Source organism: Aquarana catesbeiana, linkage group LG05 (genome assembly GCF_042186555.1).
Source record: "Aquarana catesbeiana isolate 2022-GZ linkage group LG05, ASM4218655v1, whole genome shotgun sequence".
Lineage (NCBI taxonomy): Eukaryota > Metazoa > Chordata > Amphibia > Anura > Ranidae > Aquarana > Aquarana catesbeiana.
The window spans coordinates 514,118,926-514,401,955 of record NC_133328.1 but is presented as its reverse complement, the minus strand read 5'-3'; the positions used below and the strand labels follow the sequence as shown (position 1 = coordinate 514,401,955).

General features: G+C 43.9%; 1 protein-coding gene and 1 long non-coding RNA gene across 2 annotated transcripts; both read left to right on the top strand.

The window, feature by feature from the left end:
- The first annotated feature begins 99,309 nt into the window (after positions 1 to 99,309).
- Positions 99,310 to 163,387, top strand: LOC141145191 (uncharacterized). Its single transcript, XR_012244524.1, has 3 exons — positions 99,310 to 99,525; positions 130,567 to 130,632; positions 162,491 to 163,387. It is a non-coding gene; the product is annotated as an uncharacterized lncRNA (long non-coding RNA).
- Positions 163,388 to 173,478: 10,091 nt separating this feature from the next.
- On the top strand, positions 173,479 to 207,170 carry BPNT2 (3'(2'), 5'-bisphosphate nucleotidase 2). The gene is made up of 5 exons (XM_073631658.1): positions 173,479 to 173,988; positions 190,325 to 190,481; positions 197,918 to 198,013; positions 199,289 to 199,450; positions 206,530 to 207,170. The coding sequence occupies exons 1-5, from the start codon at positions 173,611 to 173,613 to the stop codon at positions 206,808 to 206,810; spliced, it is 1,074 nt and encodes a 357-aa protein (XP_073487759.1). The 5' UTR covers positions 173,479 to 173,610; the 3' UTR covers positions 206,811 to 207,170.
- The last annotated feature ends 75,860 nt before the right edge of the window (positions 207,171 to 283,030 follow it).

Genomic DNA, 283,030 nt, shown 5'->3' with positions numbered 1-283,030 from the left:
ACACTAGTCCTCCTGGCTAATCTTCCACAGTCCTCCCAGACTGACTCTACAACCATCTCAAACTGCCGCTCCTCAGTCCTCTCTGGCTGTCTCTTAGTCCTCCCAGGCTGTTGAGCTGACTTCTGCTGTCTGTTGTCCTTCTGCTGTCCTTACACCTTTTCCTGTGCCTCTGGACAGGACTCCTCCTTGTGTTTTTAGGGGATCCCTCCAGCACCCAAGCCCCAGACCCAAGGTCACCCCCCACCCCCCAAGAGTGGAGGGCTACCCTTATAGGCCTCCGAAGGCCTCTCCAGCTTCTGCCCGAACTCACACTGCCCCTGTTGGGTTGACCCAGAGTATTTAAGAAGTGCCCTCCCCCTCCCTCCCATTCTTCTGCAAGTTTCTCCAAAGTTCCAGTAAGTAGGAGGAGGTAACAGAGGTGCTGCCTGATGAGTCATCCAGCCTCCCTGAGTCACCCACCCTGACCCAGATTCAAAACACAGGCTTGTACCTACGTACACTAACTAACACTCTACACTAGAGGGTGCCAAAAAAGCAATCCAGTAATGTCCTGGCAACCACAGCCAAATTTTTTAATTGCTGCACATTTCCAGTAGGTACTTACAGTAGCTATACTCTTTATACATTGTTTGCATACATGTTTTAATTATTCGAGACATGGATTCCATTTTGTCTTATGTATGGCCTGGAGTTTGGCTTTAACCTAACAAATAAATATCCCACTCTGATGAAGGATGTGTAATCAAGGTAAACAGGAAGTCATCTAGTACTCTAACCACAAGAAATAAAAGGGTTGCATGTGGCCTACAGATATTATGGATATCCAGTGAAGAAATGACTTCCTTGTGCAACCTGGGATCAATCTCCTGCCCACTACTTCTCATAACAAACATCCTCCTTTACTGAATTAGTGCAATGACCATAATATAAACACACACTATTAACATTATGTATGCCGGATCATTACACAATACAGCTTTGGGAGGCTAACTGACTTTACACATAGTCTCTCCGATGATGGATTCTGGGTAAACATGAGAGATAAACAAACATGCTTTTCCAGTACAAGGGGAAAAGATTTAATACAATTAGACTGTTATTATAGTTCTCATAAATTGTGCATTGACCTTTTTACCATTGTAGTCTTCACTTTACTACAGGGGACAGATGCTTTCCTTATTTTCATGGGACTTGGACACCCCAAATGCATATGCGGGCTTTGCAAGCTTTTCCAGTTATAAGGTTGAAAAACTTGAAGTGGATGTAAACAAGAAATCAGTTTTTCATTTTGGCATCATATCTGTATTTAACACTTTACGTATTTGCCCTGGTGCAAGCATGCAGCTAGTGATGTCAGCACTCCTGATCTGCTTTCTTGGGTCAGTGGCTCAGGATATATTTAAAACATTGGATCAGCATAGCAGCCAGGCAACTAGCATTTTCAGAAGGAGAAGTCAGTAATGTTAGCTCCTGTGTTTACTTTAAGCAAAATCTGTACATGCTTGTTGGATAAAATAACAATATAACCCTTTCCATAGCATTTGCTGCAACAAACATACTAGAATACAATACCTGTAAAAATGACCATATCACTATTTAGCCTCCATGATGCAGTGGCGTCACTAGGGTTGGTGTCACCTGGAGCGGTAAAGCATGGTGTCATGGTTTCACTCCCCCCCACCGGCTAGTAAAACATGATATCACCATATCCACCTTCCCCCCAACACACTGATACTTCTACTACCCCTATGCCTACTTCTCCTCTCCCCATACCCATTATACCATCCTAATTACCCACCCCTTCCTCTTCACATACCCCTGCTACTGCTCCTATACCCGCCCCCTCCTCTCCACATACCCCTTCTACTGCCCCTATACCCACCTCCTTCCCTCCACATTCCACTTCTACTACCCCTATATCCACCTCTCCTCTCCACATACTCCTTTTACTGCCCCTATACCCACCTCTCCACATAACCCTTCTACTGCCCTTATACCCACCTCTCCACATACCCCTTCTACTAGCCCTATACCCACCTCTCCTCTTACCCCTTCTACTGCCCTTTCCAGATAGCAAGGATAACTTGCCACATATTTGTGGCAGTATAGAATTGTAAGTCTTGTGAACTTGCTGCACATCTTCCCTGGCAACCTGTAGACTTTCAGAGCACTTGAAGCACTAGTTCTAGTTGACACTTTTCCAATTTGTAGCGAATTTACATGGCAAGTCTCTAGCAAGAGCAAAGTTGCAGTGGTAAGTCTACAGCAAGAGCCCTGCAAGTCTACAGCAAGAGTTAATCAAGTCTCCATTTTTGGCAAGAAAAAAGAAGCAAGCAAATCTATAATCCCACAATCTGGTGATAGTGAACCCACTGCTATTAACCTAATCCTTCAAGCCTCGGAAATACACGATCAGACTTTACGACAACAAAATCGTGGAATTTTGTCTGAAGGGCATTGTCTCAAACTTGTCTTGCATACACAGGGTTACACAAATGTTGGCCAACAATTACGAATGTAGTAATGTACTAGATGTACTACAAGCAGATAAAAGGAAGTTCACTAGTCATGCGCCACCCTTTGGGCTCGTTCTGCTAATCTTGTGTTAGTAGAAGCTTGGTGAGTGTCGATTCGCTCTTTTCAGCCTCGTGCTTGTTAGTTATGGGGCGTACACACGGTCGGACTTTTCGGCTACAATAGTCCGACGGACCAAATCCGGCAGACAATCCGATCGTGTGTGGGCTTCCCCGGACTTTCAGCGGACTTTTCCAGTCGCAAATCTGACAGACTTTAGATTTGGAACTTGTTTCAAATCTTTACGTCGTAACTCCGCCGGACCCAGAAATCCGCTCGTCTGTATGCTAGTCCGATGGACAAAAACCAACGCTAGGGCAGCTATTGGCTTACTGGCTATCAACTTCCTTATTTTAGTCCGGTGTACGTCATCACATCCGAATCCGTCAGACTTTGGTGTGATCGTGTGTAGGCAAGTCCGGTTGTTAGAAAGTCCGCCAAAAGTCCGCCAAAAGTCGGACTTTTGTAGCTGTGTACACCCCATTAGTTTCTGTTTTTCAGGTTGTGCTTGTCGGTTCGTTTCTGTTTTTCAGTGCGTTCTTTTTGGTTAAAACGAAAAAACTGCGCTAAATGAGATCAAAGCAAAATGAATATCCACTAGATAAAAACATAATGTTAAGAGTCCATATGAGTGAAGAGTAATAAACCGATGTTGTTATTCTTCAGAGGAAGATCACAATATGAAATGCATCTTCATCCCAAGCCAAGGTGACATCACACATGAAATGCACCACAGAAGATAATGATATGGATAGGACAGTCCTTCACCTAGAAAACCACAGCCTCTTACCAGCTATTTTGATCTCTGGTCAGGAGCTCATATATGCCTTTTAGCTTATAACCCAGCCACAGTCTCAGGATGCAGCGATATGACAACAGCTCTCTTCCTCTCCAAACATGTCTTTTAGCCCACAGACAGCATCTCAAATGACCGTCACCAGACACATAGAAGAAAAGAGGGCTCCCATAGTGTAAAAACGTATATAACTTTAATGGTTAAAAAGAAATGCACTTACTCACATCCAGATCTATATGGCATCTCGTACTGTTCGAGCCGGCCGGCTCTCTCAAAACGAACGCTCGTTGCTTCCGGGACTGCGCGTTGTGTTCAGGTGGCGTCAGCACGCCGCTCTCCCTACGCCATTTCGTCAAACCTGACATCGTCCAGGTTAAACATCTTGTCTAGTGTGGGTATCTCACATTTCTAACTGCTGCTTGATTTTTGTATTTACATCCAATTTAATAGACTGGTGAATATTTTCACCTGTCTTACTAACCTTTCTGACAGCGCTGTATTTTTACATTTATTGCATATCGGTTCTTTTTGGTTAGCTTCTGATTTTCAGTGCATGCTTGTCAGGTCCTTTCTGATTTTCAGTGCATTCTGTCAGTTCGTTCTGAACGGCCGTTCATATACTAGCCATGTGGCGTTCTCATCAGAGAGCTTGTGCTACTATTGTTGGGCTTGGAGTTATTGCTTTGACCCAAGTCCGGTCCAGGAACAGGGGGAGGAGGAGTTCTTGGACCAAGAATTGGTTGCTTAATCGTGACCAATTCCCTCATATGCCTTTGCTGCGGGAGCTCCAGGAGAATAATCCTGATGATTTCAGAAATGATCTCCAGATGATGGACCCCTGCTTTCACCGTCTATTGGCTTTTCCCTCATATGCCTTTGCTGAGGGAGCTCCAGGAGAATAATCCTGATGATTTCAGAAATGATCTCCAGATGATAGACCCCTGCTTTCACCTTCTATTGGCTTTGCTGTCCCCCTATATTACTAAGCAGGACACATGCATGCGGCAAGCCATCACTCCCAAGCAAAGGCTCGTTGACACCTTGCGGTACTTGGCAATGGTGAGAAGTCTCCAGGACCTCAAGTTCTCGACTGGGATCTCCCCCCCGGCTCTGGGAATCATTATTCCAGAGACCCGTTCTGCCATCATTCAAGTCCTGCAGAAGGACTATATTCGGGTAAGTTTTATCCGTTAACATCACATTCTACGTATTTAATGTTTGCTAATGTATTGTATTAATTTCTTCATTCCATAATTACCATTATTGTAATATGCTGTGAATGTCCTCTTTGTCCTCATGCATGCAGTAAGCTTATAATGCTCCTTTTTTGTCCTTCATGCATATTTGCCTTCAATAACCTCCCCAGCATGCTATTCTGGGGCCATACACACCTAGCCTAGTAACTTAACAATGTATTTAATCAGCTCCATTTTACCCTAAACACCCCCTAAAATGTGTACAAATGATATTGTTGTCCTTAAATTCATGCAGAGTGCAAGAGGCTATTTTTTGGGGGCCCAAACTCATTTGGAACCCTCCCTCCCCCCTAACCGCTAAGTCAACCCATACTCTATCTGCTGACTTTGCCAAACCCATACACACTATGCCTCATTTGTGGTCATATTTATGGATGAATTCACCAAAGCATGAAGTGCAAGGACCTGCCTGAATACTTTCAAATGGTACTGTTGAAAGTTTTGGTCTCCTATTATCTTGATAGGTAATAAAAGAATGTAAAAATGTGCTTCAATTTGGACAGTGTGTATCTATATTTTTGTATTATGACACTTCTTACCTTTCCAGTGGGTTGCCAATAGTGTAAATAAGGAGGGGCTGGCCAAAATAACACACATTATTTATGCATTCAACTCTCATGGAAGTGGAGAGGGTTACCTGTCCAAAACATCTACCCACCCCCCCATCCTAAAATTTTTACAATGGGCCACCAGAGGGGGTGAGGAATCTAATAGGTTGACTTTATACTTTTGTCTTTAAATACTCATTTCAAGAAATGGTATACTTATGTTGGCCAAGAATGTTTGTGTCAAATCTGCTTTCAATGTTATGTGCAAAAGTAGTAATTTTTTTTTTCTTGTTTGACTCCACAGTTTCCTTCCAACTCGCAGGAATGGCAGGCTGTTGCAGCCCAATTCCACTATCCGTGGGATTTTCCAAACTGTGGTGGGGCGATTGATGGGAAGCTTGTCCACATTGTCCCACCACCCAACTCGGGTTCTTACTATTATAATTATAAGGGCTTTAGCAGCATAGTGATGCTAGCGGTAGTGTCTGCAAATTACGAGTTCCTGTACTTGGACGTTGGGAAGAATGGCTGCAACTCAGACGGAGGAGTAATTGCACAGAATGGCACCTTACCTTTGTCACCTCCTGAGGAGAATGTCAAAGGCCTCAATTTTGTATTCACTGCAGAGGATATACTAACACTAGGTTGTCTCGTGTCCGAAGGGTTGTAGAGAATGCATTTGGAATACTGTCGGTTCAGGCTTTTTCGAACAGCAATTAACCTGGCCGAATACAAACTAAACCATGTAGTACTAAGCTGCTGCATCCTGCACAATTACTTGTGTAGGAATGCAAACAGCTACCTTGCCTCACTTCCAAGTGAGGTTGACTTTTCTATGTCAGGCCCAGCTGATCCTGCTGTGATGACGGCTCTGGAAAGTGGCAGTGCTGTGTTGCCCTCCCAAACTGCCCGAGATGTCCGGCAACAGTATATGGACTATTTTGTGGGTAGAGGGGCAGTGGCTTTGCAGCAAGATGTTGCTGATCCAGAATAACATTTTGATTTGATACAAAACTCCTATTTCATTTGAATTACTGTTTGTGTTTCTTATCTGTCTCCTAGGTTCTCAAATGGCCTTAATTTTACAAGTTTACAGTTTCTACAATAGTGCAAATGTAACTTATTTGCTCCATGAGGTGACAATCTCTTCTTCAGCTATCTATTATGTTGTGCGGGTCTGCTACACACACACACAATGTTATTGTTGTTAATGTATGTAATGCATTAATGTTAAAAATATTCAGCCTTTTCAACTCTTTGAATTAATTGCTTGGAGTCCCTAAAATTGCCTGAGTTTGGCACATTTCACAGCACATTGTCACTGTAACTACACCAACTTAACAAATACACTGGTATTAAGCATTGAAATAAGAAGCCACACATTGTTGAGTATAAAACATTTTACTCCAAGCATATTCACATATGCGTTAGAAAAGGGTTTTTTAACAAACCAGCATCTTGGTGTATAACATGTATGTTTGACAGTATATAGCCTTTTTTGTGGCTAAACAGGCATGTTTAACCACTTCGCGCCCGCGCTCTAGCCGAAAGACGGCTGCAGCGCGGACGCTATCTGCTGGGTGGACGTCCCTGGACGTCCAGCTGTTTACTTCCGCAATGCACGCTCCCGCGGGCGCGCATCGCGGAAGTTCTGTGCTGGCCGTGTCCCTCGGACACAGCCAGTCACAGATCGCCGTAAACGGCCAATGACAGCGGCCGTTTACAGTGCGATCGGCGGTGCCAATGAGAGAGGATCTCATATGTAAACATATGAGATCCTCTCTCATCGCCGGCTCTCCCTCCTCACACAGAGACAGCGTGTGAGGAGGGAGAGCGAACCGCTGCAGCGGTGAGTGGGGAAAAAAAAAAAAAAAACTAAAAAAAAGTCGTCAGTGTCTCCTGTCATCCCTCCCCACTGTCTGTCGCCAGTGCCATCCGTCCCCACAGCCATCCCTCCCCAGTGCCATCGGTCCCAACTGCCATCCCTCCCCAGTGCCACCCGTCCCTCCTGTCATCCCTCCCCAGTGCCATCTGTCCACAGTGCCATCCCTCCCCACTGTCATCCCTCCCCAGTGCCATCTGTCCACAGTGCTATCCCTCCCCACTGTCATCCCTCCCCAGTGCCATCTGTCCACAGTGCCATCCCTCCCCACTGTCATCCCTCCCCAGTGCCATCTGTCCACAGTGTCATCCCTCCCCAGTGCCATCTGTCCACAGTGCCATCCCTCCCCACTGTCATCCATCCCCAGTGCCATCTGTCCACAGTGCCATCCCTCCCCAGTGCCATCCCTCCCCAGTGCCATCTGTCCACAGTGCCATCCCTCCCCAGTGCCATCCCTCCCCAGTGCCACGTATCAGTGTCACGTGTCATCAGTGTCACGTGTCATCAGTGCCACGTATTAGTGCCATCTGTCGTGAGTGCCATCTGTCATCAGTGCCACGTATTAGTGCCATCTGTCATCAGTGTCACGTGTCATCAGTGCCACGTATTAGTGCCATCTGTCATGAGTGCCATCTGTCATCAGTGCCACGTATTAGTGCCATCTGTCATCAGTGCCACGTATTAGTGCCATCTTTCATCACTGCCACGTGTCATTAGTGCCACATATTAGTGCCATCTGTCATCAGTGTCAAGTGTCATTAGTGCCACATATTAGTGTCATCAGTGTCACGTGTCATCAGTGCCACGTATTAGTGCCAAATGTCATCAGTGCCACGTATTAGTGCCATCTGTCATCAGTGTCATCAGTGCCACATATTAGTGCCATCTGTCATCAATGCCACGTCAGTGTCATCAGTGCCACGTATCAGTGCCATCTGTCATCAGTGCCACGTCAGTGTCATCAGTGCCACGTATCAGTGCCATCTGTCATCAGTGTCACATGCCATTGTCCTGGTGCTCCAGGGCCTTCAAAAGTGTAATACGTAGTCAACAAGTTAGTGTGCATGTGTAATTTATGCTCCTAGAACACCTGATGGCGCTCCCTGCATGTTGGGCCTCTGTATGTGGCCAGGCTGTGAAAAAGTCCCACACATGTGGTATCGTAATACTCAGGAGGAGTAGCAGAATGTATTTTGGGGTGTTATTTGTGGTATATACATGTCATGTGAGAGAAATAACCTATTACAATGACAATTTTGTGGGGAAAAAAAAAAATCTTCATTTTGCAAAGAATTGTGGGAAAAAATGACAACATCAAAAAGCTCACCATGCATCTTACTAAATACCTTGGATTGTCTACTTTCAAAAAAGGGGTCATTTGGGGGGTATTTGTACTTTCCTGACTTGTTCGGATTGCAAGAAATGAGATCAGTCCACCAGTACATCAGGTGTGATCAATTTCTTATGATTTGCACCATAACCTGTAGACTCTCTAACTTTCACAAAGACCAAATAATATCCACTAATTTGGGTTATTTTTACCAAAGATATGTAGCAGTATAAATTGTGGCCAAAATTTATAAAGAAAAATTAATAATTTGCAAAATTTTATCACAGAAACTAAGAAAAATGCTTTTTTTTTCAAAATTTTCGGTCTTTTTTTATTTATAGCGCAAAAAATAAAAAACCCAGAGATGATCAAATACCACCAAAAGAAAGCTCTATTTGTAAGAAAAAAAGGCCAAAAAATCATTTGGGTACCGTATTTCATGACTGAGTAATTGTCATTCAAAGTGTGAGAGCACTGAAAGCTGAAAATTGGTCTGGGCAGGAGGGGGGTTTAAGTGCCCAGTAAGCAAGTGGTTAAAACCATAACATACACATCCCCAACTCAGGAACTTAAAAAGTTCAACTTTGCTAAAGTGAAGGCCATATGAGACATTAGTGTCTCAAAACTGTATTGATCTTGCCTTCATCAGATGGGGTGATCTCACCCCTCTTAAAGCCAAATTTTGAAGATGCACACAAATTGGGACTCCAAATTTGGATTTCCCTCATGATCCCATGCCTAAAATATGTGTCTTTTCCCTATATCTATTTTGCTAAAGTCCCAAAACACACAGTGTGTCAACATGTGCTATCTCCCATCATGGGATATCAATGTATATCAATCATAATCACACACATAGGTTGGACTTGATGGACTTGTGTCTTTTTTCAACCTCACCTACTATGTAACTATATAATGTACGCGTTTTGTGGGTGCAACTCCTTCCTCCAAACTAAAGTAGGTGAGAGGAAGGGGTTGCACCCTGAAACACATCCATTGATCCCCCATGATGGGAGCTAGCACATGTTGACACACTGGGGCTTATTTCAGAAAGGCCAATCCACTTTCCCTACAAGTGTACTTTCAAGTGCACTTGCATTGCAAGTAGTGCAAAGTGGTTTTGCCTTTTTGAAATAAGCCCCAGTGTGTCAACATGTGCTAGCTCCCACCATGGGGGGTGCAACCCCCTTCTCTCACCTACTTTAGTTTGGAGGAAGGAGTTGCCCCCACAAAATGCGCACATTGATATCCCATGATGGGAGATAGTACATGTTGACACACTGTGTGCATTTTCAAAATTTGGCTTTGCAATTCATTTAAAACTGTAAAAACACGTACAACATAACAACTATAAAATGTTATTTTTGTTTAGATTTTCCCTAAAATATCGATGATGTTGCTCAGTCTTTTTTGAACATCATGGATGTTTTGTTTCATTTGTTCCAAATCACGATTACAAACCATGATCTCCCTGATCAGGATTTGTGCACTTGCACTGCTGAAGTGAGTTTCTTCTTCCACAACATCCACATCACCTAAAAATAAAAAAACACACCATGTATCAAAAATATGCAGGCATCCATCTATTACCTGAAGCTGTGGTCTCAGACACTGACCCGTGGTCAACACCATTTCTACCACTTCACCCAGCACTTCCTGAACATCTGCATCCACATCTTTAGGGTGTGTGGTGAGTTGCCTTTCTTCATTAGGTGTGGGGTTACTGGTGTCCTCAGATGTCCCTCTTCTTTTCTCCCCTATGTGAATACAAAAAAGGTATACTTAGCAGACAGATATGTTAGGCTAGAAATAGTAATATGAAACATTACTTGGAAGTGTCTTCCAATTGTCTGTTTTGGCAGAGTTCCAAGCTGAATACATGATTTTTTCACTTTCAAAAGCTACTTACCTGAGACCCCTAGTATCCACTGGAGCACCTGCGTGGGACACCATAACAAGGGTGTTATGGTGTCCCACACTAGTGCTCCTGCATCCAGATGCGTAAACAGCTGCTAAGTGTCCTCTCCTGACACTGAATAAAGTTGTCATTTCATTATAGTTTCAAACACATCTAGACAACAATGTAATAAACTTATTTTAATCAAAATAGGCCTGAACAAATGTAGTTAACCTGCATCTGCCAAAAATGACTTCACAACAGTAAAGAAAAGCACATGAACCAGCACAAAAGTAATAATAATAGTAATAGGAACACACAACAAATACAAAATTTTTTTGCAGCACTTTCCTGATCTTTCTATACTGATCTTGCTCCCTCAATTTCAGGTCTTTCTGACATTTGGGTTTCTGTACGGCCCATGATTCCCATCATAGTCTGTCCTCTTTAAGATGTCCACCATCTCCACCATCTCTTCAAAGGACATATTTGAGGCCTTATATCTCCTCCTGGATCGGGAACTGCCTTGCTCCGGGCTTTCCTTGTTGCTGCTATCAGCAAGCACCTGCTGTCTCTCCGCCATTTGCTCTCCCACTGCCCCGAAAGAGAAGAGGCAGGGAATACACTAGAAAGAAGGACGCTGTAACGGACGTAGGTACGATCTGTGAGTGGAGGACTGAAGATTGTTTTCATGCAAAGGAACGTTGAAACAAAGGTACAATTTTAAATTGGGGCATCAGTGGTTAGTGGCCTATACTGCTTATTGATTGAGGCCTATATTGCAACAAGATTATGAGAGTTTAGCCTGACATTAGGGTTTGTGTTGTGTTGTGTCTTACAGGAAAAATGGTGGATAAATTTACTGCTCCTGACTTCATCCAGCAATACTGGGAGCTGCCATGTATATGGCAAGTTAAATGCAAGGATTACTCCAATAAAATCAAGAAGAAGGCAGCGATGGAGAAACTGTTGGAACTGGTGAAGCCTGTGTATCCCACGGCAGACATCAATTATTTGAAGGCCAAAATTGGTAGCCTGCGGAGCACATATAATAGGGAGCGTAAGAAGGTCCAGGATTCCCAGAGATCCGGAGCATCAGCAGATATCAGACCAGACCGAACACAGGCCATCACTCTCAACACTTCCTTCCACATCAGCTGAGGCTCCTGAGGTCCACCCTGGGCCTTCAACACAGGAAGAAGATGTGGAGGAGCCCAGCTTGACCCAGGTATAGCATTGTTGAACATATTTGTGGGCAAAAATTGAATATGGTTAACTAGATGTTATTGATCACAAATTTCTGCTTTAACAAACTGGTTTACATATCAATAGACAGTAGTGGCCAAAAATGATTGGGACAAGAATGAAAAATGCTGAGTTCAGAATGATAGTCTTTTCTATTTGTTAACACTCAATTTTCAACAGTCATGAGCTCAAAATTGTGTGTGATTGATGAACAAAAACCTAAAACTATGTACCATTTTCATACACAGGAAGGTCTCAGCCTTAGTCAAGGCCAAGAGGAGGCCATGCCAAACAGCCTGACTGAATGCCAGGCTCCTCCCCTCAGCCCGGCTGCATTTCTCCGCCATGCAACAACTGCCTGTCAGGGATGGGCTCAGCCCTTCCTTCTCTGAGCTGGCCGCTCAGCTGTCAGCTAATTGCCTGCTTCCATCTCTCTCCAGTTACTCAGCTACTCAGCTGTTGTTGATATCCTGCTCGTCAGTCCTGCCTACTTAAGCCATCCAGTCCAGAGGAGCTCTGCCTTCGCCTTGCTCAACAACACAAGAAACATATCCTGCGTTCCTGTTTAAAGACTGGCTTTGCTGACATCCCTTCTGGCTCTGGATCCTGTTCCACTACATTGATCCCTGACTTCTGGCTTGGCTGATTATCCGTTCCGGTTATTGAAGTTTAGCTATGTTTTGACTAAGTTTGTTCTTTTTACTTTTATTATTAAACAAGTGTGATTTAACTGTACTTCTGACTCGGTCTGATTTCATGGTTTCTGACAGTGCTTCCTGATTGTCCCCGTTTATGTAAAATTATGGTTTCCAAACTTCCATGTTGCCTGACTCGTTTGTTCCGCAGAATATTCCTGCGTTAGAGGAGCATCTCCGTGGTCTTCGTTCCACTTGGGCACAAGTCCAGGAGGCTTTGCATCATGCTAATGAGAGGTACAGACTCCATGCTGACCGCAGACGCCTGCCTGCGCCTTCCTACCAGGTTGGGTTCAGGGTCTGGCTGTCATCTCGCAATCTCTGACTTTGTGTTCCCTCACTGAAGTTCGCACCTCGGTTTATTGGGCCTTTCTTTTCATGTCTCCCTATTAAAACCTTTGGTCTGCAACCACTTTACCACCTCCGTGCCACATCCTCACCCTGTACAGTTTGAGAACCATGAGGAGTATGAAGTACAGTCCATTGTTGACTCCCGTAGGTTCCGTGGGCACATACACTACCTGGTGCATTGGAAAGGGTAGGGTTAGGAGGAACGCTCTTGGGTCTCATCCTCGGACGTACATGCCCCTGTCCTTCTCTGTGATTTCCATAGACATTTTCTCCTCAAGCCTGGTGGTCCTCTGAGGGGGAGGGGTCATTGAGGAGGGGGTACTGTCAGGGCTGGGCTCAGCCCTTCCTTCTCTGAGCTGGCCCGCTCAGCTGTCGGCTAATTGCCAGCTCCCATCTCTCTCCAGAGTTACTCCGCTGTTGTTGATATCCTGCTCGTCTGTCCTGCCTACTTAAGCCATCCAGTCCAGAGGAGCTCTGCCTTTGCCTTGGTCAACATCACAAGAAACATCTCCTGCGTTCCTGTTTCCTGATTCCCAGGAGGCTTTTGGCTGCATAACAGCAAATAAATTAAAAGACATGGAGGAGAACCAGCGCATTATGTCAGAGGAAATCATCTTTAAGGCCCTGAACAAGGGGAAGAAGGGCCTAATCACCCCTAAAATGCACCTCTGCGAATTTGATCATCCTCCTCCACCAACAACACAGCCACCCCACCCACCACAGCAGCATAGCGGACTGTGGCCAAGGCAACATCAACACCCCAAACAAGGCCACTTGGCTGGGGATTATCCCCAATATCATTTATAATTTTAATTTTATTTTTGTTTAATTTGAGTTTATCTTTTTTTTTTTTGGGTGCAGAGAATGCATTTTTGATTTATTTTCTTTCATTTGTGTGGAAGGAAGTGTTGAGAGTGATGGCCTGGGTTCAGTGTGGTCTGGCAAAAAACGCAGACTGTTGGAAGACCACAGCCTCGGGACATATATGTCATCTGCTGCTGCTCCAGATCTCTCGGGAGTCCAGGACCGTATTGTGCTCTCTAATAAATGGACTCCTCAGGTTACCAATTTTGTCGGTCAAATAATTGATGTCTGCCCTGGGGTACAAACGCTTTACCAGTTTCTGTTTCTCCATCGTTGCCTTCCTCTTGATTTTGATATGACCTTGTGCTCCCTATTGAATTAAAGTTTTTGAAAAATACTTGGCTATGTGTTTTACTTAAAAAAAGGACAGTTTGTTTGTGAGTAGGCAGGTACATTTCAAAAATACAATGTCAAATTAACAAGGGACACCAACATAGTTGTATCTTTGAGGTTAAAAAATACAAGATAATAATGCTGTTGTGGTAACTTGACACAAAAAAAATAAATAAAAAAAAAATAAAAAATTCTGGAGGTCACTAGAAAAAAATTATTCTAGATATCACTAGAAAAAAAAATATTCTAGAGATCACTAGAAAAAAAATCTAATAATAAATACGTTTGTCAGAACTCTGTGAATATCACCAGCAAAGCAGCTTTATTATTATACCATTATAAAGTAGAAGAGAATGTGCTACATTGAGAGATTTCATAATTTGCTGCGTCACGAATGTGATATCTTCATTACGAATGCTAGTTTCACAAGACAGAGTGCCTCCAAGATTGTGTGTTTGTACTTTGCACTTTTGTCCGACGGACTTGTGTACACACGATCAGAAAATCCGACAACACACATTTGTTGGCGGAAAATTTGAAGACATGCTAGCCAACATTTGTTGGCGGAAAGTCCGACAACAATTGTCCGATGGAGTATACACACGGTCGTAGTTACTGGCAACAGCATGACATTCAATATTTCTCTTTGGAAAATCTGATTGTGTGTACGGGGCTTCACTGTAAACGTGTGAAATACATTCAAACAATCATATAATGATAAACCCTGTGTCATTGCATAAAATAATGAATCTATCATACAAAAATGATTTGTTTCTATGAAACAAACAATTAAAGTGCAGATGCTGTTAAAAAAGTGCAAAAGAATAAATTGTGTGCTGACACAGTGAACAAAAAGTGCTTAGTGCAAGAAAATATTATTCATTAGTAAAGTGGATGCATCAAAAATTCATATGTGTTCAAAAGATTTGTAGTCCATTTTGCAATCGAAGGAAAAATCCAAGAAAGTGTTAATAATAATCTTGGATTTTTCCTGGGATTGCAAAATGAACTGCAAATATTTTGAACACATATGAATTTTTGATGCATGCACTTTACTAATGAATAATATTTTCTTGCACATTTTGTTCACTGTGTCAGCACAGATTTTTCTTTTGCACTTTTTTTTAACAGCATTTGCACTTTAATTGTTTGTTTCATAGAAACAAATAATTTTTGTATGATAGATGAATTATTTTATGTAATGTCAGAGTTTATCATTATATATGATTGTTGGATTGAAGGTATTTAACACGTGTACAGCAAGGGATTAGTTTAATAGCAGTGGGTTCACTATCAGTAGATTGTGGGGTTATAGATTTGCGCTGCTTGCTTCTTTTTTCTTGCCAATTAACTGGTGATCATAGGCATGCGCCTGGGCACAACTTAAGCGCATTATCACTCTGTGTGCAGGCAGGGAGATGGGAAATATCTCCCTCTGACCAGTTCTGCCATTCATGAAGTGCTACCGTACTTCTATTTCACTGTACTGGCTCTACCATAGGAGTGTGTGTGTACCTGTATGTGTATGCAGGGCTTTTTTCAGGGGGAACTTGGTGGCACTCAGTTCCACTACCTCTGGCTCAGACCCTTTGGTGCCTGCTCACCACAATCACTTGTAAACATAGAAGTCTGGTTTCTGTGTTTACAAGTGACAGCTCTGCACTCTGTATGTAATGCAATCCTGGTATTTAATGCCCCTTTAAGACCCTCCTACTGTTTTCGTGAAATTTGACTGAACACACCCACTATTGGATGGGATTTGAAGGGTGTGTGTAGGGGGAGGGGTTTTGTGGGGCCGTGGTTAAGTTCCAGCACCTATTGTTTGAGAAAAAAAGCCCTGTGTGTATGTATATGTAATATATATCACACACATGTGCATTTGATCTTTGGGGTGTGCACACTAATGCAATAGGCTACACACACATATGCTGGTGATTCACCGGTACTTAGGTGGCAGCAATCTTATTTAATCCCTCAATCTTCCATTAATATCTTTGGCACTAGTTTTTCTTGTTGTTTGTCTAAGTGTCCGTTTTTATCGGGTCTATTTACTAATAAGTGAAGAGAGGTGAATTGTCAGAAAAAATGGAAAATAAATATTTTTATTTGGCCAATAGTTTACCATTTCTCTAAAAAAAATAAAAAAAAAATTACCTCAGTTCACTGAATAGTGCATTAAGACAAAATTGATTAAAATATTTCAATAAAATCAATACATAGCGCTGGATTACATCTTAGTTATTATTTTTTTAATTTATCATTAGGGTGAACATTTAACAAAACATAAAAAAAGAACATTTATAATATGAAAAACAGTCTCAAAAACAATAAAAATGATACAAAAAAATAAAAACCACAAAACACAACACACAAAACAAAAATTGCAGTAATATGCAATAATATGTGATACTATGGGTGTTATTTACTAAAACTGGAGAGTGCAAAATCTGGTGCATCTCTGCATAGAAACCAATCAGCTTCCAGGTTTTATTACCAAAGCTTAAAAGGATAAGGTGAAGTTAAAAGCTGATTGGCTACCATGCACAGCTGCACCAGATTCTGAGTGCTTCAGTTCAGTAAATCTCCCCCTATGTGAAACAGTGATAAAGTGCACTAATGCAAGAAGCTAAACAGCAAAAAGACAAATATGCATAAATGACTATCCCTAATTTAGCAAAAAAAAAAAAAAAACAGTAATATGCAATAATATTCAAAACAATGATAAAAGTGCTCAAATCAAAAGCAGGTATTCATCTGATTTTATATAAAAAACAATAAAATAAGTCCCAAATAATAAAGTGCATGTGTATCAAAACGTCATGAGATGTGAAGATCACGTGCTCAAAAAACAATTCTTGAAAGTTGTGGACACAATTGTTCCCACCATCCAGGCATCCACAAGGAGTGTGCCATAGCAGCTCACCTTAACCACTAGCTGCCCGGCCACTGTCATATGACGGCGGGACGAGACAGCTGTTGTTCTGGGCGGACGTCATATGACGTGATCGCCCTTCCGAACCACTAGGGGGCGCACACGCATGCCCGCCGTGTCGCTCGGGACCCAATGCGCGTGCCCTACGGCCACGATGTCCGCCAGGGCATTGCCGGGTAACAGAGCAGGACCATGGATCTGTGTATGTAAACACACAGATCCACGTCCTGTCAGAGGAGAGGAGACCGATGGTGTGTCCCTTGTACATAGGGACACCGATCGGTCACCTCCCCCAGTCAGTCCCCTCCCCCCACCGTTAGAATCACCTACCTAGGACACACATTAACCCCTCGATCACCCCCTAGTGTTAACCCCTTCCCTGCCAGTCACATTTACACAGTAATCAATGCATTTTTATAGCACGGATCGCTGTATAAATGTGAATGGTCCCAAAAATGTGTCAAAAGTGTCCGATATGTCCGCCGCAATATCGCAGTCACAATAAAAATCGCAGATCGCTGCCTTTACTAGTAAAAAAAAAAAATTGCTATAAATCTATCCCCTATTTTGTAGATGCTATAACTTTTGCGCAAACCAATCAATATACGCTTATTGTGATTTTTCAGCCACAGTGGCACTTTTACCCCCCGGCTAGCACCCGAGAAAGGGTTAAAACCAGCCGAGAAAGGGTTAAAACCACTTGCAAAGCGCTGCTGCAGCAGCGCTTTGCCAGCGGTATAGCAGTATATTGATTTCAATGGGCAGGAGCGGTGGAGGAGCTTTATACACACCGCTCCTTCACCGATCCAAAGATGCTGCTAGCAGGACTTTTTTTAGCGTCCTGCCAGCGCACCGCTCCAGTGTGAAAGCCCTCGGGCTTTCACATTGGAGAGACAGGAGCGGATCTTTCAGGGCGCTTTGCAGGCACTATTTTGAGCTCTGTAGCGCCTGCAAAGTGCCCCAGTGTGAAAGGGGTCTTACTGAACCAAAACTTGCAGCAGACTTGCAGAATGTTTGCAAAGAAAGTTGATCTGGACTCATGCAATGTAGATTTGCTGCAATTGTGCAACAAACTTGTGAAGCCTGGCAAGTCTAGCAATAGCTTAGCAAGTATCTTATCTGGGCTATACCCCTTCTACTGCCCCTATACCCAGCTCTTCTCATAGCCCTTCTACTGCCCCTATACCCACCTCTTCTAATAGGCCTTCTACTACCCCTATACCTACCTCTCCACATACCTCTTATACTGCCCCTATACCCACCCCCCTCATACCCCTTCTACTGCCCCTATACCCACCTCTCTACTTACCACTTCTACTGCCCCTATACTCACCTCTCCACATACCCCTTCTACTGCCCCTATACCCACCTCTCCTCATACCCCTTTTACTACCCATTTCTCCTCTCCACATACCCCTGCCCCTATACCCACCCCCTCCTCTCCACATACCCCATCTACTACCTCTATACCCACCTTTGCTATCCACATACCCCTTCTACTACCCCTATACCCACCCCCTCCTCTCCACATACTCTTTATACTGTCTCTATACCCACCTCTCTTCGTACCCCTTTTACTACCTACCTCTCCTCTCCACATACTCTTTATACTGCCTCTATACCCACCTCTCCTCATACCCCTTCTACTGCCCCTATACCCACCTCTCCTCATACCCTCTTCTACTGCCCCTATACCTACCTTTCCACATATCTCTTCAACTGCCCCTATATCCACCTCTCCTCTCACAAGCACCCTCAGTAATCTCCCACTGCACAGACAGGCTCCACTTATTTATCCATTACTCTCTTCTTCTCTCCATATTTCTCCACTTTTAGTCCTCACACTCTATTTCCTCCTTCTCATTCATTGCTGGCAGCCCTATTCTTGCCCCCCTCACAGGACCCAGTCACCTGTCGTCTCATAACACAGCTGCCATTATAGTATCTGCTCAGCTTCTCCATTCACGTACAGTGTCCTGGGACTCTTCGCTCTTACACAGCCCTCGGGTCTCCCTGACCCTCCTCCCCAGACTTTCTCTCACTCTCTTTCCTGCTGCCTCCATTGCTGCACAGTGCACAACACTTTGATCTGGCTGCTGTCCTCACTTCTGGCCCCTTCCCACCAGATTGGACTGGGAGCCTTTCAGCGGGTGGGTTGGCTACAACAATGCTCCCCGCATCCCTATTGGCTCTAGGGTTGCCGTGGAGATTTCATGCCGCCCTTTTTGTAAGCATTTGCGTTTTAAGAATCATGTTGTTCGGTAAATGATGTGGTTGGGCCGATGGGATGGCATCAGAGGGGTGACACCATCGTGGTCGGGTTTCACTTCCTACTTGATGGTGTCACTCCACTGGTGACACCGCATCCCCATAGTGACACCACTGCCATGATGGTCACTTAGCTCCACAGCTTGTAGCACCTTTTGAAACCAGGCACGCATATCCAGCAGAATGTGGGATCCATCCAAAACCATTGGTCATGATCATCACTAGAACCCAAAATGTCTCTCAACTCAACACCAAACAATCAATCTTCTTTTGTGTGTACCAGGTCTAGAATATGACCTCCTCCTGATAGGCTTTCTACTAACTATGTTAGAATAACCTTTTCAATGCCTATCTCATTGCATACCTCTGCTCCTTCTTGTAAGCACAGTTTGAAAACTCCAGCTAATGTCCAGAGTTATCTCGCTTGACTGTTGGCATTTCCAACGCTGGGTAAACATGGTTAGTTTTTCTCCTTTAGCTGGTGGGCTGAACAAAAAAATTAATTGATTCCCCCATCCAAACAGGTGCGGTGGATGGAGGAATCCTAGCCATTGGGACATTGGATTTTGACAGCAGTGACTCTCCATTGTCAGAATATACTGATCAGTGACTGCAGCTTAATGGCTGCAGTCGCTTATCGATGAAAGTATTCCAGCTTGGCCATTCTAACGATCAACTTCTGTCAAATAGGCAGGGACACACACACAACAAAATTTGGCTGGTCCCTGCTGAGCCAGCCAAATTTTGATTCATCTGTACCCACCTTAAGCCATAAACAGATGAATCCCTGCTCTTCTACAGAGGTGAATCCCCAATTCATACACTGGATGCTGCTGACCATATAGCATATATGTATGATCTACAGTCTTTCTCAACCCTTTTAATGATAAGGAGCCCTTAAAGGAGTTGTAAAGGCAGAAGGTTTCTTTTATCTTAATGCATTCTATGCATTAGGATAAAAACCTTTTGTGTGTAGCAGCCAACCCAGCACCCCCTAATTACTTATCTGAGCCCCATCTCTCTCCAGCGATGTCCAGGAATGTCTAAGCCATCCGGGACACTCCTTCTGACTGGCTGAGACACCGCAGCTGTGCCATTGGCTTCCACGGCTGTCGATCAAAGTCAGTCAGCCAATCAGGGGAGAGAAGGGGCGGAGCCAGGGTGGGCTCCGTGTCTAAATGGAGTGCCCCCATAGAAAGCTGCTGACTGTGGGGGCACTCGATAGGAGGGAGGGGCCAGGAGCAGCGAAGAGGGACCCAAGAAGAGGAGGATCCGGGCTGCTCTGTGCAAAACCGACTGCACAGAGGAGTAAGTATAACATGTTTGTTAATTAAAAAATTTGACTTTACAATCACTTTAAAATAACTTTCCAGTCTCACAGAACCCTTGCTAATAATTACTATATCTAAAGCTCATGGTACATGGTGTGATGGTCACTGAGAAGATGGCATATAGCTAAAAAGATAATGTATGTAAGTGGTTACTTATCTGAAAGACAGAAATTGCTCATTGCTCAGGAAACTCCCAGTTCCACAGAACTGATCTACAGCATCACCAGAAAAAATATGTCCTAGAGATACAAGAATGTTGACATTAATGTAACTCCCTTACTTCATATCCTGGGTGAAAAGTCATTACTGACACACCAACAACAAGTTATTCCGATTGTAAGTTTTCTGAGGAAGCTGTTATGCATTTTGAGCAGATCTTATCAGGTACTAAATATTTTCATAACATTATATTTGCACATGTAGCACTGGTAGATTTCTGATCTACCAACTGATAGATAAATTTAGTAAGTTGCTCGTTAAGGGAGTTAGATTTGCCTCTGTTCCAGCTTGGCTGACGTTGTGTGTGGTTCCAGACTGAGCCGATGGGTGTCACTGTTACCATTGGCTAGTGTTGGAAAGGCAACGTGTCGAAGTGTATGGGTGCTCCTCTGTCCCGGGGACAACTCCAAGGTGGTCCTCCAAGTTGCATTCTGGGAGAGGGTATTTATGGGACAGACGCCATGTTTTGGGGTTCGTTTTTCAGCCACCTGCTGGCCCTCCTGGTCGACAGTTATGCGTTAGAGTGCTACCTCCCACAAGGGGATTGAATCCGATTACAATATTCAACTTTAAAGGACGTTCTCAAGGATCCTAAAGAAAGGTATTTGAGCTTCCCTGTAGCTTCCCTCCTACCTCTTTCCTGCTACTTCCTTCGTTACTTAGTTCAATAAAGCATTGAAAATGTATTCAAGTGCTTTTATCGTCCAGAGGTAAACTCAACGGAACCCTAGACCCGGTGCCGGTGAAGCAGGGGTGTCGAGAGTGAAGGTAACAAGCCCGCTTAAACCAGCAGCTCCACCGAGAGTTATTGCTACACACATATTTATAGTATGGTCATGCACACTGAGCCCAGGTTCACACTACTGCGATCACAGACAACGCATGTAATTCACACCCGCACCTGTGGTGCCGATCACATGCGATGTCTGTGAGATACAAGTTTAGCCATACAGTCGTATGGCTGAACTCGCATTAGATTCGCACAGAAAAAAAGTGCAGGGACTTGTTTTTCCCCGCACTAGAATCGGATCGCATGGATGTTCTCACCTATGCGATCCGATTCTGTGCGAGTTTACAGTTCGCACTGCGATCTGTGAACCAATCTGGGGGTGTCATTAACAATATAATGATGACCGCAGTGGTTCGCAGAAGGCAGTTTGAACTGCCTGAGGGAGTGATGCGATGCGGGAACCAGCGCTGTAGTCTCTCTGGTTCCAGCATCCCATCAATGTGAACCTAGGCTTAAACTGCTTTTTTGGTTAAACCTTGTGTTCTTCTTTAAATATGACCACTTAGCATTTTATAGCGTGCAGACCGGATTGGTATGGCGATTTGGTCCCAGATTCCATTCCCTTTTTTGTCACACAACATTTTCACATTCTGAGACAGTAAACCGGCCGTGCATTTTTTAAAAATATATTTCAGAGGTAGAACTTGAATAGGGTAGGGGTGAGCTTAGGGATACTCCAGGAACTATATTACAAGAAATCAGGACTTTAATCTAAACCAGAACTTCAGGGTGAAGTTGTAGTACTGAGCAACACACACACAGGATTCTCAGTAGAGATACAGTTCTGAATGCAGAAGTTAGCAACAAAGATTTCCCAGAGGAGTTGAGGAAAGTCTCTAGATCCAAAGAGGCTGGTACGCACTGTTGATTTCCAGACAGCTTGTATCCTAGGTCTGTAGTGGACTCTCAAAGGATACTCCAGGAAGGATAGGGCTGAGGTCCCCCAGTCAAACCATGGCTGGGACCCCACAACAAAAGTGCTACAGTCCAAGGTGATACTCCTGGGGATGCCACAACCCTCAAGCGTGGTCTTACTCCCCCAGGAACAAGAGAGCTCTGCTCCAGGCCCAAGCCCTTTTATACCTCCCTCAGCCCCCTGCTGGTCAACTGCATATTGACCAGGGATTGGCTGAAAGAATATTAATAGGCAGGATAGAATCCCCTAGAATACAGGGTGACGCTCTTCAGCCCAAGCCAATAACACCCAAAGCAGACCAGTTAATCAATAGGTGCTCTCCCTGGTTACAGGGAAGCCAAAAACTAAATTTAGCACAAACAATGAACACAGTAACACTGAGGGAGCTACAATTTTTACCAATTTTCTAGCTAAGGAACAGCTGCTGATTTGCAGCACAATTTTATATCCTTACTGTGATCACTACCATACCTCCCAACTTTTTGAGATGGGAAGGAGGGACACTTATTAGCAAAAGTATGTAGGCATAGGACACACACCTTGCCACCCTTCCTTAAAGGAGAATTAACCATTCCCATCCCGCGTATAGTAATATGACGGCCGCAAGTTGGCTCTCATCCTGGGCGGCCGTCATATGACGTCCTCGGGTTCCCGGCCATCTAGGAGGCACGCGCACCCGCTGCGCCACTTGGGAGCCGATGCGCGTGCCCGGAGGCCACAATGTTCGCCGGGCACCCGCGATTTCTTGTCACAGAGCAGGGACATGGACCTGTGTGTATAAACACCCATGTCCTGTCAGGGGAGAGGAGACTGATCGTGTGTTCCTTGTATATAGGAACACCGACCGGTCACCTCCCCCAGTCAGTCCCCTCCCCCCCCCACAGTTAGAATCACTCCCTAGGTAACACATTTGACCCCTTGAGCGCCCCCTAGTGTTAACCACTTCCCTGCCAGTGACATTTATATACAGTAATCAGTGCATATTTATAGCACTGATCGCTGGATAATTGTCAATGGTCCCAAAAAAGTGTCAAAAGTGTCCAATTTGTCTGCTACAATATCACAGTCCTGACAAAAATTGCAGATCGCCGCCATATTGTGTTTTTTCAAAATTGTCGCTCTTTTTTTGTTTATAGTGTAAAAAATAAAGACCACAGAGGTGATCAAATACCACCAAAAGAAAGCTCTATTTGTGGGGAAAAAAATGATCAAAATTTCATATGGATACAGTGTTGCATGACCGCACAATCGTCATTCAAAATGTTACAGCGCTGAAAGCTGAAAATTGGTCTGGGCAGGAAGGGGGTGAAAATGCCCTGTATTGAAGTGGTTAAACAAAGAAAAAAAATGGCTTTTGAAATTTACAAATGCAGCAATTTAGAAACTGGATGAAATGTTTTGCACTAGGAAATACTTTTTGAAAGATAAAAAGTGTGTTTTATATACTACTAAAAAGATCAGACCAAAATGAGGAACAAATGAGGAGGAATGAGGGACAGAGGGACTTTGTTCCAAATCAGGGACAGTTGGGAGCTATGTACGACTACACCATCATGACTGTTGGCAAATCCATGCAGGATTAGAGCAAGGACACCTCCCAATACTTAAAGCAGAGTTCCACCCAAAAATGGAACTTCCGCTTTAAGGGAAGATGACCCCCTGACATGCCACATTTGGCATGTCATTTTTTTTTGGGGGGGAGCGGAAACCTTCTTTTTAGAGGGTTCCAGCTCCCACTTCCTCCTGGCGCACCTGTGGCGCTGGAAGGGAGCTCACCTCTCCCCTCTCCCTCTCGGCAAACATCTGGGACATGTCACAGGTCCCAGATGATTGCCCGGCCAGTCACAGCACGCAGCGTGGCTCGCGCATGCGCAGTGCATGCCTGGCTGTGAAGCCACAGCTGGACACCCACAGGGACAATGCCGACACCGCAGAGAGGAGGGGGAGACGAGCGGGGCTTCTCCCGCATTGCTGGACAGGTAAGTGTCCGATTATTAAAAGTCAGCAGCTGTAGTATTTTTTTTTTTAATTGGAACTTCACTTTAATTGAAGCTGTTTTTTCTGCTTCAGAACTACTCAGATTTGACAAGTTAAGGATGAGGAATGACTACACTTTAATTGATAGTTATTTATATACTCTACATGTGTCTGGCAATTAGATGCACCATAAATGCTATTTTCTCAAATTTAAAGTAGAAGTATAGCCAAAACCTTTTTTTGGCCCTACTTCTTCTATGGATCACTGAAGTGCAGTTTGTTCTGCACCCACTAAAGCCCGATGTCAGCTGATGTCACTCAGCCAGTCAAGGCTGGGGAAAGATCCCGACTTTACAGTCGGGATCCACACAGATGCCTGGACCGACAGCTGGCTCAGCCTCTCCTCTGAAGCCAGCTCCCTCCCCCACCCCAGCCCACCACTCCAGTGAGTGCGGGAGGGGCAGAGCAGAGAGCTGGTGACTGACAATCACAGTTCTCTGCTCAGAGTGGAGGGGAGAACTCAGTGATCAGTGGTGTTTGATCGCTCAGTTCTTAGTGTAGAGGTGGTGTGGAAGAGATGGGGCATTGGATCTATGCTGTATCCACCTCGGTGGGTATAAGGTTTTTTTTTTAATACCTAATACTACTCTTTCAAATGGCCATTTTAGATAATAACAGTTTCTGGTGTTTTGCAAAAGGGCCTATTCAACGTCTATGTGTCTGTTTTTTTTCATGCAGAGAAATGCATGTCAATTAGAAATCACATTCTGTCCTATGTGCTGCAGTACATGTGTGTTATCATGCACACTGTACGCACACAGAACCAGGGCTTTTTTTCAGCGGGAACACAGTTCTGGCTTCTCCAGCACCGAATGCATGTAATGGCAATGGATGCTGGCTTTCTGCTGATGCTTGCTGCTGGGGGGGCTATTGTCCTTGGGGAGGGGGGGGGGGGGTTGTTGCAAGAGGTTTATTGTTGCATCTGTCATCTATTGTAGCTGGTGGGAGAATTTATTGTTGCTTGTGGGGGGGGTCAGTTGCTGCTGGAAGGGGTCTATTATTGCTCACTGCTGCTTTTACTGCTTTTCTTGTTATCATAAACAAATTCCATACAAATGTAGCGGTACCCCCATGGGGGCTGCTGGTTTTTACTATTTTCCACTGGCTTTCCCGACTACTCAGGGCTACCCTTACCTCTGACACCTCGGGTTCCATGCTATCAGTAAAGGGGCACACACAGATGGTGATTGAATAACTTAAGTAGTTTACTAAGAAGAGATTGGATTAACTTTGGAGAGAACAGCTCTCAAGTTCTTTTATTCAAACAAACAGTTGCAATGAAGGTATACAAAAATGCTCACCCTAACACACACAATTAATAAATAGTACGTGCAGGCGTGTCTCCAAGTGGGACTGAGGCTCAGAGTGGTAAGACCTTTTACTCTGGGCACCTTCCCAATCCAGTACGGCCATGCAAGCACACCAAACCCTCAGCACACTATGTAGTGCTAGTTAACAACACAATACAATATAATTGCTCATGAGCTTCCCCTTGCGGTGTAATGCAGTTCTTTGAATATGTAAATGAACACAAAGCCTTACAATGAATGGTATAGTCTCTTGTCTTCTTTCTTCAGAGAGCCATATTATACTGCAGTAATTGTATTCCAGGGAATGAACAGATGACAAAATAATATAAGTAGTTGATAATAGTGTGCTTAATTATGCAACACTCTTGTAACTTTCCTCTGATGACAATAGAGTTGAACCGTCAATCAGTGACTAGTGAAGTGCAGGGTTTGAGGCCTAACCAAACACAGTCTACTAGATGAAGCCATTCCGTGGAACTGCAGGTCTCAGCACAATCTGAAGCACTCTACACCGTGTAGTCAAGTGTTATATAAATCTTGGGCAAACAGCCCTCTCACCACACCAGACCTGGACAGTCGGGATGCTCCGCTCCCATGATCTCCGCCCCGCCTCCAGCCAGCACCGTCTCCGCTAGATGACCGGGAACCCTCAGTTGGCTCCATCAGGTGTTCTGATTCCTCCGATCCGATCACGCTGCTGATCCAGCACACAGTGGTCAGAGTCTCTCCGGTGGCTTCAGCTCCGTTCCGCGCCAAGCAGGCCGTGGCTCTTCCGAACACACCCCACACCAGTCCCTGTAGGCAGGTCTCACGTCCCGGGAAGAAGAGACCCCAACATAGCTGCGCTGGGCCTTTTATTTCCCTCCCCAGCATGCAGTTCTTTCACTTGTCCTCATGGGTAGGTAAGTGAGGCACTGTGGGTTAGTGAGTCTTTCCCATATATTTCATATAACTTGTGAAACTTCCTGCATTGCATGCTAAATTCAACTAAGCATGGCTACACAAACTACTTAGCACCACAAAATGATACTTTGTTCTATATCCTCTAAAAGGGGCAGTACTGGGAGGTGGGAACCAAGGGATATTGCTCGAAGGTGGGTAGGGGGTGGATACAAGGGGTGACTCAGAAGGGGGGTACCTACACTCATTCCTTGAGGAAAAAAAGCCAAACATGGAACAGTATAAATCCAAATGTCACAGCTTGCCATTTCTTCTTCAGTTTATATATTAAGAAACAATATCCCCGTTTGCCAGCCTGGAAAGAAATCTATAAAATAATTGTTAATTGCTTTCTTGGAAAAACTAAACTCCAACTTCTTCAAATATCAACTGTCTTGTGAAATATTAAATGAGAGGTTCATTGGATTTGTTTCTGCAGAAAAAAACACACTGTGCTGAACATTTGCTTTAATTTCTTCTCATTTTTTTGGCCCCAGAGTGTTTATTGCAAACAGGCGGTAGGCAGCCGCAGAATAAGGAATTGTTCTGTTATTCTTCACAGTTGACTGCTAAGCATCTGTATCAAAGTAAGACCAGCTGCACACTTTGTAGCTGCATGTAATAGGCTGAGAGTGTTGTGTCAGTAAGCACATTCTATTATAATACTCATAATTCTGGCTTACATTTGTTATTTCAACACAGTGAAATTATTTGAAAAGGCAATGCATTCATCTCGTTTTGGGTTTATCTTCAGGTCCATACAACCCAACAGTCCCAAATCAAATTTCATAGAATTATCTTGATTTATCGTGTCTTTCAAGAGGCATGTTGTAAAAAATTGCACAAAGGTATGGTTTAATTGAGGATGGAGTGTGGGCATATTGCAAGAGTGGAAGCCCTGCTTATTTGTCGGTCGCCTTTCGGGAGGGAGCGGGTATCTATTTTTGACATGTACCTGACCCCACTTCCGTCGGACCTCGCCGTGGCGAGGTACGTTAGAAGTTCGGCCCCCCTCCTCCTTTCCCGCCGCTGAGCCATTCAGATAGCACAGCGCGCGTCACGCATGCATAGTAGGCAATTGGCTGTAAAGCCGTATGGCTTCACTGACTGTTTTCCTTACAGGCTATGGCGGTGGCAGCACCCGAGAGCTGATGGAAACATCGGCCGGGGTGCCGACATCGCTGGATTGCAGGACAGGTAAGTGTCCTAATAATAAAAGTCAGCAGCTACAGTATGTGTAGCTGCTGACTTTTAATTTTTCAGTGGGGAACTGAAGCACCGCTTTAAGCCTTGAGAAGAAGAAAATGGACATCAAACAATGGTTAAAAATGTAAGCTCAATGTGTAAAGGGGTGCAGGTCTTACCTGATTGGAGATTGAAGTTCAAATGGGAAGGGCGTAACCGCAAAGGTTGTTCAAGTGAACGATGCTGAGTATTCATTCTGGAAAGTTCAGACAAAGAGGAAGTTTCCCACTCATCTGCCTTAGGCTTCATATACACATAGCCTATTTTGATCACCAGCCGCGGGAAAACGCAAAACCCGGCAAAAACATGCGGTCAAAGCGTTCCTATCCTGAACGCGATTCTTCCACGTTCAGGAGGGGGAGGTTGAAGCTCCCCTAACCACAGCAGCTCCTAAACAATGCTAAAAGCCTATGTTTATATGAACATATAGGTTATTATGGAGTTGAGTTTAGGAGCTTTGGCAAAAAAATGCTGTAGTGTACATGAATCCTTATGCCGCGTACACACGAGCGGACTTTTCGACCGGACTGGTCCGACGGACCGAGTCCGGTGGACAATTTGACCATGTTTGGGCTTCATCGGACCTGCAGCGGACTTTTTCGTTCGAAAATCTGACGGACTTTAGATTTGGAACAGGTTTCAAATCTTTAAGTCGGAACTCCGCCAGACCTAGTTCCTATCGAAAAGTCTGCTCATCTGTATGCTAGTCTGACGGATGAAAACCAACGCTAGGGCAGCTATTGGCTACTGGCTATCAACTTCCTTATTTTAGTCATCACGTACGAATCCGTCGGACTTTGGTGTGATCGTGTGTAGGCAAGTCCGTTTGTTCTGAAAGTCCGTCGGAAGTCCGCCGAAAGTCCATGGGATAGACCGTTAGACCAGTCCGGTCGAAAAGTCCGCATTAGACTTGTGGTTCATGCGGTAAGTCAAGAGCTGTGGGGAGGTATTAAAGTGGTTGTAAACCCTTACAGACCACTTTGACCTACAGGTAAGCCTAGATTAAGGCTTACCTGTAGGTCCAAGAAATATCTCCTAAACCTACACGGTTTAGGAGATATTTGCAAAAAGACAGGCACCGCTGTCTACGGCGCATGCGCCGTAAACAGCGGCGCGCAGGCGCCCTGAGCATTCTGCTGCTAACAGCGATATGCCGTTAGTCGCGGCTCCCGTGCGCATGCGCGGGAGTGACATCATCACGGCTCCGGCCAATCACAGCGCCGGAGCCACGATACCCGGAAAGAAGATGGACGCTCCGTAGCAGAGGGGACAGCGGTGACATCGCAGGCTCATGTGTCAGGTAAGTGACACATAATGGGCTACTATGTGAGGGTTTACCTCCTCTTTAATGAAAAAAAAGTGTGTGAGTCGATAACATCTTCAAGCTGGTTGGGACATGAGTGATTCTAGTTATAAATTGTGCCTTTAAAGTATACTGTATGTTACCCCAAAATTTCATATTTCTGATATGTGTCCGTGGTACCATGTACTTGTCAGTGGTGTACTTTGGTTTTGTGCTGCTCTAGGCAAGACTAAAAATGGGTGCCCCCCCCCCCATCTAATTGTGTCCTTCCCCAGCCTCTTTAAAATTGTGTACGCCCGTGCAGCGGCGACAAATGGCGTAAATCTTACTATACATAGGCGATGCTTTAAAAGCCTTTACAGGTTACCACTTTAGATTTACAGAGGAGGACTGATGCTAGAATTACTGCCCATGATCTGATGTTCATGGTGATACCTCACATGAGTGGGACTATCGCTGTTTGCATGCTGCAGGACCGACACGTGCGTTCACCTTTGTGTGCGAGCATGGGAGGATTCGGGCACTTTACTTTTTTTTTTTTTTCAGTTTTTAAATTATTATTTTTACACTGTTGCTTTCATTTTTTTTTATCACTTTTATTGCTGTCACAAGAATGTTTACCATAGGCAGTGACGGGTACTCTTTATGGAGAGATCTGGGGTCTATAAGACCCCAAATCCCACCTCTGCACTTAAAAGCATTCAAAACACCAAGATCTGTGTTTTTAAATGCTTTAGATTTTTCAAAACTGGCCTCAATGGTTCCGCAGTAAACCGGAAGTGATGTCATGTCTTCGCTTCCAGTTTACTGTTACAAACAGCCGAGTAAAGCTGATCTCGGCTTTGCTTGGCTGTTCGGCCAGCCGGTGGATGCCCCAGCTGGTAGCTCAGGTCTCCCGGCTCGACGGGAGAACCCGGGAGAGCCATGGAAGGTGGCGGGAGGGGGGGTGTTTGGGGGGGGGGTTCCCTCCTGCTGCTTGTAATAGTAATTGAGAAGCTAGTAGCTAGTAGTAGTAGGCCAGTGGTTATACCGGGCTGATGCCTGCACCTACAGGCATCAACCCGGTATTGTTCTCTTCAGCCGGCGATTCCCTGCACCGTAAGAACAATCATAGCGGCTGTTCAGCCGCTTCATTGTTCTTACAGGCGGTGGGAGGGAACATCCCCCCTCCCCCGCCCTCTGGTGCTTCTACCGGCTCGCTCGTGTGATCTGCGAGCCGGAGAAGGAATCCACCAGCACCGGAAGTTGACCATAGAGATTTCCGGAGAACAGATGGTCCCCGGTCATCTCTATGACGTCACGCTCCGGCCTGGCAGTTGTAAATACGGCCATATACTCGGCTGGAAAGCTGAGATCATCCTGTTTTTTTAATATCAGGCTTTCCAGCTTGGGGGAGAGATGTGGGGTCTTATTGACCCCACATCTCTCCATAAAGAGGACCTGTCATGCCCTATTCCTATTACAAGGAATGTTTACATTCTTTGTAATAGGAATAAGAGTGATCAAAAAATTATTTTTTAAAGGGAAAGTGTAAAAATCAAAAAATTAAAATAAAATAAACAATAAAAAAATTTAAATCGCCCCCTGTCTCCGCGAGCTCGCACGCAGAAGTGAACGCATACGTACGTTGCGCCCACATATGTAAACAGCATTCAAACCACACATGTGAAGTATCACCACGAACGTTAGAGCAAGAGCAATAATTCTATAATTCACCCGGTGGGCAGACCTCGGTGTAGGAAGGACAGGAAACTAAGCAACACGCACAGAGCATACAGCCGAGGCCAGTAGAAGGAGCTTTATGCTCCAAGCGCGTAGCCTAGTTTCCTGTCCTTCCTATACCAAGGTCCGTCCATCGGGTGACGTCATTTCCCTCCATGCGGTCCATGCCAGGCAGCCAGGAACCCCTGCACTTCTTGCTTTGGAATAAGCATCCTGTACAGGCATAAACAAAGCCGAACGCTGGGAAACCGGATTGCTGGCACCCCTCGAGGAGGACCACCTATATGAAAGATATGCCTTTGATGTCTTCTTTTGTGTAAGTGCATTACTTTTGCGCTATTAAATGACTTTGCAATGCTACACTTAGGTGCGCCTCCCTCCTTTCTCTTTTGAAAACCTTTTCTGAATGCTGGAAACTTGACAGGTGGAAACCGATGGTGAAAAACATCCGCTTTTACATACTGCTTTTACATACTTTTATGCGAGTTTAGCAACGGTTATGAGCTCTTGAGGTTAGAAGCGTTTTTTAAAAATAAAAGGATGGTCTGTGCACTGACAGGCTGACCCCCCCACCCCTTCAACCTCTGCAGCAATGCTGGCAGCACTCATACGTCTATTTCCCAAAGACAACCTCTGGATATGATGCTGAGCACGTGCACTCCGCTTCTTTGGTCGACCATGGCGAGGCCTGTTCTGAGTGGAACCTGTCCTGTTAAACCACTGTATGGTCTTGGCCACCGTGCTGCAGCTCAGTTTCAGGGTCTTGGCAATCTTCTTATAGCCTAGGCCATCTTTATGTAGAGCAACAATTCTTTTTTTCAGATCCTCAGAGAATTCTTTGCCATAAGGTGTCATGTTGAACTTCCAGTGACCAGTATGATAGAGTGAGAGCGATAACACCAAATTTAACACACCTGCTCCCCATTCACACCTGAGACCTTGTAACACTAACGAGTCACATGACACTGGGGAGGGAAAATGGCTAATTGGGCCCAATTTGGACATTTTCACTTAGGGGTGTACTCACTATTGTTGCTAGTGGTTTAGACATTAATGGCTGTGTGTTGAGTTATTTTGAGGGGACAGCAAATTTACACTGTTATACAAGCTGTGCACTCATTACTTTACATTGTAGCAAAGTGTCATTTCTTCAGTGTTGTCACATGAAAAGATATAATAAAATATTTAGGCTACTTTCACACTGAGGCGTTGGGGGAGTCGTTTTTGCAGCCCTTTTTGAGCGCTAGCTGGGACGCTTTTAGCACTCGGACTTTCACACTGGAGTAAGAGGAGAGGCTCTTTACAGGCACTATTTTTAGTGCTATAGCACCTGTAAAGCGCTTCAGTGTGAATGTAGCCTTACAAGTATGTGAGGGGTGCATTCCCTTTTGTGAGATACTGTATATATTGTTGCAGATCGAGCCCATACCACTGTTTAAAATGGCAGTCTGGGACAAATTTTGCAGGAAACAGGCACACAATAATTGCAGGTGTGTGCTGGGTTTATGTTTGAGACAGAGTTAGAGGTCAGTGGCCCCACCCTCCCTAAGGGGTTAGTGTGTAAAGGGAGCTGGGAGGTGTGCATCGAATACTACCACATTATGTGAAGCTTACCTTAAAACAAAGCCCTCCAGCGGCATGCTGTCACCACTGACAGGGCTTCCATCTTCACCTGGTCTTCCTTACAGGTTTGCGGACTGAGGTCCTTTGAATGGAGAAGCCACGATTAAGTCACTCCCACGTATGCGCGCGGCAGTCACTGTTATCGGCACAGGAATCTGAAGGAACAGCACGGGTATGCCGTTCCTTCAGAGCGCATCACCGGCAGCTTCACAAGTAAATATCTCCTAAACGGTGCACATTTAAAGTGGAGTTCCACCCACTTTTACAACTCTTCAGCATCCCTCACTAAACTGTGCACTGTAAACGAATTGGATATTTAAAAATTTTTTTTCTCAGCACCTACTGTATACCTGCTGTATTCATTTTTCACTTCCTCCTCCCTGGCCGTGGCCCATCGCATCATTTCCTGTTTACAATGCCTTCTGGGAAGGGGCGGCAACTTCCTCTGACGCTGCCGTTGCTATGGAAACCTGACCTGAAACCTATTACACGGCTTGTGCTGCACTAAGCATGTGCGAGATCTGCAAGGATGAGATCCAGGAAGAAATACAGTCTGGCTTCAGATGCCCACACTTAAGATGGCCACGGCCTGCTGTAAGTTTATAAAATAACAAAGTACTGCTATAAACTAACAAAACAGACCTTAGTTTACAGACTAACTTTACTAGAATACATTAAGCTTGTGTATTATATGGGTATTTTTATTTAAAAAGTATAATTAAACACCACTTTAACCACTTACCAATCGGCCCATAGCCGAATGACGGCTGCAGGGCGGTTGGATAAATCTGGGAGGACGTACTATGACGTCCTCCCAGAATTCCCCTCTCGCGTCCCCCTGGGGCGCGCACCTGAACACATCTGTGACCGCTGGGTCCAGAGGACCCGGCGCATCACGGATCCCGGTAAATGGCCGCTGATTGCGGCCGTTTACCATGTGATCGCGCCGTCAAATGACGGCGCGATCACATGTAAACAGACCGGCGTCATCTGATGACGCCGGTTCCTCTCCTCCCCTCCTGTGTACCGATCGGTACAGTGTGAGCGGAGAGGGGGATGGATGGCTGCAGCGCTGTGGGCTGGATGTGTAGTGCCCACAGCGCTGCACAGAGACATCCAGCCATCCATCCATCCATGCTCAGCCATCCCCACTACTCTGCAAAGCCCCACATTACTCTGCAAAGCCCCACGTTACTCTGCAAAGCCCCCACATTACTCTGCAAAGCCCCCACATTACTCTGCAAAGCCCCCACGTTACTCTGCAAAGCCCCACGTTACTCTGCAAAGCCCCCACATTACTCTGCAAAGCCCCACATTACTCTGCAAAGCCCTGACATAGCCCGCCATACCCCGCCATACCCCGCCATACTCCGCCATACCCCGCCATACCCCGCCATACTCCGCCATACCCTGCCATACTCCGCCATACTCCGCTATACCCCGCCATACCCCGCCATACTCCGCCATACCCTGCCATACCCCGCCATACTCCGCAATACCCCGCCATACCCAGCCATACCCTGCCATGCTGAGCCATGCTCGGCTGTACTCGGCCTCTGTATGTGGCCAGGCTGTGGAAGTCTCACACATGTGGTATCGCCGTACTCAGGAGGAGCAGGAGAATCTATTTTGGGGTGTCATTTTTGGAATGTACATGTTATGTGGTAGAAATATTGTATAAATGGACAACTTTGTGTTAAAAAAAAATGCGTTTTAACCACTTCCCGCCCGCTGGCCGTCATACAACGTCCTTGACTTTGTGCGGGGATATCTGAATGATGCCTGCAGCTACAGGCATCATTCAGATATCAGCTTTTTCAGCCGGCGATTCCCTACACCATAAGAATGATCATAGTGGCTGTTCCACTGCTTGATCGTTCTTACGGGAGGCAAGAGGGGATGTCCCCCCCTCCCGCACTTCTACCGACTCACCGCTACAATCGAAGCCAGGATCGTTTTTTTTTTTTTTTTTATTTCAGGCTTCCCAGCCTAGAGGTGAGATGTGGGGTTTTATTGACCCCATATCTCACTGTAAAGAGGACCTGTCATGCCATATTCCTATTACAAGGGATGTTTACATTCCTTGTAATAGGAATAAAAGTGGTCAAAAATTTTTTTTTTGGAAAAAAGTATCAAACTAAAATAAATAAAGTTAAAGCGCCCCTGTCCCTGTGTGCTCGCATGCAGAAGCGAACGCATACGTAAGTCCCGCCCACATATGAAAACAGTGTTCAAACCACACATGTGAGGTATCGCTGCAATCGGTAGAGCGAGAGCAATAATTTTGGCCCTAGACCTCCTCTGTAACTCAAAACATGTAACCAGTAAAAAATTTTAAAGTGTCGCCTATGGGGATTTTTGAGTAGCAAAGTTTGGCGCCATTCCACAAGCGCGTGCAATTTTGAAAGGTGACATGTTGGGTATCTGTTTACTCGGCGTAACTTCATCTTTCACATTATGCAAAAACATTGGGCTAACTTTACTGTTTTCGTTTTTGTAAAGCACAAAACAGTTTTTTTTCCAAAAAAAACGCGTTAAAAAAATTGCTGCGCAAATACCGTGCAAGATAAAAAGTTGCAACGACCGCCATTGTATTCTCTAGGGTCTTTGCTAAAAAAACATATATAATGTTTTGGGGTTCTATGTAATTTTCCAGCTAATAAATGATGGTTTTTACATGTAGGAGAGAAATGTCAGAATTGGCCTGGGTGCTCCTAGAATGCCTGATGGTGCTCCCCTGCATGTTGGGCCTCTGTATGTGGCCACGCTGTGTAAAAGTCTCACACATGTGGTATCGCCGTACTCGGGAGTAATATCAGAATGTGTTTTGGGGTGTAATTTGTGGTATGCATATGCGGTGTGAGAAATAAACTGCTAATATGACAATTTTGTGGAAAAAAAAAAAAGTAAAAAAAAAACCTTGATTTTGCAAAGAATTGTGGGAAAAAATGACAACTTCAAAAAACTCACCATGCATCTTTCTAAATACCTTGGAATGTCTTCTTTCCAAAAAGGGGTCATTTGGGGGGTATTTGTACTTTTCTGGCATGTTAGGGTCTCAAGAAATTAGATAGGCCGTCAGTACTTCAGGTGTGATCAATTTTCAGATATTCGCACCATAGCTTTTGGACTCTATAACTTTCAAAAAGACCAAATAATATCCACCAATTTGGGTTATTTTTACCAAAGATATGTAGCGGTATAAATTTTGGCCAAAATATATGAAGAAAAATTTGCAAAATATTATAACAGAAATGAGGAAAAATTTATTTTTTTACAGATTTTTCGGTCTTTTTTCTTTTACGGCGCAAAAAATAAAAAACCCAGCGGTGATTAAATACCACCAAAAGAAAGCTCCATTTGTGTGAAAAAAAGGACAAAAATTTCATATAGATACAGTGTTGCATGACTGAGTAATTGTCATTCAAAATGTGAGAGCACCAAAAGCTGAAAATTGGTCTGGTTAGGAAGGGGGTTTAAGTGCCCAGTTGTCAAGTGGTTAAGAGATATTTGCTGTACCTATAGGTAAGCCTTATTATATACTTACCTATAGATAAAAATCCACTAAGGGTATTTACTCCCACTTTAAGTTCTTTAAGAACTCTCAAGTGTAAGCCTTGTCCTAGTGATTAATTCACATTAAGGTTTCCTAGTTGGTACATTAAATGCACTATTATTAACATTACTGTCTTGTTTATTACACCCCTCCTTTTCCTTTGTATAAACCAAGGGGGAGAATGTATTTACTACAATGTCCTTCTACCTGTCACTTGTGTCCAGGTTCCCTGATCATCTTTTATGTGACCAATATGTTCTGACCTAGCCTTTTTACTATTAATATATTTGAAAAAATTTGGGGGATTTGTTTTACTCTCCTCAGCAATGTGTCTTTTGTAATCTATTTTAGCTGCCCCAATCTCACTCACATATTTGGTATGTCTATGATGACCCTTCAGCCTTATATTTTTTGAAGAACTGTTTTTCTCATTAATATGCCTTTTTTAAATTAGTGTTTAGCCACCCAGATTTAACTTTATTTCTTGTTTATTTGTTGCCCATTGGAATGCACTGACGAATGTTGTAGTTTAATATGTCCTTAAAGCACTCTAACATCTCTTCAGTGTTCTTTATTGCAAGAATTTGATCCCAATTAGTGTAATTTAATATGGAGCACAGCTCCTTTAAAACGTTCTGTTCTTGCCATGTCCTTGTGTGTCCTTTTCCTATAATATATGGCAAATATAATTATTCTGTGATTAGTGTTACCTAAATCATCCCTTACATTCATATCTGCAATCAGCTCTGTGTTATATTAGTTAGTTGGGGATTCCACCATTTGACTCAAGAAATTGTCTTTCAGCAGTGAAATGTGCAGTTCCATTTGCCCAATCAATATCAGGATAGTTGAAGTCCCCCATGAGTATAACATTGCCCGGCTTTCCTGCTATCTCTAATGCCCCGTACACACGGTCGGATTTTCCGACGGAAAATGTGTGATAGGACCTTGTTGTCGGAAATTCCGACCGTGTGTAGGCTCCATCACACATTTTCCATGGGATTTTCCGACACACAAAGTTTGAGAGCAGGATATAAAATTTTCCGACAACAAAATCCGCTGTCGGAAATTCCGATCGTGTGTACACAAATCCGACGGACAAAGTGCCACGCATGCTCAGAATAAATAAAGAGATTAAAGCTATTGGCCACTGCCCCGTTTATAGTCCCGACGTACGTGTTTTACGTCACCGCCTTCAGAACGATCGGATTTTCCGACAACTTTGTGTGACCGTGTGTATGCAAGACAAGTTTGAGCCAACATCCGTCGGAAAAAATCCTAGGATTTTGTTGTCAGAATGTCCGAACAAAGTCCGACCGTGTGTACGGGGCAAAACTGTGAAAGTTTGATGGGTCTCCTCCGCCCTCCTAATCTCAGGGGGGCTATAACATACACCCATAATTATTATTCCTGTTTGTTTTGCCCCTTTGAAGCCCCAGCCACAAAGACTCTACCTCCTCACCAGTCCCATTAGCAATGTCATTCTTCATATTCACTATCAAATCGTTCTTCACATACAGTGTCTTGAAAAGGTTTTCATACCCCTTGAAATTTTCCACATTTTGTTATGTTACAACCAAAAATGTAAATGTATTTTATTGGGATTTTATGTGATAGACCAACACAAAGTGCACATAATTGTGAAGTGGAAGGAAGATGATAAATGGTTTTCAAATTTTTTTACAAATAAATATCTGCAAAGTGTGTCGTGCATTTGTATTCAGCCCCCCTGAGTCAATACTTTGTAGAACCACATTTCGCTGCAATTACAGGTTCAAGTCTTTTTGGGGATATCTCTACTAGCTTTGTACATCTAGAGTGACATTTTTGCCCATTCTTCTTTGCAAAATAGCTCAAGCTCTGTCAGAATGGATGGAAAGCATCTGTGAACAGCAATTTTCAAGTCTTGCTACAGATTCTTAATTGGATTTAGGTCTGGACTTTGACTGGGCCATTCTAACACATGAATATGCTTTGATCCAAACCATTCTATTGTAGCTCTGGCTGTATGTTTAGGGTTGTTGTCCTGCTAGAAGACGAACCTCCGCCCCAGTCTCAAGTCTTTTGCAGACTCTAACAGGTTTTCATCTAAGATTGCCCTGTATTTGGCTCCATCCATCTTCCCATCAACTCTGACCAGCTTCCCTATCTCTGCTGAAGAAAAGCATCCTCACAACATGATGCTGCCACCACCATGTTACACGATGGGGATGGTGTGTTTAGGGTGATGTGCGGTGTTAGTTTTCTGCCACACATAGCTTTTGCTTTTAGGCCAAAAAGTTCAATTTTGGTCTCATCTGACCAGAGCACCTTCTTCCACATGTTTGCTGTGTCTCCCACATGGCTTCTCCCAAACTGCAAACTGGACTTTCTATGACTTTCTTTAAACAATGGCTTTCTTCTTGCCACTCTTCCATAAAGGCCAGATTTGTGGAGTGTACGAATAATAGTTGTCGTGTGGACAGATTCTCTGATCTGAGTTGTGGATCTCTGCAGCTCCTCCAGAGTTACCATGGGCCTCTTGGCTGCTTCTCTGATTAATTCTGCCTTGCCTGGCCTATCAGTTTAGGTGGACGACCATGTCTTGGTAGGTTTGCACTGGTGCCATACTCTTTAACATTTTCAGATGATAGATTGAACAGTGCTCTGTGAGATTTTCAAAGCTTGGGGCATTTTTTTATAACCTAACCCTGCTTTAAACTTCTCCACAACTTTTTTTCCTGACTGGTCTGGTGGGTTCCTTAGCCTTCACCATGCTGTTTGCTCACTAAGGTTCTCTGACAAAACTCTGAAGGTTTCACAGAACAGCTGTATTTATACTGAGATTAAATTACACACAGGTGGACTTTATTTACTAATAGGTGACTTCTGAAGACAATTGGTTCCAATTAGATTTTAGTTAGAGGTATCAGAGTAAAGGGGGCTGGATACAAATGCACTTCACACTTTTCACACATTTATTTGTAAAAAAATTTGAAAAACATTTATCCTTTTCCTTCCACTTCACAATTATGTGCAAATGCACACCCCCTCCCCCTCTTTTACCCACCCTGTTCCTCCAATACAGGGAGTACCCCTGGGCAGTCAAAAGCTAGTCATGTGAGCTGTCAAACCTTCTGATATTCCCACAAAGTCAAAATCCTTCCTATGAGGAAAAACTTATGTATAAGACAGCGCTGAACCTATATGGAGTCTGGTGTCCCTGGAGGTGATCCGTGATATGGTGCTCTTCAAACGGATCCTGTGGGTAGATGAAGGTGAAGGGAAAGGTAGTCCTGATGGGGACTCGACTGCTGCCTCACTGGTAACAGAGTGAAATTGCTTGGTAGGATAAGTGTAAATGAGATATGGGGCACGCTCGATACGCAGGGACATCACACTTCAGGCTTTTATACAATGTATTTATTGAAGTTTGCAGTTCACAGGGTACATAGAAAGTATAGTTTAGGGAGAACCCATCTTCTCTGAACTCCATTCTCATGCATGGTATAGCTTCTTATCATCCACAGCCTCACAAGAGCTCTGGCAACAACTCATCTACAGTTCTAGGCCAGTTGTCAATTCATCCACCACCTCAGGTTAGTCACATTCTCCGCTCAGTTTCTCTCCTCATCTCCACAATATAAACATACCCTCTGCAAAGCTCTCAAATGAGTCTATGCCATATGTTCAAAATCTCCATGCCCGCTATATATAGGGGGAGGCACATTAGCCACACCAACTCTAAAATCATACATCACTACATGAACCATCTCCATATCATATGTAGTGGTCTCCCTGACTTCCAAGGGCCTGATGGTGACCCCCAGAGCCAGGGAGAACTGACATTCCTCCTCATGGTGCAGGTTACTAGGCATAGTGGGTGTGGTGCAAGTATTTCTCTTAACAGGAACGTTGGGGAGAGAGTGTTCAGGGCGCAGAACACCCTTAGGCAAATGCAATAGCAATTAAGGCAAACTCCACAGACAAAAATAGAACTAGGCAGAGAGCAATAGAGAATGAGGGCCTTTAAGCTGAATGCAGCAATCTGTATCTTGTATCCTACTGTAGATCTTCCAGTTTAACTCACAGTATCCCACTGTAGATCTTTAAGCTTGGCTCACCATCTCTCTCACTAGACTTCTTGGACTCTCAGCCACCCGCTGGATCCCCCAAGCTTCTAATTTTGCACATGTACACATTTAACCTTACACACCTTTTTGATTCCTTTTTAGGTTCTGCATGGCTGTTAGCCATGGAAACTTTAGTGTTTCTATCATCTGGTTTGAGGCCCCCGACTTTGACACCATCTGTACTCTCTGACCCTTGGTCACTGCACTGTATACCTTTAGTTGATTCCTTAATTGTAGTTGTCCCTGGATCTCCACATGGTACTCTGCCTTGCCTGAACAAATCAGCATAATCTACTCCCCTTCCATGGCTTGCAGCGTACTAGCCTCTGTTTGCTTTCAGCTGTATTGCTGAATAAGGTATTCTCAGCTGCCACCTGAGAGGGCTACTGGGGACAATAGAGGGGCTTGAGACCCAAAGTGTAGTGCTCAGATGTTGTTGTGGGCCCCCTGGACTGTTGGGTCCCCTGGACTCCTGGAACCTTGAGGCAGTTGCCCCTTTTGCCTTTATTAATGCAGTCCTGGTGTACACCCACCATATGATTACTACTAAAAACACTATAACCAATGAAATGTAAACGGATATAGTTCAGTTTGTGCAAACTGCAAAATACAAGCAATATGCCTGAAAAAATAAACTAATATATACCAGTGCATTCTACATGTCATAGATCCCCATGGCTCTGGATTACAAATTCTTACTGCTAGCTCCCAATAGGTGCAAAGTCTTTATTGTAAAGTGCAAAACACAAGAAAATTGTAGAAAGCAATCGCTAATTTTATAACATGATGTATAATATGGTAGTGTTATATGCTGTAAAGCACAATATATTTGGCATTCCATATAAAACACATCACACTGCACTCTAATGCCCCGTACACACGGTCGGACTTTGTTCGGACATTCCGACAACAAAATCCTAGGATTTTTTCCGACGGATGTTGGCTCAAACTTGTTTTGCCTACACACGGTCGCACAAAGTTGTCGGAATTTCCGATCGCCAACAACGCGGTGACGTACACCACGTACGATGAGACTAGAAAAGGCCGGTTCAGAACCAAGCGCGGCACCCTTTGGGCTCCTTTTGCTAATCTCGTGTTAGTAAAAGTTTGGTGAGAGACGATTCGCGCTTTTTCAGACTCGTGGCTTTCAGATCGTTTTCTGCCGTTCAGTTTGTGCTTGTGGGTTTGTATCTGCTCTTCAGTGCGTGCAAGCAAGTTCCGCGTGACTTTCAGTAGTCATTGTATTCTTGTTCGTTCGTTACTGGTTTTCAGGTCGCTCTTCACAGGCCTTGCTGTTCTTCAGTGCTTTCTGTTACTTTGTTCTGAGCAGCCGACTGTTTTCCAGCCATGTTTCGTATGCGTACTCCTCGTAGAGTTCGTGCTGTGCGGGGGCTTGGTGTTGGGGTCCTGACCTTGACACAAGTCCAGTCCATGAACAGGGTGGGGAGGAGTTCATGGACCAAGAATTGGTTGCTTCAGCGTGACCAGTTCTATCATATGCCTTTGCTCCGTGAGATCCGTGAGAATAATCCTGATGATTTCAGGAACTTTCTCAGGATGACGGACCCCGTGTTTCACCGTCTGTTGGCTTCGCTGACCCCCTATATCAGCAGGCAGGATACCTGCATGAGGCAAGCCATCACTCCGGAACAGAGGTTGGTCGCTACCTTGCGGTATTTGGCCACAGGGAGAAGCCTGCAGGACTTAAAGTTCTCAACAGGCATCTCCCCCCAGGCTCTGGGGATCATCATCCCAGAGACCTGTTCTGCCATCATCCAGGTCCTGCAGAAGGAGTATATGAAGGTAAGATTTTTATCCTTTTATATCATATTTATTGTCTTTAATGTTTGATAATATATTGTATTTCTTCCCTCATTCCCTAATTACCATGATTGTAATATGCTGTGAATGTCCCCTTTGTCCTCATGCATGCTGGATTGTTATGTAATTATTATGTTAGGTCCTTCATACATATTTGCCCTTCAATAACCTCTCCAGCATGGTGTCTCCTGCCCTATATTCACCTCATGTAGTCACTTAACAATGTATTTTATCAGCTCTATAGTAGTGCTTTACCCCAAACACCCCCTAAAATGTTTGGAAATGTGATTTTTTATTTAAATTCAGGCAGAGTGCCAGAGGCTTTTTTTTTGTGGTGTCCCCCAATTTTTTTTAACCCTCCCTCCCCCAACTGCTAAGTCAGCTGATCCCAATTCTCTATCCTCAATCATCTATCTGCTGACTTTGCCAAACCCATACACACTATACCCATCTCTTTACTGGTCAGATGTATGGATGAATTCCCCAAAGCATGTAGTGCAAGGGCCTGCCTGTATACTTTCCAATGGTACTGTTTAAAGTTTTGTTATTCTATTATTATCTTGATAGGTAATAGCAGAATGTCCAAATGTCCTCAAATGTGTACAGTGTGTATTTATATCTTTGTATTCTGACACTTCTTACCTGTCCAGTGGGCTGCCAATAATGTAACTAAGGAGGGTCTGTTACAAGTAATACCCTGTATTTAGGCATTCATCTCTCAATGAAGTGAAGAGGGTTACCTGTCCAAGAGTTCCCCCCCCCCTATAATGTTAGAAAAGGCCCATGAGAGGGGGGGAGGGGGAATATGATAGGTGTATGCTTATCATGCTTATACATTGGCCTTGTTAAATTCCCCTTAGTAAATGCTATCTGGAGGTTGCCCCATAATGTTTGTGTCTAATCTGCTTGCCATGTATCTTTGAAAAAATAGTAATGTTTATTGTTTTTTCCTCAACAGTTTCCTTCAACGCCACAGGAATGGCAGACTGTGGCCTCCCACTTTGCCCAGCGGTGGGACTTTCCTAACTGCGGAGGGGCAATTGATGGGAAACACGTCCACATCGTCCCATCACCCAACTCGGGGTCGTACTATTATAATTACAAAGGGTTTAATAGTATAGTGATGTTGGCGGTGGTGTCGGCTAATTACGAGTTCTTGTATGTGGACGTGGGGAAGAATGGCCGGATGGTGGAGTGATCGCCCAGAAGGAGTTCTACAGGCGTCTCCAGAATGGCAGCTTGGACTTGCCACCTCCAGAGGACAATGTTGAAGGTCTCCCATTTGTGTTCGTTGCTGATGAAGCATTTGCGCTGGGGGACCACCTGATGCGTCCATTCCCGATGAGGACCCTCACCCCGGAACAGAGGGTTTTTAATTACGGCTGGTCAGAGCCTAAAGAGTGGTGGAGAACACATTTGGAATCCTGGCCAGCCGGTTCCGATTATTTCTGACACCCATCCATATGACGGAGTATAAACTGAACCATATAATACTTGCCTGCTGTGTTCTCCATAATTTTTTAAGAAAACATTCAGCCAACTATGCTGGCTCAGTTGGGCCTGAGGCCGGAATCCCTAATCCATCAACACTGACGGCGCTTGAAAGTGGCTGTCCTGGCTTGCCCTCCCTGAATGCCCGTGATGTCCGGTTACGCTACCTGGAGTTCTTTGCGGGTAGGGGGGCTATCAATATGCCAGACAATCTGTGACACCTTTTTCAAATAAAAAACAACCAAAAGAAATTCTTTGTGGACATTTACTGCTTGTGTTTGTTTTAGCTGACCCTGACAGAAATGTGTTGAGTGCAGAAAATGTCGTGATTGGGTAACCTTATAAAAAAACAGTGTTGGCTGGTACTTCCTAAATGCCAAAACACATTTCACTACAAGTGCACTTGCAACTGCACTGAACCTGCACTTGTAGTGCAAAGTGTATTTGCCCTTAGGAAATAACCCCCATTTTTGCATAAAACAGCAATTACATCACCCCAAAAGTGTTGTAGTGTTGAGACAATAATCCACACATTCTTGAGTAAGGCACTTTTTTATACCAGCACAATCACATGTGCATTTCCCAAAGGTTTTTAAAACAAACCAACATGTTTGTTGTATAACAATGTTTGCAGTAGCATTCTCAAAAATCGAAATATCCATTTCAGATAAAACAGGCCTGTGTAAAACCAACAAGAAAGCCAAAAAACTTGAACTTACAAAGTTCACATATGGTAAAACCTGAAGGCTATATCAGACATGAGTATTTAGGAACTGTGTTTGATATAGCGTTCAGATGTGGGGAAATCACCCCTGGAAAAGCCAAATTTGGAAGATGCACACCAATTTACGAATGTCAACATGTGCTATCTGCCATCAGGGGGGATCAAGGGACGCGTTTTGGGAAGCAAGCCCTTCCTCAATTCGACTTTATAATTGAGGAAGGGGTTGCACCCCCAAAACGCGTCCATTGATCTTCCGTGATGGCAGATAGCACATGTTGGCACACTGTGTGCATCCTCCAAATTTGGCTTTTCTAAACATTGTAAAAATTTTCGTAAGATAAAACAGGTGATTTTGTGGGGTTTAAATTCGCCCCAAAACATCAATGATGTTATTATTTTTTTTAATAACATCAGTGATTTGTTGCTGGATGTTTTGCAATTGGAGATTACACCCCATGATCTCCCCGATGAGTATCTGGGCACTTTCAGATGTAAAGCGTTCTGGATCACGATCACCTAAAAAGAGATAAAGAACAAAAAAAAAGGTCTCAAAAATCTGCCACCATCCATCTCTTTTACCTGAGCCTGTGGTCGCAGACACTCACCTGTTGTGGTGCCAATCTCCACCACGTCTTCTTCTTCCTCTCTGCTCTTCTTCTTGGGTTGGTATTTCCCCTTCTTCCAGAGGGGGGGGCTCTGGTCTCCTCGGATGAGGGGTGTCCGAGTCTTTTCTCCCCTATGTAAAACAAAAATGGTATAATTAGCACACAGATATTTGATGGCAGAACTAGAAATAGGAAACATTGCTTGGAAGTGGGGTACAATTGTCTATTTTAGCCGAGTTCCAAGATGTATCTTTTTTAGTGTCCTTTGTCAAGCTGCAATACTTTACCTGTTTGGTACAAGCTTCACAGATGGAGACCCCCCTATAGTATACACTGGAGCAACTGTGTGCTCCCCCCTAATAAAAAGGGTGTTCTTGTGTCCCACACTAGTGCTCCAGTGTCCAGATGTGAAAACAGCTGCTCAGTGTCCTCTCCTTACACACAATCTAGTTTGCATTTCATTCTAGTAACAAATCCATCTACACAAACAAATATTTGGCATCCAAGTAGGCCCAAAAAAATGTGTGAAAATGCATATGGCCTAAACAATGGTGTTCTAGAGGCCGAAGGAAAAATGTTTGATACGAACGAATAATGGGCCCATGAACATTAAAGTTGACCTTTTTAAACGTTACAATTAATAAAAGCATATGGAGCAGAACGAACGGAATAAAGACAGAAAGAATAGGAACACAGCACAACTACTTACTTTTTTGCAGCACTCTCCGGATCTTTCGGTACTGCTCTGGCTCTCTCAACTTCAGGTCCGACCACCGCTTCCTGAGCTGATCTTTTGATCTTCGTACCCCGAAATTCCGCTCAAGACTCCTGACCACTTTCGCCATGATCTTGGCCTTTCGGATGTTCAGGTTGGGGTAAGGCCCATATTTTCCGTCATAGTCGGACTTCTTCATGATGTCGACCATCTCCAACATCTCCCCAAACGACATATTTGTGGCCTTAAAATGTCTCCTTCTGGATCGGGACGTGCCTGGATCCGGGCTTTCCTCCTCCTCGTTGCTAGAATTAGCACGCACCTGCTGTAACTCCGCCATGTGCTCTTCACCCACTGCGCCAAACGAAAAGGGGCGGGGAATACACTAGAAAGAACGTCAGGGGCGGGCGGAGTTACACACATGCGCAGTGTGTATAAAGCGTAACACGCGTGCGTATTACGTACGATCTGTGAGCGGAGGAAGGAGCATTGGACGCGCCGATCATAAGAACGAAGGTAAGAGACAAACTTGTGCCTATACTGCTTCTAGATTGAGGCCTATATTGTAACAAGATTAGGAGAGTTTTGTCTGACATTAGGCTTTGTCTTGTGTTGTGTCTTGCAGTGAACATGGATATCTTAATGAAAGATAATGACTTCATGTCAGTATTCATAGATATGCTAAGTGAGCTGCCCTGTCTGTGGGAGATTACCCACCCCCATTTCAAGAACCAAGCAAAGAGGAAGGCAGCACTGGAGCAATTGTGTGAAATTGTGAAGCAGGTGATCCCCACGGCAGACATCACTTATTTAAAGATATTAATTGGTGGCCTGAAGAGTACATATCTGAGGGAGCGCAAGAAAGTCCTGGATTCACAGAGATCCGGAGCAGCAGATGACATCTATGTCCCCAGGATGTTGTACTACGACAGGCTGCACTTTCTGGCAGGCCAGACTGAACCCAGGCCATCACTCTCCAGTCTTCCTTCCCCCCCGGCTGAGGCTTCTGACGCCCCAACCTGGGCCTTCCAGGCAACATGTGGAGGAACCCAGATTGAGCCAGGTATAGCATTCCTCTAAATATTTCTGCTTGTCCAATCAATGATGTTAACTAGATGTTAGTTGGGAGTACTAATTTAGGATTGTGATTGATGATGCAAAAACTAAAACTATGTCCCTTTTTCATACACAGGGAAGTCTCAGCCAGGAGGTGGCCGGGCCGAGCCGGCTGGCTGATATCAAGGTCCCTCCACCCCCCCTGAAAAGAGAAAGTGGCAGTAGGACGAGTACCCTAGAGGAGGCGGCTATAGCATTCTTTTGGAGGGCTACAGAGGTCCTGGGAGCACCACACACCATGCAGGAGAACATTGCTGCCTTCATAGCATATAAAATGCAGAGGATGGAGGAGGGCCAAAAAGTCTTGTGTGAGGCCCTCATATCGGAGGCTCTGGAGAAAGGTATGAGGGGCCAAATTACACCTCACACACATCTTTGGGATGGTCCTCCTCCTCCTCCTGCAGGTCCTCCTCCTCCTTCTCCTCCAGGTCCTCCCAGTCCTCCTCCAGGTCCTCCCAGTCCTCCTCCTCCTGCAGGTCCTCCTCCTCCTCCTCCTCCAGGTCCTACTCCTCCTCCTGCCACATCTCCAACTGCACAGCCACAGCCCGGAAGGAAGCGTGGAAGGAAGACCAGACAGTGATTGCCCTGGGTTCAGTCTGGTCGGCCAAAAGATGCAGCCTCTTGTGGTACCACAGCCTGGGGACACAGATGTCATCTGCTGCTTTCCAGATCTCTGCGAATTCTGGACCAGACTGCCCTCCCTTACATATGGACTCCTCAGGCCACCAATTTTGATGTTGAAGAATTGATGTCTGCCGTAGGGGTCCCAGGCTTCGCTAATTTCTCATGTTGATCCAGTGTTGCCTTCCTCTTTGTTTGGTTCTGATCCCTTAATAAAGGATTTTTGTTTTGAATTATACACTCCTATGTGTTTTACTTCAAAAATGACAGTTGGTTTGTGAGGATTCTGGTACATTTCAAATATAGAATGTGAAATGAACAAGGGACCCCAACACCAAACAATCTCTTGGAGATTAAATAATAAAAGATATCAATGGTGTTGGGGTAACTTGACACACAAAACACACACAAAAATATTCGGGAGTAGAAATAAAAATAACATTGAACAAAGATCAGCCTTGGAAAAAATCCAAACATTAAAGAAAAAAAAAGGCTTAAAATCCAAAATAAAAAAAAAATTAAAAAATATAAAACTGTCAGATGTGACAACTAATAACAATATATTCAGGGAATCCCACTAAAAAAACACAAATAAAAGTTTGTGAGAAGTGTGTGTGAATATGAGCAGCAAAACGACTTAATTCTTGTCACATTATAAAGAAGAAGAGAGTGCGCTGTATTAAACCATTTTTAACATTGCAGCGTGACGAAAATGCTGTATCCATTGCGAACGCTAAGTTTACCAGAACGAGCTGTCCCGTGTCGGAATTTCTTCTGAGCATGCGTGGCACTTTGTGTGTCGGAACAGGCCACACACGGTCGGAATTGACGCGATCGGATTTTGTTGTCGGAAAATTTTATCTCCTGCTCTCCAACTGGAAAATGTCCGATGGAGCCCACACACGGTCGGAATTTCCGACAACACGCTCCGATCGGACAATGTCCATCGGAAAATCCGACCGTGTGTACGGGGCATAAGGAGTATAATTTGCCATTTACAATCAACAGTAACCATATAGAGCATTTTTAGCTTTTTACATAGATTAATATGAAATATAGTAACGTTGCTATTGCTTTATGCAGAAACAAACATAAAACACCAAGAGAGAAGCTCATCTACACTAGCATTGCTGGTACATGTCTTTTGGTACAGCTGTTCACAAACATCTGTTTTTGTATTTAACTAATAAAGCTATTCAGAAACCAGGTATCGGATTTAGCACATGATTATCAAGCAATAATCTGATGCCCCATAAACTATCATTATATAATTTTCAAATTAAGTTATTTCAACGTCCACCCCAGGAAGCTCTTCAGGCAGATGCAATAATCTAACAAAAATTTGGTTAAATTGATATGCATAGTATAGTTCACTCAGTCGATTATATACCAAATTAAAAACTCTAATGCAAGACAGTATTTTCATCACAAACCATGACCTGGACAATCTTGTACAGAAAATCTTCATTCTTAAAGCTGCTTCTGAGTCCCTGTTAGGCCCCTTGCACTCAGGACTGTCTAGGAGCTGTCCATCCCACCCAGCATTTTAGTGCACCTGGGGGGGGACAGGTGCAGTGCAAGCCCCACTGCAAGCGACTAGTAAAAGTCTATGGCAGGCTGTGGCTGGATGGGGCTGAATGCTGTACCAAGTGGTACAGGGACAAATGTCCGGAATACAGAAGACCTTTGTCCTAGAATGCACAGGTCTCTATACACCAGTACTACTGGGTACAGCATTCAGCCCCTTCCAGCTGTATGCAGGCAGGTGCATTCTACTTTCTCCACTGTAGGTGGCGCTTAATGGCTTAGCGGCATTGCAGGGGAGAGGAAGTAAAAAAAAAACATGGTTCCTCTATGGTTTCCTGGGTCACAGGAAGCTATCTAATTGGATGCTGGCGCCCAACATGACTGCAGCAGCCATCTAGGGTTACTCAGAGCCTATTTAAGGCCCGCTGTCCTCGTTTTGCTGCGATTCGTGAATCGCGGGCAAAATCGCGGTGATTCCGCATGTGATTCAAATTGCCTAGGTGTGAATGGATCCTAACAAATCTTTAATTCCTGCATGTCATCCTATGTGGTTCCCTTTCATTCTCACTTGAATTTTGACAAATTTAGAGTCCATGATTAGGTGTAAGTTTACATGGCTTAACATAAAGAGAAGTAGGGCCAAAGCATGAGGGTGAAGATAGGATTTCAAGGGGGACGTATCTATTAAGGGCTTCTGCTGGCATCCATCCAAATGAGTTGGCAGTTTGGGGCGTACTTACACTGTTAAAACAAAAAGCTAATTATTCTTGGTTCTATTCACAGAATGCAATGCCATCTGGCTGAAAACACTTCCAGCTTCTTTGTGTGTTTGAACAGAATCCATTATGTTTTTAGAGCCTTTTGTAGATATATAGGTGAGCGCGACCTGATAAATATATCTAATCTAAAGAAAATATGTGATTGTTTTGCTGTTTGTTGTATTTGTAATTATATATGCATGCTACTGGTGTGTAGTGATTATATTGCTTATCCTATCTCAGTGCAGGTTTGTGGCCCGATCTTTGTTAACTTAATTTCATGCAAAGCTCTAAAAGGCTTTTCTTTTAGTTTATCACAAATTGATGCTCTCTTAAGCTGGATACACACTATACAACTATTGCCATTTGATTTCCTTTAGATTTACCAAAACTTTGTAGTGTAAGGGCTTGCCTGACTGCATACAAACTGAAACTGTTAAGGTTTGACCAAACCTTTGGTTTTAGCAAAACCATACTATATGGTTTTGGTAAATCTAAAGGACTGTAGGACATCTGTCAAATGGAGATGAATTGAAGGAAGATCTCCTTCATGGGGACAAAAACCTGACAGGGGTTCTAATCTTTTCTCAAATTACTAAGCAGTTAATTTTTATCGCTGCTGTGTTCTTGTTGGGCATTCACCACACACATAAACTTATTGTTCAGTCTGAAATAAACAAGAAATCAGGAAGGAAAATTCACAATAGAAGACACAAACAGCGATAAAAAGTTGTCAAGTGTTCAAAATTTTCCATACCCTATCCAAAAGAAGAAAAAAAAAAAGAAGATGTTGGCTGAAGTCTGGCGCCTTAAGGGCAGAATTACATCTATGAGTTGAAGCACACTATGTCGTAGTTGCCAACATTCTTCAAAAAATTTTAGGAAAACTTTTTTCATCTGTAGGCGGGGTATGATTTTAATTCATTTGTATGTAGCAGGAGCTGAAAATGTGGCGTGTGTAGCCAAAAAAAGGGCGTGGTTTAATGTATGCTAAATATTGGGCATGGCTTAAAGGGGTGTGGTGAGGGACGAAGGGAGAGAGAAAGGAAAGAAAGAAGGAAAGAAGGAAAGAAGGAAAGAAGGAAAGAAGGAAAGAAGGAAAGAAAGAAAGAAAGAAAGAAAGAAAGAGGGATGGAGGGAGAGAGAAAGAAACAAAAGAGAGAAAGAGGGTGGAGAGAAAGAGAGAAAGAAAGAAAGAAAGAGAGAAAGAGAGAAAGAGAGAAAGAGAGAAAGAGAGAAAGAGAGAAAAAAAAGAGAGGAAAAAAAGAGAAAGAGAGAAAGAAACAAAAAGAGAGAAAGAGGGATGGAGGGAGAGAAAAAAAAAGAAAAAGAGAAAGAGGGAGGGAAGGAGAGAGAAGGAAGGAAAGAAAAAGGAAAGAAAGAGGGATGGAGGGGCAGAAGGCCCAGATCCTACACCACAATAGCAATGTGTGTATTCCAAAAAGTTTAATAATCAGCAGATAAAGATACTTCAAACACCCCACCCCCCCAGGCAGATCCCATCAGATACAAGAGATGGTCAGAGTCAGACTGTGCTGACATGATACAGGAGATGGTCAGAGACTGCGGACATGATACAAGTGATGGTCTGGGACTGGGGACATGATACAAGATATGGTCAGAGACTGTGCAGACATGATACAGGAGATGGTCAGAGACTGTGGACATGATACAGGAGATGGTCAGAGACTGCAGACATGATACAAGAGATAGTCAGAGACTGGGGACAGGATGCAAGAGATGGTCAAAGACTGTGCAGACATGATACAGGAGATGGTCAGAGACTCTGGACATGATACAAGAGATAGTCAGAGACTGTGCAGACAAAACTGCAGCTTACAACAGTACTACAGATAAACAATGCACAGATGTACCACTATATGGAAGCTGGGGAACATGGCCTGTCATTATCACAGCTATGCCACTACTTGAAATTAGAAGAACATGGCTTGTTCCTTATTATCACATTTGTGCCGCTACATGGAAACTGAAGAACGTTACCCAGCATTATCACAGCTTTGGCGCTATCTGGAAATCAGGAGACCATGGCCTGCCACTAATTATCACAGCTGTGTTGCTACCTGGAAGTCTGTACAATATGACCTGTTAGCAGTCTCTGAGCACCATAGTGGAATAACACAAAGCTAACAAGATCAGCTCTGTATTATCGAAATGCGGGGTGTGCCTGTGCTACTCATACCAAGAAATCAGATACAAGTAGTCTCTATATCACTATGTGGACCAGCAGACACACTCACCGGATTTATATAAAAAAAAGAAGGGAGTTTGTCCCTACCAAGACAGTGGGGAACCAGAGGACCAAATGAGCGACACAGCATGCAGTGTAGGGATAATAGAAAAAATATTACATTTATTAATAGGTAAAATTCAATAAACTCCTCAATGGGAGGTGATATTTAAAGCACATGAACGTGACATGTATCCCATGGCCACTGCTCCAAATAGCCAAAGGATATGGCAACACACAGCACAAGATAAAGAACAAAAAACAACAATTAAAACATGTAAATAATCGTCCGGATGCCAGATATCTATGCACCACTGTTCATGCCACGACTAATACGTAATTTGCAGTTGTGTATTATAAAAAGTGTGAACATATAGCATGAACATACGTGGTCCCTGGGGGGCTCGAGCCTACTGAATGCAGATGAAAAAGCGAGGGGGAGGGCTAGTAAAGGGCATAATGCAATTGCTAGCTGTAGATGGAAGAAATGTCCACAAAATGATGATGTGGACACATATTAGGAGAATAATATTCATCAATGGATAATAATTACTTCCACAGAGGAGTTACTAATATGCTGGTGGTATAGACATGAAGTTCTAAGCCAAGCCTTGTGGGGGGCTGTGCAGTGTCCCACACATGTACAATTAAGACTGAAACGCTGGGGCAACTTGAGGAACCAAACCGAGAAGACCGCACGTCACACCGCAATGGGATTCCTAAAACAGTCTAGATTAGTACTGCATATCCGTTCATCCGTTTGAATGGCAAAAACTGACTTGCAATTCTTATGCAATATAAAGTATCGAATGATCTGGGTGTTTAGCCCTTTTGATTCACCATACCTAGCATAACATGACAAGCAGTGTTAAGCATAGGAGCCAGCTATATGATACCCTCCTGAAACAATACCCTCCACGGTATGACGGTTTCAGATAGTGACCTCATGCTCCGTATCTACTGATCCTCCAGCTTTCCCTCGGTATATGCGCTAAACAGCGCGTGTATCTCCTCCAGACCTCAATCACATAGTGCTCTACATGCTGTACAGCAACTGTCCAGCCTCCCTGGCTCACCGTGGGCTTTTTTTTATATATATGCAGTTTTTTGACTAGAGTGACGCTACCCATACTAGGTAAACAGTGTTTGGGGGTATTACCGTGTGTTATCACACATAATTCTGTGCCCTTTATGTTTCTTTTTTGGTTTGTATACTCACCGGATTACCTATGAGATAAACGCGAGTGTCTGTAGCATTAACGTTCGAGAAGCAGAGTAGTTACAGAGACAGAATATTATCAAATAAATGAGGTCTCTCCTGCCCGCCATACAGAGAAGTGACAGCCCCTAAGCCTCTCCACGTGCACCAACGACTTATTGTTTCTGGCCGGTCTGGTGTGGTAACTCTCAGATAGCCATGCCCCACTTCTGCTATTGACAAATCATGGAAGGCAGCTGGAGTCTGTGACTTCACTGCCCAATGGAAGCCAAGGAGGAGGTAGCTTTACCCCGGCTTGGCGGCGCCCTGTATTTAGGCTACTTTCACATTGAGGCGCTTTACAGGCGCTATAGCACTAAAAATAGCACCTGCTATTGACAGTGACTCCTGTCACTCCAGTGTGAAAGCCTGAGGGCTTTTGGCCGCTAGTGGTGGTTAAAAGCGTCCGAAAAGGGCCTCTAAAATGATGGTAAAGCTCTGCTAAAACTAGCAGCGCTTTACCGCTGACGAAAGTGCCCTAACGCTATCATTGCCAAAAGTCCCGATGCCCAGGACACAGGCGGAATTTCTCGATTTTGGGACTGGGACATATGTCTGATTTCTAGGATTGTTTGGGCAAATCTGGACTTTTGGTAACTATGCTATATATGTGCAATGTGCATTGCCATTTAATTTGAATAGCACATAAACGCATCATGCTTTGTTGTGTGTTGCATGGTGTGTAATTTCATGTGTCAGGGTTAATTCACACTGGCCCTCAGCCAAATCGCAGAGCAGCTGGAGCGATTCAGTACTCCAGCCGCACTGCGTCGCCGGCTGGCTAGGGGGCAGTGTAGTGCACGATTCAGTGCACTGCGCTGCCCCTCCCTTTTTTTTTGGATTTGTACAATCCTCATTTGAAGTGTACAAAACCTACACTTCATTCACTGCAATATCGGGCGGCGCAAAGCGATGTGCTGTGCTGCCTGAGAATGCAGTGCAATTCAGGCCGATGCACTGTGATAAAATGCAACATGTCTGCATTCTATTTCAGCATGCTGCAGTGCAGCAGTGTGAATGACACACATAGGAAACAACTGTTTCCTGTGTGTCCCTGCAATGACAGACATTTTACCATGTTATAAAATGTCTGTCGCCACATATAATGTGAATTGAAGTTCTGTTCAAAGTGGATGGGCTGCCTTAACGCAAAGCTTGTTAACACACAAAAACAAATGTGTAATGCATAAGCGGCCCCTTATGAAAGTGGTCTGGTTCCTGGGGGACGGTATATATTTGCTGCACCACCATCTTCACTTATTAATGGTGTATTTATGGTATGCATTTATTTGTGGTGGTAAAGCATACATACCCCTTTAGAAAAAAAGGCATGGGCAAAAAAATTTAGTAAATCTGAAGCTTCTCTGTTATACACATCTGTAGTGTGCTAATCTGATGCATGAAATGAGTTTATCCTTTTGTGTTTTAAACACATCATTACTGCACTAGTATTGACATAAACTTTGCTACTAAAGACATATTTGTCTAATATCCGATACTCATTATTGGGCCCTGGCCTGCTGCAGCCTCATGACATGAAGTGTTAGGTACAGTATATGGCCGGCTTATTTTGCCAAGTGTCAGAAAGAAGGCCAATAATAAGACTTGAACTAATCTGCATGCTTAACACCACATTCGGAAAGAGGATCTGAGAGCCTTTCTCACAGGCATAAACACAGACATTGTGCCCCTGCCAGAAGCAGGACCAGCTACTACGTGCAGACTGAAAATTTTACTTTGTTCTTTCAGACGTCTCTTCAATAGTAGGTACATATTAGCTAGTTAGCAAACATAAATCAGAATGTATGTTATGTGTAAAAATGTTAAACCTGTATTTTGGGTAAGAAGCTAAATGTGCATTTTAATTTCAAGTATGCTAAAAAATATTTGTCGTTCTTTTCTTGTGATCCACACATTTCCTTCAGGTTAAGGTAGAATTTTGGGCTTTTAGGCTACCTTCGCACTGAGGTGCTTTACAGGCGTTATAGTGCTAAAAATAGTGCCTGCAAAGCGCCTCTCCTGCTACTCCAGTGTGAAAGCCCGAGTGCTTTCACACTGGAGCGGTGCGCTGGCAGGATGCTAAAAAAGTCCTGCAAGCCGCATCTTTGAGGGGCTTTAGGAGTGGAAATGCCCATTGAAATCAATGGGCAGCACCGCCGAAACGGCACTTTGCGGTTGCTTTTAACGCTTTTTCGGCCGTTAGCGGGGGTTAAAAGTACCCCGCTAGCAGCCGAAAAGCACCGCAAAAACTACGGTAAAGCACCACTAAAAATAGCGGCGCTTTACCGCCGACACCCGCCCACCCCAGTGTGAAAGTGCCCTTACTAAATATGCTTACAAAAAGTTCCCTTCCCCCTTCTAACACCTATACTAACTAACCTGTGTAAAAATCAAATGTATATACTTACCTATTCTCAGGCTGCGCTGGTCCGGTCACGTGATGTCCCCTGTGTTGGCCAGTGCCGGTTACAGGGGAGAGGAGCAAGAGCTTGACAATAGCTGGTAATGCCTGAGTGGTGATGTTACCCATAGACTTACTATGGCCCATTTCTTGTCTGCAGTACCTCCTCTCCCCTGCAGTGGCCACTGCCTGAAACAGGGGAGAAAATCATGTGACCAGCCTGAAAATAGGTAAGAATACACCTGTTTTCCACAAAGTAGTTAGCCAAGGTGTTAGGAGGGGGGAAGGAGCATTTTTAAGTGGAGTTCCACCCAAAAAGGGGAACTTCTGCTTTAAGCACTCCTCGCCCCCTTACATGCCACATTTGGTATGTCATTTTTTTGGGTGGGAGTGGGTACCTAGTTTTGACAGGTACTTCCTGTGCCACTTCCTCCTTACGCCACCTCGCCACCTAGGCGACTCCTCGTTTTCCCCTAGGCGGCCTCACCCTCTCTGCAATCTTCTGGGACCCATCACAGGTCCCAGAAGATTGCCTGGCCACTAAGAGAGCGCAGCACAACTCACTCATGCACAGTGCGCAACCGGCTGTGAAAAGCCGCAAGCTGTCACAGCTGGGTGCCCACACTTACAATGACGGCGCCGTGGAGTGGAGGAGAGGGGGAGAGGAGCGAGGCTTCAGGCGGCCGCATCGCTGCACAGTGGGATAGGTGAGTGTCTGTTTATTAAAAGTCAGCAGCTACACTTTTTGTAGCTGCTGACTTTTAATAAACTTACAAACGAGTGGAACTCCGCTTTAAGCATAGTTAGTATTATCCCAGAATTATACTTAAAATGTTACTAAATCCAGGACCTTGCATTCACTATATCTGGTCTCCCACAGTACACAGAACATGGAAATGTAATCATTTTAGTAAATAAAAAACGCTAAATATCTTTTCTCATCAGCAGTATATAGCAGTGACTTCTATCAGTGTCTGGTTTAAAGCTTGTAGGAGGAGTTTTCATTCTGCTCTGACTGTCATATAAGGCTGCAAGACCCCTGACCCTCTGTCTGGACAGTGCTGATTGGCCCTGTGCTGATCACATGCACCGTCCCAAGAAAAAAAGAAAAAAAAACTATATAGCAATACACACCAAACTGAGCATGTGCAGCTAGCCTAGCCGATCTGTTCTATCAGGAGAGGTTTGGGACAGTGGAAAAAGGGGAGGAACAAAGTAGACAGGATCAAACAGCCTTTTTACACAATGCAGAGGATTAACCCCTTAGGTTCTACAGTGAGTATAACAATCATGCTTTACTGCATATACAGACTGATTTTACTGTTGTGGGTTTAGTAACAGTAAAGCGGAGCTCCAGCCCCCCCCCCCCCCCCCCCAGGAAAAAAATTTAAAGTCAGCAGCTAAAATTACTGTAGCTGCTGACTTTTAATATTAGGACACTTACCTGTCCAGGGATCCTGCGATGTCGGTACCTCAGCTGATTTTTCAATTGGTTCTTGGGTGCTACCACTGTCATTCCTTGTAAGGGAAACCGACAGTGAAGCCTTTCGGCTTCACAGCCGGTTCCCTACTGTCCATTCGCGAAGCATGCTGCGCTTTCTAAATAGCCCAGTGGTGGTGGAAGGGGGCCGAACTGCCAGTGGGGATCTTGCCGCAACAAGGTTTCCAGGAAGTGGGGATGGGTACCTGTCAAAAACACGTACCCGCCCCCCCCCCCCCCCCCCAAAAGGTGCCAAATGTAGCAGCAGAGGGGGGGGAGCAAACAAGTGGAGCCCTGAGGTGGAGCTCTGCTTTAAGCTTGGTCTATATCACACCTCAACCCGGCTGACTTTACAGTAAAGCACCAGCACACTGATGAGTCCTAATTGTGTTCTTTCCTCCTGTAAGCATGTTCACATTATTACACTGATAGCACTAGGCATGTAGCACAGCCTGGATCCTACCTCTGCCTTTCCCTCCTGATCTGCAGGAAATACCAAAATATAACAAAAAATTGAACAAAAGATAATGTATTAACTTGTACTTGTTGCAATTAATGACATTTAATTAACTTATAACTGCATTTATAGGCGTTTTAATATCAATCCTTGTTTCAAATTTTGGTATTAAAATGATAATTTGATAATACAAATATACATTGGTCCTTTTGGATGGCACAGGGGCAGGAAAGAGCACAGGGGAGTTGGAGAGCACACGGGAGCAGCAGAAAGGAGTTGGGTAGGAGAAGCGGCAAGGGCGGCTGCATTTAGAGGAACCGATCTCTCAATTTTCCTCCTGCAGCAGCTGAATGCCCACTTTTCCTCTGCCTCCCGCATACATTCAGCAGCTTCAAAAGGAAAATGAAGAGATTGGTTCCTCTATGTGCAGCCGCCCGCCACTCCTCCTATCCAGGTGTACAGGGGGGCGCATGGGCCTCCGGCAACATCGCAATTGTGACCCCTGTTAGGTACGCCCCTGCTCCCTGTTATCATTTTGGACTCTACCTCTTCACCTGTTATGGATGCTCCCACCTCATATGTGAATTCAAACACCTCCTTTGGTCTCTATAATGTAAAACTAAAAGTCTGTACCTGCCTTTGTCACCTTTTCCTCCTTCCATCTTAGAAGAACTGTACAAAGTTAATGCATAATTCATCTTATTAGCATCTACTGATGCTTTAATTTCTTGAAAAGGACCAATGTAACACATTAAAAGGGATCAATTACTGTGCTAAATCTGTTTTTACAAATCACATATAGTTTAAGCACACACAATCATTTCTCTATGAATGCACAAACCAAAAGTATACTGGAAGTATTCAGCTCAGTACAGCTTTTCTAGACACAGGTTATTGGACTGAATACTCCCTCAGTCTGTTCAGGATTTTGCTAAACCACATTAGGCAATACTGAACCTCCCTGGGAAGTGCATTGCTGCCACCCAGTGGCTCAAATTGTGAAGCATTTAAATGCCTTGAAAATTGAATAAGGAATGTCTGAGAAACAATGGAAGCCAATGCATATTAAGGTTTAAGGGTAGAGCTATACAAGAGCCACTGACTGTTCTGCGTATTATTAGCTGTTTATTTACCACCAAGGCACGCTCTGATATTTCACTGTAGTTATAAAGAGAGAGTTCATTGACTAGATTGCCTTGCACATTCACTGGATCAAGCCATATTTGGTCCCATTTACTGCACATTTAGATTATTCAGTTTTTCAATGTGTAACATTCTAGTATATTTTCTAACTGATAACCGTTGTAGTCATTTCCTCTCTCTAAATTTACAGAATGAATGCCAACAAATGTAGGTAAAGAAAATTCACCTAATCGAATATGTCCCTTTCACTTTTTATTTTGGAACACTTGTAGCGCTCAATTGCTTACCAGATATTTTGATACAAAATGCAATATTTGTCTGTAGAGTTCATAAGGGTAGGGTGCACGTCTTGTGAAGGACAGGTGACTTCTCCTCCATGTGTTCCCCATTTGACTCGTTAGGCGCCAAGTGTATGGGTCATACAGAAGGCCTACCCCAGAGTGGGCTCTTCTGGGCTATGCCAGGTGGGTCATGTGTTGTTACATTGTGTATACACCTTGCTTGAGGGTGTACTCATCATTGCCGGGTCTCAACAAGGGCTGCTGTCATGTGAAGAAGCAAACATTAAGGCAGTCCTCAAAGATGAGCCAGATGCGTGCAGTGTCATATGAATTCCCTTCTGAGGACATGGTCCCATATACTACACACTTGTACAGGTGTATGTGGTGCATTAGGAGGGACATGCATAGTCTATGCCCACTCCACCAGTCAGCATACTCTGCAACCAGTGGCGGCTGGTGAAGTTTTAGGATAGGGGGGCACCAGACCCCGCCCTTCCTTTTTGACCCCTCCCACTTTGTGAAAATGGGCGTGGTTTCAGCGAAATAGTGGGCATGGCTCTAAGGTGGTGTGGTTAGTGTCTGAGATGAACGAGGGATGGAGGGAGAGGGAGGAATGGAGGGACAGTAGGCCCAGATCCTACACAACAATAGAAATATGTGTATTCTAGAAAGTTTAACAATCAGCAGATAAAGATACTCCAAACACCTGGTGTTAACACTTCAATCATCCCGGCACCATGGTTGTTATGGTGTCAGGATGATTGAAGCACATTATTTCTATTATTACATTGTAGTATAAAATGAAATCATTCAACTCCCCATAATGCAGAATCAGTGAGAGCCGTGAGCGTGTCACTTGCCACTTCGCCTGCCACCAGATGCCATGAGGTGTCCCCAGTGGAGCCCGTTCTTACATCAGGTTCCCCAGCGGAGTCCCTCCTTACATCAGGTGCCCCCAGCAGAGTCCCTCCTTACAACAGGTGCCCCCAGTGGAGCCCCTCCTTACATCTGTGTCCCCAGCAGAGCCCCTCCTTACATCTGTGTCCCCATCGGTGGAGCCCCTCCATGCATCTGTGTCCCCAGCGGAGCCCCTTCTTACATCTGTGTCCCCAGCGGGGCCCCTCCTTACATCTGTGTCCCCAACGGAGCCCCTCCATACATCTGTGTCCCCAGCAGAGCCCCTCCATACATCTGTGTCCCCAGCCCCTCCTTACATCTGTGTCCCCATCTGCGGAGCCTCTCCTTACATCTGTGTCCCCAGCGGAGCCCCTCCTTACATCTGTGTCCCCAGCGGAGCCCATCCTTAGATCTGTGTCCCTAGTGGAGCCCCTCCTTACATCTGTATTCCCAGCGGAGCCCCTCCTTTAATCTGTGTTCCCAGCGGAGCCCCTCCATACATCTGTGTCCCCAGCGGAGCCCCTCCATACATCTGTGTCCCCAGCGGAGCCCCTCCTTACATCTGTGTCCCCATCAGCGGAGCCCCTCTTTACATCTGTGTCCCCAGCGGAGCCCCTTTCTACATCTGTGTCCCCAGCGGAGCCCTTCCTTACATCTGTGTCCTCAGCAGAGCCCCTCCTTAGATCTGTGTCCCTAGTGGAGCCCCTCCTTACATCTGTATTCCCAGCGGAGCCCCTCCTTTAATCTGTGTTCCCAGCGGAGCCCCTCCATACATCTGTGTCCCCAGCGGAGCCCCTCCATACATCTGTGTCCCCAGCGGAGCCCCTCCTTACATCTGTGTCCCCATCAGCGGAGCCCCTCTTTACATCTGTGTCCCCAGCGGAGCCCCTTTCTACATCTGTGTCCCCAGCGGAGCCCTTCCTTACATCTGTGTCCTCAGCAGAGCCACTCCTTACATCTGTGTCCCCGGCAGCACAGCACTCCCTCAAGCCGCATCTGTAGCTAGTTCCTGGCTTTCTCCATGTGTTCAGAGGGGCCGGGATGGGATTGGGTGGATGGAGCTGGGATGGGATCGGAGGGGATGGATGGAGCCGGAATGGGACCAGGGGGTGGATAGATGGAGCCCAGATGGGACCAGGGGGTAGATGGATGGAGCCAAGATGGGACCGGGGGGGGATGGATGGAGCCGGGATGGGACCGGGGTGGATGGATGGAGCTGGGATGGGACCGGGGGGGGAATGGATGGAGCCGGGATGGGACCGGGGTGGATGGATGGAGCTGGGATGGGACTGGGGGGTGGATGGATAAAGCCAGGATGGGACCGGGGGGGTGGATGGAGCCGGGATGGGATCGGAGGGGTTGGATGGAGCCAGAATAGGACCGGTGGATGGATGGAGCTGGGATGGGACCGGGGGATGGATGGAGCCGGGATGGGACCGGGGGTGGATGGTTGGAGCTGGAATGGGACTGGGGGTGGATGGATGAAGCTGGGATGGGACTGGGGGGTGGATGGATGGAGCCGGGATGGGACCAGGGGGTGGATGGTGGATGGATGGAGCTGGGATGGGACCGGGGGGGTGGATGGATGGAGCCAGGATGGGACCGGGGGGTGAATGATGGATGGATGGAGCCAGGATGGGACAGGGGGGTGGATGGATGGAGCTGGGATGGGAACAGGGGGTGGATGGATGGAGCCGGGATGGGACCGGGGGGTGGATAGATGGAGCTGAAATGGGATCTTTGATTGGGGGCCCTCCCCTCTCCACTGAACACAAGGGGATTAGTCCTCACGGTGGCCATCTTTTTGTAGCCCACTGGAAGTGACTTTGTTCAAACACTAAGAACAAAGCACCCGGCTGGGCGCCGGGTGGGTGCTGCTTGGCGCAATGGATTGCGCCACAAAGCAGCTCCAAACCCCGCCAATGAAGCGCCGCCTCTACAATCTCGTAATTGCATTGACGTGGCGCTTCCCATAGTGCACTTTGTCCGGCGCCCGAACACAGTGCACTTAGTTAAAGGACATTTTTTTCAAATGTTTTTTTTCTTAAAGAGGCCGATGCCACTGTCCACGACCTCACTCCCCATAGTGTAACTCCTCTGTTACGCTAGACTGCTCCCAGGGACCGATGAAGACAGACAGCTAGAGAGGGAGCTATGACACTGGACCCCCTCGCTACTGGAGAACCTGTTACCCTTCCAGGGACGATGCCAACGACTGGTTTCAGTTAGCTTTTTTTGCTAAAATGTCACTAGAACCTCTCGTGTGATGTCACAAGCTGTTGCAGACTCAAACCCTTGTGTGTGCCAGAACTCCATGTGCACCCCTTGAGTAACTTCAAACCAGGCATGTTGCAGTTAATAAGCCCTCCTAACCCTCTTGTATTGAATTGTATTGTTGCTGTATTGTCTCTCTTTATATTGTAAAGAGCTGCGCAAACTGTTGGTGCTATAAATTCTGTATAATAATAATAACTTTTACAAAAAGTATGGCATGACAAACATAACAAGGCAGAACGTCATTTCCCTATCTAATGCTGATAGTGGTTGCTGCAGAGTACATGTGAAGGTAAAGTCCTTGTGGGTGAAGTCCATAGCTGGCATGTCTCGATGGGAGAAGTTCAGGCTTAAACGAATTCCGAAAACTGATCAGCCTTCAGCCTGGGTTCGCACATGTGCGGTTCGAATTGAAGCTCAGGTTTCACTGGGAAGATAAAAATTAGTTGTTCAGAGATTCCTCTGCGTTTTAGCTGCGGATCAGTGAGCGGGGGGGGGGGGGGGGAGGAGGAGGTGTAGTGAGGAGAAGGAGAAAATCCATGTTCAGAACGCAATGCATCTGCGAATCAGATGCGTTCCCATAGAAGATAATGGGCTTGTAATTCGCACTGCAATGCCCAGAAAACGCACACGTTTTTTGTGCAGTGCGCAGTGCGAATGCCACGCACATATGTGAACCAGATGCATTCATATGAATGTATTTTAAAATGTCCTGCGAATTGGATGCGGTGTAAGCCGCATCTAATTCGCGTAGGTGTGAACGAGGGCTCATAGAAGAACTGCAAGTCTCAACACAGTCCCGAGCTCTAGTCGCTGATCCAAAGCGATCCGACATGACCAGCCCTTGAGATCTGAACCTCTGCCATTTATATATCACAGGACAGGAGTCTGGACCCCAAAAGCATGCAAAATGTTAGCAGCAGAACACAACAGAGTTAACCCTTCCCCTCTCCAACCTGAGCAGCCACGCAAATCTAACTAGCATTGACAAACACTGCAAGCAACCTGCCTACAAGTTTAAAAAGATGTAAACCCTTATTCTTACAGTTCAGTTCTTAATTCTATTGGATGTGAGTTTCTTGAATACACAGTGTGGACTGCATAGTATGGCTGAGCCAAAATGCCCTGGGTTCAGTTTGAGCGTTGTTTGTCCAATGTCATAAAAGGTTTGGGTGGTGACTCTATTAAAATCACCGAAAGTCAAATCTAAGTTAAAAAAGTGTTTAAAATTGCATTCAAATGAGATTTCATTGCCAGCTGATTTGTATAAATAAAAAAAGCACACAGATCCCTCCAATTGTCTGCTATGTATTTTGGGGGACCCTTGGAGGTGCCTCTGTGCTGTTTTAGCAATAAATATGTAATTTTCTGGCAAATCAAACCAAATATTTCTTTGTACATGCACATTTTGCTGTAGCTGATGTAGCACCCTGGTGTTTAGACAGGGTTGCTAGTAAATTTAGTTTGCAGGCGATAGTTGCCTTCGTTAATTGTTAGTAGATCCACTGATTCCTCTCTAGTTCTGCACTTGCTGCACCTTCTCTCTTCTGTTGCTAGGTGGCGTTGTGCTGGTGAGATTAGATGGCAGGTTATGAATGGATGGGGTGTCTCAACTTATTGGCGGGGGTTTCTTTAGTCCCTTGGCTTGCTGGGAGAGCCTATTTATTTAGGTGGAGTCAGGTGATCGGGGTTCTGTGCCACCTGGACAGCTGTCTGGGTGGACGTGTGTTATGCTGCCCTGGGCTGCTAGGCCAGAAGCCTGAAGCCTATCCCGGGGACATCTGGCTGCTAGGCTGTCTGAGGGCCTATAAAGAAGCAGGAGAAGCAGCGCAGGGTTGGGACTGCAGGATTGGAGTCCAACTGAGAGCCAGATGGGGAACCAGTTGTTGGGGGTAGAGGGGAAGCTGTCGCCACTTAGGGACCATCCACCTTGTTACCAGAGACCACTGTGAGTAAGCTTAAACCAGTACCACAGCAGTCTTCTCACTAGCCGGGGATGGTCAAGAAGTGGGAAAACTTCAGCTAATGCCAAATCAGGGACTCAGCGGGACAGCAGAGGTGACGCTTGAGGAGCATCAGTGAGTGAGTGCCAAGCCAGGGACCTAGCGGTCAGCAGGGGTGATGCTTAAGGAGTATCTGTGAGTGCCAAGCCAGGGACTCAGCAGGTGACGCTTGAGGAAGATACTGGGTTATGGAAGTGGAAGAGCTCAGTAGATACAGTGAAAATTGGGTCTGCGAGTCTAGTGAGAGACTGGGAGCTCAGTGAATGAAGACCTACAGTGAGAGACTGTAGAGTGTGAGGAGAACTATTTGTGTTACCAATAGTTAAATACAACTACCGTTAGTGACTGTTACAAGATTTGTTGCCATAGGAGACAGCTGTCCTACCTATACAAAATTGGCATCCGGCTGGAGGCCTTCCACTGTATAGCTGTCTACCTATAGAAGTCTCAGAGTCTGCCAGTTGTCATTGCATCCACTTAAGGGTGTCCTGGCCCTAACCCTCTCTCCCACAGTTCTTGTTCAAGAGAGAATAAATCTCTTTGCATTCAAAATGTCGCCCATCACTCCATCTTGTATTACACCCACCATGCCTTGTAACCCACTCTACAGTGAAGGATGTCAGCTCTCCCTGACTCTGGAGGTCACCATTAGGTCTCTAGTGGTCGGTGCCCTTGCTACACACATTTTACAGAATTATAAAAAAAATTGTGTATAGTTCCCTCCAAAGTATATGCATTAGACCCTTTTGCCCTGTACATATGATCAGACTTTCCGACAACAAAACCGTGGATTTTTGTTCGAAGGATGTTGGCTCCAACTTTATACTAGTTATATATACTAGTTATATCTCCGGCTCGTACTTGATTCCGAGCATGCGTGGATTTTTGTCTGACAGACTTCTGTACACATGATCGGAAAGTCCGACAACAAACATTTGTTGGCGGAAAATTTGAGAACCTGCTAGCCAACATTTGTTGGCGGAAAGTCCGCCAACAAGTGTGCGATGGAGCATACACACGGTTGGACTTTCCGCCAACAAGCTCACATCCAACATTTGTTGTCAGAAAATCCGATCGTGTGTACGGGGCATTCGAGTTTGTTATGTGTTTTAAGGGGGTATCTCACACATACACACACAAAAAAATGCGTGAGGTCCCCTAGGAAATCTATACCAGACAACATGCCCTCAACATGGGGGGTACCTTTTTAGGGGGTACCTCCTGGCAAACCACCTTGCCCCCATGTTGATTACCAATACCGTCTGGTGGCTGTGGGGGTTTTCCTGGGGGGGGGGGGTTATCGGAATCTTAACATTTGACAAGTCCCTTAGTAAAAAAAATTGAAAACCATTTAAAAAATCAAATCATCAATTACGATGCCCGCTGCCTGCTGAAAAAAAAATGTGACAACTTGGCGTACCTGACTGATTTAGACCGTACCATCAGCCAAATGACAGTTTCAAGACCTGTCATCAGCTATATCAGCAAAGGGATGGGGATAGTGGTGACATCATTTGACATATTAGGGCAGTGAAATCATTGCACTCCCTTTTGTTTATGTAGCAGGGTAAGCCTGGTCATATAAGGCAATGTACTGTGGCGTCAGCAGTTCTTTGGGATGTGGCGGATGCAAGCATCCACTGTTTCCTTAGAAACCAGTGGCAGCGCGAAGTTGTCATATATAGCAGTGTCAGAAATGCCAGATGGACAAAAGTTTGGATTGTTTTAACAAAAATGCTGATTGTTACATGTATGTGAGAAAGCTCCTGGAGGTTTAAGGAAAATCTCTACCAATAGGTATGCAGGTGTTTTATGTTCTTAAAACAAAACAAAAAAAGAGAGAAAAAGAGGAGATGGGGAGATGGGTCGAGTGAGAGTCCTCTGGTTCCCTTTCCTAATTAAAAAAAAAAAAAAATGTATGTATTTTTACTTTTAGGGAGGGGCCTATTCTTCTCTTTAAAACTTTCCTTCTATATTCTGTTTCCTTAGCTACTTCTTCTACTAGCCTCTCAATATGTGCAGTGCACCATCCAAAGAAGACCCTAAATTACACTTAAGGTAAGGACCTTCGTCCAGGTAAGTTCTAAAAAAAAAAAGAGTGCACTTATGCTGGTACATTTTATGTATTTCAGCCCTGTAAAAAACAGTCTTCACATCACATTCCCTACACTCCAGATCTGCAAAATGTCAGGCCTGTGGTGCCACCTCATTGCCGGACAAACTAGTTTGCAAAAGTTGCTTCAGAGAGTATGCAGCTGACAGAGAGTCAGAAGGTCAGCAAGTAACAGACCTACTTAAAAAGGTGGTGAAAGATTCTCTTGCAGAATTAGTGGCCACAAGTCCTTTGCAGCAGATACTGTTGCCACCTCGGGTAGATAATGAAATTGTTTCTCTATCTGGTCCAGCTGCTGGCGGCTCCTTGCATGCTAGGACATAGGGTTGCCACCTTTTCTTCGAGCCACACCCGAACACTTCAGCAGGGCTTGGCATTTTTTTGTAGCATACATTATGAGTTTGTAAAATACCCAGGACACCTCTGTGTGCCCTAGGGGGGTAGTAATGCGGCACGCGCAGCAGTGAACAGTGGGTGTAGACAATTGCATATAGTGCAGGCGTGCGTAATGTACAATATAATGTATATGTAGTGTGTAATGTTTGGTGGGAAGCCTCCCAGTGTAATATTGGGGGGTGGTCTCCTGGTGTGTGTGTGTGTATGATAGATAGATAGATAGATAGATAGATAGATAGATAGATAGATAGATAGATAGATAGATAGATAGATAGATAGATAGATAGATAGATATGGTGGGGAGGGGGAGTGGTAAGGACTGTATGTATGGGGGAACTCTGATGTAAGGGGGGGCTCTGGTGACGAGATCACCTTATATCAGAGTTCCTGTTTATGTAATTGTCCACAGAGTTCCAACTTGCATTTAAAATGAAACTCTAATGTGGGGGGGGGGGGGGACTCTGGTCACCATAGAGCACCTTCCACAGAGTGAATGCACTAAGGTAAGGTGGGGGGGTTACTGATATAAGGGGTAACCTTTATATCAGTGCCCCTTTACCTTACTGCATTCACTGCCCCCTACATTAGTGATCCCCCCTCAGACTGGCCTTGCTACGCTGTCACTGACCACCACTCAGGTGCACTGTGCAGGGCTCAGTCAGATGGTCCTCTCTGGGCTCCAGCTTGGTGGCTCTCGTTTCAGCCTATATTACACTACGAGACTGTGCGGCCATAATACAAGAGATGATTAGAGGCTACAGACATGATACAAAGGATGGTCAGAGACTGCAAACATACTACAGGAGATGGTCAGAGACTGCAGACAAAGTACAGGAGATGTTAAGAAACTGCATACATGATACAGGAGATGGTCAGAGAGTGTGCGGACATCGTACAAAAGATGGCCAGAGACTGCAGATATAGTACAGGAGATGGTCAGAGACTGCAGACATAGTACAGGAGATAATCAGAGACTGCAGACATAGTACAGGAGATGGTCAGAGAGTGTGTGGACATGGTACAGTAGATAGTCAGAGACTGCAGACATGATACAGGAGATGGTCAGAAACTGCATACATGATACAGGAGATGATCAGAGACTGCAGACATAGTACAGGAGATGGTCAGAGACTGCAGACATGGTACAGGAGATGGTCAGAAACTGCGTAGGTGATACAGGACATGGTCAGAGACTGCAGACATAGTACAGGAGATGGTCAGAGACTGCAGACATAGAACAGGAGATGGTCAGAGACTGCAGACATAGTACAGGAGATGGTCAGAGACTGCAGACATAGTACAGGAGATGGTCAGAGACTGCAGACATAGTACAGGAGATGGTCAGAGACTGCACTGCAGATATAGTACAGGAGATGGTCGGAGACTGCAGACATAGTACAGGAGATGGTCAGAGACTGCAGACATAGTACAGGAGATGGTCAGAGACTGCAGACATAGTACAGGAGATGGTCAGAGACTGCAGACATAGTACAGGAGATGGTCAGAGACTGCAGACATAGTACAGGAGATGGTCAGAGACTGCAGACATAGTACAGGAGATGGTCAGAGATGGCAGACAAAGTACAGGAGATGGTCAGAGACTGAAGACATGATACATGAGATGGTCAGAGACTGCAGACATAGTACAGGAGATGGTCAGAGACTGCACACATAGTACAGGAGATGGTCAGAGACTGCAGACATAGTACAGGAGACGGTCAGAGACTGCACACATAGTACAGGAGATGGTCAGAGACTGCAGACATAGTACAGGAGACGATCAGAGACTGCAGACATAGTACAGGAGACGGTCAGAGACTGCAGACATAGTACAGGAGATGGTCAGAGACTGCAGACATAGTACAGGAGATGGTCAGAGACTGCAGACATGGTACAGGAGATGGTCAGAGATGGCAGACAAAGTACAGGAGATGGTCAGAGACTGAAGACATGATACATGAGATGGTCATAGAGTGTGCGGACCTAGTACAGGAGATGGTCAGAGACTGCAGACATGATACAGGAGATGGTCAGAGACTGCAGACATAGTACAGGAGATGGTCAGAGACTGCACACATAGTACAGGAGACGGTCAGAGACTGCAGACATAGTACAGGAGACAGTCAGAGACTGCACACATAGTACAGGAGAAGGTCAGAGACTGCAGACATAGTACAGGAGACAGTCAGAGACTGCACACATAGTACAGGAGAAGGTCAGAGACTGCACACATAGTACAGGAGACGGTCAGAGACTGCAGACATAGTACAGGAGATGGTCAGAGACTGCAGACATAGTACAGGAGATGGTCAGAGATGGCAGACAAAGTACAGGAGATGGTCAGAGACTGCAGACATAGTACAGGAGATGGTCAGAGATGGCAGACAAAGTACAGGAGATGGTCAGAGACTGAAGACATGATACATGAGATGGTCATAGAGTGTGCGGACATAGTACAGGAGATGGTCAGAGACTGCAGACATAGTACAGGAGATGGTCAGAGACTGCAGACATGGTACAGGAGATGGTCAGAGATGGCAGACAAAGTACAGGAGATGGTCAGAGACTGAAGACATGATACATGAGATGGTCATAGAGTGTGCGGACATAGTACAGGAGATGATCAGAGACTGCAGACATAATACAGGAGACGATCAGAGACTGCAGACATAGTACAGGAGATGGTCAGAGACTGCAGACATAGTACAGGAGATGGTCAGAGACTGCAGACATGGTACAGGAGATGGTCAGAGATGGCAGACATAGTACAGGAGATGGTCAGAGACTGCAGACATAGTACAGGAGATGGTCAGAGATGGCAGACATAGTACAGGAGATGGTCAGAGATGGCAGACAAAGTACAGGAGATGGTCAGAGACTGAAGACATGATACATGAGATGGTCATAGAGTGTGCGGACATAGTACAGGAGATGGTCAGAGACTGCAGACATGATACAGGAGATGGTCAGAGACTGCAGACATAGTACAGGAGATGGTCAGAGACTGCACACATAGTACAGGAGATGGTCAGAGACTGCAGACATGGTACAGGAGATGGTCAGAGACTGCAGACATAGTACAGGAGATGGTCAGAGATGGCAGACATAGTACAGGAGATGGTCAGAGATGGCAGACAAAGTACAGGAGATGGTCAGAGACTGAAGACATGATACATGAGATGGTCATAGAGTGTGCGGACATAGTACAGGAGATGGTCAGAGACTGCAGACATGATACAGGAGATGGTCAGAGACTGCAGACATAGTACAGGAGATGGTCAGAGACTGCAGACATAGTACAGGAGATGGTCAGAGAATGCAGACATAATTGGCTGAAATTGCACCCAGGTCACATATGAATCGCACAGAATGCACAGCGCGTTCCTGTGTTTTCATAGTGTGAACCTGCCCTGTGACCTGGAACCCACATTTTGCTCCACTAACTTGCTTGGGTGGGGGGCTCTAGTATGGGCACCTGGAGCAATTTTCCACATCTCTTGTGGGGTGCCAAGGGCCACCACCTCTGTGGCAGACATCATCTCTTTAATATTGGGGGAGAGGATATGTGCTAAGGGGCCTGGATTTCATATCCAAGCCCCCTTGTAGCACAGGTACTAAAGTGCCCCCTAGAAGATAAACCCCCCCCCCCCAAATTACTCATAGTGAACTGTAGGCTAGTTCCCCCCTCACCCTCTTGTTCATGCCCCCCATCCTCTGGAAGACTCACTGTGGATTAGTTGATAGATGATCTCTGTCCAGCAGCGTTGTCGGCAGCATGGAGAGCTTTCCCCTCCCCTCCTCCTCCTCTGTGTACACAGGAAAACAACACAGCAGGAGGAGGAGGGGCGGGTTCACTCCACAGCACTCTCTCTGCACTGTGTATGTGTCCTGCAGCTGGGGACAGCGGGGAGAGATGTCGGGTCTGAGCTGTCATAAAAAGTGGAGCTCACGGGCGGTGTGCCATGCTGGAACAAAGATACCCCGCACAAGCTGCGGGAATTCCATTACTATGATTCGCCGAGGAAGTTAATTAGAGGGCCGCCTGTGTAGGCAAGGTACGCCGCACAGGGAGCCACAGACGGGTCTGAATAATGTGCCCGGGTCCCAGTCGGCCAGAGACCCAGACACATGTTTCAAAACCCGTACTGTCCGGGTGAATCCCGGACGGGTGGCAACCCTACTAGGACAGTTATCTCTGCTAGACATGTGGAAGAAAATAACTTGTCAGAAGATTTCTCAGACGACCCAGAGACCTCAGGGTTCAGTTTTTCCCTAGTGCAGCCTTTTGTTCAGGCAGTAAAGCTGGCTATTGGCTGGGAGGAAGCTGACACCTCATCTAAGAAATCAAAAAGCTATTTCCCCCTTTTAAAAAAGCAGGTTTCCTTCTTCCCTTTGATGGATGGGATCAAAGAGGAAGAGGAACAAAACCGAAAAGAGATTCCCGCCTAATTCCTGCTTAATCGTTTGACAAAACTGTATCCGCTTGTGGAATCAGACTCTACTCTATTAGATGGCCCTCCAGTGGTGGACACAGTAGTGGTACGTCTGGCGAAGAACATCACGCTACCTATGGATGACTCAGCCTCGTTTAAAGATCCTTTACATAGGAGAATAGATCTAAATCTAAAGAAAGCCTATCAGGTGGCAGAAAACGCATGTAAGCCAGCAATAGCTCTAACATTAGTGTCCAATGCTGTTCGTGTTTGGACAGATAACATTGAAACAGCAATTCATCAAGATGTACCTAAGGAGGACATAATAAAGGCTCTGGACGAGTTGAAGCTCTCAGCAGACTTTACTGGGGAGGCATCGATCGATTCCATCAGGTGCTCTGCAAAGTCGATGCTGCACAGTGTAAAGTATAGCCCGGAACTAGGTGAAACTAAGTGCAGGGATAGCATGACTGGGGTTGGGCAGTGAGGCAGAGGTAAGGGTTAAACAGTTTGCCAGTGGGGGGTGTAACGATATCACGTATGGGACATGAAAAGCTGTAGCTAGCTGCCATCTTGTGTGGAAGTAGCCATGACAGTTTTGAGAACCATGTAACCTCACAGAGAACTCTGAACTCCGTCTTCCCCACCTTAGGAATTCAAAGCTTTTTAAGTTCAACAGAAAAGGTTATCTCAACAGAGAAAACAGTTCAGGCCTGTCGTAAAACTGTCACCCTCCCCATTCAGAGACCAAACAGGCCTAGGTCGTAAAGTCTTCTGAATACACCTCATAAGAATAAGTATGAAATTTCAGCATGTTTCATAACTTCTGACTTAGTAATAGCACAGACATAATCTGGACATATTTAGCTTCCTCAGATAATAGGGAACGTTTCAAGTCCAGACACCCCTATGTCAGGTCATATGGGAAACCCCTGGGACCACTTATTCCTCCAAAGCAGGCTATACGTTATAGATATGGCATGTTTAGACTTGTTTTGAAGGAAATCTCAAGTTGAATAATAATATGGATATTTGGAGTCTGTAAACCCTACAGATGCAGATATATGAACATGTATTACAAAATGTACCTGGGACGTGGTCATGAGTGTAGACACCTCCCAGCAACCAACCCCTACACCAGCTGACCAGATGATTGGTTACTGGTCGCTGTCAACACCCCTTTTGATTTGACAGAAAAGAGGAGATGCCAAGACAATGGTCAGTTCTCCTTTTACCATCCAAGAAGTAACATCTGCCAAGTCGAGAACCGATTACCTAGCTCATCGATCGAACTCTGATCAACCCTCGGACATTAATTGCAAGTATTCTCTCTTCCCAATTCTACCTTATTGCTTTGTGGCTGTATATTGTCTTTATATTTTGAAACATCTTTCTTCTGTAAATATTTTATTTGCATCAACCTTGACCTTTTCATAATAAACCCTTATGTTGAAAAGTGTTAACCTTGTCTCTAAAGCTCTTAATGCAAGCTATAAACGAACCTGCCTCTTGAAGGGCGCTACTGTTGTAGAGTAAGACTCTGAGCAGATCTGTCTGTAGTGGCAGTGTGTGTGTCAGACGCTTATTCTAAAATTATAATTGGTATTGCAAAATTACGAGTCTCCCCCGGCTCGGTCTTTTAAACGGGGGTGGTGGCAGTTAAAGGGTTAATTGTGTAATTAGCCCAGTGACAATCACTCTCAGGCTGCTCGCACCTAGATTGTGGTCCCGCAAGCTGGAAAATCTTTGTGCTGGGCGCAGCTGAGAGTGGCATTGTTACGTAAGTGACAGCGTGGTGTGAGGTTGGCTGGTCCTTTGTCGCGAGTTAGCGAGGAGGGCAGGGATCTGACACCCGCGTTCGTCACATATTGGTTGGCAGCGGTGGGATAGTTTCGCATTAAGAGCATTCAGTGCATTGTTAGGAATTAGCTCTGCACTGAAGGATTGTAACCTTTGTGGAAACAGTCCTTAGAGACAAGCTGGTGCATATTTTTTATTTCGATTTTTTCAAGAGAGACATACAGCAACAGCTCCTTCCTACACCTTCTTCCTATCTCTTCTTTCTGTTCTATCTCTTCTGCTTGCAAAATGTCTGGGTTATCAGCATATAAAAAGATGAGCAAGAATGAACTGACTGTTGAGTGCGCAGAAAGAGGAATTGATGTCGGTGGCAAAAATCGTGAAGGCTTGATACATGCCTTACAGGAGTTTGATATCCGTGCACACCAGAACCTGGGGGAAACTGGACCAGAAAGGGTTTCCGCTACTCCAGAGCCCAGTGGTTCAGAGGCGGCCTCACCAGATGGGCAAGCAGAGACTGACACTGGAATACCACGGATTGTTACCTCCAAGCCACCACAAGAGCAGGCTAGCATCAGATTGCCTGAAAACATCATAGACTCTCTTCAAATGCAAGAAACTCTACAAAACCTCAGGGAGACGGATCCTGTGGTGTACCTGCAGTTTCTGGAACGCCAGGCTGAGCGAGAAGAGCGCAGGGCTGAGCGAGAGGCGGCAGAACGGCAGGCTGAGAGGGAGGCTGATCGTCGGCACGAATTGGAGATGGCTAGGCTCCAGCAGCAGCGACAGGCTCAGAACCTCGGATCCCTAGAGCACAGGGATGCCTCTCTGCCAGTGATCCCAGCAGCCAAATTTCCAGTTATGGAAAAGGACAGTGACATTGACGTGTATCTACTGTCGTTTGAAAAAACTTGCCGTCAGTACCATCTGCCCCCAGCACAATGGGCCCGGTACCTGACACCAGGGCTACGAGGCAAGGCCCTGGATGCTTATGTCGAACTGTCAGAAGAACAGTGCGACGATTATGCGGCCCTAAAAGCTGCAATCATCCAAAAGTTTCAGCTAACCCCGGAAGTGTACCGGAAGCGTTTTAGGTCCTTGCAAAAGGGGCCTGGGGACTCATACATGGATGTGGTAGGTCGCTTACGTACCACATTCCGGCAGTGGACTAAAGGCTTGGAAGCCGATTCTTTTGAATCCCTGGAAGATCTTATGATTGCAGATCAACTTTTGCACATCTGTCCTACAGACGTCAGACAGTTTGTGCTGGAGCGAAAGCCAGCCTCTGCCAAAGCAGCAGCAGAACTGGCAGATACCTATATCCACTCTCGGGTATCTGACCATCGCAAGGCTCCTCTGAATGGCTGGAAAGGAGGGAAATCGCACACGGAAACCCCTCCTTTGCTTACCAAACAAGTTCCTCAGCAGCCGGAACCTGCAACTCCTGGAGCCAAGGCCTTCCTAACTGACAAACGCAAATGCTACAACTGTGGGGGAGCCGGACATCTCAGGGCGCAGTGCCCTGAGCAGAAGAAGACGACATCACCTGGCCATCCGGCTAGCAACCCTTCCGCTGTGCTGCTCGTCAGTGGGAAACCTCCCGGAACCAATGCCAACTTGCAGCCAGTCATCGTAGGGCACCGGACGGTAACAGGCTTTCGTGACACCGGAGCCGAAGTCACATTGGTCAGACCAGAGGTTATAGAAGAAACAGACATCATCCCAGAGAAGTTCCTTACCCTCACCGGAGTTGGGGGGACCCGTTCCTGTGTACCCCGTGCCTATGTTTTTATTGATTGGGGTGCCGGAAGTGGGATGAGAGAGGTGGGTGTCTCGGAGGAGATCCCCACTGCAGTGTTGTTGGGTTCTGATTTAGGTACCCTGGTTTCATACTATGCCCCTGCTAAAAGCACCCCAGATGCTCCCACAGATCTCTCTGGACCTCCCAAGGTACTGTTTACCGATGTTGGGGTAATATCTGGGCAACCTGTAGATGGACAGCGGGAGGGGGAGGGTGGAGTGGAAGTGCAAGGTCCTCCTTCTTCAGAGACAGGAGAGGAGGCCCCCTTGCCAGTGAAGGTAACTGATGTATGTTCCAATGATGCTGAACTGATAAAGGTTAAATGTGATGATAATGATGATGATGATAATGATGATGATAATGCATTGCCAGTACTGGTGGTCACTCGCAGTGCTGCAAAGGCAGCCGAGGTGCAGGCCCTGGTCGCAGAACAGCAGGAGGAGGTCTCTGGGCCCTCTCCCTGTTCTGACCCAGTGGACTCCACCTCTGTTGAGCCTCAGCAGCTGTCCATGTTTGCCACAGGACTGCTGGCTGGGACCTGTTGTTCCGCCTTTGAAACAGCACTGCAGACAGACCAAACACTAGCACAGCTCAGGAGTCTAGCTGATCGCCCCCCTGCAGAGAATGACAAACAAAAGGTCTATTGGGACAAAGGTAAACTGTACAGAGAAAATATGCCTGCAGAGGGGAATGAGGCTGACCTAGGTAGCAGGCAGCTGGTTGTACCCAGTCAATTTAGGGGACAGCTGCTAAAAGTGGCTCATGAGATTCCCCTCGCAGGGCACTTGGGGATCACTAAGACCCGAGGGCGGTTGATACATAACTTTTATTGGCCTACAATGCTCGCTGACATAGCTGACTACTGTCGGTCCTGTGTTACCTGCCAGCGAGTTGGCAAGGCAGGGGATGTACACAGGGCTCCGCTAAAACCTTTGCCTGTGATTGACGAACCTTTTAAGAGGGTGGCAGTGGATATCATTGGGCCTTTGGCCATCCCTAGCAGTTCAGGCAAACGTTTTATCCTTACAGTTGTCGACTATGCCACGCGTTATCCGGAGGCGGTGGCTCTCTCCTGCGTCCGGGCAGACAAGGTCGCTGATGCTCTGCTGGGAATCTTCACAAGAGTGGGATTCCCGGCTGAGCTCATTAGCGATCAAGGCCCTCAGTTTGTGTCCGACTTGATGCAAGCTCTCTGTCGGAAAATACAGATGACGCATATCATGGCCAGTCCTTATCACCCACAAACGAACGGTTTGTGCGAGCGTTTCAATGGAACTTTGAAACAAATGTTGTGCACCTTTGTGCACTCCCAGGGTAAGGACTGGGAACGGTATCTGCCTCATCTGCTGTTTGCTTACAGAGAGGTGCCTCAGGAGTCCACAGGCTTTTCGCCATTTGAACTTTTGTACGGACGGAGGGTAAGAGGACCGCTGGACCTAATCCGTGAGAACTGGGAGGGCAAGATTGCCGACTCAAAGGTCTCGGTTGTGGATTATGTCCTAAAATTCAGAGATAAAATGGAGACGCTGGTGGAAATGGTACGGGAGAACATGACCCAGGCCCAGACTAGGCAGAAAGAGTGGTATGACCGTAACGCTAGGGAGCGGACCTATGACATTGGTCAGAAGGTGTATGTTCTGCTTCCCCTGCGGCAGAACAAGCTCCAAGCCGCATGGGAAGGCCCGTACACCATCACCCAGCGTCTGAATGATGTCACCTACTTGGTCAGGTTGGGAGAAGGGCGTAGACGGCAGAAGGCCATTCATGTTAACATGATCAAAGCCCATCATGAGCGCACGGCCTATGTCATGCCGGTCTGCAGCAGGCCAGAGCCCGAGGAGGCTGATCCACTTCTGGACCTGCTAGCAGACACCAGGGAGGTAGACTCAGAACTCCTGATAAACTCCAATCTTACCCCCACCCAGGTACCTGGACTGAAGCGAGTGCTGGCAGTACATGGTAGCAGGTTTACGGGAAAACCTGGAAGGACACACCTCGCTGTCCACCAGGTGGACACCGGGGCACATCCCCCCATTAAACAGTCGGCCTATCGCGTCTCCCTGGAGGTGCTGGCCGACATGAAAAGGGAGGTGGAGGAAATGCTGCAGCTGGGGGTGATTCAGAAGTCCCACAGTGCCTGGGCGTCCCCAGTAGTCTTGGTTCCCAAAAAGGACCAGACGACCAGGTTCTGTGTGGACTACCGGAAGCTGAATGCCATCACTACTGCAGATGCCTACCCTATGCCCCGGATTGATGAGTTGTTAGATAGGCTGGCGGCCGCCCGTTATATAACAATCATGGATCTGAGCAGGGGGTACTGGCAAATTCCTCTGGCCCCTGAGGCTCGGGAAAAGTCGGCCTTCATCACCCCATTCGGATTGTTCGAGTTTACCGTCATGCCGTTTGGGATGAAGAATGCCCCAGCTACCTTCCAGAGAGTCATGAATGACTTACTGGAGGGGCTGGAAACCTTTGCCGTAGCCTACTTGGATGACATCGCCGTGTTCAGCCCTACCTGGGAAGAACACCTGGTGCACCTGTCACAGGTCCTAGACCACCTGACAGCCGCCAATCTGACTGTCAAACCCAGTAAGTGTCAGATTGGCATGACTGATGTGCAGTACTTGGGACACCAGGTAGGAGGAGGTACCCTGAAACCCGAGACAGGGAAGGTTGAGGCCATCCTGGCCTGGCCTACCCCTCAAACCAAAAAGCAGGTTATGTCTTTCTTGGGGACCGCTGGCTACTATAGGAAATTTGTATGTAACTATAGTAGCCTGGCCAAACCTCTGACTGACCTAACCAAAAAGAAACTGCCCAAGGTGGTGTCTTGGACACCAGAATGTGAGCAGGCATTTCAGGCCTTGAAGGGGGCGCTGGCCAGCGCACCTGTGCTGCAGGCTCCAGACTTCACCCGCCGTTTCCTTGTGCAGACGGATGCCTCTGCCTTTGGATTGGGTGCAGTCCTGAGCCAGGTGGACGAGGCCGGAGAGGAGCATCCCATCCTCTACCTGAGCAGGAAGCTGCTTCCCAGGGAAGTAGCATATGCCACGATCGAAAAGGAGTGTCTTGCGATCGTGTGGGCTCTCCAGAAGTTACAAACGTACCTTTATGGACGGCACTTCACTGTGATCACAGATCACAATCCCTTGAGCTGGCTAAATCGTGTTGCTGGGGAGAATGGCAAACTACTTCGGTGGAGCCTAATTCTTCAGCAATACGATTTCACCATCCAGCATAAGAAAGGCAGCGCCCATGGCAATGCTGATGGGCTGTCACGACAAGCCGAGCCCGCAGGAGTCGGTTGCGTCAGGAGGGAAATTGTAGTTCCCTCCCATGCAACCACCTAAGGGGGGAGGTGTAACGATATCACGTATGGGACATGAAAAGCTGTAGCTAGCTGCCATCTTGTGTGGAAGTAGCCATGACAGTTTTGAGAACCATGTAACCTCACAGAGAACTCTGAACTCCGTCTTCCCCACCTTAGGAATTCAAAGCTTTTTAAGTTCAACAGAAAAGGTTATCTCAACAGAGAAAACAGTTCAGGCCTGTCGTAAAACTGTCACCCTCCCCATTCAGAGACCAAACAGGCCTAGGTCGTAAAGTCTTCTGAATACACCTCATAAGAATAAGTATGAAATTTCAGCATGTTTCATAACTTCTGACTTAGTAATAGCACAGACATAATCTGGACATATTTAGCTTCCTCAGATAATAGGGAACGTTTCAAGTCCAGACACCCCTATGTCAGGTCATATGGGAAACCCCTGGGACCACTTATTCCTCCAAAGCAGGCTATACGTTATAGATATGGCATGTTTAGACTTGTTTTGAAGGAAATCTCAAGTTGAATAATAATATGGATATTTGGAGTCTGTAAACCCTACAGATGCAGATATATGAACATGTATTACAAAATGTACCTGGGACGTGGTCATGAGTGTAGACACCTCCCAGCAACCAACCCCTACACCAGCTGACCAGATGATTGGTTACTGGTCGCTGTCAACACCCCTTTTGATTTGACAGAAAAGAGGAGATGCCAAGACAATGGTCAGTTCTCCTTTTACCATCCAAGAAGTAACATCTGCCAAGTCGAGAACCGATTACCTAGCTCATCGATCGAACTCTGATCAACCCTCGGACATTAATTGCAAGTATTCTCTCTTCCCAATTCTACCTTATTGCTTTGTGGCTGTATATTGTCTTTATATTTTGAAACATCTTTCTTCTGTAAATATTTTATTTGCATCAACCTTGACCTTTTCATAATAAACCCTTATGTTGAAAAGTGTTAACCTTGTCTCTAAAGCTCTTAATGCAAGCTATAAACGAACCTGCCTCTTGAAGGGCGCTACTGTTGTAGAGTAAGACTCTGAGCAGATCTGTCTGTAGTGGCAGTGTGTGTGTCAGACGCTTATTCTAAAATTATAATTGGTATTGCAAAATTACGAGTCTCCCCCGGCTCGGTCTTTTAAACGGGGGTGGTGGCAGTTAAAGGGTTAATTGTGTAATTAGCCCAGTGACAATCACTCTCAGGCTGCTCGCACCTAGATTGTGGTCCCGCAAGCTGGAAAATCTTTGTGCTGGGCGCAGCTGAGAGTGGCATTGTTACGTAAGTGACAGCGTGGTGTGAGGTTGGCTGGTCCTTTGTCGCGAGTTAGCGAGGAGGGCAGGGATCTGACACCCGCGTTCGTCACAGGGGGAGTTTAAGATATTTTTGGGGGGTGGAGCTTAGGAGCAGTGGTCAGTGGGGAAGAAGAAATCGATTAGGAAGGTGATTTTTTTTGCGGTGGTTCGTTGTTGGAAGTTAGGGGTCATGGGGGACGTTGAGCGCTTGTTAGAGCAGCTGCGGGAGGAGACAGCGGCGAGGGGGACTGAATGGCTGCAGGCAACTATAGCTAACCTGCTTCAGGGTCCCAGCCAGGCACCTGTTAGTGCGCCCGCTAGCCCCCCTCCCTCGGAACGGCCACGTGCTAGGAGGCCTCCTGAGCGTTTTAGTCCAACGGCCGATGGAGTCAGGGAGCGGACTGGGGGTCCCGCACAAGATTCGGCGCCGCCTGCTAAAAGGAAGCCTGTGGTGAGTCCCCGGTCACGGCGGTCATGGGGGGGAGTTCATCGGCGGGCCCTGCTCCCGCCCCCCCGGCGGTGGATGATAGGAACATGGCGGCTGCCTCGGCGGGCTCTCCGACTGGCCGGAGGGCAGCTCGGCGGGGGAGAGAGGCCGCGGCGGGTGACGGCTTGGTACTGACGGCGGCTGGGGCCTGTAATCCGGAGGGGAGAGGACGAAGGAGGATAGCTGACGGAGCAGGAGTTCATCGGGGGGACCATGTCGCTGCGTGGTCCAGATCCATGGCCAGGCGGGCTTCCCCAGCCCGGCCAGTGGCTCAGCAGGACAGACATAGACCTCGTGAGGTGCGGCAGCGAACGGCGCACAGTGATGACGTCACTCCTGGGCGCTGAGAGGCGATGAGGAATCCAGCCCAGCGGCCTGCTGACGGTGTTCAAGAGATGGCCAGGAGTTCCCAGGACAGCTTGTCTGAGGGTGAAGTGGAGGAGAGGGAAGCAGACTTGATCCAGGAGACGGCACGCAGAGTGGGAAGTACGGCTGGATGTCCGGTGCGGCGGCTGCAGCCAGGTGAGAACATTGCTATACCTGTTTCTTTTTCTGTTGGGAATGCTAGGCTTTCGGGGAGTGGGTTGGTGGGTACAGGGGTACCATTGGGGCTGAGGGGCAGTTCAGTCGGGGGGGTCCCACTGCTGGTTCTCAGTCACTAGGAACACCAGGGGGCAAGATGAGGGGATGGTGCAGACGTTATTGGCAGGTCTCTGGGAGGTGCTAGCACGCTGTGAGGCTGGTACACGGCCTGTAGGGGGCACCTCTCCTGTGGCTGCGTGGGCAGTGCCCAACGCCTCTACGGGTCAGGGAGCTGCGCTGGCAGCGTCGGGCCCGGTAGTGGCAGCGGGGGGTACGGGGTTAGTTGGGGGCCCGAGTATTGGGGGGACAGGGGTGGCCAATACGGGTCCTCCGCCGGCATCGCTGGTGGTGGTGGCGGGTTCAACTGCGGTGGCCGGTGATGTGGCGTCGGTTGGAAAAGGGACAGTTGGTGTGGATGGGGTGCGTTTTGCGGATGCTGCCAAATGCAAAGTGTACGTTTGTTTCGAGGGACCTTTGGGTGCTCATTTGAAGGCGGAGATAAAGGAGCGCATTTGGAAAGGTGAGTATGTGGAAATTTTCTCTTTGTTGCCCTTGGAGAAGTTTAACTTGGACAAAGTTAAACCCGATGAGAGCAAGAAAGAAGAAGAGGAAAAGAGGCGCTATCGTTTGATTCCGTGCACGTTTGCAAATTGGTTGCAGGCATTCTCGATTCTGGCAAGCGTGATTGGGGAAAAGGCGCACGAAAATTGCTCACCGCTCTTCTGTTACCTTGATTCTATTGGGGAAGCACAAAGAGTGTACGGTGGGACTGCTTGACTGCGGTATGATGAGCAGTTCCGGCAGAGGAAGGCGGTTCGCCCTTCCTTAAGGTGGGACCATAAAGACATTAGTCTTTGGATGAAGCTGATGTCTTCTCCGAGAGGTTTGTTACCTCCCTTTCAGGGAGGGGCCGGGGGTTCGGGTTTGGCCGGACAACCGGCCGGCGGTCTCATGGGTTTCTGCTGGCAATTTAACGCAGGGACTTGTAAATTCAGAGCCAAGTGTCGCTTCAGACATGAGTGCTCCACATGTTGGGGTTCGCATTCGCAGTCCCGGTGCTTTAAACAAGGACGGGGAAAAGGTGGGGAGGTTGGAAAAAGGGAGGACGCCAGTGATGGTAAAAAAGATGGTTCCCTTTCTAAGGCGGTATCCTGATCAGAATGCGGCCCAGCTTTTGGAATTGGGGTTCACGGGGGGGTTTCAATTGAATAGTCAACTCCGGGTAGTTCCGCCTGCAGCGGATAATTTAAAGCGGGCAAAAGAGCACGCCGACGTGGTTACGGAAAAAATTGTTAAAAGAAGTGGCGTTGGGTCATATGGCTGGCCCGTTCGATGCACCGCCGTTACCTGACTTGGTAATATCCCCGTTGGGTGTGGTTCCTAAGAAGGAGCCGAATAAGCTTCGGCTCATCCACCATTTGTCCCACCCACGGGGGGGTCGGTTAATGATTCCATTGACCTGGATCTCTGCACGGTGTTGTATACGTCCTTCGATGTGGCGGTCGCATGGGTGCAGCGGTTGGGGCAGGGGGCATTGTTGGCTAAGACGGTTATAGAGGCTGCTTTTCGCTTCTTGCCGGTTCACCCTACGTGTTGCCGCTTATTGGGTTGTCGGTAGCGGGGAGAATATTTTGTAGATAGATGTTTACCCATGGGGTGTGCGATTTCATGTTCCTTGTTTGAACAGTTTAGTTCGTTTTTAGAATGGGCAGTGCGGGACGTGTCGGGCCTGTCATCTGTCATCCATTATTTGGATGATTTTTTGTGTATGGGGCCAGCAGGGAGCAAAGTTTGTGCATCTTTGTTGGCTACGATTCAGCATGTGTTTGCTAATTTTGGGGTGCCATTAGCTGCGGATAAGACGGAAGGTCAGGCCACTGAGTTGTGTTTTTTGGGGATTGTTATTGATACAGTGGCTATGGAGTGCCGTTTGCCCTTGGACAAATTGGATGGGTTAAGGCAGGAGGTGGCTGAGGCCATCAGGGGGAAGAAGATTCAGCTTCGCGCGTTGCAATCGCTACTGGGGAAGCTTAATTTTGCCTTCCGCATCATGCCTATGGGGTGGGTGTTTTGCAGGCGTTTGACGGCTGCCACGGCCGGTGTCCGGGCTCCGCACAACTTCATCAGATCGGGGTTGGAGCTCAAGGAGGATTTGAAGGTGTGGGATTCGTTCTTGGCAACCTATAATGGCCGATCGCTGTGGTTGCAAAGGGTCATTTCCAACTATGATATGGAGTTGTTTACGGATGCGGCTGGTTCCTGTGGTTTTGGGGCCTTTTTTCAAGGTAGGTGGAGTGCCGGGGAGTGGCCGGAATATTGGAAGGAGGAGGGCTTGGTGCGCAATTTAGCGGCTTTGGAGCTATTCCCCATAGTGCTAGCGATGAAGCTCTGGGGGGAAGATTTTCGGAATCGCCGGGTGCGGTTCCATTGCGATAACATGGGGGTGGTCCAGGCCATTAATAGCAATACTGCGTCATCGCCACCGGTTGTGCGTTTACTGCGACATTTGGTTTTGCTTTGTTTAAGTAAGAACTGTTTTGTGACTGCTGTTCATGTTCCGGGGATTGAAAATACTGTGGCTGATGCATTGTCTCGTTTCCAGTGGGACAGATTTCGTCAATTGGTGCCGGACGCGGACATGCATGGGAGTCCTTGCCCAGAGATGTTGTGGAGCATCGTGTCGCCACGGCAAAAATGTTGATACGTAGATCGGTTTCTGCAGCTACTTGGCAAGCATACAGTAAGGTTTGGCTGGAATGGGATGTTTTAGTGCAGAAGTAGGTGACGCTGTTTGCGATGCAAGCAGGGTTCATTTGCTTCTTTACTTTATAGGGCGGAATTTTGAACAGGGAGTATTGGCTTCCTATATGGCACGCAAGTTGGCTGGTTTGTCTTTTATGTTCCAGTTGGCGGGCCAGCGGGACGCTACTAAGTCTTTTATGGTGCGGCGTGCTATGCGTGGTTACCGCGCTGGTCGATTAGCTGCCGACACGAGACTCCCAGTTTCCTTTGCAGTTTTGGGGGAAGTGGTTGACCAGTTAGAAAATGTTTGTGTGTCCAGGTTTGAGTGGGTGTTGTTTCGGGCTGTATTTGTATTGGCTTTTTTCAGGGCTTTTAGGGTTGGCGAGATGGTCAGTAGGAATAAAAGAGGGGAAGGTGGTTTGGATGTTCGAGATGTTTGGGTGCAGGGGGACACTATGGGGGTGTTCCTCAGGAAGTCGAAGATGGATCAATTGGGAAAGGGGGCATGGGTGGCGTTACGGTCGGTCCCCGGTTCCCCTGTGTGTCCGGTGGCGGCTGTGAGGGAATTTTGTAGAGTCAGGCCTGCCGGGGAGGGGGTTTTCTTTCATCATGCAGACGGTACAGCTGTGTCCCGTTTTCAATTCCAAGCCGTGTTTAGAAAATGCTTGAGGGCGGCGGGTCGGAAGGCAGAAGATTATTCTTCTCATTCGTTCCGCATCGGGGCGGCTACCGAAGCAGTTCGGTGGGGTTTAGACGAAAAGGTGGTACAGCATATTGGTCGTTGGGAATCGGCACTGTTTAAACTATATGTTCGCCCTAATTTGTTGTAAGCCTACGGACATGGGGGATTATGAGGTAATTTTATCCATTCATATTTACAGGAGTTTTGTAGTAGGGGTTACTGGGGTTGAGTTGTTATGCACTGGGGGTGATATACTTGATTCGCTCTATTATTTTTTTTTTTATGTTTCTTTTCTTTCAGAATCAACAACCTGCCTGGTGTGGATATTTGGACACTCATATGTGTATTGGGGTGCCAGAAGGGCAGATGTCAGAAAGGATGGCAGGTTGTTGGGTTTGTCAGGGGAGGAAGGGACGGTGCGCTGGATTGGATTCCCGGGGATGCTGTGGTCTAAGGTTGTTCCGGAAATGCAAAGGTTCGCTAGTCTTGACCGCCCCCCGGACGTGGTTTTATTACATGCAGGGGGCAATGATCTGGGCTTGAGGTGCGCTCGGGAGTTGATTAGAGACATTAAATTTGATTTGCTGCGGCTGCAATCATTTTTTCCTGACGCTATTTTTATATGGTCGGATATTGTGGCCAGAACAGCTTGGCGTTTGGCGCGCTCTGTGGCAGGTTTGAACAGAGCCTGGATAAAAGTCAACAAAGCGGTGGCCAAGTTTTTTGTACGGAATGGGGGTTTGGTGTTTTTTTGCGCTCTGATGGGGTGCATTTGAATGCTATTGGAATTGATTTGTGGCAGCTGGGTTTACAAGATGGTGTTCAGTGTGCATTTAGAGTTTTGGAGGGCGACACACACGTAAGGTTATCACGTGTGTGTCCTGTGGCAGTAGGTATTGGGGGTCTTTGAAGGCGGTGCTGAGAATAATGGAGGTTTAAAAGGGGGTTGGGCTCATACGGAGGTATGGGCGACCTTTCCCTCAAAATGGTAACATTGGTTTAATAAGGTTGTATCTGGAAGGAAATAATTGGTTGTCCCTGAGCTCGCGTAATGCACAGCGTGGGGCCTTACATGGGTGTACCGATACAACTAGTTGGTAAAATTTATAGTTGGCCTTCAAAGACCTCTAGATTAAAGAAGTTTAATATAGCTGTCTATTTGGGTTAATGTTATTAAAATGTATTTATATGCATTAAGTTATACGTTTAAAGAATGTTGATAATTGGTTATTTTTGTTATAATAAAAAGGCTGCTATGGCCATTCGACTCCAAAAAGGTGCTGTGTCATCTGGTCATTTGGTAAAATAAAGGTAGTAAGTGAAGTTGTGTTATTTAAGGGAGCCTCACTATATGGCACATCCCGTAGTCATGGCCAAGCGTGCGTTATGGTTGAAGCTGTGGGCAGTGGACATTGCGTCCAAACAGAACTGATGTAAAATATCATTCGACAGAAAGGCCTTGTTTGGAGAAAAATTATATAAGGCCATCTCCAGTGTCACAGGAGGAAAATCAGGCCTACTTTCACAGGTTAACGATCCAGATGCACTAAAGGTTTCACGTCTAGATTTCAACATTTTTAGAATAGAGACTTCAGACAGTCTAGACAAGGAAGGGGGACAAGACAAAATTGGAAAAGCATACAGTCCACTTTCCTGAAGTCACGCAGAGTTCTACTTACCCCACAGGACTCCACAAAGTCATTTTGACGGCAGACCAACCCAGGTGATCCCAGTGGGGGCCAGACTCAAGCACCTTTCCAAGGTTTGGTTCAAAAGATGTCAGGATCCCTGGGTGGTCTTAACCACCCAGTTCGGTCATTTCTGGACATTTTCAAGCCAGCCGCCAAGAGATTTCTTCACCCCTTTAAGAATACCAAAGTCTCCACAAAGAGCAAATGCTCTTTGTCAGTTCCTTTACTCCCTACAGGAACAGCAAGCAACTGTGCCAGTTCCTCTGTCCCAGAGATTTTCAGGTTTCTACTCCACCCTTTTCCTAGTACCCAAAAAGAGTGGAGGCTGGAGACCCGTAATAGATTTCAATAGATTAAATCAACACATACTTCAGGAGAGGTTCAAGATGGAATCTTTGCAGACCATAATCCGTGCAATCCTTGCAGGAGACTGGATGATTTCAGTAGACCTACAGGACGCATACCTGCACATTCCCATACTACTATCATTCCAGAATTATCTCAGGTTTGCAGTAGGCAGTACTCACCTTCAGTTCCAGAGCCTCCCCTTCGGTCTCTGTACTTCACCCAGAGTTTTTACGAAGGTCCTGATTGCTGTCTTGGCCCCTCTTCGAGAAGTAGGCCTCAGAGTGTACCACTACCTGGATGACATTCTCCTTTTAGCAAGAGACCCAGTAAAATTGATGGAACACAACAGGATTCTGCTGTCAACTCTGGTAGACTTTGGTTGGGTGATAAATCAAGCGAAAAGTCACCTAAGTCCTACTCAGAAGATGGTCTATCTAGGTGCTCGCTTCAATACAGCCACAGGGATGTGTCTTTACCACCTCAGAAGGTGACAGCCATCACTTGGAAGATGAAAAAAGTGAGTTGCAGCCTTATCTGACAGCCTTGAATTGCCTGAGCCTACTAGGGACAATGTCTTCCTGCATCCTGATGGTTCCTTGGGCCCATTGGCATCTAAGGCATTTTCAGTTGAGATTCCTTAGACAATGGAACAAGATCTATCTGTCCCAACTTATATACCTGACAAGCCTAATGCACAGGGGTCTGCATTGGTGGACAAAGAGAGAGATGCTGGTAAAGTCACGCCCTTTAGGCCATATCTCCTTGACCACACTTACCACAGACGCCAGTGCGGTGGGCTGGGGAGCTCACTGCAACCAGGTTGCGGTCCAGGGGAGATGGGTCTTCAACGCAGCAGGAGTAGTTTTTCAATATACTAGAGATTCGAGCAGCATACCTTGCTTTGATAGCTCTGGCACAGCAGAGCAGAGGGAAGGCAATATTGAGTTGGATGGACAACAAAGCTGCAGTATCGTACATACATTGCCAAGGGGGAACTCATAGCAGCTCCCTCCTGAGGTAGGTAGAAGCCAGCATTCTGTGGGCAGAGAAGAATTTAAGGGACCTGAAAGCAATTTACCTCCCAGGCCACCCAAATTTGGATCATCTGTCACGGAAATTTTTAGATCCCAACAAATGGTCAATGCATCCAAAGATATTCAATTGGATTATAGATCATTGGGGCCTTCCAGAGTTGTATCTCTTTGCTGCAGCGGACAACATGAAATTACCGAGATTTCCACACCCTCAGGTGGAAATGACGGAAGTATGCAAACTAGCCTATGCGCTATCCCCCCGGGCCGCTACTTATCTCAAAGTTTCTGGCAAGGCTTATGAAAGAGGACACAGTAGTAATAGCAGTCTTTCCATATTGGCCAAGACGCCCTTGGTTTCCAACTGCGACATCTCTAAGTCTTCAACCTCTGGTCAAGATCCCAGTCCTACCTCTCCTTCAGTCTCAGGGTCCTCACATCCACCCAAACCCGCTCAGACTAAACCTTCACATCTGGCTGTTGAGAGGCAGAGGTTCCAGTCATTAGGTATCTCTTCTAAGGTCATCTCAACCTTATTTAAGGCTCATAAACCATCAAAAAATAGTATGTACAACAGGTTTGGAATAAATTTAAAGCCTTCTCGGTTGGAAGAAATTTTGATCTAAACTTGCTTTCTTCCTCCCAGCTACTCAATCTCCTACAAACAGGCCTAGACTTAGGCCTGGGGTTGAGCACACTCAAAGTGCAGGTGGTAGCAATCTTGGCGGCCACCAACAAGAGATGGGCTGAAGATTTTCAGATAGTCCAATTTTTCAAGGCCATAAAGAAAATTCGTCCACCCATAAGACAAAATTTTCCTACATGGGACCTGTCTATTGTTTTGGAGTCCTTAACCAACCAGCTGTTCGTCCCTAATAAATCAGCATCATTGTGGTATCTAACCCTAAAGCTATACTTTCTGATTGCTGTAGCATCGGGTAGAAGAGTGTCAGAACAACAGGCCCTGGGTGCAGACCATAATTATATTAGAGTAGAGCTTAGAACAGTACGTGGATTCGTCTCTAAGACCGCCTCTACCTCCAGTATCTCAGAACCATGGGTTCTACCAACATTCTCAGATCCAAGATACAGTTCTGTACATGATTTTGATATTGCATCCATATTAAAATATTAACTACAGGTCACGGCATCCTTCATCCTTCAGGAATTCTCCCAGACTGTTCATCATACCCTGGGGCAAGGAAGCAACTTCCAGGACAATAGCCTCCTGGATAGTAAAACTAATACAAAAGCTGTACAGGGCAAGGGGCCTTGAACCCCCTTCGTCAGTCAGGGCTCATTCCACCAGATCTGTCTCTGCTTCCCAGGCGGCAAGAGCAAATGTCGAGACTATCTGCAGGGCAGCAACCTAGTCATCCCAACATACATTTTTTAAAGATTACAGAGTAGACCCGGGGGCTTTCTCATCGGTAGAATTTGGCAGACAGACCATCAAGTCTGAATTTACATACTCAAGAGAGCAATCTTTGTGTCAAAATAAAATTCCTTTCTAAAGCATCAACCCATCCGTTCTCAGCTAGTTATTTGTCATAGGTATGCTGCCATGGAGGCACCAGGAAAACAGAAAGTTGTGCCATATTTACTGTAATTTTCTTTTCCTGGTGCCCATCCATGGCAGTATACAATCCCACCCTTGGTATTTTATGTTACAGAGAATGCTGGGGGGCTCTAACCCTATTATTTTATAATATTTACTGGTCCTGAGGGAGGAGCCAAGGCAGAGCTTGTCATAGGTATTGTCAGGGCTGGGCTCAGCCCTTCCTTCTCTGAGCTGCCGCTCAGCTGTCAGCTAATTGCCAGCTCCTATCTCTCCACAGGTACTCAGCTGTTGATGATATCCTGCTCGTCAGTCCTGCCTATTTAAGCCGTTCAGCCCAGAGGATCTCTGCCTTCGCCTTGGTCAACATCACAGAGACGCTCTCCTGCATTCCTGTTTAAAAGACTTGCTTGGCTGACATCCCTTCTGGCTCCAGATCCTGCTTGCTGTTTTACTACGCTCATGTCCGGCTCCCTGACATTTGGCTTGTCAGACTATCCGTTGCGGTTCTTGAACTCTGGCTATGCTTTGTTTTGACTACGTTTGTTCTATTTACTTTTATTATTAAACAAGTGTGATTTAACTGTACTTCTGTCTCGGTCTGATTTCATGGTTTCTGACAGTAGGTGAAGGCCATGAATTCAGAAGATGCAGTCAATCCACTTGTTGGTAATATTTTTTCCAGATTGGATGAGCAAGATCACCGCATGGATCAGTTTGCCATGTCATTACAAATGCTCCTGAGTCGCACGGCTCACCTGGAATCTCCCACTGTGGCTGACCTGGTACAACCTGAGTTGCAGACCATCCCTGCTGCTGCACCAGTCTCTGTGCAGGCACGCGCCTCGAGTATATCCTCTATAAGAGGTATGTCTGGTTCCGCTCCTCTTCCCCAGAGATTTGGGGGCGATCCAGTTCAATGCATAGGGTTTCTCAACCAGGTTGAGATATACTTTGAGATACTGCCCCAGGCGTTTCCCAAGGACAGATGCAAAGTAGGTCTCGTGATATCTTTGCTTTCTGAGAGAGCCTTGGCCTGGGCAAACCCTCTATGGGAGACGCAAAAACCTGTTGTCTTGAGTTACCCTAAAAGAGTTATGCCTAAAAGGGCATTTGATGTTCCCGCATGCTCCGCTTCTGCTGCCAAGTGCCTCATGTCCATCAAACAGAGTACGAGAACTGTTGCCGACTACGCCATTGAATTCCATACTCTGGCAGCAGAGGTTGCTTGGAACAATGAGGCTCTCGTGGCTGCTTTTTCTCATGGTCTCTCGGATTCCATCAAGGATGAGAAAGCACCCACTGAGCTAGAGAAGTTGATCATGTTTGCCATCCTCATCGACTCCATACTCAGAGAAAGACTCTTTTAAGGAGCACTTGCGGAAGCCTCCTGTAAGTTTTCTTCCGAGCTTTGCAGTCCCACACGTGCCTCCCTCACCTCCCATGCCTCCTGGTACTGAGTCGGTCAGTGAAGATGAACCCATGCACTTGGGTTTCACGCGTCTCTCAGCAGATGAGAGAACCTTTAGGAGTAGGGAGAGATTGTGCATTTATTTTGGCCAGGCAGGTCACTTTTTGAAGTCTTGTCCTACCCGTCCAGGGTACGCCTGAACCTTGAGGTCCTGTCACGGACAGACCTTAGGTGGCGTTGTTTCGTCCCCAGTTATCCAGAAGGATAAGCCCCTGGTTTCGATCACCCTTTCTTGGGCTGAGTCGTCCGTCGAGATACAGTCTCTAATCGACTCTGGGGCTGCAGGCCTGTTCATTGATGCTGCCTTTGTATCGAAGCACTCGATTCCGCTGCAGCTGCGTGACTCTCCACTTGCCATTGAGGATCTTGACGGGAGACCCCTACAGCTTGCCCATGTGACTCATGAGATGGTTTCATTGCCCATGGCCGTAAGCACCAATTCCAAGTTATTTCCTCGCGTTTCCATTGGTTTTTGGTTATCCTTGGTTACAGAGGCACAACCCCTCCTTTGATTGGCTCCGTGCTGAGGTTCTCTCCTGGTTGCCACAATGCAGTAAGACATGCTTCCAGAAGGTAGCCAAGGTCCTGTGCACCTCTTCACTCTCCTCCCTGCCGGAGGAGTACCGCAATTTTTTTTTTTTTAACAGAAAAGTTTTTATTAATCTCCATCGGGAGATGATTTTCAGTACATTATACAATTAATAAACATAAAAAAAGGAAAATAAAATCAAACAGATGACAAATCGACAGATATTACAACAAAGTGTAAGACATAGTAGCCAGCATGTTATTTACATGTGTTTCTTAGTGCATAGCATCAGTATTGTGTTCTCGTGCAAAAGGGAGTAGGGCTGTCTTTAATTCAAGGGATAAGATGTCATAGGTATGAATAGTCCTATCCTGTACCAACCATATTTAGCAATAATGGAATTTTAAGGGGTTCCCTAGGGGTGAGAGGAGTGGGGGGAGACACCGAGGGTCCCGAGCAGTACAGACTGGAACAGAGTGGGGTCCTCTCTCATTATAAACAGGATTTTAGTTGTCAGCCCAGTCACCCCAGATCTTCTCAAACTTTTTTGGGCATTTACGACTCATTTATGTAAGCTTATAAAGTGGAAACCGTCGGGGGCTCCAGTTGCTCCAGTTGCTTCCATTTAGTTAGGATGGCCTTTCTGGCATAGAATGAGGCATAGAAAATCAGTAACCTTTTGTGAGTATTTTGTGAGTATTTGTGGTAATATTGTCACAGACACCGAGTAAGAGGACACGGGGGTCAAGTCCCACGGCCAAATTCCTAATCGAGTTGATACATTGCACCACTTCCCTCCAGAATTGCTGGATAAGAGGACAAGACCACACCACATGGAAGAATGTTCCCACTTCAGTATTGCATTTTGGACAATTGTCAGATTGGGTGTGGTATATCCTAGCAAGCCCCTGTGGGGTATAATATGCCCTGTGGAGGAATTTTAGCTGAATGTACATATCCCTGATATCATTAAAGGTATATACTGTTGGATACCTTCTTCCCAATCGTCATCCATCAGGGAGGGCACATCCACCTTCCATTTATTAAAGAGCCCAGTCCCTCGGTCATCAGTCCCATAGGATACCCGAAGGTACAGGGCGGAGAGGATACGGTCCACATTGGCTGAAATAAGAAAGCGCTCCACCATATGTGACTCCAAGTGAATGTCAGTGGGAAATTGGGCTTGTATGGCATGACGCAATTGTAGATAGCGAAAAAACATCTTCGCTGGAAGTTGGAAGGTGTGTTTTAGTTCATCATATGAAAGGAGTTTACCTACTGGCATGATATGCTGTAAAATTTTTATATCATATCTAGCCCAGATATCTGGGTCTGGGATAGACAATAGATGTGGTAGCCTAGGATTGCCCCACAGTGACGTGTAGGGGGAGAGTGTGTTAGGTGGGTTGAGTTTAGTAGTCAGCTGTTCCCAAACCCTAGTCGTTGTGCGCATGGACACGGTCATTGCAGCCTGTACCCTCGGGCCCCTGAACACTAGGTTATTCAGTGGCGAGTATGACCCCAGGATGGCTGCCTCTAGGTTAACTGACGGGTTATTTTGTGACTGGGTGAACCACCAATGTACTGTTACCAGCACCGCTGCACAGTAATACTGTTTAAAGCACGGCAGTGCCAATCCGCCTGCGGAGAGGGGAAGTTGTAAAACAGTTTTAGCCACCCTAGGGGTCAGCCCGGCCCAAATGAAGGAATTGATCACCTGGTCTAGTTTTTGGAAAAAGGAGTTGGGGATGGAAACTGGGGTATTTCTAAAGACAGAGAAGGTTAATCCTCCCTACCGGTGTTAATGGGAGGGACTTCCAGGTCAGGCATCTGCGGGTGAGTTTGTGTAGAATAGGGTAAACATTATTCGCTAGGTAACAGGAAGGCTCTTTCTGTATTTCAGTGCCCAAATATCTGAATTTAGAGACCGGCCGTAGTGGTATATGGGGAGGAGGGAGGAGGGGCGGCCGGGACAGTGGGAAAAGTATGGATTTGGTCCAATTAATACGTATCCCGGAGAAGGATCCAAACAGGTCAACAACCCGCAGGGCCTCCTCCAGGGAATTCAAAGCATCAGGGAGATAGAGGAGGGCATCATCTGCATAGAGGGAGATCTGTTCCCTCAGTGGGCCCACCTCTATCCCCCTTGTGGCCGCAGATGACCTAATAAGGATGGCCAGAGGTTCGACAGCCAGGGCAAACAATCCCAGAGACAGTGGACAACCCTGTCTGGTTCCCCTGTGTAGACTAAAGGGGGGCGAGAGTGTGCCATTGGTTCTGACTCTCGCAGTGGGATTGGCATACATTAGCTTTATCCATGAGATAAATTTGGGCCCGATATTAAACTTCTCCAATACTCGCCAGAGGAACTCCCATTCGACCGAGTCGAAAGCCTTCTCGGCATCTAGGGAGGCCACCACCCCAGGGGAGTCCGTGGCCACTGCGTGTGATATGTTCATATACAACCGACGTAGGTTTATGTCAGTGCCTTTCCCTGGCATGAAGCCCGTTTAGTCTCCATGAACCAGGGAAAGAATGACCGAATTAAGACGGTTCGCCAATATTTTAGTAACTATCTTAGCATCAACATTAAGGAGTGAGATAGGTCGGTATGACTCACAGAGCTCAGGGTCTTTACGTGGCTTAGGGATCACCACGATCACAGCCTCCGACATAGATGGGGGAAGACATTGATCCTCTAGCATGGGTAGTAAAAACTCATGGAACTGTGGGGCAAGGGCTTCACTATTAGTCTTATAAAATTCGTCCGGTAGACCATCTGGGCTGGGGTTTTGGCAGGCTGGAGCGATGAAATTGCCAGTTGCACTTCCTTAAGAGTGATTGGTGCATCTAGTTTAGCATTGTTAGCCTCTGATAAGGTAGGGAATTCTATCTGAGCTAAGAAGTCTTGTAACGAATCTGGTGTGTAGTCTACCCTGGATGTATATAAACATTCATAGTAATGTGCAAATCTAGCATTTATCTGGACAGGGTCTGTCTGTAATTGTCCCTGGTTATCTTTGATATTCGCAATGTGTGCCACAGTGGATCGCTCTCTGGACAGCCATGCCAGCAGCCTGCCCGATCTCTCTCCCTGTTCGAATATCCTCTGCGACTGCTATAGCAGAAGTTTCCGAGTCGCAGTGACTCTCATCACCGAAATTTCACGGTGGAGTGTTTGGAGTGCAGCGTATGTCCCCGCATCTCTGGTAACCACATAGCTGGACTCCAAATTCTGGGATCAGCCCTCTGCCTCCTCCAGGGCAAGCCTGTTGCTTTTCCTGACCTTTCTATTTATTGTAGAGTATTGTCCCCGTGTATATCCCAAAGCATTGGAGGAGGGGCCATTCCCTTATTCTGTATCCAGTAAGTCTCCATCTCTCCCGCAACCTCAGGGGCTACACGCTCATCAGTTATCCAGAAACCCGAGAGTCGCCAGAGGCTAGTGCCTACCTAAGTTGTAGGAAAAGGGAAGCGTGATCAGAGATACCACGTGGAAGGATTTTAACCTCCTGGGTGCGTGAGAGTAAGGAGCCGCTAACATAGAACAGGTCTATTCTAGAGAAAGAGGCGTAGGTAGCCGAGTGACAAGTGTATTGTCTTTCTTTGGGATATCGCCACCTCCACACGTCACTAAGGCCATTATCATCCGCCCATCTTAACAGTGGGGAATCAGGGGTGACATCAGTGCCAATTTTATCCATACTGGGATTGGGGGGCATATTGAAATCACCAGCTAATAACACAGTCGCAGTAGGATACTGAGCCAGTATAGGGGTCAATTTATGGAGGACAGCCAGGGAGGCCAGAGGTGGGTTATACAGTCCAACTATGACTAGTTCCATCCTGTCACACATAGCATGTATAGCAACATACTTCCCCTCTGTTGAGAGCATGCGGCCTAGTATGGTTCAGGAGGGGGGGTGCTCGCTTGTCCCCACCCCCTTTCCTGACCGGTCGGGGTCTGGTATGGATTTTAGGGGGGACCCCACGCCGTTTTTTCGGCATAGGGGCTTCCCTTTATAATCCATACCAGACCTAAGGGCCTGGTATGACCCGCGACGGGGCTCGCAAGGTGTCAATCTCGCCGATAAAAGCGGCAAGATTGACTTCCTTTTCTAGTCCCATTGTACCTGAGTCATGTTCAAAATGAACGGACTTGTCCGTGTGTGGGCAAGTCCGTTCATTCTGAAAGTCCGCCGTAACTCTGACAAAAGTCCGTCGGAAAGACGGGCGGACCTAGCCCGCTGGAAAGTCCGGTTGTGTGTGGGCAAGTCCGTCCGTTTTTAAGTCCGGAGCACCTGGCGGACAAAGTCCGTCGGAAAGTCTGCCGGACCAAGTAGGCCAGAAAGTCCGATCGTGTGTACGCGGCATTAGAAATGCTGCTGTACTGTGCAAACTTTATACAACTTTAAGGCTGTTCCAATCCTGTCAGATATTCCCCATGATGCCCAAATGACCCCACTTAAAGTCTTGTCCTGGAATGGGCGAGGCCTCAATTCCAAAATATAACGTTCCTTGGTATTCAGTTACATTAAAAAGTACAACCCCCCTACTCGGATTGGGGTCTGGTATGGATTTTAGGGGGGACCCCACGCCGTTTTTTTGGCGTAGGGGCTTCCCTTTATAATCCATACCAGACCTAAGGGCCTGGTATGCCCCGCGCTCGCCGCAATAGGAAGATTTGTTTTTCCTATTGCAGCGAGCACGAAATGCAGTACCCTGCCCTTACGGTCATATCTGGTCCGTTGGACCAGCATACAGACGAGCGGGCTTTCCGTCGGACCAGCATACAGACAAGTGGACTTTCCGTCAGAAACTGAGTCCAACAGAAAGATTTAAAACATGTTTCAAATCTAGGTTCGGCGGACTTTTGGGAAAAAGTCCGCCGGAAAAGTCCGCCGGAGCCCACACACGGTCGGATTGAGTCCGCCGGACCAAGTATGCCGGAAAGTCCGCTTGTGTGTACGTGGCATCATAGGGGATGTAACCATCCATGCACCTTTTGTTGGATATACTTCTCCCTCTAGTGGCAAGAAAGCAACATTACATGTCTTACATTTAGCTAGCAAATCATCATAAAGATCCAAAAAAAACCCAACAGAAATAGAACTTGGAGTAGAACCAATCACTCCGAAACCTCCCCCCCCTCCCCCCACCCCTCACCACCGCCCAAACTATGGGGTGTTTGATCCCCATAACCAATCGTGGCAACTGCCCATGAGGCACGTGAACAGTGGAGCACCAGAGCGACAGTCTGTGCTCAGAGAGTCTAGTCAGTGAGACAAGAATCAGGATAAACGATCCCTGCAGATCAATGGGTCTCCCAGAGTAACCTGTGGGTAGCACTCTTAAACTGGAACACGTTACAAACCTGAAACTTCAAGCACCTCTGTTAGAAGTATTGACAGGATTAGAGGGCTCACTCCATCACAGTTAGTGTATAATCCCTGAGCACTCACAGTACACACTCACTGCACAAATTCTTGTGAAGAAGCAGAGGTAAGTCAGTCTCAGGTAGATGGATGATAAAGATGCAAAAATACTCTTGCGCGCAGGTGTATTAGCTAAAAGATCCCAAGGGTTCAGGAAGGACTGTGGATTTCGGCCTTGCTGCTCTTAAGGATGGGATTGTCCTAATATTAAATGAAAAGAAAGAAAAAAAGAGCGCACCAGCCTAGTGCATTATCCTTGACAGATTTATTGATTAAAAACAAGATAAAATCTACTCACAAAGGTTGAAGAAAAAATTGCATTGTATATGGCACAGAGGCGATTAGTCCAATGGTAGCAGTTTTCCACGTCCCAGGAAGGAGGCGTACAGACTACTGCTGGCTAACGCGTTTCGAAGGTTACCCTTCTTCATCAGAGCCTTAGTAGTGTTAGTCTCCTGCTGGTTTTTATACATGTGTCCATCCAAACAAGACTGGTCAAGTTGGTTCTAAGGCTCCTCCCTTAATTGGTGGGCGGTCCTCTGAGAAGGATGGGTCTTGGCTTGGTTATTATTATAATAAGACCATAGTGTATTTATTTTTAATATACTTTTTAAAAACTTTTTACGTTTAATAAGATTTTAGTCTAATTTATAGTTTTAGTCTTAATTGTAGTTTCTAGTTACTAGTTCTAGCTCTGGTATTTTAATTTTGATTTTTAATTTTTAATTTTTTAAATTTTTAATTTTTAATTTTTAATTTATAATTCATATTTAGATCAGTGGCCATGCATATATTCAGGAGTGCAAACATCCAACAACAAATAAACTGAAATAGTCCTGCCAATACTACAATGTAAGTGAGCCAAGGCACATCAGATGTTCCTTGGAGCTCCTCTCCCCTCTCATCAATGGATTACAAACATCAGAAGACACTGATCAGAGGTCTAGAATCTAAGATCAGAGATAGAGTAGCGTACCTTATGATGTACATGTCTGATGGCAGCTCTTTTGCTCGGGCAAAGTTTCTCTGTGGGGACTGTGGCTGCACCGGCTTCCATTGCTGACAGATCCTGGCCGGTGACACGTTCCTGTGTTCTGTAGAGCCTGGTGGAACGCACGCCGCTCGTTCGCTTCCGGGTTGCGGTCCACAGGGCGGAAGTGCGGTCGTGACGTCATTTCCTGTGCGCCCATTGGCGCACGAGATTGACATACTATGACAATAGCTTCCATTTTGCCGTAGGCCAAAGCCAGACAGAAACGTCTGAACTGTGGATTAGAGGGGGATAATAGATTGCAGTGGAGCTTCTGAAAAAAAAAAATATATATATATATATGTGTGATAGTATAAATCTGATAGTGCCACTAGAAGGGAGGGGGGAGCTTACTCTGTTCGGATTAAGATTATCTAGAACAGAGTAAGCTCCTTATGCAGAAGTTTAAAGAAAAAGGTTACGAAGCCAACCATATAGAATCAGCCTTCTCTAAGTATTTGGCTCTTTATGATGATACACCTGGTGGTGATTCAAACGACAAAAAATCACGATACCAGACCACTTCTGATATCCAACAGGCCTGTTTCTCTACCCAATACACGAATAAGGCGTTCGAAATTCAGAATGTTATTAAAAAGAATTGGAATATTCTGAAGCACGACCCTGTTTTGGGTAAGAAACTCCCTGATCACCCTAATATTGTTTTCCGGAAACCCCGAGACCTTAGGAGCCTGATAGCCCCAAGTAGGGTAAAAACATTTACCAACAAACCAACTAATAGTTGGACAACAATATTTGACCAAAAAGGATGCTACAGGTGCGGCATTAAGAACTGTGGCACATGTATGTACATGTGGCATAGGAAAAAAACTGTAGCAGGGAGAGATGGGAGATTTCATCAAATTAAACAATTCATAAACTGTGGAACAGAGTATGTGATCTACGGTATCGTTTGTCCATGTGGGCGTCTATACGTTGGCCGTACACAACGTGCAATGCGAGTTAGAATTGGAGAACATAAATGTGGCATCATAAATCTAAGAGACAACTATCCAGTCCCTCGACACTTTGTAGAGGCCCACCAAGGGGACCCCGCAGGCATGAAAGTATTCGGTATTGAGTCTATTGGAGGCGAGCTGGATACAGGAAGAAGACACCAGAGGCTATGCAAGAGAGAAGCCTTCTGGATCTTCACCCTCGGCAGTCTCGCCCCCGGAGGCCTAAATGAAGACCCAGAAATACACAAAATAGTATAACGCTAGCGCTAAGCCATTGTGGAGGGCTAATTTTAAATCCATTCAATTTATCAAATCTTTTACTGCTGTGACATTCATCTATCACTAGGCCCCATATATCACTCTATGTATAGAGTTTTTAAGGTACTATCATTTCATTTTTATTAGGTCATATCCTATTAGATCTTGGACTAATTGTTGTATTTTAGTTCATAGATTACATCAATGCAATACCCTTCTCACAGGATATGTCCAATATGCATTTACCATAAGACTAGACCACAGCATATATGAGTCTTTTACGTGTTTGTGTGTATATGTGTGCTTATGTATGTGTGTATACACGTGTAATTATATGTGTATATATATATATATATATATATATATATATATATATATATATATATATATATATCTGTAGGCAGTGGTTCTATCTAATATTCTATTTAAATAATATATTATATCCATATTCATTCGAATTTATTTCATCCAATTTAATTAACTAATTTTTTGTAATCTCATCTAATCTAATGTAATCTAATCTATATCGTTATCGAATATTATATTCAATACATCTTAATGTTTTTTATAAACCCCTTTTTATTTTAATTATTATTTTTATTTTATTTTTTTAAATATACTAGAATTGGTGTTCAGATTAAAACCTAAACGATTATCATCATCATCATTATCACCATTGTCTTACAAATCAATTTGACATAATGATTCTGTTATCCCTTTCGTTGGTGTCTACTAAATAACCCCTGGGTATACCCGAAATAATGTACAAAACCATTATATGTATTATTTATATTTGGTTATAACAAACCCTTTTTTATTACATTGGCAAAGTACACATACTTTTGTGTACTTCTATACAGATTTATTTTTAATATTGCCTTCTAATATTGAATTTGATTTTTAATCACCTAATTACACGTATGCGCATATATGTCTATGTAGATGTATGTGTATTTATATATTTTATACATTATATATTTTATATTACTACTTTTTATTATTAATTTTAGTGCATCTCTTGCTGGTTTTCTAATACATGTGTTCAGGATACTGTCACCTTCTGGTTACAGCTTTGGAACCATTCCTCTAATAGCCCCTGTTTCTCCATTTAGTTTATACTTAGTTAACTATTATGTCTAGCATCCGATAATTGAGTATATCCCCCCCTTCCCTGGTTCTCCCCCCCCCCCCTCCCCCCTCCCTTCTAGTGGCACTATCGGATTTATTCTATCACATATATATATATATATATATATATATATATATATATATATATATATATTTTTTTTTTTTTTTTTTTTTTTTTTTTCAGAAGCTCCACTGCAATCTATTATCCCCCTCTAATCCACAGTTCAGACGTTTCTGTCTGGCTTTGGCCTCTATCTTTGCCTACGGCAAAATGGAGGCTATTGTTTATCATAGTATGTCAATCTCGTGCGCCAATGGGCGCATGGGAAAGGACGTCACGACCGCACTTCCGCCCTGTGGACCGCAACCCGGAAGCGAACGAGCGGCGTGCGTTCCACCAGGCTCTACAGAACACAGGAACGTGTCACCGGCCAGGATCTGTCAGCAATGGAAGCCGGTACAGCCACAGTCCCCACAGAGACACTTTGCCCGAGCAAAAGAGCTGCCATCAGACATGTACATCATAAGGTACGCTACTCTATCTCTGATCTTAGATTCTAGACCTCTGATCAGTGTCTTCTGATGTTTGTAATCCATTGATGAGAGGGGAGAGGAGCTCCAAGGAACATCTGATGTGCCTTGGCTCACTTACATAGTAGTATTGGCAGGACTATTTCAGTTTATTTGTTGTTGGATGTTTGCACTCCTGAATATATGCATGGCCGCTGATCTAAATATGAATTATAAATTAAAAATTAAAAATTAAAAATTTTAAAAATTAAAAATTAAAAATCAAAATTAAAATACCAGAGCTAGAACTAGTGACTAGAAACTACAATTAAGACTAAAACTATAAATTAGACTAAAATCTTATTAAACGTAAAAAGTTTTTAAAAAGTATATTAAAAATAAATACACTACGGTCTTATTATAATAATAACCAAGCCAAGACCCATCCTTCTCAGAGGACCGCCCACCAATTAAGGGAGGAGCCTCAGAACCAACTTGACCAGTCTTGTTTGGATGGACACATGTATAAAAACCAGCAGGAGACTAACACTACTAAGGCTCTGATGAAGAAGGGTAACCTTCGAAACGCGTTAGCCAGCAGTAGTCCATATGCCTCCTTCCTGGGACCTGGAAAACTGCTACCACTGGACTAATCGCCTCTGTGCCATATACAATGCGATTTTTTCTTCAACCTTTGTGAGTAGATTTTATCTTGTTTTTAATCAATAAATCTGTCAAGGATAATGCACTAGGCTGGTGCGCTCTTTTTTTCTTTCTTTGCATGTAGATGGATGAGCTGATGAAAAACAAGAAAACTCAGAAAAGTTATATAAGCCAGAAGGTCAGCAGTAGAGAGAGGCCTATGCTGAGCATAAGATCCTGGTGACTTGAAAGGGGGAATCACAGTATCAGCAGGTTGATCCTCTTGGTAGTGTTTCCAGCCATCTGAACGCCTCTTCAGAAGTAAAAAACTGCACCGATTCCCCATCTTGGACTCTCAGTCGGGCGGGGAACAGCATGCTGTATTTAATCTTGCGATTACGTAGGTCCAACTTAATTTGATCAAAGGATCTTCGCATCTTTTGTGTATCGACTGAATAGTCAGGGAATATGATAATCTTCGCTCCCTCATGGTGGAGTACCTCAATCTGTCTCACTTCCCGCAGGACCAGATCACGATCTCTGAAATTCAGGAGTTTTAGGATAAAAGTACATGGAGGAGCTCCCGGGGGCCCCCGGGTAGCAGGCATTCTGTGTGCCCTCTCCACTACAAAGAAATCTGAAAACCGGGCATTAGGAAGGAAGGCCCGCAGCAGTTGTTCAGTAAATGTTGTGGGGTTTTTACCTTCTATTCCCTCAGGTAGTCCCACTATCCGGAGGTTATTCCTTCAATGCCTGTTTTCGGCATCTTGTGCACGTGTGTCCAGGGTCTTCATTTTGGTCTGCAGCGTGCGGAGTGAGACTCCATGTGCTTGCAGCGTGTCCCCCACCTCCCCCACTCTCCTCTCAGCTTCAGTCAGTCTGGAGCGAAAACCGTCAATATCCCTGCGGATCAGGCTAATATCAAGCTGTATGGTATCAATTTTCCCTGTCAGGGTAGTTTGGCAGGTGGTAATAGCCTGCATGAGGGCCTCAAAGTTGGTCTGCTCCCTGAGGCCTGGATCAGTGTCCTTTGTCTGAGATGCCATGCTGACTGCTGTGGCGGGAGACGGCCGTGCAGTGGAGGATGCGGTTTTAGAGGTATTGCGGGGCTTACGAGACAGCGGAGTGTATTTCCCTCTGGGCATGCCGTTCCAGAGAGGGTCCTGCACCATTTGGGTCTGGTTCCGGGTTTTCTGCAGGAAGAACGGATAATAATCCAGCCAGGTCTCAGAGCTCTCCTAAGGCACATCTGCTCTGGTGGACACACCCCGGAGTACTGCGATTTTAGCGATGTCTTTGACAAAGGACAAGCCGGTAGTTTGCCTCCACACCGGCCGAATGATTGCGCAATTGACCTTCAACCTGGTGCCATACCCCCTTGTGGCCGGGTTTACCCTTTGTCGGTCTTGGAGGATAAGGCCATGGAGGAGTATGTTGCAGACACAAATCTCTCGAGGTTTTATCCGCATATCCTCGTCCCCTGCTGGTGCTGGTTTCTTCTTCGTGAAGAAGAAGAGTGGTGAACTGAGACCTTGTATTTATTATAGGGGTCTCAACCATTTTCCGATCAAGAATGCCTATCCGATTCCGTTGATTACGGATTTATTTGACTGCCTCAAGGGAGCAACGGTTTTCATGAAGCTTGATTTGAGAGGGACATACAATCTTGTGAGGATTAAGGAGGGCGACAAGTGGAAAACTGCATTTTATACCAGAATAGGCCATTATGAGTACCTCGTAATGCCTTTTGGCCTTTGTAACACCCCGGCAGTTTTCCAGGAATTCATTAACTGTGTCCCTGAGATTTGTTGCAGTTTTGTGTGGTGGTTTATCTCGATGATATCCTCATATTTTCCAAGTCCCTGGAGAGCCACCACACAGATACAGTATCTGTTGTGTGCTTCAGAAACTAAGAGAGAACAATCTCTATTGTAAATTGGAGAAGTGCGAGTTCCATCGTGAACAGGTTAAATTCCTGGGTTATGTCATTTCCACTGCTGGTTTTTCGATGGACCCAGAAAAACTTTCTGCAGTCCTACAGTGGCCCCGACCCATAGGTTCACATCCTCTGCAACATTTCCTGGGCTTTGCCAACTATTATCGGAAGTTTATTCGTAACTTTTCATCTCTGGTCAAGCCCCTAACTGATATGACCAGAAAGGACGGTAACCCACAGAGTTGGTCTCCGGAGTCCGTTAAGGCCTTTGAGAGTCTCAAGGCTGCCTTTGTTTCTGCTCCTGTATTGACACATCCTGATCCTAAGTTACCTTTTATCCTTGAGGTTGATGCTTCTGAGACTGGAGTTGGTGCCCTTCTGTCTCAACATCCTACCTCCTGAGAGTGCTTTGCATCCTTGTGGCTACTTTTCCAAGAAATTGTCACCTGCGGAATGCAATTACGAGATTGGTGACAGAGAGCTGTTGGCGATCATTTTAGCCCTAAAAGAATGGAGACATCTCCTCAAAGGTACCACTGTGACAGTTCTCATTCTTACTGACCATAAGAATCTCACATTCTTGTCTGAGGCTAAATGCCTCTCTCTCAGAAGGGCTCAGTGGGCTCTTTTCTTGTCAAGTTTCAATTACATTGTCTCATTCTTACCCGGTACTAAGAATGTAAGGGCTGACACCTTGTCACTACAATTTTTCTCCACTTCCAAGTTGGAATCGGTTCTGGTTCCTGTGATTCCTCCTGATCGTATTCTGGCTACGGTTCGCACCAGTCTTACTTCTCCTTTGGGTGACAAAATTGTTGCTGCTTAGGTCCATGCTCCACCTGAGAAACCTTGTGACTGCTGCTTTGTCCCAGAGAGTCTCCATACTGCCGTGCTCCAGACTTACCATTCTCCCAAGGCTGCTGGCCACCCTGGGAAGAATCAACTCTTTTGGGCTATTTCCCAACAATTCTAGTGGCCTAGTCTACGTGCTGATGTAACTGCCTTTGTAGCTGCCTGTTCCGTGTGTGCTCAGAGTAAGACTCCACAACATCTTCCAGTGGGCCTCCTACAACCCATACCCAATGGAGAGAGGCCCTGGACCCACCTGTCTATGGATTTCATTGTGAAGTTGCCCAACTCCCAAGGCAACACAGTTATCCTTATGGTGGTTGACCAGTTCTCAAAGATGTGTCATTGTATTCCACTTAAGAAGTAGCCCACTTCTAAGGAACTGGCTTACATTTTTGCTCGGGAGATCTTTCGGGGTAGACAGTTTGTGTCCCGGTTTTGGCGAGCCTTTTGTGCACAGCTGAGAATTCAGCTTGCTTTCTCCTCTTCGTATCACCCGCAGTCTAATGGGGCCGCAGAACGAGCCAATCAGTCCTTGGAGCAATTGCTACATTGCTATATTTCTGACCATCACAATAACTGGTCAGACCTATTACCATGGGCAGAGTTTGCTTGCAACAGTGCCTTGAATTCTGCTTCCCGATTGTCTCCGTTTATGGCGATTTATCGTTTCCAACCTTCCATGTTGCCTGACTCGTTTGTTCCGCAGAGTATTCCTGTGCTAGAGGAGCATCTCTGTGGTCTTAATTACACTTGGGCACAAGTCCAGAGGCTTTGCGTCATGCTAATGACAGGTACAGACTCCATGCTGCACCTTCCTACCAGGTTGGGGACAGGGTCTAGCTGTCATCTCGCAACCTCCGACTACGTGTTACCTCACTGAAGTTCGCACCTCGGTTTATTGGGCTTTTCCGTATCCTTCCCAGGATTAACCCAGTGGCTTAAGCGTTGGACCTTCCTTCTAGTATGCGCATCTCAAATGTGTTTCATGTCTCCTTATTGAAACCGTTGGTCTGCAACCGCTTTAACACCTCAGTGCCATGTCCTCACCCTAGTGCATGTAGGTCTGCGAGTGCACGTAGGTCTGCGAGTGCACATAGGTCTGCGAGTGGCCTGCGAGTGCATGTAGATCTGCGAGTGCACGTAGGTCTGCGAGTGCACGTATGTCTGTGAGTGGCCTGCGAGTGCACGTAGGCCTGCGAGTGCACGTAGGTCTGCGAGTGGCCTGTGAGTGCACGTAGGTCTGTGAGTGTACGTAGGTCTGCGAGTGGCCTGTGAGTGCACGTAGGTCTGCGAGTGCACGTAGGTCTGGAAATTAGAGAGAGGGGAGAAGCACTCAGGTTGCCACATCCGTAAATACGAGAGAAAAAAGGGGATACTAAATAGTAACCAAAAAGACCTACGTGCACTCGCAAAGCACGCGCAGAACTACGTGCACTCGCAGGCCACTCGCAGACCTACGTGCACTCGCAGACCTACGTGGATACTAAATAGTAACCAAAAAATCGGACTTTGTAGGCATGAAAACAATGGGGAAAGTAACACAACTAATATTGAGTCAAAATATTTATTTGAAAAAAGTACATCAATTCATAGATAATGTTCAAAAAGAAAAAAGATAAAAACATGAATCAAATGATACAATTTGTACATTGAGCCCTTATACGTTATGCGTCTACGTGTTTCGCCGTGGGGCTTCTTCAGGACACACACGAGGTTCAAAATTGTAACAGAGAAAGAACAAAAACGAATATCACCATCTGCAATTGGAATATATCCCATTTGCAGATGGTGAGAATCGTTTTTGTTCTTTCTCTGTTACAATTTTGAACCTCGTGTGTGTCCTGAAGAAGCCTCACGGCGAAACGTGTAGACGCATAACGTATAAGGTCTCAATGTACAAATTGTATCATTTGATTCATGTTTTTATCTTTTTTCTTTTTGAACATTATCTATGAATTGATGTACTTTTTTCAAATAAATATTTTGACTCAATATTAGTTGTGTTACTTTCCCCATTGTTTTCATGCCTACAAAGTCCGATTTTTTGGTTACTATTTAGTATCCACGTAGGTCTGCGAGTGCACGTAGGTCTGCGAGTGGCCTGCGAGTGCACGTAGTTCTGCGCGTGCTTTGCGAGTGCACGTAGGTCTTCGATTACCTGTGTATTGTCTTGTTGAGTACCTGTGTATTGTCTTGAGTATTAGTGTCAGGAAGCTAGTTGTTGTTGGACAGGGTATAATCCCCAATCCTCATTAAATTTAATAGGTACAATACCCGGCGGGTGTGGAGAGGCGACTCTTTGTACATCTTGCTGCATGTATGCGTTCCTTGATCATCCGATCGAGGGCGAATACTGCTGTGCAAAATGTAAGCACATTGTTTTCCTGGAACAGAACAATAATCACTTATAGGGAGAGTAAATCCTCTAGTGGGACTTTAAATTGGGTTGCTAACTAATTGGTATAAGTATAGGAGTAGAACAAATTATTAAAATATATGATATTTATTTATAACAAGTATAAAAAAAAAACAGAAACAGGGGATCACTGTATGACAGATATAGATATAATAAAATGGATGCACATTGGTAAATATTGGATAAGAACATAGGACAATAACCAATTCGTTTCGAGGTATTTTAAGGGTGAACCTCTTCTTCAGGGGTAGCAGGTTTGGTCACGGTGAATTTCAAAGCAGAATAGAAAAAAATAGAAAAAAATAAACAAAAAGAAATCACTTACGGGCATCTGCAATACAGTAAGAAAGTTTTTTTTAAGAAAAACTTCTGCAAGCATGGCCTAATTGATTGTAAAAATATATGAGAATACATTTGTTCCAATAATATGTATATGCAGGTACAAACCACATCTGTTCTCAGTGGACTATCCAGGACAAAATCAGCATCCAGGGGGGAGAGAAAAAAATCGATCAACCACAGCTCCACAGAAGCCAAGGAGACAGAGAGAGATGAAACCCGGAGGAAAAGGAACCAGGGGGAAGGCGAAACCCCAGAGATGGTTGCTTAGTCCCCAAAGTGGACAGTAGATCCTGGTAGACACACTAGTTCCACAAAGGGCACCCCAACGAAGCACATCCTCTCTCCACAGGGAGGATAAACCAAAGTCAGTTCCGAAGAGCTGGCTGGTCACCTCTCCCGACCACTGAAAAAATAAAATAAATCATGATAGGACACTTGCCATGTTGTGAAGAAAGCCTGTATTAGTTAACAGCGATTGTAGTTACAGAGGTATGTGCAGAAAACTGCACAGATCCTCAGAACCACAATAAAACATAGGATTAAAAGGAACATACCCCATTTCCTGACTTGCGGTATATAAAACCACAGACTCAAGGACCAATAGGTTGAAGGAGAAGGAGCAAGCCAGTGAGGTCAATATCAAAATATGTAGAGGGTAGTGGTATGACCTCCCTCTAATACGTCAAATTTCAGTAATCTGCATAGCGGGAAAACATAAGGTTGACAGAGGGAATTTGTTAATTTCCTAATCTGATGTTGGGCCCAACTACATAGGGGCAATCAAAGCCATAATATCAGCAAGGAAGGGAGAGGCTTACCAAACTTGCTCTCGATTCTCCGGATGGTCTGTGGTATGCTGCAGGTAGGTATGAGTAGCGGGGGTGCTGATATTTGAAACTGGTGTCCATTATTGAAGCGGACCCATGATTGGTCCGCTAGTCCAGGTGGGAGGTGCAGAGAGGAACACGCCGAAATTGGATGGATGCCCCCCGAGTGCAGCGGCGTGCGGCGTCATCCCCCGCACGCGCCGCTCAGCTGTGAATGGGAGGCAACATCCAACGGAGAGGTCGCTGGGCGTGTTCGCATCATGAAGCTCCATGACATGTGGAGCTGTCAAGACGTAGGTGATCCCGTCCCGCGTCAAAGTCTCGCGGCGCAGACCTGGCGTGTCCATGGGCATAGCAATTATGCAAACAGACTGCCAGAGAAGAGGAGGGCTGAATGCGTCCATAGGACATAACCCCCCCCCCCCCTGTGTGCGCCGAGTGGAAACTAGTGTGGCACCAGGGAAGAGGAAGAAAAAAGGGGGAGCAAAAAAAGGGGGAATAAAACAGAGGAGCCCACCCACCTATAGGAAGAGTCTCTTGGTCCATTAGCAGCTGGGAGAGATCGACTCCCCCATGGTCTCGGTGGTCACTGGAAAAGATTTAATTACATACAGATCATTGATAATAATACAGTATGTCATACAATCAGAAATTACATGTAAAGAAGAATAAAATTAATAATACTGAATATCCGCATTATGTTCCAAAGATTAGAATATTGAAAGATAGACTCAGAGAAATTACTAGGTCTATGGAAACCTACCAATCTAAGAAAATTGGTGTATATTACAGAGAATCCTGATTTGAACAATCTGATATAAATAATAAAAGAAAAACTAAAAACGTACGTTCAACAACACATTAGATGAATGGACCAGGAGGAGAAGTTCCTAAATAGACATGACTAATCCAGGAATTGCTCTGCCTGCATGAGTAACTTATTTGTATGCCCACCTCGTATTCCAGCGTGTATCCTATCCAATATAAGGAAGGATATTTTGGGGGTGACTCCATCGTGTAAGTCCCTAACGTGACTTCCCAATGGGAGGCTGGGATTGCTGGTCTGCATTGACACAATGTGTCGGTAGGCCCGTCGCCAAAAAGGCTGCATGGTCTTGCCTACATAAGAGCAGAAACAGTCCCAGAGAAGGAGATATAACATCAACATCTGTTGTCTGGCAGTTGGCATAATGTTTAGGGCAGGAGTCTCAAACTGGCGGCCCTCCAGCTGTTGCGAAACTACAAGTCCCATAAGGCATTGCAAGGCTGACAGTTACAAGCATGACTCCCTCAGGCAGAGGCATTATGGGATTTGTAGTTCCGTAACAGCTGGAGGGCCCCCAGTTTGAGACCCCTGGTTTAGGGCAATACCGTTCTCCATTGGGGAGTATCACATTTCGTGCAGCATTTATATAGCGGCAATAGTTGCAGCCACAACAGGTAAAAGTACCTGGGTATTTGCAGGGAAATGTCAGTCTGTTTGCATAGTTGCTATGCTGACAGACACGCCAGGTCTTGCGCCGCGAGACTTTGATGCGGGACGGATCACCTACGTCTTGACAGCTCCGCTTGTCATGGAGTGTCATGACGCCAACACGCCCAGCGACCTCTCTGTTGGATGTTGCCTCCCATTCACAGCTGAGCGGCGTGTGCGGGGGATGACGCCGCGCACCGCTGCACTCGGGGGGCATCCATCCAATTTCGGCGTGTTCCTCTCTGCACCTCCCACCTGGACTAGCGGACCAATTATGGGTCCGCTTCAATAATGGACACCAGTATTCAAATATCGGCACCCCCGCTACTCATACCTACCTGCAGCATACCACAGACCATCTGGAGAATCGAGAGCAAGTTTGGTAAGCCTCTCCCTTCCTTGCTGACATTATGGCTTTGATTGCCCCTATGTAGTTGGGCCCAACATCAGATTAGAAAATTAACAAATTCCCTCTGTCTACCTTATGTTTTCCCGCTATGCAGATTACTGAAATTTGACGTATTAGAGGGAGGTCATACCACTACCTACACATTTTGATATTGACCTCACTGGCTTGCTCCTTCTCCTTCAACCTATTGGTCCTTGAGTCTGTGGTTTTATATACCGCAAGTCAGGAATTGGGGTATGTTCCTTTTAATCCTATGTTTTATTGTGGTTCTGGGGATCTGTGCAGTTTTCTGCACATGCCTCTGTAACTACAATTGCTGTTAACTAATACAGGCTTTCTTCACAACATGGCAAGTGTCCTAACATGATTTATTTTATTTTTTCAGTGGTCGGGAGAGGTGACCAGCCAGCTCTTCAGAACTGACTTTGGTTTATCCTCCCTGTGGAGAGAGGACGTGCTTCGTTGGGGGTGCCCTTTGTGGAACTAGTGTGTCTACCAGGATCTACTGTCCACTTTGGGGACTAAGCAACCATCCCTGGGGTTTCGCCTTCCCCCTGGTTCCTTTTCCTCCAGGTTTCATCTCTCTCTGTCTCCTTGGCCTCTGTGGAGCTGTGGTTGATCGATTTTTTCTCTCCCCCCTGGATGCTGATTTTGTCCTGGATAGTCCACTGAGAACAGATGTGGTTAGTAACTGCATATACATTTTATTGGAACAAATGTATTCTCATATATTTTTACAATCAATTAGGCCATGCTTGCAGAAGTTTTTCTTAAAAAAAACTTTCTTACTGTATTGCAGATGCCCGTAAGTGATTTCTTTTTGTTTATTTTTTCTATTTTTTTCTATTCTGCTTTGAAATTTCTAGATGTAAATTCATCGTGACCAAACCTTCTACCCCTGAAGAAGAGGTTCACCCTTAAAATACCTCAAAACATTGGGTCATTTCTATTGCTACAATTTTTTACAATAGAATTGGTTATTGTACTATGTTCAAATCCAATTTTTACCAATGTGCATCCAGATTATTATATGTATATCTGTCATACAGTGATCCCCTGTTTCTGTTTTTTTTTATACTTGTTCTAAATAAATATCATATATTTTAATAATTTGTTCTACTCCTATACTCATACCAATTAATTAGTAACCCAATTTAAAGTCCCACTAGATGATTCACACTCCCTGTGAGTGATTCTTGTTCTGTACTATATCAGGGATGTGGGTTTATCTAACTGTTTAAATTCATACTGGGGTGACGCCATCCACCTATTGTTTCCCTGGAAGCCCAGGTTCTGAATCTGGGGAAGCAACTGTCAGCACTGAGAAGTCCCTCCATACTAAAGGAGAGCCAGGAACGTACACGGCAGGTGCCGGCAGGGGCCAGCACAGAGGTGGGTGGAGACAAAGAGGTGCAGGCACTAGCAAACAGTAGATCGGTGACAGTCAGAGGTAGAGGGGGAAGTGCCAGGGAGGCCGATCAAGGACTGGAGCATCCCAATAAGTACGCTCCATTGAGTGACATGGGTGAAACCAGTCAAGGACCAGCACTGCTAGCTGCCGGGGGAAGAACTCCTTCAGTGAGAGTGGGGGGCAGCGAAGGGAAAGGAAAGACAGATTCTGGTGGTAGGGGAGGTAGGGGACTCAATTGTTAGAAGGACAGAGAGGGCAATCTGTAACAAAGACCTGAAGCGCCGAACATTATGTTGTCTACTGGGTGCTCGCGTTCGGCACATCACGGATCTGGTGGACAGATTACTGGGAGGGGCTGGGGAAGACCCAGCTGTCATGGTGCACGTTGGCACCAATGACAAAGTCAGAGGCAGATGGAGTGTCCTAAAGAACGATTTTAGGGACTTAGGAGCTAAATTGAGGAAAAGGACCTCCAAGGTAGTATTCTCAGGAATACTACCGGTACATCGAGCCACACCAGAAAGGCAGAGGGAGATTAAGGAAGTAAACAAGTGGCTGAAGAGCTGATGTAGTAAGGAGGGGTTTAGGTTCCTGAAGGACTGGGCCGACTTCTCAGTCGATAACCGGTACTATAGAAGGGACGGGCTGCACCTAAATGAGGAGGGTGCAGATCTGCTGAAAATGAAGATGGCCAAAAAGTTAGAGGGGTTTTTAAACTAGGTAATGGGGGGGAGGGTCCAGAGGTAGAGATAGTCAGTGCGGAACATATTTCAGAGGGTAGTATTGGGGGCATTAGTGGTAGGTTGACCAAAGCACAAAAACCCAAGGTAAGTATAGTAGCAAGTCCTAGTTGCAATCTCGGAACACCAAATACGAGGACAATATGCGACGTGTCTAAACTATTTGGCATGTTCACCAATGCCAGGAGCATGGCGGACAAGATGGGTGAACTAGAGATAATGTTGTACGAGGAGGATTTGGATTTTGTGGGAATTTCAGAGACCTGGTTCAACAGCTCTCGTGATTGGCTGGCAAACATTCAAGGGTATACCCTTTACCGCAAGGATAGAGAGGGTAAAAAAGGGGGAGGGGTATGCCTATATATCAAGAATAATGTACAAGTGAATGTGAGAGATGACATCACTGAGGGAGCTAGGGAGGAGGTGGAATCCTTATGGGTAGAGCTCCAAAGGGATGAAGCTAAGGGGAAAATAACACTGAGAGTATGCTATAGGCCCCCTAACCTGACGGAGGAAGTGGAGACAGATCTCCTATCACAATTTGGATTAGCAGCAAGGATGGGACGTGTTATCATAATGGGGGATTTTAATTATCCAGACATAGACTGGGCGGAGGGAACCGCGCATTCATTTAAGGCTTGCCAATTCCTTAATGTCTTGAAGGACAATTTCATGGGTCAGATGGTAGACTAGAAATAAAGCATTACTGGATCTACTGATTACCAACAATACAGACCTGATCACAGATGTGGAAATATGGGGCAATTTAGGTAACAGCGATCACAGGTCAATTAGTTTCAGTATAAATCACACAAATAGGAAACATAAAGGGAATACAAAGACACTGAATTTCAATAGAGCCAACTTCCCTAAACTACAAACCTTGCTAAAAGGCATAAATTGGGATAAAATATTAGGAACAAAGAACACGGAGGAGGGATGGGTTTGCTTTAAGAGCATATTAAATAAGGGCATTAGCCAATGCATCCCATTGGGGCTCCTAGTAGATGATAGGCTCAGCAATGGCATGCAATGCCAAACTGCTGCTAACAAAGCTAACAGAATATTGGCATGCATTAAAAAGGGGATCAACTCCAGAGATAAAACGATAATTCTCCCACTCTACTAGACTCTGGTCCGGCTGCACCTAGAGTATGCTATCCAGTTCTGGGCACCAGTCCTCAGGAAGGATGTACTGGAAATGGAGCGAGTACAAAGAAAGGCAAAAAAGCTAATAAAGGGTCTGGAGGATCTTAGATATGAGGAAAGGTTGCGAGCACTGAACTTATTCTCTCTGGAGAAGAGACGCTTGAGAGGGGATATGATTTCAATATACAAATACCGTACTGGTGACCCCATAATAGAAATAAAACTTTTTCGTAGAAGAGAGTTTAACAAGACTCGTGGCCACTCATTAAAATTAGAAGAAAAGAGGTTTACCTTAAACTACGTAGAGGGTTCGTCCCCACGTCCACATACAGGAACTCATAAGTAACCGACACCACCGCCAAAATCACAATACTATTGAACCCCTTATAATTATAATAGTACGACCCCGAGTTGGGTGGTGGGATGATGTGGACGTGTTTCCCATCACTTGCCCCTCCGCAGTTAGGAAAGTCCCACCGCTGGGCAAAGTGGGAGGCCACAGTCTGCCATTCCTGTGGCGTGAAAGGGAACTGTGGAGGAAAACAAAAAAAAAATTAGTCTTTTTGCACATAAACATGGAAAGCAGATTAGACACAAACATTCTTGGCCAACATCAAGATAACATTGATTAATGGGAATTTTTAAAGACCAAAGTATAAGGTACACCTATCATATTCCCCCCCCCCCTCTCCTGGGCCATTACGAACATTATAGGGGGGGGGGGCTCTTGGACAGGTAACCCTCTCCACTTCATTGAGAGATGAATGCCTAAATAATGGGTATTACTTTGAACAGCCCCTCCTTAGTTACACTATTGACAGCCCACTGGACAGGTAAGAAGTGTCATAATACAAAGATATAAATACACATTGTACACATTTGAGCACATTTGGACATTCTGCTATTACCTATCAAGATAATAATAGGATAAAAAAACTTTAAACAGTACCATTTTAAAGTATACAGGCAGGCCCTTGCACTACATGCTTTGGGGAATTCATCCATAAATCTGGCCACAAAAGAGGTGGGTATAGTGTGTATGGGTTTGGCAAAGTCAGCAGATAGATGATTGAGGATAGATAGAGAATTGGTATCAACTGACTTAGCAGTTGGGGGGAGGGAGGGTTCAAAATGATTTGGGGACCCCTAAAAAAAAACCTCTGGAACTCTGCCTGAATTTAAAGCACAAATCACATTTAAAAACATTTTAGGGGGTTTTTGGGGTAAAGCACTACTATGGAGCTGATAAAATACATTGTTAAGTGACTACATGAGGTGAATATAGGACCAGGAGAGCATGCTGGGGAGGTAAGTGAAGGCAAATATGTATGAAGGACAAAAAAATAATTACATAAAAATCCAGCATGCATGAGGACAAAGGGGACATTCACAGCATATTACAATCATGGTAATTAGGGAACGAGGAAAGAAATACAATACATTATCAAACATTAAATACAATAAAATGTTAGGTTAAAGGATAAAATTATTACCTTAATATACTCCTTCTGTAGGACCTGGATGATGGCAGAACAGGTCTCTGGAATAATGATCCCCAGAGCCTGGGGGGAGATGCCTGTCGAGAACTTGAGGTCCTGCAGGCTTCTCCCCGTTGCCAAGTACCGCAGGGTGGCGACGAGCCTCTGCTCCGGAGTGATGGCTCGCCTCATGCAGGTATCCTGCCTGCTAATATAGGGGGTCAGCAAAGCCAACAAACGGTGAAATATGGGGTCCGTCATCCGGAGAAAGTTCCTGAAATCATCAGGATTATTCTCACGGATCTCACGGAGCAAAGGCATATGACAGAACTGGTCACGCTGAAGCAACCAATTCTTGGTCCATGAACTCCTCCCCACCCTGTTCATGGACTGGACTTGTGTCAAGGTTAGGACCCCAACACCAAGCCCCCGCACAGCACGAACTCTACAAGGAGTAGAAACATGGCTAGAAAACGGTCGGCTGCTCAGAACGAAGTAACAGAACGCACTGAAGAACAGCAAAGCCTGTGAAGAGTGACCTGAAAAACAGTAACGAACGAACAAGAACACACTGACAAGTCAATGGTACTCGCTGCACGCACTGAAGAGCAGATACAAACCCACAAGCACAAACTGAACAGCAGAAAACGATCTGAAAACCACGAGTCTGAAAAAGCGCAAATTGTCTCTCACCAAACTTTTACTAACACGAGATTAGCAAAAGGAGCCCAAAGGATGCCGCGCTTGGTTCTGAACTGGCCTTTTCTAGTCTCGTTGTACGTGGTTTACGTCACCCCGTTCTTGGCGATCGGAAATTCCGACAACTTTGTGCGACCGTGTGTACGCAGAACCAGTTTGAGCCAACATCCAAAAATCCTAGGATTTTGTTGTTGGAATGTCCGATCAATGTCTAATACGGGGCATTAGACTGCTTAGACCACTGGCTATAAGGAAGAAATATGCAATCACAGTCACTTGTTGGGAATTCTGCATAAACAGCTCAAATCTTTGGTGCATTTTGGTTTTAATTTTCTAGTTATAAACATGTAACATGGTTGGTGAGAAAAGTAATGGATACAAGGGGAGTATTTGGTGCAATGGGAAGGAGATGGGTATCAAAGTCCACTGCTGAACAAACTCCTGGGAGGTAGTCCTAAAACAGGGCAATGTGTGAAAAGTCCATGCTGACAGACCCAGTCAGTGAGGGATGCCCACTCAACGGCTGTTGTGTTCGAAGAGCAAGAAGCAACTCAAAAAGAAGAAACAAAAGGGGAGCAAATGCCACCTAAGTGTAGCAAGTTAAAAGCAGTTTTATTGGACTAAAAAGATTGCACTCACAGCAAGACCACAGCCTCATCCATTTGGTGGACCAGGACTTACAGAAGCAGACTTTCTCATTGTATGCACGCCTTTTCTCATACTTCACCATGTGAGTGCAATCTTTTTAGACCAATAAAACTGCTTTTTACTTGCTACACTTAGGTGACGCTTGTCCCTTTCCCCTTTTGAGAACCGTGATGGAGCCTGTAAAAAGAATACAATAAATGGACCAGAACAAATCTTGTTTGTTGCAAATGCAAAGGGTGAAAAACTTTACCTCTTGTTAACATAAACATAACTTTTTAATTTCATGGGATTATGGATTTTACAAATAAACCTTCAGATTCTGAAAGAACAGAAAATCATTCACATTTGCTTAGAGCAACTAAATATTAATTTGTTTATGTTAAATAAGGACCTGCTATTACACAATAGAAAGAATGCCATGAAAATCCATCAATTTACAAATTGTGTTAGTACAGCCTGTTACGCTCCCTTTTTTCTTTAATCCTCTGGTCCCCTACATGAAAGTACAAAATATCCTCTGACTATTCTGCTAGAAGTATAGGTGTAGGTGAAAAATAATGGTGATCTCCAGGCACATATAATGAGCACCATTTCTCCACTCAAACATTTCTTGATAATCATTAGTGAAATTAAGGATGAATGATCTTTGTTGTACCATACTTGCCTTTCACATTTATGATCCATGATAGCAGGTTTTTATTACCTGATTTGCGTATCTGCATGTGTTAGTTGGATTATTTAGGTGATTCTTACCATAAATGACAGGTGGCAATACAGGCAGTTAGTTATCTTTTGTTGCAAAAGTAAATAACAAAATGGGAACACCCTTAAAAGACCAGCTGCCACTCTTCCAAAACACAAAGAATTTGAATACCTTGATAAAAGTTTTTGAATGTGCAAAATAGGGCTGAATCTAGGTAAGTGCCTCTCCCCTCCCCTCCCCAGATTTCATTTGTGCCCCCCCCAGGACCAGTGATGTTGATATCAGGAAGTGGAGGAGCTAGGGGCAAGGTGCAGCCTTGGCAAGGCACCACATCATTAATTTCCATGGTGCAGGAAGGCAGACCTGGATGCATGGAGTCATTTGTTGCTGCGGGCAGTGGTTGATCCAGGAAGGGTATTCACGGAGGATGGAAATTCTTTTTCAATTCAGACCTGCTTTAAAGTCACTTGGGTGACTTTATCTTTATCTCCAACATAGATATAGTTACATAGTATTTGTACAATAGTACATAAAAAACAAGTGATTTTACATAATGAGCTATATAGTATTTAGGCTTAAAGGTACTTACATATAGGGTTCATTGAAAAGACATGGAGAGATGGTAAAAACAATTGCGAGGAATCCACGTTGGTTGAAAGAGCCCGCATGGACACAAAGATGGACAAGCATGCAACCCAGAGCCAGCCACTGATTCACATCCACAAGAGGCGCTCCGATGTTAAACCAGCAAAAGAGTATTGCTGTCTGAAAGGCCATAAATAAACAAAGGCAATTCAATCAATGTTTTTAGAATGAGTATACCACTAGGGTGCTGTAACAACGGGACAAGGGCATGTGTTACCCAGAATTGCCTATATAAATTAGTATGTTACTTTTCAATGTGCTGATAGAGGTGCAGACATCAGAGTGGCAGTCCTCAGACTGAGACATGCCAGCTGTGTCTGATAACTCTAAATAGTGAGTCAGCTGATGAGAGAGCCAATACTCACAGGTTGTTTGGGTAATGCTGGTTATTCTGCCTCATTAGCTGTATGAAAAACAGCTGAGGCCAGAATTCAGAGCGTCTCTCTGACACGGAGGTGCGTGGCACAGCCCTGCCCCTCGGGGCGTGATGACATCACACACCGGCACATCACCGGCGAAAGGAAAGTTCCCACCTGTGTTTGAGAAACAGTGGGGACAGGTAGGAGCTAGCTCCTCCATGCACATATGGCCCGCATGGAGACAAGAAGAACCCCGTCATCTTTTTAGCCATGCACGGGTGGAGCCTACCCGCCGGGTGTTTGTGAAGAAATAGCGCAGCCCGGGGAGCACACCATACGCCACTCAGTGGACAAAGAGGACAATAACAGCCAACATGTGTACAATGAAAAATACATGAAAATAACCAAAAAACAAACAATAAAAATGGAGAGGAAAAGGAAAGAGAGAAACGTGGCTATTAAATATCGAATTGACATGGCTAACAATGAAGTGAATCATCCACATTGCATGCATGCAATTGTGGAAATGATGATATAGTCACAGAACTGTACTATGAGCAATAAATCGCAGTATAGAGGTGCTGAAGTGTCACTAATTGTAATGTCCCCATACTGTCAAGAAAATTAGCATCAGTTTTTTCTAACATGAGTCAAACTCTGGAGAAAAAATCTTTACTATACTGGCATATCAAATCCTTTGAGGACTATATTACTGAGAACCCGAACCCATTTGGGCTCAGGGTTCAAATCTTTCCTTCTTTTGACAATATTGATACTGCTTTTACAACTGCTTGGGGGGATAACTTGAAATTGTGTTCCAAAACAATGATGCCATTATTAATTGATGAGTATCGTAAACGTGTGACTGATTTAGATATTAAGTTGGAGAAAAAAAAACCCAAATGATATCCTTACAGACACACATGCTCTTTATAGAGTTTGAAGAAAAACTAAAAGGTAATTAGGAACAATTTAACAGAAATATTTTGATCAAAAAGGACAAAAAGCTTCAAAGTGACAGAAGGACCTTTGAAGATGGCAAAGCCTATAAATGGCAATCGAATAAAACCTATGATTTTCCCAAAGTACTGAATAAAAATAGAACAAATACTTCTGAATTACTTGTACATTCACCTACTTTTTCTTCCTTTCAGTCTTCCATTCAGCACAAAAGTCGAAGACGACAAAAACGTTGTTGTCATGGGGATGACTCACATGACGATTTCTTCCATATGGAGGGTTCTCCCTCACGGTCAAGTAACAGTCATGGTAGCCATTCTCATCACAATATAAACAGTGACACATCAGACACATACATACTCCGGCTAGTCATTCTGGATCTTCTCTGAATATATCATCTACTACACCTTCCACTTCACGTTCACATCAACCACCATTAGGCACTTTTTTAGACCAAATGAGGGGCCGAATACAGACCCATCAAAAAAGTCTCAAGTACACCCGCCCAAAATACACAAATCCAACACGCACAAATCACCTTGAATGTTGTGAATTTATCCTCACAATCTTTGGATCAGAACGAGATGGCTGTTCTGGCACGTGGCCTCACTTTTTTGTCCAGACTCCGGTCTTGACAAATTTGGGGCCATCAAGGACATTCATCTTTTCACACGCAACATCCTATTAAAAATTTTATATACTAAGAAACAAGTTTTAGAACCTGGGCAAACCAATCAAGACACACAGGCTTTGGATAACTTGATATCATTATTGGAAGAAAACGAGTCAGAAAACCTAATTGATTCGATTGACATAGAGGCCCTTCTTGCAGCTGTGGATAATACGCCCACGGGAAAACATACATGCTATTGATCCTTCACTAAAAAAGACATCTATCTATGTATCCTTCACCCAGTTCTAGCCATAATGCAGCAGTTTTTCTCAAATTGGTATCTGCTGATATCCGGAGAATGAAAAATTTCTCTGGGTCTCATGCTAATCTCAATTATAATGAGAAGAGGGCGCTAGACCTGCTGGCTCGTAACCACGACATTGTCATTAAACCCTCTGATAAGGGTGGCAGTGTCATGGTTATGAACAGCGTTCACTACATTGAAATGTGTATGAAGTAACTCTGAATGGTACTGACCATTCAGAGTTACTTCATACACATTTCAATGTAGTGAACGCTGTTCATAACCACGACACTGCCACCCTTATCAGAGAGTTTAATGACAATGTCGTGGTTACGAGCCAGCAGGTCTAGCGCCCTCTTCTCATTATAATTGAGATTAGCATGAGACCCAGAGAAATTTTTCATTCTCCGGATATCAGCAGATACCAATTTGAGAAAAACTGCTGCATTATGGCTAGAACTGGGTGAAGGATACATAGATAGATGTCTTTTTTAGTGAAGGATCAATAGCATGTATGTTTTCCCGTGGGCGTAATTTACTCAAGATTTTTATTTGATGGTGTATATCCAAACAAATATGGAAGTTTATAAGAGTGGGCTTCCCTAGCGAAGCTACCTTTTATGCTCTGCCCAAGCTGCATAAGCATTCCACGAATCCCCTAGGCATATCTGGCTGTGGAAATTTACCTGAAAATCTCAGTCGTGTAGTTGACAGTCATCTTAAACCTTTCGTAACATGTATGTCATCTTATGTACGTGACACCATCCACTTTTTGCAAATTATTTAAGATATGCACATTGAGGATGTATGGTACTCGATTGGTTGCTATAGATGTTGAGTCCCTGTATTGTACCATTCCTCATGAGAAGGCCCTTGCAGTGATAAGTCATGTGCTGTCACAATTTAGCGAATGTGAACCTAGCTATACTGATTTCATTTTAACATCTCTTGAATTTATACTTCATCACAATGCATTTTGCTTTGATGGTTCCCACTACCTCCAGGTGCAGGGGGTGGCAATAGGGACATGTTGTGCCCCATCATACGCCAACCTGTACCTGGGGGAGTGGGAACATTCACTGCCGACTAATGACTCGCTATCTGTGTATATGGGCCATGTACTTGCATGGCACCGTTACATAGATGACGTGTTCCTCATCTGGGATGGACCAGATGATCTTTTACATAAGTTTATGACCTGCATTAACATCAATGGATTTAATTTAAGTTTTACCATGTCACATAGTACAACTGAAATCACCTTCTTGGATGTACTTATTAAAAAACAGACAGATGGGGTCTCTCTAGTGAACTATACCTTAAACCTACAGCAGGGAACTCGTTATTACACGCATCACGTTTCCATCCCAAACCTCTACTTCCATCAACCCCTTTATCCAGTAATTGAGGGCTCTTTGAAACTGCTCAGATGATGCTAGCTTCAAAAATATGGCTGACACCCTGAGAAACAGACTTCTACAAAGGGGATACCACTTGTCTTAAGAAAGCTTATAGAAAGACAATTAATTTATCTCGTCGAGATTTATTGAATATACATAAACAACCTTCAAATGATAATACAACCAGAATTATCACCACTTACACAGCACAAACAAGTTAGGGGTATCCTGAATAAGTACTGGCACCTATTAGCGATGGATTTATTGCTTGCTCCATATGTCTCTGATGTACCAGCTGTCGCCTACAGGATGGCTCCCTCTGTGGTCGACAAACTGGTAGCAAGCGAATACAAACCTTATAAAGGTGATATATATGCAAAACTTTAGGAACCTTTGTGTATGGTGGACATGCCTATTGCCAATATATGGATAGGCGTAGACACATCGATTTACCCAATGGACGCAATTTTCGTCCTAAACATTATGTAAACTGTAGGACTCCCGGCATAGTGTACCTACTCACGTGTGAATGTGGGTGCTACTATGTAAACTATAAATTAATTTTGGAAATGAATATACCAACACTTATCCACCATACGCAAACAAGACCCCGATGTGCCTATTGGTCGTCATATGGCATTAGTTCACCCAGAATCTATCCCCAAGGTATAATTTCTGGCACTTGATCGTATCCATTTCAACTCCTCTTTATGAGTTGAGATGGATATTTAATTTACAGGTCACCTCACCACCTGGCCTAAATGAAGCTTTCAACTTTAAATCTTTTCTTCCAGGCTTTGTTTCAGGGGGCTGTGAAATGAAATTTATAGCTTCTTTTTTTCAAGTTATATGGCATTTCTATGCTACATCCCTCACACCAATTCTTTACAAATTTATTAGCTATGAAGGCACCCCTTTTGACAGTATGGGGACATTACAATTAGTGACACTTTAGCACCTCTTTACTGAGATTTATCTCTCACAGTACAGTTCTGTGACTATATCATCATTTCTATAATTGCATGTGTGCAATGTGGATGATTCACTTCATTGTTAACCATGTCCATTTGATATTTAATTGCCATGTTTCTTTCTTTCCTTTTCTGCTGCATTTTTATTATTTGTTTTTTGGTTATTTTTGTGTATTTTTCATTGTACACATTGACTGTTATTGTCCTCTTTGTCCACTTGGTGGCGTATGGTGTGCTCCCTGGGCTGCGCTGTTTCTTCACAAACACCCGGTGGGTAGGCTCCACCCGTGCATGGGTAAATGGATGACGGTGTTCTCCTTGTCTCCATGCGGGTCATATGTGCGGAGAGGAGCTAGCTCCTACCTGTCTCCACTGTGTTTCTCAAACACAGGTGGGTACTTTCCTTTCACCGGTGACGCACCGGCACGTGACGTCATCACGCCCCAAGGGGCGGGGCTACGCCGTGCGCCTCCGCATCAGAGAGACGCTCTGAATTCTGGCCTCAGCTGTTTTTCATACAGCTAATAGGGCAGAATAACCAGCATTACCCAAACAACCTGTGAGGATTGGCTCTTTCATCAGCTGACTCACTATTTAGAGTGCTCAGACACAGCTGGCATGTCTCAGTCTGAGGACTGCCGCTCTGATGTCTGCACCTCTATCAGCACAGTGAAAGGTAACATATTAGTTTATATAGGCAATTCTGGGTAACACATGCCCTTGTCCTGTTGTTACAGCACACTTGTTGTGCTTGTATACTTATTCTAAAAACATTGATTGAATTGTCTTTGTTTTTTTATGCAAGATATAACAAATAATTCTGCGCTGCTCAAAGAGAATAAGCAGCTGACACGGCCAATAGGATATATGCATAAATCAGAGGATGAAAATAAGTGTAGCACTGATATGACAAATAAAATGACCATAGAAGAACGTTACATCCTCAAATAGACAAACCCAAGGAAAAGGGGACAAAAAATTACACCCAAAAAGGTGTAAAATAATAAAACAGCGCTGTATGGATAAAATGGCGGTAGTGGGGTCCTACCCGACGGGTTTCGTCTCCTTGGACATCGTCCCCAGACGATGTCCAAGGAGACGAAACGCATCGGATAGGACCCCACTGCTGCCATCTTATCCATACAGCTCTGTTTTTATTCATCTTCGTGTGAGTGTATTTTCTCTTTTAATAAATTGGTATACATTTATACGGAGTTACACTATGTGGCCTTTTTTGTTTTTCCTTATTTGATTTAACCACCTTCCATTGTGGGCATCACGCCCCAGGGGACATATCAGTCTACAGATCATCTTACGAACTTTCCACACTCGCTACGGAATCCCATCAACCGTTTATCCTTCAAGCTTGTTTGACCCAATTGAACGTATGTTTCCTTGGGTTCAAGCGCTCCGGTAAGCCTCCTTATTGTCGGTGGTGGTGTTCCTTCTACTCAAGATGTCACGTGCACACGGATCTATTTATGAAGTCTTATTTATATTAAGGACTGTCAGTACCTTATAAGAGTCACCAAGAGTTACCTTATAAGAGTCACCAATTCACTAAAGACTTTACCTTTTTGGGTATAATTTTTTGTCCCCTTTTCTTTGGGTTTGTCTATTTGAGGATGTAACGGTCTTCTATGGTCATTTTAATTGTCATATCAGCGCTACACTTATTTTCATCCTTTGTTTTTTTATGGCCTTTCAGACAGCAATACTCCTTTGCTGGTTTAACATCAGGGCGCCTCTTGTGAATGTGAATTAGTGGCCGGCCCTGGGTTGCATGCTTGTCCATCTTTGTTTTCAATGCTGACTCTTTCAGCCAACGTGTATTCCCTGCAATTGTTTTTACCATTCCCCCATGTCTTTTCAATGAACCCTATATGTAAGTACCTTTTAGCCACTTCCGTCGTTATACAGTACGTCAGCTGTTTGAAGAGGAGTATTGTTGTTATGGCAGCAGCTAAATACTGTGTACTTAATAAAAGTGGCACATGGTTGCCTTTTATTTAGACATGTGCAGGATGAAAAAATGTGTTTAGTTTTGTTTCGTTTCGATTCATTATTTAACTAAATTCGTTTAGTTAAATTTGTTGCATTCATTACATTCGTTTTCGGGATTCATTTAGTTTCGTATTCAAATTAGAAAAATTCTCCTGTATTTGAAAAAATTCGACTGCATTCGAAAAAAACTATCAGATTCGAAAAAATTCTACCGCATTCGAAAAAAAAACTATCAAATTCGAAAAAATTCTACCGCATTTGAAAAAGAACTATCAAATTTGAAAAAATTCTACCGCCTTCGAAAAAATTTGACCGAATTTGAAAAAGTAAACTATATATAACCATTTTGCGAAATTCGAAATTCGTATAGAATGAAAGTGAATTTGAATAGCATAGAAAAAAATAGAAAAGAATAGCATAGAAAAACAATAGAACAGAATAGAAAAAAATTATAATATATTCTATTCTAATCTTTTCTATTCGAATTAATTCTGTGTCAAATTCCAATTTTGGAAGATGGTTTTATATATATATATATATATATATATATATATATTTATATAATATTTTTTTCTATTCTGTTCTATTGTTTTTTCTATTCTAGTCTTTTCTATTAGAATTTGATTTGATTCTATTTCTATATAACCATTTTCCGAAATTCGAATTTCGTATTGAATGAATTCACATTCAACAAGAAAAGATTAGAATAAAATAGAAAAAAAATGGAAAAGAATAGCATAGAAAAACAATAGACCAGCATAGAAAAAATATTATATATACATCTTCCAAAATTCGAATTTCGTATAGTATGAATTTGAATTCAAATAGAAAAGATTAGCATAGAAAATAATAGAAAAACAATGGAACAGAATAGAAAATATATATATATATATATATATATATATATATATATATATATATATATATATATATATATATAAAACATCTTCCGAAATTCGAATTTCATGTAGACTGAAATCAAATTTGAATAGAAAATATTAGAATAGAATAGAAAATAATAGAACAGAATAGCATAGAAAAACAAATATATATATATATATGTGTGTATATATATATATATATATATATATATATATATATATACTATATTTTATTCTATTCTGTTCTATTGTTTTTCTAGTCTATTCTTTTCTATTATTTTCTATTCTAATCTTTTCTATTCAAATTCAAATTAATTTTATACGAAGTTCGAATTTCGTAATATAGTTATATATGTAATAGAATGAAACAGAACTCTAATAGAAAAGACTAAAAAAAAAAAATTGAACAGAAAAGATTAGAATAGAATTAATTATATTTTTTTCTATTTTGTTCTATTGTTATTCTATGCTATTCTTATCTATTATTTTCTATTCTATTCTAATCTTTTCTATTCGAAGTCAAATTCGTTCTGTACCAAATTTCAATTTCGGAAGATGGTTATATTATATATATATATATATATATATATATATATATATATATATATATATATATATATATATATATATATATATCTATATCTATATCTATATATATAGATATAGATATATATATATATCTATATCTATATATATAGATATAGATATCTGTATCTATATTATATATATATATATATATATATATCTATATCTATATCTATATCTATATCTATATCTATATCTATATATATAGATATATATATTTCTATGCTGTTCTATTGTTTTTTCTATTCTAGTCTTTTCTATTAGAATTCATTTTCATTCTATTTGTATATAACCATTTTCTAAAATTCGAATTTCGTACAGAATGAATTCACATTCAAATAGAAAAGATTAGAATAAAATAGAAAATAATAGAAAATAATAGCATAGAAAAACAATAGACCAGCATAGAAAAATTTTGTATAGAATGAATTTGAATTCAAATAGAAAAGATTAGAATAGGATAGAAAAACAATAGAACAATAGAACAGAAAAAAATTATTATAAATATATATATATATATATATATATATATATATATATATATATATATATATATATATATATATATATAACCATCTTCTGAAACTCAAATTTCGTATAGAATGAATTCAAATTCGAATAGAAAAGTTTAGAATAGAATAGAAAAGAATAGCATAGAAAAACAATGGAACAGAATAGAAAAAAAATATAATATATATATAAAACCATCTTCCGAAATTGGAATTTGGTACAGAATGAATTCAAATTTGAATAGAAAAGATTAGAATAAAATATATTATATTTTTTTTCTATTCTGTTCTATTGTTTTTCTATGCCATTCTTGTCTATTATTTTCTATTCTATTCTAATCTTTTCTATTCAAATTCAAATTCATTCTGTACTAAATTTCAATTTCGGAAGATGGTTTTATATATATATATTCCAATATATACATTATATTTTTTCTGTTCTATTGTTTTTTCTATTCTAATTTCATTCTATTTCTATATAACCATTCTCCGAAATTCGAATTTCGTATATAGAATGAATTTGCATTCAAATAGAAAAGATTAAAATAAAATAGAAAATAATAGGAACTTTGAAACAAAATAAAGGTCAGTGCCCATCTGCAGCCTCACCATTGCCATCAATGCAGCCTGATCAATGCCCATCTGCAGCCTCACAAGTGCCATCAATGCAGCCTCATCAGTCCACATCAGTGCAGCCTCACCGTTGCCATCAATGCAGCAGCCTCACTATTGCTTTCAATGCAGCAGCCTCACCATTGCCTTCAATGCAGCAGCCTCGCCATTGCTTTCAATGCAGCAGCCTCACCATTGCCTTCAATGCAGCAGCCTCACCATTGCCATCAGTGCAGCCTGATCGATGCCCATCTGCAGTCTAGAGGGGACAGGGAGGGGGGTGGGACGAGCGCCGAAAGATTACATACAGTGTAACAGTGTTACAGAGGCCGCCAAGTAAACAGGAGATTCTCACTGTATGTAAACTGACGGCGCTCGTCCCGCCCTCCTCCCTGTCCTTTTCTATTATTTTCTATTCTAATCTTTTCTATTCAAATTCAAATTCATTCTATACGAAATTTGAACTTCAGAAGCCATGTTCCGAATTTCGAATTTCGTATAGAATGAATTCAAATTTGAATAGAAAAGACTTATAGAATAGAAAATAATAGAAAAGATATATATAAATATATACATATATATACACATATATACATATATATATATATATATATATATATATATATATATATATATATATACGGTATATATATATATATATATATATATATTCTATTGCTTTTTTATTTTATATTCTACTTTATTGTATTTTTTAGAAAATCGTTTTCTATTTTTTTTTAATTCAATTCGAATTTTGTTTTCGTAATTCGATCGTTTTTTTTTTCAAATTTGTTTAAATTCGTTACTTTTGTAATTTGGAAATTCGGATGCGTACAAATTTCTGAATAATGAAAAATTCGTCTGAATTTCGATTCGGAACGAAATGCACGTCTACTATGTATACTCTGATTATACTATATTTCTGTACCGCCCCCCCACAAAGTATTTGTTCATATCTTTATTAGTCTACTTACACCAACAATTAATGTTAATTCTACTTTTTGAAAAAAATATTCAACACACCCACACAGATGAAAAAAATGTGCATCTATTTATTTTTGCATTTGAGCCTGGAAAGCATTACAACCACGATCAGGGGGCGTGGCTTTGCGCGCGGCTTTGATGGCTGCACATTAGAGGAGCTCCGTCAGACACACAGCCTTACAGCCTGACACCCTTTCCGAGAACTTTCAATGCCGGGCAGAAAGCTTCACAGCACCCCACAAACTTGTTCCCGCAGAGGACTGATGCCATCCGCCGCCAGGAATATAGTGGATTTGCTCAGACAAAAGCCAGCGGCAGAGAGCAGCAAGGCCGAACTCAAGATGGTGCCGACGTCACAGGCAGAGCTCCACGAGGAGGACCTCAGTGTAAACAGGTAGGGGGAAATCCAGACTAAATAAGCCCCTGACATATGCTGATATGTCCAGTTTCACAGCAGACATCAAATCTGCATTCTCAGCTGCAATTACCGATCTGAAAACGAACCTGGTGGTTCCCACTGAGAAATTGGCAGCAACGGAGCATGCAGGGAGACAGAGGGATAAAGCTCTTAACAGGCTGGACAAAATCACAGTTTCTCACGCACAGCACTTCATAGACATAAATAGACACCTGGAGGACCTCGACAACAGGGGCAGGAGGAATAATATCAGGGTGCGAGGGATCCCTGAAACTGTGCAGGCAGACCAAATAGCCTCAGCACTCCAGAGAGTTTTCAACAGCCTTTTGGACAGGCAAGAAGAGACCGAAATTTAATTCATTAGAGCTCACAGGGAACTGAGGCCTAGAGGTCCTGACACTGCACCACCGCGTGACATAATCTGTTGCCTCCAGAGCTTCCGATTGAAAGAGGACATAATGTGGAGAGCAAGAAGAAATGAAAGGATCATCTTTAATGGGGAAACTATAGTGTTGTTTCAAGATTTGTCCCAGATCACTCTTAAAAACCGCAGAGCTTTGCGCCCCTTATTGGAAAAGCTCAGAGATAAAGAGCTCAGGTACACTTGGCGCTTCCCCTTTGCACTTATCGTATCGGCAAATGGACATCAACATGTACTGCGCACCCCACTGGACCTTCCGGATTTTTGTGCAGGACTTGGTATGGACTTAGTGGACCTTCCTGAGTGGTACGCGGACTTTACACTACCACCACATGACAGGAGCCCAATCCGATCGCCATTCTCCACACCAGAAAAAAGACTGCCTAAGAAGATGAGGCATAGCAAAACAGGAGGGTCCAAATCAGGCACTCCGAATCCAAGACCCATGTGGGACCAAGAGCATGCAAAGGACTGAGGATCGGCTGAACATTCTAAACTCACCCACTGTGGCCGGGTTACAAGTAATTGCCTATGGACGGTGCCGTTCTTGCCTTTTTCATAAACCCTTTTTTTTCTCTTATTATTATTTTTCTTACCCGTTTGATTCATGCTATGTGCATAGGATATACGCATAGTATCCGATCGATGCTAATACCATTCGGCATTTAGTTTTGAGACCTAATAATAATAATAGCGGTGCCTTATGGGAAGAGGGAATTCAAGTGGTCATGACACTTTAGAGGTGGTGACCATGTGGAGTGACTAATTTCACTGGGATAATGGCGGTCAGGGATTCTTGGCTCTTTAGTTAGAGAGTTGGGAAGATCCCCTGACCGACAGGGTGGATTAATCATATTTTAGATATACAACCACGATCAGTGGATGGCGGGTGCAATGCTCAGGCTCCTGCAGACTATTCTTCCAGCTGCAGAACTATACAGAGGTACGGACATTCAGTTACAGGGCAGGAGGATGTGATCAATAGACTACGGGTGAGGTGATGTCCCACACTTGTGTTCCATTCAGTGCAGGCTCAAGGATGGGGGGTGCTATACCACCTTCAAAATTCCTTTAAGCACCCCCATCCATTGGGCATCTGCCTGGGTTTCCAAACAGCAGAGGAGGTGCTACTGCAGCTGCTCCGCCTACTTCGTCAGCCAATATCATGCTGTGAGTCGCCCTGGAAACGCTCCCTCTTCCTGAACTGTCACATTGGATAACAAGTTAGCCTAGGAGAAAAGCCAGGGGATCCAGTTGTCTGCCACATCTCCATATCCATATCATGGAGGAGGCGAGCCTGACACCAGCAAAGGAATGCGTCTATGACTAGTGCACAGGGATTTTGTCTTTGACCAGTTGGATGACCAGTTGGCCTCACCCCAGAAGTCATGGCATTACAGGTTATGTGTGGGCTCAACTTTCCATTCCTTCCCCAGTCATAGTTTGTCTTCCTCTCCCATCCCCCCAATCTCTTCAGTTCTCTCCCCTCTCTGTTTATCACTTTCCACTCTTGTCCCCCCTCTGCTCTCTCTCTCCAATGATGGGACTTGTTTTATTCCTAGTGACACAACAATGGGACTTATCCCACTGACACCAAAGATGGGACTCATTTTATTTCAACTGACCCTAATGGTGGGATTTATTATTCTGCAATGATGGAATGCACTTTATCCCACTGACATCAATTATTGAATATATTTTAATATCACTGACACCAATGGCACCTATTTTATTCTCATTGACACCAATGATGGAATGTATTTTATTCTCATTGACACCAATGATAGGACTTCTTTTCTTCTACTGACACCAGTGATATGACTTCTTTTCTTCTACTGACACCAATGATAGGATTTCTTTTCTTCTACTGACACCAGTGATAGGACTTCTTTTCTTCTACTGACACCAGTGATAGGACTTCTTTTCTTTTACTGACACCAATGATAGGACTTCCTTTCTTCTACTGACAGCAGTGATAGGACTTATTTTATCCCACTGACACAAATGATGAGATTTATTTTATTCTCACTGGCACCAATGATGTACCCCCATGCCCTCTTGGCAACACGCTTCGTACACCTCATTTTTCTTCTCAAACTCTTTGAGGTGTCCCTCTTAATTATTTTCAATTGTTTGAAACTGTACTAAAGAATATATCTTTAATGAGAGCCTCACATTAAATCTGAATAAAATGGCATTGCTCCTAGTAAACAATGTGGCCAATATAAATAAAGATCACCTTCTCCCCTCTTCTGCCACAAGCTTGATCCATCATTTTCCAGAATTTTTCCAAAATCTGCACAACAGAATGTGCAGTGCACATTCTGACTTTGCGTTGTGACTTTGCGTTGTGGTGCGATGTGTTGGGGGAAAATAATCTATAGATCAATGCTCTGCACATTGCTATACACCCTTTCCATTTCAAACAAACTTTGCATAAAAAGAGGGATTTTTGGTTCACATATATCGCAATACATGTTTAAGCTGGCCAACTGCATCAAAGTAATCCCTCTCTGGCCAGTTTTTTTTTTTTTCTTATACATACAGAGCAAAGCTTAGTGGTTCCTGTATAAAAACACTAAACTTATAGGGAAGAAATTCTTGATGATGTCATCTTGTTTTTTGACACAGGGGACAAAGCTTGACGATTTTTATCAAAAGGGAGACGCTGTAGGTGCAGGACACAAGTTCTTGGAGGTTTCTTCTGTATGTATAGGAATTGAAGATGGCATGTTTTGCAGGTGAATTCCATAACTCCCAGTTGATCGGATTATTCTGTGGATCAACCATCTGTGGTGAGCTGTCAGTGGGCACATGGCATATGTAGTAGCTTTGAAATCCTCACCCTTCTACTATCTACGGCACTTGCAGGATAGATCAATTGCATTCTGACTGGTCATCGCCAGCACAGAACATCGAGTGCTGCAGATAGAAGACGGAGAAGAGCAAGGATTTCAAATCCCCGGACCACTACACAGGCTCCGTGGGCACTAACAGTTCATCACCCTGGGAGGTAAGTACAGCTGATTGTACAGTATGGAACTCACCTGTTGATCCAGAGGAAGGCGAAAAACCCTTATGAAGCATGGTATAATTTGCTCCAACAGGGAAAAAAATTCCTTCCTGACCCCCGAAGGTGATCAGATTACTCCCTGGATCAACCATCTGTGGTGAGCTGTCAGTGGGCACATGGCCTGTGTAGTAGCTTTGAAATCCCCACTCTTCTACTCTCTACAGCACTTACAGGATAGATCAGTGACATTCTGACTGGTCATTGCCAGCACAGAACATCGAGTGCTGCAGATAGAAGACAGAGAAGAGCAAGGATTTCAAATCCCCGGACCACTAAACAGGCTCCGTGGGCACTAACAGTTCATCAACCTGGGAGGTAAGTACAGCTGAAGAAGTAAAATGATAGCTCATTTTATTCTCTATACAGCTGATTGTGCAGTATGGAACTCACCTGTTGATCCAGAGGAAGGCGAAAAACCCTTATGAAGCATGGTATAATTTGCTCAAACAGGGAAAAAATTCCTTCCTGACCCCCAAAGGCTATCAGATTATTCCCTGGATCAACCATCTGTGGTGTAAACAATGGTGGTAAAAATTCTGTGATGTTAAGAAATTGTCAAAAATGCGTAGAATTATTTTTTCTGAATCTTCGCAGGATGATGTCATTGGCTAATGCAGATTTACATGAATGCCCACATGCTGTTGATGTATGTGAACTTGGGTAAGTATATCTCTTCTCCTGGATTCTTTGATAGTTTTGGTATTATAGCCGATGGAGAAAGTCGGTCGTCCGTTTCCATGTCCATGTCCATGGGCTGTAAAAAGAAACACAATGTGTCATATTCAATATTTATAGATTTCTGGACTTATTGTTTAATAATGACCAGCCCTCCAAATACAAACTAGAGCCAATCTCTTCTTCCTCATTTCCATATAATGGGAGAACAGATAGGACATAAATTTAGAAGCATAATTTGTGTCTATGGCTATCACTTCATCCACATGGTGATGGATGACGTCACATATCATAGACCTCATAGAGATTGTATCATGTACCATTGTACCATCTCACTTCGCTCACTCCCAACTGTGCACCATTGTGTCTGGTGCCTAGAAAGTTACAACAATTGACTGGTTAGTCTGTAAGGTTTTCCTGCAGGCTGGATTACGTTTCTGTTCCCTACATTATCTGTAAGGACACAGCATTGCTCCAATCTGTCAGATATATAGTAATATCATCCCATTAGGATTTGGGTACTTACCATGTCCACTTGGAAAGGGGGCGATGCTTTCCCTTCCTCTAGTTCTTCCCAGTCAATGGATTCCATGAAGATGTGGGATCGGATGTCTTCACTGATCCCCAGTCTCTCCTCCGGATATATGCAAAGCAGCTATAAAATAATGAACAGTTATCAATGAGGACTTGTATACATGAGTAATAAACGTTACATCACTTGGCTCTGTATGGATTAGGAAAGAACTCGGACTACTGTGCGTCTCCTCCTGGGTGGTTATTTTCAACCCAATAGAGCATCTTAGCATGTGAAGATACACATATAGACTAGTATAGGTGCTAGATGCAAAAATAAAGTTTGAGTTGTGTTTTGATAGAATTATGAAATGTGCATATCAGTGATTTACCCCATGTGGCATCTTCTGCCCCCTCAGTCCCATGATAAAGTATTACCATGGTTGTGTAACTGAACTTTTACCAGGGACAAAGAAGCCAAACAACCCAACAGTCAAGCCAATGACCAGACTTGTCAGCAAACCTACATTATACCCCTAGAGCAGCAGCAGCAGTAGGCCCAGAAGCCTTTCCTGTTGCTATTTAAAGTCAAAAAAGGTCTTCTACTTACTCCTTTTATGAAATCCGCCAGGTCCGGGTCCATGTCAGGGGGGTAATTGGGATGGCTGAAGTTCACCTCTCTCCTGTATTCATCAAAGGTCATGCTCCTAAATGGCATATGCTTTGTGGCCAAGATGTAGTTAATGACGCCTAGTGAAAACCAGTCAGGTTCAAACTGGTAAAATTCATTGTTGACAACCTGCCAATCCAAAGAAAGAACATCAATAAGTACATTGGCCAGTACAGAAAACCAGAATACATCAAAGAAGCCCAAAAAGCTGAGTTAATTTTTAAAGGGGCCGCATAGGCTGACCCCATTATCGCATAGGAAGCACAAGCCCCCCAACTTAGTTTTTTATATATAATCCCTTTTATAATGTATATTCATCAAACACATATTCTAAGGCACCCCTCAAAAATTGCACTCGCCTGCTCGCATTTTGCAAGTGCATTTTGAGGGCCTGCCTGGAGCTGGGGGGGGGGGGGGAGCACTGCCGGCAGCCTGGGTGGAATGGGAGTCCTTCTCCCAGCGATCACGGATGGGAGAGAGAGAGAGCGGCCTGGATGTTCAGAGCGCAGCGTGGGGAACACAGCGATATTAACTTTCATTTCACATTACCGTGTTCCCCGCCGCTCACTGTCAGATACAGCCCCGCCCCCTGGACCCGGGATTTTGATAGACAGATCACAAGTCCAATCCTGGGCCGGGTGATCTGTCAATCAAAGTTCCCCGGCCAGGGGGCAGGACTGTATCTGACGTTGAGCGGCGGGAAAACAGCAATTGAAATGAAAGCTAATATCGCTGTGTACCCTGGCTGTGCTCTGAACATCCGGGCCGCTCTCCTGTTCCTCTCCTCCCCTGCACAGGTAGGCACAGGCTGCATGGTGGGCACAGGTAGGATGGTGGACACAGGCTGCATGGTGGATGGTGGGCACAGGCTAGATGGTGGGCACAGGCTGCATGGTGGACAAAGGCTGCATGCTGGATGGTGGACACAGGCTGCATGGTGGGCACAGGCTGTATGGTGGGCGCAGGCTGCATGGTGGATGGTGGGCGCAGGCTGCATGGTGGGCACAGGCTGTATGGTGGACGGTGGACACAGGCTGCATGGTGCATGGTGGGCACAGGCTGCATGGTGGGCACAGGCTGCATGGTGCATGGTGGACACAGGCTGCATTGGTGGGCACAGGCTGCATTGGTGGGCACAGGCAGGCTGCATTGGTGGGCACAGGCAGCTTACATTGGTGGGCACAGGCAGCTTGCATTGGTGGGCACAGGCATGCTGCATTGGTGGGCACAGGCAGTTTGCATTGGTGGGCATGGATAAAGTTGTTGTTGTTGTTGTTTTGTGCCATTAAATGAGATAATTTATGAGGGCGTGTTTAGGGGTGGGGCTTGTTTAGGGGCGAGGTTGGAAGGGGCAACTGGTGGCGAGTAACCCTTGAGGCCTGGCTAGTAGCTCAGGACTTGAAATTTTGAGCCCTGTTCTAAGGAACGTATTTATAAAGCTGTGGTGTGTTCTTTAAATGGCCATACTGCTGCTTTACAAACATAAATCTTTATAAAGCAGAGTGGAGTGTGTTACAAAGGTATATGGCACTCCGCTGGCTTCTCAGGACTTCGAACATTAATAAAAGGAATGGGTGTAAAGAAAAATCAGAGTGGTATTTGATGAATTATGATATACTGAATAGATAAGTTATGAGTATGGAGAAATATACAAACCTCTGGAGCCATGAATCCTCCGGTTCCAGCCACACCGGTGGTCCTGTTATCGTCCCATAGACCACCCACTGCCAGTCCGTAATCAGCAATGCGGACATGTCCTTCTTCCTCCATTAGAATGTTATCAGGCTTGAGATCCCTGCAAAGAGAAAGACTGTAAGTGTAATTTTTTGGCACGGGTCATCTAAAACAGATTTGGAGGATCACTTTACCGCCAACTGATATTTCAATTATAGGTGGCTGCTAGTGACAGAAGTTTTCCATTAGTTTCTTATATCAGTTGGTTGGAAAAGTGGGAAGACATTAGGTATCCATGTATATATGTGCCTCTCCTTAATCTCACCTCTGCACACATTTTACATAGGTATATGGTATACAATTGAATAGAATAGAATAGAATTAGTTACCTATGGAGGATGCCATTACTGTGAAGGAACTCCAGTCCACAAGCTATTTCTGCCACAATGAATCTGTAAAAGAGAAAAAAAAAGTTAGATTGAAACAAAATGACATTTAAAAGAAATTAAATTCAGATAGAAGCAGAACCCATGGGCAGAGGGAGGCAGGGGCAGGAAGGGGCTGGTCCAGTGTGATTAACAGTGCCACCTGAGACAGGTGCAATTCCTGGTGCAGTTTTTACCAAGATCCCCAAAAAGTCCACGGGGCGATCCCACCAGTGTTAATTTAGTTGACTAAAACGACAGTCTACTACAATTACTAAAATATTTTAGTCGACTAAATAAATACTATTTTAGTCGACTAAAATATGACTAAAACTAAAACAATTGAGATGACTAAAATACGACTAAAACTAAAAGCCATTTTAATCAAAAGACTAAAATGAGACTAAAACTAAAATGCCATTTTAGTCAAAAGACTAAAATGAGACTAAAACTAAAATGCCATTTTAGTCAAAAGACTATGACTAAAACTAATTTGCAATTACTGAAATGTACTGGAGATTTAGTCGACTAAATACGACTAAAACTAAAACAATTGCAGAAGACTAAAATGGGACTAAAACTAAAATGCCATTTTAGTCCTAAGACTAAAATTAACACTGGATCCCACCTATCGGATCCAATCTGCCCCATTTTAAAGAATAGGCACCTCCAACACTGCCCCTATGCTTGTGTCAGTTCAATCGGTTCTACTTAATGGGCTTGTCACTTAATTTGTGTTAATGACACAATTTTTAGTTGCCCATAGCAACCGCTAAGCCTCCGGCTGTCTATTTTACAGCCAGGATTGAAACGACATAAGGAAGCTGATTGGTTTCCAACCAAACTCGGCTGTTGTATCATTATCAGACATTTCATATTATTAGACCCTATGTTCCCTTCCAAGTGTAAAGGACAAGTGGACAAACATGTCGCCAATAGCAACCAATCAGAGGGTCATTTTACTAAAATACAAAGTGAAAAAAATTGCGATGTTCAGAGAGCTTTGAATTATTCGACTTTATAGGCTTGTTACATAAAGCGTGTTATTGGTAAAAAGAAAAAGATTGGTAAAATTTGCCTGTTGCCCATAGTGACCATAGCCCTATATATGAGATATCTGCTAAAAAGGTAAACATCCTTGTTGCCATAGTAACCATTTTGTTTACTTGTTTACAATCCTGAGCTGTAATATAGACAGCGGGGGGCTCTTTTTTTTACAGCTCAGGTTTGTAAACAAGTAAATAAAATGGTTGCTATGGCAACAAGGTTGTTTACCTTTTTAGCTAACATCTCATGTATAGGCCCTATGTTCTCTAGAATAAGTATACATACATGTTGCCAATAGCAACCAATCAGAGGTTCAGTTTTTTTTTTCATGTGGAGTGTGAAAAAAAGACAGTGTTTGCTATGAGGGTAGTGGGGGCATCTTGTAACGTCCCTGGATTGTTTATTATGGGAAACCTGTACTGGGAGAATACAGAGACTGTGACTGCTGATGTCTCATTCTGAATATACTAGTTGCCTGTCCGTTATCCTGATCCATTGGTTTCTGTTCATTCTCCATCACTGATTGGGATCAAGTAAGAACAGAAGTTCTGAATAAACATACAGTGATGAAGAAAGCATGGAAGCCAGAGCCAGCCAGGAGTCTAGCATTTTCAGAGGAAGGCCAGCAATGGACACCTTCATATTTCACCAGCATTCAGGGGATGATGGAAGTCTCCCTGATGGGGGAACTTCTGATGTAATGGGGAACTTCTGATTGATGGGATGGGGACCTCTGATTGATGGGATGGAGGAACCTCTGATGTGAATGAGAGCTTCTAATGTGATTGATGAACCTCTGATGTCATTGGAGGACTCATGTTTAGCCATGCATAAGGTTGACTGTGATGTTATGGGTGAACCTTCAAATTGATGGTGAGAGCTCTGTAGTGATGGGGGGACCTCTGATGTGGTGGGAAGACCTCTGGTGTGGTGGGAGGACCTCTAATGTGAAATGGAGCTTCTGATGTAATGGGAGGACTGCTGATGTGGCGGGGGAACCTGTCGTATGATGGGGAACCTCTGATGTAATAAGGAAACCTCTGATGTGATTGGTTAACCTCTGATGTAAAGGGAGGACCACTGATTATAAAGGGAGGACCTCTGATTGTGAAGGGAGGGACCTCTGATGTGAAGGGGGGGGCCTCTGATAGGGATGGTGGGACCTCTGATAGGGATGGTGGGACCTCTGATGTGAAGGGAGGGACCTCGGATTGTGAAGGGGGTACCTCTGGTGTGAAGGGAGAGACCTCTGATGTGAAGGGAGGGACCTATGATGTGAAGGGAGGGACCTCTGATGTGAAGGGGGGACCTCTGATGTGAAGGGAGGGACCTCTGATTGTGAAGGGGGACCTCTGATGTGAAGGGAGGACCTCTGATGTGAGGAGGGGGGACCTCTGATTGTGAAGGGGGGGCCTCTGGTGTGAAGAGAGGGACCTCTGATGTGAAAGGAGGGACCTCTGATGTGAAGGGAGGGACCTCTGTAGTGAGGGGAGGGACCTCTGATGTGAAGGGAGGACCTCTGATTGTGAAAGGAGGGACCTCTGATTGTGAAGGGAGGGACCTGTGATTGTGAAGGGAGGGTCCTCTGATGTGAAGAGGGAGAACTCTGATGGGGATGGGGGACCTCTGATGGGATGGGGAACCTCTAATGTGAAGTTAATTTCACAAAGGAGGTTGTGTACATCATCCCAGGCTCAGGTTTCCCATAGATAAGTAACATTTACGTATTTTACATTTCAGACTGGGGTGCCTCAAGGTTTTGCAAACTTTTAAAGGGCCCTATGACTGAAAAAGGTTGAAAAATACTGCCCTGGGTAAATCTTTTTTTTTATAGAGGGAGGGGTTTGATTCTCAGTTTTTTTGTTGCCTATGTTCTGATTAGGGAGATTTTCCCAACCTTTGTTCCGGGGGCCACAAAGGTGATATACAATTCCAAACTGTATGGTTGTCTATGGCACAGATGTAGAGGAGGTATCTTCTGACCAGGAAACCTGTTACAGTGACAAGTGCCAAAGGTGGAATTTCTCTTCAACTTTGGGGAAATTTATACTCACCTCTGGGACATTGAGTGAAGGGAAATCTCCCTTAAGGGGACACAGGCAGCTGTAAAAACTTGACAGCGATTCTAATCGTTCTGCACTTTATACAAACTTAAACCATTATGGTTTTGCCTTGTTGTGTTTTGTTCCACCTTATGTGAACATGCCATGGGCTCATTTGGCCCAAGCCCGGTGGGAGACTCCCCAGATAGCAAGCAATTTGTTGCACAATTGCAGCAAGTCTGCCAGGGGCGTTGTTAGGTGGCAAAAAAAACAGGGGGGGTAGTACCTACTTGACACTGACATACACTGACCTACCTGACACACACTGAGCTACACTGACCTACCTGACACACACTGACCTACCTGATGTACACTGACCTACCTGACACACACTGACCTACCTGACATACACCTACCTACCTGACACACACTGACCTACACTGACCTACCTGACACACACTGACCTACCTGATGTACACTGACCTACCTGACACACACTGACCTACCTGACCTACACTGACCTACCTGACACACACTGATCTACACTGACCTACCTGACACACGCTGACCTACACTGACCTACCTGACACACACTGACCTACCTGACCTACACTGACCTACACGACATACACTGACCTACCTGACCAGACTTCAGATGTCCTCCTGCAGCTCAGCGGCACGCCCATCACACAGTAGACTCCAGGCAGCCAGAGCCATGATGAGGTGAGGTGAGCCACCCGCCTGTGCGCCGAGTGGGGTCGGGATCTTCTGACAGTGGCGCGGCGGCCGCATTGTAATTCCCGCCTTCTGGGGCCTGCAGCGCCTATGATGGACATCACACGTCTCGCAGCCCCGGCATTGGACAAGTGGGACGTCCATCAGAGCTGCAGGCTCCAGGAGGCGGGACCTGCTCTTACACTCGGCCGCACTTGGCTGTGCTTGGGTTTAGATTGGTCCCCACTCGGCGGCGGCGCTCGGGGCTAATAGAACCGTGCCCACCCGAGACCCGGGGCTTTTTGGGAACCCACTCGAGGCTTCAGCCACTGTCAGCCCCCCCCCCCCCTGCCGACACCACTGAAGTGTGCATTGCTTGACTACAGATCAGCTTTCTTTGCAACCATTCTACAAGTCTGCTGCAAGTTCTGGTGCAGTTATGTTATACAATAGTCATCCCACCAGAGGGGTCACTGTGACTTGCAGAGCTCTAGCTGTAGTCTCACCACTGCAAATTTGCTCTTGCTACAGACTAAGAATGAGCTCATGCGTGTTCGCAAACAGCACGTGCAGAGCCCGCCAGGAAGTCGGCACTGCGGAGCGCTAATCACAAGCAGTGAGACGTTGTCCCCATGCACTGCTGAAGAGATCGGGAAATGTCTCACTGCCTCTGATTAGCGCTCCACAGTGCCGACTTCCTGGTGGGCTCTGCATGTACTGTTTGCGAACACGCTTGAGCTCATTCTTACTACAGATTTGCCACGCAAATTTGCTACAAATTGGAAAAGTGGCAACTAGAACTTGTGCTTCAATTGCTCTGCAAGTTTAAAACTTGCCAATGAAAATGTGCAGCAAGTTAACAAGACTTACAATTCAACACTGACACAAATTTGTGGCAAGTTATCCTTGCTAGCTGGGTCATAGGGTATGTTAGCACAGCTACCTATTTTTCCATATTTCATCACTCACCACCACATGCTGTCCTGTTTTGCGATCCTGGTTTCATGCCAGATTGCACATGTGACTTTGAAGAAGATTATCTACTGTAAAAGAAGTAGCTAGGAAAAGCACCGCCTCTTGTATTGGGGAAGATTTCAGGTATGTTAATGCAAAGCAGTAAACCTGATTTTTTTTGCCCCTCCTTTTCAAAATACTAATGCGTTTTTTGAATCAAACCTGTCTGTTTTAAGAACATCCCTTATTTCAGACCAAGTGATATAATCACTGGGTTTCTGTGCGTCTCTATTGAATGCAGACAGATGATGACTGGTGGGAGGGGCCAGCTGGGTACTATACATAGCTTCCTGAAGACATCACAGCACCCTGCCTCAGTACTCCTCTCAGGAGCCCTCAGACCTGATACAAGCAGTGGGCTGGCTTTTGGGATGAGTTATGCAAATATTGAAATGCCACATGGGCGAGTGTCAGTCTGGAGGGTGGGATTACCTAGGGAGCCTGCATTTGCATGCAGACCACCATAGGTAACACCCACATATGACGCTGAGCCTCCGTGATTGGAAGAACTAAAATCCAATGAGTGAAAAGGGTGGACTGGGGAGGAAAGTGCTAAATGATGATGGACATTCTCCAGCCAGGAAATGAGGTGCGCTCTGTCTGACAGGTTGCAGCTGATCCCCTTGAGAACGCCTCCTATGATGAAACATGTCAGGGCGGGGCTAGTGCTGACTTAATCACACCGTCGGACCCCCTGGTGCTCCGTTTGTATACTGCTCTGTATTACTTTGCATAATGGGAGTACCTTTTCTCTATAATAAATAAATGGTATATGCGGCTTTATGCTATGGAGTTTCTCTGATTTCTATCTTTTGCCGGTATTGTGATACATCCCTGCTGGAGAGGTCTGTGGGGAATAGGACAAATGGAAATCATTTGGTCCATACATGACAGTGCATTTGGCTGATCTCCAACACCACACAGACCTCCTATAATTCGGGGTCTTATGTTCCGGTAAGAGGCCAGTGTTTTCTATGTGGTGCTGGAATTCACAAGAGGTCACAGATAGATTTATGAATTATCAGTGGTGGACATTTATGTATTTCTTTATGACTTATGTGCACGATTTTCACATTTTGAATGGACTTACATGGTATATTGTGATTTAAAAGGCACAGCGCAATTTTTTTTGGAATTATGCAGTTTCTAATGCACACTGTGATAAGATCTCAGTGTGCTTCTCATAGTATGCAGTACAATCAGAGTAAAGAATTTCAGTACAGGAGAGGAGCCTGTACAACTGTGCAAGACTGAAGGGAAGGCTTTTTTACCAGAGGCAAGAAGTGATAGAAAATGTCCCCACTGGGGACACAGTCATAGAACAAAAACATATTTTTAGTAGAGTGGGAATAGGGTAGAACTTGTGGGGCGGCACAGTGGTGTACTGGGTAGCACTTTCACCTAGCAGTAAAAGGGGTCACTGGTTCGAATCCCAACCTTGACACTACTGCCTGGAGTTTGCATGTTCTCCCTGTGCCTGCGTGGGTTTCCTCTGGGTACTCTGGTTTCCTCCCACACTCCAAAGACATGCTGGTAGGTTAGTTGGATTCTGTCTAAATTGTCCCTAGTATGTGTATGTATGAATGTGAGTTAGGGACCTAAGAATGTAAGCTCCTTGAGGGCAGGGACTGATGTAAATGTACAACATATATGTAAAGCACTTCGGAAATTGACAGCGCTATACAAGTACCTGAAATAAATAAATAAACTTCTGAAATGTGTTCATTGCTACCTAGCCTTCATCCACCTACTGCATTCCTTATGCATGGGTGTCATAGGGGGAGAAAGGAAGATAAAAGTTCCCCAATAGGGTCACACACAGTGGTGGCTGCTCCATAAGGGTCACACGGGCGTCACCCCCCCATCCATACGTCCGTCCGCCCACCCTGATCTACATGCAGGGACGCTGTACTTTGGATTCCAATGGTGGGGGAGTGTTTTTTTAAGCACATGATTAGAGCCTGAGGCTCTAATAGGCTTCAAAACAAAGCACTGTTGACCCAGTTGTGAGACACTAGCGAATGAATATTCGCCATTCTGCCACATTCTCCTCCTGGCCAATCAGGAAGCCCCTATTGGCCAGGGAGTCTTATGACTCCCTGGCCAATTGTGTCTCAGGACACACTTCTGGGATCCAATCGGCCGGAAGGAGAATGTCTGGGTTCTCGCTGGAGCGGCCCGACTCTTCCTTCTCCCTGCCTCTGTGTCTCCTCCATGCCTCCACTAGGTAAGGTGATCTTTGCTGCCTGTGTCTCCCGCGGGGTGGTTGTTGGTGCTGCGGGGTGATCGCCGCTGCCAGTGCTTCCCGCGGGGGGGGGGGTGTAGTGTTGGTTGTACTCCCAAAAATAGTAAGCACCAGCCGCCACTGCAAGGGACCATTTTCACATTTCACAGAGTTGGCCTTTAAAGGAGGCGTGTTCTGACAAAAACACAGGACTGCCATTGCTAACCTCCTCCTCCTGAAAATTCCAGGTGCTTGTCTGTCACTGGCTTCATTGATTTCTCAGTCACTGACCTGGAACAAGCATGTAGCTAGTGAAGTCAGAGAAAAGTCAGATCTCTGAATGCTCACACTTGTTCCGGGTCAGTAACTCAGAAAGTTATGTAAGCTTTGGGTCATCATGATAGCCAGGACACTAGTATTTCCAGAAGGAGATCCCAGCAATGGCAGCCTCCATATTTCCCTCTGCACAGTCTTCACTTATTACTGAATATGGATGTCACAGAATCTGTACAAATGGCGGTAGTAGATGTGTATGGGGAAGATCATGATAACACAATGAATATTATGATTACCTACAATACATTGTTATCAGCTGTGCCATTGTAGTGGTGACAGGGTCACTTTAAGAGAATATATGTTATTTACTTCATTACCTTTATTTCTGCCTTACAAGTCCAAGGGGGCGGCTCCTGCTTCACTTGTTGCATGCTGCTTTTTTCTCAGTGTGTACAGTGTCTACTACACTTCTGGTGGTATACACATTATAAAATACAGTGCAGCTATAGTACAGTTGCTAATACAGTGCACGTGGTGTACACAGTATCTAATACAGTGTGTATAGTTTCTACTAAACTTCTGGTGGTGTACACAGTATAAAATACAGTGCAGCCGTAGTACAGTTGCTAATACAGTGCAGGCAGTGTACACAGTATCTAATGCAGTGTGTAGAGTTTATACTACACTACTGGTGGTGTACACAGTATCTAATACAGTTTAGTGTGGTGTTACACCACACTAAATACAGTTTAGTGTGGTGTTACAGATGCTCACAGGCCACTAAAAGAAGGCAAGCAGCCTCTGTGTCTACAGTCAACAGTGCTGGTCATAGACATGGTGCATGCTCCGCAGGTGGCCGTGGGGCACGCTGGTCCTTTTTCTCTGCTGCTGGACGTGTAATAGAGCCAGAACATGCAGAAGAGTTGGTGGAGTGGATAACAAAGCCATCCGCATCCTCCTCATCCTCTGTCATCCCCAGGCTCAGAGTAGTTTGCCTTCCAATGCAGCTGCCACCGGCTCCTTGTCCACAGTCACTCCTTCCGTAGCCCCACCATCATGCACGGAGAAGTCCCCAAAACTATTTGACCACAGTGTCAGGTACATGCTGCTGGAGGATGCGCAGCTATTTGAAGCCTCCGATGTTGGTTCCCAGATTGAGGAAGGGAGTAACGTGAGCCTAGAGAGAGGGGGTGCCCAAGAAGGACAAGAAACTGGCAGTCATGTTTCCCCAGCTGCAGCATACTGCCAAGTTTGCTCCTGTGATGAGGAGGGAGGGGATGCTGAGGTCACTGACTCTACTTGGGTGCCTGCGAGAAGAGAGGAGGAGGAGGAGGCACAACTCCAACAAGGCAGGATGTCCTCTAGGGGGTAGCTTAAGGGCAGCCACACTATTGCATCACACTGCAGAGCTCTGCAGGTGCAGGACGCTGCTGTCTCCCCACTCACTTTTAAAAATTCCTTGGTGTGGACCTTTTTCGACACGTGTGCAACAGATCGCACTGTTGCTGTTTGCAACCTATGTCTGAAGCGGATCAAGCGTGGCCAGAACAGCAGCCGCTTGGACACCACATGCTTGACCAGACATATGACGACCTGCCATGCAGTCCGTTGGCAACAGCACTTGAAAGACCCACATGAAAGAAAAAGGCGGACTTCTCCTTGCTTTGCATCTGGGATCTCCAACCCTACTATACCTCCAGTCCTCTCAAAAACCGGCACTGTATAGCAATAGGTGTCCCAAGTACTTGCAGCCAATCTGCTAGCAGTAAACCACCATCTGATTTTAGCAGGCAAATTTCCCTACCCCAGTTGCTGAACCATAAAAAGAAATTTGGTCCTAGCTATCCACATGCTCAGCCTTTGAATGCTAGCTTGGCCAAATTGCTAGCACTGCAACTGCTGCCTTTTCAGCTGGTAGACTCAGCCTCCTTTCATGAACGTGTGGAATGTGCTGTACCTCAGTGGCAGGTTCCAAAATGTCATTTCTTTTCACAGAAGGCCATTCCGGCTCTCTACTGGCATGTGGAAGGCAATGTTTTGGCCTCGTTGGACAGGGCGGTCACCAGTAGGGTGCATATTACCGCTGACTCATGGTCCAGCAGGCATGGGCAGGGACGTTGCCTTTCCTTCATGGCACACTGGGTAATTCTGCTGGCAGCTGGGAAGGATGCAGGACATGGTTCAGTATTGTTGGAGCTTGTTCCGCCACCACGCCTCCAAAATGCTAGTGGTGATTCTGGCACAGCTCTCTCCTCCACCCCCTCCTCTTCTTCCTCTATGGCCTCCTCTGCAGATTTGTCCTCTGAACTAGAGGTGCTCCGTAAGTGCTCAAGGGGCTACGCAAGCAGTCAGGCAAAAAGATGCCATGTGGTGCTTGAGTTGGTCTGCTTAGGGGACAGGAGCCATAATAGGGCAGAGATTCTGTGAGCTTTGCAGGGGCAGGCTCAGAGGTGGTTAATGCCACGCAGCTTCAGCCAGGGATGGTTGTATGCGACAATAGCACCAACCTTCTCTCCGCCCTCCGACAGGGACACTTGACCCATGTTTAATGTTTGGCACACATCTTGAATTTGGTGGTGCAGCGGTTCTTGAGTAGGCTTACAGGATCTACTGAGGCAGGCCAGAAAAGTCTGTGGTAATTTCCGCTGATCATACAATGCCAGTGCTCGGCTGGCTGACATTCAAAGGGATTGGAACCTGCCCATCCATCTCATTTGTGACATGCCCACCAGGTGGAAGTCAACATTGGCAATGCTGCAGCAGCTGCACACGCAGCAGAGGGCCACCAATGAGTACCTGTGCGAGTATGGCACCAGGACAGGGTCAGGGGGGCTTTGCTTCTTTTCGACTGTCATGCCCTGTCCTGTCACCATTTGAATAGGCCACAAGTATGGTGAGCAGTGACAATGCATGAATCAGTGACACTCTCCCTTTAGTCTTCCTGTTGGAGCACATGCTTCATGGAATAATGAACAGGGCACTTGAGGCAGAACAGCGGGAGGAAGAGGAGGACTTCCTTACCACTCAAGGCCCCTTTTATCCAGATAGCATTCCTGCAGGCCCGCCAAACACACGAGAAGAAGAGGAGGATTGTGTGAGCATGGATGTGGAGGATAACACTCAGCAGCAGTCTTCAAGGGATGTTTTTCAGTCCCCAGAAACCCAAGGAGTTGTACGTGGCTGGGAGGAAGTTGTTACGGATCATGTGATCCTTAGCGACCCGAAGCACTCTGAATCGAATGCTTCTGCAAACTTACGCTGCATGGCCTCCCTGATTCTGCAAAGCCTGCAAAAGGACTCTAGGATTCGTGGTATCAAGGAGAGGGATCATTACTGGCTGGCAACCCTTCTTGATCCACGTTACAAGGGTAAGGTTGCAGAACTCATCCTACCTTCTCAGAGGGAGCAGAGGATGAAACATCTTCAGGAGGCCTTGAAGAAAGGTTTGTGCAATGCATTTCCAGACCCTGGGAGGTTACAATTTCCTGGTGCTGTACAATGTGTTGTTGAGGCTTCGTTCAGTCAGAGGAAGAGCGGTGGCTTTAAACAATTTTTCAGTCCTCAGCGCCAAGGTCTGATCGGTTCAAGCAACCATTGCCAGCGTCTGCATTACCTGGTGCTGGAATATCTAGGGGAAAGAGCAGACTTGGAGACCTTTCCAACAGAGCATCCACTGGGTTACTGGGTCTTGAGGATGGACCACTGGCCAGAACTTGCTCAATATGCAATTGAGCTACTGGCCTCTCCTGCATCCAGCGTTCTTTCTGAACGCACATTCAGTGCTGCTGGAGGGTTTGTAACAGATCATACAGTAGAGTGCGCCTATCCACAGACTCTGTTGATAGGCTCACATTCATAAAAATGAATCGGTCTTGAATCAGCATCTATCAAACAGCTGATGCTGATGTAACTTATGGAATTTTCTATGAATGTGGGATCCCTTGAAGACTGCCTATGCTGACTATTTTATTCCTCCTCAATCTTAATGATGCTAGCTTCCAACAATATTTTTGGTTTAGGGCACCACCACCACCATCCAAGGCCCTATTTTTCTGCCCCTCTTGCGCCCAACAAGAGTATCTGTGAGGGGTTACAATGTTGTGGCACCACCACCACCCAAGGCCCAATTTTTCTGCCCCTGTTTACCAGGGCCATGTAATTACAATTTTTGATATAATATTTCAATGCAGGGCTCATTCCTGCGCCCAACAAGAGTATCTGTGAGAGGTTACAGTGTTGTGGCACCACCACCCAAGGCCCAATTTTTCTGCCCGTTTAACAGGGGCATGTAATTATAATTCTTGATATAATATTTCAACGCAGGGACCATTTCTGTGCCCAACAAGAGTATCTGTGAGGGGTTACAGTGTTTTGTCACCACCACCACCCAAGGCCCAATTTTTCTGCCCCTGTTCAACAGGGGCATATAATTACAATTATTGATATAATATTTCATAGCAGTACCTGTTCCTGCACCCAAGAAGCGTAACTGTGAGGGCTTACAGTGTTGTGGCACTACCACCACCACCACCAAAGGCCCAATTTTTCTGCCCCTGTTTAACAAGGCATGTCATTCCAAATCTTGATATAATATTTCACAGCAGGACCCGTTCCTGCACCCAACAAGATTAATTGTGAACCAAATGGGGGAGGGGAATTGGGACTTTAAATGAAATGGTGCCGGGTAAGGTCGCACGTTTCCATCCCTATGTCTACGATGCATGAAACCCACAGGCTACAGCGAGCGAGTGAGGAAAAAGGGGAGGTTTGGGACTTTGAATGAAGCCAATGGTTTGCAAAATAACCAACCGTTATGTGTCGGTTTGCAAACCATTGGCTTCATTCAAAGTCCCAAACCCCCCCTTTTTCCAACATTAATTGTGAGGACTTACAGTGTTCTGGTACCACCACCACCATCACCAAAGGCCCAATTTTTCTGCCCCTGTTTAACAGGGGCATGTAATTCCAAATCGAAATCTTGATATAATATTTCACAGCAGGGCCCGTTCCTGCGCCTAACAAGATTAACTGTGAGGACTTACAGTGTTCTGGCACCACCAACACCTAAGGCCCAACTTTCTGCAGAGTATATAGGGCAGGCCATATAGGATATATACTGCTATTCATAGTATATAGGGCCTGGGGGACCCCCACGCCATTTTTTTTTTATAAATTTGGGTGCGGGGTTCCCCTTAACCACCCTTAAGCAGCCCCGGAGGATTTGGCTGCTCAATGACCAGAGCACTTTTTGCGACTTGGCACTGCGTCATTTTAACTGACAATTGCGCGGTTGTGCGACATTGTACCCAAACAAAATTGACGTCCTTTTTTTCCCACAAATAGAGCTTTTTTTTTATGGTATTTGATCGCCTCTGCGGCTTTTATTTTTTGCGCTGTAAACATATAAATGCGACAATTTTGAATAAAAAGCAATATTTTTTACATTTTGCTATAATAAATATCCACCAAAAATATATAAAAAAACATTTTTTTTCCTCAGGCCGATATGTATTCTTTTATATATTTTTGGTTAAAAAAAATTAGCAATAAGCGCTTATTGATTGGTTTGCGCAAAATTTATAGCGTCTACAAAATAGGGAATAGTTTTATGGCATTTTTATTAATAATTTTTTTTATTAGTAATGCTGGCGATGTGCGATTTTTATCGGGACTGCGACATTATGGCGGACACATCAGACATTTTTTACACTATTTTGGGACCATTGTCATTTATACAGCAATCAGTGCTATAAAAATGCATTGATTACTGTATAAATGACACTGGCAGTTGAAGACTATTAGAGCCTCTGGCACTAATCCTGTGCTTTAACCCCCCCCCCATTGAAATCCATGCATTCATCGCCCTGTGGGCCGGACACATCGGTGGGGGGGGGGAGGGGGGAGGGCGGCGCCTATGCACCCTTAATGGATGGGCCGCCCCTGCCACTGACAGGATCAGGTAAGTAAAACTTTTTTTTTCGGCCCTGTAAACCTAAATGAGCATTTACCCCTTGCAGCATAGGGACAGCTCCACAGCAAATGGGCATTATTTGCTTTCCCCGGAGATGGGCTTTAAACAAGCCTGTAATTTGCTAGTGCAAGGTAAATCAACAGGTTAGTTTTAAAGCGTATCTAAATCCACAACCAAAAATATAATATATTGCAGCTTAAAAGCCCTTGGACATGGTAGCTGCATTAAGTTTGTTTATCCAAGCTTTTATTCTCTTTATATTTTTATCCTGCACACTTCCTGTTTTAGGATGACAGCCCTGGCTTGCTCTATTACATCAGAACAAGAACAGTGTAACTGATAGGAATGCAGCACACACACAGAGCAAACAAAGTATCGGCAAGAGCCAGAGCTGTTGCTTGCAGCCAATAGTTATTTTTGCACTTATCAAACAGATATAACAAAACACTTCCAGTTTACCAGTATACTTAAAGCGGAGTTCCATTCAAGAGTGGAACTTCCGCTTATCCGTCTCCTGTTTTTGACAGGTACCGTTCCCCACTTCCGGGCGACTGGAAGAGGAGGTTCACTCTGGAAAAAAAAAATGTAACGTCAGCAGCTGAAAATCCTGTAGCTGCTCACTTTTAATAAAAGGATACCTACCTGTCCAGGGATCCAGTGCTCTCTTCTCTCAGGCTTCACTAGCCTTTGGGTTCCCAGCGCCGGCATCATAATTGTGGGCAGCTGACTGTACTCTTTGCGGCCTCGCAGCTGGCTGCCCACTGCGCATGCTTGAGCCATGGCTCTCTTTTTGAATGGCCCCTTTAGTCTTCCGGGACCTGTGACATGTCCCTAAGGCTGGGTTCACACTGCTGCAGTGCGAATTTACCGCGATTTTACCGCGAATTTACCGCGATTTTACCGCGAATTTACTGCGATTTTACCGCGAATTTCAGGAGTTGGATATAGCTGCGATTGATAGTCTAGCCAATGGAATCATAATGTAAAAAAAAAAAGGGTCTTAACTTCCTGTGTACTTCCTGGTTTTTGTGGAGAGTAGTGTGGTGGAATTCGCACATATGTGAACCAATCAATGCGATTCAAGAACGATTTACATTGATGTCTATGGAGACTAAATTCGCAACGCAACGCAGTAAACTCGCACAGGACCTTTTTTTCACGCAGGTTATATTCGCAACGCGTCGATGTGAACGGCACTAATGTTAATCTATGTAATTTAAATGACTTGCGAATTTGAGCGATCGCAACGGCTCAAATTCGCAATAGAATTCGCAGCAGTGTGAACCTAGCCTAAAGACTGCAGGGAGGGAGGGGGAGAGGAGAACTTCTGCTTGGATCGCCTAGGCTTGCCACCCCACCCCCCCCTCCTCCCTTTTGGGTGGAGTTCCGCTTAAACAGGCTAAAAAGGACTAAATGAGAAAAATGGTCACTTTTTCTGCTGCCTTAGGCTCCGTTCACACCTGAGCGTTCTGGAATTCCAGAATCGCAGCAAAACGAGACATGTGTCTGCGATGCCATTTTTTCCTAATGACACTTAAAACGTGGAGTGATTTTGCAGTGATTGTCGTGTGACAAAATGCATGAAAATCACAGCAAAAAAACACAACGCCAAACGCACTTGGCACTGTGCCAAAACTTTGTACATGAGCTTCTATGATGCGTTTTTGGAGCAGAGGTAAGCCCTCTCAAATGAATGGTGCCGTTCCAAAAATGCACCATAAAAACAGAAAAAAGCTAAAAAAAAAATCTGTGGTGCAGCAGGTGTCACTGCAGGATGCTTAGGTGTGAACGGAGCCTAACTGTAATGCCGCGTACACACGATCGGACATTCCGACAACAAAATCCTGGATTTATTTCCAACAAATGTTGGCTCAAACTTGTCTTGTATACACAACGGTCGCACAAATGTTGGTGGAAGTTCCGAACGTCAAGAACGCGGTGACGTATACGTACAACAAGCCGAGAAAAATGAAGTTTAATAGCCAGTGCGGCTCTTCTGCTTGATTCCGAGCATGTGTGGAATTTTGTGCGTTGGAATTGTGTACACACATGATCGAAATTTCCAACAACGAATTTTGTTTTCGGAAAATTTGAGAACCAGCTCTCAAATTTTTGTTGTCAACAATTCCGACAACAAATGTCCGATGGAGCATACACACGGTCTGAATTTGAATTTTTGAAAACAAGCTCACGTCTAACATTTGTTGTCGGAAATTCCGACTGTGTGTACGCGACATAAGTCTATAGCAGCACCGGCATATAAACAGACTCCCAACCACTATAGCAGCCACCAGAAGTGATTTAGGTGGCTGATCACGTCTACCTTCTACCTGTACTGTAAGGTGCCCTCTCCATATGATAGTAATGGCGTCAGCTTAAAAACAAAACAATAAATGTTTTTAAATAATTAAAGTTTAATCAAAGAAATGCTCAGCGCTCAAAAATGTTAGACCCCTGTCCCCACATGGACACACAAATGCAAATGTGTGTGTGTGTTGGGTGAGTGTGCATATGAACGTAACCATTGTGCCACACATATTGGGTATTGCCACATATGCTGGAGTAAGAGTACTAATTCTAGGACGTTACCTCTAAACTGATAAGCTACAAAAACTAGGGCTGCTCCGATACTGTTGTAGCACCCTGATGTTTAGGCAGGGCTGCTATTAAATTTAGTTGTCAGGCGATAGTTGCCTTGGCCAATTGTTAGAAAATCAATTAATTTTCCCCTAATTCTGGAATTGCTGCACTTCTCTTCTGTCATTAGATGGCCGGGTAGCTGGTGAGATTGGATAAGACAAGGGCATAGCTAGGAAAGTGAATGGGGTATCTCAGCCAATGGGCAGGGATTTTCTTGAGTCCCTTGGCTGGCTGGAAGAGCCTATTTATTTGGGTGGAGTCAGGTAATCAGGGTCATCTGGACGGCTGTCTGGATGGACGTGTGTCGTTTTGCCCCGGGCTGCTAGGCCCGAAACCTCAGGCCTATCCCGGGGATATCTGGCTGCTAGGCTGTGTGAGGGCCTATCCAGAAGCAGGAAAAGCAGCGTAGGGTTGGGACTGCAGGCTTGTAGTCCAACCAGAAGTAACGGTTCCACCGGGAACCCGCTGTGGTCAGAGGTAGAGAGGAAGCTGTTGCCACTAAGGGACCATCCACCTTGTTACCGGAGACTACTGTGAGTAGGCTGAGGCCAGTAGCAGAGCAGACTTCTCGCCAGCCGGGGACGGTGAAGAAGTGGGAAAACTTCAGCAAGTGCAAAGTCAGGGACCCAGTAGGACAGCAGAGGTGACACTTGTGGAGCATCAGCGAGTGCCAAGCCAGGGACCTAGTGTGTCCGCAGGGGTGAAGCTTGAAGAGTATCTGTTAGTGTTAAGCCAGGGACCCAGCAGGGAAGTGGGGATGACACTTGAGGAAGATACTGAGTGCTACCAGTGGAAGAGCTCAGGGGATCCAGTGGCTAGTGGATCTGAAGTCTAGTGAGAGAGACTGGAAGCTCGTTAAGTGAAGACCCAAAATGGGTGATGGTGGGGTAAACTAAGAACTGTTCATGTTGCAAATAGTTGACTTTAATTACAGTTAGTAACTACTACAAACTTGTTGCCATAGGGGACATCGGTCCAACATATACAGAAGTGGTGTCCGGCTGCAGGCCTTCACCTGTATGTCTGTCTGCCTATAGAAGTTTCGGAGTCTGCCAATTACCATTGCATCTACTTAAGGGTATCCTGGCCCTCTTTTTGCATTCTAAAAGTGTCTGGCGTCCACCCTTTCATCTTACATTACACCCACCATGCCTTGCAACCCACTCTACACGGAAGAATGACAGCTGTCCCTAACTCTGGAGGTCCCCATTAGGCCTCAAGGGGCCTGGGACTTTGCTGCACTGGTATCAGTAACAGTGCCGATACTGAGAATTTGCCGTACCCGTGCAAATGATCCGTTATCTGAAACAGATACCTTTGCAGTGCCATTTGAGCCCATACAAAATGAATGGGCTCAAATCACACTGCAAATAATCGCTTGCGATTTGAACAGGAAAGTGGTGTGATTTATGTCCAAAATGCATACGGTTTCCCCCATTGCTCCTGTGTGAACCTAGGCTTTTAATAGTGACTTCAGCCTGGGTTCACACAGAAGCCGTGCGGTAAAGCACATGCGATTCGGACAGGAATCACACTGCATTCTTGTTCAAATCGTTTGTGATTCTTTGTAGTGCGATTTGAGCCCATTTCATTTTGGGCTGAAATCGCACTGCAAAGGAATCAGTACTCGGTATTGGAGAGTGCTTGACCAAAAGTATCACTACTTTTACTCGTCAGTAAGAAAAACAGTATCGGTGCAACCCTGATAAAAACTTTTATCTGCTTCCCGCCCGCCATATAGTGAAATGACAGATGGGCAGGAGCACTTGCATTCTGGGAGGACGTCATATGAGGTCCTCCCATTCTTGCCGTGCTTGCGTGCCCGGGGGCCTCTCTTGGACACAGTGCATCGCCGATCACTGTAAATAGCCTATGATGTAGGCTCTTTACCATGTGATCAGCTGTGTCCAAACACAGCAGATCGCAGACTAAACAGGAAATGACGGTTATTGGCATTTCTCTCTTCCCACTGAGGAGAGGAGAGCCGCTAAGCAGCATTCAGTGGGGACATCTGCACTGACAATCAGGGCACCGATCATCAGTGCCCTGATTGTCAGTGCTGCCCTTCAGTGCCCATCAGTGACGCCTGTCAGTGCCTATCAGTGCCTTCTCATCAGTGCCGCCTATCAGTGCCCATCAGTGACGCCTATCCATGCTGCCTATCAGTGCCCATAAGTGCTGCCTATCAGTGCAGCCTATCAGTGCCGGTCAGTGCAGCCTCATCAGCGCATATCAGTGAAAGAGAACAATGACTTATTTACTAAATTTTATGGCAGAAACTAAGAAAAACTTTCTTCTCAAAATTGTCATTCTTTTTTCGTTTGTTTAGCAAAAAATTCAAAACCCAGTGGTGATTAAATACCACCAAAAAAAACAAAGATCTATTTGTGTGAAAAAAAAAATGATAAAAATTTTGTTTGGGTACAGTGTTGCATGACGGCGCAATTGTCATTCAAAATGCGACAGCGCCGAAAGCTGAAAATTGACCTGGGCAGGAAGAGGGTAAAAGTGGCCAGTAGGCAAGTGCTTAAAATGTCACCTATAGACAATTTTGGGTACTATAGTTTTTTGCTGTTTCAAGAGTTTGCGCAATTTTGAGGCTTGACGTATCTGGTATCAAACAAAAAATGTGAACAATGCAGCACTCCTAGCTCACTACAAGCTTAAACTATTCAAATCTCCACATCAATAAACATAAAATCTAACAACACGCAAAACTGCGAAGACCGTCAGTTAAAAACATATGCATTCAAAACACACAGTGCATGAACTGTGTCCACCGCTGTATCAATCATTGATCTTCACACATGAAAAGAGAAATGTAACTAAATCAGTCACTTGACATTTCAAATTGTATCCACCGGGGATGTGCGGTGAGGTCAGTGGCTGGTGTGGTACTGGCTAGTATCAGAGCCAGATACACACAGGTTACATACGCCACGATCGTTATGCCCCGTACACACGGTCGGACTTTGTTCGGACATTCCGACAACAAAATCCTAGGATTTTTTCCGACGGATGTTGGCTCAAACTTGTTTTGCCTACACACGGTCGCACAAAGTTGTCGGAATTTCCGATCGACAACCACGCGGTCACGTACACCACGTACGACGAGACTAGAAAAGGCCGGTTCAGAACCAAGCGCGGCACCCTTTGGGCTCCTTTTGCTAATCTCGTGTTAGTAAAAGTTTGGTGAGAGACGATTCGCGCTTTTTCAGACTCGTGGCTTTCAGATCGTTTTCTGCCGTTCAGTTTGTGCTTGTGGGTTTGTATTTGCTCTTCAGTGCGTGCAGTCAATTCGTATCGGAGTTTTCTGTGCGATCTTGTCCGCTCGTTGCTGTTTTTCAGGTCGCTCTTCACAGGCCTTGCTGTTCTTCAGTGCGTTCTGTTACTTCGTTCTGAGCAGCCGACCGTTTTCTAGCCATGTTTCGTATGCGTACTCCTCGTACAGTTCGTGCTGTGCGGGGGCTTGGTGTTGGGGTCCTGACCTTGACACAAGTCCAGTCCATGAACAGGGCGAGGAGGAGTTCATGGACCAAGAATTGGTTGCTTCAGCGTGACCAGTTCTGTCATATGCCTTTGCTCCGTGAGATCCGTGAGAATAATCCTGATGATTTCAGGAATTTTCTCAGGATGACTGACCCCGTATTTCACCGTTTGCTGGCTTCGCTGACCCCCTATATCAGCAGGCAGGATACCTGCATGAGGCAAGCCATCACTCCGGAGCAGAGGTTGGTCGCTACCTTGCGGTATTTGGCCACAGGGAGAAGCCTGCAGGACCTCAAGTTCTCGACAGGCATCTCCCCCCAGGCTCTTCTTTGTGGACATTTACTGCTTGTGTTTGTTTGAGCTGACCCTGACAGAAATGTGTGGAGTCCAGAAAATGTCGTGATTGTGTAACCTTATACAAAGCACTGTTGGCTGTTATTTACTAAATGCAAAGACACTTTTCACTACAAGTGCACTTGCAACTGCACTGAAACAGCACTTGTAGTGCAAAGTGGATTTGCCCTTAGGAAATTACCCCCATTTTCTCATCAAACAACAATTACATCACCCCAAAAGTGTTGTAGCGTTGAGACAATAATCCACACATTCTTGATGAGCAATCTTTTTAATACCTGCACAATCACATGTGCATTTACCAAAGGTTTTTCTGACAAACCGACATGTTTGTTGTATAACAATTTTTGTGGTGTCATTATCCAAAATCAAAATGTGCATTTTATAGAAAACAGGCCTGTGTAAAACCCACAAGAAAGACACAAATCTTGATCTTACAAAGTTCACATTTGGTAGAACTGGAAGGCAATATCAGACATGAGTATTTAGTAACTGTGTTTGATATTGCGTTCAGATGGGGGGAAATCACCCCTGGAAAAGCCAAATTTGGAAGATGCACACAAATTTCCCAATGTCAACATGTGCGACCTGCCATCAGGGGGGATCAAGGGACGTGTTTTGGGGGAGAAAGCCCTTCCTCACCGCTACTTTATTATTGAGGAAGGGGTTGCACCCCCAAAACGCGTCCATTGATCTCCCGTGATGGCAGATAGCACATGTTGGCACACTGTGTGCATCCTCCAAATTTGGCTTCGGGAAAAATCACAAAAACATTTCGCACATTGTAGCACACAAAAGAAGAAAGTGATTTGGAGGTGCTTTAAACTCGCCCCAAAACAATCAATGATCAATGATGTTTTTATATTTTGGAATAACATCATTGATGTTTTGCTTGATGTTTTCCAATTGTAAATTACACCCCATGATCTCCCCGATCACGATCTGGGCACTTTCGGATGTGAAAGGATCTTCATCCACAACCTCACGATCACCTAAAAAGAAAGGAAACCCAAAATAAATTAGGTCTAAAAAAAATGCCGCCATCCATCTCTTATCTGAGCCTGTGGTTGCAGACACTCACCTGTTGTGGTGACTAGTTCCACCACGTCTTCATCCTCCTGCTCATCTTGTGTTGGGGGGATTTCCCCTTCTTCCAGGGGGGGGGGGGCTCTGGTCTCCTCGGATGAGGGGTGTCCTCCGAGTCTTTTCTCCCCTATGTAAAACAAAAATGGTATAATTAGCACACAGATATTTGATGGCAGAACTCTAAAGATGAAACATTGCTTGGAAGTGGGGTACAATTGTCTATTTTAGCAGAGTTCCAAGATGTAGCTTTTTTAGTGTCCTTTGTCAAGCTGCAATACTTTACCTGTTTTGTACAAGCTTCACAGATGGAGACCCCCCTATAGTATACACTGGAGCACCTGTGTGGCCCCCCTAATAAAAATGGTGTTCTTGTGTCCCACACTAGTGCTCCAGTGTCCAGATGTGAAAACAGCTGCTCAGTGTCCTCTCCTTACACACAATCTAGTTTGCATTTCATTCTAGTAATAAAGCCATCTACACAACCCAATTCTTTGAAGACAAGTATAGGGCCTCAAAATGGTGGCCAAATGCATATGGGCTAAACAATGGTATTTTATAGTCCGAAAAAAAAATGTGTGATCCGAACGAATAATGTGCCCATGAACATGAAAGTTGCCATTTTAAACTGTACAACAGTTCCTAAAAGCACATGGAGCAGCACGAACGTAATAAACACAAGAACAATAGGAACACAGCACAACTACTTACTTTTTTGCAGCACTCTCCGGATCTTTCTGTACTGCTCATGTTCTCGTAATTTCAGGTCCGACCACCGCTTCCTGAGCTGATCTTTCGATCGTCGTACCCCGAATTTCCGGTGCAGACTCCTGATCACTTTCGCCATGATCTTGGCCTTTCGGACATTGTGGTTGGGGTAAGGCCCATACTTTCCATCATAGTCGGCCTTCTTCAGGATTCCACCATTTCCAACATCTCCCCAAAGGACATATTTGAGTCCTTTAATCTCCTTCTGGATCGGGACGTTTCAGGCTCCGGCCTTTCCTCCTCCTCCTCGTTGCTGTAATTAGCACGATCCTGCTGTCTATCCGCCATGTGCTCTTCCTCCACTGCGCCGAACAAAAAGGGGCGGGAATAGAATAGAAAGAACGTCAGGGGCGGGCGGAGTTATACGCATGCGCAGTGTGTATAAATCATAACGCGCGCGTCTTACGTACGATCTGTGAGCGGAGGAAGGAGCATCGGAGACGCCGATCGTGCTAACGAAGGTAGGATCTAAACTTGGGCCTATACTGCTTCGAAATTGAAGCCTATATTGTAACAAGATTAGGGGAGTTTGGCCTGACATTAGGGTTTGTCTTGTGTTGTGTCTTGCAGAGAAAATGGATGGGTTCAACGACCACAATTTCCTGCCCCTGTTTATTGACAAGTACAGAGAGCTGCCCTGTCTGTGGCAGGTCAGACACCCCCACTATAACCACAAACAGAAGAGGCAGGCAGCGCTGGAGAAACTGCTGGAGTTGGTGAAGCCGGTGGTCCCCACAGCAACCATCCTTTATTTAAAAGCTAAAATTGGTGGCCTGAGGAGCACTTATCTTAGGGAGCGCAAGAAGGTCACAGATTCCCAGAGGTCCGGAGCTGCAGCAGATGACATTTATGTCCCCAGGCTGTGGTACTATGAGAGACTGCGATTTCTGTCAGACCACACTGAAGTCAGGGAATCCCTCTCTACTCTTCCTTCCACGCTTCCTTCCACACCAGCTGAGGCTTCTGATGTCCAACCTAGGCCTTCCAGCCAGGAAGAAGTGGAGGAGCCCAGGTATAGTCAGGTATAGCATTCTTCTACAGATTTCTGGGCAATAAATAAATGATGTTTACTAGATGTTATTATTGATCACTAATTGCTGCTTGAAAGTGTTTTACATATCAATACACAGTAGTGGGCACCCAAAATTGGGACAAGAATGCAAAATGCTGGGCTCAGAAGGATAGTCTGTTATATTTGTTAACATTGAATTTGCAGCAGTCAGGAGGTGAAAATTGTGTGTGATTGATGAAAACAATACTAAATCTATGTCCCTTTTTCATACACAGGAAGACCTCAGCCAGGAGGAGGCTGTGGAATGTGGCAGTCAGGAGGAGGCGGGGATTAGTGGCAGCCAGGAGGAGGCGGGGCTAAGTGGCAGCCAAGAGAAGCCAGGGACAAGTCGCAGCCTGACTGAGTCTCAGGTCCCTCCCCTCCGCCTGCCATATAAAAGGGCCAGGAAGGCCACTCCCAGTCCTGTGCAGGATTCAGCGTACAGGCTGATCCAGGAGGCTTCGGCGTCCCTCAGAGCCTTCCCCAGTCCTGAAGAGGCCTTTGCCTGCATGGCTGCCACCAAATTGCAGGGCATGCAGGAGGGCCAACGCAAGATTTCTGAGGACCTGATTTATAAAGTCCTTCATAAGGGGGAGAGTGGGGAACTGACACCCAAGACGGATGTCATTGAGATGGACCATCCTCCTCCTCCTCCTCCTCCTCCTCCTGCTGCCACAACTCCACCACCACAGCCAAAGGCTGGAAGGAAGCGTGGAAGGAAGACCAAAGAGTGATTGCCCTGGGTTCAGTCTGGTCTGACAGAAGATGCAGTCTCTCGTATGACCACAGCCTGGGGACACAGATGTCATCTGCTGCTTTCCGGATCTCTGGGACTTCTGGACCACACTGCACTCCCTTAGATATGGACTCCTCAGGCCACCAATTTTGCTTTTAAATAATTGATGTCTGCCCCGGGGGTCCAAGGCTTCGCCCACTTCCGCAGTTTCTCCAGCGTTGCCTCCCTCTTGGTTTATAGTTGTGACCCCTTAATAAAATATTTTTAGGTAAATTCTACTCTCCTGTGTGTGTTTTCATCCAAAAAGGACAGTTTGTTGGTGAGTATTCAGGTACATTTCTAAAGTACAATGTGAAATTAACAAGGGACAACAACACCAAACAATCTCTTCCTACAGATTAAATAGAACAACATATCAATGGTGTTGTGGGAACTTGTCACAAAAAACACACAAACATTTTCGGGAGTACAAATCAAAATCACCAAAAAAAAATAAAAATAAAAAGAGAAACACAAAAAAAGATTCTACATTAAAGTAAAAAAAAAAAAAAAAATGTTGTCAGATGTGAGAAATCAAAATATATTGAGGGAATCCCGATAAATAGTAACGAAAAAAGTTTGTGAGAAGTGTGTGTGAATATGAGCATCAAAACGACTTAATTCTTGTCACATTATAAAGAAGAAGAGAGTGCGCTGTATTAAACCATTTTGAACATTGCAGCGTGACGAAAGTGCTTTATCCATTACGAACGCTAAGTTTACCAGAACGAGCTGTCCCGTGTCGGAATTTCTTCTGAGCATGCGTGGCACTTTGTGCGTCGGAACAGGCCACACACGGTCGGAATTGACGCGATCGGATTTTGTTGTCGGAAAATTTTATCTCCTGCTGTCCAACTTTGTGTGTCGGAAAATCCGATGGAAAATGTCCGATGGCGCCCACACACGGTCAGAATTTCCGACAACACGCTCCGATCGGACATTGTCCATCGGAAAATCCGACCATGTGTACGGGGCATTAGAGTGAGAACAATAATTATAGCACTAGACCTCCTCTGTAACTCTAAACATATAATCTGTAAAAAAATGTAAAGCGTTGCCTATGGGGATTTTTAAGTACTGAAGTTTGGCGCCAATTTTAAAGCGTGACATGTTAGGTATCTATTTACTTGGCGATACATCATCTTTCACAATATACAAACAAATTTGGTTATCTTTATTGGGTTTTTTTTTATATTCATGAAAGTGTAATGGAAATTTGTAAGTTCTGTATATAATTGTATTGTATTTTGTATGTATCGCACACTGCCCTCACTGTGCACACGGCACTAATAATGTTTTCAGTAAATGTTTACATTCTTTCGAGTCCTGATTAGAATAAGCCTGCCTATGTAACTCCCCTTGTTACCATAAACGTACAATTGTAATATTAATGTGATACCTACGTAATCATGTGCATAAAAACCTTCAATTGCGTCATAATAAAGCAGAACAGTAATTTGGAAAGATGCTGAGCGTATCTTTTGTGTCTGTTCCCTACTGCAGTAGTTATTATTAATTTGGAACCACTAATCAATATAAGGATAGGAGTTGCCTATCATCAATTTAACCGAGTCAGCATGGCGAGCCAGCCAGGAGGGGATTCCAGGTGACCCTGAGTATCCGAAACGAGGAGCTTGAGACGATCCGGGAATTTCTGATAATCAGCCGGCTGAGGTAAGCCTTTTGCTTACATTTGAGTTATCAGACTTCCTTGATCGGTAAGGCATTTTTGGGACAAAGGGTACCTATTTTACTCCCCTTAATCGAACTGTATTGATTGGTGGTTATATGTTATGTTGTCCCTGTCTATTGTCCATTGGAGTGTTATAGATAAGAAAGGGAAGAATAGTGCTGTTCACAGGTATATGTAGTAAATCTGCTAGATAAAGTAGTTTATAGGCAAGAGGGTATAGGCACACGTAGAGAAGAGAGGAGACTGGCCAGTCATTATGGGCATTGAATTAAGTAAGAGAATGAAGGGTAAGAAACCCTCAAAAATGCCCAGCGCAAGAGGAGCGCTATATATGAACCAAAGGTGCGGTTCCGCCTATACTGAGCCCCTAGATTAATGGTTAGAGTGGACAGGGATCCACAATGGGTAACTGGGTTACCAAAGGTCCATAGGGACTAAGAATCATGCAGAGTAAACAGCTAGAGAAACAGCTATCTATGTGAGCAGGATGGATCAAGGGTGACAATAACACTAGACAGAAAGGGACATTTTCATGTTAAGTTGTGGGATGAATTTGGGGTCAGGCACTACAACTAGTAAAGTCAGAAACAGAGAAATGAGAATTAAAACAGAATACTTTATATGTTGTCAGAGAGGGAAGATGGGATGAGCACTATTGCTGCCCATCTGATCATAGAAGCTAGATATAAAAGATATCTGAACAAAATAAGGAATGCAGAATTTATGCAGGGAAATATTAAAGAGTTAAAAGAAAGTGAGAGAATGATATGCATGTGTTGTGTACAAATGGGAAAAATGTAAGCGATTTTAGAGAGATATTCGTGTATGTGTGTGCGAATGCTGGGACCTTTAGTTCTATTGCTTGTGTGTATCATGTACGTAGATGTGACCCCCTCCTTTGTGCTCTCCTGAAAGAATGTCCCTGAGAGGTCAGTGATAAGCTGGCAGGACACCATGCCAATTCCAGTTTTTTAGACAAAACATGTGCCGGGTTAACGAATCTAATGGTGAACAATGTGATCACAATTATTTTGAATCTGTTTTCCAAACATGGTAAAATGAAGGTTACATTTAACCGTGTATTACACAAATTGAATATCCTTTGATAGTGGAAACAGTGCATGTAAAAAAGGGAAATTAAGTAAAATTAAGTAATAATGAGTATTCATTTCTAATATGAGTTTAACAATTTTATTAATAATATAGATATATTGAAACTGGTTTAGACAACCTTTGGTTGGAAATGAAATCCAGGTTATTGGGGAAATTTGTTATGAATCGGATTAGTTTAGATTAAGATATCAATTTTGTAATTTTACATTTATACAATAAGCCCTTATTGAGAGAAAAAAAAAGATTAAGATGAGGTTGTTATTTTGAATAAAGCTGCCATAATATTTAACAAAGCCAAGATGGATGGAATACATAAGAAGTTCTTCTACAAAAATAAAATTTTAAGGTTTTTGATAATAACTTGATGTGCGGTCCATGATGTGAGAGTAATAATAAATAAAATTTAAATATAACAGACCCATCACATCAAGTCCACACACCCTGTTAGGATAGATGCCACCTGCAGCCAGTTGTTTTATAGTTTTTGATGCTTTCTGGTCCATCATACAGATTGTTGATCCTTTTGTTTTATTTATTTTTATTTTTGAAATCCAAAGCAGAATGTGTGGATTGTGAAATGATGTGCCCCTTTTTCTTGTAAGTGCCGTGGTATAAGCAGAAGAATATTTTGGATTTATGGGCATCTCTCCATGACCGCAGGGTATTGTTATCATTTATTATAATATTGCCAGGAAGAAGTTGTGTTTTGAAACATGAAACTGGAGTTCTTACACAAACAGCATGATAGAAAACAAGCTATTGTAATATATTTATGCAAGCTGGACCCAGTAATGAAGGGTTCATCCCGATATATCAGAGCTGTAGCTTTTATGCAAAGGTGCTATTAGACAAAGTTAGATATTATTTTGGTCAATGGTCCGACATTCTGCGCAGCAAATATACAGATAACTAAATGTTTGTCTAATGAAAGGTTTAAAATATGAGTTTATTTATGTACAAATCTAACAATGAAAAATGCGTACATTTGAATCCAGCCACCTTATTGCCTCTATTGGAGGAGGCTGGAGACAAAGGAAGACATGTGTGTTAAATTGATGTGGGAATCAGCTGCTGTGAGCCCAGTGCAGGACACACTCCCTGAAGACCCAGATATTACATTTTTTGTAGATTTGAGTATGCAGTTCATCACCCAGAAGGATACTCTGTATTCAAAGTCATTGGATCCTTTTTCCCCAGCTCAAGAAGCAGAGCTCCATGTTTTAGCAAAGCCTGTGAGCTATAAAAAGAGTGTATATTTATATAGATAGTCGAGATATAGAGAGCTTTTGGTTTCATTTGAAGGGCCAGAAGTTTGTTTTTACTTCGGCAGGTAAACCAATAAAGCATGCCAAGTTAATTTGATTGGCTGTTTTCAGCCTTCCAGGTTCTTGCTGAGGTAGCCATATTAACTTTCACACATGGAAGCAGACCAGGTGACTAAGGATGCTGCATTTACAGCCCCGGACACTTGATGGGTCTGTGCCACTCACAGATTCCACCCTAGTTCTGGCCCAGTATAGCTGGGATTAATAATTCAACTTTAAGGACCCCAGAATGAGAAGAACAAGTGGTCCACAGGGGGCAACTTATTATGAAACAGGACTTTGGAAAAGGTGATCATTTATGTCTGCCAGCCACTCTTTTCCCTCCAGCTTGACACATGGACCGTGTCATCAGTCACAAGCAGTCATGGCTGCCTTAGTAAATGAGCATGGGATAGAGCCAGGGTTCTCCACAGTTGTTTTTATAACATACCACTTCTTGTTTTACCTGTTACCAAAGGTGTTACCAAAAGCTGAACATCCCTTCCAGATATTACAAAAAAGATATATCCAGATGCCCAAGTTAGGATCTTACAAGTATGCATTTTGTCTGTATGGACATGTTTTTTGGATGTCCAGTGGCAAATGCTACTGCAAAGGCCACAGTAAAAAGTGTTATCAGAAGTAGTTTGTAAGTACAGAGTGCAGAAAGTACAGAGAGTAACAGAGGAAATAATTTTTTATAGGAGAGTCCTTAATAGAAGTTTTGAGGTTTTATTTTTACACCCCCTACTGTCTACAATGTAGCGGACAAAGTAGAGTAAGAAACTAGAAAACTTTTGCCTGAATGTTTTCTTATATTTTATGAAGCCCCTAAGGGGGGTATTGGACTCTCTATCTATGGGATTTGTTTGGGAGTGTGTTACTCACTTGCTTATATTTTGTCTCAGCAGCTGCAGTCCTCCATTCGGATCTCACAGAGAACGTTGCTGATCTTTTAAGGTTTTTTGACAAACTCATTTATGTGTTTTCTCCCCAATTCCAGATCCTAAAAGTTTGGAAGGATCTAAAACTAAAGCCAGGTGACTTGTGGATTGTTAAGAGACATTTATATATAAGGAAATGTTTGGAGACTCAATACAGCATCTATTTCATGTACAGTTTTTGCAAAACTTGAAGGAAAAGTCACCTGGATCCACACCAGACACTGCAAAAATGACTAAATTAAAGAAATCTCTGTGTTTGATTTGTTTCCCTCTTGTGATCACAGTCTAGGGTACTTTTTTGATTCAATTACTTTATTTGTAAGGGATATATATATTTGAAAAGTAGTTTAGCCATGTTGAAGTCATATTTTGTCTTTTGTACGTTTTCCATTTTATGTAGAATTGTCTGTGTTTACATATGCTGATAAGTCAGCATGCTCACAATTAAGCTAGAAGGTCATTCTGGCCACAGGAGTGTACAGCCAGTACTCTGTAAATATGTCTTATCAATCATTTGTTTTTCACAATGAAAAGTCATTTTGTAATGAAAAAGCTGCTCAGCTATTATTTTCTCCACAATGGAGTTTTTTTGCCTCTTTGGCCAGGACTACCTCCACCTAAGCGAATGGAGGTTCCAGGTTAAAGGTGATAGCAGGTATGGTTAGTGATCAAAATATTGATCAAAAGAGGGGAGACTGTAATGGAAATTTGTAAGTTCTGTATATAATTGTATTGTATTTTGTATGTATCACACACTGCCCTCACTGTGCACACGGCACTAATAATGTTTTCAGTAAATGTTTACATTCTTTCGAGTCCTGATTAGAATAAGCCTGCCTATGTAACTCCCCTTGTTACCATAAACGTACAATTGTAATATTAATGTGATACCTACGTAATCATGTGCATAAAAACCTTCAATTGCGTCATAATAAAGCAGAACAGTAATTTGGAAAGATGCTGAGCGTATCTTTTGTGTCTGTTCCCTGCTGCAGTAGTTATTATTAATTTGGAACCACTAATCAATATGAGGATAGGAGTTGCCTATCATCAATTTAACCGAGTCAAAAGTTTTTTTTTTTGTAAACGCATTTGAAAAATTGCTGCACAAATACCGTGTAGCATAAAAAGTTGCAACAACCACCATTTTATTCCCTAGGGTGTCTGCTAAAACAATATATATATAATGTTTGGGGGTTCTGAGTGATTTTATAGCAAAATAAATATGATTATTACATGTAGGAGAGAAGTGTCAGAATTGGCCTGGGTGGCAAGGGGTTAATTATCATAAGTAATATACAAATAATTATTATATTATTTTTAAGGTCATTTACTATATTTACCATATTTTTTAAAAACTGTACTCAAAAGGAGAAATTACTGAAGTTTGAAGTTATAACTTGAACCAGTAATTTCACAGTAAATAGATAAATAATAAAATTTTTTTTTTTTTTTGCCCGTGGTGTGTGAACACACTCGTAAAACTCCATCCGGTGCTAAAAAAGTGCACACATAAAATGTGAAACACAAAACGTGCACAGGGTGTACACTAGTCCTCCTAAACCTGATCCCCCGGGGTGTTAGGCTCCAGACGGGGACTGAGATACTTTCACAGGTCAATTGGCTTCAGTAAAAATCACACAAATAGGAAACATAAGGGGAATACAAAGACACTGAATTTCAAAAGAGCCAACTTCCCTAAACTATGAGCCTTGCTAGAAGGCATAAATTGGGATAAAATCTTAGGAACAAAGAACACGGAGGAGAGATGGGTTTAAGCATATTAGCCAATGCATCCCATTGGTTAATAAATTTAAAAGAGCGAACAAAAGTCCTGGATGGCTTAACTCCAATGTAAAAATGTATAAAAAGCAAAGGAGAAGGCCTTCAAAAAATACAGGGTTGTGGGATCATCATCAGCATTCAGACTTTATAAAGAATGCAACAAGAAATGCAAGGGTTCAATAAGGATGGCTAAGATAGAACATGAAAGACACATAGCGGAGGAGATGTTTTGGATCGAACCAGAACTGTCCGGTACTTTTGCTTCTGTCCCCCTGGCCAAATTAACCTTCAATGTAAAAGTGTGCACACTTGAAGCAAATTACTGACACATACACGAGTTCAGTAGATTGATACTTCTGCTTTAATTACTTCCTGGACCCCGGCTAATATACCGTGAGCCGGATATTTTGTTATCAAATATCAAATAAGACAAGCGTATGCAGACCACAAGATATACATATTCATTATTGTGACAAAGAATGAGCTTTTAGCTGGGTTATATCTGTAGCAATAACTCTCAATGGAGCCGCTGGTTTAAGCGGGTCTGTTACCTTCACTCTGCTTCCCTCTGTTTCACCGGCACCGGGTCTAGGGTTCCGTTGAGTTTACCTCTGGACGACACATGCACCAACACTGGAGTACGTTTTCAATGCTTTATTAAACACTTGACTTAGGAAATAGCAGGAAAGAGATGGAAAGGAAACTGCAGAAGAAACTCAAAAATCTTCTTGTAAGGTTCTTTTAACAAATGTTCGGGTAGAATTCAGATATTGTATGGAATGCGCTCCCCTCGTGGGACACACTCCTTGCTCGTCTGGATAGGCCTCTCTCATCAGCCTAGCAGCCAGTACGCAGCACGAATCAAAGTCTCTGCCACAGACTTGCTTGGGAACAAAATCCGTACGATCCTCTGCCACAGGATGTATCAGATTTTCTGTAATGAATGTCAGTAACAGTGCCTGAACCTTTAAGCCAACCCGGCAACACTATGCTGTATATTTACTTTCAGATACGTCCTCCAACCGAGTCACCAGGCCCCTCTATAGACCAGCATGCTGCGTGATCCCTCCAAGACGGGTCCTCCCCTGGGATCTCCTCGGTTGTCCAGCTTCGTCACACAGGACCGACAGCTCAGGACCATTCCTCGGCCACGGTGGTAGGCCCAAGACAAGCCTCTGGACCCACCCCTGCGCCATAGTATCGTGGGCCTCCGGAACGGAGGACCACGAGGTAGCTCCTTAATGCATACCTGTCGGCCAGGAGGGCCAGCAGGTGGCTGTAAAACGAACCCCAAAATATGGCGTCTTTCCCATAAATACCCTCGCCCAGAATGCAACTCGGAGGGCCACCTCCACCGAGTTGTCTCCGGGACAGAAGAGCATCCATACGCTTCAACACGTTGCCTTTCCAACACTAACCAGTGATAACAGCGACACCCACCGGTCAGCACGGAAACACACACAACGTCAGCCAAGCTGGAACAGAGGCAAACCCAACCTTCCTAACGAACAAATTACTAAATTTACCTAACATGCGGTAGATTGCAAATCTACCAGCGCTACATATCTATATAAGGGAATAGCAGACTATCATAGCTAAATAGGGTGTCTTGTTTCCAGTTCTTGAAAACAGGCACAATCTTCTTTAAGTGGTTCTTAACTCTTGCAATTCTGTTCCACATGAAGGAATAGGATAAGCTGGCAGACATCTAATTGAATATGGTTAAGGCTGATAGCTGAGAGAGAGAGAGATAAGCACTTATATCTATATAGTTATATTTGAAATAGGCATTTCACCATAACACTCATAATCACATCCATTACACTGCAGCTGTCCCATGATGTCAGCTTTATAACAGTGTCAGAGGCCACAATGAAAGGAGCCACGCTCTACTGCTCTGTGACAATTCTGGACCTAATAACTACTAATAACAACGTCTCAAGCTCCAAGGTTGTAGGTTCTCTATACTCAGACCCTTTCGGATTGACTATTTAAGACCTGAAATAAATGCGGCAGCTAACATGTGTCTATGCGCTCAGTTCAGCACGCCAAAACCCAAATCAGTAAACTTCTTGTACACATATTGGCTTCAGGCATTTTAGAGTGGAGATGTAAATCATCTCCATACAGAATAATTTTTTTTTTTTTTTTTTATAGACTACAAAACGCTCAGATGTGAATGGGGCCTAAGTCTAGCACATAGATTTAAGCAAGGAAAACACTTCCTCTTTTGCTCGTCTTCTGGCATAAAGCCCAGAGTACATAAACTTCCTCTTTATTTATAATACTGTTAAATATTGAAATTGAACATTTTAAACTCCCCAATTGTTGCTAATACAGCTTAAACACAATTAAATGTGCGTAAATATAGCACATTTGCTACATTTACTGTTATTAGAAAAGAAACACCTTTTAGCTTCAATAATGCAAGGGTAAGCAATTACAACTAAATTCAGACTCTGACTGAAATATTCAGAAATATTCAAGACATCCTATACATAAATTATTTATTTAATTAAAATGCTACATTGATTGCTACTATGTTCCATTACTAGAAACATGTGGGTGGGTTTTGGTGTGGGTGGTTTAGGGGGAGGAGAGAGAGAGAGAGAGAGAGAGAGAGAGAGAGAGAGAGAGAAATACACAGTAGTAATGTGGAGATGAGGAACTGAAAAGATCTCCACTAAGACACTGGAGAGAGAGAGAGAAAAAAAAAAAGAGAACTGAAAAGAAATACACAGTAGTGATATTTAACAAACCACTTTAAACATCATCTACACGTCCCAACACCAAACCCAAATTCCTCACTCTAGCTTTCTCTGTCTCTTCGTACTCTTCTGGTTGCTGAGGTTGTAAAGGGCAAAGGGGCACCTTTGGGTTTCCTGTCCTCTTATCCTAGCCTCAGCCTCAATAACGTCCAATGACTTGCCAACTGAAAATTCCACTGGATAATGTACATTCAATCTGAATACCATCATTTGCGGGAATTGCGGGGCCTCCGACATCAGAGGTTTGTAACCAAGAATGGACCTCTTATAACCTGGTTCTACTTTTTGGAGTGCCAAATAACTGTCCACAGACACACCTAGGACATGACATTACCAACAACAATTAATGCAACGACCGGAATGAAATTTGGGATTGTTCAGATCCTCACAGGATCCCCACGCCACCGCTGGGCATATTCCTGACGCCCCCTCCTGATTACCCGTGGTTTGCCGCACAATTATTTATTTTTCCTCAGGAGGTGTTTAACCACGTCCTGACGCCCTCTCCTGATTCAGATCCTCAGGAGAAGTTTAACCACGTCAACTAATTTCATCCGTGACTATATAATCAATCCCTTTTTCCCAACAGCCGTCACAAGACAGACTCCAACAAAACAAAACACTCCAAATACAGGCGGGACAGAAACAATTGCAGGTTCGTACTATATAAATAGGCTAGAGACAAGATATATACCTGTCTTTGTGGACCTCGGGAAGCCGATGCGGAGACAGAAATGAACCAAATACGGATGCGGATCAAACAGCAGACAAATTATTAAGGAAAATGTCTTATCGTTTTCTCCAGAGTTGATCAGGCTCTGGTCCGCCCGTATTTTGGTCCTCTTTCAGTGTCCTCTTAGTTCGGCTTCCTTTTGGGCCAATCTCGAGTCCCAGATTTCAGGCTTGTACCCCCATTTTTTAAGTATGTAAACAGTAAAAATAGGGAGGACAGACCATATTAGCCCCATAAAGAATGAGGAAGGATATCTGGTTACAAAGGATGGGGAGATGGCAAAGGTATTGAATTTATTTTTCTCCTCAGTCTTCACGAGGGAATCGGGGGCTTCAGTAATCAAAACTGCAGTGTTTATCCTCATGACACATCACAGGAAGCACCTCCATGGTTAACAGAGGACAGAATTAAAATTAGACTTGGGAAACTTAACATTAAAAAATCACCAGGACCAGATGGCTTGCACCCGAGGGTAATTAGGGAACTCAGTCAAGTAATTACCAGACTATTGTTCCTAATTTTTACTGACAGTCTACTGACTGGAATGGTACCAGCTGATTGGAAAAAAGCCAATGTAGCACCAATATTTAAAAAGGGCCCAAAATACATCCCTGGGAATTACAGACCAGCTAGCCTAACATCGATAGTATGTAAGCTCTTGGAGGGGATGGTGAGGGACTATATACAAGATTTTAGTAATGAGAACGGTATTATTAGCAGTAATTAGCATAGATTCATGAAGAATAGTTCTTGCCAAACCAATCTATTAACCATCTATGAGGAGGTGAGTTGCCACCTAGATAAAGGAAGGCCTATAGATGTGGTGTATCTGGATTTTGCAAAAGCATTTGACACAGTTCCCCATAAACGTTTACTGTACAAAATAAGGTCCGTTGGCATGGACCATAGGGTGAGTTCATGGATTGAAAACTGGCTACAAGGGCGAGTTCAGCGGGTGGTAATAAATGGGGAGTACTCAGAATGGTCAGGGGTGGGTAGTGGGGTCCCCCAGGGTTCTGTGCTGGGACGAATCCTATTTAATTTGTTCAAAAAATGATCTGGAGGATGGGGTAAACAGTTCACTCTCTGTATTTGCGGAAGATACTAAGCTAAGCAGGGCAATAACTTCTCCGCAGGATGTGGAAACCTTGCAAAAAGATCTGAGAAAATTAATGGGGTGGGCAACTACATGGAAAATGAGGTTCAAGGTAGAAAAATGTAAAATAATGCATTTGGGTGGCAAAAATATGAATGCAATCTATACACGGCAGGAGAACCTCTGGGGGAATCTAGGATGGAAAAGGACCTGGGGGTCCTAGTAGATGATAGGCTCAGCAATGGCATACAATGCCAAGCTGCTGCTAACAAAGCAAACAGAATATTGGCATGCATTAAAAAGGGTATTAACTCCAGAGATAAAACGATAATTCTCCTGCTCTACAAGACTCTGGTCTGGCCGCACCTGGAGTATGCTGTCCAGTTCTGGGCACCAGTCCTCAGGAAGGATGTACTGGAAATGGAGCGAGTAAAAAGAAGGGCAACAGAGCTAATAAAGAGTCTGGAGGATCTTAGTTATGAGGAAAGGTTGCGAGCACTGAACTTATTCTCTCTGGAGAAGAGACGCTTGAGAGGGGATATGCTTTCAATATACAAATACCATGCTGGCAGTGGTGACCCCACAATAGGGATAAAACTTTTTCGCAGAAGGGCGTTTAACAAGACTCATGGCCACTCATTAAAATTAGAAGAAAAGAGGTTTAACCTTAAACTACGTAAAGGGTTCTTTACTGTCAGAGCGGTAAGGATGTGGAATTCCCTTCCACAGGTGGTGGTCTCAGCGGGGAGCATTGATAGTTTCAAAAAACTATTAGATAAGCACCTGAACGACCGCAACATACAGGGATATACAATGTAATACTGACATATAACCACACACATAGGTTGGACTTGATGGACTTGTGTCTTTTTTCAACCTCACCTACTACAGTATGTAACTGAGTAACTATGTAACTTGGTCCATCTGGCCGAAACCAGAAGAACCCTCATTCTTTGGAAGGTGTGCTGAAACAGACCTACCCAAATACTAGGTGGGGCTCCCCCAAAGGAAGACCCCATGAGAGAGGGTGAACCAAGCCAGAATGTCATGTCCACCCCCTTCCAAGACATTCAGGGCAGGCCCGAGGACCTACAACCTACCAGTCAAACGTGAAAATGTGTACAAAACAAGATTATTATGTTATAACATATAGCATATAAATATATGATTTAGTTTTATTATAACAGTACCTTTTCAACAGCAGCAGATTCTCATTCTCCCTCTTAACTCCCCATTGAAATGAATGAAAATTGTATCAAAAACGCACTGTGGTTGCATTTTTTAAATCTTTTTGAGTAACATGTCCATGTTTCACAGGTGCATGCTGGGAGTCAGGCAACCAGAAAACGCACCGGAAACTCATTAAAACCACATATGTGTTTTTGGTGCATTTTTTCAACGGAGCCCTGTGCCAACAGCATTTGGCTGTTTCACACTTGCCGTTTCCAGAGCACAGAAACTGTGTGTTTTGCCAAGCGTTTCTAAAACACACTACTCGCTTTTTTGCTTGCGGTGCCATTAATTGTTAACGGCATTCAAATTGTGGTTAGCAGACATGTACTTTGCAGAGCGGCGAGCATGCTACAAATGTGCCAAAATGCACAATGAAAGAATGTGCCATGCTCCACGCTCCAAAAAATTCTGGAGCTTCTTTGGCGCATTTATCGCTTGTAAGAGAGCCTCTCAGCAGGGAAGAAGAAGAGAGAAAGCTGAGAGGATTTCTAAGCCCCGGAGCCATGAGGCGGCTATACCGGGGCACAGAACAACGCCATGCAGGTCAGCGGGACTGGGGGTGGGGGGTTGAGGTTGGGGTCCCGTATAAGTTCACCTTACAGATTTTTCTGTAAAGGTGAGCTTACACTTTAATGACCGTGTATTTGATCACCTTTGCTGTTTTTATTTTTTGCGCTATATACAAAAAAAGAGTGACAATTTTGAAAAAAGCCCAGTATTTTTTACTTTTGCTATAATAAATATCCAAGAAAAATGTAAAAAAAAACTTTCTTCCTCGGTTTAGGCCAATATATATTCTGCTACAAATTTTTGGTGAAAAAAATTGCAATAAGCGTACATTGATTGGTTTGCACAAAAGTTATAGCGTCTACAAACTATAGGATAGATTTACTGCATTTTTATTATTATTATTATTTTTTTACTAGCAATGGCCGCGATCTGCAACTTTTATCGGGACTGCGACATTGCGGCGGACAGATTGGACACTTTTGACACTTTTTTGGGACCATTGACATTTATACAGCATTCAGAGCTAAAAATAGCCACTGATTACTGTATAAATGTCACTTGCAGGGAAGGGGTTAACACTAGAGGGGGATCAAAGGGTTAAGTGTGTTCCCTCAGTGTGTTCTAACTGTATGGGGGCTGGGCTGACTTGAGGAGGAGACAGAGCGCTGTTCCTGATCACTAGGAACAGACGATCTCTCTCTACTCCCCATGACAGAACAAGGATCTGTTTATATACAGTGACAAATCCCCGTTCTGCCAGTTTCTGGAGCAATCGCGGGTGGCCTGCGGACATCTAGTCTGCCGGACCCGCTGGTTGGCTCCTCCGCTCATGAATTGCCCTGTACACACCCGATTTACATAGAGGGTGATTCACGCAGGGGAACCAACTTGTCGCAGTACAACTTGCGGCAGGCGGTCGGTCATTAACTAGTTAAAGGCAATTTTTTTTTTGTTTTGAATAGAGTGGAGAGGGATTAGAACCCCTGTCAGTTTTTATTGCTGCCTGTGTCGCCGTTACAGAGATTCATGTGGCCTCATCCTGTATCCCATGTGGCCTCATCCATAGTTGCAACAGTCCCGATTTTCCCGGGACAATCCCGATTTTGGTCCCGATAGGAGGCCATCCCGATTTGGGATTTTGCCTTTTTTTTCCAGGGAACTCGGGAATGTTTGCTTTTGCAGCAGCTGGCTCCAACAAAATGGCCGCCGCTAGATCGTCCCCCTTGTGTCTCCACTGAACACATGGCGCCGGCTGCTCATGGAGTTTCTTCTGCTCTCTCTTGTCCCTCTCAGTGTAAAGCCCAGGCAGCGATGTAACTGTAATGTACAGGGGGGAGGATAGTAACTATGTACAGGGGGGATAACTATGTACAGGAGTGGGGGTTAACTATGTACAGGGGGGTTACCATGTACAGGGGGGGGTTACTATGTACAGGGGGTAACTATGTACAGGGGAGGTTACTATGTACAGGGGGGGAGACTATGCACGGGGGGGGGTAACTATGCATGGGGGGGTAACTATGCACAGGGGGGGGGACTATGCACAGGGGCAGAAACTATGCACAGGGGGGGTTACTATGTACAGGGGTGGTAACAATGCACGGGGGGTTACTATGTACCGGGGAGGTAACTATGCACAGGGGGGTAACTATGTACGGGGGGGGGGGGTAATTATGGCTCTGCTTGGGACACTGATGTAAGGACTGGGGCTGGGAACACTGGTGTAAGGAGGGAGTCTGCTGGAGGCAACTGATGTAAGGAGGGACTCTGCTGGGGGCACCTGATACAGGGAGGGACTCTGCTGGGGCACCTGATGCAAGGAGGGACTCTGCTGGGGGCATCTGCTGGGGGCACCTGATGCAAGGAGGGACTCTGCTGGGGGCATCTGCTGGGGGCACCTGATGCAAGGAGGGACTCTGCTGGGGGCACCTGCTGCAACGACGGACTTTCATTCCATATTACAATGTAATAATAGAAATAATGCACTTCAATCATCCTGACACCATAACAACCATGGTACCAGGATGATTGAAGTGCTAACACCATGTGTTTGGAGTATCTTTATCTGCTGATTGTTAAACATTCTAGAATACACATATTTCTATTGTTGTGTAGGATCTGGGGCTGCTGTCCCTCCATCCCTCTCCCCCCCCTTTCCCTCTCCACCCCTCATTCCTCTCAGACTCTAACCACACCCCTTTTGAGCCATGCCCATTTAAGCCACGCCCACTATTTCGCATAAACCAAGCCCATTTTTGTTTTTATTTTTTGCTATGCCACGCCTACAAATGCATGCCCCGCCCTCTAATTATAATAAGACTCCGCCTACAGCCAAAAAAGTGTCCCTAAAATTTTTTTTACAATGTTGGCAGCTATGCTTCATCCTGTATCCCAAGTTTTGGGTTGTCCCAAAAAATAGAGGGGAAACCTTCCAATGGGGACACTAGTTCTGGTGACCTGGGGGGGTCCAAAAAATTCTTTATTTTGCAGGGATTTCTTCTTACTTCCTGTTTGGCTATGGGACAGGAAGTGAAGGGAAATATTACCAATGGGACACAGATAGTGAAAAAAAAATCTGACAGAGGATATAATAATAACTCTCTCTTACTCTATCCAAAATGAAAAAAAAGTTTTCCCTATAGTTCTACTTTAATATTTGATTTTGGAATAAATGGATTTTTACAAAAAAACACATCAATGTTAGCCCACTACTGATTATAAAAATGAATACACATTCTTACAACAAAAACCGATGATAGGAGGAGGTGTGACCAATGACAGGAGGAGGTGTGACCAATGACAGGAGGAGGTGTGACCAATGACAGGAGGAGGTGTGACCAATGATATGAGGAGGTGTGACCAATAATAGGGGGCGGGGTGGATAGGTCAGGGACATGTGTGTCTATGGAGGCTCCCGGCTGGCACTCCTCCCAGACTCCTCCCCCTCCTGTGACCCGGATGTAGTGTTACCGGTGGGGTGGCAGTGGCCGGGTGTCGGCGGATCTGTAGCCGGGGTGTAGAATGAGCTGCTGATCTCCTGCGCTCCGCTCACATATGGCACCTATGGGCATCCGCCTGTCCCCGCTGGGGATCGGGGTGTTCTGCCTGCTGGGGCTCGGTGTCCTCTATCACGTCTATTCGGGGCTGCTGACATGGCGCCTGTCGGCCTTCATGTTGGGGGATCGGGCCGGTGGTGGTGGCGGAGGAGGAGGAGAGGGCAGTACGGTGGATCTGCGGGATCTGCTGGCGGCGGCGGTACAGGCGGCGGAGCTGGGCGGGGTGGAGGTGAGGACGGTACGGGAGAGCAACAAGCTGAACGAGAACTCCAAGGGGAAGACCCGAGAGGGGGCGGATGACAAGATGACCCGGGGGGATCTCCTCTCCAACCGGAGGATGGCCAGCCTCATCAAGAACACCTTCCCCGGGGTGCAGGTCAGTCCTCACCGGGGGGGGGCACACCAGGGACTGGCCGTATATATATGGGGTACCCCCAAATGTGTTCTCTCTAGGGGGGGACCCCCAAATGTGTTCTGTATAGGGGGACGGGTAATAATGTCTTATGAAAATGGGGTGATGCAGCGTCTGCTCCTGTATAATTGGGGGGGGGGGGGGCACACAATGTGTGATCTTAATAATGGGGTACCACACCATCTGATCCTGTATATAGGGTGGGAGGGGGGTTCACAATGTCTAATGGTATATATTGGGGGTGGGGGGCACAGTGTCTGTTCCTGTATATATGGGGGGGGGGGGGCACAATGTCTGTTCCTGTATATATGGGGGGGGGGCACAATGTCTGTTCCTGTATATATGGGGGGGGGGCACAATGTCTGTTCCTGTATATGGGGGGGGGGGCACAATGTCTGTTCCTGTATATGGGGGGGGGGCACAATGTCTGTTCCTGTATATGGGGGGGGGGGCACAATGTCTGTTCCTGTATATGGGGGGGGGGCACAATGTCTGTTCCTGTATATGGGGGGGGGCACAATGTCTGTTCCTGTATATGGGGGGGGGGCACAATGTCTGTTCCTGTATATGGGGGGGGGCACAATGTCTGTTCCTGTATATGTGGGGGGGGGGCACAATGTCTGTTCCTGTATATGGGGGGGGGCACAATGTCTGTTCCTGTATATGGGGGGGGGCACAATGTCTGTTCCTGTATATGGGGGGGGGGGCACAATGTCTGTTCCTGTATATGGGGGGGGGGGCACAATGTCTGTTCCTGTATATGGGGGGGGGCACAATGTCTGTTCCTGTATATGGGGGGGGGGGGCACAATGTCTGTTCCTGTATATGGGGGGGGGGGGCACAATGTCTGTTCCTGTATATGGGGGGGGGGCACAATGTCTGTTCCTGTATATGGGGGGGGGGGCACAATGTCTGTTCCTGTATATGGGGGGGGGCACAATGTCTGTTCCTGTATATGGGGGGGGGGGCACAATGTCTGTTCCTGTATATGGGGGGGGGGGCACAATGTCTGTTCCTGTATATGGGGGGGGGCACAATGTCTGTACCCTGTATATGGGGGGGGGGCACAATGTCTGTACCCTGTATATGGGGGGGGGCACAATGTCTGTACCCTGTATATGGGGGGGGGGGCACAATGTCTGTACCCTGTATATGGGGGGGGGGGGCACAATGTCTGTACCCTGTATATGGGGGGGGGCACAATGTCTGTACCCTGTATATGGGGGGGGGGCACAATGTCTGTACCCTGTATATGGGGGGGGGGCACAATGTCTGTACCCTGTATATGGGGGGGGGGGCACAATGTCTGTACCCTGTATATGGGGGGGGGGGCACAATGTCTGTACCCTGTATATGGGGGGGGGGCACAATGTCTGTACCCTGTATATGGGGGGGGGGGCACAATGTCTGTACCCTGTATATGGGGGGGGGGGCACAATGTCTGTACCCTGTATATGGGGGGGGGGGGCACAATGTCTGTACCCTGTATATGGGGGGGGGGGCACAATGTCTGTACCCTGTATATGGGGGGGGCACAATGTCTGTACCCTGTATATGGGGGGGGGCACAATGTCTGTACCCTGTATATGGGGGGGGGCACAATGTCTGTACCCTGTATATGGGGGGGGGGGCACAATGTCTGTACCCTGTATATGGGGGGGGGGGGCACAATGTCTGTACCCTGTATATGGGGGGGGGGGGCACAATGTCTGTACCCTGTATATGGGGGGGGGGCACAATGTCTGTACCCTGTATATGGGGGGGGGGGCACAATGTCTGTACCCTGTATATGGGGGGGGGGGGCACAATGTCTGTACCCTGTATATGGGGGGGGGGGCACAATGTCTGTTCCTGTATATGGGGGCGACAATGTCTGTTCCTGTACATGGGGGGGGGGGGGGACAATGTCTGTTCCTGTATATGGGGGGGGGGGGGCACAATGTCTGTTCCTGTATATGGGGGGGGGGGGGCACAATGTCTGTTCCTGTATATGGGGGGGGGGGGCCACAATGTCTGTTCCTGTATATGGGGGGGGGGGCCACAATGTTCCTGTATATTGGGTAGTCCACAGCCTCTGATCCTGTATGTTGGGGGGCACTAGGAGTATGTCGGCTCTACTGTATAATGACAGCGGCAGGAATCTGCTGATCCTGCCACAGCAAGAACAGCAAGCAAGCTGCGGCCGCTGAGCCCTGTACACTTCAATGTCAGGTCTGCAGCGATCCATGCACTCCTAGTGCCCCCCCCTCGACCAGCCATTACCTGCACTACTGGACACTCTTTGTGTGAATTTTGAATGATCTGTGAATCAAACAGATATTAGCGAGGGGCAGGTCCAACCAGTCTGATCACAAAAGAGCGAGATGATAAAAATAGCACAGACCGTTTTGTGTCACTATGCTGACAGCAACCGTCATAGGTTGTCCTCCTCTATTTTTGTCATTTGAGATTGCTGGAAAAGTGACATATTTCTGGCCGTTGTTAGGCTGTACCTCTGTCACTGACTGGAGTTGGGTACACAGGTGCTGAGCCTTCTAATGTAACACGCTCCTGTGTGTATCTTCTTGTGCTGGAAAGGAAAGGTCAGTGCTGTGTACACAAGAGGTGTGACACCATGTCGTTTATTAAACCGCTAAGGCTTAATGTACACAGGGCGTTTTTACAACCTCTCCGGAACGATTTAACTTGACAGATAGTAACCCACGTTTAAAACGTCTGTTTTGCCGCGTTTACATGCCCCGCTTGCGCTTAGAAACGTTTGAAAAAAAAATAAATAAAATTTTTCTTTTTTAAATAGCCAAAAATGAAAAACGCCTGTAAATGAAACCCGGCTAAACCCAAGTTACCACATTTTAGAAGCGCTTGAAATGCCTCTAAACTCAGCTTCTGAACCCATTTTTTTGTTTTCCAAAAAAGGCCTCTAGTAACTACTATAAACAACCCTGTGTACATGTACTGATAAGATAACAGAGGAGAGTTCAGGAGCAGGTGAAATGCCCAACTGCTCCCAAACGCCCGTTTTAGCAGGAGCAGTGTACATGAGGTCTAAATGAAATACAAACCTCTTTTAACAGAGGAGCACCTTCTATGGCACTTTTAAGTACCGTATTTATCGGCGTATAACACGCACTTTTTTTCACCTTTAAAATCAGGGGAAAATCGTGGGTGCATGTTTTACGCCGATCCCCCGCCGATTGTGTGCCTTTTGGCGGCTCTCACAGTCCCGTGTGAGTGGCCGAGAGACGCCAAGAACGGCTGAGACACGCCGTGAATGGCGCCGCCATTTTTAAACGGCAGCATACTGCAAATGACACAGGGGCAAGGCTGGAGATGGACAAGGCTACAGATGGACACTGACAAGTGGAGAATAAAGGATAAAGGAGAAGTATGGCCAAAGCTTCTTTGACTACATATCTCGCTTGTGAGTCACAGGAGTACACTTGCTAAAACCCACTGTTGGCTCATATCGCAGAGCCAATCCAGCCTCTGGATCCCGATCATATTGTTGGTGACGGCAGCACTCGACAGCCAATGGAAACATCAGCTGCGGTGCCGACAGTGCTGGACTCCAGGACAGATAAAAGCCAAAAAAACAGCAGCTATAAAAACGTCCAGTGTGCATGAGACCTAAAAGTCACTGCTCTCTGCTCCGAGAAGACCGAGAACTGAGCAATCAGCAGTCATGTAATCACTTAGTTCCCGGGCGTAGAGCCAGTGGGTGACAGCTGCAGCTTTAGACCGATGCTGCAGCAGAGAGGTGGGTTGGGTATACATGTTTGTTTTGCTTCTTGTACTACTCCCACACGTCTCCTTTTAAGCCTAGGGTCACATTGATGTGATTTGACAGGCCAAATTGGCGGCTATTGCACCGTCCCATTCCCAAAAGTAGTTTCTGTACAACTTTTGGTGACTTTGGGTGCGATTTTAATAGACATCAAAGCATGAACCCACACAGATGTCTCTGAAATTGCCCCTGAAGTCGGACTGACATGCAGGTGGGTATGAAATCGTGCAAGTTCAGCTGAACAATTTCAATCCCACAGCAGTGTGAACCTGGGCTAAATCACTTTTCTTCCAGACATAGTGTGCACACTGGTGGGACTTGTCAAGCCATTTTGATAGGTCCAAATCGCATGACAAGTTGCACCCCATTGTCAGCAATGTAACTGTTTAAATCGGTACAGCCCCAACTTTGTGGTTCTGCACCAATTTGAAAAAGTAGTTCCTGTACTACTACTGGCGACTTCAGGTGCGGCTTGCATAGACATCTGTGCATGAAGTTGCACAGATGTCAGTCAAGTTGAAGCTGAAGTCGCACTGACACACAGTTTTGAAATTGTGCATTTTCAAGTGAAATTGCGTAATTTCAAATTCAGATTTGGTGTGAATCTGGGCGAAACTGAATATCACGAGTTTACCATCTGGATCACTTATGTACTTTATATGCTGTCATGACTGATATACCTGGAGAATGTATGCAAATAATAGAAAGACAGAGGTTGCTTTACTATGGCTGAGTTCACACTAGCATCCAATTCGCATGTCAGGAGCTTGTGACTGGCTCTCCAAAAAGTATGGAATCGCAACTTTTGGAAAATGTTCATTCCATTGTTTAATTGTGTAGAAAAAAAAACGCAGACATGCTTCAAAACTATTTTCATTTAAAGTGATACTAAAGTCTCATTTGTAAAACATGTTATACTTCCCTGCTCTGTGCAGTAGTTTTGCACATAGCAGCCTGGATCCTCTTCTTGGGTCCCTCTTTGCTGCTCCTGGCCCCTTCCTCCTTTTGAGTGCCCCCCACAGCAAGAAGCTTGCTATGGGGGTACCTGAGCCACAGCTCCATATTTCCATTTAGACACGGAGCCATGGTCCATCCCCTTTTTCTCCTCATTGGCTGGCTGACTGATTTTGACAGCAGTGGGAGCCAATGGCGCCGTTCCGCTGTCTCAGCCAATAAGGAGGAGTCCTGGGCAGCCGAGACCCTCCTGCAATATCGCTGCCTGAAGGCGGCTGCTGCATACAGAAGGCTTTTTATCTTAATGCATAGAATGCACTAACCCCCCTGGTATTCCCGGGTCTGACTCGGGGTGGATTTTCAGTACCAAAAGTGGTAACCCCAAGCCAGACTCGGGATCGCATCGCAGGATCCATGTAGAGGTTACTTGCCTTGTCCTCTGGATCCTGCGATGTCTCCCTGCTGTGATCTGCGAGCCGCCGTGTCTCGCTTGATTCACAGTGCCGAGCTCCGTTCCCTACGAGCGTTGCGACGCACGGGGATGGAGTTCGGCGCCAAATTCAAAAAGTAAAACCTACAGTATACTGTAATCTTACAGATTACTGTATCAAATAATTACACATCCCCTTTGTGAATGAATGAATGATTTGTAAAGTGCTGCAAATGCGAACTGAATCGCCTCAAGGGACAAGTGGTTTTTGTCCCTAGTGGTTTGTCCCGTGCCCTGCATGCAGTTTTATATTATAAAAACTGTTCTTTCTGCCTGGAAACTGGAGATTGTCCATAGCAACCAAAACCGTCCCTTTACATCAAGTGGTTTTAGACCAGCTAGAAAACGGCGATAATAAATTAGAATCACTTGCAGAATTTAGTGATTTGTGGGGAAACCCGTCATCAAACACTGAAAGTAACGAAAGCGACAATTCTGCAACTGAGCAAATTTCAATGTTTTTGATTTGATTACATTATTATATAATTTTTATTATTATTATTTGGTATAATTTATTTGTAGTTATTTATTATATTATAATTTATGATTTTGTTTTTCAAACTTTATCATACCCGGGATGTCTACTAGACTCTCGTTTGGACAGATTTAAGTGAATTATTCCTAAGAATTACAGGCTTACAATATAAAACAAATTTCCATGCAAAATAATTGTACCGCTTTCAGCACCTAAAATCTGAAATAATCATACCGCCACGGACGTTAAGATGCAAAACCTTCTGCCTTTAAAACTCGTTTAAGGTTGCAACCTTCTGGCTTTAAGAAACACTTTAAAAACAAAAACAAAAAAACACTGTAGTCAATTGCAACTGTTTTTCAGATCAAACAGAGGAAAAAAATATGGAATCACTTAATGCCCTGAGAAAAATATGGAATCACCATGTACTTTGCAGTTCTAAAAAAAAGCAAAAAAAAACTGCTAACTTAGTCTGCAGGACCTTGGTGAGCTGTTGCACCAACCTGATTGACATGAATCATGGCTCCAATACGAAGATGTGAGTTGAAACAAAGGAGAGGATTATAAAACTTCTTCAAGAAGGTAAATAATCATGGAATGTTGCAAAAGATGTTTGTGTTCCCAGTCAGCTGTGAAGTACAAATCAAATGGGAAGGTTGTTAAAGGGAAGCGTACTGGAGATATATATAATGAATCACTGACCCACACAAGTAAAAAAAAATCCTGATCTGCATAAATGCTGCACGTCAATAACGCTAAAGTATTGAAGCAAGAGGGTGACGATAAGAACCAGTTCACTAACCATTTCATAAGGAAGTCAACAGTGCCAACTTCTCTATTTGTCATGACATGTTTGCTGTGAAGCTAAACTGTTTCTCTGTCAATAAATGGCTGCTTAATCATGGATGGAATTTACTTACACAGTATTAGAAAGTTTCTTTATGTAAATTTTTTTTTTTTTTTTTTTTCCTTGTCAGTCAGGTTTTAGAAAGATGTGTCCATCAACTTCAAGCAGAAATGTTTCAAGCTCAAGAATTCAGTTATTTTCTTTGCAGTTCCCTTTAGTGATCTTTTACAGTGTATTTCTTGATTATTTACCCTCAGGGCACCATTGTGGCGGCTGTTTAGTGCTCGTTTACACTTGCAGTTGTCATTGCCACCCTTCTGAAAAGCCATTTGTGGTGGATTGTTTTGCAGAGGCATCTGAAAGACCGCTTGGAGGTGACTTGTCATGTTTTTAACCATTGAAAGGCCACATTACACATGCATGTGGTTGTGTTGCAGTCCCATTCACTTAAATGGGTCGAGTTTGGCTGTGGTGGTGTTTGCTGAATGCAAGGTTGTAAATTTTAGCTGCAGCATGTGTAACACACTACCCCCCCCCCCCCTCCCCCTGGCTCCCATGTTGGGTTAAGGAGGGCTGTAAAGAACAGTTCATTGATCCCCCCCCCCCCCTTCCCTAGCCCCAACCATAAATGAGACCTTCAAGTCGTATGCCAGGGTAAGATATGGGTGTGGGTCTTTTTCCCCTCAAGATGAACAGGCCCACTTGGGGCCCCCCTCACACCATACAGCAGCAGGGGATCTGCAGTCCACACACACACACCTCCACTGGATATAATGCTTGTTTAGACTAGAGCAGGGGTGCCCAACCTTTTGAGGAGCAAGGGCCGCTTTAGTGATTGGTAACCCGTTACGGGCCACAATGAGCTCAGCGGCAGATGACAGGTCTGTGTCCACACTGCATATACAGAGCATACACGGACACAGCCCACTCTACTCTATGGGTCACCCGATCCACCCAGACAGAAGGGGATGGATCCCCTTATGGTTTTTTTTTTTTTTTTTTTTTTTTTTTTGGAAATAGGTGGGTGTAAAGGGACACAAGTCCGTTTACATCTGCCGCTCTATAGAGGTGAATGAAGTTTCCGATTGGGTCCACCTGAAGGAAAAAAAAGACAGGCAGACCTGATCAGACTGATCGTGGGAAAGGGGCCTAAGGTTGCTTTCACACTGATTCACTGCGGTTTACCTGCACCTCCACTGAACTCATTCTTCACTTCTTCCTCAGGATTCCTGCAGGTATTGCTGGCTGCTGCTGTCCCTCAGGCAGGTATGGCTGCTGTTGGCTGTCCCCCAGGGCTGGTACTGCTGGTGGGAACCCACAATCTGGGCTTGCCGACCTGCCATCCCAGAGCAGGAGGTGACAGGCCACATCAGAGGGTGCCGTGGGCCAGTGGTTTGGCACCCCTGGTCTAGAGTGATGCAATAGAGAAGAATATTTACTTTATTCATCTTGCCCTTGGCAGACCTGCTCCAGCCTTCTCTCCTGATCTGGAATATGGCAGAGCCCTCTATAAAATAAGACCATTGCACAGTTTATCTTTTTAGAAACTTTTTTTTTAAACTTTTATTGCTAAGTTTCATAACAGAATTGATTATTTAAAGAGACCCTGTCACCAACTTAAAGTGGTTGTATACCCCGCTTGCACATTTTTACCTACTTTTGCCTGTAGGTAAAATGAATATCTCCTAAACTTTTATGGTTTAGGAGATATTCACCTTGCATGCAGCCGCTGACTGTAGCTGCTGGGGACGAGTGAAGGAATACTATAGAGAGTGAAATCAGTGATGGCTCTGAGTCTGCTGATATTGCATCCAAGATGGCAGTGCTCCACAGCAGTCTTTGGGCTTTTGGATGTCTACACAAGGGTGGATTTTACAGGTGAAAATCGTGCATAATATAAGTTCAATGCACATATATTATGATAAAAAATGAACTGCGCTTATGATAAACAAAACATTGTTGCAGCTGCAACAATCAAGTGAGATATTTACGCAAAAAAGAAATAGGTGAACAAGTATGTTGCGCTTAAATGAAATAAATAATAAATTATATAAACAAGTGAGTCCAGAAGGCGCGTGTGCAGCGCTCTGTGAAATGGACGCTTGATCACAGAGCTCCGTCCCGCTCCGAGCACTCGGCACGCCCCGCAGCGGATGCACTCTCCCCCCCACACTCGTTAGCGGGAGCGGAATACGGCGGCAACCCGCAGGACCGAGATTGGGCAGTTTAATCCATCCAAACGGACCCCAGAGGACAGTTTCTTTGCCCAGCTGGACACCGCACAGAAACCTAAGATGGTGGCGGAGCGGCACACAGGCGATGCTGCATGTCCAGGCACAGCAGATTCCTCTCCCTGGCGCACTGCTCTTCTTAAAGAGGTATGTGGAGAGACTCCTATGCCCCATCTTATCATAGATCCAGCATCTCCTGCCAGATGGCTTTTCAGTCCCGTATTACAAACATTTCTCCCAGCAGCTTTCTCCATATCTAGCTCGCTTTTATAATCCGCTACGAGCAGGGGGACAACTAGACAAGACGCTTAATTCAGCTTTCATCACAGTAATACCAAAGCCAGGTAAGGACACTAGCTGTACAGCTAATTACAGGCCCATATCTTTGATCAACAATGATCTTAAAATTTTAACTAAAATCTTAGCTAATAGAATATCCTCCTTTATAAGCCTGTATATTCATAGGGATCAGGTGGGCTTCATTCCTGGGAGACAGGGTCCGGACCAGATCAGGAGAGCGATAGACATAGTTTTGTTACTAAACTCTGGCTGGGACAAAGGACCCCCTCAGCAGGGATTAGTGCTGTCTCTAGATCTAATGAAAGCTTTTGACTCTGTCTCCTGGGCTTTCCTGTTCCCGATACTACAGAAGTGGGGTTTTGGTCCAACCTTTCTGAATATAATAGGAGCTTTATACGATACTCCGGTTGCACAAGTCAAAATGCAGGGTTATTATTCAGACTCTTTTCCGATTCTAAATGGTACTAGACAAGGCTGCCCTTTATCCCCATTGATCTTTGCCGTGGTCATCGAGACACTAGCTATTGCCATCCGGGATAATCCGGACATACATGGAGTGCGTTGTGGACCACAAACCCACAAGTGCGCTCTCTTTGCAGATGACGTTTTACTTTTCATCACCTCACCACTTACTTCTTTACCTAACTTATACAAGGTGCTCGATGACTTCGGCAAAGTATCGGGCCTTAGGGTTAACTACTCTAAATCTATGGCTCTAAACATTAATCTACCGACCTCCATGATGGCCTTGCTCAAAAAAGACTTCCGCTTCAGTTGGGGGGAAAAAATGATCCCCTATCTGGGTATCAACCTTACTTCATCTATTGATGACCTTTACAAAGCTAATTTCCTCCCACTTTTTCGTAAATTAGGAGATGACCTCTCAAGATGGGACAAAATGGGGCTATCTTGGTTGGGTAGAGTTAATTCTGTGAAACTGACTTTGCTACCACGTGTCCTTTTAGCTCTTTAGGTCCTTACCTATACCTATCCCCAAAGGTCACCTCAGGACGTTTCAATCCAAAATTATTAAATTTACATGGGGTGGGAAGGGACATAGGATTTCCAAGGAGACTCTGTTCAGGAGCAGAGATCAAGGAGGAGTGGGTTTACCTAATCTTCTCTGGTATCATCAGGCAGCACAACTTTCCCAACTGTCCACTGTATACTCTAAGATTGCCCACCCAGATTGGGTACATATGGAACGACAGGCGATCCCTCAATTCACTTTAGATTACATTCTCTGGTCCCATCCTAGATCTAGACCTGCCATCATGGTCCCTACACTTTCCCACTCCCTGACAATGTGGGACTCTCTCAAACACAACCCCCGAATAGTTTCTAATTGGCAACCATTGTCCCACATCTTCCAAAATCCTCTTTTTCCTCCAGGTATGGACATACAAGCATTCCAATGGTGGCTAGATAAGGGGATGTACAGAATAGGACACTTTGCTAATCCTACAGGACCCCTCACTTTGACCCACTGCATCAACAAACTCGACATGCCCAACACAGAAAGATTTAGTTTCAGACAGATATTTCACTTCCTGCAGTCTGTTAGGTCCCCCAGTCGTACACCACTTTCGATCACGGAATATGAACAGTGGTGTGGTCAAGCTATGGAGCAGAGGGGCGGGATCTCAGTGATTTACCGATCACTATCTAGGGCTGAGACTAAATCACTCTTCATGCGTGAATGGGAGAGTGATCTCCATCACACCTGGAGTATTGAGGAATGGCATAGAGCTTCTATGGCTGCATCTAAGGGCATTTTGAATATAGCATTAATTGAAGCAAATATGAAAGTCCTTATGCGGTGGTATATGGTCCCTCTCAAAATCTCCAAAATCTACCCTAGTGCTTCCCCTATGTGCTTTCGAAATTGTGGGCATATTGGGTCCATGTTACACATTTGGTGGGACTGCCCTAGGATCCGGGGCTTATGGAATAGGATCTTTCATACCATTAGGAAAATAACGGGCTTCCCAATCCAAAAGTCGCCTCAGCTAGCTCTCCTGAATTTTCCCTGCCCTAAAATTCCTAAAGTAGTTCAACGACTTATGTTCATTATCCTAGGGACCAAACTCACGATTGCAAGGGCCTGGAAGAGATCAACTGTTTCCTTTCTCTTGGGTAAGAGAAAGATTTCATGGATCATGTCCCAGGAGAAGACGGTTAGTGTTCTCCTGGACGCTACCTCTAAACACGATGCTATCTGGGATCCTTGGGTTAAATACATATCCCCACCTTCTTTGTCTGTAACTTGACCTGGACCTCTGTGGTTGAGCGAGTACCGCACCGTCATAGGATGTATCATTTCATGTTCTCTATCCTCTCTTTTCTTCTCTCTCTCCTTTTCCTATCTTCTTCTTTTTGCACTATAGATTGTTGGCATACAGGTTAGACTACTTTGCTAACATATACAGCAGCTACTATAACCTATTCCTTTCTTATGGATGTTATGCTTCTTCAAATATTTAACTAAGCTTATTTCATGCAGACTGAACCTATAGTTTGATTTTCCTCTCTTATTGGACAGCCTCATGCAAATCTTACCATAAGCTCTACTAGTTATTATGTCCTGCTGGGCATAACACTCATGTTAGACACCTTATATTTGCATTCTCTTACCCCATTAAAGACTTTACTTCATTATTTTTTCATTGTATATCATTGGATTAAAGGTATTGATTCTCCTGAGTGGTGGACCTCCCCTCCTGGCACAGCTAGTTCCCATGTGGGGTGCTGGCGTAGGGGAGTGCCCCTGGTCTTATGGAATTCAACCTAACGCTGAAGGCATATATTGCTTAGTCCTAAATGCAGTTTATGTTCTGTCTGCTACTTTATGGGTATATGTTGTACTAGTGGTTGTACCTGTAATTTTGATCATCTTTTTTGTTTTGTTAAACTCTCAATAAAAACTATTGAAATAAAACAAGTGAGTCCAAGAGTCACAAACGTGACACAATAGTGAAAAGTTTATGTTATGTCACCAACTTCCTCCACCTTGTGTGGCCACCACCAAAAAAATAGCATGTGCCCTTACCAAAGAGCGTTAACCACCTATTATGGGGGGAGGGCGACATAGGCTATTATGTCTGGGAAAACTCCACATCTGTAAAGAGGTCCACTCATCAGAAACTTCCAGCCACCACCGGGGAAGACATCCGGTTTATTTTACTCCAACCATGACATGAAAAATGTCACAATAGTGTAAAACCTTTTTTTTACCAGAATTTGATGAAGGTAATGCACTTACATGAAAAGACGACTAAAACAGCATGTACTGGACACAGTGGTTTCAGAGGTAGATGCTCCAAACTCAATGACAGGAAATGACGATATCGCTCGACCAGTTTTGTCGCTAATCGGACTTCTTCTGGAGCAAAAGCATCATTCCTCATCATAGCCATAAATACCCTCTCTGTGGGTCAAAGCCTCGTTTCCATCCCCAGCTCCGTGCGGTTCTTCCTGTGTGACCCAGCCTCATTCTGTCTGATATTTCCTGTATAACCAAGCCTCACTGTGGCCACAGAATGTTGCTTCCTGTATAACTAAGCATCGCTTCTGTGGTTCAAGGCAGACAACCAAGCCTCATTATAGCCAGTCAGGACATCAGCCATGATGACAGGAATTCACCACACAGACCTACGCAGAAGCACATCGGTCACATGGTCCAATAAACAGGAAGTGCTGACACCGCGGCCCCCTCCCAACGATATCGGCCACTTCCTGTGCAAGATTAATGAGACCGCAGTGGCAAAAGGTGAAACTGTGCCTGTAACAATACAATATAAAAGCAAAAACACATTATGATAAAAATACAGAAAAATAAAATAAAAACAATGACTAATGAAACTGTATATAAAAATTACATCCGCCGGAAGTGACGCCCAGCGTTTTCCGGGTCAGGCATTCCCACAGTGAGGAGAGTGAGCTCTCTCAATGCCGACGCCGCCATGCTTTGGCATCACTGCCCACTCCCTCGCCGGGCACCGGGGAGAGGGGGGATGGGGAACTTCATGCCAATGCGGAAGGAACCCGTGGCCTGCGGAGAGGAACGAAGGTGAGGGGGATTTTCGGCTAGTCTGGACAGCCCTTGATGAGGGATGCTCTCCAACTCCATCTCCCCTTTTGAAGACGGTTCCTCCAGGCAACATGTCTCCTCCAACTGGGGAAACACAAAAAACTGAGCAAATGCCTGAGGGACCGCCTTTTAACCACTTCAGCCCCGGAAGAATTTACCCCCTTCCTGACCAGAAAACTTTTTGCGATTCGGCACTGCGTCGCTTTAATTGACAATTGCGCGGTCGTGCGACGTGGCTCCCAAACAAAATTGACGTCTGTTTTTTCCCACAATTAGAGCTTTCTTTTGGTGGTATTTGATCGCCTCTGCGGTTTTTATTTTTTGCGCTATAAACCAAAAAATAGCGACAATTTTGAAAAAAGCGCATTATTTTTTACTTCTTGCTATAATTTACCCAAAAAATATTTTTTCTCCTCAATTTAGGCCGATACGTATTCTTCTACATATTTTTGGTTAAAAAAAAAAAAATCGCAATAAGCGTTTATTGATTGGTTTAGGGGATAGTTTTATGGCATTTTTATTGATAATTTTTTTTTTTTTTTAAACTAGTTATGGCAGCGATTATTTATATATATATAATGGATATTATTTTTATTTTTTTTTTTTTTTATTGTGACTGCGACACTATGGCGGACACATCGGACGTTTTTGGGACCATTGTCATTTTCCTTTACAAATGCACTGATTCTGGTGTAAATGACACTGGCAGTGAAGGGGTTAAGTATGTCCTGGGGAGTGTTCCTGACTGGGGGGGGCATGGCTATGTGTGATACGTCACTGATCTCTGCTCCCAATCACAGGGAGCAGAGATCAGTGACACTGTCACTAGGCAGAACGGGGAGATGCTTTTTTACATTAGTATCTCCCCGTTCTTCCTCTCCGTGAGGCGATCGCGGGTATCCCCGTGGCGATCGAGTCCGTGGGACCCGCGGCTTGACTCATGGAGCTCCCGGCCGGCACAAATTTAAAGGGAGGTACGGGTATGCCCATTTGCCCAGCCGTGCCATTCTGCCGACGTACATCGATGTGTGCCGGTTGGGAACCGGTTAAAGAGCTGGAGGCAATGTGTTTCCTGTCCGGGGAGGAGCTCCATCTCTTCTTGGAATGACGACAAACTTTTACCCTTAAAAATCTCCATAGGCGACATTTAAAAAATTCTACAGGTTGCATGTTTTGAGTTAGAGGAGGTCTAGGGCTAGATTTATTGCTCTCGCTCTACCTATCGCGGCCATACCTCACATGTGTGGTTTGAACACAGTTTTCATATGCGGTAGCTGCTCACGTGTGTGTTCTGCAAGCAAGCTCGGCGGGACGGGGCGCATTTAAAAAAAATTTTTTTTTTTTTTTACTTTACACTGTTCTTTAAAAGAAAAAAATGTCACTTTTATTCCTATTAAAAGGAATGTAAACGTCCCTTGTAATAGAAAAAAAGCATGACAGGACCTCTTAAATATGAGATCTGGGGTCAAAAAGACCTCAAATCTCATATTTACACTAAAATTCAATAAAAAAATAAATACATTTAAATGTCATTTAAAAAAAAAAAGTCCCTACAGACCGCCCGCTGTTGTTTGTAGGTCGCTACTTTGAAGAGGAATATCGTTGTTATGGCAGCAGCTAGCTGCCATAACCCCGGTATCCTCTTCTTCAGCGGGCGGTCCGCTTTTAGATAAGTGGTCTCTGTGGTTTTCCGCGAGATCACTTTTATCGCCAGCGGGAGAGGGGGCCCCCCCCCTCCCGCCGCTCTCTGGTGCCCTCCAACGCTTACCTGAGCCATCGGTAGCGGCGGAGGCGATCGGATCCTTCTTCCTGGTAGGCATGGAGATGAGTGAGGGCAAGAGCCTTAGTGAGGGTGAGTGAGGGGGGAAGTCCCCACCAGTCTCCATATCATTGCAGGGCGGAAGCAACGTCAAAACGTCACTTCCGCCCATAGCTCTTAAAGGGACAAACATTTTTAAATGTATTTTTATTGCATTTTAGTGTAAATATGAGATCTGAGGTCTCTTTGACCCCAGATCTCATATTTAAGAGGTCCTGTCATGCTTTTTTTTCTATTACAAGGGATATTTACATTCCTTGTAATAGGAATAAAAGTGACACAATTAATTTTTTTTTTTTTTTTTAAAGAACAGTATAACAAAAAAATAAAAGATAAAAGAAAAAAAAAAAAAGAAAAATACATATATATTTTTTTAAACGCGCCGCGCTCGCGTGCAGAAGCGAACGCATATGTGAGTAGCGCCTGCATATGACAAGGGTGTTCAAACCACACGTGAAGTATCGCCGCGATCGGTAGAGCGAGAGCAATAATTCTAGCCCTAGACCTCCTCTGTAACTCAAAACATGCAACCTGTAGAATTTTTATTTTTTTTTTTTTTTAAATGTCGCCTATGGAGATTTTTAAGGGTAAAACTTTGTCGCCATTCATCGAGTGGGTGCAATTTTGAAGCGTAACATGTTGGGTATCAATTTACTTGGCGTAACATTATCTTTCACAACATAAAAAAAATTGGGCTAACTTTATTTTTTAATTCAAAAAAGTGTGTTTTTTTCCAAAAAAAAGTGCGCTTGTAAGACCGCTGCGCAAATACGGTGTGACAGAAAGTATTGCAACAACCGCCATTTTATTCTTTAGGGTGTTAGAAAAAAAAATATATAATGTTTGGGGGTTCTAAGTAATTTTCTAGCAAAAAAAAAAAAACATTTTTAACTTGTAAACAACAAATCTCAGAAAGAGGCTCAGTCCTTAAGTGGTTAAGAGCTATGGGCGGAAGTGACGTTTTGACGTCACTTCCGCCCTGCAATGGAATCCGCCGCGGAGACCACTTTTATCGGAAACCGGACCGCTCACTGAAGAAGAGGACACCGGGGTTATGGCTAGCTGCTGCTATAACGATATCCCTCTTCAAAGCGCCAATGTATATCGGCATGAGCCGGTCCGGAAGTGGTTAAACCTTTCCAGTGGATGTGATCAGGGGTTCTTATTAGTTTAATAGCACTCTGTCCTTGTGGTGAGCTAAGCTGTTATGATAGGGTACAATTCTTGGACACATCGTGATACAGAACGAATGTCTGTGTGTACATTTAAACTGAGGAGAGCTATTCAAATGTTCAATATTTTTTTTTCAGGTGAATACTGAAGAACATCTTGAGGAAACTGAGTCAATCAGCTGGGATCAGAAAATGCCAGATGATATTAAAGATAAAATCCAGAATGCAAAATTAGTTCAAACAGAAAGTATTACTGTATGGATAGATCCACTGGATGCAACACATGAGTATACAGGTATAGATGTTTTTTAAGTCATCAGCTGGCTGCTTTTCAGCAGATAAAATTAGGATATTCCACTTCCATCTACAGCGCTGTGAAAAGTATTTATTTGCATATTTGTCACTTTTAAATGATTCAGATCATCAAACAAATTTTAATATTGCACAAAGATAACCTGAGTAAATCCGAAATGCAGTTTTTAAATAAGGATTTAATTTATTAAGGGGCAAAATCTGTCCAAACCTGCCTGGCCTTATGTGAAAAATTGCCCCTTAACCCACCCTTGGTGGCAACAACTGCAATCAAGTGTTTGCGATAACTGGCAATGAGTTTTTCACGTCACTGTGTTTGGAATTTTGGCCCACTGTTTGCAGAATTTGATTTAATTTGCCCACATTGGAGGGTTTTCCAGCATGGACGGCCTGTTTTAAGGTCATGCCACAACATCTCAATCAGATTTAAGTCCAAACTTTGACTGGGTCACTCCCAAACCTTTAATTTAGTTTTTGAGCAATTCAGAGGTGGACTTGGTGGTATGTTTAGGATCATTGTCCTGCTGCATAATCCAAGTGCGCTTGAGGTCAAGAACTGATGGCCGGACATTCTCCTTCAGGATTTTCTGGTAGAGCGCAGAATTTTTGGTGTCATCCAGGTGTTGAAGCTGCAAAGCATTCCCAAATTATCACACTACTACCACCATGTTTGACTGTTGGTATGATTTTCTTTTTATGAAATGCTGTGTTTGTTTTACGCTAGATGTAACAGGATGCACACCATCCAAAAAGTTAAACTTTTGTCTCATCAGTCCACAGAATATTTGCTCAAAAGTCTTGGGGATAATCAAGATGTTTTTTGGCAAATGTGAGACGAGCCTTTGGATTTTTTGGTCACCAGTGGCTTTGGAACTCTCCCATGGATGCCATTTTTGCCAAGTCTTTTTTATTGTTGAATCATGAACACTGACCTTAACTGAGGCAGGTCAGGCCTGCAGTTCTTTATATGTTGTTCTGAGTACTTTTTATGACCTCCTGGATGAGTCGTTGTGCTCCTGGAGACATTTTGGTAGGCTGGCCACTCCTGGGAAGGTTCACCACCACAAAGCGCTTACCCCGACTTGCTGATGCCCCGACTTAGTTGGGGTAGGCGGAACACTTTGGTGGGGGTGGGTCAGCCACACCTCTTGACCTTTGACCTCTGGGGGACACACCTGCTGACCTTTGACCTTTTGGGGGTGGTCCCTATTCCAATCCCTGAGTCCTAACCTTGTTCTTCCAGGGGAGACCCTAAACCTGACCCTGAACCTAACCCTGTTTTCTCTTTTTGTGGATAATGGCGCTCACTGTGGTTTGCTGGAGTCCTAAAGCCTTAGAAATGGCTTTGTAACCCTTTCCAGACTGAGGCATGTCAATTACATTGTTTCTCATCTGTTCTTGAATTTCTTTAGCGTGCTTCACTTTGTCGGGCAGCTTCTATTTAAGTGATTTCTTGATTTAACAGGTCTGGCAGTAATCAGGCCTGGGTGTGACAAATGAAATTTAACTCTGCTTTCCAAAATATGTGGTTAATTCCAACTCATTAATGATTTATCAAGGGGGGGGGGGGAAGAGATAGAGGCAATTACTTTTTTACTTTTGTGTATGCTTAACCGCTTCAGCCCCGATAGATTTGGGTGCTCAATGACCATGCCATTTTTTGTGATTCGGTACTGCGTCGCTTTAACTGACAATTGTGCGACGCTGTACCCAAAGAAAATTGACTTTTTTTTTTTCTTTTCCCCACAAACAGAGCTTACTTTTGGTGGTATTTGATCGCCTCTGTGGTTTTTATTTTTTGCGCTATAAACAAAAGAGCGACAATTTTGAAAAAAAAAAAACGCAATTTCTTTAATCGTACATCACAGGACACAGAGCCATAGTAATTATTTGTTATAGTCCACCTTCAGGTGCTGGACACTGGCACACCCTAAACAGGAAGCTGCCTCCCTATATAACCCCTCTCCTACCGGGAGCATCTCAGTTTTTTCGCCAGTGTCTAAGGTGTTGGTCACAAGTGAAGATGTGCTGTGCTGAGCTCCACTGGAGCTAGCTATGCAGCCGGATCCATTCAAAGTGTCTTTTAGGCCAAATTGAATGGTACCCGGGCCTCGTGTCCGAAGAAACAAGGTCTTTGCTTGTAAATGCTTCTCTTTTTAGAGAGCTGGACCCTGGTATCCAGTACTTTTGGTATTAAGGCCATAAAGTTTTACTGACAGGGTGCTATTACAGGTCCAGGATTGTGGGTTCTCCGAGGGTCCCCGGTTCCTGAAGGTTTGTTAACCGTACACACCGTGAAGGGTGAAGATTGGGTCTGTTGGTTTTACCACAGAAAACCCTGCGGCGGGAAAGGTAAGTGGAGTTTTCTAAGGAATTTTTACATTCTCTTATGAAATGTCTCCTTTTAAAGTAAATGTTGTCATGCATAAGTGTCACCACTGGGGGCTGTATGGAGCACATACCGTCTCATGCTTTGCTTTTAGATCACGCTGTGTCACAGAAGCAGCAGACTTTTTTTCCTCCAGCTAGCAGGCAGACCTCCGGTAAGTTTGGGGGGTTTTTCTTCCTCCAGACATCCCTACCTGGGCTGAACTCTTCCCCTCTTCTTGAGGCTGAGTATAAGGGAGAACTGAAAACGATCAGCAATGCCGTTTTCTTTCACCGCCCCTACTCGGCGGCGGCTTCCAGGTCTCCTCCACGCCATCACTCCCTTGCTCACAAGCCGTCGGATTGGAGGCCAGTGCTTCCGCAGGAAAACTTTTTTTTTTTGAAAGAGAAAGGAGGGGGAGCGTGATGTTAGGAGGGGGCGAGGCTTAGCGCGGCGTTGGTGTTCTCCAACACGGGAGTGTGTTTAGAAAAAAAAACTCCATTTGTGCTGGCTGCAAAATTGTCAGAGAGACATAAGAGCAACAAGGAGCATGAAAGAGGTTTTGGTGACACAGGCATTTCCTATTTTACACAGTTGCATCAGGCTGAGCATTAATAGCAGCGGAAGTGGCTGGACTATTGCTCAAGCAGTGGATGCGATTTCTTCTGGTAGTACCTATGCTTTTTGCATTGGGCTAAGGTCAGGGGGGGGGGCACACCCAAAAAGAGCTAAAAGGGTCTCCCCTCAAGCTCTGGAAAGCCTTCTCATTTCTACAAATGGCATCCTCCCCTGAGAGAGGGTGGCTGGTCAGAGTGAGCATCCTGGCCATGAAATGTTTGCAACTGTTTTCAACACTGCAGCCCCTGTTTATTTTACTAAAAAGATCTTTTTTTCCTTAGCCATGATAGGTTTTGCAAAAAAATAAAAAAAGGCTAGCGATTTTAATCGCATTCCCAGTATAGGTCAAAATGCAACAGGTTCTCTTCCATTGGCCAGGACCCTCCTAACTGAGGAACTAGGGGCGGGAGAAGACTAATTCCCTCAGGGGATCGTGGTGAGGCTGATGACTCCTCTTCTGAGGTGTCAAATGTGGGAGAATCGGCTTTTTCACTCTTAAGATTGATGGTGCAATTTGTTGCTAAATGGTCCACTCCACATTTATGTACCCATAACTGAGTGTTTGGGTTCACTAAAGCCTCCCCAAGCTGTGCATGCCTTTTTCTGTCCATTCATTGTTGGAAAAGTTTTTTTGTATCTGAGAGGATCACGCAGATAAGCATTATTTTCCCTCCCTAAAGTTTTCACTTGGTGGTGGATCCTATGGTGGAGGAAATTCACTAAGTAGGGTATTCCAGCAATTAACGCTGTTATATCCTCTTTGAATTAGAGTTTGACTTGTCCGGCAGACAAAAAAAACAAAACTTTTTTTTTCTCTGGCAGATTGAGTGTCAGCCTGCGCTGACAGTAATTGCTTAATCGTCGAGAGACCAGTTTAAACAGGTGTTCAAGGTTATCCTGCTCAGGCCCAGGATCTGGCAGCTTTGTTTGCAATAGTTGCTTTGAGAGATTCTATCCTTCAGGCCTTGCGCCCTTCGCTAAGCACCATGCAGAAGCTCCTGGCTAGTCTTCCTTTTGCGGTGAAACAGCTATTTGGGGATGTTTTGGACAATACATCCAAAGAAATTCTAGTGGGAAAAAGTACCCCTTTTGCCTTTTAAGAAAAAGGAGTAAATGTATTTTCGTTTTTAAAGCTCGTTCTTCTGTGCCAGGGACATCAGCCTCCAGGCATTCACGACGGCTTCCGCCTTCAGGTTCAAAAGTTAATCCTCAGGGTTAACCCCAGGGACAAAAGAGGTCTTGGGGGAGGAAACCTACAAGATACTGAAGCGTCCTTATAAGGAAGTGCCCCCGCTAGCTCAATAGGAGGAATTCTTCTGCAGTTCTCAAGGATCTGGCAGGAAGAGTGTCAAGACGAATGGGGGACTTCCTCAATAGCTCCAAGGTACAAACTGGAGTTCCAAGAGTTCCCGTCTCCTTGTTTTATCAGATCAAACGTTCCTAAGGATCCAGAGAAAAAGAAGTCTTTCTCTCAAGCATTGGACCATCTTTTTGGCAAAAAGTGATCATGGTGGCCCCCATGTAAGAGCAGAGGTTGGGATTTGGTTAAACCCAAACGACCATTCTGGATCTCAAAAAATCAAAATTCAATTCCTGAATATATCCACTCTTTTCGCATGGAGTCAATCCAATCAGTTATCTTCATCCTAGGATGAAGGAGGAGAGCTGGCGTCAATCGACGTCAAAGATGCATACCTCCATATGCCTATTTCCTCGCTCACTAGTAATATCTACTTTTCAAGGTGGAAATGGTTATATCAGACACTTTTGACACATTTTTGAAACCATTGACAATTATACAGCGATCAGTGCTATAAAAATGCACTGATTACTGTGTAAATGTCACTGGCAGGGAAGGGGTTAATTGTGTTCCCTAGTGTGTGTTCTAACTGTGGGGGGGATGGGACTGACTAGGAGGAGACAGAGATCGGTGTTTATACGTAGTATGAACACACGATGTGTCTCCTCTCCCCTGAAAGAACCGAGATCTGTGTGTTTTCACACAGATCCTGGCCAGAACCATAAATGCTACATTTCGAGAGAAGTCAACAAGGTCTATGATGAAAGTACGCTATTTATTTCTACTGTGAAACACGGAGGTGGATCGCTGATGTTTTGGGGATGTGTAAGCTACAAAGCTACAGGAAATGTGGTCAAAATTGTTGGCAAGCTGAATGCAGTTAGTTATCAAAAAAATACTGGAGGAACATTTGCATTCATCAGCCAGGAAGCTGTGCATGGGACGTACTTGGACATTCCAACATGACAATGATCCAAAACACAAGGCCAAGTCGACCTGTCATTGGTTACATCAGAATAAAGTGAAGTTTCTGGAGTGACCATCTCAGTCTCCTGACCTCAATATCATTGAGCCACTCTGGAGAGATCTCAAAATGTGCTTTTCATGCAAGACAGCCCAAGAATTTACAGAAACTGGAGGCTTTTTTGCCGAGAGGAATGGGCAGCTTTACCATCTGAGAAGATTAAGAGCCTCATCCACAAATACCACAAAAGACTTCTAGCTGTCATTGATGTTAAAGGGGACAAAACACGTTATTAAGAACTGGGGTATGTAAACTTTTGATCAGGGTCATTTGGGTTGTTTCTGTTGCCATTATGATTTAAAAAGAGTAAACACAGTTGGTTGATAATAAATGGCTTCAGCCAAACACTATCCACGAGTGAAAAATGTTTTTGTGTTATCATTCATATTCTCTGAAAAATGGCCAAGAAATCATAAATTCTGCCAGGGTATGTAAACCTATGAGCACAACTGTATCTGACCTCCTTATACAGCGGTTATGTGACTTCATATGTTTATTACTGGCTGCAGGGAATTAACCGGAGGAGGAGCATGCAAGAATCTGATGTAATTTACATCATATAAGTCCCCTTTCACACTGCCGCAACTTGGCGGCCGAGATTTTACTGTGATTTCAGGGAATGCCTGTGTAAACTTGAGGTCTATGGACCTCAACTTGCATCAAAATGGGACCAAAGTAGTACAGGGATTACTTTGAAGTTGGTGCCACTTGAAGTCGCACAGATATGAATGGTTATAATTGGGAATCATGGGTTACGACGTCATGGGTTATGATGTCAAAAGTCGTAGGAAAAGTCGCACAGGTGTGAAAGGGGCCTTAGTCAGCTATTCTATCCCATGGCCACGCAGTTTTGCTCTCCATGTAACATGGGAAGAAACTCTTTTTACATGAAAATAAAAAATTGGTATTAAATGCCTAGAAAGTGTTTGTTTCTTTTGTTAAGTTTTTTTTTTTTTTTAATGTTTTTTTTTTTGGTCTATCATGTTGTGACTAGCAGGGAGATGGGGGGCGGGGGACAGGGAGGGCTTGTCAATCTTCTTTTTGGACCAGCTCTAAAGGTGATGACATCCTGTAGTTATGCGGGGTGGCTAGAAATGGAGAAGAGGAAGCCAACAGCTTCCCTATTCTATAGCATAGAACCATGAGCAGGTGACAACGCTAAAGACACAGGATCAGATGTAACAGCGGGGACACCGAAAATAGGAAAGTGAAATTAAATGGCTGGATCATCCAGGTTTTTATAACTTTTTTTTTATAGAAATGTAATAAAGTTGAGCATTTTGTTAATCTTTATTTACTGTTAATTTAAACATAAACCAGTACAAAAATTGGTTTAATGACACTGTTTAATGTGATTTTAAACCTTTTAATTTATTTTTTTTTATAACAAAATATATTCTACTTACCTGCTGTGTGCAAGGGTTTTGCACAAAGCAGCCCTGATCCTCGTCTTTTGGAGTCGTACACCAGCGTTCCTGGCTCCTCTTGCCATCTGACTATGGCAGACTGGGTACCAATAATTGTCTAGTTTTCTTTGGGTGTTGCTTTTTTTTCTAATCTGTGTCACTGAAGCAAATATATAATTTTTAACTTGACATTCAGAATTAAGCTGTCCTTATAGATAGTAGTGCTATTGCTAGGCAGTTCATTGTCTCCTCTTGTCCATGTGTAACTGTATTTTGCATATACATATGTTTTGTTCAGGATTTAAAAATTTAGTTTATGAAAATGTATATTTTTTTAAGGCTGATACATTTGAAATATACTATTTCACTGGACATGAGTTCTATTTTTGTATATATTGTAATGGGGTAATATTGTATGGCCATTTCAGCATACAAAGCCTGCATTGTAGAGCTCCTATAAAGCATTCATCTTTTGTGACTGCCTATAAAAAGATCACTACCTATTAGTTCTCTGCAGGCTGTTGTCTATGAAGTGGACACCAAACTCAATACTATTCATATAAATATCTACACTTTACAATGTCCTTAGTTTAGCTGCTTTTGTGAAAGTAAAAAGCTAAATAAATGCTTTTTTTTTTTTTTTAGTTTACCTAGTGCACAGTGCTAGGTAAAGTTTTAACTTTGCTTTTTTTTTTTTCCCCAGAGAACCTTGTTAACTATGTTACAACTATGGTATGTGTTGCTGTGGATGGAAAGCCTGTTATAGGAGTAATACATAAACCTTTCACACGTTATACTGGTAAGTGTTGTGTTTTGTGGGTTTTTTTTTTTTTTTTTTTTTCTTCTGCCCTCATATAAAGCTAGCAAGATGCACCTATGCTTTTGTGCATTGTGCAAGTGTATGTGTAGGTATAATGTGAATAAATGGTACACGTCACATGTTTTTTAACTGCTTCCTGTTGGGTAGGACAAGTGTCGTTCTGGTATGTCCTCTCAAAGCTCACTTCATGTGTGTCTTTGGGGGGTGTGCATTGGCAAGATCTGTGATCGCTGTGCCCACTGGGCACAGCACAGATCGGGGTATGGGGCTGCTGTGATTAGCCCTGGTACTGTTTTTTTTTTTTTTAATCGCTGTGATCAATCCCAGCGATCACATTATCAGTAGTAAACAGCAGCTGTCATTCATGGAACCATTGTTTACTACTGTTATTTGTGATTGGTCACAGCAATCACATGGTACAGGGCCAATCACAGCAGCCTTCTGCCATATGATAGCTGTGGCCATTTATAGCCACCAAAGTAGTACTCAATGGCTGGATAAATACAATAGAGTCAAATATGATTATTTATACAGTGATCATAACTGTATATGCAATCCTAGTGTAAAAATAAATACCCCCCCCCCAGTGGCAAAGATCATGTACAATGACTGGCTGCTCTGATATTACTGTATATCAGTGCCACAGTCACATTGTCCCTAATCAAAGGACTTTATTCTCATGTGATGCTCCCTGAAGAGTCCTTTGTGCTCAGTTAACACTTCAGAGAGCATTTGACACCAGTGAGAAGGCATTGTATCTTCTCCTCACCACCTGCTTAACATCTTGGACCCCGCACAAGCACCCCCCCATTCAATTGAAGGGGTCGAGATTGGCGGGCGTACAGGCTCCTGTGCGCATGCACGAGAGTGACGTCATCGCGGCTCTAGCAAGTCACACAGCCAGAGTCCGCAAACCCAGAAGGAAGACCGGGGGAAGATTGGAGCCATAACAGCGTGGCGCTGCAAGGCTTAGTTTTAAGGTAAGTGTAACATAATGTGCTAGTATGCGATGGATATTAGCACATTATGATGTTACCTTTCAGGGTACAAAAAAAAAAAAACGCTCATTGTTTTACTACCGCTTTAAATACTTATTCTCTGGGAAAATATAATGTAAAAGTAATTATGTGAGTTTTATTAAAAATACACATTTCTGTTATTGCTATATCCATTGCTATATTCATCGTTTCTATCTGTACATCTCAACCATTGAAGAGTAACATTCAATATTAGGGTTTTATTTTCCTTTCATAGCATGGGCAATGGTAGATGGAGGATCAAATGTGAAGAGACGGGCGTCTTATGATGAGAAAAGTCCAGCAATCATTGTGTCTCGAAGCCATTCTGGAAAAGTCAAAGAAGTTACCCTCCAAACTTTTGGCAACAATACTAAAATCATATCTGCTGGCGGATCAGGTTTGTAGAGAACTCTTGCATTATTTCAGGGAATTTTTTGCGATACGGTACTGCATCGCTTTAACTGACAAATTGTGCAGTCGTGCGATGCTGTACCCAAACAAAATGATTCTTTTTTTTTTTTTTTTTTTTTCCCCACAAGTGGAGCTTTTGGTGGTATTTGATCACCTCTGCGGGTTTTTATTTTTTACGTTATAAACCAAAAAAGAGCTACAACATTTAAAAAAAAAAAAGTATTCATCAATTTAGACCAATATGTATTTTGCTACATATTTTTGGTTAAAATTCCAATAAGCGTATATTGGTTTGCGCAAAAGTTATCTCGTCCACAAAATAGGGGATAGATTTATGGTATTTATTATTATTTATTTTTTTTACTAGTAATGGCGGCGATCTGTGATTTTTAGCGGGACTGCGACATTGCGGTGGACAGATCGGACACCTAACAGACATTTTTGACACTTTTTTTTTTTTTTGGGAACCAGTGACGTTACTGCGGTAATCACTGCTAAAAATATGCACTGTTGTTGTTGTACTAATGACACTGGCAGGGAAGGGGTTAACAGGGGCGATCAAAGGGTTAACTGTGTTCCCTTACTGTGTGTTCTAACTGTATGGGGGAAGGGCTCACTGGGACAACACACAGATCCGTCTTCCTGCATAGCAGAAAAACAGGATCTGTGTGATCTCCCCTGTCAGAATGGAGGTCTGCCTTGTTTACACAGGAAGATCCCCGTTCTGTCACTGTGGGGAACGATCGCGGGTGGCTGGCGGACATCGAGTCTGCCGGACACGCTGATTGACTCCCCCGCTGGCCAATGGGAGTGAGCACGCGCCCACAAAAGCGACTGCACGAGCCAACTGACTCGCGCAGCCGAGTCACCTTGTCGCAGTATAACTGCAGCGGGTGGTCGGCAAGTGGTTAAACTCTGTTCACACTATGGAGTTCCGGATCGCAGGCGGAATTGGCAGCGATTCTGCACACTATTCCGAATTGCCTCAAATTGCGGGGCGCCCTTGTGATCCCCGTTTTATTTTTAATGGCACTCAACACCCAACCAATCGTGGTAAAATCGTGCAAACAGAATTGCGGGACGCCTGTCGCCAAGATAACTTTTTTTGGGGGGCGGCAGGCATCCCGCGAGTCTGTTTGCATGATTTTACCGCGATTTGTGCGTCCATCATGGCAAAATGGCAACGCCATTCGAGTGCCATTGAAAATTAACGGGGATTGCAAGGGTGTCCCGTGATTCACGCCGATTCCGCCCACAATCCGCAACGCCATAGTGTAAACAGAGCCTTATTGTTAACCTTTTCTTGATTGTATTAACAATGTATCTAACATTGACAATGGAATGATATTCTCCCGTACTCTTCTGAATTTTTTTTTCAGGATTTTTGCTCTACTGTCTATCTGACACTATGGTTTTAGGGTTTTTCCCATTTTTTTGTTTAGGAGCCCCTATCGCTAAGTGAGTTAGGCCCAGCATAACATTGAGATAGCTGAAGAAGGCCAGTGAATGAAGTCATTTATACAGTATATTTTTACTGTATCTTCCCTCCATTTAAGATTCAGAAGTAAGCATCTTCTAAACAGCCACCACAAGATGCCAAAAAGACTTCTTGACTTAAAGGGGTTGTAAACCCTCATGTTTGTTCATCCTATGCATGAAGGTGAAAAAACTTCTGTCACTGACCTGCCCCCCAGCCCCCCTGTTTTACTCACCTGAGTCCTGTGATTCACACGCCGTATACGCGCTCTTCCCCTCTGCCTGTTGTCTCGGCTCTTGATTGGATAGATTAATAGCAGCACAGTCATTGGCTCCCGCTGCTGTCAATCAAACCCAATGACCCGGGGGCGGGGCTGAGACGGGCATTCTGCGTCTCAAAACCTTTTAAAGCATGTTCCAATTTGCTCTAAAAGGGACAAAACTCCTTTCTAAACCTCAAAGGCAACCAGATACTCCCTGGATCAACAATCTGCAATGTTATTTCTGCTCATGCACACTGCAGCCCAAAAAGCTGCTTTTACATATTTCAGCTTGAAGAAACTTGTGCTTTTTTGTGCTCTTGTGCACATTTTTATTGAGCTTCTTCAATCTTCTTGAAACTTTTTGGAGCAAAAGGCCCCTTTCACACTGTAGCACTGCCCCGTTAGCAGTAAAGTGCCGCTAGTTTTAGCGACAATTTACCGTTGTCTTTGCAGCGCTTTTTGGCCGCTAGTGGGGCACTTTTAACCCCTGCTTGCGGACGAAGAAAAGGTTAAAAGCGCCCATATTGCTGCGCTACTGAAGCGCTTTGCAGGCACTTCGGCAGCACTACCCATTCATTTCAATGGGCAGGGATGTATTGGGAGCTGGACCACAATATTGAGGCAGACAAATCGGACGCCTAACTGACACTTTTTGGGGCTCAGTGACACCAATACAGCAATCATTGCTAAATAATATACACTGTCACTGTACTAATGACACTGGCTTGGAAGGGGTTAACAGGGGCAATCAAAGGGTTAACTGTATTCCCTGGGAGTGTCTTTCTAACTGGGGGGGGGGGGGGGGGTGCTTGTACTGTGGGAAGGCAGAGATGCTTAGCAGAAACACAAGATCACTGCCTTCTCTTGTCACAGAATGTTCTGTCTGTCTCCTGAATGATCGGCGGGTCCTGGCGGACATTGTGTCTGCCGGACCCGCTGATTGGCTCCAGCTGTGTCCAATCACAGCGGAAGTGGATCACCGGCCCCAGACCCTGAAGTGCGCAGTTCGGCCGCCTTGCCGCAGTATATCTGCGTGGGGCTGTTCAGGAAGAGGTTAAAGCGAGTCAGACAGTTAGCATTTCCTCAGGAACCTAGTGAAGTGGGGAGTCAGTAGCATGAACCAGTGAGGGGTGGGGGACTTTAGCGGACAATTCCTCTTAAACAGAGCAGTATTTGTTGTTGCAGGAAGTGTCAAGGGTTAAGCATTAACATTCCTCTTTCCTAGGGGTACAATACAAGGAACAGGCTCTTTAAACACTTGCTGACCCACCAGAGTACATATATTGGAGCGGGTTGGCATGTGCAGGCACAATCATGTGTATGTACATCATGTGCTGAGACTGCTGTGTCTGCCGGACACAGTGGATCACAGATCAGTCCCCGGGGCTCAGTAATCATGATCGCTATGCAATCACATAATTGCATTCTCTCCATTCATTCATAACAGCTGTGTTGCCTATGGTGTGATTAGCCCACAGCGATCACATGGTACCGGGGGCCAATCGCAGCACCCTGTAACATGCGATTAGCTGTAGCCAATCGCAGATCAGTAGCAGATCACAGCTGTCATGGATGGTTAACCCATTCATGACCGTTAAACTTTACTGTTACAATAAACTTTATTGTAACGACAACCAAAATGTAAAAATAAATCCCTAATCACCCCCCTCCCCCAAAATGGAACAGCGTTACTATGGTGACACTGAGCTACTCTAGTGAAAAGTATGTAAGCCAAAAAAAAAATATAATTGTAAAAAAAAGTTAAAAAAATGAAAAATAAATTATTTAGTTTAACATACTTTGCGTACAGTATTGCATGATCATGCAGTTGCCAGTTAAAGCAACCCAGTGCTGAATAGCAAAAACTGCCCTTGGTCATGAAGGGGGTAAAACCTTCCGGAGCTCAAGTGATTAACAATTTCAACTAGGTTATATACAGCTACCTTCAGGTGATTGGATACTGGCCAAAAACACTGCAGGGACATCCCCTCCTATATAACAACTCTCACTCCCAGCTAGCTATTTTCTTTTTGCTAGTATTCTTAGGTTCCTAGTGGATCCTAGTGTGTTTGCATGAACCAGGTGCTTACGAAGTGTACTGCACTGTCTTTGTTATTAGGGTTTCTGCACCCTGCCTTTCCCCCTTCCTTCCAAAAAGGCTTGCCATCTGGAGATATTTCAAGCACTTTGGCAAAGGTGGGAGATCCCACGTGTGGATCCTGTGGCATACAGAGTCAACAACAAACCGGACAGGTTTGCTACCAGGTTCAGGGACCCTCAGGTGTTAACCATGGATGTTCGGTTGATGCCATGTAATCAGTTCATCCTGAAATATGCCTTTTTTCTTTTTTATACATCATTGGACCCAGAGACTAATATTCATTACCTGCTGGGTTATATTTCATCTCCAGGTGAATGTACACTGGTAGACCAAAGGTCTTTAGACAGGAAGTGATCCCCTATATAACCCCTCCCATACAGGAAGTACTTCAGTTTATTTATTTTTTTTTTACCAGTGTCTGCAAGGTGGATGGCACGGTTGTTTGAACTCTCTGAGCTCCAGGTCTCTAGTCCCACAAACTGTTCTTAAATGAATAAGGGGATTGACCAATCAGATCCATTTGACACGGGCTTTATATGCGTAGATAAATGCCACCAGAGCCTCGTGAAGAAGACAAGAAGACTCAAGATCCTGCAAGGTTTTGCCTGTAATGCGGCCTCCGGGCATTGGACCATTTCCAGCACACAGCCAGCTTATTCAAGCTGAATATGCCAAGCATGCGGTGCTTCCAGAAGGCAGCTGTGTGACACAGAGCAGACTCTGAACAGGCACTTGCAGTGGTTCATTTATTCTTACCCGGGTCACGTGAGTCACCAAGTGTTGCTTGGCAGGCTAAAGCTGCTTAGCAGGATTGTTGCATAGGGGCTTGGTAAGCCCTGTTGAAGGGTCTCCCTTCTGAAGTGTTTCAATACTACACCCAAGTACTCTCTTCTTGTGGCTATTAAATGTCTTCAAAAAAGAGCAGTGGGACTAACGCTACAGGGAAGAGCACACCTGTGTTGTCAGTAGTTCCTGATGAACCTTGTTGTATCCCCTGAAGGACCAGAGACTTCCGGGCAATCTGAGCCGCTGCGCCTATCTGGTATTGTGCCTACAGTCAATGCTGCTGCTTCACCCTTTATCACCAAGGATGAACTGTCCTCGGCCCTAGTTGGGTTAGAGCACAGGATTGCCTCTATCCCGCAGGGTGGCAAGAAGCGCGACAGATCCCCCTCCCTGGAGCCTCCTAGTTTGGAGCAGGAATGGGTTGAAGATGGGGAAGAGCTAAAAACTTAGGATTCTGTGGGGGGCCTGGCGGATGAGTCTGCTTCCGATCAATCTGGACAAGAAGATATCCAGTTGATGTCTGCATCTCAGTCACAGAGGCTTTTCATCCTGACTCTGACTGAAATGGTACATTCTGCCTTTAAGTTGCCTCTTGCAGAGGTGACTGAGCCCCCCTGGTCCTCTTGGGATCCCTGAGGCCTCTTCAGGTCGCACAGGTTTTCCCCCCTACACCTCCTGCTGGAACAGGCGGCATATGCTGATTGGGAATATCCTGACAGGATTTTGTTCCTCTTAAGAGGTTTTTCCTTTTTATAACCCATGGATGAAAAGTTTGTCAAAAAAGGGAGCATGCCAACCGTAATGCAGTAGTCTCTTCCTTAAGCAAGAACTTAACTTGTCCGGTAGATAATGCACAGGGCTTGAAAGACTCTGTTGACAAGAAATTTGAGTCATTATTAAAGGCTTCCTTTTCTGTGGCCAGTTTAGCTATTCAGCCAGCTGTTGCAGCAATTGGTATCTGCCAGTCGGTAAAGGATCAGGTCAAACGGCCTGATAGGCCTAACCAGGAGGATGATCTGCCTGAAAATAAGACCGATATTCCTTGAGCGCTGTGCTTTTGCTGTTGACGCCTTAAAAGGATTCAATACAGCAGGTCTCTCGTTTTGGCTCTCTTGACTGTACATATGCGCAGACTTTTGTGGCTTAAGAACTGGTCAGCCGAGCTTCCTTGTGAAAAGTTATTGTCAGGTTTCCCCTTTCATGGGGAACATTTATTTGGTGATCATTTGGACAAATATATTCAAAAGATTTCCGGAGGGAAGAGTTCTCTACTTCCTGTGAAGAAAAACACCAGGCGTCCCTTGTTTAAAACTTCAGGGACTGCTTTCACAGATGTCTCAGCGCCAAGGCAGTTCCGCTGCCAACAGATAGGTTTATTTTATTACAGAAGAATCATTACATGTCTCTTCTGCAAAAAAGTGCCTGCCTGCTCCGTTTTTGAAAACATAACATATAAAGGCTCAAGATACAAATGCCTCTCACTTAATAGGATTTCACTGATCTATTTAAGTGACACTAAAGGTTTGTTATACTTAGCTTCTCTGTGTAGTGGTTTTGAACATAGCAGCCCTGATCCTCCTCTTCTCAGGTCCCCCATTGGCGCTCCTGGCCACCCCCTGTTGCTTAATGCCCCCATAGCAAGCAGCTTGCTATAGGAGCGCCTGAGCAGGCTCACTCCTGAGCTGCTGCTTCATGTGTCCATTCACACACTGAGCACGGCTCGGCCACGCCACGCCACCTCCTTGTTGGCTCACTGGCTGTGATTGACAGTAGCAAGACCCAATGGCTAGGAACGACGAGGAAGAGGCCTAAGAAAAGCCAAGGCTCTTGTGCACATCGCTGTATCGAGATGCCCATGTAAGTTTTATTGAGGCTGGGAGCGCTGCAGCACACAAAGGTTTTTATAGAATGCATGAAGGTAAAAAACCTTGAGCCTTTACAACTACATTTAACTCTTTTATATACATTTAATTACTGTGGTGAAATAGAAAAAATGACAGACAGTTATAGTCTCTGGACCCAGGATGCTCTAACTATAGGGATTTTAATTCATAGCCTTAGTTTTGAATACAAACATTCTAGTCTTCCTATATAAATACTTTTACATAAAGATGCATATATGAAACCTATTACAAACTTTTGAATATCATTCATTCGAGAACCAAAGTTAGATTCCTATTTAACTTTTAAAGTCATTGATATGTTCCTTTATAGTTTTGATGCACCAAAAGTGATAGAGTAGCCGGAGCAGCTACAAAACAAGTTCAAGAGGTTGTATATTACCAAAAGAAAGTTCCATTTTTGTTAGTCATTGTGTCATCTCTGAAGTCTCTACTTTCCCATCCGTCACTGGTAAGATCACCTCAACAGTCTAGTTTATGTTCTTTTACAGATGTTAGAATTTTGAATAATTTATCTCCCTTTTTTTTCCCCTCCAAGGTTATAAAGTTCTCTCTTTGCTTGATGTGACTGGGAATGAAAAACAAGAAACAGCTGATGTGTATATTCATGTCACCTATATCAAGAAGTGGGACATTTGTGCAGGAAATGCTATACTCAATGCACTTGGTGGTCAGATGACTAACCTTAAAGGAGAAGAAATAATTTATACTGGACAAGATGGAAATGAAGGAGGATTGCTAGCTAGCATGGGGATGGACCATAATGCACTTGTTGAAAAGTTAGCTTCAAAAATCTCCGATAAAGAAAAGAAAATCTAACAGATCAAACACTATACTTTAAGACTTTTGTTTACAAAAACTGAAATTTGAGTCTATGGTTTGACTGTTGGTACAGTTTGGTGTATCCAAACCGGGGGACTTGAGTATTTTTCTGCTGTATAATTCTGAGTTTGTGCAGCTCAGAAGCCAAAATGACCACACTTGGTTCAAGAGACTGTAATATTGACTGTGTTAAAAGTAGTATTGACTTTGAAGAATGTGTGATTTAACAAAGTGTTCATCTATTAAGATTCTGCTTTGAAGATCTATTGGTGGAAGCTAAAATCTTATTTTAAGTAAAACGTGACTTTTTCACTCCAGCCTTCTCGGTAACATTATTAAAAAGAATAATAAAAAGCACAGTGCGTTGCTGCTTTTTGCCACAGCAAATGATACATCTCAACTGAAAATTAATTTTCGATAAATCCTATATTTAGGAAATTCCATGAAATAAGATATAGAAGAATTTCAAAAGTGTTCCTAAAGAAGAAGAAAAAAAAAAAGCTTTATAGTGCTGCCTATACAATTCAGCAGATGTCAGAGCTGAAACCTGTAGGCATACCTCTTTTGCCAACCAAAGCAACAGCATTCTGCTAGGGTCATCTCTTTTGCAAAGATTTTGTTTTCTGAATTCTTGAATTGGTTATATTGTGTAAAAGGGCAAATCTGTATTTTCTTGGAACATTTGTGGGTCCCAGCAGGGCTGTCAAGAAGGTGAGGGTATACATGTAAAGGTATTTTCTGCACCTTTTTCTTATCTACTTTATTGGAGGCTTAAAATGTGGGTCAGCGCAACAGAGGCAGTTGTCAGTGCACAGCAGGACGTTAGGAGTACACTGCTTTTTCTGGCAAATCTGCGTTTTTCTATGCTTGCAGCATTTTTTAATATGTCTGACTTCAATTATTAAAATGTTCTGTTCCCCAAGAGGCAAAGTACATGTTGGACTTCTTTCTATGTGCTGTCTAAGGCTAGCTGTTAAGTCAAACATGGCACCCCTCCTCCCTTCATGGTCCTCTCAGCAATGTAGCTAGCAAAGAAACTGCTGCTTTGACAAATTTCATCCATTTTGAAGCACTTGCCCTAGATGAGCTTCTCCCAAAGAATGCATGGGGAGGGGGGCTTGTAGATTAAAATGTTCTAGGCAAGCGGGCAAGTGTTTGTAAATGGAGAAAAGTGCTGTATGTTTAACCGCTTCAATACCAGGCACTTTCCCCTCTTCCTGCCCAGACAAATTTTCAGCTTTCAGCGCTGTCGCACTTTGAATGACAATTACGTGGTCATGCAACACTGCACCCAAATACATTTTTTTTTCGTCATTTTGTTCCCACAAATAGAGCTTTCTTTTGGTGGTATTTGATCACCACCGGGGTGTTTGTCTTTTTATTTTGTTTAGCAAAAAAAAAAAAAATTTGGAAAAAAGTTGCACTGAGGGGCACTAATATGCAGCACTGATAGGTGGCCCTGATATGCAGCACTGATGGGTGGCATTGATGGGCACTGATAGGCGGCTCTGAGGAGGCACTGGCAGGCATTACTGCTGGGCACTGTTTGGCACCTTTTATTGGGCACTGATTGACAACCCTGATGGCCCTATGTGGGCATCCCTGGTGGTGGGCATCCTCAGGGGGGCTGCGCTGATAATCAGCAGACACCCCCCCCCCCCCCCCCAGTCAGGAGAGCAGCCGATCGGCTCTCCTCTACTTGCATCTGTCAGCGCGAGTGGAGGAAAAGCCGATACACGGCTCTTCCTGTTTATGCTGTGCTTGGACACAGCTAATCACATGGTAAACAGCCTACGTCAGAGGCTCCTTACTGAGATTGGTGATGCGATGTGTCAGACTGACACACCACACCAACGATCGCTGCGCTCATATGATGTCCAGTCAGGATAACTTAACCACTTTGCGCACGTCATTCTGTTATATGGCGGGCGGGAAGTGGTTAATGCAGCCATCTCTTTGCTAGTTGTGTTGTTGGTTGGCTGGGTAAGAGGGGGTGCCCTGCCCAACAGCAAATATACCCCCACAGCTAGCCTTGGACAGGAAAAAAGACAAATCGCTATATGTACTTTTATCTCCTGGTGATGTGAAACTTCTTCCTAAAATAGAACTCCACTGCATCTAAGCACTATAAACCAAAAACACAATTTCATTTTAAATATTTAAAGCACATTTACCCATCTATCCATGTCTCTGTGCTTTATTTTGCTGTGGAATCACTTTGAAAACACCCCCTAGCACTTATGACTGTGGCCAATTTGAGTTAATTGCACATGATTCATCTAGCATTTACCTGCTAGAATACATCCGCCCTTAGTTCAGGCATGCAGGCAGGAGGGTTTGTTTAGCTGGAAACCAGGAAGTAACTGAAGAAATGTAAAAAATACAAGTTTAAAACAAGTAAGTATAATATACTTCCTAGCTACTTACTAACGCTAGCAGCAATCAATGATGATTGAGAGTGTAGTTTCACTTTAAAGGGTTAAAACCTGAGGAAATGTGCATGTTTTAAAGAGTTGCATACAGTGGGGTTGATTTACTAAAACTGGAGAGTGCAAAATCTGGTTCAGCTGTGCAGGGTAGCCAATCGGCTTCTAAATTGTTCAATTAAACTTTGACAAAAAAAAACGTGGAAGCTGATTGGTTTATATGCAGATTTAAACCAGATTTTGGATGCTCCAGCTTTTAGTAAATCAGCTCTGTTTTTTTTTTTTTTTTTTTTTTATGCCTGGACATACACTTGAACACATTTTTGTTGAACTTCAAGTTTTATCTAAAACAACCTCTGCACAGCAAGGGATTTGTTTTATCCATGTTAAGGGTTTGCATGATGGCTACCTATGTAATTATGCTAACAGCTGTCTTTCAGATGGCTTTTACCTTTCTTTACCCAGCTATATGGCAGTAGCTTTAAAAACAACTTTTTAAATGTAATGTGATTTGAAGGGGACTTTCATTTCCATTTTTTGGGGGGGTAAAAAGTGCGTCTTATGGAACGAAAGATACGGTAAGTCTTGTTAGATCACATCAGGCTGGACCCTTTTGCAGGTATAGCTACAGTACAGGCATACCCCATTTTTAAGTACACAATGGGGTTTATTTACTAAAGCTGGAAAGTGCAAAATCCGGCTCACTTCTGCATAGAAACCAATGAGCTTCTAACCCTAGCTTCTTCAATTAAGCTTTGGTAATAAAACCTGGAAGCTCATTGGTTTCTATGCAGAAGTGAGCCGGATTTTGCACTTTCCAGCTTTAGTAAATAAACCCCATTGTGTACTTAAAAATGGGGTATGCCTGTATCTCACAAAAGTGAGTACACCCCTCACGTTTTTGTAAAAAATGTTTTAATGTTTTAATATCTTTTCATGTGACAACACTGAAGAAATGACACTTTGCTACAATGTAAAGTAGTGAGTGTACAGCTTGTATAACAGTGAAAATTTGCTGTCCCCTCAAAATAACGTAACACACAGCCATTAATGTCTAAACCGCTGGCAACAAAAGTGAGTACACCCGTAAGTGAAAATGTCCAAATTGGGCCCAAAGTGTCAATATTTTGTGTGGCCACCATTGTTTTCCCAGCACTGCCTTAACTCTCTTGGGCATGGAGCTCACCAGAGCTTCACAGGAGTCCTCTTCCACGACAACATCACGGAGCTGGTGGCTGTTAAGGACCTTGTGCTCCTCCACCTTCCGTTTGAGGATGCCCCACAGATGCTCAATAGGGTATAGGTTTGGAGACATGCTTGGGCAGTCCATCACCTTTTACCCTCAGCTTCTTTAGCAAGGCAGTAGTAGTCTTGGAGGTGTATTTGGGGTCTGCTGCCCAGTTTCCAAAGGGAGGGGATCATGGTTTGCTTCAGTATGTCACAGTACATGTTGGCATTCATGGTTCCCTCAATGAACTGTAGCTCCCCAGTGATGGCAGCACTCATGCAGCCCCAGACCATGACACTTCCACTATCATGCTTGACTGTAGGCAAGACACACTTGTCTCTGTACGCCTCACCTGGTTGCTGCCACACACGCTTGACACCATCTGAACCAAATACGTTTATCTTGGTCTCATCAGACCACAGGACATGGTTCCAGTAATCCATGTCCTAAAGCCTCATACACACGGTACGATTGTTGGCCAACCGAGCGTGTGCTAGGATCTTGTCTTGCATACTAACGGTACACAATTGTCGTGCCACCAACAAGAATGTAGTGACGTACTATGAGAAATTTCAGCTCTTGAGCGCCACCCTTCGGGCCCCTTCTGCTAATTTCGTGTTTGAGCATTGATTTCAAGCATGCATGTTTGTACTTTCGACTTTTGTGTGACGGATTTGTGTACTGACCATGCGAAAATCTAACATCAAACTGTTGTCTGCCGAAAATTTACTAGCCTGTCATCCAACATTTGTTGGCCAACAATTGTCAAAAGGAGTGTACTAACGGTAAGATTTTAGGACAACAGTCAATCCCCTGCCAACAATCGTACTGTGTGTACGAGGCTTTAGTCTACTTTTCTTCAGCAAACTGTTTGCGGGTTTTCTTGTGCATCATCTTTAGAAGAGGCTTCCTTTTGGGATGACGAGTCTGATCATTGGAGGAGAGCAGGCTGAGTTCCCAGTATAGCTAGAGAACTGACCACTGTGTGTTCTGCTTGGTGTGCTCAGTTTTTAACAGAAAAGCAGAGGGACTGGCAGGACAGCAGGGAATTCACACAAAGGAAACAATACAAAGAAAACAGGATACTTTCTCATACAAGTACATGGTACAGCAGGTACAGATCAGGAATATGAAGTGTTGGGGTAACAAGCACTTTAATGCAGGTAACACCAAACAGCCAAAGTGGATGTCTTCTAAAAGACGTACATGTAATGCCTTATGCCTTTCCTGTAATATTTGTGAAGTATTTACCTACAAAGGTTAATACTGTGAAGGCAAAACCGGGGCCTCACTGTGAAAATCCTTTGCTTACATCTATCGCTACCTAATATTACCTTTCAATGAAAAAGGAAAGAAACTATTCATAGAAAGTTGGTAACTTTTTTTTTTTTTTTTTTTTTTACATTAAAAGCTTGGCGTGGGCACCAATACAAAATGTTCAGGTTGGTTTCTGTTGGGGTATTATCTTTATCACATTTCAAACAAATAAATACAGTACATTCAGTGACAGCTTGAGACATTTATTAATCACTATTGATTGTATTTTTGGCGTTTTCAATATAGATCTCCGCGGTCCCTATAGTCACAAATAAATAGAGCTATTGAAATCTAACAATAACCGCTCAAGATTCTTTTGAGACCCCATGCAAGGCAGCTGCCTTTTAGCTATGACAATAAAGTGCTCAACAGCTTTAACCTTCAACAATATTTTCTTCCAGTAACCCACTGTAGTTGTAATGCATGCTCCCAATTATGACTAGAACATGTTTTTACCTGTTAACAAAGCACTATTTTCTGCTACTGTAAGTAGACTTTATTCATCATTTCTTGCCATATTCGGTAAAGCACAAGATTGGCAATGACTGCATCATCTGGCAGGGCACTTGTTAAATAGTAAGGCTGTTTTGTATCCTATTAAAATATATTTTTCATGTGATTGTCATATTTTGTTGTTTTATATGTGACCACACACATACAGATCTATAGGTAGCTCTCTGTTCACAAACAGTGTAATCAGCATCCTTGCTAAATCAATGCTGTGATAAAATGAACTGCCAGGTAAGTTACATGTAGAGTGTATTTGTTTTTCAGATTATGTGGAATCTTATGCTAATACGCAAACCCAACATAAAAAAAAAAAACTTTTTATACACCTTTATTGCCTGTGTTTTATAAGCTGCCTGTAAATATGTGGCTGGATGAAGGTTTTGCTTAGAGACATTCCGGTTTTCAAGGTCAGTTTTGTTAAGCATGAAGCTGTTGCATGCTGTTTAATTAAAGCAGGCCTTGCACTGAAATACCATGGTCTGCTTAGTCATTGAGGCTCCCCCTCCCAATTTTAATTCACTGCAAAGAAATGTTAAAAAAAAATTGTGTAAGAAAAAAAATGTAATTCTTACCCTTTCCTTGGCCTCCATTGATGGCACCTAGGTGAGGATGACATCATTTCAGAGAGATCCCAGGGAAGGCCTAGTAGGTCAAATCTCACGAGAAGATGCTACTGTACTGTGCTTTAGTGTCATATAGGGAAATTTTGGGTACTTGGAATTCTCCAGGACCTTGTCGGTAAGGAGCTTGACCCCCCCCTCTCTCATCTTGCAGTATGGAAGCAGGAAAAAATGTAACTATATAACCTTACATGGTTTTCCTATGTCAGTGTTTTTTCCCATTTTACTGCAGAGAATTAAGATGGGGAAGGGGGCTCTCACTGAAAGCTCAGACCTGGTTCTTTAGGTAAATAGTATAATCAGAATTATAAACAGAAACAAAAAGTACTAAGATAGCATGCTAAAGCCCTGCCCCACCAATTTTTTTTTCTTTCATTTTAGTTAGGATGGGCATTTAAGGTTTGGACTGTTGCAAGCTTTTCATAAACACAATAGTTACAGTGCTGGAGGTTCAGCAATGGTGTTTTTTGGTGTAGAGTTTCTAGTGCCAAAAGGGATGCCTTTATATTGTGCCCTGTTCACTTTATCAAGTTATCTCAAACAATTACAAGGAAGACATCCCCCGTGTTATGGAGAAGAGGAAAGGGAGTTGTTTTGTAATCCTCACACTTTGAGAGGGGAATATTATCACCATGTATAAATACATAAGTAATCCTTATTACGCATTGGGTTGCCAACCATCCGTAAATTTACAGGCAGTTTGTAAAAATTGGCCAATTTAAAAACTGTCCGTAAATATCCATTACGGACAGCGGTTGCCAGTAACAAATATGGCATGTGCTGTTTCGAAGCCGGGCGGGATTGGGCAGGGCTCAGGTGGGTTCGGATGAAGGGCACACAGTGACTTGGCACCTTTTTTAAATTGGGGGGTGCCAGGACTTGGGAGTAGAAGCGCAGCCAACCATTGCCCACCCGGGACTGTGTCACTGCAGGACTGGATGTGGACTCTGGAGGAGAAGAGGACAGAGGTGGTGATGAGAGGAGCACCCAAGCAAGCAATGGAGGTCAGTGACGAGCAGCTCCAGAAGCCACACAAAGTCTGTGTGTGTTTGTGGGGGCACTAATATAAAGGTCCCCCCTAATATCACAAACCCCCCTTACCTTAGTGTATTCACTCCGTGGAAGGTGGTCTGTTCCCAGCGTTCCCCCTTACATCAGAGTCTGAAGGATCTACCCTTATAGTGCAAGGGGAAACTGTGGACCTTAATGCAAAGGGGAACTCTGATGTATAGGGCAATGCTGCAGATCCTAACATAAGGGGGAGATCTGGTGACCAGAGACCACCTTACATCAGAGTTCCCCTTTACACCAGAGTCCCCAGCATTCCTCTTTACATCAGAGTTCTCCTTTACATTACTTGCACTGTAGGGGGGGGGTGCTCCGGTGTCCAAATTCCCACTTACATTAGACTTTCCCTTTACACAAAGGTTGGTAGGGTTCCTACTTAAGCTGTAGGGGGGGACCCTATTGACTCTGATGTAAAGAGGAACTCTGTGGACTGTGAAAGGGGAGATTGTGGACTCTTGTGTAAAAGGGGGTGCTGCCGGTGACCAGAGGCCCCCTTACATCAGAGTTTATCTTTACAGTCTGCAGCATTCCCCCTTACATCAGAGTCCTCAGAGCTCTCCCTTACATGAGGGTCTGCAGAGTTACCCCTTGCACTATAAAGGGGAACCATGCAGATTCATGTAAGGAGAAACTCTGTGCTGGGTTATATTAACCTGACTTTCATGTAAAAAGAGATATGCTTTTTGCCTTTTGTTTAAGTTTAAGCACATTGCTAATTGCACTAGCTACATGCTTGTAGCAGGCATATTGATATTAGAAATGTCAGTAAAAAAAATATTACTGTCATTAAATTTTTTGTGTTGTGTCAGTAAATTTCACTTTGGGAGGTTGGCAATGCTAGTGTAGAGTTAATCACTTTAAGACCCCTTTCACACTGAGGTGTTTTTCAGGCGCTTTAATGCTAAAAATAGTGCCTGTAAAGCACCTGAAAAATGCCTCAATTGCAGTCCCAGTGTGAAAGCTCGAGTGCTTTCACACTGGGGCGGTGCGCTTGCAGGATGTTAAAAAAGGGCTCTAAGGTCAATACAAAGGACAAGGGGGCATTCCACCTAGAAGAAAAGAGATTTAACCTCCACATGCGGTAAATTTTAGAATTGACTCCCTCAAACAACTAGTTCTAGCTAGCTCAGTAGATTGTTTTAAAAAGAGCTGGATGCATTCCTAAATGCACAAAATATAAGTGATTATTTGAAAAAATAGTTTGCTCATCAAAAGTATTCACAAACTGCAAGCACACCAAGTGTTTGTTGTAGTAACAAAAAATATATAATGTTTTAAATGTAATAAATATATGTATAAAAACCAGTGTGCTAACTGAATTTATAATGTTGCTATATTACTATCAATGAAGAATATATGGAAACGCAAAATTTGTGAGTCCGTAATTATTAACAAATCAAGATAACCTGTGCAAACAAATCCGTGATGCAAACCACGATGTCCAAAAAATTCTACAAAAAATTGTGCAACCTGAAATTCTATTTGGAAGTGCACATAAAGACAGCCACCAGGGACCCACAATTTACAAACTTTCTCTTCTAGATTTAGTTCACCTACGCTCTTATGTGTTTCGTTATGACATCATCAGGTCCATCTTTTGTAGAAATTTATTGTGTTTTCAATATCTGATCTTTTTTTATCCATGTAAAAGAGATTGGCTTGTTGCAAAACATTTTACTAACATTTTTTAAAGAGTAACTCTTGTTACTCCCTCTGGGCAAGCAATGTACATTACAAGGTTTTTTAACAAATTTTGTAGCAGAGTCCTACCGTTTGTCATTCTGAAGAAATCACTGTGTGTTTGTGTGCATGTAGTAAGTGAATCTAATGGGAGTGGTTTCATAATTATTATCCAGCTTCTGCCCCTGCAGGGCTCTAATAAGGAAAATTGCAGGGACTGCATCCCCTTAGACATGATTTCCTATTGGAAGTATCTCACCAAAAATTGCATTTTTGTTGCAGGGGATGCTAAAAATCTGACTTGTATTTTAGTGTAGACTTCTGGGAAAATACAGAACACCTCCAGGTAGCCATGTTGCATTTTACAGAAAATTACAGCGCTGCAAAATGAAAAGGAATACCATGTTTCTGTTACTGGCTGTGTGGCGCTTCATCTAAAGTCCCAATAGGCAAAACTCTGTATTTGTATGTACAATGGGGATTGAGGTGCCTCACAGGGTATTACCAACCATATTCTGTTTCTTAGCGATTTTTAGGTGAAATACACCTACTGCCCACTTTTGGTTGGTTGTACCTGATATTTCAGTCCTTTTTATTAGGACATTATTATATTCATGTCTGCTTTGTATTATGTGGAATTGCTCGCTTGCACGTGTGCTGCGTGTCTTGCTCCCCCCCCCCCCCAGTGGCTGTGCTGGTCATTTCTTTCCTGGGAGCTGTGATGCTGATCCATCATCCACTGTCCCCGCTCATTTCATCCTGGATGGCACCAGTGAGATGCATCAACGTCGGGTACAGCGTTTAGCGCATGGCACCGGCCCAGCCGACATGTCTTGGCGATGGATCATGTAAGTTTGTCACGTGATCAATGCTGTATCCTGGTCTAGACCGACAAGTCCCAGGCCTAGGGCAGCACTCTACAGGGGGGGGCAGCACAGAAAGAGTCCCCGTCAGCTTGCGCTGTTAGTGTAGTGCCAGTCTTATGGGGTGGACTGGGCTGAGAGGCAAATAAGTCTAGCGCCCCCATAAAGCGGCCGCACTGCTTCCGGTATGCAGGTGGCTAGCATTCCGCAACTGGGGGGGGGGGGGCACTTCTAATTTTGACTGTCCTATTATCCTGGACCACAAACCTTCCTCACTGTGCTATATGTTTTCTGCTGCACCATTGGCATGGTTATATCTTTTTAGTCCTCTCCATAAAACTATCCGAAATTTGTGCTTAAAGTAGAACTATAGGCAACACTTTTTTTTTTTTTTTTTCATTTTGGAAAGAGTAAGGGTGGGTTATAGCCCCTGTCAGTTTATTTTTTACCATCCCTGTCCCATTGCAGAGATTTCCCTTCACTTCCTGCCCCATAGCTAAACAGGAAGTGAGAGGAAATCTATGCAAATTAAGGGAATCCATTGCCCCCCACAGGCCCTCGGAACTAGTGTCCCCACTCGAAAATTTCAGGGCGGGTCTTAAACAGCAAGGGGTGTGGCCTTGACAGGAAGGGGTGGGTCATATTTAAATTATGGGGTGCACGAGTTTATTCAGGCCTAGGGCAGCACAAAACCTAAATACACTACTGCACATGATGTTGTGACACCTGTGTTGTCCTTTCCCCTATGGTGACCAGGGCTGGTGAGGTTCATTTTTTGTCCCGCCCTCTCCCTGGGCGTCATCCATCCAGCGTTGGGAGGGATCCTTTGATCCTTTGATGGGTTTGAGGAGCTATAAATAGGAGGGCTCAGACACCAGTCTATGCAATGCCTCCCAGGTGGTTGGATACACACTATTTCTGAGAAGAAAAAAAGGGGGTTGTACCGCGCTATGGACTAATTAACTTAGTAAATGAATATAACAAGCTGCTGCCCCCACCAAGACCAACTGCCAAACAGATGTCACTATTTCTGGTCAGATTTATTTTGATTCTGGTAGGTACAAATCATTATTTGTCACACATTGACTTTTTTAACCTGTTTTGACCTTGCGTACTGGGGTATTCCCATGCACTGTTGTCACTGCTTCACCAAGTTGCATTTTATACTATATAACACATACTGTATACTTCTATAGATTCTCATTCAATTCAGCTGTGCAGGTAATTTTCACTATTCCCAATTCTGGCTGCTTCTGGCCATTCATTCATTATTTAAAAAAAAAATCACAAATTTTTTACCTTTTCATCATTTTTTATTTTTTCCTTATTTATTAGTGCACATGATCACCTTTTATACACTTTTTCTCCAGCCACCATCCTGGCAGGCCATGCTGGACGGTTCTGTTTGCCCGTTTTTCATCTGTCCTGTTTTGCTCTGCTGGCCCATTTTTGGATCCTTTACCCTCAGCTCCTGGGTCAGACGTCTCCGGTGGCTGCGACTTTGGCATGCAGCATCGTGCATCTTTATGAGTATGGATCCCTTAGTCTGATTCCCACAAGTCAATTTACTTAACATATTTCCATGTTCATTACTATGGTATTTATTTTAACCATTTTACTTTATAGATCATGTCTATGCATCAACCCCTGAAGAGTGAGCCTGAACTCACGAAACGCGTTGGGTCACATAGATGCTATGACACAATTACCATGCATTATTTGTTGACTTTATGAAACTAAGTAATGGATTTGTACATTTGGGCCAATTGTTTAGCATTATGACACCTTTTTCCTGTTCTGTTGCTGGCATACTCAATAAACCTGTACCATGTTTTGTTACTGGCTGTGTGTCGCTTCATCTAAAGTCCCAATGGGCAAAACTCTGTATTTGTATGTACAATGGGGATGGAGGCACCTCACAGGGTACTAACATCCATATTCTGTTTCTTACAGATTGAAAAGGAAAGGTCATTTTTAATAACTTTCAATTACAATATGACTTATGTCGCAATTGTATATGCTATATTATTTTTATTTTTTTATATGCTATTTTTTCTCCATGAAAATGGACTTATCCTTTAAAGCTGAACTTCAGGCACTAAAAAGTTAATTCATTTAAATATATTTTTTAATAACCACAATGGATTTAAGTCCACTTTGTGTGCACCAAATGCCTTTACAATCTCATATACTACTTAGTGAAAGTAGACCTGGTTCACACCTATGCAGGTTGCAGTTTGCATATTCCAGGGGCATTTTGCGTTTACCGTACATGGTATTGATCCATTGAAGTCTATGGAACCAAAAACCAGAAAAAAGTAGCTGGCCCTTTCCATAAAATGCACAGATGTGAACATGACCCATAGGAAACCATGTTAAATGGACTGTAGTGTGTTTCTGCAAAACTGAAAATGCACAAAACAATGAATAAGTGTGAACCAGGCCTTAGTGGTGACATCACTGTATTGCATATAGTCTGTGCATAGAGCAGAGCTGGGGAGGGAACCAGCAGACCCCAACTACTATAGGCCACTTGCAGAAAACAATAGGAGGGGGTGGTGCAAGACCCGTTACCCTGCACAAGGAGAGAGAGGAGCAGTGACCGGTCTTTATTACTGGAAGCTTCTGCATAGAGAAAAGTGCAGGAGTTGTGACTCGTGCATGATAAACAAGGAAGGAGGGGGGTGTAGTTTGGTATCTTCACCCTGGGCACTGGATGACTGTGTCCTGGCACTGTTCACACCCCACAGCTTTGTATCTTCTTTAGAACAGACAGAAAAGTGAGTCAGTGACTAGAATAAGTCACTGACAAAGCAACAAGCAGTATATATAAAGCTTAAAAATAATTTAAAGGGGTTGTAAAGGTAAAAATTTTTTCACCTTAATGCATTCTATGCATTAAGGTGAAAAAACTTTTGACAGTACCGCCGCCCCCAGCCCCCCGTTTTACTTACCTGACGCCTCGAATCTTCGCTGCACGTTCTTGTCATCTTCGCTGCAGCTCAGCCTGGTCGCTGATTGGCTGCAGTGGATGGATTGAAAGCAGCGCAGCCATTGGCTCGCGCTGCTGTCAATCACATCCGATGACGCGGCGCGCCGGGGGGCGGGGCCGAGTGATACAGCGAGCGGCTATAGCCGCCGGCTGTATCACGGGAGCGCGCCCGCAAGCACTCACCACCATGCGAGGGAGCTCGCATTAAGGTGGTGAATGCTTGCGGGGAGGAGCTGAAACAGCCGCCGAGGGACCCCAGAAGACTAGGTTCGGGGCCACTCTGTGCAGAACGAGCTGCACAGTGAAGGTAAGTATGATATGTTTGTTATTTTAAAAAAAAAAAAAATTACCTTTACAACCGCTTTAAGGAAACTGGTGTTAAGCCCCATACACACTATTAGATTTTCTGTAGATTTTTGTCTTCAGATTTACCAAAACCATGTAGTGCAAGGGCCTGCCTGACTGCATACAAATTTGAAACTCTTAAGGTTTGACCTCAGATTATATGGTTTTGGTAAATCTGAAGACAAAAATCAGCAGAAAATTTAATAGTGTGTATGGGGCTTTAGACTCCACAAGAACTTGAAGAAGGTGTGAAATATATAGTAGGAATAAGTAAAGAGACAAAATCAGAAACACATCCACCTATACTTGACTGATCTTACAAGGTACGATGAGGATGTTAAAATATAGCTGGTGCACAAAACCTGAGATCTTATTTAATGTGATTCTCTACAGTTTAAGAAGACTATCACCACAAGAGGGCAGAAGAACCTCATATTTTACTTTTCAGTTTCATTTCAAAATAAAGACAACAAATGTCTTTATTTTATAAAATACAATATTAAACATTTTGTATACACTTTCCTGTAAGGAAACAAAACAGAAGTGTTCTGCTCAGATTTCTAATGCTCAGTATTCTGCTCAGATTTTTATTGATAACAGGGTAGAAGGATAGTGTATTTTTTTACATATATGCATTAATATTCTACCTTTTACCTATTATTAATAATTTTATTTTTTTATTAATCAAGGGAATTTTTGACTTAATATATACAATTTCTACCCTTACTTTGTGGGGGTCATTGTGATGGTTTTGCTGACATTAAGGCAAGGTGATTCAATGTGGTTTTCCCACGCTGCATGTGCAGCACAGTGTGCCCATGTGTTTCGTGCAGGTTACCTGCACTTTGCCATAGACTTCTATTGCATCGGGTTTTGGTGCATTTTCTGAAGATTCGCCAAAAGTCCCACGTGCCAAAATGTTGGTGTGCTTTCAGAAAACACACCAAAACTGCCCAGTGCAGTTTTACTTTATTGTAAGTTTTCATTGCTCTACAAGTGCTTTCCAAAGTTCCAAATGCAGCACAAACCCCAGCCTAACCACCAGTGTGTATCCACTATAAGGACTGTTCAAACTAGCGGTGTGTTTGTGTGAACGTTTTCCACACCACGCAGGAATATGCTGCCCTCTTTAGTGGGCTCTCAGCACAGAAACATCAGCCCCCCAGTGATGCATATGTGCAGTGCATGGGTGTTAAAGACCACCATTTTGGGCTGCACATACAGTATCTGACAAAAGTGAGTACACACCTCACTTTTTTGTAAATATTTTATTATATCTCTTCATGTGACAACCCTGAAGAAATTACACTTTGCTACAATGCAAAGTAGTGAGTGTACAGCTTGTATAACAGTGTAAATTTGCTGTCCCCTCAAAATAACTTAACACACAGCCATTAATGTCTAAACTGCTGGCAACAAAAGTGAGTACACCCCTAAGTGAAAATGTCCAAATTGGGCCCAAAGTGTCAATATTTTGTGTCACCACCATTATTTTCCAGCACTGCCTTAACCCTCTTGGACAAGGAGTTCACCACTTTGCCACTGGCACCCTCTTCCACTCCTTCATGATGACATGATGACAGCGGAGTCCACTCAAAAATGGTACTTCCACTTTAAGTGAAGGTGATCCCCTGACATGCCACATTTGGCACGTCATTTTTTTTTGGGGGGGGGAGCGGATACCCTCTTTTTAGGGGCATCCAGCTCCCACTTCCTTCCTGGGCTCCGCAGAGCCAGAAGGAAGTGCACCTCTCCCCCCTCCCTCCGTGCAATCATCTGGGACACGTCACAGGTCCCAGAAGATTGCCCGGCCAATCACAGCGCTCAGCGCAGCTCACGCATGTGCAGTGCGTGCCCGGCTGTGAAGCCACAGCCAGGCGCCCACAGTCACAATGCCCGCGCTGAAGAGAGGAGGGGTAGAGGAGCGAGGCTTTGTTCGCCCACATCGCTGTACCGTTGGACAGGTGAGTGTCCGATTATTAAAAGTCAGCAGCTACAAAAAGTGACTATTATATGGGTGGAACTCTGCTTTAAGCACTGCTGCCCATGTAAACGAGCCCATAAATCCTAAAGCTGACCTGTGGCAGAAGTTAACAGAATGTAAAGAATCTACCCTGGCCTGTGACAGAGGTCAAAAATACTGGAAGACAGTTGGCTATCTGGGCCTAAACATTTTTCAGAGAAGGATTTTGCTGCTGCTTTTGGGTATCCTGTACCCCATCCCATTTTCCCCAAGGCTATCAAGCCAGAACTCCTGGCCCCTCCCCCCTGCCAAGTGTCCCCATAGCAATCCACTTGCTATGGGGGCACATATGCAAAACTCACTCCTGAGCCAGCTCTCTCCTTACTGGTTGTGATTGACTGCAGCAGAAGCCAATAGCTGCTGTGTCTGAGCCAATGAGGAGAGCTCTCGTGCACAGCACTTGATCGAGCTCAAGCCCAGGTAAGTATAACAGGGAGGGGCTGCTTGAAGGTTTATTTACCTTAATGCATATAATGCATCAAGGTACTAAAAAAAAAAAGCTTCTGCTTTTAGAACCATTTTAGTTTGAATAACAGATCACAGTGACTGCCAACTACTATAGAACTGGTGATGAGTTGGGATCTGGCCTATTAATCACTGACCAGAAGACCCAGTGTAGGACAAGAAAAGCTCCATAGATACAGAGACAAATCTGGTAAAAAAAAAAAGTTGGGAAAAGTGCTTTGTATGTAGCCTCTATTTTTCTATATGGACCACAGAAATCACCTGTTTCTTATTTCAAATTTTCTGTTATTTCTTTTTCTCCTCTTCATTCTTTGTTTTTCATTGGCTCTTATCAACATTTCTTCAGCACTTATTTTTATGTTATATATGTGTATGTATAATAGCATAGTTATATAGAAAGGAAAAGAGCAAGAAGAAAAATTAAAATGTAATGCTCCTAGTACCAGAGGGCAGAGACTACAGCTGGTGAGTGTAGCTTCATCTATAGCAGACCGCATTCCCTTAAGACAGGCAGACCTACATGTACTTGGGTGCCCCAATAACTTACACAATGCTAAAATCTCTGACCAAGACACTCGTTGAACTGAGGAAGAATATGACCAAGAGTACCTGTGGTGAGCAGTTGAGCAACCAGTAGTGAAATCCAGAGGCAGGTGGTGGTCAGGGTTGACAGCAGACAATATGTAAAATCCAAGGACAGGCAAAAGTCAGGTCAGGCAGCCGATCATAAGCAATAATCCAGGGACCGGCAGAGGTCAGGGCAGGCAGCAGATGCTAAATATAATCCAAGGACAGGCAGAAGTCAGGGCAGACAGCAGATGATAAGCATAATCCAGGGGCAGGCAACAGAAGATAGTGTTAAGCCAGTGTATTAAAGATTCTTACCTGCCTTTTTGCAATGTATATTTACGGCATTCGCCAAGGTAAATGAATGGGCATGTGCGGGATATATGTCATCCCGATGCAGCCAATCAAGATGGCTGAAGATCCCATATCTGGAAGAAGACTGGGTGAAGAAGTCAGTAGTTATGCTTTAATATATTATCATCTGGCATCAATATGTTGTTTAATAAGAATATTTGATATACTTCACTGTCTTTTTTCGTAGAAAGCACACTATCCTCTTGTTTGTGCATGTACAGTTTGGACTTTTCTACCAGGATATGTTATACTACAACCTTTTTTATAAATCCAGATAAAATGTATATATATAAGGGCGCCCTGAGTGTCAGGACCAGGCAGATAGTGTCTATATTTGAACAAGGGAATCCAATGGTATAATCTTCCAAACTTAGGGCTGCACTCACAGAGAGGAGCAATCTCTAATAGAGGACAAAACAAAAAGAAAAAAGGCGCCTCAAAGTGCAGAATTAAAAACTTTTAATATCTCTGAAAGGGTTATAAACACTTGCAGGATCTGAAGGAAGAAAGAGTTTGTCATATATTCATGGAGCAGGTGATCCGGCATCAGGAAGGTCCCCAATATGTTATGGGTTCCCAGAGATGTCCATGTGCAGCAGCGGAGGGTCCCAGGATCGCCAACAGATGAATACCTAAGGCCCCGGAGATACCGGCAAACGGTCGCTCTGTCCGAGTCCACGAAGAGCGGAAATCCCGGAAGTGACGTCAGCAGGGGGGACAACAACCAGCATGGACCGGAAGTGGTCATCAGAATGGGACGCGTTTTGGAACTACTGATTGGTTCCTTCTTCAAGCCAATGACTGCAAGTTTACATGAGCATAACTTATAATCTGTGGGCAGGCTGTGGGTGGGGCTATGGGCGGGAAAAGGAAAAGAGAATAGGGGGCAATGCAAACGTTCTCCCAGGATTACATAAATAATACTAAATGGGCACACATAGATGTACCACTAAGCGTGAAGGTAAAAAAATCTATCCTGTCCACAGAGAAGATAAAACAAATATGACAGGACAAAGACAAGACATCAAAAATAAATAAAGGTCTCACAGAACCGGACTGCCAGTAAAACCAGCACATGAATATAGCGTGGAATACTATGGCCAGGTCAGATATTAATCCCCAATAGTAAATATCATTAGGAGGGGAGAAAAAAAGGGGGGATCTTATTTTATAAAGGACACTAAGATGAATGCTCTTTCTTCCTTCAGATCCTGTAAGTGTTTTTAACCCTTTCGGTAATATTAAAAAGTTTATAATTCTGCACGTAGAGGTGCCTTTTTTCTTTTTGTTTTAACTTTTTTTATAACCCCTTCTCTGCGTTTCAGTAAAAGTAAAATACGTGCACGATTTACGTTTGCGTTCACTTCTGTGCGTGAGCACAGAGGGATGGGGGCGCTTTATGTTTTTTTGTTATTATTTATTTTGCCTTTTATTTTTTTGTTTTTACACTGTCCCTTTGATTTGATTTTTTTGTATCACTTTTATTCCTAATACAAGGAATATAAACATCCCTTGTAATAGAAATAAGGATGACAGGTCCTCTTTATGGAGACATCTGGGGTCAAAAGTTGCCCCCCTGAGTCTCTTCTTTACCTTTTTAAAAGCAAAAGATCAAAAAGTTTTTGATCTTTCGCTTAAAAAAAAAAAACCTTGAATTTCTTCCAGCCTGGACCTGAAGTGACTCCGGTCTTTCAAGGCCATAAAGGCGATGAAAGAGTTTTAACTCTTTGATTGCCTATGGGAGCAGCCGGCCGCACCGTCGGATCATCGGTAGGCCCGAAAAACACCGGCGGGGGGAGGGGGAGTTGGGTAATGTCCTGCCGCTTCGGAAACCAATCCAGTGCCTCATAAGCCACTCAGACCATTTTCCTGAGAAAGCGGGCTGCCTGCTGAAAAAACTGTAACGGGGTTATGGCTGATATTCTGGTAAACCACTTGCAGACCACAATGTATATATATTTATTGCGTTCGGCAAGTGGTTAAACACAAAAGATTTACCACAAACTTCAAGAATGTGTAAACTCAACATTTCAAATTCCTGATATGTGGCTGCTGTACTTGTATGAAAACCAAAGACGCCGACATAGAGTCACGTAGACTCATTTTACACATTCATCCTATGCTTAATCATTACTAGTAATGATGTTGGTGTCTTTGGTGTTACCAAGGTGATCAATAAAAAGGCAATCGATACCTCTGGATGTGTAGCCATTTCTTTTTTTCTTCAAGTTTACCAAGGAGGTGGGCCAGGGCTGGCACTCTGAGAGAGGTTCCATTCAGGCTTGATATATGCACCTGCAGCAGCGGTTCTTTTTCTTTGGTATAAAAAAGTATCAAGTTCTTTTTGTATTTCTTCTTCTTTTGTGAAATACCTGGTGTTCCTGCCAGTCCCTCTGCTTTCCTTAAAAAAAACTGACCACACTGGGTATGAGAGCAAAGTGTGGTCAGTTTTCTGGCTGTGCTGGAACTCGGCCTGCTCTCCTCCAATGATCAAGCTTGTTCAGAAACTCCCACGCAACCATTCGCTGGGAAGACCAGTGTACTGCTGTTTCTCCTCCACCAGCTCTAATTCAGCTGAAAACAGAGAGTATACAATCACCTATAAAAAGGGGGGAAAAGGTATTTATAGAGTGTGTGTGTGTGTATATATATATACACACACACACACACACACACTGAATGGATTGTTTTACAAGGTAAGGGCTTACATATACTTTAAGATAGTAGCAAATCGGAATCTTATCCTTATCTATAAGGAGGTATGGCTTGTTGATAACTGGCGTCCACTGCTCTGTGGCTATACTGTACTATTACATGGTGAGTTCCAAGGCTTTGAATGATTCTTAATAATATGTATGGTGTACCCTCCTAAATCATCAAGGCCTTGATGTTACCTGATACTTAGACCCCTTTCACACTGGAGGCTTATTCAGGTGCTTTAGCGCTAAAAATATTGCCTGAAAAATGCCTGAAAAATGCCTCATCTGCAATCCCAGTGTGAAAGCCCGAATGTTTTCACACTGGGGTGCTGCGCTGGCAGGACCTAAAAAAGAAAACCCTGCAAGCAGCTTCTTTAAGGTGCTTTAGGAGCGGCGTGTACACTGCTCCTAAAGCGCCCTTGCCCATTGAAATGAATTAAAGAGCCCCGCTAGCGGCCAAAAAGTGCCTTTAAAACGACAGTAAAGTTCCGCCGACATCCCCGTGCTGTCAGTGTGAAAGGGCTCTTATGCTCCATGGCAAATATTTACATGTGGTGCCGCAGGTCTAAATAATTCTTTGCCCCGAGAGTGTCGTTAGTGTTTGAAATATCTGTCAATCATGGCAGCTCATTCCCTTTTGTCCATAGAAAAGGGAGAGATCTCGACAGCACTTGTAAAGGGCCATCAAATGTAGCTTCAGTCAAAGAGAGAGATCATGTGGGAGAGGATGGAGGAAAAGCCTGATGATGTGGGTAGCATAATATGAATGTAGGGGTATTCTAATTAGACTGTATAGATCACATGCCAAAAGAATAGAATTTGAGGTCAGCATAAATCTAAAGGAAAACATAACTTTCCATGATATATGCAGTGCTGTATATTTACTTGTTTTCCTCAAGTAATTTATTTTCTACTTTGAAACTGCTTCCTGATCAATATTTATTTGATCCTATCCTTTCACTGTCTATTGTGTATTCCAAAAACACAATAAGATGTGCATTGATTTCCCTGAGGATATATTTGATGGGATATCACATCTCTATAAGGATACATGACAGAATCAGGTTCTATGAATGCAGTTTGCTTTCTCTGAGTAACACATGTGAGTTATGTTGCTGGTTTTGAAAAATTTGTGAGGCATATAATGATAATAAGTGTGTTTTCCCAGCCATGCTATACTGAGATGACTCACGTATTGTGTGCACGTTATGCAGAAGTTGGAAGTGCAAACTGAGCATTCACACTGCAATAAAAAAAAATGAAATAAGTAAAAGAGGACATTGTGGCAAAATGCAAGGTCTGCTTATTAAATCAGGCCCCCCCTGCCTTGTTAAAATAGTAATAGTTTATAAGGTCAAAAATGTCCTTTTAAGGAAAAAAAAGTTTTCAGTCAGATCCTGGGAACCATGAGAATCCCAAATCTTGCATGAAGATGCTCTTGCATTGGGCTAGGGAGTCTTTTTTCAAGATTTGGGGTACTCATCGCTCACCAGGAATCTTGGCAGAAGGATACTGATATCAAGCTTTGTGATGTGTAATGCCGGCCATACACAAAGCGAAAAATTGGCCGACATTCGGTCATTTAGACAGTTCGTTCATTTTTCAGCCAGTTAATGGGCACAAAATCAATAATCGTTGGGACGTTTTTGAGCCGAAAAAAACGAAGGACAAGTTTGGAAATTTTCTGACGAACGATAAATTGAAAGATTAATGTGTTTCCCGTCCGAAGTATCTGCACTAGGTATATTTAAAAAAACGATTAAAAAATCCATTCATTTATGTCCACTGAATGATTTATCGGTCATTACATGATGGCACTATCGTTTGCGGCCGAATGTTCATTTTTCAAACGATAGTGCCATCATGTAACTTGTAACTTGTAGTCAGTTTAATGGGGACTAATAAGCAAACGATAGTGCCATCATGTAATGAACAATATATCGTTCAGTGGACATAAGTGAATGGATTTTTTGATAGTTTTTTTACATATACCTTGTTCGGATGGGAAATACATTAATCTTTCAATTTATCGTTCATCAGAAAATTTCCAAACTTGTCCTTCGTTTTTTCGGCTCAAAAACATCCCAACGATTTTTGATTTTGTGCCTTTTGTGCATTAACTGGCTGAAAAATGAACAAACTGTCTAAATGACCGAATTTCGGACGATTTTTCGCATAGTGTATGGCCGGCATTACACATCACAAAGCCTGATATCGGTATCCTAACGGGGACTAATAAGCAAGGTCTGCTTATTAGATCAGGGCCCCTCCCCCTGTATTAAGACTCTATAATTAAGTTAAGGGAAGAGATGTATCTATAAGGAGAAAAAAGTTGAATAAGTACCTTACCTCCTGTCTTATGCTGGCCATACACTATCCGAAAAATCGACCGAACCCATTTTCGAAAGACGAACATTTGGCCGCAAATGATAGTGCCATCATATAATGACTGATAAATTGTTCAGTGGGCATAAATTAATGGATTTTTTGAACACTTGGTTTCAATTAAGGTTTTCTATTTAAATGTTTATTATAATGACATTGATTCATGTTTTTTAAACTATTTTAAAAAGGTTTGAATGATCTTTCTTAGATTTACACCTCCTCCTCTTCTTGGCATTGTGTTTCCCCCTAACGTCTGTTTGAGGAACATGCACACTCTGTCTGAAGTAAAAAAAAAAAAAAGTCAACTATTTTTTTTTTAAACAACCTTTATTGGTCCTATGTTTCTTCTGCACTTACCTATCTTATCTATCAATCATCATGTTTTCTACACATGTATATATATATATCTCTAAAAATAGGAAAGCACTAGATGCTCACAATATCGAAGGCCTCATCTCCCACAAAGACTAGTAGTCCAGAGCCATGGCTTATCTTGTAGAAAATGGAGCTGACTGTTCTATAAGCACTGACAAAACATAAAAAAAGCATTAACATCTGCTTGAATCACTGCTGCTACCATACGACCCCACATGAACAGACATAATCGTATTCAGCATCAACTACAGCCAGTAGTACCACAGAGAAATATTTTATGTAATTGAAGTACTTGCTTCCACTATAAGGTGGCATCACAGTCCATATGTGCTTTCCGTCAGTCCTCCTATGCATTTCGGGAAGTTGGTTCTCTGTCAGAAAAGGTCAGTAATCTCTTCCCACCTGTTGGTATTGGCATTACAACCCTCTGTACATTTCTCCATATGGCCTTGCATGTCAACAACAATATATTTAGCTTTCCCAGGTGGAATTTAAAAATACATTAAATAATAAGAATTTCCAGTAGCTAGAAACCTGTGAAAACAAATTAAATTGATTGTTTTTTTTTGTAGTCACAATATTGAGGAAAAGCATATGTGGTGAGCACATGACATAACTACAATACAGAGCTTCTGCTCCAGAAGAGGCAGGATAATTGTGCTGGGGCCAGCAGGCAGGTTCTATATGGGTATTTTTATCTAATCCATTTCTGAAACCCTATCTGGAGTTGCAGGAGTATGTGTAAAATAACCTTATATCATTGAAATAGTATTCCTAGTCTCACATTTTTTTCTTTTTTTTTTTCAGAACCAGAAACATCTTTGATGATAAGGAGATCAAAGAGCAGGGTGTAGAGGAAGTGATGTGAGGGAACTCCAAGCACTGTAAACCCTGTAGATAATAATCCTGTATTGTGCAGCAATGCCTCTGCTAGCACTGCAGATTACGGATGAGCCAAACACCCCCCTGTTCGGTTTGCACCAGAACTTGCGAACAGGCAAAAAATTTGTTCGAACACGTGAACACCATTAAAGTCTATGGGACACGAACATGAATAATCAAAAGTGCTAATTTTAAAGGTTTATATGCAAGTTATTGTCATAAAAAGTGTTTGGGGACCTGGGTCCTGCCCCAGGGGACATGGATCAATGCAAAAAAAAGTTTTAAAAAGGGCCGTTTTTTCGGGAGCAGTGATTTTAATAATGCTTAAAGTGAAACAATAAAAGTGTAATATTCCTTTAAATTTCGTACCTGGGGGGTGTCTATAGTGTGCCTGTAAAGGGGCGCATGCTTCTTGTGTTCAGGACAGTATGACAACAAAATTACATTTCAAAGGAAAAAAGTCATTTAAAACTACTCGCGGCTATTAATGAATTGCCGGTCCAACAATACACATAAAAGTTCATTGATAAAAACGACATGGGAATTCCCCACAGGGGAAAATTTTTACAAAATGTAAAAAAATGTAAAAAAAAAAAAAATGACGTGGGGGGTCCCCCTAAATTCCGTACCAGGCCCTTCAGGTCTGGTATGGATATTAAGGGGAACCCCAGCCAAATTTTTTTTTAAAAACGGCGTGGGGTCCCCCTCAAAATCAGACCCTTCCACTGTAGTCCTCAGATTGGGGAAGGAGAGAGCCGGGAGGTCATGTGAGCACACAGCGGTGCTCTGAAACAAGGTATTTCACTGCATAATTTTTTAAAAACACAGATACTGCTCAGTATATCTTTCTGTAACAGATGGGATTCCAGGATTTGTGATTAGCAACTTTACTACCACTTTAAAACTAGTGGAGCAGCCTGGCCCATCTTCTGTCAGGCCAAGCTTTAGGCTGAGGCCTGGTTCTCTGAGAAGACATGTCCAGCAACAGTGTGTAAACAAAGATGAAGTCCTCTTGAAAACAATTACCAATTTATGGAAAAAGAAAACACCCCTGTCCACTGCCTTTGCAGCTAAAGGGGGAACAGTCATGGGGATACAAGTGTAAGGGAGCCTTAACAGTTACATTTTCCAATTAGCTTTTGGAGTGTTTAGTTCTTCTCGGTCTAAAATTAGATACGAAAAAAAAGGGAACAACCATCAGCTAGTCCAATAACTTTAACTGTTTGTGAAAATAAAATAGGTATCAAGGAGAGTATTTTATACAGTTCTAATCACCTTAATGCAGAACTCCATGTATTTCTTTATTTATTTGCTTAAAATTTTACAAAATAAAAACATTGGAGTCAATGGAGAGGTTACTCTATGAGTGTAATTATCAGGCACTCTGTTGGTGACAATGCCTTCTGGTAGGCTGTGTGCTGCAGTTCAAGGTCTGGTCTCAGCGTTTCATGAAGGTTGTAAAAACTGAAAAAATAATTTCATTTATGAGTTATCTGTATAGCATTATTTACAACATTTCCAAAGTTCTAATTAACCTCTTCCTACCAGCCACAGTCATATGTTGCAGCATGGAGGTGGGCTTTATTTTGCACTGCCACTGCCATAAGGTGTTGTTGTTTTGTGTCTGTTGCATGCTCAATAATACACCCCCAGCATGTGACCAATTGAGTTTGCTGCAGACAAAAACTAGCGACACATATACAGTATATATGGGTACATGGACTCATTTCACATACAGTATATATCTGCACAAAAGACAGATAAGGGTTAAAATAAGTTGAGAATCTACACACAAAATTTATTGTGTCATGATTCTCAATTAAAATCATTCTTTTGTGTGAAAAATTATTTTACTGCAATTAGCCAATCCTGTAAAAACATTTTTAGATAAATGATTTCATCAGCACATTATTAGTATTCATAGTAAATTGTAATGGCTGAAAAATGAAAGTGAATATTCAGATACTTACCTTTCCCACTTCCTGCACCTCTCATCCTGGGCCGTCTTTAATATTGATTGGACCCTGGGAAACAATTTTCTTTGGGGTCCCCCGCACGCAATTTCGCTCTTCACCTGCTTTGAGACTTACAATAAAATAGTAGCTAAACTCAGTTTAGTGTACCAGATCAGGCAGCAATTGTAACTGGTTTCTAGAGGTTACAGCATAACATTACCACTGACTAGGGGTGCGCATCTTCACTGGCCTCACGATTCAATTCAATTACGATTATCAGGTCCATGATTCACGATGCATCACGATTACTGCGCACGGTTTTCATCCAAAAAAATTAAGTAGTCAGAAGAACTCCATTTTTTAAATTTTATCTGTTCTTAAAAAAAAGACAACACTCCTTGCATGTAGCAAAGTGTAAACAGTGCAGACAACTTAAAGAGGAGCTCCAGACTGCCCCCAAATGACTACAGAAGATGGTCAGAGACTGCAGACATGATACAGGAGATGGTCAGAGACTGCAGACATGATACAGGAGATGGTCAGAGACTGCAGAAATGGTACAGGAGATGATCAGAGACTGCAGACATGGTACAGGAGATGATCAGAGACTGCAGAAATAGTACAGGACATGGTCAGAGACTGCAGACATGGTACAGAAGATGATCAGAGACTGCAGACATAGTACAAGAGATGGTCAGAGACTGCAGACATAATACAGGAGATGGTCAGAGACTGCAGACATAGTACAGGAGATGGTCAGAGACTGCAGACATAATACAGGAGATGGTCAGAGACTGCAGACCTGCTGGACATGGTAAGGGAGGTGCCAGACTGTCCTATCCAAGATGAATAATACCCCGCCCCCCTCACCACTAACCTGTCCCCATATAATACGATTACCATAGCGCTCCCCTGCCCAGTGTCACCACAGACCAATTCCCATCCTTCTTCCCCCACCTCTACACAGTGAACATGCAAATAGGGCAATAAATCAAAAAATTGTGTGCAGAGCTTTGTGGTGATAATAAATGCACAAAAAAGTCTTACTTATTCAAAGTAATTCCAGTGCTGAGTGTTCTCTGCTGTGTTCAAATCATTCACCAGAAATCAGGAATGGCACAGCAGAGAACACTCAGCACTGGAATTACTTTGAATAAGTAAGACTTTTTTGTGCATTTATTATCACCACAAAGCTCTGCACACAATTTTTTGATTTATTGCCCTATTTGCATGTTCACTGTGTAGAGGTGGGGGAAGAGCAGAGGTGTCCTTCATGCGGCCCCCTTACCTGGCTTGACATGCCGCGGCTCCACTGTCCTCCTTGGAGCTCCGTGCTCCACAAGCTGGCCACCGCCACTCTTAGCAGCAGCAGCTCCATGTCCCCGTGAACATGCATACAGCGTCGCTCCTCGCAGGGCAGCAGGGGGATGACGTAAGTCAGAGGCAGCATGAAGGAAAAGCCGGCGCGGCTTACTTCCGCGGCTCTTTGGCGGCTTTCGGCTCCCTTCGGTCGTGGAGGTGGGGCATAACGCGGCGCGAGGATGATGTCATCCTCCTCAATCGATGCCTTAAAGCTATAGCATCGATGCCGCATCGTGGAAGGTCGGATGCCGATGCATCGATTCGGCGATTAATTTCAGCAGCCCTACCACTGACCCACTGGTTACTGGGGCTAGGGGCGGTGTGATGCTGGTGAGGATGGGATGAGTGGCAGTGCTAATGGGGAGATGGGATCAGTGGCAGTGTTTGGGAGGGGGGGAATGGGATCAGTGGCAGTGCTTGGGGGGGGGGGGGGTCAGTGGCAGTGCTTGAGGTGGATGTGATCAGTGGCAGTGCTGGGTGCAGATGTAATCAGTGGCAATGCTGGGTGCAGATGGGATCTGTGACACTCACTTGCTGTCACCTATCAGTCAGTGTCCACTCAGTTCCCCCTGCCTGCATGTGAGAGAGAGAGAGGGAGAGAGGGGTGAGATAGAGAGGGGGTTGGGTGAGAGAGGGTTAGGGATAGAGGGAGGTGCGAGAGAGGGTTATGGATAGAGGGGGTGAGAGAGAGGGGGGTCACAGAGAGGGGAGGTGGGTGAGAGAGAAAGATGGGTCAGAGAAAGGGGGTGAGAGAGAGGGGGGGGTGAGAGAGAGGGATCAGAGAGAGGGGAGTGTGAGAGAGGGGGTATCAAAGAGGGGGAGCGAGAGAGAGAGAGAAGGGGGTCAGAGAGGGGAAGGAAAAGCAAGTGATGTTTGAGGAAATAAGGGAAAAAAAACATGTCAATGTGCATAAAAACGCACTACAATGCATTAAAAACGCATGTCAATGTACATCAATACATGTCAAAGTACATGCATTCACGCATTATAGCATGAATGAGCAATTGGGCTACCTTTACACTAAGAGATAACAACAAAACCTGGGAAATGCCCAGGAAAAAACTCCAAGCCTGCTTACCACGAGCTCGCAGACAACCAATTAACCTGTCTAACAGTATGCGTTAAAAACAGGGGTTCAGTCCGCACGCATTTGCAAACGCATGCGTAAGCCACAGAGCCAGGTCACGACACCCTGTAATCTGTGGTCCTACACTAAAATTTGGGTGTCCCCCCAGTGGAGGCACATGCATTCTGATGGATAAGTGAGGGCAGGTGGACTGAAGGGAGCCCACCCCTTCTTAAAGGTACAGGACACACCAAACACCCAGCAAATAGCACAATGGCTGCAAAGGTGCTGGTGTGTTGCTGGACCAATACGCACCCCAACGTGATTACAAAAACTTGCCACCACCCTCACTTATAGATGGCTATCGCAGTAAGAGGCATTGGAAGGCTACAAACAGATAACAACAACATCTGGGGAATGTCCAGAAAAAAACTCCAAGCCTACTTACCACCAGCTTGCAGACAACCAATTAACCTGTCTAACAATATGCGTTAAAAACAGGGGTTCAGTCCGCACGCATTTGCAAACGCATGCCTAAGCCACAGAGCCACGTCACGGCACCCTGTAATCTGTGGTCCTAACACTAAAATTTGGGTGTCCCCACAGTGGAGGCACATGCATTATGATGGATAAGTGAGGGCAGGTGGACTGAAGGGAGCCCACCCCTTCTTAGAGGTACAGGACACACCAAACACCAAGCAAACCTTTACACTAGCCCACATGATGAAACTCAGTGTTTTACTGTGTGGGCAGCTGTCAGCTTCAGTTCTGGCAGGGAGTGGAGCAATGCACGGTTTAGAGCAGGGGTCTCAAACTGGTGGCCCTCCAGCTGTTGTGAAACTACAAGTCCCATCATACCTCTGCCTGTGGGAGTCATGCTCGGAACTGTCAGCCTTGCAATGCCTCGTGGGACTTGTAGTTTCACAACAGCTGGAGGGCCGCCAGTTTGAGATCCCTGGTTTAGAGCATCGCACTGCTTAGTTTTTTTCTTCTTTTTTTTTTTAACTAGAACACGGTGACACTTCATTCATGTCTACACACAGCAGTGTGGTGTGCTGCATGCAGTGCCATTCGCTGTGGAAAAATGCAGCCATGCACCTCAGCAGTGACCTGTATTTATCGAGTGTGGCAAAAGGCCGGTCAATGCACAGAGGGGTTGATGAACTGGAGAGTGCAAAATCTGATGCAGCTCTGCACAGAAACCAATCAGCTTCCAGTTTTTTTGTCAACGCCTAATTGAACGAGCTGAAAGTTAGAAGCTGTTTGGCTACCATGCACATCTGCACCAGATTTTGCATTCTGCAGTTTTAGGAAATCAGCCCTACAGTGTCAACAAGTTCTAAGATTCAACACAAAGGCATGTAAAAAAACAACAGTTTTCTATTTTCTTTGTTCACACCATACATGTTTGGTGATAAAAAATGCAGTCCTGCAGTGCACAGTGTTGAACAAAGTGTCATTTGGTGACACTACAAAAAAAAGAAAAATGTAAACTGCTCAAATACCACGTTTTAACATGCTAATGTGAATGAGCCATTACTACCTTGGTGTCAGGCTTTGGACAATGAACAGCTACAGTACTTTGGATAATGGCAGTCATTATTAGTATGAACTCCAGAGATTTCCATTTTCTGTGGCCTTTATTTGTCTGGATGCAGTTGTATGATGAAAATTCAATCAGCACAGTATAGGCCATCATCACTTGGAATGCACGGTGAATACTGTGTGTTTTAGCATGATCTGAGAAATTAACTTATAGTGACATACTGTATAAAGATCAGGACAGTGGCGGCTGGTGCTCAAAATTTTTGACAAACAAACTGAAAAATTTTGAAAAAAACCCCCATCAACTGCAGCCTCACTGTACCATCAATCGCAGCCACTGTGCCATCAAACGCAGCCACTGTGCCCATCAAATGCCGCCACTGTGTCCATCAAACGCAGCCACTGTGTCCATCAAACGCAGCCACTGTGCCCATCAATTGCCGCCACTGTACCATCAAATGCAGCCACTGTGCCATCAATCGCAGCCACTGTGCCTATCAATTGCCGCCACTGTGCCCATCAAACGCAGCCACTGTGCCTTCAAATGCTGCCACTGTGCCCCATCAAATACAGCTACTGTGCCCATCTTATGCAGCCACTGTGCCCATCTTATGCAGCCACTGTGCCCCATCGAATGCAGCCACTGTGCCCATCATATGCAGCCTCACTGTGCCCCATCATAGGCAGCCTCACTGTGCCTCATCATAGGCAGCCTCACTGTGCCCCATCATATGCAGCCTCACTGTGCCCCATCATATGCAACCTCATTGTGCCCCATCATATGCAGCCTCACTGTGCCCCATCAATATGCAGCCTCACTGTGCCCCATCAAATGCAGCCTCACTGTGCGTTCCACGGAGCTGCCGATGAAGTAACCTCTTAACTTGAACAACAAAGCTCCCGCCCGTGGTAATACTACAGGCGGAAGCTGTTGGGCGCTTTGGAATGCGCCGCAAAGCAGGTCAAAAGCCTGCAAATGAAATGCCTCGTCTGCAGTCTCGTGATTGCATTGACGTGGCGCTTCCCATAGTGCACTGTGTCTGGTGCCGAACAAAGTGCAATTAAAGAACATTTTTTTCAATTTTTTTTAAAGGGGCCTTTTTAAAAAAAAATATATTTTTTAAATTTTTTTTTGTGACTGCTATGGACGGTCCACCACTGGCTCAGGATATTTGATCCTTGACATTGACTTGACGTATGAAAATTATACCACCCATCACTAGTCTGGATGCACATTTATTCAGCCTACTGGATCCAGAATTGCCAGTGATGAATATCTGACATAAAAGCAGGGTGTGATGACCCACTCCATGGGGTTATATGCAGGTCAAAGCAATGTTCTATTAGTCAGAGAGGGAGAAATTCCTTCTTGTTGGGTTTCTTTCACCTTAGTGCCTTTGTGTTTTCCCTTATTGAAATGAAAAATATATAGATTGTGCATTGCTGTAATGATTAAGCAGTTGCCACAATGTGCTTCTGTGACACACCCGTCCGCTATTTGCCACACTGCACTATAGATGCCATATTATAATAATTCTGTAATTCAAATCTAAACAAATCACATGCACAGTTCACCTTTCAGTTAATCTGGCAGTGGAAACGTGTTACTATGGGATGCATCATCTGATGACATATCAGATTGGAATTCAGATGGTTAGATCCCAGGTCCACCCACACCTTTTGGGTCTAAGAAGGGGCCTTTGAAAATAAGTAGCCTCTTGTGATTTGGCCCTCCATATTGCCCTCATAACTGAAATATCCTTCAGTGTTTCTGCGAGATTAGATAATTAATATCTGGCAAAAACCTTTAGCTTAACTTGTGTTTAATGCACATCTGTCTGCCTTGATATAAGTAAATTGTATTTATTGTAAATCATTGTCTACAAGAGTTAATATTTTGCTTAAAAGGATGGATAGAAAAACTGGCTGAAATGACTAAGATGGTAATTATATGAGTGTTTCTGATTTGGTTTGGAAGACCAGAAGTGACACATTTCCTAATGTACCCTATGCTGTACATGTTGTACTGCCAGAAATGAATGGAGATCCACATTAGAGGATATAATCAATTTCATTTTGTATGGCCAGAAACTCATTTGATTAAGCTATCTATTTTTTGGTAAACTGAAGGCCAAGAATAAAAAAAAATTCCAAGCTACGATTTATTTTGCCCTGTCCACATATTGCTAAAAAATAAAAGATTCCTGTATTTTTCTATTTAAACTAGATCAGTCACGTTACAGATAACACTCTTTGATGTGATCATTTAAAAGCACAGTGTAATGTTTGTCTAGTTTACTTGTTTTGATTCCAGATTATCATGTTAATACACTTTTTACGAATTCAAAATAGCAAATGAGACCTAAATGCAATTCAATATATATAATAAAAAAATAATTTAAGCATTATTTTTATCTATCTTGGCAGTGCAATTCTCATTTATTCCTATGACTTCCCCAGCTGGGTCCATTTATGTTCGTTAATTGCACGCCATAAAAACCACCAAACAATGGGTAGATTCCATAGTTGGTTCTGCAGCACAACCCTTTTTCTTTACATATAGTGCCATAACATTTTCAGAGGATTGGGATAGATCAACTGCAGGATTATAGTTCTGAGGATCAGATTTTTAGTGTATTTATTTTTCTCTTTTGGCTGAACATGATTACCATTACTATTTTTCAACCGTAGCTCATTGCATTCCTCCCTCTCAATAATAGAACATGCAATTTTTTTTTTCTAAATACCTTTAGGCTCTTTCACTTTCCTATTTTTCTCCCTTTCTCACTAAGGCAAAAATGACATGTCTTGAACCTCCTGCAGAGATATCCACGTCCTATATCCCCAGAAAGGTGCAGGCATTAACTCTGAGCTATCACAAGATTTACCTGTTCTCACCATGGCTTGTGTACTTGTTGTCATAGCATCATAACCTCCACACTGACTTTGCCAATACCATAAATAAAATGATGGCTAGCTAGACCTTCATGTGCATTTGAGCAAGCTCCAAAGGCACATCATCAGAGGGTGGCTGCGAAAGGGTGGAAGTAGCAGCTGCCTCCTGATACTCCATGATGATTGCATACATAGTACATTACAATTATAAAAGACATACTTACAAGTTTAACATTTATTGCAGTACCTATTTTTTTCAGAATGGTAGACAGTCCTTTTTAACCATATAACTATGTAATTGGTTTGAGCTCTGTATGTTAATACTGTCTTGAGATGGAAAGGACTTTGTTTTTTTACTGTTTTAGTGAGCTCTGTACCTTGGCCATAGCCAGCTTAATTCATTTTACCAAAATAAACAGAATTCTATATTGTTCCATAGCTGAGAAAATATTTTGTCACAACTAGCCCTAAGGTTAAATAAGGATAATGTATTCCTACTTAATACTCCATTTTTCATCAGGATCTGGTTTTGGACATTAGGCAGGATTTTTTTTAAGCAGCATAGCAATATACCTCAGTATTTTTCACATGTCACCGAGTTGCTTGTTTAGGACTAAATTATCCAAGCACTAGAGCTTAGTGCTGCCAATTAGCATACTGCATGAAGTTGTTAGTTGACATTACCATTAGTAGTTAGATATCTGCTAATTCTTCCAGTTGGCTCTCCCTACTTTGCAGTTTTATCCCCTGTATGATTTTTATATACTTTTTGGAACTTTCTTCATAGGTTTTTTTCAATACATCATAAAATATGTTTCTCTGTTCTTCTTATACCTCAGTAGATGCATGGGTATAGAACAGTTGAATTAGATTTTTAAGGTACACATCCTTCAGCTAATTCCCCTGAAACGAATCACCATGTGTCTAACTTTCTTATTGTTAAATCTATACCCATAGTCAGTGGCAGCTGGTACTCAATTTTTTGGGGGGGAGCGGCAAGCAAACCTGGCCCCCTCACACCCCCTCGTCCCTCGATCAATCGCCGTTTCGCTTGCCTATCACCCGCCAGCCCCGCACTTACCCCATCCGGGTCGCAGCTTTGGCGGCTTCACCCCTGCATCTTCTCCCGAGTCCTGGCAGTCGCTTCTCCTCCCGGCCAATTGGGTCTCAGGACCCCCTTCCTGATTGGCCGGAAGGAGAAGCAGGAAGACATTAGCGAACATTAATTCACTAGAGTCACACAAGTGGGTGAGCTCGGGGCACAGTAGAGCAGTGGACAATGTCAATAGGGCAGAGGTTGGTGTCAGTAGAGCAGTGCACATAGTCAGTAGTTTATTTTTCATAATTTTTTCATTTTTTTATTATAACTTTTTTACAACTGTATTGTTTTTTACTATTATGTTTTTGTTTTATTTTTTTACAATAATTTATTTTATTTATTTATTTATTTACTATTTTTTAAAAGCCCAAATTGGTCAAACACAGTGGATGCATTTGGTCAAACCCCCGATGACTCACTTTTGAGACAGAGAAAGGGACTGAGGACAGAGCTTTCCCAGTCCCTTTCTCTGCAGACAAGCAGCAGGGGGAACCTGAGCAGCACAGCTTGATTAGTGTGTTCCCAGTGTCATGGTTATGCAATAGAGTTTTGTCTGTCAGCTTACCTGTCTCCATGTGTTCATCTCTAGGGACCAGCTGACTCTCACCTGACTGCTTTTTAATCTCTCCTCTAGCATGGCTCCACCTCAGCTCCTATCAGAGAACTCTATATTAACCTCTGCACTGCAGGCCAGCCCTGCTGATCAACCTTTGTGTGTTCTGGCTTCCTGTTTCCTGCCTGCTGTGTGCTCTATGTTTGTTTCTGTTACCGACCTTGGCGTGCTCTCAACTATTCCTGTCTGCTCGTGATCCTGACCTTTGGCGTGTTTTTTCTAGGGACCTCTCCTGGAAACGAATTTCAGTCTGATTGCACAAGGAAATTACATCATCCAGACCGGCGGGGATGGCACTTCCTGCTAATTCATCCTTCACTCGGTCAGAGAAGCCATGTAAAAAGGTTGCGACCAGGGCCTCATTGTTCCAGCTCAATTCAGCTGTGAGGATATGGAACTGAAGCGCATATTGTCCCACTGAACAAGATTCTTGGCGAAGGCGTAAAAGGGTACTAGCCGCTGAAGAAACCCGAGCTGGCTCCTCGAAGATATTATGAAAGAGCTTCAAGAAGTCGGACATGCTGGAAACCACCGGGTCATTCTTCTCCCACAGGGGGGCAGCCCAGGCTAAAGCTTCATCAGAGGGGAGGGATATGATATAGGCTACCTTAGCCCGATCAGACAGAAAGTTTTGAGGCTGGAGCTCAAAATGAATGGTGCATTGGCTGAGGAAGCCCCTGCAGGCCTTGGAGTCCCCAGAGAAACGGGACGGAGCTGGCAGTAAATATGAATGTGTGGCTGCGACTGGTGCGATAGGTGCAGCTGCTGATTGTACTTGAGGCTGCAGGTTCGGGTTTCCCAAGGAGGCCTGGAGCTGCTCAAAGCGGGAAGCCAGATCTTGAAGGAATCGCATCACCTGAGTCTGATTAGATTCCTGGGTCTCGAGTCTCCGAAGTATGCCCTGCAATGGATCGGCTGCAGGAAGCGGCACGTCAGCCGGGTCCATGGCTGATCAAACTGTCAGGTCACCTTGAGGCTAGGTGACAGATGCACACTGTTGGGATCAGGAGTGCACCACAAGGTAGTGGACCGTACGGCTGACTGCTGTGGATGGGAGTCAGGATTGTAAGGAAGGCAGGGCCGCTGGAACACCAACACAGATCCCACCGGGGTTAGAGCTTTAGATTCCCTGGTGTGTGGAGTCTAAGAGCCAGCAGGTGTTCACCAGAGCCTCTAGTGGTGAGGATGGACTGGGCTGCAACTGGCTCCAGGTCGCTACCCCCAGGGTCCCCCAGCTCACACCCACAATAGGCAACAGGCGGATAGAGATAGTAAGGGAATAAGCCAAGGTTGGGGCCACAAGCAGACAAGGACAACAGAGTTCACGCCAAGGTTCAGGGTCACAGGCAAACTGGGATAGTCGGGGACACGCCAAAGGTCAGGGTCATGAGCAGACAGGAATAGTTGAGAACACGCCAAGGTCGGTAACAGAAACAAACGTAGAACACACGGCAGGCAGGAAACAGGAAGCCAGAACACACAAAGGTTGATCAGCAGGGCTGGCCTGCAGTGCAGAGGTTACTATAGAGTTCTCTGATAGGAGCTGGGGTGGAGCCATGCTAGAGGAGAGATTATAAAAGCAGTCAGGTGAGAGTCAGCTGGTCTCTAGAGATGAACACATGGAGACAGGTAAGCTGACAGACAAAACTCTATTGCATAACCATGACACCCAGGCACACCTGGCATACCCTGTGTGCACGCCTATGCCACTATATGTGACATAGTACAGCAACAACACCCTGTCTGCTTATATCTCAATGTGTAAAAAGAAGTGAGAATTATTGCCAGCTAGTACTAGTGGAATCAGCAAGTGCACTGTATTTTAATGATGATGATGAATGATCATGATAGTGATATTTTAGCACTGACAAGTAACCAAACAGCCTTCATGGTAGTGTGATTAAGACTGTTTGCAATCATAGCACTGCTCTAGCTTCAATGCCCTCAAATAATAGGGTTCCTACAATGCTTCCACCTATGGTGATGACAGCACCCCTCCTAACACAGATCTCTGCATCACATCAATCAGTCCAATCCAGGGAAATACTACTGATTCATGAAAATCAATATGCTTATTTGTGCTAACCATACATTTCTAGAATGAATTGTGTCCAGATCAGTAACAAACAAAGCTTGTGAAATTGCTGCAGGGGCTTGAAACAACATATTTAGTTTGGCATCTGCATCTTTTAGTAGAATCATTAAAACTGAAGTGATTACTTCAAATAAAAGATGGAACAAGTGATACAGTATATCAATATGGAACACCAAGGCAAAAACAATACACATATCTTTAGTCTAAACAGCCCTTAAAAGTAATGAAAACAGATGAGAAGAAAATACATTCTATCTAATTTCAATGTCTTATGGGCATTCATTCTTCCGATGCAAAATAGGTTTTTGTCTTCCCTTAGCTTCAGTTTCTTCATAACATTTTTATGTGAGGCAAGCATACTCTGGGAGATTGGAACAATACAGATATTTTATAGTAATAATAATATCAGGTTATATGCACTTTGCATTTCCTTTATCTTTACCAAGCCCCAGAAGCACCTGTACTGAATTTCCTAGCATCTGTCTAAAAGCTATAGAAGAAATACATTAGAAATATTGGGCAGGTGTGCCAATAAAATAACCAGACCAAATTTGCCAAACTTCTATATATCAAGCAAATCTCGCTGTCCGGTATACCGTTATACCACCTACAAATAATTCAAAAGTGATCCAAAAAGCATGGAGCTTTTGAACGTCAATGTCATTGGGATTAGGCTAACCACAAAGTCTTGCATTGCTGCAAGACTTTGTGGCTAGCCTAATTCCAATGACATTGATGCAGAAAATATCCATGCGCTTTAGCCACTTTGTTGCAGCAAGGAACATTGACTCTAACAAGCATCTCCCACTGACAGATTGAGGGTACAAGTAATAAATTAGCAGAGTGACTTCAACTACTCAAAGGTAAGTATACATTTTATTCCTTGACTGTAGATTACAACAGCCCTTAATACATCATATGTACAGATATGCATATATTTTGACATATGGTATGTACATCTTATGATAGCACAATACCCCAAAACATATCATTTACAGATATCTGTAATATACATCTATATTTAGAGTAGAATACAGCAGGACAGTGGATATTTAAGTTTAGATAGTTGTGTTGATTTAAGTGTCCTTGGAGTTGATTTACCAAAGGCAAATATGTTATTAACTTGCAAGGGAAGTTACACTTTGCAAGAAAATTTTCCCCAGAGCTTAGTGAATGTGGGGAAGTTTCACTTTGCAAAGAATACCAAATGACGTGCAAGGAATGATGGATGATTGGATGATGAAAGGCAGCAGAGATTCATCCCATTCTCTCAGCTCTGGAGCAAATTCCCTTGCAAAGTGAACAGCCTATTAGGCCAATATTAATAAATCAACTCCCATGACTCTACCACTATGGATATAGAATAAGCGTATTTGATGTTTCCTAAAGAACCAAAAGCCCTGAGGTTTAATTTTACACCAGTCCCTCTAGAGCAGGGGTCTCCAAACTTTCTAAACAAGTGGCCAGTTTACTATCCCTCAGACTTTAGGGGGCTGGACTGTGGCCATTAGAAGTAGAAAAGGTCCCGATGTCAGCGGGAAAAAACAATGCCTCATCTTTGGTGTCATTGGGAGGAATTGTGCCCCATTATTGGAGTCATTGGGAGGAATTGTGCCCCATCGTTTGGGTAATTTGGAGGAATTGTGCCCCTTTATTTGGGTCGGGGGGGGGGGTGATATCCCATTGTTGGTTTCAGTGGATAGTTACATAGTTGCATAAATCTGGTTGAAAAAAGACACAAGTCCATCCAGTTCAACCAACAAATTAAATAGTGCTCCGACGGCTGGATAAAAGCAGGCAAAGGGCTACATTTGGTCCCGGGCCACAGTTTGGAGACCACTGCTCTAGAGCGACTGGAGGTTTTTCATAGATAAGAAAAAGATTCTTTTTAAATGAATTCAGTATAGCTGGCCATACATGAGTCATTTTTTCTTTTCAAAGAAAATGACTAGTTTGTCAAATCCATACACTCGATTTGGATGGGGGAATCCCTCCCGCTGAGCTAGTCTATTCTGCAGTCAGTCAGAGAAAACATTTTCCAACAGGCTGGTTGAACACAAGTTGATTGATAGATTGACTTGTGTACAACCAGCCTGTTCATACATGGATCAAAATGTGTCCACTCTCTGCTGCACCGGCCAAATGTTGACCCATGTATGGCTGGCTTATGAGACATTCCCCAAGTTCTCCATTATGTTTATTGGAATTGTTTGCAAACTGCCCGCTATATCTTTAGATAAAATACAAGAATATTATAATGTTCTCCGTTATCCAAACACTTGTCTGTAATTACAAACCATATAACAGTCTTTTCTTTATAGCTACATTTTGCCCCTTTATCCCAGTATTTTTGTTTTCTGAATTTTGCTTTCTCAAAACTACAGGAACAGATGCTAAACCGTTGTATCATTTCTATTTGCTGTATCTATCTTGTCTTCATGTTCAGAATCAGTGGTGAGCAATCTGGCTTTACTCTCTGCATACCAGCCATATACTGACGGATATACAGTTGCTATGGAGGCATTAACTAGGTTGTACACAACAGGACTGTGGTGCTAATGGATTGCTCTGATGACATTGGTATGTTAAACTATCAGCAAAACTATAAAGTTGTGAATTTTGTTATGTTCATTATTACTGATGTTTCCCTTGTCACTTAGTAAATCAATAGCTTTAATCACAGTGTATAGCAACATAAACAAGTGCCTCAAAGTTAACCAAATGCTTTTCACAGTGCTCTTGGTCTGGAGAAAAGCAAGACTAATTAGGAACACACTCTAAGATATGCACAAACCAATTAATTTAAATCATGACTTTTATTTTAATGCAATGAAAACCACAATAGTGTGAACAAGGCTTAAACTATATCATCGCATTTTCAGTTTGATTACTTATACATATATTTGCTGTAAAAAGTTTAATACCACAGGTTCAAAATTTTTTCATTGTCTGTTTTTTATGGAGCAGCAAGGGCTTTTCAGTTTACATGTATAAGCAACACTCTATTTCAATTCCATGTTGTTGAATTATTTATTTATTATAGGTATTTTTGTAGCACAGACAATTTACGAAACGCTATTAGATAACGCAACTATGCATTCACATCACTGTTTTCCCTCAAGTAGCTTACAAGCTAGGGTACCTATCGTACATAAATACACACACACATGTAGGCAGGTTGAACCAGTTAGTTAGGTGCTGTCCCGGCTGGGAATGTGGGTCTATGTCTGGTCTGTCTCAATCTTATTGGCAGGTTCTGCTTTTGGTCTGGTCCGCTTGTGCTGTGTCAAATAAAATGGGATGGAGGTCCAGAGCAAGAGCAGTCACCCCCCAGGGACAGTTGGGGAAGAGAAAATCCCAGAGGGAGAATGTTTCTCACTACGGCTCACGTGCGTTTTTTTTTGCGCAGCCATGTTGGAACAGGAAGGGGCCACCCCCAAACTGTTCCCACAAAGTTGGGAGCTTGAAATCATCCAAAATGTCTTGGTATGCTGACGCCTTAAGAGTTCCCTTCACTGGAACTAAGGGGCCAAGTCCAACCCCTGAAAAACAACCCCACAACATAATCCTCCCCCCACCAAATGATTTGGACTAGTGTACAAATCAAGATCCATAAAGACACGGATGAGCGAATTTGGGGTGAAAGAACTTGACTGGCCTGCACTGAGTCCTGACCTCAACCCGATAGAACACCTTTGGGATGAATTAGTGCGGAGACTGCGAGCCAGGCCTTCTCATCCACATAAGTGCGCTTCTGGAAGAATGGTCAAACATTCCCATAAACACACTTCTAAACCTTGTGGATAGCCAGAAGAGTTGAAGCTGTTATAGCTCCAAAGGGTGGGCCAACTCAATATTGAACCCAACAGATGAAGACTGGGATGCCATTAAAGTTTATGTGCGTGTAAAAGCGGGCGTCCCAATACTTTTGGTAATATAGTGTATATACACGGTATGACTTTAGCATTTTGCTGGAAGAGTATCCAGATGTAAACTGAAACTAGAAGTGCAAGTAAATTTACAATGGAAAATTAAAGAAATAGGATCATGGAATTGGGAAACACTGACAATCATATTGTATTATTCTGTGAAAGGGGCTTTATTTTCAAACCATAGATACACATTTTCCAGGGATCTACGAAACTCTGTGAATTAGTAACATATTTTCAGCAGTCTTTAGGCAAAGTCCAGAACATGGTAAAAGAGATCCAGAGCTCAGTTTCTTTCTGATTAGAAGTTTTTGCTTATTTTCACATTACTGGAGGACACGAAGTTAAGAATTCACAAAATCATTAATGATCAATCGCAATCGGCGATCATATATCGGTGGCCATTTTTGCATTTGCATTGAGTATAGTGATTCCCCAGATTTCTTGATTTCTTGGTTGCCTGTCATGCAATTTGGTCTTCCTTACTACTGTTTGCCTTTATTTTTTTTTCCTGGCACAGCTTTTTACCTTTAGTCCAGCTGTTCTAATATATTTTGTGAATTTGGTTATTTATCAATGTTCTAGGCTTTGAAACTTGTGCCAGTAGGACCAACTAAAAAGACTACATTGGCAAGTACATGAAAATGATGAGTCCTCCTTCATTAAGTTGGGGTTTGTTAATGCCTGGCCCAGCTGCTGCTACATGGATCAGCTTGTTGTACTGCAGTTTAGATATTACAGCTACATAGAATAAAAAAAATGTCTTTGTTCCATTTTTGTATTATCTCCATTTTCATTACTTAGTTCCCCAAGCATGTTAAAATATAAATATTAATATTAAGTTTCTCCAAGCTTTAGCTTTCCCAAACTTGTTTTGTTTTCCTGGTATGACACACGCCATCTGCTTCTGGGTAGACGTTAGCAATCCCATGTCATGAAAATTGGATGAAAACAGATTAGTTTGCAACTGACAATTTGCAATGTGCTCTCTTCTTTGGCTCAACATGTGCGTTTATTTTAATAGTTTACAGTTATGTCTCTCAGCATCACACTCTGCCAGATTAAACAAATGAGTCTGTCTGCTAGTAAAAATAATGCACCTGTAAGGATCGGGTAAATCCCTTGCTGAATATGACACAAAGTAGAACTTAAGTCAGAACAGTTAACAATGTTTATTGTACAGTGTCCTACAACTATTAATCTGCCAGTGAAATGTGTGTTACTCATTGCACGAGCAATCTGTGGTGTTTCATCATAACTATATTTATACCCTGTGTAGGTGATGACTGTGCCAATGCTGGCTGTCACAACACTCGGTAGTAGTGTGAAATGTAATCTTATGGTAATTGTACACAAGACGGAGAAAAACAATCTTACTCAATGCATAAATAAAAAGGTTTATTAAAAATAGATCATGCAGCTAAAATTAACATAAAGTTGTAGATTTTAGGTACAGGGGTTGGACAAAAATATGGAAACACTACATGATTTGCAGGTGTGAAAGTGATGACATGTTTTGCGTTGAAAGTGGAAACTATGTAACTTGAGACAGTAGGTGGCATAAACTCCAAACCGTACATAGAACATTAGACACACCAAACTGGATTATTAATGAATGCGGCCTTGTTTATTGGTATTTAAATAAATATTAACAATTCACCATACCTCTTATAACCACTTGACCTCTGGAAGATTTTACCCCCTCTATGACCAGGTAATTTTTTGCTACTCAGCACTGGGCTAGTTTAATTTTTAATATATTTTTATTAAGGTTTTCATCATAGAAATTTACAGAAGAGAGAAAAAAAAAAGAAAAAACCCCCAAAAACCTAAATTAGCAACATGAAAATATACAGTAAAATCCATAGGTGCCCTAAATATACTTAGTAATAGTAATATATCCATAAATATATTAACTTAAAATTAACTTAAGTTGCCATGATAAATATTAAAATTGAATTGAAAGTGTGCATTCTAAATTAAAAATTAAAGACCATAATTAAATATAGAAAAAGACAAAGAAAGGGACATGGGCCTGTTAACAAGATGCCCAGTGGTATGTAAAGAAATGTGGGTTTCGAGGTTAAGTGGAGGAATTCTTGGATAATAAGGTTGCAAATTCAAAGTTTTTCATAAAAGATATCAAGGGGAGCCATATATCTTGGAAATGAGAATTTCGGTTGTGAAACTGCGCCGATAGTTCTTCCATTCTCATTAGCTTATTTAATTCAGTTATCCATTCTGTTAATGAAGAAGTGTGCTGAGCGTTCCAATATCTCAGAATTTTCGCCCTGGCAGTTCTAGCTATTTTACTGCTCCTCCTCTTTGGTTACAATCAGCCAATAACATTCATCATCATCATTATTTTTATTTATCTTTTCTCCCCTACGTCGAATCTTTTCTCCCTTACGTCAAATCTTTTCTCTCTATGTCAAATCTTTTCTCTCTATGTAGAATAATCTTGGACTAATAGAGTTAAGGTTAGGCACATTCGACCACAGGTTTGATGGACACAGATTGTTATTGTCATCATCATGTTGAATCTCCTATCTATATCGAACTGTTGTAGCAACGAAAACGAAAATAAAGCATTTGTTTATGTCGGATCTTTTGTTTTTTGGACTCTGCACTTTCGTTATCGTTTGTTAAAATGATAACGAAAATACCTGAAATTCGGACGAAAATGCATTCGGACGAAAATGAATGCACATGTCTAATGATTAGAACTCATTGTGTTTGGGCCAGATGTATCTTCGGAGATAGTGTTATCTTTATGTCCTTGGAGATGATGTCTTTCTATCTTATCTTGCAGCTGCCAAGGCCAATTAGATGGTGTTGTTTTTCTTTTTGATGGTGTACACCTGCTAGATGAATTACACATGAAGTACGCATGTGTATGTATAGAAAATAATTGGCTTGTGTAAATGTGTATATGCAGTATATATATATATATATATATATTTTTTTATAAAAGGGTATGTGCATATGTATATATATATATATTGTAAGTAATACAGTACCTTATGTATACATATACACAGGACTGTATAGTGAAAAACAACATAACACATTTAGTGGGGTTATTGAAAGTTCATTCTTACAGAGTCGTAAATCTGTTAGTCTTGAAGCTAGTTAAACTTTATCAAGATGAAGAGGGTATGATTTAACACAGCTGGGTGCCAGACGGTCTCTACACAGGTGTTCTTAATTGGACAAAACCAGTTATAAATCATTTTAATGAACATATAGCAATTCTGGGAATAATTAAGTTTATCTGGTTGTAGAACAGGTGTCAGATTTATGGATAGTTACATTGACGTAGATCTTAGTGACCAATCATATCTAGGAGTGGGTCTACCCCTCCCCTCTTGTTTTCTCCTTTATAAGCTGTATCCCTTAATAAAGTTTCAGACTTGCTTTGCACTTTGCCTGCTGTGTGTGTCATTGAGGTCTGCAGAATTCTGATTGCGGTCACTGTGAATTTACCAGGATAAGAGGGTGGTCGGCTGTCCAGTAATCTATCCCTTTCAGTGGGGGCTCGTCCGGGATAAGCTATTCTACGGTAAGTCTTTTTTTTGTCTTATCTGACTAATTAATTTTCTTACTGTGGCTCTGATAAAGCTTTAGTCCCGTTTAAATTGTATAGAAAGGAGACGGACCATGCCTACATAGACTAACATAGATAAAAGGTTTTTGGTAAACCTATAAAATCCTTTTGGTAAGGACATAGATAAAAGGTCTTTGGCAGACCTATAAAGTCCTTTGGGAGGACACAAATATTTAAACAGTACTGTTGCTCCTTTTGGTAAGGAGAATAGTCTATGAGGTAAATCCTCCGCGACCCAAAAATGTTATGCTTATTCTTTCTGTCACTTAGAAGTATAAGATAATTTGTTGTGTGGGTCAGACGACTATAAGGTAAAACAATCGTTCCCCACTGTCAATATGGATCAAAAACATGGTACTGAAGTTCCTCCCCCTCCTCCCAACCCTGGAGAAACATGTAAAGATTATGTAGCTAGGGTTTGTGGTATGGATTATAAGTTCATAGTCCCCTGGGTATCAAATTTATTGGGGTGGACTGAAACTATGCATAGCTCTGATCCTTTCCCCCGGGATGATGATAATGATGAGTTTCACATAGACATGGTAAAGGTTCTATGTCTGGGAAATAAAAAGGCGTTTCCCTGGTACTCCGGGGACCCACAATGGGACATGACTTATATGAGACAGGGAGGGGAGAACTGGTTAAAATATGCCTCGTACTGGTTCTTAAAGGATAATAAGAAACAAAAGAAAACCAACAAATGTTTAAGTATGGAGGATTATAAGAGAAAGCACAGGGAAGAGGCAGATAACAAGAGACCAGACCCAACTGCCCCCCTCCTTCCATTTAATACCCCACCATACACAAACAAAATCTAGCTCAGTCTCACAAAAGAAGACATAGATCTCCCAGCATAGCTTGAATCTGTAGATAAATTCAATGCTGCTAATGTAATTAATGTCATGCTTAAAAAAAGATTTTCACAGTTGTAGGTTTTACATGTTAGACACGATACTGTATTTCTTTCAGTATGTGTGTAGGAGATTAAAAGGTAAAGTGCCATTTTGGACACAGCTGTCTGCACGTAAGAACAGAAACACTGTTAAATCACTTTTGTGACAGTTCATTAGTACTCTATATCTCTAAGGGACCCGTTCAGGGAATTAGCCCAGCTCAACAGCAACAAGCCCCTGCCCCCGTTCAGCAGCAACAACAAGTTCTGCAGCAACAGGAAGATAGGTCAGAAAGTCCCATAGTGACTGTCATTCAAATGGATTTTGATGTTTCAGGGGATTCTGATACAGAAACTAGAGAGCAGGGCGCTTTAGGGAGACACAGAACTACACTAATAAAAAAAAAAAAACTTTATCAGAAGACATTGGAGGAAGCTCATGCAATACTTTTAAGGAGTTACAAAAGAAATCAGATGAGCTTAAAGAACATATAACCCCCTCTAAGACTAAGATTGGGAGACAATATGGCAAGAAAGACAGAGAAGATGATAGGGAGGAAGCTGCCCCAAATGTTTAAGCCCCATTTATGACAATAGGGAATGACATGCTTAAAAATGTCATAGATATAGAGGACATTAATAAAATAATCAAACACTGTCCCAAGCCCAGTGTCTCGACCGGAGGCACTCTAACCTATTTAAAGAAAGCCTGCAGAAATTACACACAAGAAGACATGCACCTGATTATTGATGGAATATTCGGACACACAACTGCATGGAACTGGGTTAATGTCCTGACCATAGCTGTAATACAAGACGGTGACACCAAAGCAGCAGATTATGGGCTTAACACTGAGGATGGTAGGAAGAAAATGTGGGAAGGAATTGAGACAGAAATGACAAGTGCTTTTAAAAATAAGTCTTCCCTCCCCACTGCCATAGCGTGCAAACAAAAGTCAAGTGAGTCAGTTTTGGATTTTTGGAAGAGATTCATGGATGCCTGGATTCAAGAGGCTGGGTTATCCTTGCAGGCAGATATGACTAGTCTGATGATTCAGACTTACATCTCTAACCTGAAACCACAGATGGGCTTAATGGTCAGGCAAATGATTTCTGAATGGCCAACAAGTACTTTGGATGTTTTTCAGAAAACATTAACAGAAAAAGATGCTGCAGGATGTTTTGATATAGCAAAGGAAAAAACAGTAACTGCCCATTACCAAGGAGGGGCACAGCAAATGCCCCCCCAGGGTAATGGTGGGCAGTGGATAAGAGGCAGAGGAAGAAGAAGAGGATTTTCTAGGGGCACTCAGCAGTCCAGAACCAGTTGTTTCAACTGCGGACAGGAGGGTCACTGGAAAAATCATTGCCCTTATGAACCTTTCAATCAACAACAAAATAGTTCATCCCTTGCCCAGATAGAGAACCTTCAACTATCAAATCAGGGAGGTGTGATTGCTCATTCTAAAAAGATCCCCATATGGCCCATAATGTTGAATCCTGAAGTGCAAGAGATAGACACGGGACTCCCCAGTGATTTTGACAAAGTATGGTCAAAGAGTGCTCTAGATGTAGAGCTAATCTCCTGCACCCCATACAAGGCCACCCTCAAAGAATGGGCACAACCCATTTATCACAAACAGTACCCATTGTCAAAAGAAAAAGAGGAAGGCATTGCCCCTATGGTAGAACACTTCTTAAAGAAAGGCATTCTAAAAGAAGTTGTTTCCCCCTACAACACACCCATCAACCCAGTTAAAAAGCCAGATGGCAGTTATAGATTTGTTCAAGACCTTCGAGCTGTAAATAACCTGGTGGTGCCCATTGCGCCTGTAGTGCCTGATGTGCCATCACTCCTTACCTCCATACCATCTGATGCAGAGTATTTTTATGTGATTGATTTAACAAATGCATTTTTTAGCATCCTTGTGGATGAGGAACACAGCCAATCCTTGCTTTTTTTCCCCAAGGGTTGTGCCTATGCCAGTACAGGGCATGCCGGCATGTCTCAAAGCTCTGGCATCCTGTGCAACGGTGGTGGAGATGGCTCCATCAGTCAGTCTAGTACATGCCACCACACTACACACCACTCACAATGTATCCATTATATTGCACTATAAGACACATACAGGTTAGCGAGATGACTTAGCCAAGGGAAATGCTTTAGCTGACAAAGTAGCAAGAGAGGCAGCATCCACACAGCCAGCAGACATCCAAATGCCATTGCTCTCACCTGAAATCCCACTCTTAAATCAAACATTGCATGATCTCCAAAGATATGCTACAGACAAAGACATCCAACAATGGAATGCAGTAGGTGTGCAGAAAAGCCCAGAAACTGGCCTTGTCTGCCAAGAGGGGAGACCATGTATTCCTGTAGCAAGTGCTCCTTTGTTCATTTCACAATACCATGGTGTAGGACAAAGAGGCTGGCAGGTCACATGTGAATTATTACACAAGGATTTTTTCATTCCAGGTCTTCCCTCTCTTGTTAAGGCATATGTTTCCAGATGCATCACATGTATTCGGAATAATCCCAGGAACCCTCACAAGGTGAAACATGACCACCTAATATATCCATCCACACCATTCACTCATTTACAAATTGATTTCACACACATGCCTAAGTTAGGTAAGAGAAAAGAATACCTACTTGTAATAGTGGACATGTTCTCAAGATGGATGGAAGTGTTTTTAACAACAAAGGAAAATGCACAAACAGTAGTGAGAATTCTCACACAAGAAATCATTCCCAGATGGGGATGCCCACTTCAGATCAACTCAGACAATGGCCCTGCATTTGTGGCCAAAGTCTGCCAAGATCTAGTAAAAACGCTTAAAATTGACACATACCTTATCACCCTCAAAGTTCAGGTATAGTGGAAAGGATGAACAGAACCATTAAGGATAAGATCAGGAAGGCCACTGGAGGTACGTATACCAATTGGAAGAAGGTCCTTACAGCAGTTCTGGCTGAGGTAAGAATGACACCCTCTAAGAAAACAGGATACTCTCCTTTTGAAGTCCTAATGGGTAGGCCATTCCCCACCCCATGGGCAAGACAGCCACTTATGTTAGAAACAGGGGACCTTGATCTCATTCAGGAAGAATATGTAAGAAAACTTATTGAAACTTTGGATAAAATTGGAAGAAATGTTGCTTACACTTCTTCTTCTTCACAGAAACCTACACACTCTTTCCAGGTGGGTGACATCGTTATGTTTGGTTATATGTTTAATTTGGTTTGATTAAACAATTAATGTTTATACAAAGCTGTTACAACTACTACACTCTAATTGATGTTGGTATTATTATCAATAGCTTTAGGTTCAAGTACTTTTGTTGTTATCAATTTGTGACCAATTCGAGGCGACCATATCCTGGGTCGCATTCACCAGTCCTGGAAAAGGCATACATATAGCCTGCTCACAGTGTGTTCCCGGTAGGGGTGACGGGCTCTAAATGCTAATTTTATCTTCCTAACCGAACTCTCCAGGCACTACAACTCAGATTAAAGACTCCACAGTTGTTCTTCTTTGTTTTACCTCAAGAACCTAATCTACTCAGATGTGCTTACACTATTTCTTATTTGAAAATATTAACATCATTGTACACCTGCTATATTTGTATATGTACAAAAAATGTTTAATAAAAATCTTAAAGTTGAAAAAAAATAATAATATGGGCTTGCACTTTACCTCCGTCATGGATGAGGAAAAGTTGGCCTTCTTTGACTTGGAACTATTGTTCGCTGGAAAGGTGATCCATGCTAGGAATTTTACTAAGCCAACAGCGGGAAACTCTTTTCTTCATTATAAAAGCGGCCACCACCCCCAATGGCTTAATAACATACCTAAAAGCCAATACTGTAGACTTAAAAAGAACTGTACTAGAAGCAGTAACTATGACATCCAGAGTAAGATCTTGGAAGAAAAATTTCTTGACAAAGAATTTCCAGCTGATATTGTGCAAACAGCTTACGCTCACTAGAGAGCTGCACCTATCCAACCACGTCCTCTCACCCATGCTGACAACAATAAGGATGATTTGCGATTTATTACCCAATTTCACTCTCGTTACAGACAGATGGAGGGTATCGTGCAGAAGCATTGGCCTTTGCTGCTTCAGGACGAGCACCTTCTTCCTGTCCAATCTACTAAGCCCAAATTTGTCTATAGAAAGGCCCCTAATATTAAAAGTAAGTTGGCACTTAGTAAACTTAAGGGTAAACCATTACGCCCAGGTTATTCCCTTCCAACCTTTCTAGCCATCTCGGGCATGCTTCAATGCTGCAAGCCGCTATGTAAGACCTGTCGGTTTGTTAAACATGGCCAGAGGGATTTTTGTGTGAAAGGTAAAACATACCCTATCAAGGGCTTTCACACATGCTTTTCTGACCATGTAGTCTATTGTTTGACATGCCCATGCGGCCTTTTTTATGTTGGGCATACTATCAGACCATTACGTAAGCGATTTGGCGAACATCGCCGTTTTCATTACTGATGGATTAGTGTCCCTAGGCACTATCTCGAATACCATAACAAATCCACTGATGGCCTAATGGTTTGGGTTATTGAGGCGATGCCTAAAGACCTCCCCCCAGCTGAGCGTTTCCGAAAGCTTTGCCACAGAGAGATGTATTGGATTTTCTCTTTGAATGTTTTGGCCCCTGGAGGGTTAAATGAGTATTTTGAAATCAGTGCCATACTTTAGAGCTTCATCCACCATTACATCCTCATTTTCATATGTTTGCTCATTATACAGTGCCCATATTCCCCTTAGGTATGTCCTCCATTGGCCAATTGTATTCTGTTTTTCCTATAGGATGTGTGTATGTATGCATGTGCGCATAATGATTCATCCAATGGACTTTTTTTTCTTTCATCTATGTGTTTTTTTTGCATCCATGTGTTTTTGGCATCTATGCGTTTTTTGTTTTGTTTTTGCATCTATGCATTTTTTTTCATCTATAATTTTTTTGCATCTATGCGTTTTTTTTTGTTTTTTTTTTGCGTCTGTGGTTGCATGCATGTATACCTATTTACTTTATTCTGTTTGTTATCGCCATATATTGATCCAGTGATCATTTTTTAAACTATTAATTTTTAGTGGCATCTGCTACTGAGGAGCAATGTACGGTTTGACCGTTTTTGTTCCATTTTATACTTATTTTTTCATTGATTTCAAGTTCCTTTCCTTTTATATATACTTGCTGTATTTGTCTTGCCATTTTTTGTGTGCGGGCTGCATCCCGCTCTGTCTTTATGTTTATTGTGCAGTTCTATGCCCATGGATCACACTACTTCCTGGGATGCTACAGCATTGTTTTTCTTCCCTTATCACCACCCATAGCCCCACCCACAGCTCCGCCCATAGACTATAAGAAGCTCAGCTTCTACAAACCTGTTGTCATTGGCTTGAAGAAGGAACCAATCAGTAGTTCCAAAACTCATCCCATTTTTATGACATATTTCCTGTTTGCGGTCCATGCTGGTTGTTGTCCCCTCCCTCTGACGTCATTTCCGGGATTCATGCTCCATGCTGACTCAGACACGCGATTGCTTCACCAGTGTTCCCAGAGCCTGGGGTGTCCACCTGCTGGTTATCCTGGGAACTTCTGCTGCTGCATATCGTTATCCCTGGAAAGCTGTGATACACTGGGACCTCCTGATGCCGGATCACCTGCTTCATACATCCATGTTACGCCTCTTCTTATCCTTGATTCTGTAAGTGTTTTTAATCTTGTTTGGGGATATTAAAAGTTTTAATTCTGCACTTAGAGGAGCCTTTTTTTTTCTTTTATCTGTTTTCTATTAGAGATTGCTTCCCTCTTTGAGTGCAGCCCTAAGTGTTTAAAGACCACCTCATCCATCCAACAAAGACACTAACTGCCGGGTCTGACATTCTGAGCGCCCTTGACATACGTTTTATCTGGGTTTACTGTGTGGTGCTTTTACTAAGGTATGTGCCGGTTTTTATACCCTGCTTTGCAGAGAAGCAAAAACCAGCACATCGACGCTGTCAGTAGAGTTGTTTACCTACAAAGAGCTCTCTCCTGTCACTTGATCAGCAGGTCCGGCATGTGTAGTAACAACACAGCTGAGTGGGCAGGCACGCGCATGTGCCTCCAACCCGGTAATACAAAATTATGTGATTCTGCGCAGTCGACCCACTTGGTTAATAGCTGGTTAATCAATTATATACTGTAAAACTGTAAACAAAATCAGCCAAAATTAGTGGCGTTCTCGTTAAATATCCCCCTGGGACCTCCTGATGCCGGATCACCTGCTTCATACATCCATGTTACGCCTCTTCTTATCCTTGATTCTGTAAGTGTTTTTAATCTTGTTTGGGGATATTAAAAGTTTTAATTCTGCACTTAGAGGCGCCTTTTTTTTTCTTTTATCTGTTTTCTATTAGAGATTGCTTCCCTCTTTGAGTGCAGCCCTAAGTGTTTGAAGACCACCTCATCCATCCAACAAAGACACTAACTGCCGGGTCTGACATTCTGAGCGCCCTTGACATACGTTTTATCTGGGTTTACTGTGTGGTGCTTTTACTAAGGTATGTGCCGGTTTTTATACCCTGCTTTGCAGAGAAGCAAAAACCAGCACATCAACGCTGTCAGTAGAGTTGTTTACCTACAAAGAGCTCTCTCCTGTCACTTGATCAGCAGGTCCGGCATGTGCAGTAATAACACAGCTGAGTGGGCAGGCACGCGCATGTGCCTCCAACCCGGTAATACAAAATTATGTGATTCTGCGCAGTCGACCCACTTGGTTAATAGCTGGTTAATCAATTATATACTGTAAAACTGTAAACAAAATCAGCCAAAATTAGTGGCGTTCTCGTTAAATATCCCCCTGGCGGCTGGCAAAGACCCTCCTCAGCTTCCTGCTTAAATAGGGGTCCTGGAAATTTCTGGAATGTTCTGGGGGGGGGTCAGGTGACCCTATATGACCTATCCTAGATGACCCCCCAGAACTTCAAGAACATTCCCAATCAGCTTACCTTTTTTGACTTATCGCAAAACCCCCCATTCAAATCCATCAATGGGGGGGCTTAAAACTCCTACCACCACCATTCAGTGAGGGAAAAGGGGCCTTAAAATGTCTATCCCCCCATAAGCATGGTCAACATGGTTAACTGACTAAAAGAGACAAAAGGGTATTGCACGGGATTGTGACCTGGCAATTGCCAAACCACTAGTGACCAGTATTAATGCTCAGAAGAGGAAAGAGCGGTGCAACACCCATAAATCGTGAACTGTCAATCATTGGAAGACTGTAATATGGTCTGATGACTGTCCCAAGCCTACAACCAGCACTGTCTTGTGTCAATGGTAAAGCATGGTGGCAGCGCAATCATGGTTTTGGCAGCCATATCTTGGTATTCCCATCATCACCTTGAAAGGTAGAGTCACTGCCAGTGACTATGTACACATTTTTGGTCAACTATGTGTACCCCATGGTGCAGACATTGTTTCCAAAAGCCAGCGCGATTGTTGGGGGTGTCAGTCTGACACCCCGCAACACCGATCTAGGTAAAGAGTCTCTGACGGAGACTCTGTACCATGTGATCAGCCGTGTCCAATCATGGCTGATCACGATGTAAATAGGAAGAGCCGGTGATCGGATTTTCCTCACTCGCGTCTGACAGACGCGAGTAGAGGAGAGCTGATCGGCTGCTCTCCTGACAGGGGGGGTCTGTGCTGATTGTTTATCAGCACAGCCCCCCCTCGGATCCCACCCAGGACCACCAGGGAAGCCGCCCAGGACCACCAGGGAAGCCATCCACACTGGACCACCAGGTATGCCCCCTAGACCCCCAGGGACATACTAATCTGTGCCCAGGCAGCTGCCAATCAATGCCCAGGCAGCTGCCAATCAGTGCCCACTCACAATGCCTACCACTGCAAGAGCCACCAGGGATGCCTATCAGTACCGCGTATCAGTGCCACGTATCAGTGCCCATCAGTGCCACGTATGACTGCCTATCAGTGCCCAGCAGTGCCGCCTATCAGTGCCCAGCAGTGCCGCCTATCAGTGCCCATCAGCGCCACCCATAAGAACCCATCTTTGCAGCCTTTCAGTGCCCATCAGTGTTGCCTATCAGTGCCCATCAGTGCCCACCAGTGCCACCCATGAGTGCCCATCAGTGCCACCTATCAATGCCCATCAGTGCTGCATATCAGTGCCGCCTACCAGTGCCCATTAGTGCCGCATATCAGTGCCCATTGTCAGTGCCCATCAGTGCCCGCTCATTAGTGCCACCTCATCGGTGCCACCTTATCAGTGCCTGTCAGTGCCGCCTTATCAGTGCCCATCAGTGAAAGAGAAAACGTACTTATTTACAAAAAATGTTAACAGAAACAAAAGCAAAACTTTTATTTTTTTCAAAATTTTCGGTCTCTTTTAATTTGTTTAGCAAAAAATAAAAACTGCAGAGGTGATCAAATACCACCAAAAGAAAGTTCTATTTGTGGGAACAAAATGATAAAAATTTAGTTTGGTTACAGTGTAGCATGACCGCACAATTGTCATTCAAACTGCGACAGCGCTGAAAGCTGAAAATTGGTCTCGGCAGGAAGGTGTATAAGTGCCCTGTATTGAAGTGGTTAAATACTCATTAAAATAAATGTTATGCTGATGTTGGCCAAGAATGTTTGTGTCTAATCTGCTTGCAATTTTTATGTGCAAAATTAATAATTTCTTTTTTCTTGTTTGACTCCACAGTTTCCTTCAATGCCACAGGAATGGCAGACTGTGGCTTCCCAATTTGCCCAGCGGTGGGATTTTTCCAACTGCGGAGGGGCAACTGATGGGAAACACGTCCACATAGTCCCACCCCCCGAATCGGGGTCATACTATTACAACTATAAGGGGTATAATAGTATTGTGATGTTGGCGGTGGTGTCGGCGACATATGAGTTTCTCTATGTGGACGTGGGGAAGAATGGCCGGATGTCAGATGGTGGAGTCATCGCCCAGACTGAGTTCTACACACGGCTCCAGAATGGTGGCTTGGGATTGCCACCTACTGAAGAGAATGTGGAAGGACTCCTGTTTGTCTTTGTCGCTGATGAAGCGTTTGGGCTGGGTGATCACCTGATGTGGCCATTTCCGATGAGGACCCTCACCCCGGACCAGAGGGTTTTTAACTACTGGCTGGCCAGAGCCAGAAGAGTGGTGGAGAATGCTTTCGGGATAATGGCCAACCGGTTCTGCCTTTTCCTTACGGCAACCAACATGGCAGAATATAAACTTAAACATATAATCCTTGCAAGCTGCATTCTCCACAACTATTTAAGGAGAAATTCAATGAACTATGTTGCTTCAGTTGGGTCTGAGGCCGGACTTAACGAACAAACCCTGATGGCGCTTGAAGCTGGCTGTCCTGGCTTGCCCCCCCAAAGCACCCACGAGGTCCGAATCAAATATATAGAGTACTTTGCGGGTAGGGGGCCATTGATATGCCAGAAAATCTTTCATAAACATTTTAAAAATACATTTTTTAGTAAAACTGAAATAAGATTTCCTTTGATTTCCTGCTTGTGTTTCTTTTAGCTGTCTCCTAGGTTATCCAATGGGCTTTTCTTTTTGGCCATTTTCTTCAACAGTGCAAACGTAATTTATTTGATACATGAGGTGACAATCTCTTCTTCAGCAAACAATTATGTTGTGTGTCTGCTACACACACACCTTGTATTTGTTGTTAATGTATGTAATGCATCAATGATAAAAATACTCATCATTTTCACCACCATGAAATTATTTTTGTGAGTCACGAAAATGGCCTGATTGTGGCAAATTTTAAAGCACTGTGGGGGTTATTTACTAAAGGCAAATCCACTTTGCACTACAAGTGCACTGCAAAAGTGCACTTGAAACTGCACTGAAAGTGCACTTGTAGTGCAAAGTGGATTTTCCTTTAGTAAATAACCCCCATTGTCACTGTAAACACCAACTTACTTAAAAAAATGCTATTTAGCATTGAAAGAAGAAGCCACACATTGTCGATTAGAAAATTTTTTACTCTGTGCACATTCACACGTGCGTTAGAAAAGGGTTTTTGAACAAACCAACATATTTTTAAAATAACATTTTGGTGTTTGACATTACAAAATAGTCTTTTTAGTGGTAAACAGGCATGTTTAAAACCATAAAACAATACACAACTCAGGAACTTACAAAGTTCAACTTTGATAATTTGAAGGCAATATCAGAAGACATTAGTATGTCCAAACTGTGTTGATATTGCTTTCCTCAGATGGGGTGATGTCACCCCTGTGAAAGCCAAATTTTGAAGATGCACACAAATTGAGAGTCATAATGGGGATTTCCCTCCTGATCCCATGCCTAATGCCAACATGTGCTAGCTCCCTTCATGGGGCATCAATGGACGTGTTTCAGGGGTGCAACCCCTTCCTCTCAGCTACTTGAGTTGCGAGGAAGAGGTTGCACCCACAAAATGCGTACATTGATATCCCGTGATGGCAGATAGCACATGTTGACACACTGTGTGCACCTTCAAAATTTGGCTTTCAATATACTTCAAAAAAGATCCAAAAATGTTAAATATATCAACAAATGGAAGAATTTAGGTGTGTTTTAGATTCTGCCTAAAACATCAATGATGTTTTTGAGTCTTTTTTCAACATCATTGATGTCTTCCTTGATCTTCTGTAAATCCCGATTGCACACCATGATCTCTCCGATGAGGACGTGTGCACTTGCACTTGTGAAATGAGTTTCTTCTTCCACAACATCCACATCACCTAAAATAAAAAAACACGCCATGTATTATAAATATGCAGGCATACATCTATTACCTGAAGCTGTGGTCTCAGAAACTCACCTGTTGTGGTCACTATTTCACCCACTTCATAAACCTCTCCTTCCTCCACATCCTCTGGTTATGGCATTGGTATTTCCCCTTTTTTGGAGGTTGGGGGTCCCTGGTGTCCACTGATGTCCTGAGTCTTTTCTCCCCTATGTGAATAAAAAAAGTGAAAGTGTCGTACAATTGTCTTTTTGTGCAGAGTTCCAAGCTGAAGACATTTATTTTTACCTTTCTAAAGCTGGAATACTTAACTTTTTTGTAAAATTTTCACACATGGAGACACCCCTAGTATCCAGTGGAGCACTTGTGTGGGACACCCTAAAAAGTTTGTTCTGGTGTCCCACACTAGTGCTCTTACATCCAGATGTGTAAAGAGCTGCTGAGTGTCCTCTCCTTACACTGAATCAAGATCTGCCAAAAACATCGTATTAGTGGGTGAACTAACAATATTTACTACGAACGATTTCTGTGCTCACGAACCTGAAAGTTGCTATTTTAAACTGTACAACAGTAAAGAAAAGCACATGGAGCAGCATGCAAGTAATAATAACAATAGGAACACACGACAACTACTTACTTTTTTGAAGAACTCTCTTGATCTTTCTGTACTGATCGTGCTCTCTCAATTTCAGGTCTGACCAGCGTTTCCTCAATTGATCCTTGGATCGTCGTACCCCAAAATTCCTGTGCAGACTTTTCACAACTTTAATCATGATCTTGGCCTTTCTGACATTTGAGTAAGGTCCATGCTTCCCATTATAGTCGGCCCTCTTCAAGATGTCCACCATCTCCACCATCTCTATAAAGGACTTATTTGAGGCCTTAAATCTCCTCCGTGATCGGGACATTTGTGGCTCCGGGCTTTCGTCGTCGTTGCTGCTTCTGCTGTCTGCATGCACTTGCTCATTCTCCGCCATGTTCTCTCCCACTATGCTGAAAACAAGGGGCGGGCAATAGACTAGAAGGAACATCTGGGGCGGGCAGAGTTTCACCCATGCGCAGTGTATATAAAGTGTAACACCCGTGCATCGTACGTACGATCTGTGAGCAGAGGAAGGAGTAGCAGAAGCGCCAATCGTTCTAACAAAGGTACAATTTTAACTTGGTGCATCAGTGGCCTATACTGCTTCTAGATTGAGGCCTATATTGGGACAAGCTTAGGAGAGTTTAGCCTGACATTAGGGTTTATCTTGTGTTGTGTCTTGCAGAGAAAATGGATGGCTTCAATGATCACAACTTCCTCCTCCTATTCATAGACAAGTAAAGGGAGCTGCCTTGTCTGTGGCAGGTGAAACATTCGCATTATAATCATAAACAAAAAAGGCAGGCAGTGCTGGAGAAACTGCTGGAGTTGGTGAAGCCGCAGATCCCCACGGCAACCATCCCCCATTTGAAGGCAAAAATTGGTGGGCTGAGGAGCACTTATAATAGGGAGTGCAATAAGGTCCAGGATTCCATGAGATCAGGAGCAGCAGCAGATGCCATTTATGTCCCCAGGCTGTGGTACTATGACAGACTGCGTTTTCTGTCAGACCAGACTGAAGTCAGGCAATCACTCTCAACCCTTCCTTCCACTCTTCCTTCCACGCTTCCTTCCGCCCCAGCTGAGGCTTCTGACATCCAACCTGGGCCTTCCAGCCAGGAAGATGTGGAGGAGCCCAGCTTGAGTCAGGTATAGCATTGTTCTACATATTTCTTGACATAAAATTAATGATGTTAACTAGATGTTATTATTGATCACTAATTGCTGATTTAATAAAGTATTTTACATATCAATAGACAGTAGTGGCCAAAAATGTTTGGGACAAGAATGAAAATTGCTGGGGTAAGAATGATAGCCTTTTCTATTTGTTAACATTCAATTTACAACAGTCATGAGCTAAAAATTGTGTGTGATTGATGAATAAAAAACTAAAACTATGTCCCCTTTTCATACACAGGAAAGCCTCAGCCAGGAGGATGGCATGGAATGTGGCAGCCAGGAGGAGGCTGTGGAATGTGGCAGCCAGGAGGTGGCAAGGGAAAGTGGCAGCCAGGAGGTGGCGGGGGTAAGTGGCAGCCAGGAGGAGGCGGGGGTAAGTGGCAGCCAGGAGGTGGCCTGGCCCAGTAGCCTGACCGAATCCCAGGTCCCTACCTTCTGCCTTCCAACCAAAAGGCGCAGGAAGGGGCGTAACGTGGAGGAGGCAGCGCTTGGGCTGATTCGGGAGGCTAATGCTGCCCTTAGACCCACCCCCACTCTTCAAGAGGCCTTTGCCTCCATGGCTGCATGCAAAATGCAGGAAATGGAGGAGGGCCAACGCCTCATCTGTGAGGAAATTATGTATCTGACCCTAAATAAGGGGTTGAGGGGCCAACTCGCAACCATAACCCACCTGTGAGTTTGACCATCCTCCCCCTCCTCCTCCACCTCCTGCCACAACTCCAAAACCACAGCCTGGAAGCAAGCCTGGAAGGAAGAGTGGAAGTAAGATAAGAGTGTGATGGCCTGGGTTCAGTCTGGTCTGACAAAAGACACAGGCTGTTGTATGACCACAGCCTGGGGACATATATGTCATCTGCTGCTATTCCTGATCTCTTGTAGTCCGGGACCGGATTGTGCTCACTATTATATAGACTCCCTAGGCTACCAATTTTGCCTGTAAAATAGTTGATGTGTGCCCTGGGGTACAAAGGCTTTGCCAATCCCACCAGTTTCTCCAGCGTCGCCTTCCTCTTTATTTTATTATGACCCATAATAAATGGATATTTTTTATTCACAAATACTTACCTATGTGTTTTACTTAAAAAAGGACAGTTTGTTTGTGAGTAGGCAGGTACATTTCCTAAATACAATGTCAAATGAACAAGGGACACCAACACCAACCAACCTCCTTGAGGTTAAAAAATACACGATAATAATGGTGTTGTGGTAACTTGACACACAAAACAAAAAACAATATTATGGAGAGCACTAAAAAAAAAAAAAGCAGGAGATATTGATAAAAAAAAAACACTATAAACAAAAATTAAAAACATTATTATGGAGATCTGACGGAAAAAAAAACAGAAATTCAGGAGATCACGAGAAATAATAAAGAAATCATTTTTTCAGAACTCTGTGTGAATATCAGCAGCAAAACAACTTCATTATTCTAGCACTATAAAGAAGAAGAGAATGCGCTGCATTAAAAGATTTTATAATTTGCAGCGTGACGAATGTGATCTCCATTATGAACTCTAGTTTTACCAGACCGAGCGATTCCGTCTCGTAATTGATTCAGAGCATGCGTGGAACTTTGTGCGTTGGAATTGCGTACACACGATTGGAATTTACGAGAACGGATTTGTTGTCGGAAAATTTGAGATCCAGATCTCAAATTTTGTATATCGGAAGTTCCGACGGAAAATGTCCAATGGAGCCTACACACGGTCGGAATTTCCGATAACAAACTCCCACTGAACATTTGTTGTCGGAAAATCCGACCGTGTGTTCATGGCAGTAGACAGCTATTAGAAAGCTATTTTAGAACAGAAGATAAACTCTATTATTAACATGTTTAATCATCTACAGATAAATAGTTATGGAAGGCATTACATTTCTTTTTTACAAATCAAAGCTTAGACTTAAAGGAGAAGTACAGCCAAAACTCGTTTGGCTGTACTTCTCCTGTGGATCCCAGGAGTGCAGTTCATTCTGCACTCCTGTGACCCGTTTTTAGCAGACAGCAGGTTGAAGCCCGCTGTCGGCAGATGTCACAGAGCTAGTCCAGGTTCGGGCAAGATCGTGACAATGGAGTCGGGATCCGCCCACATGCCTGGATCAGCACCGAACCCACTGAGAGTCTGAGCCGGTTGCTCCTGCCCCTTCCACAGCCCAGCACTCCAGTGAGCGCAAGGGGGGGGGTGGTTAGAGCAGTAAGCTGCTGACAGTCAACTCTCTGCTCAGGGAGCTGTGAGAACCGAGTGATCGGTAGTGTTCGATTGCTCGGTTCTCAGTGTTGGAGGGGGCGGCGGTTCGATGCTGCCTCCACCTTGGTAGGTATGATTCTTTAAAAATAAAAACCCCATACTTCTCTTTTGATTCAATTTTTGCCGGATACAAATACCTATGCCTGTTTTCATTTTAGGCAATTGCTCATGGTGATGTATCCATCTTTTAGTCAAAAGTATGCAATGGGCAGGATGGGACCTCAAGTGAATTTCCATAATCTGACATCAAGGACTCCCTAGTATGCCAAAATACAATGAATTTGGAACACTAATGTTACCAAGTGAAGCAGTTTTCATACAATGTATATACAGTATGTATTACATTGGGATTTCCTCTTAGATTTTGCATGATATATTAATCACTTGCCAGCTTTTGCTCATATGTGAATGTCATAAAATAAGGGACACTATATGATCATTCTCTATAGCCAATAGCACTAGAAATGACTAGTAAGAAGCTATATGTGTACAGTACATGTTATATAATATTGCTGAAACAGTGGTGCTCATTCTGTGAGACTTAAATACACTCTTGTACACATTTTGTTAGCAGAATTTTGGATGTGGCTTGAAGCATTGGTTGCTAAGCAACTGAACTCTGCTGGGCAATTAGGTCGGGAGCCTGGTTAGTATTTGGTCTAATCAATTTTGGCTCCTTTGGGCATCCATGGTGATTAGGCCACTGAATGAGAAAAGTAGACAAGACACAACATTCTTTGAAAAGGCAGTTTAGTTACCTAATGAATTTAATCAATGGTGTTGGCATCTACTTTGAACAGAACACTGGCAGAGTATGGCAGCGCTAAACTAATTACATTTTATTTTGGATAAGAATTACAGTAACCGTATTCATTTGAAGCAATGTACCAGGACAATCTATTTTAGTGAAATGCTAGTAAGGGATTATTTTTTCTTTAAGGCAAATGTAATACCACAGTATTATTGGCCTACATTAATTGATAGTTGATAGGTATTTTTTAGCCTTGATTTTAATTGCCAAAATATCAACCTAGTAATTATCCTATACAGCACATTTGTATTACCGTTCCTCCTGTGTTACTCTCAATATAAATGGAAGCCTGTAATACCTCAAGTAACGCTGCTCGTTCTGGCCGCTCTCCTCCCGCTCCGGAGGAGAGCGGTCATGTAATCATCAATGAAACAGCAAAGGAGAGTCACATGACCGGGTCCACGAGAGAGCGACGTTAATTGAGGTATTGCAGGCTTCCATTTACATTGAGAGTGACACAGGAGGAAGGTTGTATGAGAAAGGGCTGTCAGTAATGATTTACAATGAGAATTACAAAGGAGGAGCGGTGTATGAGAAGGGGCTGACTGTAATGTTTCTTCAACTATGCTGGCAGTGCTCTCCCAGGAGACTGTGTGCTGTGCAGGGGTTCCATGTGCTGTGTAGGGGGCTGTGAGCTGTGCAGGGGTTCCATGTGCTGTGCAAGGGGCTGTGCGCTGTGCAGGGGGCCATGTGCTGTGCAGGGGGCCATGTGCTGTGCAGGGGTTCCGTGTGCTGTGCAGGGGTTCCGTATTCCATGCAGGGGGGCCGTGTGCCATGCAGGGGAGCCGTGTCCTGTGCAGGGGGGCCATATGCTGTGCAAGGGGGCCGTATGCTGTGCAGGGGGTCCCTGTGTTATGGAAAGTTTTTCTCCTGAAACTTCCCACTTAAAATTAGGGTGCATGTTATATGCCTGTGCGTGTTATATGCCAATAAATACGGTATATTGTAAGGAGGCTAAAACATTTGGAGATATAAAAACAACATGCTTTTCTTATAGACTTTATTGATGTCTTCCTTGAACTAGAAGATGTCCAAAAACTAAAAAATTGAATAATCCCAGACTCATAGTAGAACTAAAGGCAAGTCTTTTTTTTCATTTTGCAGAGAGTAAGGGAGGGCTATAATCCTGGTCAGGTTTTTTTTTTTCTTTTTTGCCATCCATATCCCATTGGGAAAATTTCCCTTCGCTTTGTGTCTCATAGCCACAATGAGACGTGAGGGAAATCACTGGGAGTCTTCTTTATCTCCTAATGGGGATACAGACAGCAATAAAGATCTGGCAGATGATTTATCCCTCTCCACTCTATCCAAAACTAAAAATAAAAGTTTTCCTTCAGTTATACTTTAACAGTGCACTGTAATGTTGGCACACTGGCATAATATTCTCCCCTGAAAATGTTGAGCTCTGTCCTATGTCCCAGTACTTTCTGCATCAAATCAGATTTTAACTGGACCTAAAGTATTTACTAAGATTTATAATTTAGCAAAATCAAAATTTCCTATAAGAACATACTACAATTGGAACCAGAAGTGTAAGTCTTTAGATTTTCCTTGTCAAAAGAAGTTTATTGAGTATACAATATTATAAAGATACATAAAGTAAGTTTACAAGGATCTATAAAGTAAGCTCATTGTTTTACATTAGGGATTATATAGGTAAATATCATGAAATTTCAAATATTAAACATTGGGTTCACGTAAACCTAAATTAAAGATATATATCATTTCCTTAGTTACTTTTGTAGGTATTTAAATGATTTATACCTACTATATATATTGTTTACAGGTAGAGTGTATATAGGTCAAATAAATTCTGATAATGAGCTTTAATCGTAAGGTGGAGAAAAGGAAAGAGAAAGAAGAAAAAGGGTAGAAAGGCAAAATATGATCTATTCTGGTGAAGGTTTGATGAGGGTGCGAGAAATAAGTGAATTTCTTTTTCATTGGGTTACTTTCTCTCCACGAATCTACCAGATTGTATTTGGAAAGCAGTTGAGAAAAAGGTAATCTAGAGGTTATTTTGGATGGTGTAAAAGGTGATTTATCTAGAAATGGGAGGAGGACCTGGTTCGAATCCCCGCACATTATCACTGTTCCTATTTTGTGTGTATTAATCACTTGTAATATATGTGAGAGGAATGGTGTAGGTTGTTTGTTAGGAGCGTAGTAGGAAATCACCGTGATTGCTGTATCCATTATATAACCCATGAGTATCAGGTATCTACCTTCTGGGTCTTTAATTTCTGATGATAAGGTGAATGGTGTGGATCGGTGAAATGCAATTAGAGTACCCCTTTGTTTGGTACAGGCAGAAGCCGTGTAAATTTGTTGATAAAAAGGAGAAATATATTTTGGAGTAGAATCTTTGGTGAAGTGTGTTTCTTGGAGGCATACTATGTGAGCCTTCTTGTTATGGAAAGTACGGAAGGCTTTGGTCCTTTTTTGAGGGACATTTATTCCCTGAACATTCAGGGAAAGTATATTCAGTGGTGCCATGGCAACAGATCAAATAGTTTTGACTTACTTTTTGTTATGCAGAGCTGACTGCGCAGATCAACCTGTGTGGACTGAAGAGATGAAAAGATAGAAAAGAAACCAGTGAATTCTGGAGTAAAGAGTAAACAAAAAACATATGAGATTAGATGATACATTGTATAAATTATTTTTTGCAAGTAATCACAATTTACCCGTGAAAGAGAATAAATATCTCTCTCAGGGGAATAGGTGCCTTCGTCACACTCCCACATAATATGGTTGGGAGAATGAGGAGGGTTAATGGGGGTACACGGATCTTCCGCTTACAGGAGAGAAGTGCTATGTCAAAAGACATCAAAATGATGATTCATTAACCACTTGCCGACCGCCTCACGCATATATACGTGAGCAGGTCGGCACGGGCAGGCAAAATCACGTACCTGATACGTGATGCCTTCCCGCGGGCGGGGGGTCCGATCGGACCCCCCCCCGGTGCCCTGAGTGGTCGGCTCTTGTTCGCGGGCGATTAGGGGTCAGGGGGAGGCCATCCATTGATGGCCACCCCCTCCCGATCGCTCCCACGAATCAAATGCTTCCTCTCCCTCTGTAATGTAAACAGAGGGAGAGGAAGTGATGTAATCTCTCCTGGAGCCGGTCTTTTTGATCCGACGCCGAGGAGAGAAGACATCCAAGTAAGTGCACCAACACCACATACTCAGTAGAACACGCAGGCACACTTGTCACCCCCCTGTCACCCCCCGATCACCCCCCGATCACCCCCCTGTACCCCCTGTCACTCTGACACCAATAGCAGTGTTTTTTTTTTTTTTGCATTGGTGTCAGTTTGTCAGTTATAAGTGTTAGGGCAGTTAGGTTAGCCCCCTTTAGGTCTAGGGTACCCCCCCTTAGGTCCAGGGTACCCCCTAACCCCCCCCTAATAAAAGTTAACCCCTTGATTACCCCCCGTCACCAGTGTCGCTAAGCGATCGTTTTTCTGATCGCTGTATTAGTGACACAGGTGACGCTAGTTTAGGGAGGTAAGTATATAGGTTCGCTGTCAGTGTTTTATAGCGACAGGGACCCCCATATACTACCTGCTAAAGGTTTTAACCCCCTGATTGCCCCCTAGTTAACCCTTTCACCAGCAATCACCGTATAAGTGTTACGGGTGACGCTGGTTAGATAGTTTGTTTTTTGTAGTTTATTACAGTTTATTACAGTTTATTATAGTTTTAGGGCACCCGCCGTTTATTACCTTATAAAGGTTTAACCCCCTAATTGCCCGGCGGTGATAGAAGTTAAGTTTTTAGGATCAGATAAGGTCTGCGTCGCCCCAGGCAGCGTCAGGTTAGCGCCAGTACCGCTAAAACCCACGCACGCAGCATACACCTCCCTTAGTGCTATAGTATCTGAACGGATCGATATCTGATCCGATCAGATCTATACTCCCCAGCAGTTTAGGGTTCCCTGAAACGCAGTGTTAGCGGGATCAGCCCAGATACCTGCTAGCACCTGCGTTTTGCTCCTCGGCCCAGCCCAGCCCAGCCCACCCAAGTGCAGTATCGATCGATTACTGACACTTACAAAACACTAAGCACACATAACTGCAGCGGTCGCAGAGTCAGGCCTGATCCCTGCGATCACTAACAGTTTTTTGGTAGCGTTTTGAATCAGTCGCTGACAGTCGGGAGCTTTTTTGCCTGTGAGTCTCACTAGTGTACCCCTAAATTTAGAGGCCAAAATGGCAAATCGAAGGTACACTAGTGAAGAGGCCTACAGGATTCTGAGCATGACAGATAGTGAAGAGGAAGTCACTCATCTGTCAAGTTCAGGCTCAGAATACGATCCTGTAGAGGACAGCGGCTCCATGACAGATAGCTCTGACGACGGAGTTGTGGTCCCTGCTAAGGTCAGGCGTACCAGACCCCGAACTTATGCTGTCCTTGAAGTGCAAGAACCGCAGGGCTCTCGTATGGAGCAGAGAGGTACTAGCGCCGCTACTCCTTCTGGTGAACTGGCAAGCACCAGCGGCCTAGTACACCCTGGTCGTACATCCAGCACTGCAGTATCACGTGGTGACGTGGCGAGTCCCATAAGTGCAGTTCAAGCTGGCGAGGTGGCAAGCACTAGTAGTGTCCCGCTGCCACCAAGAAGACGAACACAGGCCCGTCGTGCCCATAGTGCCCTTCCTGCTGCATTGGCCAATCCGAATTGGGTACCCACCACTTCTGCAGCACCCGTACTTCCCCCTTTCACTGGCCAACCCGGAATTCAGGTGGAAACAGTTGACTTTACGCCACTGGATTTTTATTCACTGTTTTTCACCGAAGATCTCTATAGATCTATTGTGGACCAAAGCAATTTATACGCTGGTCAATACATCGCCACTATGCCCCAGTCCACCCTTGCCAGAGATTGGAGACCAATTACGGTCTCCGAATTTAAGATCTTTCTGGGCCTTTCCCTCCTCATGGGGTTGAATAAAAAGAGTGAGTTGCGGTCATATTGGTCCACTGACCCAATTTACCATTCACCCTTGTTCTCTGCTTCCATGGCCAGGGCACGATACGAGCAGATTTTGCGGTTCATGCACTTCAACGACAATGAACTCTGTCGTCCTCGTGGAGACCCTGAATACGATCGGCTCTACAAAATTCGGCCCCTCGTAAACCACTTCAACCAACGTTTTGCAGACTTGTTTACCCCCCATCAAGTTGTCTGCGTTGATGAGTCCCTGGTTAAATTTTCTGGCCGCTTGTCATTCAAACAGTACCTTCCCAGCAAGCGTGCCAGATACGGGGTCAAGATGTATAAGCTCTGTGACAGGGCCACAGGCTATACATGTAGATTTATGGTTTACGAGGGAAAAGATAGTCACGTAGAGCCGACAAACTGCCCTGACTACATAGGAAGCGCTGGCAAGATAGTGTGGGACTTGGTGTCACCCTTATTCGGAAAGGGGTACCACTTGTACGTGGACAATTATTATACGAGCGTGCCACTTTTTAGCCACCTTTTTGATCATCAGATTGGAGCATGTGGCACCGTGCGACCTAATCGCCGGGGCTTTCCCCAGCGGCTTGTAGATTCCCGTCTTAGGCTGGGGGAGAGAGCCTGCTTGAAGTATAATAATTTGCTCGCTATGAAGTGGAGGCATAAGAAGAATGTTTTCGTTCTCACCTCCCTTCATGCAGACACGATGGTCCAAATTCCTACGGCGACTGGTGTTGTGGAGAAACCCCTCTGTGTCCACGAATATAACCTTAATATGGGAGGGGTGGACCTCAACGACCAGTTGTTGGCGCCGTACCTAATTGCCCGTAAGGCCAGACGCTGGTACAAAAAAGTGTCTGTTTATTTATTTCAATTGGCTTTGCTGAATGCTTATGTGCTATACAGAGCTTCAGGACAGACTGGATCCTTCCTTAAATTCCAGGAAGAGATCGTCAGAGCCCTTCTGTATCCAGACGGTGCTCCACCTCACCTTCCCCAACCAAATGCAGTAAGCCGGCTGCATGAGAGGCATTTTCTTTATGCCCTCCCGAGTACCCCTACCCAACGAACCCCCCAAAAAAGATGTCGTGTCTGCAGCAAGCGCGGATTTAGGCGTGACACCCGGTATTGTTGTCCCCTCTGTCCTGGCAATCCTGGTCTTTGCATTGGTGAATGTTTTAAACGCTACCATACACTAGTGGAGTATTAGCGTAGGGTACAGCACTGCACAGACTAGGCACACTTCCACAGGGTCTCCCAAGATGCTGTCGCATTTTGAGAGACCCAAACCTGGTACCAGTTAAAAAAGTTAAAGTTACAAAAAAAAGTGTAAAAAAAACAAAAAAAAGTAAAAAAAAGAAAAAAACACAAAAAAAATATAAAATAAAAAAACCAAAAATAGTTGTTGTTTTATTGTTCTCTCTCTATTCTCTCTCTATTCTCTCTCTATTGTTCTGCATTCTATACTGCAATGTTTTATTGTTATGTTTTTATCATGTTTGCTTTATAGGTATGCAATTTTTTTATACTTTGTTTTTTTTTATTGTTAACCACCTTTGTGTTTTCAGGTACGCCATTCAGCTGCAGAGCGGATTTATTTATCTTGACAGCAACAGCGTTTGCTCCCACGATACATAAAGCCGCGACTCCAGCGCTGTCGGAGGTGATTTCACCACCACAGTTACATACTTCAGCATATATGCCGAAGCGTGGGGGCAGCAGTGGGTGGAGGAGCGATTTGCTCCTGCCTTTTGCGGGAGGATGCCCCCATGCTTCGGCATATATATTTTTTAGGTAGGCACAGGTTGCGTTAAATGTTTTATTTTTTACTATGTTTTTTTTGTATTTTGCTTTGCAGGTATGGTAAGTATTACTGTTATACTGTAATGTTACTTTGTTTTTTTGTTAACCATCATTTGCTTAGCAGGTACGCCATTCAGCTGCAGAGCGGATTTATTTATCTTGACAGCAACAGCGTTTGCTCCCACGATACATAAAGCCGCGACTCCAGCGCTGTCGGAGGTGATTTCACCACCACAGTTACATACTTCAGCATATATGCCGAAGCGTGGGGGCAGCAGTGGGTGGAGGAGCGATTTGCTCCTGCCTTTTGCGGGAGGATGCCCCCATGCTTCGGCATATATATTTTTTAGGTAGGCACAGGTTGCGTTAAATGTTTTATTTTTTACTATGTTTTTTTTGTATTTTGCTTTGCAGGTATGGTAAGTATTACTGTTATACTGTAATGTTACTTTGTTTTTTTGTTAACCATCATTTGCTTAGCAGGTACGCCATTCAGCTGCAGAGCGGATTTATTTATCTTGACAGCAACAGCGTTTGCTCCCACGATACATAAAGCCGCGACTCCAGCGCTGTCGGAGGTGATTTCACCACCACAGTTACATACTTCAGCATATATGCCGAAGCGTGGGGGCAGCAGTGGGTGGAGGAGCGATTTGCTCCTGCCTTTTGCGGGAGGATGCCCCCATGCTTCGGCATATATATACGGTGCATGTATGCCCATCATTAGAAGTGGGTGGATGAAGGGAGGTATTCTAATGGTGGGCATACCCACCGATCAATATCTTTTTTTCGTTCAGCCCACAGGCTGCATGAAAAAAAAGTTTACAATGTATGCCCAACAAGGACCAGCAACGTACTGGTATGTTGCTGGACTTTGAGTGGTTATACCAGAATGATGCCTGCAGGTTTAGGTATCATCTTGGTATCATTCTTTTCAGCCAGTGGTCGGCTTTCTTGTAAAAGCAATCCTAGCGGCTAATTAGCCTCTAGACTGCTTTTACAAGCAGTGGGAGGGAATGCCCCCCCCCCCCCACACCGTCGTCCATGTTTTTCTCTGGCTCTCCTGTCCCAACAGGGAACTTGAGAATGCAGCCGGTGATTCAGCCAGCTGACCATAGAGCTGATCAGAGACCAGAATGGCTCCAAACATCTCTATGGCCTAAGAAACTGGAAGCTACAAGCATTTCATGACTTAGATTTCGCCGGATGTAAACAGCGCCATTGGGAAATTGGGAAAGCATTTTATGACACCGATCTTGGTGTGGTCAGATGCTTTGAGGGCAGAGGAGAGATCTAGGGTCTAATAGACCCCAATTTTTTCTAAAAAGAGTACCTGTCACTACCTATTGCTATCATGGGGGATATTTACATTCCCTGAGATAACAATAAAAATGATAAAAAAAAAATAAAAATGAAAGGAACAGTTTAAAAATAAGATAAAAAAGCAAAAAAAATAATAAAAAAAAAAAAAAAAAAAAAAAAAGCACCCCTGCCCCCCCCCTGCTCTCGCACAAAGGCGAACGCAAGCGTCGGTCTGGCGTCATATGTAAACAGCAATTGCACCATGCATGTGAGGTATCACCGCGAAGGTCAGATCGAGGGCAGTAATTTTAGCAGTAGACCTCCTCTGTAAATCTAAAGTGGTAACCTGTAAAGGCTTTTAAGGGCTTTTAAAAATGTATTTAGTTTGTCGCCACTGCACGTTTGTGCGCAATTTTAAAGCATGTCATGTTTGGTATCCATGTACTCGGCCTAAGATCATCTTTTTTATTTCATCAAACATTTTGACAAAATAGTGTGTTTTAGTGTATTAAAATTTAAAAAAGTGTGTTTTTTCCCCAAAAAATGCGTTTGAAAAATCGCTGCGCAAATACTGTGTGAAAAAAAAAAATGAAACACCCACCATTTTAATCTGTAGGGCATTTGCTTTAAAAAAATATATAATGTCTGAGGGTTCAAAGTAATTTTTTTGCAAAAAAAAATAATTCTTTCATGTAAACAATAAGTGTCAGAAAGGGCTTTGTCTTCAAGTGGTTAGAAGAGTGGTCGATGTGTGACATAAGCTTCTAAATGTTGTGCATAAAATGCCAGGACAGTTCAAAACCCCCCCAAATGACCCCATTTTGGAAAGTAGACACCCCAAGCTATTTGCTGAGAGGCATGTCGAGTCCATTGAATATTTTATATTGTGACACAAGTTGCGGGAAAAAGACAAATTTTTTTTTTTTTTTTTTTTTTTTGCACAAAGTTGTCACTAAATGATATATTGCTCAAACATGCCATGGGAATATGTGAAATTGCACCCCAAAATACATTCTGTTGCTTCTCCTGAGTACGGGGATACCACATGTGTGAGACTTTTTGGGAGCCTAGCCACGTACGGGACCCCGAAAACCAAGCCCCGCCTTCAGGCTTTCTAAGGGCGTAAATTTTTGATTTCACTCTTCACTGCCTATCACAGTTTCGGAGGCCATGGAATGCCCAGATGGCACAACCCCCCCCCAAATGACCCCATTTTGGAAAACAGACACCCAAAGCTATTTGCTGAGAGGTATAGTGAGTATTTTGCAGACCTCACTTTTTGTCACAAAGTTTTGAAAATTGAAAAAAGAAAAAAAAAATACGTTTTTCTTGCCTTTCTTCATTTTCAAAAACAAATGAGAGCTGCAAAATACTCACCATGCCTCTCAGCAAATAGCTTGGGGTGTCTACTTTCCAAAATGGGGTCATTTGGGGGGGTTTTGTGCCATCTTGGCATTTTATGGCCTTCAAAAGTGTGATAGGTAGTGAGGAGTAAAATCAAAAATGTATGCCCTTAGAAATCCTGAAGGCGGTGCTTGGTTTTCGGGGCCCCGTACGCGGCTAGGCTCCCAAAAAGTCCCACACATGTGGTATCCCCGTACTCAGGAGAAGCAGCAGAATATATTTTGGGGTGTAATTCCACATATGCCCATGGCATGTTTGAACAATATATCATTTAGTGACAACTTTGTGCAAAAAAAAATTAAAAAAAAAAAAAATTGTCACTTTCCCGCAACTTGTGTCAAAATATAAAATATTCCATGGACTCAACATGCCTCTCAGCAAATAGCTTGGGGTGTCTACTTTCCAAAATGGGGTCAATTGGGGGGGGTTTGTGCCATCTGGGCATTTTATGGCCTTCAAAAATGTGATAGGTAGTGGGGAGTGAAATTACAACTTTACACCCTTAGAAATCCTGAAGGCGGTGCTGGGTTTTCGGGGCCCCGTACGCAGCTAGGCTCCCAAAAAGTCCCACACATGTGGTATCCCCGTACTTAGGAGAATCAGCAGAATGTATTTTGGGGTGCAATTCCACATATGCCCATGGCCTGTGTGAGCAATATATCATTTAGTGACAACTTTGTGCAAAAAAAAAAAAAAATTCTCACATTCCCGCAACTTGTGTCAAAAAATAAAATATTCCATGGACTCAACATGCCTCTCAGCAAATAGCTTGGGGTGTCTACTTTCCAAAATGGGGTCATTTGGGGGGCTTTTGTGCCATCTTGGCATTTTATGGCCTTCAAAACTGTGATAGGTAGTGAGAAGTGAAATCAAAAATTTATGCCCTTAGAAATCCTGAAGGCGGTGCTTGGTTTTCGGGGCCCCGTACGCGGCTAGGCTCCCAAAAAGTCCCACACATGTGGTATCCCCGTACTCAGGAGAAGCAGCAGAATATATTTTGGGGTGCAATTCCACATATGCCCATGGCATGTTTGAGCAATATATCATTTAGTGACAACTTTGTGCAAAAAAAAAAAAAAAGAATTGTCACTTTCCAGCAACTTGTGTCAAAATACAAAATATTCCATGGACTCAACATGCCTCTCAGCAAATAGCTTGGGGTGTCTACTTTCCAAAATGGGGTCATTTGGGGGGGTTTTGTGCCATCTTGGCATTTTATGGCCTTCAAAACTCTGATAGGTAGTGAGGAGTGAAATGAAAAATTTATGCCCTTAGAAATCCTAAAGGCGGTGATTGGTTTTCGGGGCCCCGTACGCGGCTAGGCTCCCAAAAAGTCCCACACATGTGGTATCCCCATACTCAGGAGAAGCAGCTAAATGTATTTTGGGGTACAATTCCACATATGCCCATGGCCTGTGTGAGCAATATATCATTTAGTGACAACTTTGTGCAAAAAAAAAAAAAATTGTCACATTCCCACAACTTGTGTCAAAAAATAAAATATTCCATGGACTCAACATACCTCTCAGCAAATAGTTTGGGGTGTCTACTTTCCAAAATGGGGTCATTTGGGGGTGTTTTGTGCCATCTTGGCATTTTATGGCCTTCAAAACTGTGATAGGTAGTGAGGAGTGTAATCAAAAATCTATGCCCTTAGAAATCCTGAAGGCGGTGCTTGGTTTTCGGGGCCCCATACGCGGCTAGGCTCCCAAAAAGTCCCACACATGTGGTATCCCCGTACTCAGGAGAAGCAGCTGAATGTATTTTGGGGTGCAATTCCACATATGCCCATGGCCTGTGTGAGCAATATATCATTTAGTGACAACTTTTTGTAAATTTTTTTTTTTTTTTTTTGTCATTATTCAATCACCTGGGACAAAAAAAATAAATATTCAATGGGTTCAACATGCCTCTCAGCAATTTCCTTGGGGTGTCTACTTTCCAAAATGGGGTCATTTGGGGGGGTTTTGTACTGCCCTGCCATTTTAGCACCTCAAGAAATGACATAGGCAGTCATAAACTAAAAGCTGTGTAAATTCAAGAAAATGTACCCTAGTTTGTAGGCGCTATAACTTTTGCGCAAACCAATAAATATACGCTTATTGACTTTTTTTTTACCAAAGACATGTGGCCGAATACATTTTGGCCTAAATGTATGACTAAAATTGAGTTTATTGGATTTTTTTTATAACAAAAAGTAGAAAATATCATTTTTTTTCAAAATTTTCGGTCTTTTTCCGTTTATAGCGCAAAAAATAAAAATGGCAGAGGTGATCAAATACCATCAAAAGAAAGCTCTATTTGTGGGAAGAAAAGCACGCAAATTTCGTTTGGGTACACCATTGCATGACCGCGCAATTAGCAGTTAAAGCGACGCAGTGCCAAATTGTAAAAAGTGCTCTGGTCAGGAAGGGGGTAAATCCTTCCGGGGCTGAAGTGGTTAATTGGAGTGCAGAATATAGTTTTTGTTGAAATTATTTATTCCAGGGTGGTTGTATATGGTTAGTCTTGCCCTAGGCTAAATAATTCAGTTAGAAAGGTACTGTTAATAACTTTGGTATTGATAAAGATAGTTTGAATTATTTTGGGATTTTAACCCTTTTAGAGTAAACAATTACATATTTTATTCATATGTAACTGTTTAGATATATTAACTCATAAAATTGAGGTTGTATTGCTTCAGATTAGAATAAACAAAAACATAGTTCTAGGAACTAGTTAGGTACTAATATATTTGTTTTAAGAAAAGAAAGAAAAAGCTTCCATTACTTCTGGATTATTAAACATATTTGTCCTAAAAAGTAATAAATCTATTGTTATTACCTGAAAATATATAACTGAACAAGAATTTCCTTATTTCACTTATATATTCTAAGGCTATATGAATCAGAAGTAATAAGAAATATAACTGGAATGTAACTTGATCCCATACAGTGTGTGACTATCAGAATGCAGTTACATTCAGTTATAAATACAGGTTTTTTATAGAGAACCATCTCTTAGTATAATAAATGAAGAGATATCAGGAATTAGGATGTCAGTCCATTGAATCTTCTTGGTCCATGGATGATGTGGCATAACGGCCTCTTTTGTGAGAATGATGATTCCCATTTTGTTCTGAAATTTTCTGGGTGCTGCCTGAAGGTGAAGATGATGCCATTCTTCTGCGTGTGGGAGTGTTGCTGCTTGTGGGTTCTGTCAGATTTAATTTTAAAAGGGTTTGTTGTAGTTCATCTGCTGATCTGCTTCTGTAAATTGTACCTTGGTAGTTAAATCTGACTGAAAAGGGGAAGCCCCATTGATACATAATGTTGTGGCGTTGCAGTTCCATTAGTTGGGGTTTCATGGATCGTCTTTTAGTAATAGTAAGTTGGGATAGGTCAGCAAAAATTTAATAATTGTGTCCTTGAAAATTAAGTTCCTTTTTTTCTCTTGCAGCAATTAGTATTTGTTCTTTCGTTCTGTAATAATGAAATTTTGTGATTATATCACGTGGGGGTCCGTCTTTCTTTTTGGCTGTGAGGGCTCTGTGTACTCTGTCCAGTTCTAAACGTTCAATAGGGATATCTGGCTTTAGTTCTTGTAATAGAGCAGTAATAGTAGATTGCAGGTCTGTCACAGTTTCAGGTATTCCCCTTATGCGCAAGTTTGAACGTCTGGCTCTATTTTCGTAATCTTCGAGCTTAGTTTAGTATTAAAGTTAGTTTGAAGTATTAAATCCTCTTCTTTTAATTGTTCTGTTATATTTTCTTGGGTTGTAATTTCAATTTCATCAATTTTTATTTCTAAGGCTGCGGTGCGGTTTCCCAGCTCTCTTATTTCTTTGGTTAGGCTGTTTGTTATTTGGTCTGAGGTTTGTTTTAAAGCCTTATGAAGCATCTTTTCAAATTGTAATAATATTACTGGGGATGCTGAGGAGGCTTGTGGAGAAGTTTGTGAGAGGATTTGTTCTGTATCTGACTCAAATGGAGAGTCTTGCTGTGACATTTTCTGTCTGTGAGAGCGCCCTGATGCTGTATATTGTGAGGTGACTGGAGCTGCTTTAGTTGCAGTGAGTGCCTGTGAGCTCTTTGTGAGGTGATTTTTATTTCTGCCACGGCTTCCTCCCAGTACCATATTTCCTGCCCAAACTTTCACAGTTTGTTCCCTGGGGCAAAAAGGTTCAAATGGATACCTTTTGAGCCTGCAGGCTCCGCTTTGTCCTTCTCTTCTCTCCACAGCGGTGCGGAGCTCTAACAATGCATGTCTGCTCCGCTAGGCTCCGCCTCCTGTCCCCAGTCTTTAGATTTTCAGCTCTTTTCAGGTGTGACTCATCATCCATCTTCAGATTGTTTCATTCTGTTATTATATCAATATTTTTCTGTTTGTATCTGTTATTGACATTTTTGTATATCTTGTGCTGGTGTTTGGTGATTACATTTGAAAAGAGAAAAGAATGAGTCAACATAAATTGAAAATATCATGGTAGGATACTGGGAGGAGTAGGTACGTTCCTGGAGGGTTAGCTTTTGGAGGTTGGACACTTGTGGCTAGATCCGTAGGGAGGTAAGCTAATCCTCTGGTCAGAGACTTGGTTGAAGTTGATGAGGCTGGTAAGAGCCCCCCTAACTCTAGTGTTTAATAGAAGGAAATGGGAAGGGGTGGGGGGAAGTGTTGGCTCTTGCACCCACATAATGATGAGGTCTGGGGTAAAGGCTGCATTGGTATTTGCTGAGAATATATGCCCAGGGTTTGAGGAGCGTGTGCTTGTGTTTGGGGCTGGAAAAGGCCTCTCTGACTGTGAAATGAGTTTTGATAATGTAATAGTCAATGCTGACAAGCTGAAAGAAAAATGTAGTTTTAGCATGTCATGCTGTGAACACTAGCGGAAAGGGATCTAGGGGAAAACAACATATGCCTGCTAGTGTAATTAACGTAAGATCAACTCTTAGAAAACAATTTTGAAACTCCATGGATTTGACTTATGATTTTTTTAGATTCAGATGATTATGTTTCTTTTGTTGATGATAAAATACTTTTGTACATGAGTTATGATAAGATTGATTCTTTGGCTGTCAGACCTGTTGCACAGTATAAATCAGCGGGAAGAAATAAACAACTTTCATAGTTGTTTCACAAGAAACCGTATACTCAGCTGGCTTGACAGACAGTGAGATGGAAAAACTGATGCTGGTAAATAGCTAGAAAGCCAAGAAATTCAAGAATTAAAACAAGCAAGGGTCTGATTGAAAATGGGACACATTCTCCAGTACATTGGATAATTAATGCTTAATTCATTTGGTCAATATTTAAATATCAGAATTATTTACAAATTTCTGTTACATGTAAAAGACAGTCACTGTCTGATATTACTCTATCAATGTTACACCTGGAAAAAATGTGTTATAATGGCCTTGGTGTTATGAAAGGAACCAGAAATATGGGGAAAATTATTAAAGCATTCAGATCCCTCTGAGGTTGCTATAATACAAAAAATGTATGCCTAACCCGAAACAGCAAGATGATTCCACCAAGATTTTTAGGTGTATCCTTTGTTGATATATGGGTGTTACAGGCGCTATGCATATAGTGATTTGTAAATAATCTAGGTACAATTTATTTCAAACAAGTGATTAGTTGCCAATTAAAATATTGAATTATGCAATTTTTACTGTAAATATCAATCAAATATAAGTCAAATATAAGTAAGTCTTAAATGTATACGATCTTGTGAAAATGTCTAACTAATCTTTATTAGGATTAGTTCTCCAACAAAGGTGCAGATATTTGTTGAAAAATCGACCATGGTCGATCGACTTTACAGAGTTAAATAGATCAACAGCTTACTATATCTATTGAAATTGTGCTCTTGATATTTAAAAGGAAAAGGCACAAATTTCTCCATCCACATTCCTTAGGTCCTGTTAAAGTGATTGTACAGTCTTGTTTTTTGTTTTTTCTATAAAAATAAAAAACAGGTTTTACTTACCTGCTCTGTTGCAGTGGATTTGCACAGAGCAGCCTGGATCTTCCTCTTCTCGGGTCCCTCTTTTGTGATCCTGGCCCCTCCCTCCTATTCAGTGCCCCCACAGCAAGCAGCTTACTATGGGGGCACCCCATCTGTCTATTCAGACATGGAGCCAAGACCTGGCCCGCCCCCTCTCTCCTTGATTGGCAAGCTGACTTCGATTGACAGCAGCGGGAGCAAATGGCGCCACTGCTGTGTCTCAGCCAATTAGGAGGGAGAATCTCGGATGGCTGAGACACTCGTGAACATCTCTGGACAGAGAGGGACCTCAGGTAAGTATTAGGGGGGCTGAGGCGGTTTCTGCACACAGAAGGCTTTTTATCTTAATGTATAGAATGCATAAAGATAAAAAGCCTTCTGCCTTTACAGCCCCTTTAATGGGAGAGAAGATGCTGGATGAAGAATGGCCATAAACATGCGCACTGAGGACTATCTGAGTTTCCTATCACTCCGCTGGCTGATATACCTGCTCGATTAGGTGCTGGACTGATTTTGGGAGAAGAGTAATTGGGAGAAACTGTTCTGTTGGAAAGATTCCTTTTCGCTTCTTGTTCTAAAGATGCAACTGGAAGTGAGAGTAAATCCCTCACAGGAAATAGCGTTACTTTTGGAAAATGTTGTAAATGTTGTATTTTCCATCACTTTCTGTCCTGATTCCAATGGTCCTGGTCAAAAAGAGGGGGTGAATCGCCCTAGCAAGGAAACCGACAGAAATAAAAAACCTGTAGAGACATGTCACTACTCCATGTACTGTATGTAAAAAAGTCTGTAGCCTCTGGAAATCAGAGTGCTGACCGAAGGGAGCCCAGGCATGCCAACAGACTCATCAGAAAAGCAGAAAGTCGATGATGTCAAATTACATAAAGCTTTATTAAAGCAGACAAAGCACACTGCAGCCCTGCCTAGGACCTCTCTAAAATTTTACCTAAGAGGGCTCATGCCCATGTTGGATGGAGTATTAACACTTCCACAGTGAGAGACCCAAAAAAATATAAATAAAATAAACAAAATCCAACTACGTGTGTGTAAATCAACTATACAGTATTAAATCTGTCCTATTATACATAAAGTGCAATATGCGAGATAAGTGTGTCAAAATTAATATTAAAATAAACAATAAAGTGCATAGATAAAACAAGTGCTTATTGCTCCATAAAAGACATCTTGAGTGCCCTAATAAATTCCAAAAAGTGCTTAGTGCTCCATATATGGCATCTTGCCTGCCCTGATACGTTATTAAAAGAATAACATGTGAAAAATCAGTCCAAATCACTC

What these genes read in the sequence shown, in the direction of transcription:
- BPNT2 (XM_073631658.1), top strand. Translation starts at nt 173,611, where the DNA reads ATGGCACCTATGGGCATCCGCCTGTCCCCGCTGGGGATCGGGGTGTTC. An exon ending in TGCAACACATGAGTATACAG is followed by an intron (nt 190,482 to 197,917) that starts GTATAGATGTTT and finishes TTTTTTCCCCAG; the next exon opens with AGAACCTTGTTAACTATGTT. An exon ending in CATATCTGCTGGCGGATCAG is followed by an intron (nt 199,451 to 206,529) that starts GTTTGTAGAGAA and finishes TTCCCCTCCAAG; the next exon opens with GTTATAAAGTTCTCTCTTTG.